General features: G+C 44.3%; 1 protein-coding gene across 3 annotated transcripts; it reads right to left on the minus strand.

Annotated features, from left to right (window-relative positions):
* Positions 1 to 5,382: 5,382 nt before the first annotated feature.
* Positions 5,383 to 175,763, minus strand: DAPK1 (death associated protein kinase 1). 3 transcript variants are annotated; one of them, XM_074995142.1, is made up of 26 exons: positions 175,672 to 175,763; positions 174,879 to 175,042; positions 99,165 to 99,386; positions 63,894 to 64,032; positions 60,690 to 60,819; positions 60,380 to 60,428; positions 60,264 to 60,290; positions 59,628 to 59,780; positions 59,433 to 59,478; positions 56,585 to 56,674; positions 55,388 to 55,480; positions 51,735 to 51,854; positions 48,421 to 48,519; positions 46,887 to 46,985; positions 45,838 to 45,936; positions 40,486 to 40,683; positions 39,244 to 39,441; positions 35,812 to 35,910; positions 31,440 to 31,517; positions 28,934 to 29,156; positions 24,190 to 24,378; positions 18,207 to 18,404; positions 15,552 to 15,690; positions 13,000 to 13,120; positions 10,302 to 10,490; positions 5,383 to 8,352 (listed from the first exon to the last, which is right to left on the minus strand). In XM_074995142.1, the coding sequence occupies exons 2-26, from the start codon at positions 174,938 to 174,940 to the stop codon at positions 7,120 to 7,122; spliced, it is 4,293 nt and encodes a 1,430-aa protein (XP_074851243.1). In that variant the 5' UTR covers positions 174,941 to 175,042; positions 175,672 to 175,763; the 3' UTR covers positions 5,383 to 7,119. The 3 variants fall into 3 exon arrangements, 2 of the variants coding, with proteins under 2 accessions (XP_074851243.1, XP_074851244.1); XM_074995143.1 differs by lacking the exon at positions 18,207 to 18,404; XR_012645713.1 differs by lacking the exons at positions 5,383 to 8,352; positions 10,302 to 10,490; positions 13,000 to 13,120 and having other exon boundaries at positions 15,566 to 15,690; positions 18,207 to 18,295.
* Between the last annotated feature and the right edge of the window lie 112,595 nt (positions 175,764 to 288,358).

The raw sequence follows: 288,358 nt of genomic DNA on the forward strand, positions 1-288,358 counted from the left end.
GAATCTATAGCTCAGATATCGCATTGACTAATGTTTGCTGTGGTTACCACCTTGCTAGAGAGGTTTGCAATTTCCCCTCCCCGGAGTTCTTTGCAGAGCCAAGAGGGGCGTAGGGGGATTGATTAAATTTCATGCCACACTTGGATGACCTCGCGCCAGATGTTGGCTCCAGCAGCAAGGCTGCCTGAGTCCCAGCTAGGGTGGGGTCATCAGTTTCCCCCGCAACAACAATTTTGCAAGGCCTCTGAGTGGAAACTGACCAACCCTGCACCAGCTGGGAATCAGGCAGCGCTGCTGCTTGAGCCCCAGCTGGCTCAGGGTTGGACAATTTCCCCTCCCCCGCTTGCACAGTATGCGTGTGGGGAATTGACCACCCAGCACCAGCTGGGGGCTTAAGCAGCAAGGATGCCTGAATCCCAGCTAGCGCAGGGTCCTCAATCCCCCTCCCTTGGAGGCTTTGAAAACCTCTGAGAGGGGAAACTCACCAACCTCACACCAGCTGGGAATCATCTGCTTGAGCCCTCAGCTGGCCCATGATTGGTCAATTTCCCCTCCCTCCCTCTTTGCAGTGTGGGGAGAATTGATGACCCTGCACCAGCTGGGGGCTCAAGCAGCAATGCTGCCTGATTCACAGCTAGTGCAGGGTTGGTCAATTTCCTCCTCATGCAGAGGATTTGCAAAATGGCTGTGGGAAGGAAATTGACAACCCTGTGACAGCTGGAACTCAGACAGCCCTGCTGCTCTAGTCCCCAGCTGGCATGGGGTCATCTACGTGTGCCATGAAAAAATCGACCTCAGTCAGCTAAGTATGACCTACTTTATGAGTGTACACCAGGCCTGACTTGCATAAAAATCTCCACTGATGGAGATCTATGTAAGAGCAGGTTAGATCCTGCCCTGACAACTCTGCTCAGTATTTTGATCTCTGCCGCACTGCACACGTGCACCCCTCCCCTTTCAAAGTTTGGGGAAGTATCTGATGGCTGAGTGAGCAGAGTCATTTGGGACAAAGAGAATAAATAATTGGCATGCTCCTCTTCTGCCCAGCACTAAGAACACAAGTCCAGGCAGAGTGTTGCTGCAGGGGTAGGGGACAGGGCAGGGGTTGCTGCTTTGACATGCCTTAGCATGGAGCACTCACAGAACTCCTCACAATGCCGCTCCCAGTAGCCGAGGATGCTGTGGGAGAACTTACAGGGAATGCCAAGATGCACAGGGATCGGCTACCTTCCCACAACACTGAACTGTGGGATACACACCCACAGTGCATTGCTCACATTGTCGATGATGGTGACCCCAAGGTGGATGGGATCTGAGGACAAAGGGAGTGTGAACTCCCTCTGGCGATTTTTATTTTATGAACTTCTGGATACCAACATAAGTCTTGTAGACAAAGCCTCAGGCTTCGGTTACACTTTAAATTTTTGCTGGTACATCAATCACGCATGTGGAAAGATATCACTGCGTGAGCAGACATAGCTATGCCAGCTAAATGCACATTCAGTTATAATGGTAATAGAACCCCTTTTGCTGGTATAAGCTGTCTTTCCAGGGATGGAGGTGAGATGGGTGGTAGAGCTCTCCTGTTACACTTACACATACATGCAAACCTTTTTCACTGACATTGACAAGGCTGAAGATGAGTTCATCAATCATTTCCTCGGGGCACAATTCTATAGTTGCACCCATGTCTCTAGCTATAAGAGCATAAGAATGGCCATTACTGGATCAGACCAAAGGTCCATCTAGCCCAGCATCCTGTCTGCTGACAGTGGCCAGTGCCAGGTGCCCCAGAGGGGGAGGACCAAAGACAATGATCAAGTGACTTGTCTCCTGCCATCCATCTCCAGCCTCTGACAGAGACACCATTCCTACCTGCTGGCTAACAACCTTTTATAGACTTAACCTCCATGAATTTATCTAGCTCTTCTTTGAACTCCCTTATAGTCCTAGCCTTCACAGCCTCCTCCGGCAAGGAGTTCCACAGGTTGACTGTGCGCTGTGTGAAAAAACTTTCTTTTATTAGCTCTAAACCTGCTACTCGTTAATTTCATTTGGTGTCCTCTAGTTCTTATATTATGGGAACAAGTAAATAACTTCTCTTTATTCACCCTCTCCACACAGCTCATGATTTTACACGCCTTTATCGTATCCCTCCTCAGTCTCCTCTTCTCTAAACTGAAAAGTCCCAGTATCTTTAGCCTCCCCCCATATGGGACCAAACCCCCTAAACATTTTAGTTGCCCTTTTCTGAACCTTCTCTAATGCCAAAATATCTTTTTTGAGATGAGACCACACGTGTACGCAGTATTCAAGATGTGGGCGTACCACAGTTTTATAAAGGGACAGTAAAATATTTGTCTGATTTTCTATCCCTTTTTTAATAATTCCTAACATCCCATTTGCTTTTTTTTTTTTGACTGCTGCTGCACACTGCATGGATTTTTTCAGAGACCTATCCATTATAACCCCAAGATCTCTTTCCTCATTAGTTGTAGCTAAATTAGCCCCCATCATCTTGTATGTATACTTGGGGTTATTTTTTTCAGTGTGCAGTACTTTACACTTATCCACATTAAATTTCATATGCCATTTTGTTGCCCACTCACTCAGTTTGGCGAGATCTTTTTGAAGTTCTTCAGTTTGCTTTGGTCTTGACTATTTTGAACAGTTTAGTATCATCCACAAACTTTACACCTCACTACTTACCCCTTTCCCTAGATCATTTATGAATAAGTTGAATAGCATTGGTCTTAGTACTGACCCTTGGGGAACTCCACTTGTTACTCTTCTCCTTTCCAAAAGTTTACCATTTATTCCTACCCTTTGTTTCCTGTCTTTTAGCCAGTTCTCAATCCATGAAAGGATCTTACCTCTTATCCCACGACAACCTAATTTACACAAAAGCCTTTGGTGAGGGACTGTGTCAAAGGCTTTTTGGAAATCTAAGTATACTATATCTACTGGATCCCCCTTGTCTGCATGTTTGCTAACCCCTTCAAAGAATTCCCTTTATAGAAACCATGTTGACTATTGCCCAACTAATTATGTCTTTCCCACACTCAGCCACATCATGTGGGTAGCCCCCAACCCAACCCAATGAAAGGATGATTCTGCCGTTCAGCGCTGCTACTTCTACTTGTCTAACAATTTTATTCTTTACTATTGTTTCGACTAATTTGCCCGGTACTTACGTTAGACTTGCCAGTCTGTAAGTGCCAGGGTTGCTTCAAGAGCCCTTTTTGAAATATTGGCATTATGTTGGCTGTTTTAATAGCCCGAGGGTACAGAAGCTGGTATACGGATAGGTCCCAAATCACGGTTAATAATTCCGCAATTTCACATCTGAGTTCTTTCAGAACTCTCGAGTGAATGCCATCCAGTCCCAGTGGCTTGTTACTGTTAAGCTTTTCTATTTGTTCCAAAACTAGTGCATTACTTCACTTTGGCTGCACCTACAGTACGAGATAAATTCTAATTTAAGGCCATTAGCCTGATTTTACCACAACTGTCTTCACTGTAAATACCATTAGCTCAATTTAGGAAGCACTAATCTCAAGATCACAAAATCACAGTTACCTGATGGGTACAGCGTCAGGCTTGAATTCAGAAGTTCAATTAAATGCAAGTGTGGAAGCACCAAGTCTTAAAATTGAAATTAGCAGCCTCCAGACCCACTATGCCCCTCTCACTGCTCCACTCTGGCTGCTACTCTCCAGTGACAGGAAGACCACGAATTTCCAAAGGGAGCAGTGAGCTTTTTAGCTGTGTGCTCATGTTAGTATGAGAGCCTGAGAAATGTCTCTGTCTTTGCTATTAGCATTATGAGTGCATTGGCCCATTCAAAGAGCCCCTGCAGGGAGTTCGTGGTGTCACTACATTTATTTTTTTCTGCAGTGCCTGGCCCCAGCCCATGTCCCGCATACCATGTGCCAGAAAGGCTGTGCTGGGGGTCGTGCTTGCATAAGATGCCAAGAAACTTCTTCTCAGCAGTGTACAGTTGTGTGCGAACCCTCTTCTCTCTCCCACCAGTGCTACACAGTCTGGGTCTTTCCCATGTTCAGCCACATCAAGCGGGTAGCCCCCAATACAACCCAATGAAAGGATGATCCTGACGTTTAGTGCTGACTATGCTGCCAGTTGCACATTTAGGGCTCCAAGGGCGGGAAAGACACCTGGGCTTTGCTGCCGCTATGGGGAAGTCCCCCCTGGAGGCTAAGATACTGGGGGCTTTGCTGCCACTGTGGGGAAGGACTGCGGCTTGCTGCCGCTGGTGAAAAGCCCATAACAGGGCTTGCTGCCACCAGGAAGAAGTCTCATGAGCTTGGGAGTGTGAGGGGGGGTGTGCCAATTCTCCATTAAGGAATCATGTCAACTGGGCCCTTGGCGCTTGCTTCTTTTTCCTACACTTTTGTATTCTCTTTCTTCCCACTTTAAAAAAAAACAGTTGGGGCCCCAGCCTTATTTTTCAGGGATCACATGCATACAATGATGGGAGGTGGGATACTCAGTGGATGGCCAGTTGAGACAGTTGCTGCACCCTTCTTGGCACTATCTGTATAGTGAGTCAGGAAACCAAAAATTCTTTTTTCCTACACTTTTCCATTCTCTTTCTTCTCACTTTAAAAAACAGTCTGGGCCCCTGCGTTATTTTTGGGGATCACATGCATGCAATGATGGGAAGTGGGACAAGTGGATGACCAGCTGAGAACACAGTCGCTGCACCCGTATTGGCAATGTAACGTGGGGGGAACCAAAAATTTTTTTCCCTAGACTTTTCTATTCTCTCTCTTCTAACTTTGAGGGTCCTTGCATTATTGCCAGGGATTGGCATATTCTCAGGGATCAGGAGGAAAATGCAATGTGGGAAGATGACATCAAGACCAGCAAGCATACCCAGAATGCTATGGGGATGAGGGAACTGTGGGATAGCTTTCCACAATGCACTATTGGCTAACATCCACTGTTGCTATGTGTGTGTGGCAGCAATGCCTCGACTTTGTGGGGAGCACATGGGAAGCGAAGATGGTCAAATTTGAACTTATAAATTCCAGAATTAGAAAATCAATATAAATAAATTTGAATTTATCCTATAGTGTAGAAGCAGCCTCTATCATTTAGACCCAGGAGTGTCACACACCTGTGAAGCAAATTATTTTATACACCACATTCAGCTCCGCCTTTATGGATAATGTAGAACTTAATAAAAAATAATTTTATGCTGCAAAGACAGAAGCTAAACACATTTACATATTTTAAAATCCTACAACTCTCTAATTCAGTGTTTCTTAAACTTTGTGAGACCATGGAACACCAAACACTAATAATAAAAAAAACCCAACCAATAAGTACAAACAGCAACACATACAACAATACCAAAATCAAGTAATTTAATCAGGTAACAGCGATGAATAAGCAACATTGTATTTTGTTTTAATAACAGAAAACATACACTGTCAGTGTAGGATATCAAAAAAGTCAGATGCTCGTGGTACACCTGCAAGTTGTCCACTGACCACCAGAGTTCCATGGAACATAGTTTAAGAAACATTGCTCTAAATCACCTATTGATGCAGAGTGGATTTAAAAAACTGCTCTCATTAATCAAAAGGAAAGTTAACCAGTGTTTGTTCCCACCCACTTGCCAAGCAGAGGATAAGACTGGGATTCTTCTTCTCAAAGATGACTTGTACTTTCAAAGTGCAAACAAAAGGAGACAACAGGAAAATATGTTCCCCCGCACCCCCAACAGAAGAAAAGTAGTCCTAATCTATAGCATAGAACCTGCAATACAAAATCCCCCTTCCCCCAGCATTCTGGTATTTTATGGCTTGGAAGGAGTTGAAAGCCTCCAGCTCCCAATGAAATCAAGATGAAACTGCTTAGAATCTCACAGGAGTGTAGCTTTTTGATCCCTTTGGGTTAAAACATGAGTGTACCAGGTAAATGAAAAAATGAAAAGGATGCAATAGGCAACAATTTATTTGTTTAAAAAAATCCTTTAAAATTTTACTACATCAAAGATTAAGGAAAAAATAATACTATTAATATATATATACACATACAGTATATATGTATATACACACATATTGTACCATTAAAATACATGCCTTTCAGACCAGAACAGGTCATGTTCCCTCATATCATTTTTAAATTTCTGATTGCAATAAACCATGCTTCCTTTTCATCATCTTCAAGTACAAGAAATAAGCAAATCAGGATCTAAAAGTGGAAAACTACCTGTTATGCACAAATGACAACTGACAGCCATACAATTATTCTGCTGTGCTGAACATTTTATGCACGTCTTGGCAATTTCTAGAGCTCTAAAATTTTACCTGAGATGTGTGGAAATAATGACGTGTGACGTTAGGCTTAACAGATTTTTTCGCACTATGGTTCAATTGAAAGCAAAGCTGATTGAGTATTACGGATTTATACACACAGTATCAACATGAGAACTCTTTGTGAAATAATGAATTTCTCTTTCCCAAATGTCTTAAGCCTGCAGGTGAAACAAGGCAAGCCTCACTTGCAATGATTAGCATGCAGACAGTAAAACAGAGGTAGCATTTTCTTATAACTTCAGCAGAATCACTCAATTCAACCACACTCTTTTCTGCAAAAGGCACTCTCTTTTTTCATTTATAAATAATATGGTGTTAAATTCCAACACGTTGACTACATTTTCCCCCACTCCCCACATATAAAAAAGTTAAGCAAAGGATATGATGAAAAGATGAAACAGGGCATAAGAAAACACATTTTAGATGAATGTGCAACATTTTTTTCCCTTCTAGGAAAACTGAGTTTCTGAAAAAACCTCATAGTTCACCACCCAAAAATTGGACTTCCCAGTTAAAATGGTGATATTAAGCAGCACACTGTATACCAGAATAGAACTGTAAAACACCAGAAGTACACCAGCCTTTTAATAGCTAAAATAAAAAGCAACAGTTCACAGTTAAAAAGTAGAAAGATTATTCACATAAAAAGTGGTGGTAGGGAAGAATCAAGACCCTTCCATATCGAAGCTTATAAATTAATGTGTCTAGAACCTCATACTGTATCCTTTACACTGTAGTTTGAAAAGATACTGTCCATGCAAAACTTCTGTTCTCACCGTGATACTACTGAGCTAATAGAATTATAAGATGTCCCACTGTTACAGCTGGAGGCATAGGCCTCTTGGCCATTAGCATCCAAATTCATTTTGAATACAGATGATGCCTTCAGTAAAAAGTCTGCTGCATCTCTGCGACCTAATTCTCTCAGTTTAGACATTAAGATACCTATAGTGCTCTCAGGGGCATTGCTCCATTCCTGCAAAAGGGCATGGACTGGGCTTGGGAGAAAGTCATTTTGATTTCCATGGTTTGTATTGTATTTTGCAACAAGGTCAGGAAGGCCCAGGTTCATAGCCAGAAGGCACCAGTCCTTGCCCATAGGATCAGGTGGATCCAAAAGTCTACTAAGTTTCCTCCTTGTAAGAAGGTTCATATCAGAAGCATGAATATCCATTCCTAGGCCTCCTTGTGAGTAGATGTCCAGACACCCAAAGCATAATATACTGCTGAAGCTCTCTTTATAACCACCCATGGTATTAGTCAATGAGGTTTCCTTTTGGCTTTGTGCCCGGAAGAAGTCTCTAGGCTGGTAGACCATTACTGGTTCATGACGTTCCCTCAGCTGCTGAGGGCTGAGGTAATGTTTCACAGTCAGCAGGCCAGGTAATGTTGTGGCCATTAAGTTATCAATGGTGCTACAAACAGAATCCAGAAGCAAGCAGCACTTGATCTTCTCTGTTTCCAGTCCTCTAACTTGAACCTCGATACCTTGACCATGGTTGACCAGCAACACTAAAAGCTCAGCCCCGCGATTCACAATCTTTGAGCCATTTATCCAGAGACGAATATCTGCATCTCCCTCTGTGTTCTGTTGGTGAATCCACCGACATAGATTCACTTGAACTTTGTGGAAAATCCCACAAGGGAATGGGGTAAGGTGTTCCACAGGAACAATTCTAACACCACCATAAATCAGAACTTCATCCTCCTCATCTGTCCAAGACCTGTGGAGACTGTCAGTCTTAATCAATGCTGGAATATCCACCATTGCTCCATTGCTAAGGTCTCTAGCACAGATATCCATGGCATCCAGAATCTGTATCAGCTCTTCCACATCACTGTCTGACACCAGACGCTGGATGTCTTCTATGGTATACCGACCTCTGTAATGATGTAGGGCTTTGGGATTCTCCACTGACAAGATTTTTCCAAGGACGTTAGAGCAGAGCCAGCGAGGATCCAGGAGCACAACATCTTGGACAGTTTCACTCTGCATAATGTTTATCTGCAGAGAGAGAGAGGAAAATTACAAATTATATCATCTGATGTACAAGTCAACTGTAGAGCTGCTTTTAGGGCCTGCTGACTCAGTCACACAACTGAATCGGGACCGTAGAAAGATAATAATGCATTTGTTTCATCTCATATTCAAGATCCAGTTCTTGGCCCCTTTTTTTTTTTTTTTTAAACAGAGAGCTATCAGAGCTTAGGGAAAACATGGCTCACTAAGATTTTTTCAAACTATTATAGCAGAAATCTTCTCCAACATATTTTAATGGACACAGAAAATATTCTGACCTAAAATGAAGTTCTTTCCTAATTTACCTTGACGGCAACTGAAAACAGTACAGCATTTTTGGCACGGTTTCAGAGCTTCTCACATTTGACTCTGAAACCACTGGCGACAAAAAAGAATTAGGAGGCCACATCTAAAGTTCATAGCTGCACCTATATGAATTAGTCATTTGATTAAAAGGACTTTAATGTTGGTAGACAACAAAAAACTATTCACAGAGAATAGAAACAGAATAGGAAACAGTTGAAATTAGTGAGAAATGACATGGCAAGCAAGGAAACTTAACAGGTATGTGAAAGAAAAAGGAAAAGGAAAGGAAAAGCTGTGTTAATGGGTATGTAACTTGAAATAATTGACTGCTTTGCCATATCATTACATACTACAATAATAAGGCACAGTAAAGCATTTCAAGGTTAAAATTTTACCTAATCCCACTCCCGAATATTTATTTCATTTGCTTTTACTATGAATATGGTCCACCACAGAATGCTTTTAAAGAAAGAAATATTCAATTGAATGAATACACAGATGCCATAAGACAATATATAACTGAAGTCTGTATATGTTGATTTATATGGGGAGTGTTGTCTTGGAATGGGAAGCAGAGGAAAGGGTAATTAAGATATTTTGCTGAGCCTAGCAAGATTTTGTTAAACAGAAATCTCAGAATTAAGTTAAATATCTTGTGCAGTGTTTTTCTGCAATTTTCATTTACATCAACAATAATATGAGCTAGAACTAATCTGCTGAGCCACACTTCTAATTTTAGAAAAAAAATCTGATCTCAGGATAGTGCAGTTGGTGCTTCACTTTGCTGCTGTGAAAGCCAGTCCATTATTAACGTTATAACCTATTATATTGGAGGAGAATCTGTCTGCACACATTCATCATAGAAGGCTTCAAAGAACACTTTTCTTTAACCAAAGCCAAAATAATTTATTCAGTCATTTTAACTCACATTTCACATTGGAGTTGCACATTGGATGAACAACTAAGGGTTTGTCCACACAAAGAAGTTAGTCCAGAATTAGATATGGTGTGAATGAAAACTGCAATAGCTATTCTGGAATAGCTCCCATTGCAGACACTCATTCCATAAAAGTGCTTTTTTTAGAATCCTCTTTGGCTTTCTAGACCAGGAGCGACAGTTACGTCTTTTCCCTCCATGACAAGATTTCCTTTCATGCTCCACCCACCCATTCTTCCAAGAAGCTGCATGTATTTTCCATTCAGCATCCCTATAATGGAAACCACTCGCACAACTTATGCATTCTGGTTGGTTAGGATTTTCTTCATTTTTTCCACTGTATTAAAGAAAAAAAGTAATGAAAAAGGTGCAGAGAACACACTTTGCTCCAGATGGGTGAAACTCAGTTGGATACTGTATAGAATCAACAGTCTCAGTTTATGTTAAAGCCAGAACATGAGTAAAGTCACTAAACAGTTATGAAGTATCAGAGGGGTAGCCGTGTTAGTCTGGATCTGTAGAGCAACGAAGGGTCCTGTGGCACCTTATAGACTAACAGAAAAGTTTAGAGCATGAGCTTTCGTGAGTTAACTCACGAAAGCTCATGCTCTAAACTTTTCTGTTAGTCTATAAGGTGCCACAGGACCCTTCGTTGCTAAACAGTTATGTGGTTTGAATAAAAATTACTTACTTCTCCTATGCTGTGCAACTGCTGGGCTGTATGCCGTAGATCATCTTCGCTTGCTAATGGATTAAGCTGATCCTGTACGTCATATACAAATTGCTGCAATGACATCAGCTGGTTGGGTCCAATCATTTTTCTCCAAGAAGGGAGGATGGAAATCATTTTCTCGCACAGGTGAGTCATAGGTGGACAAACCTAACAAAAGCATAGTGATGTCAATTTATAGTTCTATTTCGACTATGACCATTACAAACAAATAAATAATTTAAAAAAGTGCTCCTATCAAACACTGGTGTATTATAAAGCTGGATAATGTGCCACAGAACACATGCTGGATGAAAACTGTATTCCAGAGTTTAAGTTTTCATTTTACAATCAATTTCTAGACATCCTGGTTACAAACACAATCTGAACATGAGCCAATTCAGAGCTGTCTTCCTTAATCTGTGCACAACCCCAAACAATGATTTTTGAGTGGTATCAACTGTCCCATTCATGATGGGATTAATTCAGAAACCAAAAAAAGTTTAAAGTAGCACTCAATTGCTTCACTGCTGATCATTTTAGGAGAAAAATCCTACTAAGGTGCTTATTTATCCGTGTGTCCACAGGTATGGCTGCTCTCAGCTCCTCTTTGCTGGAGTTCGCAGCCCCTTTTTCCAAGCTAAAAGCTGAGAATATTTTTTTCGGAATACCACTCTATGAAAATTACCTATATCTGATTAACATGGGAGAAGGTTTATGGTGGAGCATCCTCTGTCTCCTATGACATCTCTCTTGCATCTTCACTCAGGACACGTGCTTCTTATAAGGAGTTGTCAGCCCATTATCACTGAAATTTGTGCCATTGCCCAGCTGTGATATCACATGTAGAATAATATATTAAAGTCACTACTAGTCAAAAATCACTCTCTGAGAAAACATCCCGTTTACTGGCTTTATGGTTTGGTACTTGGAATTGGTGGATCAGTGTCTCTTGGCTCACATGGAACACACATTAGTGGCATCAGGAGCAGTGACTCTGTATCTACTTGGAGGATATTTATGACTATTCTCCCTTTGGTTAAGCTGAACCGCAGCTGACACTACTAGGAATCTTAACCGAACCTTTTTTGTCACCGTATCTGTTAATCGTAGTGTATGCAAATCTAATTGTTGTATTGGTAAAATAGGTCCAGCCCCTACAGATTTGCTTACTCCTAGAGCTCTCACTAGACCAGCGGTTCCCAACATTTTTGAGATGGCGACCCATTCTGATAACTCAGTAAGACTTTGTGACCTAATTCACAACCAAGGGCGTGAGGTTCTCTCCTAGGAAAAAATTTTACAAATCTTGATTGCCCCCCACCCACTTTTCCAGGCTTAAAGCCCTCACAGCTCCAAACTGCCCTCCCCACATCTCACACAAGTGTTGCTGCTGCCCCCCAGCTGCTCCTTCACCAAGCTGCCACCACCACCACCTCCCCTGCATGGCTCCCCCAGCCCTCCTACTCCCTTCCCCCGACCTACAGCGTGGGCAGTTCCCTGTCCTGCCGTGCTGAAATGGGACTCAATTTAATTGGTTTAACGACCTGATCCCTCCTGCTGGCTGTTAAACCAATTAAATTGAGTTCCATTTCAGCACAGCTGGCAGCTCGAGGATACAGCACCGGCACATGCAGCTCAGAGCCTCCCAGCTGGCAACTTTTAGAAAATCTCATGGCGACCTGTGTTTCAGTCCCAACCCATAGGTCGGGAAGCCCCACACTAGAGCTAAGACAAGTTCAACTGAATTGGTGTTCACAACAATGGGCAATCTTTAGCAAAATCCTCTGTGCAAAGGCTGACATTTCAGGGATAAGAGTCTGCAACACTGTTTTGTAATTGAATTGCAAGTTTTACACACTATTAACAAAGAAAGCTTGGCAGTGAGCTGTTAAGAATGAGGCAGGTAGTATAAAAACAGTGAAGCATATCAGAAATCTGTTGTTAATAAAGAGAAGAACCATTAAAAAGCCAGTAACTTAGAGGATTAAAGAACTTTAAAGATTACCATAAGCCCCTGTGCTATGCAGTGCAGGATTGGGTTCAAAGTACTTTTTAAAATGACACATAAGTTAGAAAAAGGCATTTCAATGGTGATACTGCAAAACAACAAAATTGTAAAAAACAAAACACATTCTTCCAACCTACAAATTTCACCTCTGCTAATGAAAACTAAAGATACAATTTACTCTCTGGTATTTATATTGCTTGTTGACATTTGCAGTTCTCTCACGAGACAGCAAGACTAGAATCAACAGTTTCTAGCCAGCCAGACTGTCCGATTCACATGCATTGATATGAATCTGCAATGTCCTGGTTGCAACTCAACAGGAGCATGGTTTTATATTTCTTCGGATTGCAAAACCGGATTTTTACAAACTCCATTTTCAGCCTAGTTTGACCCAACAGCACCTCTTGGAGATTCGGAAAAATGTCTTCTTTCTATTCCCTTCAAACCAGAATGTCTATAGGCTGATTGACAACTAACAGAGACTCTGAACTAGCCACCAGAGAGCGTTCAAATAAAAGAAACTGCACTGATTCTCCCTGAACTCCATGATGCCCAGCCTCTGATGCCCAAGAAGCAAAAGGCCGGTAGTAACCGCCCCTTGGAAGCTACCTTCCAAACCAGAACTTCAGAGGGAGTTAGCCCAGTCCAGGCCTTCAGGAAACTACTTACTGAAATGATCTGACTTCTTAATTCTTGTAGGTGAGTTCGGAGCAGCTTCATATCTTTAGAACCAGATGCTCCAGCATCCAAAACAAATAACTTGTCCAAAATTTGAAGATCATTTCCAAACCTAAGAGAAAAACAGGAGTACATTTTTATTTGCAGGATCACCAAATTTGCTATGCAGCTTCCCTCTTGTCATAACTCAAATGCAACATAAGGGTTTAGGTGTACCAGGGCAATGGAATAAAATGGAAATGGAGGGCTGTGTTATACAATGACCACAGGGGGGCAGCAGGGTATGTGGGATGGAAGACAGAGAAAGTTACACTCTACAGTGAACACAGGGGAGAAAGCAAGGGGCCAGAAAAGGGGACCCAGACAGACAACTATACTCCCACTTGGGCAGCAGAGGGCAGGGGTGGAGAAATGAACAGCTGTCTACCATCTAGTTGAGAGAGTTTGTCTGCATGTGTGTTGAGGGGATTGCTTCTCATAAAATCATACAAAAAACAGACACTCACCAGCCAGGTGAAAGGGGCTGGCAGGGGGTATATTTCTCTTTCCTACATCCAGGACTGCCCCAAACCTGAGACTTCCACTCCCTAGGTGAACTTTAGGAAGGGCAGAGGAGCCTGAAGGTCCCTCCCACCCCCCACTTCTTATGGGGACATTGCAGGCTGTTCCTCCTCACCAGGGGGAAGGGCATAGTTTGCTGCATTCCTCTCTGACTGAGAAGCACAGGGGTTAGTGCACCCCTCCCCGGCTGTGTCGGATGGAGCTGCAGCTGCCATGAAGTGGTGCATTTCACTTAGCCCCATGGGACTGTGGTAGTCTTCTTTCCCCAGGACAGCCTGCATACTGAACCCCTTTGTCCTCAGCCCCAACCCAGAGCAGGATTTAAATGAAGAACAACAAAAATTAAGTGAAAGGACTGAGAAATGCTGGGTAAGACTTCCAGTACTATATAAAGAGCATTGCAGGAAAAAATCAATGGACAGGAAGTAAACATATTGATTACAGGAAGTACACGTACTTCTAGAGGTTGAACCTCTCTAGTCCAGCAGGTCTTTAGTTAGCCAGACGACTATTTATCATGGGTGTGGCCAACTTTTCTGTGGTCTCATGAAGGTTGTTCCCAGCCACCAGTCCTGGCTCAGTGTTCTGTGCTGTTATTTAGCCGTAATTTACCCCTAAATGTCTTCTAAGAGCCCAGCAGTCAGTGCAAGTGTTGGCAATGCTGCTGGGCAACACTGACCGCCGACAGTCCAGCAAATTCTCTCGTTTGGCATCGGTCAGCTCCCAAGGGTGCTGAACTAGAGTGGTTCAAACTGTATTGAAGTTATAGCAATGATTTGTTTTTAATGAGTACAGCTCACTTGGTGGTTCTTATCTGAAACTGTTCAGTAGTTAAACAGCTTTTTCTCCATTTATTCTCAATACTTTTAGACTGGCCAACCACATTTATTTGTTTTCACAAGCTTAGCAATGAAACATCTATTGACAAACTCCAAGGACTATAGACAGATATCTATTGCTCAGTTTCAGAAGATCAGGATATTGACCTAATAAAATAATAATAGAAATCTGGGAGGAGATTCCCCAGGGGAGCAGACAGTCTGGGCAAGATGGGGAGCCCCCACCCCTGGCTCCATGCTCCTGAAAGGGGCAGGACTGGAAGCATCCAGCCTTAGAGCCACCCGGAGTGCGCAACGCTGCTTGCCCCACTCATTGGCAACCCTCAGAACTACCCAGAGGACACTGCAGCAGTGCTCCGGCAGTGATTTAAAGACATGGGGACTCCATCCACCACTGCTGTTGGGGCCAGAGCCCTGGGCCCTTTTAAATCGCCAGGCCCCAGGGCAATTGCTGTTTTTGTCCCCCTCGTCAGCAGGCCTGGATATACCCAAGACCAACTTCCCTTACATCTTCTTCCTAGCAAACAGACCCACTCAGAAGACCTGAATGGTTCCGCATACCATGATATCAGGGTGAATTGTGTATCTTTTGCTTCAGAAGACTACTTTGTAAAAACAGCTAATTGTGAAAAACAGGGTTCTCCTCCTTGCAATTCTTAGTGTTTGGTATTAGAACTAATCAACATTTAGAGACACTTGTTGATTCATTGTTTTGTCCCTATTGGCATGCAGCTCTTCAGAAAACTGTATATAAAATACACCCGTGTGTTTTTTTTTTCCCTATACTAGATATCTTAATTGAAAGGATGAAGCACCGTTGTGTCTGGGTATTGCAGCATTCATAAATAAAGTCGCCCATTTTTCTCAGATTGCTACAATACTTAAACATGAAGGCTTCAGGCAACCTATTCATTTTAAAAACTATCAAGTTTTTCCATTTTTGCACAAAATATAGTGCAAGACCATTTTCAATAGCAAGCAGCGCACAAAGTACTGGATTTTCTCAGCTCCTATACAGTTCAATGAATGTTATTTTGTAAATGATATCAAACACTTAAAATCAAGAACCAGCTTTAGTATTTTCGTGTTTTAATATGGCATTTAAATTTCGTTTTTAAAAAAGTGCAGTGTTCCTCTTCTCACCTGTTTCTGATTTCTTTTAGCAATGACATGTCTTTGTCATATCCAAATTCTCCTCCAACAGGGCGAGGAAGATTCACAATGTCAGCATGGGTGGCCACCAGGACAACATGCAATGGACTTTTCAGCCTTCCAGCAAATGCTTCATGAGAAAAAAAGAAATACATACCCAGAGTACAATTTCAGGGAAAGCGCTCTTAGTGCACACTAAGGCAGAGGTTAATTTTATGTTTTGACATACTGCTCAACTTGTGAGAGTACACTTGCCAGCTTAAAAAAGAAAGGAAAAGAAAAAAATCTACACACGTGTGTGTAACTTAAGGACTGTTTGGTTGATGTGATTTTGTCTATAGCCCATAAATATGGATGATTTTTCCCTTGCAAATAATATTAGAAGTGCTGATACTATATGGCCGTATTTTTTAAAAATTCAGTAAGTATCACTAACAACTCAGCTACAAACTATGTAGCCATTTTGGGAACAACATTTAAGTCAATAACAGAGCAACTACTTGCAACACTTGGTGGTAATTCTTTGAACGGTGCTTAGCACTACAGGATGTAAGTTAGATGATTGTAAGGAGAACACAATCTACATCATTCATACTGTGGTATGAATGCAATTGTACAGTACTTACACAAACAATGAACTCTCATTTAGGTGAGAGCTAAGTAGGAAAAGCCTGGGAGAAACCATGAAAAAGAATGAGAAAGAGAGAGATACAAATGGCATATGAATGAGGTGACAGTATGTAACACACATTTTTTCAGCCTGTTCTCTAGTATACTACTCAGGAAAAAAAAATAGACTGTTGGTCAAATGTTTACAAAACACGATCTATATCCTGTCAATTTTATTTCATCCTCACCCTGGCAGAATCTAAACTAACTTGATTGTGTGTTCACTCAGGAAAAACTGTTGACATCTCCAGAATTTGACCCGTTATGATTACGCTCAGTGTTCCCTCTAATTTTTTCCATCCATTGACACAGTAAATTTTGGCATGTGTGGATGTGCACAGCCAATAGAGAGACATGCTGTCTGCTGTGGGTGGCTTTGGGCAATTCGCTAATGAACTGGGCATCATCTTAATCTCTTCTGGGTGCTTCGCTTACAGGGAACACTGCTTACGCCACACAAATATACCCTCTTATTATGTATATTGGTACAAAATTACTGTTCTGTGACCTATGAAGCAGTGTACAATAACACAGACAGCACTCTCTTTTCTCGTATTTTGTGAAGGACCTATTAGAATTGGCTCGTAAGGTATTCCAAATCTTTAAGATTTCTACTAATACACGCTACTACACTTTGTTAGGAGTTGAAGGATTCCTTATGAACTATTAGCACCAGTCAGTTGAACAACTTTGTTAGTTACTGCACTATAGGTAAACTTAACATTAAATATTGCTAATTATTTTTCAGGGAGAATTGACAGTGTTAAGTTCTATATTTAGCTGACTCAGATTTGGATTCTAGCAACTGCAGAACTATTATACATAGTAACAAACTTCAGTATTAATTTTCAGCAAACTCCTGAGTGTTGATTACACAACTATTTGCATATCAGCTGGATCAAAGCATTCCTTATTTTTAACTTTTTGCTCCTAACTTAAAATAAAACTAAAACAAACTGGAAGGAGGCATAGCAATGCAGGCTTGTGCTGAGTTCATAAATAAGAAATATAGTAAATTGCCTGGGATCTGACATAATGCATTTAACATTAGCAAAAATATCAATAGGGATCTTTCAGCTATAAAGTAGTGTTTGATATGCCTTTCAGGTGACTGCACGGTAATTGTGTCATTTAATGGGTTTTCTTTATTCATGCACATCTAATCAGATCCACTGGCTTGAACAGAGTTTTGGCTGATGAAGCCAAGACAGATTTCTGGGCTTGGTTCTTCCATCAAACAATGAGCATATGTGAAATGAATGCTCCACTGCAATAAAAGCTAAATTGGTATAACCCAAGAGAGATGTCTTTAACCTTTCTAAAAAAATATGAAGTCAACTTATTTGATCTACAAGTAATTCCAAACAGCATAACCAGAGATCTCATTAGACGTCAAGCAAAATTTGCTACCAATATTAGGTTTCATCCACACCAATACTTGAAAGGAGCAAAGCCCATTTAAAGTCTAAATATAGCTCCAGCTAAACAGGTCTGAGCAGATGGGCAGAAAACAATCACAGCTTTAAAACTCCATTCTAGCATAAATTAGATCCATGCACACTGGCCTATCCAGTTAGTGCTGGGAACCAATTTAGCTGAGGTTGGATTTAAACAGAATTTAAGCAGTGTTTCCAAACTTCATTTAAATACATAGTGCACTTGGAGATACCGTATGTAGATAAACAGTACACAAGAACGACAAAGTAGTTCTCTGACCAGAAAATTTCAATTTAACGGCTTAGGGAGAAATTCAGGAACCATTTAATCACAACCTAGACCATTTTAATATGGTTAAGTGCGTATGGTCCAGTTTAGACCCTTTGCTGTGAGTGAAGTTCACCTCTGTAAAAAACTTTGTTTAAAGTTGATCTCAGTAGGATGCAGGAAGATGAACACAAACAGGACTCAATGAAGTTAGAGAAACAAAAACTTTTTCTTTCCTCCACAGAAGGCATATAGTCACACACTGTGGCCTACCTATGGGTTCCTCAACTGGGACCAGTGATTTCAGAAAATTAAGCCAGAAGATCACTTGGTTTAACTGGATTTCATATGGTTCTTCAAGACTGAAAAGCACAATGTGAACTGCAGTCGGATCATTCGCAGCAAAATAATCATAACAGCAGAAATATACAGGATTCCCAGAGAACTCCCACACACTGAAGTCACCAATTCCTATAAAAAGGGACAGACAGATAAACAGGTCAAACTTCTTTAAAGAGCTATGGTCCTTCAACACTGGAAGCAAAGCATTCCAGGGCTAAATCTGGAATTCAAATGTAAGTGTCCAGGAATCACAGACCCCGGGCATTACAGATTAAGTAAGTCCTGGCTTTACACAGAAATGGGTATTAAACCTTTGAGAAAATAAAACAGTGCCCTAAACAACGTTAGAGAAATAACAGCTGCACTTCTTTCTCGTGCCCCTGAAAATGCAACTAAACATTTTTCTAATGACTTTGTGATGTATGAAATCTGGTGTCAAAAACATAAGGTAGAAGATTATTCACAAAACAGTCCATTTTCACTTTTAAAACTGAAATTGCTAACAAATCAGAGTAGGCTTTAAGAATCACACTTTATTTAGATTAGGTTGAGCGTAGGTTGATTTTCTAAGCAATCAGTCCACACTACAGGCTCTATTCCAGTGAATTTTAAGGGCCCCTACGGTTGATTTTGGTACATCAGCTTTTCATGAGAAGTAAAGCTAAATTTGACTTTGCATGGTCAACCTTAGAGTGGTGCAGATGGAATGTTGTGACTTGACATTTACGGCCTCTGTGAGGTGCCCAACAGTACCCCAATGTGACCACTCTGGCCACCACTTTCACCACTGCTCTCCAGATCCGCAGGAAACAGCCAGACAAAGTTTGCATTTCATTTCCTGTTTGGCCAGCATGGTGAGCGGACCAGGCAGCTTACCTCAATAGCACATTTTATCATGAATTCCCAGGGTCACAGATGAGCTACAGTGTGTGTGTGGGGGGCGGGGGTGGATGAAGCTGTGCTGGCAGAACTAAGCAGCAGCAAAATAAATGCAGACACACCCATGTCAAGATCTCAGAGGACCTGGTGGAAAAGGGACACCAGGGACATCCAGCAGTGATGCATGAAAATAAAGGTGCTCAGGCAGGCACACCAGAAGACAAAGGAAGCAAATGGATGTTCTAGGTCATTGAAGCAAACATGCTGCTTCTGTGAGCAGCTGCATGAGACACCAGGGGTCAGGGGTGTTTCTGTGGAAGGGGGAACAAAATACTGTCTCTGAACAGTCCGTGGATACTGCCCATGAGAGTCTTCAGACAGCCTCTGGCAACAGTGGGGAAGACAGGGTGGATGATGAAGATGAAGACAATGGTCAGCAGGTGAATGGAGTAGATCCCAGAAAACTAGAACCATCTTTTTTCTTTTTTTTTTTTTAAATACACTTCGGCTCCCTTTTCCTCCTCGCAGGATGATTTGCTGTCAGACCCTGGCAGGGAAGGCACTGTTGGTGAGTTCTAATTTTTACTCATGCTAAACAAGTGGGTTAAGGCAGATGGGTGTGATCTGCGTCAGATGCTGTACCTACACAACCAGGGGCCCTCTGAAAATACATGTTAATGTGTCTGGGGATAGAGTGGGAATCCCCACTGCACATTTCCATAAAGCTCTCACACAAGTCCTCTTTAATCCTTCTCAGGAGGTTTCTGGGGAGGCCTGCCTTATTCCAAACTCCTTGATAGGACACCTTTCCACCAAGCCAGCAATAGGTAATCTGGTGTCCTGCACCACAAAGCAGTGCAGCATACCAACCAGGCTTTTGCCCACATTCAGTCAGCATCTGTTCTTTATCGATGAGTGTTATTTAAGAAGGCTGATATCTCACATTGCAACCTAGAGGAAGCAGGAAAAGATACACGTAACTTAGGTGCATTAAGCTATGACAGCACAAACTGCTCCGGCATGGCTGTCCTACCTACCTCTGTTCCCTGGGCTCCTGGGGGAAGGGAAACTTTCATTGCCCCAGCCCAAGGGGGAGGGAGGGGCAAGCACATGGCAACCACTAGAAGGATAGCACAAGGTGCACTACCATGCCTCTCCCCTGCTGCCACTTCCCTGGGCTGCTGGGGGAAGGGAAGCTTTAACTGTCTCAGCAAAGAGGAGAAGAGAAGCAGGTGGTGACAGAGAACCACACAACCCAAACAGCACAAGCTGCACTGCCATGCCTGCTCTTCCCTCTCTTCCCCAAGCTCTTGGGGAAAGGGAAACTCTTAATATGCTAGCCAGGTAGAAGGAGGAAAGCATATGGCAACTGCAACTGCCACACCTCTGACAGCCACCATGCCCAACCTTCTGCAGCATGCACAGCTACAGAAACCATTTTTTGAATTCAGGGTCCCACACATGGCTAGAAAGCCTGCCCCAATCTGTGTTTTACCATGGACTGGAAACAAAATGAGTCAAGTAGATCCCTTGAGATCTTTGTGTAGTACCTGCTGGCAAATGATGCCTAAAATAAAAAATATGCCCTTGTACAAAACACATTCCTATTGTTTCCCCACAGATGCTCTTTCAGGAAATTACTTCTCTACAGTAAATCTATCTTCCTAATGTCTGGCCTTCACTTTTGTTTTGTTGAAGTGTCTGCAACAATAGTTTTTTCACGAGTGAGGGGAATCTGACAGTCTTCGACTTCCTGAAGGGGGCTCTAAAGAGGAAGGAGGGAGGGTGTTCTCAGTGTTGGTGGATGCCAGAATGAGCAGTGGTCTGAAGTTACAAAGGGAGAGGTGTAAGCTGGATACTAGGAAAAACTATTTCACCAGGAGAGTGGTGAAGCACTGGAATGCTTTACCTAGGGAGTGGTGGAATCTCCATCTTTAGAGGTTTTTAAGTCCCGGCTTAAAGTCCTGACCGGGATGATTTAGTTAGGGTTGAGCCTGCTCTAGGTGGGGGGCTGGACTAGCTGACCTCCTAAGGTCCCTTCCATTTCAGCCCTACGATTCTACGACCATCCCATGCCCCTCACTCCACCTGTTAGACTGACAGAGCTCAGAAGGCAAAAGAAATCATGGGAATACGTGTTCCTAGAGTTCATGGAAGCTGCCTGCATGGACAGGGTACAGTTAATGAATGGAGGAGAACCATGCTGGAAGAAAGGAGGGTAGATCAGGAGGAGAGGAGTGCGCTCACAAAGTACGAAGTCCAAACCCAGGAGATGTCAAATCACATGGTGCAGCAAACAGAGCTCCTGAGATGCCTGGTAGAGGAGCACAGACACACACTGAACCACATGCCCTTCTCACCATGTTCCCTAACCTCCTGTCTCAGTGCCCCAGAATGCAAGAGGGAGTCAAGGGCAGCCATCCATTCAATCCCACGGACTTTTCTCAGAGTAGAAGTCTGACAAAACAGTTCTTGAACTTGTTTACTTGCCCCCGAAGCCCCGGCCAAGAACTCCTTTACTGTGTGCTTCAAGTTGTCCCCTAAATAACAACCTTTCAGAAACAGCACCTCTTTTGCTTGTGTTGCACAGAGTGGGGGCCTTTACAGGGTTTAAAGGCCCGCACACTTCATGCAGGGTCACCCCCTTAAGAGCAACAGACATGGCTGTCATGTCACTGGTCATTCATAAAGCTGCTTTTCAAAACCTCCCTGATTAGCAGTGCCCCTCACTGTGCTCTCCTTATTACCCCATGTCTGGCCACTCATAATTTCTGGCCAGGTAATCTGCCTCAGCCCTCCAGCCTGGCACGAAATCTTCCCTTGCTCTCACATAAGTTATGAAGCACAAAGCAGGCTGTCACTAGGACGGTAATGTTATTTGCACTGAGGTCTAAATGCACATTCTGTACTTGCTCAGCCAATAGTTGAACTGCTCCTTACTGCAGTCCAAGCAATCAGTGTATGGGCCAAGAGAGCAAGGGGTAAGCTAGATATCCCAGGCTCACTATTAGCATCTCTAGGTCTCCAATGGTAATCTTCTGGTCTGGGAAGAAAGCCCCATTGTGCAGATTTCTGAACATACCAGAGATCCTAAAGATGTGTGCCTCATGCTTCTTTCCTGCCCATCCCATATAAATGAGTGTAAAATGGCCTTTGTGATCTATCAACACCTGCAATACTATTGAGAACTACTCCTTGTGGTTTACGTACTCTGGGGCAAGATGGTCTGGTGCCAAGATAGGGATGTGTGTTCCACCTATCGCCCACCTGTAGTTAGGGAACCCGGTAATGGCAAAAGTATCCACCAGGTGCTGCACATTTCCCAGAGTCACCATCCTTTGTAGCAGAAGGCTAATGATTTTCTTGGCTACCTGGATCACAGCAGTCCCCACTGTAGACCTGCCCACTCCAACTGACTGCCCAATGTTGCAAGCTTCCACAGAACTACTGCCACTTGCTTCTGAACTGTGAGAGCAGGACTCATGTTGGTATCACATCGCTTCAAGGCAGGAGAAAGTAATTCACAATTTCATGAAACTGGCCTTATGCTTGAGGTGGTTTTGTAGCCACTGCTCATCATCCCATACCTGCAGAACCATGTGGTCTAAGCTTGTTTCACAGTACCAGAATTGGTGCGCCACTGTGTACAAAGAATTGAGTGCTGCCAGCATCTCAATGTTTCTCCTCTTCAGTTTTTCATATGAGTGTATGTGTATATCCTCCTCAGAGTCTTCATTGCTCTGACAGCTGCTTAGGGTCTGTGAATACTGCAGCATACTGCATGAGGTGTTTTCTACTTGCCACTAGAGTTAGAAGCTGGACAGGGTCCATGCTAGTTTTGCAATGGCATACCCACAGCGCATTGCTGACAAATTCAAAGCTTCCTAACCTAATGGTGATGCACTCCATCAGCTTCATGTGCCAGTGGAAACATGGACCGTCGACTTTAAAAAAACAGGGTGCTAGAAAATTGACCTTCCTAAATTCAATTTAATCTCCTACTGTAGACATGCCCTTAATTACCACTTAAGAACACCATCAGCTCTATTTTTGAGGGTGCAAGATTTGTTAGCTTCTTCAAGTCTCTCTCTCTCAATCTGGTTGAAAGGATATGCATTTGTATCATCTTAGTAATCATTTTGTAAAGTAATAAAATGATTTTATAAATACTCTAGAAAAATTGGAAGCTTCAACTATGCTATAAATAGAATGGAATGGAATTTCCATTCTTTACAATGGAATAGTTTCTAACAGTCTGCAGTGCTGCTTTAATGTATTTTAGATACTAAATCTGTTATACAGTTGTGCTGAAAGAGAATAACTTTGGACAAACAACAAATGTTGACTATATGCCAAGTTACTCATCACACATAGCAAATATTTCACAGCATGTTACACATCTATAAATATATTCTCCTACCCAACACTAACAGCTTAAGCCCCATTTCGTCCTGGAAAAACTGACTTGGTAGGTAAAACATTACCTGTGTTTTGAGTTTAACTTGAGGGAAAAAAATCAGGTCACCTACAAAAGGGCATGATGATAAATAAAAATAGAACTTCATGTACAAGATGTTTGTGACAAGGACTAGGTCTAACGAGTATACAGTCAAAGTATCACGAACACCTAGGACAGGATATAATCAATAATGGCTCATGACTGGTCCAAAATCTTTCATGTTAAAAGTGGTTAAAATAGTACAGTACAGTCTCACGATTCGCGAACTTAATGTTCACGAATTCAATTATTTGTGAGTGGCTGCCGCTTCCCTCGAGGTCCCAGGCACCCCCAGAATTTGTGAAAAACACGGAACTCTCGCAAATGTTGAGACCCTACTACTGTACCCATAAATGATATACAAACCACCCCATATAACTTCACGGGGCTTTGCTATAAAAAAAAGATATGCACAACCAACTAGTGGACATGTTTAAAGCAATGCTTAAAGTAGCTTTCAAATTCAAATATTTTAGAAAAGTAAAGCCATTATCTGTCATACACCATTAACATACGGTAATTCAATTAACTTATTACCATTCAAGTAGGCGTTCTGAATGTCGATAGCCTTGGTAGACTGGTCATCTGCGGAGCAGTGAGAAGGGTGAGATGGTGAAACAAATGCTTCTAGCATCCCTTTGGTAAGGCCTGGCTCAAACATCATGCTTCGACTTCTGACGCTAACATTTTCACAGCCAGGGTAAAGATTTGTAATGCTCACTGAAACTGAGTCATGAAAAAGAAGATTACAAACCAGTAAGAATTTATAAACAGGTAGTTTAAAAATAGTGTGCCTGGCATAACATTTGATTTAAAAATATCTGTTCTTTGAACAGAGGCACTCAGCGTACAAACAGCTGTGAACCATGTTTGTTCCCAAGATTCTTTGAGCATCCTCACCTTCCCACATGCTCCCCACAAAATTGACTTATTGCTGCCGCACACAAGTTGCCAAAAATCAACTGCTGCAGCAGTGTACTGTGGGAACCTATCCCATAGTTCCCTGAGCCCCACAGCATTCCAGCTATTGTCATTGGTGTAGCATGGGAAAAAAATGGCCTGCAAGTGGCTGTGGGTATCTGACATCTTCCCACATTTCATTTCCTACAGTTCATTTCCCTCATTCCCCTGCCATGGAGGGGATGCATGGGGGCAGGACAAAATGTAAATGGCTGAAAAGAAGTTTGTCCTTTCATACAGGCATGACACACCTATAGCCTAGTTGCCACGTGGTGTGGCGGGGGTGGATGGGACACTGCAGTGGCTGGTGCCAGGCAGCGCAGGAAAAGAAAAGAAAAAGAAAAAGGACAGCTAGTAGAGGTAGACACAGAACCACAGACCCCACAGCCATGCTAACAGCAAAGGAAATAAGATTTCCAGCCTCTCATGACCCTGTTGCCAGGGGCTTCCAGGTGCCAAACTGAAATGGTATTCCTGCTGCCTAATTCCTCCACACCTAAGAGTGGTGGAGATGGAGGAAGACAGAGCAGAGAGCTGTGGGGCACATACTGGACATCTCTGGAGGCTAATTAATTAGATTTAAAGACATTCATTCAGAATTTTAAATTTGAACTGAATGCTACACCTGTCAGGCTACTATGATAATATGTCGATTTTAGTGCACTGTAAATTGAGCTAATGGAATTTACAGTGGAGATAGGCACTTGGTAAAATTGGGTTAAATGACTTAAAATCTATATTATCTCACAGTGTAGACATAAACTGAGAAAAACTGAAAGGTGCATTAACCCTGAAAAATCAAGTGTAAAAGTATAATTACACAAAACAAAAAAGAATTTGAAGAACAGCAGCAAAAGATACAAAAACTAATAGCAAAAAATGTTTTAAAATACATCAGAAGCAGGAGGCCTGGCAAAAAATGAGTAGGGCCACTAGATTATTGAAAAGATAAAGGAGCATGCAAGGAAGAAAGGCCCACTACAGAGAAGATACATGAATTCTTTGCATTGGTCTTCACTTAAGAAGATGTGAGGGAGATTCCTACACAGTACAAATTATTTTTGGGTAACAGATTTGCAGTACTGTCCTAGATTGAGGTGTCATTAGAGGAGGTTTTCAAACAAACTGATAAATTAAACAGTAGTCACCAGGATCAGGTGTATTCGCCCAAGATTTCTGAAGGAATTCAAATATAAATCTAGAATTACTAACTGTGGTATATAACCTATCACTTCAGTCTGCCTCAGTAATATGTAACAAAAAGGTAGCTAATGTAACACAATTAAAAGACTCCAAGGGCAATCCTGGCAATTACATACCAGTAAAACCTAATTTCAGTACCAGGTAAACTGACTGAAACTATAGTAAAGAACAGACTTATTGGACACATGGATGAACACAATATGTTTGGGACACACCACCACAGCTTTTGTAAAGGCAATTCTACTGGAATCATTTGAGGTGGCCAACAAGCATATGGCATTAACAGTGTGATGACAGAGTGTTCTTGGACTTTCTGCAAGCCTTTGATGAGGTCCCACACCAAGGTTCTTAAGAAAAGTAAACTGTCATGGTGGGAGAGGGAAGGTCTCTCATGGATCAGTATTTGCTTAAAAGGACAGAAAATGAAAGGTAGGAATAAACAGTCAGTTTTCATAATGGAGGGAAGTAAATAACAGAATGAATCCCCCAGTCCAAGATCTGTAATGGGGTCTAGTGCTGCAGAACATGTTCATAAATTATCTGGAAAAAGGGGTGGGCAGTGAGGTAGCAAAGTTTGTAAATGATATAAAATTACTCAAGAGAGTTAAGTTTAAAGCTGACTCTGAAAACCTACAAAGTGTTCTCATAAAACTTAGTGACTGGGCAACAAAATTGAAAATGAAATCTGGTGTTAAGTGCAAAGGAATGCAAATCAGAAAATGTAATCCCAAGTATACATAAAATTGATGGATCTAAATTAGTTATTACCACTCAAGAAAGATCTTGGAGTCATCATGTTCTGTTCTCTGAAAACATCTGCTCACTGTGCAGTGACAGTCAGAAAAACCCATTGTGAACAAACTCTTTGTAACCATTAGGAAAAAGAGATAAATACACCCAAAATATCATAATGCCACCATATTAATCATGGTACATCCACCACTTACATGTGTGGTACAATTCTGTTCACTCCATTTCAAAAAGCTATATTAAAATTGGAAAAAACTACAGAGAAAGGCAACAAAAATTATAGGGGGTATGGAACAGTTTCCATATTAGGGAAGAGTAAAAAGACTTGGGCTATTTAGCTTATAAAATGGTGACTAATGTGGGATATGATGGACGTATATAAAATCATGAATGGTAAATTGGAAAGCATTACTCAATCCTTCACATAACACAAGAACTATGGGGCACCCAATGAAATTAAAATGATAGCTTAAATAAACATAAGGAAGTGCTTCTTCACACAACACACAATCAACCCCTGCAACTTGCTGTCAGGAGATGTAGTGAAGGCTAAAAATACAAATGGGCTTGATAAAGAACTAGATAAGTTCATGCAGGGTAGGGCCATCAATGGCTATTAGCCAAAATGGTCAGCAATGCAACTCCACAGGTGGGCCACATCTACATGGCCCATTAGCACAGTGCTGCTGCCAGCAGTGCTATGCTTGTGACAGTTCAAGAAATTGCAAATGGAGGACAATTTGCAAAAGCTCGTATGGCTAATTAGCCTAGTCACACGAGATTTTGCCGTCGGAAGAGGGGTGCCTGCAGTACAGAGGCATAAGGGACTGGAGACAGAGAGGGGCTTAGCTAGCTGAGGCTCATCTTCAAGGTTTCTGTACTGCTGGCACCCCCCCCAGACAGCAAAATCTCGCATAGCTATGCTAATTAGCTGTGCAAGTTTGCTAATGGTCCTCCATTTGCAATTTCTTCAACTGTCATTTGTACCACACTGCTGCCAGCAGTGCTGTCCTAATGGGCCATGTAGACATGGCCACTGTGTCCTCCTAAGCCTACAACTGCCAAAAGTTGGGACTGGATGACAGAAGACAAGAGGGGATGGATCATATGACAAAAGCCCTGAAGACAGAATACTGGCCTAAATGGACCACTGGTCTGACCCAGTATGGCCATTTTTATGTTTTTACTTAGAGCTATACCGTGCACATAAAACCATATATAAAATGATGCAACTTCTTCCAGAATTTGTGTAGCTTACAAAGAAAAGCAATTTTCTCTTGCTTCACGTGGTTTATGGTATTGAGTTTTTGTATGTGACAATATGTGCAAAAACCCCTACACCCATATCTCACTTGTTTGTGTGGCTGCGTCTGACCTTGAAAACATAGCTCCCTAATTTCTAACTCATATGAAAGAGAGAAAAAAACCCCTCCTTTCTGTTCTAGCTTCAGTAGATACATGCTTGTATTTCTTGATAATTTAATCTTTGTGCAAGAGCCTATAAATTAAGATGAATGGAACAGAGAATGTTTTATTTAATGAGACTAAAGTTGAAATAGATAATTCCTATTTAATATGTGAAAGCTTCTTGCAGTGATTCATTAACCACTCATATATCATATCTGTGTCAGAAACCTTTTTGCTTGTTCTTTCATCAGAGTTTTATTCTCCTTCCTATACTTGTCATAAATTGACTGAAGGTGAAGCAAAGACAAAAACTGTTAATATATACATTTATTGACATGTTTGAGTATTACCTCAAAATTATGATCAGAGATAAATATGTATTAGTGTTTTATAAGAATACTGAACCAACTTAAGAACAAAGCTTAAATAATAGATTAAAAAAAAAAAACACTTCTACAGCATGCTTTCACGGAAGGACCTCAAAAAGCATTTACCTCAAACAACATCCCCTGCCTCCACAATACCCCTGTGCTGGACAAGAGATAAACAAGGCTAAATTCACGTATTACTTTTGCAGTCTTAGAATGAGGCAGTTACTGAATATCATGCAGTTTAGGACTGGATGCAGACATCATCATGTTCAATAAAGATGCTTTGTTGGACAGAGGTGACCAATTACGTTTTGCCAGAAGGCATATTTAACATCTTTACATTTGCAAAAAAAACCACAAACACCACAACACTCCAGAGTACTAGTGACAAGTGGTCAAGTTCTTTTCTTCCCATCTCAGCTGATGTGTTAAAAATTTCTCTGCCTGATCTTCTCCCTGCGACATCCACTGTTCATCTTCCTGCCCAGGCATCAATAATAGAAAAACATGTCCCTGCTTTGGTTTCTTAAGACCCTTTTTTCTATTCTCTTACTTTAAATGATATAAAACCAAAAGCCTTAAAGTGATACCTGATGGTTTGGTAGACAAGGGCGAAGGTGGGAATCTGGTTGAGTTTGTGGAGGAAAGCCTTGGTCTTCGTCTTCTAAAAAAACTCCTTATGAGACCACACTTGAGAGATTCCACAAGAGTAGTCTTCCCAGATCCCGAATGTCCAAACAGCTTAAGTTTTATTCTTGGCTGTGGGTTTTGAGTAGGTCTGAGTTGCTGGATAAAAAGGCCTCTGTGTGTATCCTAATTAGAAACAATGTAGACAAAATATCCCAATAAGAAGTCTAAAAGCTGTATGTTCACTTTAAGCACAGCTTGAAAATACTTTCTGATACATTGCCCCAAATGGAGTGTTTTGGAGGCATTTGGCAGTCTCTCTCTCTACATTCTGGGTCAATTTATTTTCTATCCTTAAGAGTGAAAATGAATAGAAGAGGCCCAGCATACTTATTCATCACCCACTTCAGCTGTTTTACAACAAGCAGAATAATTATTCAGCATTGTGAAAATATGAACTTGCAACAACTTAATTCAAATAAATCTTACGGAAAGACACCTGAAAGTTTTAAGTTGCATAATTTTGACAGCATTGTTAATATAGATCAGCAGTGTAAAGTACTGTGCTACTTTCTAGGGATAGAAGCAACTTTAAAGTACCTCATCATCTTGCAACTTCATTACCCACATTCCCCCCCCCCTTTTCTTTTGTTTTTCCAAAGGAAGATATACAGTAACTATTAATTGTTGTTACTTTGTTATAAAGTTAGGGGGCAGTAGGAGGCCAAGAAAGACAGGGAAGTGAAGCACAGCACTTTGCTCCTGCGGCATGAAAATAAATTTCAGGAACTAGCAGTAAAACATGGCCTTCCTACAAGCCAGAACACTAAAAAAGTGAGCTCATTAACCAGGATTTTCAAGGATTTCAGTGCAGAAATCTGTAATTTTTTCAAATTAACAGCTGTTCCAAAGAGAATGGATTCCATTAAAGCCTGATAAGATCTGTAGTTTTTGATGCAACATTACAGCAGCAGAATCATTTTGCTCCAAAGATTGAGAGGAAGGGTGGAGGGGAAGCCAAGAACCACAGGCCACATTCTACACTAAGGGGACTATAAGAACTTAGCTACCACGCTGCAGCTGTCCTGGCATAACCCTGTGGTATAGGCAGCCTATGTACCTGGCTGTAGGAACACCGCCTCTCCAAGTAACAGCATGCTCTCATCCACCTAGCTCCTTCTACACTGGGGCTCAGGCTGATTTTTCACAACCCTGGCTATGTCTAGATTGCCGAGAACTGTCAGCAAAAGTTATGCAAATTGCACAAGGCGTTTGCGTATCTTTTGCCAACAGTTCTTTTGGAGAGGCTTTTCTGACAGTTGGACCATCCAAATGGGGCCAAATGTCAGAAAACTCCCCTCTGTCGAGACATCCCTTCTTCCTCGTGGAATGATGTGTATGGGAATATCAACAGAATGCTCCCAACTGGCAGATCTCTGCCAACACATCTGCATTCTGGATGTGCATTCTGCCAACAAAACTTCTGCCGACAGGAGCCTGCAGCCCCCCCCCGAGCGCCAGAGCTATATTACATGTACATGTAGACCAGGCATCAGCAGGTACATCTACAAAGCAAAAATAACTCACAGGGGTGAGAGTTTCAGGACTTGGGTCTATAGATTGAGGTTCACACTGGAGCACTAAAACTAGCAGTGTAGACAGTCCCACTTGAGCTGGAACTCACTCTGAAATCTGGAGAGGGGAATAAGATCTCAGAGCCTCAGCTCCAGCCTGAGAGGGAACATCTACACTATTTCTAGTACTGTAGTACAAGCCTGAACCTGCAGAACAAGGCTCAGACTTGCTGCCACAGGTCTTTTATTACAGGTTGGACTTCCCTAATCCCGCATATTCTGGTCTGGCAACACCTGGGATCCACAGATATTGCTGGACCAGAGACTCCCAGCAGCTGGGAGAGGGTGCTGGCCAGGGGTCCGGTGTCCAGGACTCCAGTCAGGAACAGGAGTGGAGCAGAGGGGTTAGCAGTGACTTCCTCTTGTCTGGCAAACACTATAGTTTGGGACCAGTAAGGTTCTGTGGGTGCCGGACCAAAGAAGTCCAACCTGTACCACTGTTGTTATTGCAGCACAGAGGCAATGTTTTTGACCCTTGGTAATAGTACTGGGACCCGCCTAGAATGCTGAAAAGAGAGAGAGAGAGAGAGAGAGAGAGAGAGAGAGAGAGAGTGTGTGATCTGAGAAAAAAAAGAAATAAATTATATATTCTCTCTCTGCTACATCACTGCTATGTTAAACATCAGCCTAATTCATAAGATAGTGTTTACCAACTTATTTCACTGTGTGGTTTTGTAACACTGTATTTGGCTTTTTGACCAAACTCTTTTGATGTAGGTTTTTTCTCATACGTCCTGTTCAAAGTGCTACCCCACACTTTCAAACACCAAAGTCAGTCAAAACACCTTCTCTTCCCTCTCTGCCCCCCCCAAAACAGATAGACATGCATTCTTACCTTTTTAAGCCTTGCAAGAAGGCTGGCTACATGTTCATGCTGCTCTGTTCTAGCGAGTTCCTCTGCTGTTTTCCCATCCTGGCAAAGACAAGCTATTAAGTGCAATCACTTCCCTTTGTTTGCAGTAGAAATGCATATGCATTGTAGCTCAGTTCTGCTCAAGGCAGTAACAGAATAAAATTGTTGTCAGAAGCAAATGGGTTAGAAAAGACAGCCAGGAAAACTCCTCAACTGTAATCATCCTAGTTTAGTTTAATCATCCAAAAAAAAAAAAGTAAAGAAACTTTGAACACAAGCCTTCCTTTTGCAAAGCAGTGTCTTTACATTACAGCAACACAGTGCTTTGGATCCAGAGGATTAGTGCAATGCCAGTATTCCCCTCCAATGATCATTCTTCCCTCTCCATTTCAATATACAGGATGTTAGTAGATGCTAGAAATAATCGATAGACTACATACTATGTGCCACATAGTGTTGTCACATATAAAAAGCTACTAGTAGCACATTCACCAAGTAAATTATGTTTCTTAACAGCTATTTACATGTTTGCCCATACACTCATTCAAATTAAACATTCTGGGCATTTTAAATCCACCAAAGTTCCAGGACACACAAGGTAATATACGGAACAACAAGATGCCAAACTGCATGAGTGCATGAAGGACAATTTTGTAATAGTTTTTAAACCATTGAATGGGTTACACATTTCAAGAACATGAACTTGATCAAGTGCTTTTAGTGGTGTGACATTATGTTCTATACTGTTTATGAAAATATGCTTATGATCTGGATACGACATAACAGCTATAATTTATGCAAGATAATTCGTGTAAGAGATCAATGGAAAGGTTAAGATTTACTGAACAGGAGTATCATATTTGTCTGTGTCATTTTTGTATCTGAAGTTAGGAATATTGACGAATGTATTTGTATTTTGTATATGCCACTTTGTTTCATACCCTCTGCTAACACTTCAGGTACAAGAATGGACAAGCCAGACCAGGCTGATGGTCCATCAGCAAGGACAACGGACCGTGAAAAGGCTTGGTCTTCCCAGGGACCATACTGCCACTGACTCATCAATGCTATATTTAGGACCCTATCAAGTTTATGGTCCAATTTTGTCAATTTCAGGGTCATAGAATTTTAAAAATCAGATTTCATGATTTCAGGTAGTTCTGAAATTTCACTGTTTTAATTGTAGTGCTCCTGGCCCAAAAAGAAGTTGTGGAGGGGGGGTGGGGGGGAGTTATGAAGATACTGATGGGTGGGGGTGTGGCTGGGTGGAGTTGTGGTGGTACAACTACCCTTACCTCTCTGCTGCTGCTGGAAGCAGCACTGCCTTCAGAATTGGGCATTTAGAGAGTGGTGGCTCTGGTCGGGAGCTTCCATTGCCTGCAGCAATGCAGATGTAAGGACAGTATGGTATGGTATTGCCAATCTTACTTCTGCACACCTGCTGGCAGGGCCTCGCCTTCAGAGCTGGCTGTACAAACAAAAGGAGTGATTCTCTGGCTGCCTGGCTCTGAAGGCAGCACAGAAGTAGGGGTGGCAATACCATGACTCTCCCCCTACTCAAATCTCCCAGATTTCATGGTCCATAATGCATTTTTCATGCCTATGAATTTGGTAGAGCCCTAGCTAGAATGCTATGGAGTCAGGTGACTTGGTCGCCTAGTATTAGTTTGCCTCTTGGATTGATGAACTGTTCCACAGTCATGGAGAGGGGAGAAATCAAAACAATGGATTCCCACCTTATGGAAATTCTATATAAGGAGGGGGAGGACAACAACCCTGGCTTTCAGGTTGCTTCCCTTCTGCCTTCCCAGCTAAAGACACACTTGCAAACACCTGGAAACAAAAGGTCTTGAACTGGGGAAGGGTGCAGGGACTTAGGCTAAAACAACATCCGGCTTGTGAACGACTCTACCTGAAACATTACGTAGGGTGAGGAATTATTAATTGTAACCCGTTTCTTCAGTGAATCTAGCTTAGTTTTCGTGCTTTGTAGTATTTTCTTAGTAATCTGCTTTGCTCTGTTTACTACCTCTGACTACTTAATATACACCTTTTTATAATTAATAAACTGTTATTGGGGGGTGGGGAAGAGGAGGAAACTGTATATACCTTCCTCCACACTGAGACAGAGGCAAATTTTGCACAACTTTGGGTTTATAGCCCAAGGTGGGGTGGGGGATAGACATCTGGGTGCTGAGGAACTTCCCTTATAGAACAGATCCCAATGCCTGTATTATTTTGTAGCAGGGTGTGGCCTCACTTGTGCTTATGGTGGAGGATTTCTATGAGGCTGGCTCAGCAAAACAGAGTTAAAAGGTGTCCAGGATGACAGAAAAGGCAGGCCCAGTAGTATCTACAGCACCTCAAGTGTCATCCCAGGGGAGTGCGACCTGTCACAAGGGGTTCTCTCAAAAAAATAAAAACATTTATACAATAAAATTTCAAAATTAAATAAAAATGTGCTGATATTACCAAGCAGCTGCTCAAAGCTAATGTTTTAGGCGTTAATGAACACTGAAAAATGATGCTTGGAAAATAATTTAACCAAAAGGTCAGAAAAGAACCACCATTAGGACCTTCCAAATAAGGCTAACATCAGATTTTAATAAAAACTTAAAAAAAGGAAAGGAAACTTAAAATCACCACAGACATGGTCTTTCCACTGCCCTCTTTTTACCAACACACTCACTGCCCTGATATTTGTGCATGAACAGGAATTTCTCCTGTTTAATCACCCTGCTTCTCCTGCCAAACTTAGGCCTGGTCTACATTAGGATTTTACATCTATACCCCTGAGAACTATAGCTATACTGACCTAACCTCTGGTGTACATAACACAGCATCAGTGGAACAATTCTTCTGTTGACCTGGCTACCACCTCTTGGGAAGGAGTTTCACCAATCATCAGTGTAGATCAGTGGTGGGTAACCTGTGACCCATCAGGGTTCTATGTGCAATCCATATGATATTTTGTTACTGTTCCCCATGTTCAGGGTTGCCAGATTCTGCCTGTTTCCATCCATACAGGTTTTTGTCTTACTGGTATTATTAAAGTGACATGCACGTAAACCTAGGGCACCTGAAGTGAAGTGTGCTGATTGCATACAATACTGAATGTGAGAACCAGACACTTCCTCTGCAGTCAATCAAAGCATTGTCATCATTTTCAAAGCATTCTAAAATAACTGGAATAATGAACACCTCTTTTGGAAGGAGCATGTGCTGTCCATGCAGACGGTTATACCAACAGAGCTGTATAGTTCCACTGATAATTTTCCACATGTAGATCAACTTTTTATCTCATCACAATCACTTCCTACATGTTTAATGCTGATTTTACTGGATCAAGTTACTCCAAAAAATCTGAGAATGAGGATAAGCTAAAAGGAAACAGCTTCAATTTATGTACTTCTTTTGGTAATTACAAATAATGAAGCCAAGAAAAAACAAGAGAAACTGGAATCTTAACATGCAGTGATTTTAAAAAAAGAAAATTATTTTCAGGTACTGAGTACATCTGAGGCCCTGTAAAGCCAGAAAATTGGCACAACTGCAATCAACCTTCAGCTGTTTCTTTCTCCTGTGTCAGTTTGTGAAAGACCCATACAAACTGCAAATAGCCACAAGCTTGCTAAATTACAGAAGGAAACAGTGAGAAACTGACCTCCGATATCAAGTGCTGTCAAATTCACAGAGACACACTTCTCCTTTTATCTCATCACAATTTTTATGTAATTTCTATAGAGGGGAGAGCTTCGAAAAATATTGGGTTCCTGATTACACAAATTATTACTTGACTTTCACCATTACGGAGTTCAGCAGGAGTTTAGCTTGAATAAGGCATGCTGAATAGGGCACATGGTATTTGAGGATGATCCAGCTGTATTTCTTTTGCAGATAAATGATATTTGTTTGTTAAATAAACGGACACTGGTGTGGGTGAGATAGCTCATTCTTCATCACTCCCCTGGATATGCTAATCAAGGCACCATGCTCAACCCTTCTGAGAATGAAAAATACCTTAGATGGTGCAGATCAACATGACAGATAGTAATTGCTTTACAAGTACATGTGAATGCTAGCTCACCCATTCACTCACCCACGCATATATGCTATGAAATATTCTTTTCACTACATTAAGATGAAAACCTTTTGGAAAAAAAATCTCCTACTTTGTTTTAAATGTATTATTTATCAGTGCAGGCTGCATGGGCAAATGTGAATATTCATCAAACCAGAGTCAGGGATGCACTGTAGTCTAAGAAAACTTTTACTTCTTCTAAATACAATTGGAATAAACCATCACTTTTGTTTACATAAACCAAGTAAGCAATATAACATTTATTATACTTACAGAGGTTAAAGCTTCTACATTGGCACCAGTGAGACAGAGGTACCTGACAACATCAAGGATTCCATTATTTGCTGCTAGATGTAAAGGTGTTCGTCCATACTAAGAGGGGAAGAAAAGAACAGGTTAATTTACTGCTGATCCATAGAGAGCCTGACTTTCAGGTATAGAGTATTCTATACTACAGAGACATCACTGGGTTACCGTATACATTTACCTACAGAATAAAGGATGGGAAAAATTAGAATAATTTGATTAATTTTATATTCAGTTTAAAAATTGATTACAACTTACAGTACATCTACAAGCAAGATCTTCAAGCAACAAGGGTACAACAGTTTGCATACTACACCGAAGAGCACTGTGAACCAACACTTTTCTGAAAACCCTAAGGCTACTTGGGTAGACAGGTGGTGGAAGAGGAAGACAGTTTGAAAACTAGAAAGTGAATCCATAAGAAAAGACAATCCTAGAGAATAATTTAGGATCTAGTAGGTACAGGGATGATGTTTAAAGATATGGAAGATATGGAAAGAAGGGGATGCTAAAAAGTGGTATTAGAGTTGTTATTCTCTTCTATTTGGCACTGGTGAGGGCAATCTGGAGTATTGCATCCAGGTCTAGGTCCCCCACTACAGAAAGGATGTGGACGCATTGAAATGGGTTCAGCAGAGGGCAACTAAAATGATTAGGGGGCTGGATCACATGACCTACGAGGAGAGGCTGAGGGATTTGGGCTTAATTAACTTGCAGAAGAGAAGAATGGTGGCGGTGGGGGGTTGGGGGAGCGATATGATAGCAGCCTTCAACTTCCTGAAGGGAAGGTCTAAAGAGGATGGAGAGAGGTCGTCCTCAGTAGTGATGGATGGCAGAAAAGGATCAATGGTCTGAAGTTAGAGGGAGAGAAGTAAGATGTTAGGAAAAACAATTTCACCAGAAGGGTGATGAAGCACTGGAATGTGTTACCTAGAGAGATGGTGGAATCTCCATCCTTAGAGGTTTTTGAATACTGGCTGGACAAAGTCCTGGCTGGGATGATTTTGTTGGGGTTGATCCTGCTTTAGGCAGGGGGCTGGCCTTGATGACCGCCTAAAGTCCCTTGCAGTCCCAGGATTCTATGATCATTCTGTTATCAGACAATTCTATGACCATTCTGTTAACTGCTGAATGAAGTCCCTGTCATTCTGACCACAGCAGTATGCTAGCTTGTCTTCTCTCACCTTTATCTTCTATAGTATTAAATTATTATTCTGTAAGATTACCACACTCCCATGTCTTAGTTGTTCTTGAATTTCTTCCACTAATACAATGATCCTCATTTTGTCTATCTCCTACCTATTTTGTTCATATCTTTGCAATGTTTATCTCCTCTCTCTGCATCTACTTGTGTGGCAACTTCTTCCTTCTATATTTTTTCTGCTGTAACCCTAAATGCTTCCTTCTCATAAGTAAACATTTTCAAATTCTCTTTTATTGTAGTAATAGGATCCCGAGATTACAACCTCTGAAATCTTGAACACAGAAAAAAATATTAACTGGAAAGATTTCCTTTTCACCGGCCAGAATATATGGATATGAAGCACTATGTCACATGTTTTTAAGACAGCATCTTGCATTTGTAATGTAGTATGTCATTTGTGGACACAAGACAAATGCTTCATTGAGTTAACTGATTCATGTGGTAGTGTTGTCTTGAAAAACAAACCCTATCTTCTCCATATGCTATGTGAAGAGAGCTTTTCTCTTCCAGAGACCTAGAATCCAAAGTCCATTCCGCATGTACAGCTTTAAAGAGTAACAAGACAAAAATCCTTACACATATGCGGAAGATTTCCTGGTCAACTTAATTTTAGATGCTTATTTTTTTTCATCCCTATTTCTCTGAAACCAAGCCACTAAGGCCAGCAAAGATTCCTCAGCCTTTGGCTGCATTAACCCACCTTTCCATGGATCTGCATTTAATTGCCCGATCAGTCACGCTTAAGCTAACATGAGGGGGTGGAGAGCTCATTATAATAAGTTTTCCAATTGGCAGCTGTTGATCTTTAGATTTAAAAAAATATTGATTGCACTGGGCCAGACTTTAAGCCAAAAATCCACCACCTTCCATTCCTTTCTGTAACACAGAAGATTCCAAAGCTTTTATAACGAATGGAAACATTAAAGTAGTAACCTTGTGTTACAAGAATACTTCTATTTTTTAAGAACTATTACTCCCTTTAAGAGAAATGAATTACAAAGAACAGCACAAACACTCTGACAATTAAGTGTTTCAAACTTAGTGGGACATAAAAACTGCATGATATTTCAGTGTTCTCCCACCTTTGCATAATTAAACATTCAAAGCAAAACACTAAGCACTAGCCACACAGAGTATGTCAAGCAAAGTTTAATGGCTGACATTACAGCGATTCAAACTAGCAACAGGAAAAATCCTGATGCAGTGTGCTGTTACTGAACAATCCTATGCAGAAAGTTAAAACATTAAACCTGTTAAGTATTACCTAATCAGCTCTATCACAACAAAGGAGGCCAGCAAAGCACTTGACTGACACACAGCTATTCCAGCTCACACCCAAAATGGTCATCTATCACTCTACGAATATTTTTTTATCTTTAATTAGCAATAAGCCTGTAATAAACAATGAAATAAATGCTATTTCAGAGGGGTTTACTTTACAGACTAGTTCTGTGATTAAGTGTGGGTCCTACATGAAAACAAAGCTGTGGAAAGGGTACATTTTTTGGCCTCATGCCCACTCTGGAAAACACTATTATGGTCAATACCATTTATTAGTAGATTTAAAGTATCATTGATGTTTAACTTCCTAAACCCTAAGTCATTTAGATCAACTTCAGATTCCACCATCAGCTAAAGACAAGTACTATCTTAGTGGAATCTTGCGACAGTCATATTGTAAGCCAACTTTTTAGGAAGTTAAACATCAATGATTCTCATATGTATATCTTTCCTCAATTCAAAAGTAGTTTTTAATATGCAGAAGTACTTGTAATCAGTTCTATAAGTGTAGTACAATTATTATTAATCATTGTTACATAATATTCTTCTTTAGCTTACCAGAGTATGAAGCGTATAGCATTCCTGTTGCCTAAATATCACCTGCAAGAAGTGAAGCTGTGTGACCAGACGAACATGTTGGCACATATATTAATGTTAGGACTGAACAGAAAAGTTTACGAATGAAACTAATGCGGTTTGGCTCTTTCCTCTGGCATTGTCACTTATTAACTTAGGTGCTCTAAAGTTAACTGTAGCTCTACCTTTTTAAGTTCTGGAAAATGTTTTTCTATTTGCACTTTGAAGAAACAGAATAATTTTTGTATAATAATTGTTGTACTTTAAGAGAAGTTTAGCATCAAAGAAGGTAAAAGATTTAACAGTGACATTTTGTACTAGCACTGGTTTTTGTTTACCTTATTTGTAACATCCAAATTACAACTTGCTTCACAGAGTGCCATCACAATAGGGACATTCCCATCTTTGCAAGCCACATGCAGAGGAGTGTTACCATGTCTGTCTTGGAAATCTACAAAACATCCCTGACTGATGAGAGTTTTAACTACTTCTATTTGACATCTTCTCACTGCAAGATGCAGGGCTATGTGTCCATCCTAAAATCACAAGACAACTGGTTAGTTACATTTAAAAACCATAACCATTATGAAGTATTTTATACAAATTCAAGTATTTTTCCACAGATGTGTGGTAGTGTGTATCTTCCTGCCTTTTGAATCACAAGCCATAACAATTTTCTTTTCCTGGTACAAGTAGTCTGTGTCAGAACAAACCAACAGTTTTCCCTGGAAACGGTAAGGTGGCTAAGATATACTACTGTGGGTTTTTAATTGCCAGAAAGTGGCAAATGTAACAGTCACACAATCTGCTTGAAGAATGGTAGCTGCTGAGTGGTGCAGCACATTCTGTCTCTGAGGCAACTTGGGAGTCGGAGAGCAGCAGGACTAAAAAGAGATTCCATTTCATTTTCTTATAAGCAAAATGCTTTACAAGCTACAGATAGCCAGACTATTGAGATCAGCAACGATTTACGTGCAACAGAAAAATCCAGCAACAGCAGCAGTAGTAACAACCATGACCAATATAATACTACAAACAACGAAACAAGGTTTCTTCAATACTAATCAAGAGAAAAAATCTGAATTAATACTTTGTTTAAAAAGCTATGGTTTAGACTGTTGGAAAACAAATGATTAATTCTCTTTATCTGATATGCAGGTATCAAAGGCAAGCGATAAAACCATTAGCTACCTGTTTATCCTTTAAAAATGGATATCATTTTGCCAGCGCAAGAGCCAATGTTCCAGTAATTTTCTGTATAAGGAATGTGTTACAGCCAGAGAGTATGTGATGGACAGATACACAGATTTAATAAGATGGTATTACATGAATACAGACATAATAATGGAATGGTTATTTCCAATATGAATGAACAAATCAGTCAAAATTTTAGAAGCAGTCATCAATTTTCTCTTTATAATCCATTAAAGAGATTATGTTTTAAAAAGGAATGATGGCTTGAATCATTCAAATGAAGTATTTTAAGGAAAGTAATTTAGAGATATAAATAGTCCTGTATCACTCGTGTGTCTTCTGCATATAATTCCTGACTAAATGTGATTCATTTACCCATCACTAACCTTGTCTGTTGCATCAAGGTCAGCTCCATGTTCTGCCAAGCATTCCACAATATCATGGTAACCTCTAGCTGATGCTGTCAGGAGTGGAGTTTCATCTTCTTTGTTTTTTATGTTCACATTACAACCTGCCTCACAAAGTGCTTTGGCAACAGAGTAGTAGCCATGCCAAGCAGCACAGTGCAAAGGTGTTTCTTCTTCCTATCAACATTTATAATTCAAAATAAAACACAGCTGAAACTATGTGCTATAAGTGCCCATTCCTGTCTAGTACTGTAAATTCAGAAGAAGGGGAAAGAAAAGAAGCTGTCTATTAAAGTGAAGTCCTATCATTATACTTTATGTAGCAAACTTTCTGAAAGTGGATGCAATTCACCCTTATACACTCAATGACTGTGATAACTCCTGGGCCACAAAGTAGCAGACTTAAAAGTAGCTATCCTACAGCAAAAAAATTTCAAGACCAGACTCCAAAGAGAAATTGCTGAGCTACAATTCATCTGCAAATTCGACACCCTCAGCTCAGGATTGAACAAAGACTGTGAATGGCTGGCTAAATACAAAAGCAGCTTCCCCTCCCTTGGTGTTCACACCTCCAGATCAACTGCTGGTAGTAATCCTCATCCTTCCTGACTGAGCTAACCTTGTTATCCCCAGCCTTGCTCTAGCTTATTTATACCTGGCCCTGCAGATTTCCATGACCAGCATCTGATGAAGTGAGTCTTTGCTCACAAAAGCTCACACTCAAAACTTTTCTGTTAGTCTATAAGGTGCCACAGGACCCTTTGTTGCTGTGATAACTCAATAGTTTCTCTTAACTGTCTGGATTCTAGGCATACACATTTCTGACTGACAGAGGTAGCTGTGTTAGTCTGCACTCCAACAAAACAAAACAAAACAAAACAGCAGAAATGTAGCACTTTAAAGACTAACAAAATGATTTATTTGGTGATGAGCTCTCATGGGACAGACCCACTTCATCAGATCAATCTCATTTCCAATACAGACTGACATTTATAAGTACAAAAGGAACACAGAAAAGTTGTAATAAAAACTGACAAATCAAGTACATAGAACTCAAGGACATGGCAGAGAGATGGGGGATGTTGTGTCCTGCCTGAGATAATTAAGAGCATCAATGGAAGGGAAGCAGTCCTTGTGATGCATGAGGTAACTAGTGTCTCTGTTCATACTATGTGTTAATGTGTTGAATTTGAATATGAATTCCAATTCACAAATTTATTGATGTGGTCTGTTTTTAAATTCTCTGTTCTAGGACACAAATTCTCAGATCTTTAACAGAATGGCCTACTCCACTGACGTGTTCACTGATCGGCTTATGTACACACATGTACACATAGCAGACATCAGGAATCTCAATACACATACACTGGGTCCATCTACTAAATACGAGGGCAAACGGACTGTATATGTAACCTTCTCACTTTCCCATTGATCTACAAGTGAAGTGACTTGCCAGATACACAAAGCTTATACTACATGCAACATACTCAGTAGCAAAGGCTCAAGCTTTCCATGGCATCTAGAGGAACAACAGTAAGCAAGGTGAAGACTTTAGATATGCAAGTAAGGGATGGCCTCAGCTGACAGGGAAAGGGTTGGTTTGCATGTTTCACCTGCTGCCCTGCTTCTGTGACTGCCCAAGTCATTTCCCGATTTTCCATTGCAGACAGAATTTTGAAAGACTTGAGACTGTCTGTAGGAAGCTGGAATTCCCAAGGCCTAAAAGACACTCGAACTTGGAAACGCAAGTTTTTCTGGATGATGTATTTCCTATTTCACTCCCCTCCCCTAGACTCCAAATAGCAGCTTAAACAGGTCTCCTTTAAGTAAAGGCACATCGCTCCGATAGTCTGGCACCCTCAGGACCTGACTGGTGCCGAACGAGAGAGGTCAATGTCATCTAGCAGCATTACCAACACTTTCACTGCTTATTGGGCTTTTAGAAGACTTTTAGGGTAAATTACAGCTACACATTACAATTACCAGTCCTGGCTCATAAACAAACTTTATGAGACCAAGGAAAACTTGCCCAGACCTACGATAAGTGGTCATCCATCTAACTAAAATTATGACAGATTATAGATTACAGATGACAGAGTGCCAGACTTGAGAGGTTTAACCTGTATTTATAAATAAAGGTAAGAGGAAAGGGGGGCACACACCCCGAAGGACCATCATTACTGCACAAGGTGAGTAACTTCCTCTTCAAGGAATATCCCCATGGGTGCTTCACTCTGAGTGACTATAAAGCAGTAGTTGCACTTTGGCGCTGGGTTTAGAGCCCAGTAATGATTACAGTTGACAGAAATGCTTGACCCACTTGAATGGAGGAAGCAATTGAAGATGAAAGAGCATAGTGCTGTGCAAATGTATTGCTTGAAGACCATGCTGCTGCCTTGCATATGTCTGTAAGAGGTACATTCTTGAGAAAGGAGGTGGCGGTGGAACGGGTGGTGATAGCACCTGGAAGGTCTTTCTGGTGAAGAGCATAACAGGTGTGTATGCAGGTGGAGATCCACCTGGACAACATTTGGATCACTCCGCAAAAGGAGAGGAAGAGCCTAGGAGATTTGCACCAAGGTTTTGTGTGATCAACGTTTAAGGCCAATGCCTGATGAACATCCAGAGTATGCAACATCACATACGCCGGGTCAGAGTGCTGAGATAATGGTCATGAGAGGCACCATCTTGAAACATCAATATGGGGATATATTTGTTAAGCCTCTGGATGTGGAGGATGAGCCTCAACCTCCCCCCGCTCCCATCCCCACATTCTTCTTCGGGGTTAGGAAATACATAGAGTAAAATCCCCTGCCCTGAAACTCTGCCAGGATTGGTGTGACAGCTCCCAGATGGAAGAGGTTCTAAACCTCTTGCTCAAACAGATTCCCATGAGAAGGGTTCCTGAAGAGGGACAGGGGAAGGGGGCATGTAAGGGGAGTAGAGGTAAACAGGATGGAATGCCCCCAGGCCACTAGTTCTAGGATCCACTTGTCCGAAGTAATGGTGGCCCAATGATGGTGGAGGTGAAACAGCAGGATGTGGGACAACTAGAGCAGGAAGACCTCTCAGACTTGGAACTGAACCTGCAAAACTGCTGCTTAGGTTGTTGAGGGCGGGGCACCGCAGATTAGTGTTGCTGCTGAGGGGGTGGTTTGTGCCACTGAGACCTGTGTTGTTGGTGGGGTTCACAGCACTGTGGCTGCTGTTGGAACTGCTCCTGTGGTCTTGGTAGGAAGAGTACCAAGACTGCTTACATGGTGTTTGTGCATGTGTGTGCGCACGCACCCCCACATACGCAGCGTGGTACCTGAGTCCTTCATTGAATGTAAGCCTCATCAGTCTTTTATGCAAGGAAGTTTTGCTTATTGAAGGACAGGTCTTCTACCTTCTGTTGAAGGTCTTTGGGGACCCCCGAGGGTTAGAGCCATGAAGTGCACCTCAGAATAATAGCAGAGGCCATGACTCTAGCCGTTGCGTCCGCTATGTCTGTTGCAGAGTGGAAGGCCATATGAGCAACGGTGTGCCCTTCTTGTATTACATTTATGAGAGCCAGGTGTTGCTGCTCCAGCAAGGAAGGCAACAGATCTTGCAACTTAGAATAACTGAGGTAGTCACAGTCTGCCATCGTGGCCACACATAAGAGCAACATGCCCAAAGAGTAGGCTTTGAACCCCATGATATCCCACTTCTTGCTTGTGCTGTCCTGGAACAGAATGACTTGGACTTGTTCTGGACTGCACCAACCACCAGCAAATTTGGTTGTGGATGGGTGAATAAAAAATCCTTGCCCTTGGAGGCCACACTATACGGCTTATCTGCCCTCTCGTTGGTGGGAGCAACGGACACTGGCATCTGTCAGATGACATTTGTGGGGTCCATTATTACCTCATTGAAAGGCAGTGAAATTCTGGAGGAGGTGGGGGGGCTGCAAGATGTGGAGAAGCTTATACTGCTTGACCTTCACTTCCTGCAGGTCCTTCTCCTGAGTTTGGGTCACCTGCTGAAACAACTCCTGAAAGGCCCATGAGTCATATATAGGGGGAGGCAAGAATGAAACCACCACATTGTCAGGTGAAGAAGAGGAATGGTGCAGTGGGAACCTATTTTCACTCTCTGACAGGGAGTCCTCTGCCTTGGAACACTGCAACAGGAGATATGTCGCTACCATGGTGCGTTGCAGTGACACAGGTGGTCTCTGGACACTGTGGAGGGAGCTGGCAGAGCACGGGAACAGGGTGACTGACTGCCAAGGTGACCAGTGAGGAACAGGGTCTTGCAGGTATGGATAGCGATGCACACACCACGATGGGGACAGCTGCAGGTAAGCCATTGTAGGAAGCATGTCTTCCCAGTTTGAGTGCATGGGACTGGAGTACTGCCATGAAAAACATTCCATTGTTTGGAACCGCCCCTTCCTAGGGCCGTGTGAGAAATCCAAATGCATAAATGAGCATAGGGATGAAAGTGAGGAGAAGGTAGAGAAATGTGTGAAGTCCATACCCTTGGTCTTCCATGCTGGTTTTTTGGTGAAGGGGTGTTCTGGGACCAGTGGGTGGAAGAACTTTTTGTAAAAATAACTCTTGAACCTATTGGTTTGGTCCCTCCTGGCACTTGCCCCGAGGCTGGAGCAATTTGTGCCAAATTGGGTTTGATGGTCCTCCCCCAGCCACTTAATGTGGCATGCATGGCCAGATGAGGCCCGCATTGCTTCCCTGCACGTTGCACATCACTTGAAGCCCAGAGAGACCAGCATGGCGATGACAGCAATTAAACTAACACTAAACCTAACTAAAACATTTATTTTTGTTAAACTTTAATGGGACAGATAATTTGGATAAGAATGGCTAAGGATAGGACAATAACCAGCTCGCTCTTCTTTGTCCTTCAGCAAGAGAGAGATAGAGTGAAGCTCCATCTGCCGCCGAGAACAGTAGAGGAGGAACTGAGATAAAATTAGGAGTTGACAAGTTCAGCTCATCATTTTTATCAGTCACAGAGAATTCTGGAAGGATCTGCTCCATAGCTAAGTCAATAGTCAAAGTGGTAGCTAAACCCATCAGTGCTGCACACAGCCTGCATTTGTGCCAGGCAAGCAGTGGGACACTTTTCTCCATCCGTAAGCATTCGTAATTAATTTCAAGATAGCTACCTTTATGTTTACAAAAAAACAAGGTTTTTCATGCATACAGTTTGTGAATAGGTAAAAACACTAAAGCAGTTTCATTTTCAAACATGACAGGGTTCTCCAAGGGAAGACCTGAAGTTATGGTTACTTATGCTGAATGAACTCATGTCCCTGTAAGAGGAAGAAGAGCTGATACCACCCACCTTGTCTTGAAAATTAGGATTGGACCCAACGCTGCAGAGGTATTGAACCACGTCTACATGGCCATATCGAGCTGCCACATGGAGGGCTGTCTCTCCAGACTGGAATTATACAGCAAGCACATTCAAGTGTTAGTTCATTTGTCACACTCCCATGAACAGAACACCAGGGCTCTGAGATCCACTAGCTGTGTGGGCGTTTCTGGGAATAATCTAAAGCATAGGCTTTAACATTTAATTCTCTAGCTGGCTTCAGGCCCAATTATTTGGCAGACCAAATATTATTTTCTAATACCATATTCACACAAATGCAGTCAGTGTAGACATTCAAGCCACAGCTCCCTTGTTATAAATGGGGAGGAAGCAACTGGCACAGTGTTATCTGTGAAGGTCTTCCTCTTCTGGTATTTCCCTGTTTGCCTGAGACCCAATCCATCTACATTTGGATCACGAACTATGATCTCTCTTTTCCCTGCAAAATGTTGGAGAGATTAAGTTTGGGGGGGGTGTGTATGCGTGTGGAATTTTTGCCTGGGCTGCCGGAATGAAGCGCTGTAGTTACGTGAAGCTTGATGAGAAGCTTATTGTGTTGTCATATGGCACTAAAATGACAGTAGGCTCATCCATAGCCAAAATAAATCAACAAAATATATGGTTTTTAAAAGTTGTAAAAGCTCCTGGGGCATAGAATAATTTTTTTATTCATGGATTAACATCTTCCATAAAGCAAAATCAATAGTTTATTTAGGTCAGGACTTACACTAGAAAAAGTCTGGGCAACACAAACCTGATAACAGCTTAAACAACCAAAGTAATGCTTTTGCCAGTTCAGTTTGTACCAGTGGTCTAAGCAAAATAAGATATATTGGCAAAAGCACACATAATGCTGGCATAACTTGGTCGATAAGGACTTTTGTGGCATAAAGTTAAGGTTGTAGGAAATAATGTGGCTATTATGGATAAAACTAACCGTAAGAAACCTGTCATACCCTAAAATACAGTTAGTTGTTTATAAAAATATACACATTGACAATGAAAAGTTTTTTTCCTACCTTATCTTTAACATCCAAAGGGCATTTATTTTCACAGAGAAATTTCAGAGTTTGTAAATGACCATGTCGAGAAGCCCAGTAGATTGCATTAGACCCCGCCTGTTGAAAAATATTTTACAATAAAAAATAATAAACAAAAATACCACATTTCAGGATATTCACTAAGCTATAACTTAGTGCGTGCGCATGCACACTGAAGTATGTGCTAAACAGTAGGCTCATCCATAGCCAAAATAAGAAAATAATAAAACAAAAAAAAATTCCACAAGTTTTCCAGGCAAACAGAAATGAGGGCATTCATCAAAACTGACATTTTGGCACTTTATCTTGACTGAACAAGATTTAATATCAAACTATCTTAAAACCTGCACGGTCTCTTTGCCAAGCTGCTGGGGTGGGAGGAAGAATGACTAAACAACACTTGAAGAAAATAAATGCCACCGCAAATACTTTAGATCATTAAAGAGTAATTTAATAAGTTCAGGCTCAGGAAATTTTTATTATTTGAGCCAAAACCACCACCACAACATTTTTTTGAAAGTGTGTGTTTTTTATATGAAGTATCCTCATTATAGCCTTTGTGTTTTAATAGGAATGATAATCCAAGTAATTAACCAGTATATTTATCATTATGTAGCAGCTTGTTAAAAGTTAGGATTAGCTCTCTGGCTAATTAAGTGGATGAGAAATATTAAAGTAATTCGACGAAGACATTTTGTAAAGCAGAAACAATCTTTTAAGAATAATAATTTGAAATATTTTAAATACCTTAACTGAAACAAAATGCACTAACATGAGGAAACTCACTAGTACTAAGCAAAGTTACACTAAACCCTCGAGTTATGTGGGGGTTGTGTTCTTGCAAGCCCCACATAACTGAAATTTTTGCTCAAGTTCCTGGCTCCCCTGAGCTCACAGGGCTGGTCAGTTTCCTGGCTCTCAGAGTGGCGGAGAGCTGCGAATCAGGGGGCAGGCTGGTTCCCAGCTCCCCTCCTTTTGCATGGCTGGGAAACTGACCAGGGCAGCAGCCTTGGTCAGTATCCTGGCTCCAGCCAGTGGAGGGGAGCTGGGAACCAGAGACAGCCTGGCTCCTGGCTCTCCTCCACTCCTTTCTGGTTCCCAGCTCCCTGCCACTCCGGATCTGGGAAACCGCTCCTGTCAGGGGCAGCAGCCAAGAGTCAGCCTGCCACCATAGACAGGAGCAGAAACTGCTCCTGTCGGGGGTGGCAAGAGTCCTGCTGCTGCTGCCCCTGACAGGAGCAGTTTCCTGCTCTTGTCAGGTGCAGTAGTTACATTAACCCGAGACAGGTGCAACTTGGTTTCACATTACCTTGAGGGTTTAGTGTATTAACAAAAGGAGAAAATTTATTTGTATCTATATTTATGTGATAGAGTCTAAATAACTAGATTAGTTAATTGTTTCTTCTTTATTTATGTCCATAAAAGATCTGTCATGACCCATTTGTCTCCTTTTAAAAGTTACTGGAACTAACGAGCATTTAAATAACTGACTGTGACAAAATAGAATCCTGACCTTATCCTGAATATCAATACGGGATCCTCGTTTTATGAGTAACTGAAGCATCTGAATGTTTCCGCAGCCAGCGGCAATCAGCAGTGGAGGTGTTCCATGCTGAAAAACAAACAATAAAATCAGGAACAATATTGTTTTTTTGAGAGCTCTGGAAGCAGCAGAGTCCTGAGATAGCTATTAAAATTTACAAAGGAATACTGATTTTCTATATTATTGAGAGGAAGTCACATTTAGACAAATGATCTATAGGGAATAATCTCCCTGAGAGAGAAGTATTTTCAAATTAGGGTGCCTAAAATTAGACTCTAAACCTGTATTTATGCATCTAAATAAACAATGCCTCATTTTCAAATGAGTGGGGCACTTGAAGTTCTCTTCTATTTAGACTACTCAATAATGATTTAGAAGCCTAAATACAAGGTGCAGGCACACAAATTTAGAGATGTGTCTCGTAACTTATTTGGCAATTTCACATGACTGCACCATAAAAAACAGAACACACTGATGATAAATGATTTTCATGACTTTTTTGGTAATGAAAACATGTAAAAATCATCCCAGCTCAGAAAACAGCTGAACAATACAAATAATTTAAGGCTACAAGTATCGTATTTTCTCTTCCCTCCTGAGCTAGTTTTTTGGGTTGCCCTTTTTTTTTTTTTTTGTTAAGTCTTTCAAAGTCAATTTTGGCAAATGAACTGTCCACACAAACTCAGTTTTAAAAAGGCTTTTCAAAGAGGAGGAACTGATGCCCAGAAGCTGAGATTCAAAAGGGAATATTTTCAACGTAGGGATCGTGACCTGTAGTAAGGAACAGTTGCTACCAAAAGCAAAGGTTGATTCCAAGAACAATACATACTAGTAAAGCAACTGCACAAGCTTTGCACTGGAAACATGCTAGTGAATAAAAATACATTATAGCTGTTAAAAAAATAAATAGTTATAAAAGTTTTTTTGTTTTAATTTATTCTGACGTGCACAAAACCATCTTAAGCTTGTTCCCAATCCTGTAGTTTCTTTTACTCTAGACTTAAATAAAGTTATCAGTTAGATAGCTGGATTTCGCTAACTACAAATCCCCTATAATGTTCACAACTAATATACATTCCCCCACCTTGAAACACGTTCCCTCCATACCAACAAATACATTAACACCACTGGTGTACGGGCTGTCTCCTTTCCCAGGCACACCACACCAGGGATACATGATAAATGGCCTGCCCTGACCCCTTGTCCCTTTGTACAATCTCTGAAACATAGAATTGGAAGGGACCTCAATGGGACACCCAGTCCAATCCTCTGCCTTGAGGTATGACTATGCCTTATACAGATCATGCCTGATAGATATTTTTCTAATTGGTTTTTGAAAAACCGCAAACAGAGACTCCAGAACCTCCCTAGGTTTGTTCCTGTGTTTATCTTTCTTTATAGTTACCAAGGTGTTTGTAATGTCTAACCTAAGTCTTCTTTGCTGCAATTTAAGCCTATTACCACTCAGGTTGGAAAGCTGGTTTGATGGGATATGTTCTTGAAACATCTATGCTGACTGTTATTTAGCACCTTATTACCTTCTAGGTGCTTGCAAAATGATTGGTTGATTATTCGTTCTATTATCTTCCTGGCCATTGTTACCCTTTTTGCCCACCTAGTTTAATTTTATTTTGGCCTTTCTAATTTTGTCCCTACATGCTTTTTTGTTTTTGTTTTTCATTACTTGTAATCAGGGTGGCAGGTTTGTATAATTTTTGGTGGTGCCCAGAACTAGTCCAAGTGCCATCTCCATCACACCTGCCTTGCAAGGGGCATTTGGGGGGGTGGTCCCCAGTTTTAGAGGTTTGCCGAGGATGAGCAGTTTGAGGTGTGGAAGGAGTTCAGACAAGAGCAGAGGGTTGGGGTGAAGGCTCTGGGGGTGGGGAGGGGGGTAGTGGAGATGAGGCACTTCTGATATGAGACAGGCTCAGGGCTGGTGCCGAGGGTTAGGGCTCTGGCTGGGGGTGGAGCTGAGCCAGGGATGAGGAGCTCAAACTCTGGTCTGCAGCCAGAGGCATCCCATCCATAGGGTGAGATGGGGCAGCTGCCCTAGGCCCAGTGCTTCTGAGAGGCCCCCACTGTAAATGATCCACCTGTGGGGATAGGACAGTGAGGATCACTCGGGGCAGGGAATGGGGGCACCAGCTGCTATAGGGGATCACCTCCCATCAGCCCTGCCCCAAAATGCAGGAGTCCACTCTGAGTTGCCTGCTGTACGTCTGCAGATGGAGCAGTCAGCTGGGCCCTGGCCCCTTACAGCCAGGCTGGCTGGCAGCAGCCAACAAGGGAATACTGGGGGCTTGGGACAGCTGCCCAGCGTGTATGTCAGGTGAGGGCCAGGGAGCCACAGAGAGGCAGCAGGTGGGGCTGCAGGAGAGACTTGAGTGGTAGAGCCCAAGCAGCTCTCCACCCCTGCTTTAATTTGATCTAGTTTCAGGTCACTGAAGATCTCCTTATCTAGTGTAGTCTTTTACTATACATCCTGTCTTTCCTATGCACTGCAGCACCTGATGTAACCAACACATACCTCCATCAAAAAAGGTAGAGCATCTACAAGCCCACATTTGTAGAGGAGGGGCAAGGTCTGGATTAGGAAATTAAGTAAATAGCATCCTGAATCCACCCCACCAGTTTTCATCATAATTTAAAATATTTAGAGTTATATTTAATTGTAAGCTTTATGGTTTTTTCTTTGTATTACCAAAACTTAAATTTTGCGCTGGTTTCAAGCAACATTTTTTTTTTTACATTTCAGAGGCCTGGGGGAAAATATTTTGGCCTCCATATCTAGACAGCTGGAAAGGAATTGAACTTACTAGAGCAGCTTACAAACCATTTGACTTTTAGTCATTTTAAATACAAGTTGAACCTCTCTAGCCTGGCATTATCCAGTCCAGCAAAATCCATGGTCCAGCCTGATTTTAGTTAGCAGGATGTCCAATTATCAGGAGTGTGGCCAAGTTTCCTGGAGTTCCATAAAGTTTGTTTACAGCCATCAGTCCTAGCTCGTAGTGCTCTGTGCTGTTATTTAGCTGTAATTTACCCATAAATGTCTTCTAAGAGCCCAGTAAGCAGTGGAAGTGTTGGTAATGCTGCTAGACAATACTGACCTCCTGTGGTCCAGCAAATTCTTTTGTTTAACACTGATCAGGTTCCAAGGGTGCCAGCCTCGGGAGGTTCAACCTGTACTACATTTCTATTTTATAATTACATCACTATAAAACAAGCAGCAACAGAAGATATCTGGCCTTCCTTACTTGATTCAGTACAGACTCACACCATACCTTATTAGGTTGATTGACATCGTAATTAGTCAGAGATCCCAGAAGATGCTGCAGTCCAGGAACATTGTCATCATTGATGGCATGAATGATGGCTTTCATCACAAATGAATCCTCCTCATCCTCACAGTTAATAAGGAAAGAGAAATTGTTCATTATTTTATATAATAAAATAATAATAATAATAATAAACCCTACCCCAGCACCAGTCAGAATAAGGAAAGAAAGTTACATTTTTAAAAACACCATACAGCCAGGTAGCTGCAAGCTTGGAAAACTTTACAAGAGTTATGCTGTTAAAATGTAGAAACACCACTGGAAATTTACCCTAGAGAGGGTATTTTTTCCCACATCTGTACGCATTATACACTGCATGAGTTTCCAGAGAAGTCCTTTTCTCCCATGTAATTTCGTTACTGGAATTTTCTGTGTATCATCTAAATGGAGAGTTGTATAAAATGAAGCTGAAGATGCAAGATGTGGTGGGTACTTGTTAAAAAAGTGCAACTCAAAAAAAAAATCCAACAATATAAGATACAGGTACAAACCTTGTAGTTCCCAGGGAGGATCCGTGTTCTCCAGGATTGAGAAAAAAGTCACAAAAGAAAATAATGGAGCCTGATTTTTGAACCACTAAACTTTCTTATCTTGAGTCTGTGTTTTAAACAACACTAGCATTTGCCTGCAATCTTCCTGCTAAAGAGGTAACGTGATGTATCTTACGTGGCGATTTAGTGTTAAAAAGTATAGCAATAGGAGCAGGAGGATAACTCTGAAGAACAAATACAGCAAAACCTCTATTATCCAGCACCCCTGCAAAACTGGGGGTGCCGGATAATCAAATGTGCCAGAAATGGGGCAGAGCTGGTGGCCCCACTCAGTCGGCCCTGTTACCACTCCCCTGCTGGTCAGGCAGCCCTGGCACGCCACTTAACACAATGTGCTGGTTATCCAAGTGGCAGATAACCGAGCTTTTACAGTAGCACAAAAGTAGAAAGGTAAGACAAGGACAGCGGAACTGAAAACATGACTTGCACAGGAGGGACACAAGGAGAATAAAATGGATAACAAATTAGTCTTGGTGGATGTTTTTTATTTTTAAGAGTATTAATACCCACAAAAATGTTTCCTTCATTCTACTACATTAATTTTTAAGCTTTGCTGATCACAGGCTATTTCTTAAAGGCTGCATTAAAACCTGAGGAGTAAGCTAAAAAGAGAAAGTTTATGGATTTACAAGCTTAAAACTACAGCTCCCAAAGGCTTAAACCTAAAAGGCACGTATCTGCATAAGCTGAAAGGAAGTTTGATATAGGATTGAATATACTCTCTGGGGCTGTCTTGCAAGGTCAGTGAGAGAGGAGGATACTGAACATCTCACAGCGTATGTATGCATTGAAACTGGGACGTGCAACTGCAGCTCACGTGGACATACCAGAGATAGCTTTGCTCTAACTAGCTAGTTCAAGTACCGGTAGAACATAATTGCAGCATGGACTATCTTCCTGGGCAGAACCCTGGACATAAATTCAAGTAGTTAGTCCATGCCCCCACAGCTACATTGTTATTGTCATCTGAACAGCCTTTGATCTAAGATCAAAGCTAGTTCAGGTACGACTACATGAGCAGCAATCATGCCTCCTGATTTCAACGTAGACATAGTCATACTTATACTGGGAACCTTTTTGACTGACCTTTATGTCTTTACAAAATTCTTCTTACATTCAGCGTATAAAAAATTATTAAAAAAACCCTCTTGTCTGCACTGCACTCACTGGTATGGCTGCCAACCAAAGAACTTGTGTGTAAATAGCAGTTTGCCCTTTCTGAACCATCCTCCTCTTCTTGACTAACTCAGAAGGTCAAGCATATCCATCTAGTTGAGAAAGGGTGGAACAGTGGATATGGGGTTGAATCAGGATGATGCATATAACACATTAGGGAACCATACGCATGTTTGTTTGCATTTCTATAGCGCCTGTCATCTTGAACTTTTTCATAAATTATACAGACAACACTGGTATACAGATGCTAGTTACTTCTGAAGATGGAGTGGAGAAAATTCGGCAGTGTAACTAAATACATTACAGTAAGTAGGAAGAGCTCTGGGGCAAGCATATCGTCAAGTAATATGGGAGCCTCTATGCCATTCCAGAGTACTCAGAATGGACTTCCTGTATCTTCAGTCATAGCCAGATAATAGACACAACATACAGCAAATAAAAGACATCACTCAAAGAAAAAGTACTGACAGTAGAACTCAGTGCATGTACCTTGGAGGAATGAACGGACAAATTTCTACTGGTTGCTTTTGGTTTCTTACGGTGCAGTCACGCCCTGCATAAGCCCCATAATGCTAACTTGAATTGGAGCCTCTTGGCCCTGCTACCATCACTAACTAATAATGCACAAACAGGTGCATAGACGTTTTTTCCCCCCCAATGCTGTCAATGAAAAGCTGTGTTATGAATTTGCAGCTCTAAAGAATGCAAGCCATACATTTTTCCATTCTATCTGCTATAACACAAAGGTTGTTCCATAACTGCATTAGTACAAGGGACAATTTCTTCTTACAACTTGAAAACTAAGGAATCCTACAGAGTTCTGTGGTTTCCTGACTGAGATGCATGGATCTCCTAACTCTAAGGCTACATCTACACAACAAGCATCTGTTGACAGAAGTGACTATTGGAAGGGATTTGCCAGCAAAAACTTCTGCCAACAGACTGTGTCTAAACATAAAAGAAGATCAAAAGAGCAACCTGCTCTGTTGACAGAGAGCAGTCAGACTGCAAGCAGGGCTGCCTTCTGAACTGGAAGCCCTGTCTGTCAACACAAGGGCCCAGAGCATCTAGAAGGCTGTTGTGCTGACAGAACACTGTTGAAAGAGGCATTATACCTGAACGGGGAAAGGTATACCGCTGCCAGCGGACGTTCAGAGTTTTGTTAACAAGCTGCCAACAAAGCACATTTTGCATGTAGACACTCCCTGGTTTTTCCCCCAACAAAAGCCTAGTTTTGCCAGGAAAAGCCTCTTGTATAGAAATAGCTTAAGGGATGCAGAGCAACTGTGCCTCTACTGAGGTGAGATGTTGGGTGCACAATGCCTCAACTTCCATCTCAAGTCAACTTTCCCCCACTTTTATATCTGAATGCTTTACTTATTCCAATTTGAATACTGCTTGCTCAGAGTTATTTTCTTTCCCTCGCATGTTTTTCTCTGTAACATTTACATTATAGCAGCCCTCCTAAGTTTTTTGATTCATTTTAAATATTCTAAGTTTTTGCCTCTAAAATATAATGGTTTGTATTGTACAGTACCCTGAGCAATGCAGACGTATTGAGCATTTGCAAGTTATTTTATAATTCCCATCGTGTGAAAGTTTCTCATGAATCAAAATTACAACAGAAATAAATTTGAACCTCATGTAAAGTAACTGGGCTCAATTCAGAAGTCAGTGAATATAATTCTATAGCCTATTATTCTGGTGGTATGACTAAATGATCAAAATGGACTCCTCTGATCTAAAATTTCGTGAATATTTCTTGCCACATCAGAAATAATATACTATGCACATTTTAAAATATGTTGACATTCATACTGTTGTATATCAGGAAGCACTTAAAGCATTCAACCAATAAAAACATATGCTTACCAGAGTGTCATCACTCCTAGCAACACTCATGTTACTTCTGGATAAGAAGGATCTTGATAATCTTTGGCACAACGAAATTAAACGTACCGATTGCTTTTTAAAAATAAAAAAGGTTAATTTTACTTAAAATAGGAAGATAATTTCTTAAAAACAAACATGGTAAAAATATAAGAAAAATTGTTTTAAACACATTAAAGTGGAATTTTTTTAAATGTTTTTTCCCCACCATTTATGCTGTTTATTCATTGGGTTTCACTTTATAGCGGTAATAAAAACAGCCTAGTCCATTTCAGTTGAATACTAATGGGTAGCAAGACATTAGATTTAAATATTTTCTTGTGCAAACAAACAAAAAATGTTACAGTAAACTTGTTCATATACAGCATTCTATTCTCCAGAATGCGCAAATAACTGGCATTTGAACCCTAAGTAAATTTTAGTTATGTTTTCCGTAAGTACAGTATAGTGAAAGTAAATACAAATAAATACAGGAAATACAGTATTAGTGTATTTATATATATGCAGAGTACAATACTACTGTTGTTGGTAAATAAAGTACTCTGCATATATTTCCTTAATATCTGATCTTGTTTTTTTTTTTAGGCATTATACACATACTCTATTATCCAGAATATCTGAATATCCAGCAGCCTTCCAGTCCTGGGATGACCGGATATGAAAGAATTTACTGTACTTGTACTAAGTGCCTCTTGTTCAGGCCATGAAATTTCATGAAAAAAATTCTGTGAACAGGGTTTCTCATTTTAAAATATGCACACACCAGCAGGTATCAAGCAACTGCAGCTCTCACTGGCTGCGGAGCTCAGTTTTCAGCCAATGGTAACAGCAGGAAGCCCAATATTTGCCACTTCCCGCCACTCCCATTGGCTGCGAACAGCAGTCCATGGGCAAGAGCTGCGACTACCCGATACCTGTGGAGGTGCAGGTGACTACAAAGATGTGGGGCCCCACCACAGACTAACCCTGACAGGGTGCTGTGTTTACTGTCCATCCCTGATGTAAAGGCTGCAGTTTGGTGTTAAAATAGATTTTTATTATTAATGAAGTTTCAGAACGTAAACTTCATCTGAGCAAAAAAGTAATGAAATTAACAAAATTTCACCTATGTGTTTATCCTGAGAGGAGAATGCCATTAAATAAATCACTGGCTTTACCAAGACTTGCTAAATAACTTACTTTCCACTTTCTTCGTGCTGCAAATTTTTTGAATTTCTCCATATTTACTGCAGATGCTTTTCTGCTGAGTGCTTGTTGGGTATCCTTAGGCTATGAGAAAAAGCAGCACAGAAGGAAATTCTGAAATATCCCTTAATTATGCCATAGCTTTCACAAAATCATCTTCCTGCTGCACAATTTTAATTCCAGCTAAACAACAATTTAAGGTTCCAACGACAGTAAGGTCCACAGTATTGTATTAAAATATGCAGAAAGACAGCATTATAATATGCAAGACCTTGCGGAGTGTTCTTCAAAGATTCTGATCGCAAGCAGCAGGCAATCCACGAAGCCACGCCAGGAGAAACTGCATGTGTTCTAAAAAGTCAGGTGTCTATACATATTCATCATCCCTCTTTTTTCCTTATGTTGTAGTTTAAAAACAAACCAAGCTAAAAACCAAAAGCCTAAGTTCCATGTCATTGTGTCAAAGATGGTTCATGAGTCAGTGCTGCCTTCAGACATAACAAACTGTACCCCCTTATTCTTATCAGCGCAGAATTAAATTATTAATTCTAAAAATATGAAAGTATCAGTACAGATAACTATTTTGGCTGCTGTCTTTGCAGAAACAATCAGCTACTGAGCTAAGTCAGAATAACTGACTGATCTATTCATTTTAAAAGATATTTCCAGAATTACACTGTTGCAACTTTCAAAAGAAAGTTAATTGATTTGTAAGCTATTTGATTTTTTTTTTTTTAAATCCTAACCTATGAATTGCCATCTCTCAGGCAGAGATCTGCTCCTCCCCATCCTGGTGTACCAACAAATACCTGATTTCCTGGATTTGTCGGCTGCTTATATGCAGCCCAGTTTTTGCTCTGTTTTCAGTATAACCAGCTTGGTATCCAACATCTCCCATCTCTCTCACTAGTTTACAAGTCAAGTCCCAGCTGTAGCTGTGAGGAGCTCCAGGACTGCATGCCACATCTGAAGGAGGCATTTGAACCTAGGACTTCCCAAATGAGTGCACTACCTTCGCAACTGTAGGGTATTCGGAGGTGAGGAGTGGGGGAGGAAAAGGTGGCTCTCTCAGTCTCTCTTGTTGGAACTTTTATATTAAATAAATCAATCAATCAATCGGGATGGGGAGAGTCTAATAAGGCACTCAAACCGGGAAGATATCTGCATTCCAGTCTCTTCTCCAATGAAAAAACTTAATCATTTACATCAAGTAGAATAGAAGACACTAAATACATGGTTAGTGTTTCAGACACTCATCTGGCCCCTGAGCACAAATCCCTGCACCAGAGCAGGGACTGAAAGTCACATCTTCCAAATCTAGGCATAAGGAGGCCCTACCACTACCTTGCTTTTTTGAATGTCTCTTTGTGAATCTAGTATTTTAGTTTTATATTTCTTTTGCTTTATTAGAACATGGAGAAATACACAGAACTGGAAGGAACCTTGAGAGGTCATTGAATTCAATCCCCTGCTCTTGCAGCAGAACATATCACCACTCATGACATGCTTTTTTTAAATCTAATCCACCTCAGACCCTCGAAAGGCCTCCTCAAGGACTGAATTCACAACCCTGGGTTTACAAGGCCAATGCTCTAACCACTGGGATATCCTTCCCAGCAAAAAGGGCTCAAATGCTCAAAAGGGAGACATATGTTTAATCTCCTTGAACAAAACATTTTATTCAATCCTAAACTATTTTTTCCAGCTGCCAGAGACCTGAAAAAAAAAATGATTATTTGCACTAATCTAACTCCAGGGCAAAACAAATCAGTATTAACCGAACTGCAGGGGGTGGAGACAGGCTCCCCGCCAGCTTATTTGGGCTGAGAAGCAGCATTTCACCTTCCTCCCGGTGCACAGGAGTCGGCTGCAAGGGGTGGGTGGGTGTGTGTGGGGGTGTGTGTGTGTAACTGACAAACCCCACTGTGGCTGGAACTCAGGCAGCATTGGGGAAATTCACAAAATTTCCTGGCAGACTTGGACAGTTCTCACATGCACACTGGTTGAGAACCACTGCACTATTCTGTTGATTGTGCATAAGGAGGAACAGAATCCAGCTCATTTCCAATTAGGAGAGCTCCTCTGCAGGGTAACAGCAGTATGCACTCACTCTGTCCCTCTTATTTAGTTCACAAAAAACAGCAGACAGGACAAACTTTCATGGAATAGATCTAGTGAACAAAAAGTGCAATTTTTACTCATCCTCAGAGCACAACTGCAGTTTAAGATGATGTAACAGATTGTTATACAGCTGAACTGAATTTTGGGATGATTGAGAGAGTTAGGTCTTCCCTGGATACTTACAAATCAGAGATGTCTTATATGTACTTTTCCAAATGACAGCATGAGGAACAGGTTTATTTTAGCTTAGAATGCCATACTCAAGCCAAACGTTAACTGAGCTAGAATTGGATCACTCTCAGCAGTTCCTTTCTCAGTCCAGTGAGGAAGGGAGGAAGAGATATGGCCCTCCTTAGCTCAGTCATCATTTAGACACACTTAAATAGGACTTTGATAAGGTTAGGAAGATCCGGATTTGATTGAGAAAATGTCTTTTTTTTGGTCCACTGTTTTCCTCCTTGACCAAGCATAACTGTTATCTGAATAACGGGCTAAGAACTTGCCCATCACTATCATGTACAGAACAAACCGTAATTAAGTCTATTTCCAATAGGCAACAAGTGTTCAAGTTAGCTTTGTAAAGAACAATATTTATTAAGCTGGAATACCCATATGCTTTCTAGTTTTCTTTAAGTAGCTGAACAAGCACAAGTATAAGTACAACAGAACGATAAACAAAATAGCACAACTGGGAATGTAAATGATTTCCTTACACACTAACCTTGATCCATGGATGCTGCAAGCTATCTAGAATTGTCATCCTCTTCCTTTAAATGAGAGAAAAAAAATACTCCCATTACTTTGTTGACTGTAACAGATTTAATTAATGAACACCTAACTACAGAATACAAATTGAACCCCCATTATATGTAATTCAGGATACCACAGCAGAAACACAGGAAGAGAAGTAACTCACTTTGGATCCTTAACTAGAAGTCTTCTTATAAAATCTTTAGCAAGGGCACTGGTATTACTGAAGAATTCTTCCTCAAACTCATAATTCACAGCAGACACATTTGCTAATGTTTCTTGTTTTGTTTCTCCAAGAAATGGTGATGCACCACTTAGGCTGTTAAAAGTTAAGATGGGACATAGTACATTATCTGTTACACGCCATTTCATCCCCCACAAGAGGTGACAAGGAAGTGTAAAATGAGAAAGGCTTTCTGTTTTTAAAGCCCAAACGTATCTTAAAGATGACTTGATCTTACAAAGACAGAAGCTGTGATTTCACTTCAGAGAATTAAGATTCAAGTCACTTCTGAACATTGCCTAATAAGCTAAATAAAGCTTCCACCCAACTATGTCAGCATTGACTCTTAGCTATTCTTTCAACAATTACGTTGCAGCTTTTTTGATCAATCAACTTCAATTAGGTGAAAATTATGTACATTCAATGCAATTTAGTTATGTGGCCATAAGCTATCTATACGTCTTACTGACAATAAAAATAAAATGGAACACAACTGAAAACCAAGAGGACAGAATCAGAGCATAATGTTATAATAAAAGCAATGTTGCCAAACAATGATTTATGGATTTTGATACTTACAGAATGTAAGTTATTACACCAATGCTCCTGGAGAAAGAGAGATAGAGAGAGAGAGAGTTGTCATTATTATCTATTACATTACTGTTCTACTTTCTCAGAATGATTCACTAACTTACCACATATCTGCCTCAAGACCAAGAGGTTCGTAGTTTACTATTTCAGGAGCTAAGAGAGAATGAATAGTATGTAAAGTATGTGAACAAGCAAAGAGCAGAAGAACAGTTTTATTTAATTCTGACCCCTTAAAACACACTACAATGTCAATGTAACTGAAAATCTTTTATAACGATACAAACAAGTTACTGCTGAGGAATAAAGTGCACTTTACAAAATCTCAGAATTCCATTTTCTGCACATGAAACATGCCATATGCACTGTTTCATGGGCTTAAAGAAAACAATATATAAAGGCATAACTTGTACTTACCAACAAACTCTGGTGTTCCAAAGATATTTTTAAACTCATTTCCAAAGTCAATTTTGTGCGCTAAGCCAAAGTCAATAATCTTAATGCGGGGCTTTGGTACATTTCTATCCAGCAGCATTATGTTTTCAGGCTTTCAAAACAAAAACAAAACAAGTTCGTAATGTGCACAGGCTACAAGAAAGGCACTTAAGCATGTGTTTTCTCTTGGCTTTGTCTTCAAAGCAAAAGTTCCTTAGAAAAGCCACGTTAGCTAAAACATACTAATCCATATTAAATTCCTAAAGTGAAATCAAGGCTCCATTGAAAGCAATGGCAAAATGCTCCATGACTTCTGTGGAGACAGAATTTTACCTGCAGCGTAGACACCGCAGTCGAAGGTTAAATCAATGCTATACAGTTGAGGTAAACCTTAGGCTTTCCTCTGCCTGAGACAGCTAACATGTTAAAACTACACCTTCCTTTGGTATACTAGGATTTTAACGTGTGTCATGTTAAAAATTCACCTTTGTTTCCATAGCGTAGACATTGCCATTATCTTCAGGAGGATTTCAGCAGTAGGGATGTTAAAGAGCAAGTAATCAGGTAACTGAGTAACTGCCAAAATTTCTGCCTGTTATTCAGCTAACTCCCCACCTTCCCCCATCCTCCTGACTTCCAATGCTCCCCATTTAAAAGGCTGAGCCAGTATGTAGAATGGCTCAGCTTCTATCCCTCCTCCCTGCCCCTGCCACTCTGCATTTAAAAAGCACAGAGGCTGGCTCAGCTTCTGTCTCCACCATGGGGATCAGGCTCTTCCCGCTTCCCCAGCTGCCCTGGCTCAGCCTTTTAAATGTAGAGTGGCAGCAGGGGAAAATGCCTGATCCTGGTGCAAGCAGGAATAGCGATTGAGCCAGACACTCCTTATTTACAGAAGGCCCTCAATTTACGCGAGGCTTACGGTCCCATGTACCCTCATAGAACCAGAATTTCACCTTCGTAGGCGCTGGCTTTTTTCCCTGGGGGAATGCACGTTGTGCAGCTGGGGAAGCAGCAGGAGCACCTGGAGCTCCTTTTTGAACAGTAAGTCCTGGGGTTGCGGGGGGCGGGGGAGGCAGTTGGAGAGGGTTAAGCCTGGTGGTGAGTCAGGGCTGTGGGAGGAGGGCAGGGGAGTCAAGCCTGGGGTTAGGGCTGCAGGGGGAGGTTTAACCGGAGCACTCGTGGGGAGGATTTGAACTGGGGTTGGGAACGTCTGTGGCTGCCACTTCCTTGGGACTCTGGGGCGGGAAGCATGAGTGGCTGCTGCTTCCCCAGGGAGTGGTTAAAGCCGAGAGAAGGTTCCCCCCCTCTCCCCCCCTAGTGAGGGGTGAGCTGAAGCCGTGCACAGGTAGTGAGCGGGGTGTGGCAGGGGGTTGAGCCGGGGCCATGGGGTTGAGCCAGGCCTGGTGGAGAGTGGAATTTTGAGTTGCGCTTAACTCGTGTTAATGCAAGCAGGGTTGCGTACTCTGGGTTAGTGTACTCCGAGACCTTACTGCATGTGGGGTGGGAAGGGAGAGTGGGAAGGGGGAGAAGCTGCACATAACTGGCAGCATTAACCAATAAGCAGATGCTTATTAGTTAGTCGTGTAACTGGATACCTTATTACATCCCTAGTCAGCACCTCTTTAAATACCTTTCTTGAACAGAAATGCCTTCCTGAATTGGGGTCTATGTATCTCCAGAACCCAAAATCAAGAAATATTGAAATACTCAACACAGGAAAACATGTGTGGCTCTGAAAAGAGAAAACTAGTAAAATGATCGTAAAAAATTCAAAATATGAGTTCACTTCTCACATAACATTGAATTTCTGTTTTCAATGATAAATTGATACAAATTCATCTGAAACTGTCCTTTTACTTTTTGAAAACTGCTACCTGCTTTACAAGTATCCCTGACAGTAAACACATTTGCTGTCTTGTTTCAATTTAAAGAAATGCATATCTTTAAAGTGTGAGTATGGCATATATAGAATGGAAACAACCAGAAGACTTTTCCAATTCAGTACATTGCTTCAGAATTAAAGCAAAGTAAATTTTTGATTGGAAACGTTTGAGCAAAAATGCAAATTTGGGATAAAATGTTTTTCAAATGGGTGTTAAGTTTTGTCATATTTTGTTCATGTAAAATTTTTTTTTGAGGGGCATCAAAACATTGTCATTTTTATTTGAAAACATGTTTCAAACTTTTCCTCAAATTTTACATTAAAAATAGTAAAAACTGATTGAAGTTGAAAAGTAATATTTTCTTTTGACTTTGAATGATGTGTACTATTTTTCTGCAATTGCCAATTATCTGAAAAATTTGTTATTATACAGTTCTAATCATGGTTATAGCCATGTACCTCACAATTCCTAACATATCATAGGTTTCAAGATCACCTCTTGAAAACTATTTTCAGGACCATATTTTTGTTGGTAGCTGCTAGTCTGTGTAAATGGAGGGAAAACAACTTTTTAAAACTTTTAAAATAAGATAGCTAGAAACAATTAGTTTTCAGATGCATTCTCCCTTACCTAAACAGGCAGGCAATCAGATTTTCAAGAAATAATCTGTATAACAACTCAAGATTTTTTTGGTACAGTAAACCCTCGAGATACGTGCAATCAAGTTACGTGTGTCTCAGGTTGATACAACTGCCAGGTGGCAGTTGCACGTCAGGCTGCCGGGGAAACTGCTTCTGTCAAGGGCAGCAACCTAACTCTTGCTGCCCTGACAGAAGAGGTTCCCTACTCCTATCATGGGTGGCAACTGCTCCTGCCCAGGGAGGCAGCCTTGAGTCAGGCTGCTGTCCCTGACAGGAGCAGGGAAAATCCACTCCTGTCAGGGATAGCAGCCTGACTTGCTGTTGCCACCGCTGACAGGAGCAGTTTTCTGTCAGGGGCGGCAGCTGCGAGGCAGGCTGCCATCCCGGACAGACAGCTGCTTGCAGAGCTGGGCTCCCTAGTCGAGAAACCACTGAGCAAGCAGCGGTGTGCTCCACAGCTGGGAGAAGCCGGGGGCTGCATGGCTGCTCACCCTCACTTTCCCCAGCTTACCCCCACTCCCATTTACACAAAATTCAATTTCTGCAGAGGGTGCCAAGGACACCACCTCCACATAAATTGAGGGATTATTGTACTCTAATTGGAACTTTAAGGTGGTGGTGGTGGGGGGTTGCTTGCAATACCCACAAATTGTCCAACTTACCTTGAGATCAAAATGGGCAATTTGCAGTGAGTGGAGATAGTAAACACCATTCAGGATTTGTTTGAGAAATTCTGTGGCCTCCTCCTCAGTCAGAGATTCCTTTTCAGCTAAAAAATCAAAGAGTTCCCCACCTGCAACACTGAGAGAACAGTACAAACACTTTCGTTTATTGATTTTTTTATCTTAACTGTGTTCCCTGACATCTTATAAAGCATCCATCAGCCCTTAGTACCGAGCATATCAAAACAAAATATGACAATTTGAATAATTCAATACCTACAAAATCAGTAAGACTCTTCCTCCTCCTCCTCCTGAGACCAGAATGTAAGAGCAACACAGTGGATAGATTTTTAATTAAACTCTATTGGTGTATATAGCTTAAATTAACTCCTCCCCAAAGCATCTCTTCTCAGAAGTTAAACTTCCATGTTACGTTAAGTGAATATGCTTGAATACAGACAACTACAGGAACAGGTAGAAAACTCAAATATATATATTTTCGCACATACTAGCAGCAAAATGATACGGAGAATAAGATTATTTTTAAGGTTAGAAAATATCTAGATCAGGGTTTACTCAGTCTGTTAAAAGTAGCTCCAAAATGCTTTATTTGCCCTCAGAGCATTCCAAAATGCATTCCAATCCCTGAGTTAATCTAGTGCCTTAATGATTCATATTAAAACTGCACGAAAACATGCCAAGAACTTTCTATAAACTGGGGAAGACAGAGTGCCTGTACTCAAGGGCATACCATCTAAGTGACATTTTTAGGTATGGGAGGTCAGGAAAAAGAAAAAGAAAAAAGGTCAGAAGGTCTGCACAGGAAACAGCACCAAAATCAAGAGACAGCTTGGATCTGAGGGAAGAGGGCAAATAAGGACTTAAAGATAGTCCCCTGGTTATTTGAGATAGGAGCCTGACCAACACGGATGATGGTTTGTGCAGTGATAGAGAAGGAGGCTGTAAAATAAGGACTTGAATTCTGGTTGTCACCTACTAGCATATCTGATCATTATTTTAAAAGCTTTTGAATTTCTTCCGGTCTGGGCATTCAAATTGGGACCACTGGTTGACTTTGTTACTCCCTGGATCTTAAAAAAACCCTTGTCACTAAAATATAATGGAATAGTCATAAGTTCCTTTATTTTTCACTCCTTCACTGAGTGATTTTCAAGCATAGTTAAATTTTCAAAATTACAGATTAAGAACAATTTTGAGCTGATTGAGTCTGTCCTTTACTACAGTCTTAAAATTTTATCAAGGTTTGAAGCTTTGATAATTAAAAATAGGATTAATTTACAACAATAGTTTTAAAATCAGTAGCAGAAATCTAGCACTTTAAAGACTAACAAAATGATTTATTCAGTGATGAGCTTTTGTGGGACAGACCCACTTCATCAGATCAATCACTGAATAAAGACTGAGCCACTGATTGATGTGACAAAGTGGGTCTGTCCCATGAAAGCTCATCACCGAATAACTCATTTTGTTAGTCTTTAAACCGCTACATTTCTGCTGCTTTGTTTTGTTGAAGTACACACTAACATGGCTACCTCTGTTACTATTTAAAATCAGTATAAGATTTGAAAATACATTTGACTTGTTCTAGCAGGTCTGTTTTTCCTGAGACAACTTTTAGTGTTGTAATGCAAAGCTCTCGAGAGTTTTTGGCTGTCAATGTTGTATTTGTTCCAGAACTCCTCAAACTCTAAGAGCTATGACTACAAAATTTGGCATGCAGCTTCCTCTTACCCTAACATAAACCAAGGTCAGGGTTTGGCTGAGCCTGAAAAGTGAGAAATGCCTGAAATCCCATGGTGTCCCAGAAGATGGAAAAGGAGTGTGAAAGGCAGGGGCACTGACAGGAGGAACACGATACTGAAAGTGGCCACTGGGGGCAGCTGAAGCACAGAGAGAGACTAGCAGGGCTGGGGCTCTTCATCTTGCCTGCCACAAAGACGGGGTAACTAGCTCCTCTGCCCCACACCACAGTGATCTTACAGGCCACAGAGGAGGTGGCTGGAGGAGGTAGGCAAACCCTAGACGGCCTGCAGACCATGGGAGGAGATTCTAGAAGCTGGGGACAGCCCCTGGAAACTCTCGCCCTCTCCCCAGACGGCCTGCAGATCACAGGGGGCAGCTGGAAGGAGGTGGGGGGACAGCCCTTGAAGCCTGTCCCCTCCACATAACAGCCTGCAGGCCATGGAGGAGCTGCCCCTGGAGCCTCACCCTGTACGCTGCAAAGTCCCTGGAGCCTAGCTCCCCACCCAGAGAGTCTGCAAGCCACAGGGGACCAGTTGGAGGGGGTAACCACCCCCCCCGCAGACACTGAAGGCTGGCAGCAGCTCCAGGCACCTCCCTCCCACAGCCTACAAGCCAAATGGGAGCCACTTGGAGGCTGGGAGCAGACCCCAGAGCCTCACCTCTCCACTTCAACAGCATACAGGCTGGGAGAGAGGGGTCTGCAGAAAGGTGGGACAGCCCCCAGAACCTGGTCCTGCCCCAAAAACCTGTAGGCTGCAGGGAGAACTGGAGGTGGTGGCATAGCCCCTGGAGCACCCCACTAAACAGGCTGCAGGATGAAGGGGGCTGCTGGAAAAAACCCCTAAAACACTGCCCCCACCCAGGACAGGGGAGGTGCAGCTGGAGGCCAGAGTTAGCCCACGGAAAACTGCCCTGACCCCATCAGGTTGCACAATGGGGTGGCCACTACCAAAGATCTCATGGAGAAGCTGCGGACCTGGGGGCAGCAGCAGTCTTGGGGGCTGTCCTCAGTATGCTGTCTCACCCCTGCTACATGCTGCAGATTGGGGTGGGGCAGCTGGAGGCCAGGGCCAGCCAGCAGCCCCCCCAGCCAACATGCATGCAGCCTTGGGTTCCTCCCTTCCAAGAAGGGTCACTGAATAGGGAGCACAGCCGTGGCCCCCTCAGGAGGAGCCTCTGGCCAGAGAGTGCTGTCCTGGCCCCTTGGGAGAAGCTGCTGACCTAGCAATGTCACTCTTGCTGCCACGGGTGGCCCAGATATCACCCCCAACCCCAGGCCCTCTGTCCTGAAACCCCTGCCCTAACTTCTGCACCCCGCCGCCCCGCCTTGAGTCTCCACCAACCCCCTGCCCTAAGCCATCCACCCTTGGCCCCTCCTCACCCCGAACCCTCACTCCAACCTCCCTTCCTTCTTCATCTTTGAAAAATACTGTCACTGAGGAGAAAACAATAGAGTGTACAGTTTTCATTTATTTTCAAAAATTACTTCAGTTCAAGAGCTGAGCAACGCCAGGTACATCTGCTAGTATCGGATCAAATTAATTTTAAGGAGTTCTTACTGCTTGCATCAATGGGTTTTTTTTTTAAGTGACGTTTTCTTCCAAACAACAACAATAATAATAAAAAGGAACAAAGGTAATTATAGTAGTTAAATGCAAAAGTTACAGACTATGAGGAGAGGAGATCCGGTTTAGTTTAGTCCAGTAATATAAAAATGAAATAGCTACAGATTAAACAAGTCTCATTTTGCCACCGACAACAGTTGTGAATAACTTACAAGCATTTGTGCACAAGCACAAGCATTCTGTCAGCTACATACTGAATATTTCAGAGAGATTCCTAAGCTTTGATCCATTACCTACCAGCACTGCTCTTTCTGACAGGTCAGGCAAAGGTGTCTCATCACATGCTGCTGGCTTTCCCCTTCTTCTACAGCTACTGATTTTTATTAAGCTATATCACTAATATAGAAACAGTTTCCTAACTGTTCGTTGTGGTTGCCTCTCTTGCAGGCTAGACTGTATCTTTAGAATGAGAAAAGGACCCCAGGCTGCAGTAAACCCTCGATTTAACAGACTAATGAGGGGAAGGAGCGTCCTTGAAACCCAAAAGAATGTTAAATCCAAGGGTTTATTGCCCACTCACCTCTGCCAGCCTTCTCCAAGCCCCAGCCTCCCCTGCCCAAAAAAAAGCCAGGGACTCACCAGACTGCTGTCACTGCTGGAGGAACCAACCTGCCACCGTAGCTGGAGTGGGCCCTGTGCCACGCGGCTGGAGCGTCCTCTTGTGCCTTGTGACTAGAGGAGTTGCCACCACACGTTCCTCCCCCCAGGAGTGCGGACACACGCAAGTACAATCTGCCTGTGTATGCACCCCACCCCGCACATGGCAGCTCAGGTGGTGTCAGATCCAGTGGCTTGGGTTTTTTGGAGGTATTCAGTGGGACTGGAAAGAGGCACTTTTGGTCAGTGAAGAGGAAGTGATGGGTGGATAAGCCTTGAGAGAGGAAGAGTGCGTGAGAAAAGGCATAGCAAGGGCAGCTGCCTCCAAGGAAGACACCAAGCAGGAGCAGGGACTGGAGTAGAGCGGGGATGGAGCACCCACAGGAAAAGTAAAATAGCCAGTGGCTATGCCTTGGGTTATGTCTGCACAGTAGCTGGGAGGATGATTGCCAGTATAGACTAACATGTGGAGTTCTGATTACAGTAGTAAGCTAAAGCAGTGGCACATCTACAATAGCTGCCTGAGAACACTCCCAACTCTGAGCCTCTGGGTGTGTAGTCAGACGGCTAGCCTAAGGTGCTAGTGTGTGATGCTGCTGCCAAATCACTATTTTTAGTGTGCTAGCTTAAGCACAGCTGGCACATACCTCTCTACTAATGGTAAGTGCCCTCCCAGAAGTAGTGGAGAGGTACCCATAATCCTCCATCATAAATAGGAGGGAAGTATTTAGGAACACACTCACAACTTCCACCAACGTCTGCTTCTATTGGAGTGACCCTGGGTCTTCTCTACAGCCTTATTTCATTCTTACTGGCAATGAAAGAAAAACAAGCCTCCTGTACAGTCACATATGTCCTATTTATTTATCTTGGCATTTTAAAGATATGTTTAGCTGCATAACTTATTGCTAGTCCTACAGATGGCTGTGAAACTGATCAATATCACAACTTCCTTTAGGCCAACAGGTTACATAAGAAGCCATCCTCAAAGTGTCCTTTTGTTCAAGATTCCAAAGAAGCATACATGCTTTATAACTAGAGATGAATGAAAAATGGAAAAAAAAAGCTGCAAAATTTGATGGCAAAATTTCATGCCATTGTGCCACTACACATAAGCAACATTTAGACTGCATGACATTTCAGGACACTGGCTTTTCTTTATGAGACTGAGGCATATGAAAAATGCTATACCATAAATATTATTGTGAATTGTAGGAGGTAGTTACAGTTATAGCAGCGGGACAGATTCCTGGTTTAGCTGAGTGAGAAGAGAACTAGAAACCAGGAACTGCTGAGGGCTACTCTCACCTATCTGCCAATGACTAGCTTTGTCCATATTTAATATATTTCAGTAAGCCTCTCAAAACCAATGTGAGTTACGTGAAATTTACCCCTATTTTAGATATTAATCTGGAAACTGAGGTCTATGGAGGTCAAAGACCAGATTATTAAAGATATTTAAATGCCTAGACATGCAGATAGGAACCTCCAAAGTGTCTAGGTGACTGACACACACAAACAGCTGAGCCAAGCACCCAGGTACTTTCAAAACTTCCCTCCAGGGCAGTTCTACACAAGGGGCAAAGTCAAACTAAGTTACTTAACTCCAGCTGACTAGCATAGTTGAAATTGACATAACTTAGTTTGATTTACCTTGGCATCCCACTGCACACAGGTCAACCAGAGAATTTCTCCTGTTGATTTCCCTTACTCCTCACGACCCTGCGGTTCTTAGCCTCTTTGAAATGCTGAGATGAGTAAATGCCTGGTAGAGTCATTGCATTGCTTATCTGCTAGTTCCCCATGAACCTCATTTTTCAAATGCACAAAATGTATAAAGTGAATTCCACTTACCTATTGTAGCTATACAGTAACTATTCTGAATAACTAGGTCTCACAAAATCACAGATCATATCCTTCACAACTCGACTTCCAGTTCCATGCCTAATTCACTGGATCAGGGTGATCAAACTAGTCACCAGAGTATTCTTAAGACCTGCAGGCAGCCTGCTTCAAGATAATATACTAATGGCCATTTCATTGATGTTTTGTCATTGTGATTACATAATTTTAGTTTAAACGAGCATGTAAATAGCCACATTACCTAAGTACCTATCGAAAAAGCTGAATTTAAAATACAAATTAATAGAGGTGACTTTAAATCTTAAAATATGTAGAATAGGTTTGGTCCACATTAGATTGTGTTTAGGTTTGTGTACCAGACCACAACATCCCCCATATTAGATACAATCTGTGTCTGAGGTCTACACTAGGAGGTAAAATCAATTTTAGATACGCTAAATCCAGCTGTAAAAAGCGTGTAGCTGGAGTCGATGTGTCTAAATTTGACTTTTGCTGCTGTGTGCACAGCAGGAGGCCAATTGGAGAAACTCTCCTGTCAACTTCCCTTACTGCCCAGTACTCCTGGCAGTCATAAGGTCAATGGTGGTGCCATGACAGTTCAATTTTGCATGTCCCCATTAGGCATGCTTTAAAAAAAAAAAAACAAACAAACCCCACAAACCCTGGAATATCGACTGCCAACACATCAATCTTCCTATAAGTGTAGATGCACCCTCATTCCTTGCATTAGAAAAATTCTGATGTTTAGTATTATGCATGAGCCATGCTCCAATAGCTCCTCAAGCATCATATGAATATGATCTGTACTGGTGTGCTAAATAAGCCAAGCGCATTCTAAACCTGTGCTCAATTGCTGAAGTTATACAGTGTCAAAAATTTTATTGGAATTCTTCAGCATACAGCCCCATCCCAGTAAAAGTACTTAAGGGCATGCTTGATTTCAAGCATGTGATTAGTCACAAAGAAGTCGGGAGGGGGAGGGCAACACAGCCCATCATCACTTAACTCTGACCTCCCCACATCCTTTTTCCAGATTCCTCAAAAACAAGCTGGTTGGTTACAGCTTAATTATGATGTCCTACTATGCACCATGTTGAGCTGAACTCAGATGATGTGATTTAGAAGAACTGAAAGGCAAGTAAGTAAGAAAGTTTGCTGTGAGGTTGCAATATGATCAATGTCCCTGTTACTCTCACTGCAGTGGACCTTTCAGCAAATTTTGCTCAAGATGATAAAATCTGTTAGTTTTTAAAGTTCCCCTCTAAGTAAGAAGAATTCCTCTAAGTCTCCATAGGGATTCATGAACTAGAGCTCAGCAGCTGTGACAGTAACCAGTGACTGAATAAAAAAATCGCTTCTTGAAGGCAATGCAGAAAATTTATCAGCACCGTATCTTGTCTTTTTATACAGACTCTTAGAGTTTCTGTCTATGGCATTTATACAATGCCTGAATCTATTCTCTGCTAATTTTTTTTCCCCTAGATGCTGATTGAAGTTACTGGATAAGCTGAGAACTGCTCATTTGTGAGCTAAGGACTCTGATTAGCTACATGAATGATTGCTACCAAAGGGTAAATAAATTCAGGTCACATCTCATTTCCATTATTGCTCAAATAAGCTACAAAAATCTTCTAACCTTTGTAGTTGCCTTAACACAGAGGCTTTCTATTTCTATACAATTCCTCATTACAACATAAAATCTTTCAGTTTACCCAAAAACGTAGGAATGCACAGGGTTTATTATGAGACTAGAACAGATAATGTTTAGTTATGTATTTCTGTGCATTCCTAAAATGCAGTATTATGTGCTTTCATATATATTGTATCCAAATACCTCCAGCTCATCACCTTGTCATAGTGAGTGGGCTTGTGTGTTCCAATGAAACAGAGAGCAATGCTGTAGGCAGTCTCGTACAGGCAGGGTCACCCATGGCAGCAAGTTCAAGGGGGAGGATCCAGACAAAGAACGATCTTAAAAGTTCTCAATGGCAGAACACGCGGAGGACAGCAAGCGTGATACTACAACAGCTATGAAGGGGGATGAGGGCTGCAGCAGACAGGAGACTCCCAACCGTCACGGATCCCATGTCACTGGACCTGGGCCTTCTATCCATCAAATATTGTGTAGTGGCTGCATTGCCGCAGTGACCTTATTTTAAGTCATGCATAAGCGTCTTACCCTGGGTACCACTCTCCTAAACTTAAGCCCTATGGCAACCGGCGAATGGTAACAGGAGAAGGACTGTGAAACTGGAAGCTTTCAGTCATGGACCAGCACGTAGGCCGTGGATGTATGCATCAGTTATTCCATTTCAAGGACTGAGGTGGTAGACGGTCCTGCTGTTGCATCCACGACTGAACAGTCCTATTTAGGATCCACTTTATTCACCCCAAGAGGAGGAGGCTAGAAAAGATGCCTTAAGTCCAGCATAAAACAAGGACTCTGAAAAACCAAATGCTGGACTGAGAAGGCATGAGAACTCCAGCACCTCACAGATATCAATGATACAAGAGGTTTCTTCAATGCTACCAAAGCTGTTTATGGACCAAGAACCCATGGAATCAATCCCCTGAGATCAAAAGGATGGTACCCAGCTCTTGAAAGACAATGAAGCAATTGCTTCTTGCTGGAGGGAGCACCATAAGGAGTTCTTGAACTGCCCCTCCATTGTGGTCCTAGAATCCCCTGACCAAATCCCTCAGCAGCTGCTGAGGGACGATCTTGCAACACTCCCTACCCTGAGTGAGGTCCAAACTTCTATCAAAGCAATAAAGTACAACAAAGCAACTGGACTAGATGGAATCCCCACTGAAGCCTTCAAAGAAGATGGGCCAGAGCTCCACAACTCCTCCACCTCTGGATTCTCAAGATGTGGAACTGGGTGCAGATGCCAAAAGAGTTCAGAGACACACTGATTGTCAGTCTGTTCGTGAAGGGCAACAAGTCAGATTGTGGAAACTATTGTGATATCTCCCTCCTGGCAACAGCAGGGAGAATTTTAGATCAAATCCTTGCAAACTGACTCCTGCCACTCTCAGAATGAAAGTCTTCCAGAAACCCAGTGTGGCTTCCAATTATTCCAAGAAACAGTGGACTAGATCTTCACTGCCCAGCAACTGCAAGAAAAATGTCAGGAACAAAACCAAGCCTGATAGGTGTGTTTCATTAGCCTAACCAAAGCATTCAACTCAAATCAATCGTAGTACCCTGTGAACCATCCTCTCAAAGATTGGCAGCCCCCAGAAATTCATTAGCCTCTTGAGGCTGCTTCACAACATGACTGCTGTGGTATTGAGCAACAATGGATCCCAAATTGTCCCCTTTGAGATCGAAACAGGAGTCAAACAAGGCTGTGCCACTGCCCCATCACTGTTCTGCATCTTCACTGCCATCACCCTTTGCCTCATTGATGGCAAGCTTCCAGATGGCTTGAAGATTGTCTATAGAATGAATGGTGAATGTCAAAAAGACCAAAGTGCTCCACCAAACCTCACTGATGGGGACAGTCTCATATACAGGCTGAACCTCACTCATCCAGCACTCTTGGGACCTGACCATCATTGGACAACAGGAGATCAATATTTTCTAGCACATTGCCAACACTTCCATTTCTTACTGGGCTCTTAGAAGACATTTATGGGTAAATTACGGCTAAATAATAGTATGGAACACAGAGCCAGGACTGGTGGCGTAAACAAACTTTAAGGGACCATGGGAAACTTGGCCACACACATGATAAGTGGTCATCCAGATATTAAAATCATGCCAGATTATGGCGTTTGCTGGACAAGTGTGTTCCAGATTAGAGCTGTTCAACCTGTACCTTCTATTGAAGTCAATGGAGAACTCCTGGAAAATGTGGTGCATTTCCCATTCCTTGGAAGCCATCTTTCCATAAAGTCTACACTGCTTCAGAAATCCAGCATCGTCTGAGTTGCACAAACTCCGCTTTGCCTGCCTGAGACAAAGGGTCTTTGAAAACCAGGACATCTAGGCCAAGGCAAAGCTCCTTATATATCATGCAGAGGTTCTTCCAACGCTACTTTATGCATGTAAAATTTGGACAACATTCAAGCGGCATCTGAAAGCACTTGAACAATATCATCAACGCTGTCTCAGAAGAATCCTAAATATCTCTTGGAAGGATAGGCACACAAACAATAGTGTCCTGGAAGAGTCGACCAGCACTGAATCCATTATTCACCAACAAGTTAGCTGGACTGGTCATGTAGTTTGGATGTCTGATCAGCACATCCCAAAACAGACTGTCCTTGCTTCAACTCAGAAAACAGAAGAGCTTTGGGGGCCAGCGGAAGCAATATAAGGACATGCTGAAAAAAGTGTAATAAGTGCAGCATTGGTGTCAATGCTCCGGAGAACCTTGCCCAGGACCGTCCACAGTGGGGAACAGTAATCCAGGAGGGGGTTGTGCAATTTGAGAGGTCCTGCTGCAGTGCAGATGAGGAGAGGTGGAGAAGAAAAGAGTGTCAAAAACTGCCCTGCATCTCTCTAACAGTTACCAATGCCTGTGCCTTCTGCGATAAGACCTGCAGCTCCCAAATCAGCCATCAAGACTCACAAATAGGAGGGTGACATGAAGAAAGCCTACTCGTTACTGAGCGACAGCCAAGAAGATGACTTTGTCATTTTTACATTAACCCTGCATTCTAGAATGTTTCATTCAAACACTCTCACACATTCTTTGCAACACTCGCTTCCTTTGTTTTCTCCCACAATTCATGGGAATATCATCAGTTAACAGTAACTGCTATTATAAAAGATATATTTCTACAAATATTTATTGGTACATATACTGCCTGACTTTCTCAAACAGTATTACAAGTGAACTGTACAGGCGTGTTTACATCAGGTATGTTCTATTTGTGGGAAAGGAACTGCATTACACCTCTGAATAAGAAAGAACTATGGATAATGTTTTTATAAGTTATCAGGCCTCCTTAACTATGACCTGGGACTAATCACATGCTCCCACAGGATATCATTATGGATCCTAAATGAGGAGCTTGGAACCAATTAACTTTCAAAATTAGTGCATCAACACCTAATGTCTAAGTCATGTGCCATGCTGCTCATATTCCAAAATGAATTACATGATAATTAAAAGGATCATCTGAGGATTTTTGATATTATGAAAAATAAAACTTATTTGAAGAAACTTACAATTAAAGCCTCCTAGGTTTAAAACCAATAAAAGCTGCTCAGATTTGCAGTCAATCAGGAAAGTTAAGAAAAAAAACTTAAGCAGGTTGGGGCATTTTCAGGAAACGCAATCTGATAATTAACTGTAATCATCTGGATTCCAATACATTCATTTCTCATTAAGTGAGTACTTTACTTATGAGTACTTGCTTAAAATGAGGGATACTTATACTTACCTTTATTCACTAGATGAGTGAACTCCCCCTGCTAATATGAGCCTTATCCCCCTCCCCGCAGCTCCAACCTGCTGTAGTCTGACCTCCCACCGCTGGCCCCACACACAAACCATGGGAGCCTGACCCCCCTCCCGCTGACCTTGCAGCCCTAACCCACTGCAGTCTGACACGCCCCCCCCAGCCCCACTGCCCCCAATGGTGGCAGCCTGACCCACCCCCCACCAGCCCCAACCCACCACAGCATGACCTCCCCCTCACTGGCATCATGGCCCGAAAGCGTGGTTGCCTGACCCCGCCCTCCCAGCTCCAAACTGCAGCAGCCTGACACCTGCCTCCCCCTGCCAGCCCGCACGCCAAACCTGCAGCAGCCTGAATCCCCGTCTGCCCCACTGACCCAACCCCCCACAGCCTGAACCCCCCCCGCCCACCAGCCCACCCCACAGACCCAACCTGCAGCAGCTCGAACCCCCTCGCCCCCTCCACTCCACAGACCCAACCTGCCAGCAGGTTTTAACCCTCCCTCCCTCCCACTAATGGCCCCAAACTGCCCCCAGCCTTTAATCCTCCCCAACTCCCCGCAAACCCAAGATTCACTTACCCTTCAAAAGCAGAGCCACATGCTGTCACTCCTTCACTGAGTTAGGAGCACTAGGAATCAGAGACTTTTACATGTATTTTAACGGTAATTTAGTGTCCCTCTTATAAGTTTTCGCCTACGAGCAGAAAGTTGAAAAACAATTGTGCTTGTATAGCGAGGGATGAGTGTACCAATCTGGAGATACATCAGTGCTAGAAAATGAGTTTGGACCCAACAGATTTCCTTTAGTTTGTTCCATCAGCTTGTCTGACAGCAATATTTTTCTAGGGGATCCATAAATGGAGAAACCTCAGGTAACCCCTGGCTTCATTCTGAATGGAAAATCTTCATCCCAACTGTGTGAAAAAATCTCTCTACCTTTGTTTTATTTAGCTTTTAGATCCAGACACTGAATACCTCAAGCCCACCTTTATTTCTAAACAGCAGCACAATGTTCCTTCCTTTGAGATTAAAGATTAGTGATGGATAGAAAGGAAAAACATTTTCAAAAAAACTACATGGAAATTCATTGGTTATTGTTAAGTAACCCAGCAACTCCATTATAAAATAGCATTGCTCCCAATTGTTAGTGTTCAGCTCACAAAAGTGGTTAAGCAATCTTGACTAATTGTGTCCTACAACTATTGATTTATACATATATACTCCAGCTAATAAATTTGATACCTAACAGTAACCACTTACACAACCAAACATAGGTTTCAAAAAACATCTGCACTGCATAGCTCTTATCAATGGTGGTCGCCACATTCCCTTCGTTCAGGAGCGCTGACATAAATGCTGGTGAACTCCAGATGTTTCCCACAATCTACATTTATTAACTCACAGTAGGTACGTAAGAGTTTTCCAGGGGAAAGAGTAACTACTGTTCATACCTACCATCTCAAGAGCACACTTTGCCTTCACAAAAGCTTATGGTGAAACAATCCAAGATGGCCAACAGCTACAGCATCTCTTCTGTCTTTTTTGTTTTTTTGATAAAAAGCTTCATCTAAGTCCAAGACAAATTAGTTCATCTTTCTTATGAACCGGATTAACTAGGTGAAATTCAGACTACTGACTGTAAATTATTCCCTACTGCTCATGATTAGTAACATGAAACAGGAGATTTGAGATTACCAACTCCTCAAAAATCAGTTAGCAAAATCATCAGCATTTCTGAATAAGGCATTTTTGGATTCTACACTTTTTGGGGATAAGTAGCTGAAATAAAGGCAAGGACGTAACAACTTTCTCCTAGATCAAGAGGGAGAGATTTATATGGAACCAGACGTGCATGCATATGTAAAAAAGGACCACTATAATTATAATTCACCAACTTCTCAAATTTCAGTTATCCAAGTTCAGATGTCCCACAAATTACCATTGTAAGAAATTATTTCACCTTTAAAACATGTATTTATATTTCAGATTTTTCATGTAAATCTATTCAAGATTGAAATTTGCTATAAAAACATCTTGGAGTTAATTTAGTATTTTTAACAGGAAATCCAATTAGATATAAAAATACCTGCAGGAAAAGAGGCAGAAATGCATTATTTTATACATAACTTTGCAGTGAAAGAGTCTTAGCACCAAAGAACTTCAACTCTAACTGGAAAAATCAGATAAGAGGCATCGAGAAACAAAGTGATACATCCAAGGTCCATGGAGAGATGTCCAGGTAGCAATATCTGCAGAATGTGCTTGTGACAGAGCCCTTTGTGACAGAGTTCATCTGCTATATTTTTCAGTGTCTCTTAACATCAAGTGTTACTAGAGGTACCCAAGTTTTACTGAGCAATATCAAACTGGCAAGTGAGGTGCAGTGTCTGGGGAGGAAGAGAACTGGACACAAAACACCGAGTAGAAATTGTTGCAGATAACATTAGATTAGATAGAAGAGGGAAGAGGAAAACGAACAAGGAGGAGAGTTTCAGTTCATGAATCAAAACACAGGTATGTTATTTCTCATAAGATGAATGAACGACGGAGACTGGAGACCAGAAACTCTAGCAGTGTTCCCACTTGAGAAGGTGTCTGCAGTTAATCACAAAAATTGAATCAGAGGTGTTTGCAGTTAATCACAAAAATTGAATCAGAAGATTAAAAACAGTTAAACAGGGTAACAGAATGAAATTAAACACTGTAGCTCAGAAGGTCCCGAAACAGATTTCTCATGTAAGTGAATAAGAGTTGAATTTTATACTGGAAAACAATTGCTACTAAAAGTTTCTGCACTACTATCTTGGAATATTTATGTAGGTCAGTTTCATGATATGAGAGTCAAGAATGGTCTCTCCAAAGACGACAAAATATATGTCAAAAACAATGTTTTGGGGGGATAATGCAAATCGTTTGGGCTATGTTTAATACATTGCCCATACATTTCTCTCAAGAAAATACAGCATTATCACTAGCCCAAGTCTTTTATTTAATCTTTAGATGACATACAACTGTAATGAAGGAATGGAATGCAGGAATTATGCCCCTCTACAGTCAGTTGCTCATGTTGAAAAATAGCTGATGAACAATGCAAAAGAATTATTTTAAAAGCATTCATTCCCTATTTCCAAAGGAACTTGCATGCAATACTACAACCCATTAGCTGAACTAAGAGGTGAAAATCAAAGTTAATAGGCAAGAGAAAGGCCTCCTTGAGAATTCGTATTAACAGTTATTGACAGCAACTAGAAAGACATCTGTACTGACATGCCTCCAGTGGATATCCAAGTTACGTGAAAAATGCACATCAGAAATACTGATTTGTTGGACATGCAGTGACAAGAGACAGGAATATTTGCTTAATAATTTGAATTAGCTAGTCTACAGAAACTAAGCCACTTTGCACAGGACAGGGAAACATGGAAGGAAATAGCAAGAGAGGCATCAGACACTAATGGGTACTGAACCCATGGTTATTGAGGATGATGATGATGATACACTATTAAGAGATTGCAGCTAAACAAAAACTCTGAAGAGGTTATGAGCAGTGTTCTGTGGCTCCTTTTTTGATTCATGATTTATCTGTGTGAAAAGTAAAAGCAGAATATCACCCTAAAAATGTTGGCACCAAATGTAGCTTTACGGTGTCAATACAGACATTAAATAGCTTTTGTAAGATTAGCCCAGATATACAGTTTTCTGGCTCATTCCACAACAATCTGTGCAAAAGAAAAAGAAGAATTTCTGAAAGATGAATATAGGTGCAGAGAGAAAACATAGTAGAACTGTCTAGTAATGAGTAAAAGCTACCTTAGGATGGATAGACAGGAAAGACGACAAGTTCTTTGACAAGAGCCATTTCAGTTTTGTTACTGTTTAAGCATAGGCAATGTTAAAGGAGTACACCCCTAAGAATATCATTATTACAACATTAAACACTTATGTATTTTGTACCTCCTGTTTATCCAAAACTTTCAGACAACTGGGTTTTCAGAAAAACAGGCATACTATTAACATATGGATTCATGTGGTACTAAAACTGTCTCCACTCACAGTCACAGGACCTCCTGCTTTCAGAGTGTGCATTGAACTCATCTGCACCTCCAGTACCCGCTTTGGCTGCTTCCATTAAGCTGCATTGCTTCCGCCATCCCCACTTTTCCTTTTTTTGTTTTGTGACTTTGTACTCTGGTCAAGACACATCTCCACTCTTGTCCCTTTCCAGGGTACCAAGTATTCAATGAAATCACCAACTTCATCCTCAGTTCTCTTGCAGGACTTCTTCTAAAAGAGCTCCTCCCTACTGCCCCTCTGCTCTTCTGATTTGACCACCTTGATCACATTTTTCCTGATTTGTCTACCTTGATAACAATTTTTGGTTCTCTGTGCCTTAAATATTGAGTCTGTTCTGGTATGGCTATGGTCTGAAGAAGTGGGTCTGTCCCACGAAAGCTCACCACCTAATAAATTATTTTGTTAGTCTTTAAAGTGTTACTGGCCTTTTGGTTTTGATAGAATATAGACTAACATGGCTACCTCTCTTACTTCATAGCTTAGAAAAGAGATGACTCAGCTTGGAAATAGATGACTGCAAGGGACAGGACTGAGGACTTTGAAGTTATGAACGGTGTGGAGAAAGTAAAAAGGAAGTGCTATTTACTCCTTCGCATAAAACAAGAACTAGAAGTCACCATATAAAATTAATAAGTAGCAGATTTAAAAATAAATAAAAAGAAGTACGGGTTAAAACACCCAAATGCGACATCCTCTCGTCCAACAATATCCATAGTCCGGCAAGGCTATGGATATTCCAGGACCAGAGGGTCTGGGGATTGGGAGGAGGAGGAGCCAGCCAGACCAGTGGCAGGAGCCCAGGACAAGGCAGCCAGAGCTGGTCTGGCAGCCAGGAGGTGGGAGGGTCCAGAAGCAGCCAGGGAGCCCAGGCAGGAGTAGCAGCAGGGAGCAGGGGCCAGGGCTGGTGAGCTGGCAGCCCAGGCTGGGGTGTGGTGACTCATTATAGGGCCAGCCCAGGAAAGATGCAGCTGGGGCCAGGAACTGGCAGCTAGGGAGCCCAGGTGGGGAGGAAGAGGTCACGAAGCAGTGGGCGAAAGCAGCCAGCAGCAGGGGCGGAGGCCAGTGGGGGACAGAATTGATGCCCCTTGGTCTGGTAAAACCCCTGATCTGGGACTGCTCAAGCCATGAGGGTGCCAGACCAGGGGCACTAAAGCTGTACTGAACTGAACACAATGCACAGTGAACCTGTGGAACTCTTTGCCAGAGGATGTTATGAAAGCCAAACTATAACAGGGTTTAAAAAAAACTTGCATAAATTCATGGAGGATAGGTCTATCAACGGCTATTAGCCAGGAAAGGCTAGGGATAACACTGCTGCCTCTGTTTGTTCACCAGGAGTGTGGTGAAGCACTGGAATGTGTTGCCTAGAGATGTCCTGGTTTGACAGGGTCCTGGCTGGGATGGCTTGGTAGGGGTTGATCCTGCTTGAAGCAGGTGGGCTGGACTAGATGACCTCCTGAGGTCCCTTCCAGCCCTACGTTCTACGATAACTAGGAATGGGCAACAGGATCCCCCGATTACCTGCTCTGTTCAATCCCTCTGGGTCACCTGGTACTGAGCAATGTTGGAAGACAGGATACTAGGCTTGGCTGGACTGTTCCAATCTAGTGTAGTGGGTTGCCAGTGGCTGATCAGTTTTGGCCCCGGCCCCTTGATTGTGTGTGCGGGGGGGGGGGGGGGGGGCAGTGTTTACAGTGCCAAATTTGTGAGAATTGTGTTGCAGCCCCATGGATTCAAATTTGGCCTGCTGGGCTCCCACCATTATGGACAGGTGGCTCCACTAAATGTAAGCATCACTGTGACCCCATGCACAGTTTGCAATGTTCACAGCACCGAGTCAAGCCCAGCCAATCCCATGGGATCAGAAAGGCAGAAACCACAAGCTGTAACTGCTGTTCTTTGAGATGTGTTGCTGGTGTGCACATGCATGGCTGTCAGAAAATTTTCCTTAGCCATCAGCCAGCTGGGTTGGCTGGGAAGCCCTCTGGGGTGTTTCCTATGCGAAGCCTAGATATAACCCTGCTCACCCAGCACCTACTTAAAGTTGCTTTTTGCCAACCACTCTGACCATGGGGCAGGAGGTGGGTTTAACACACACATGAGCAACACACCTTGAAGTACAACAGTTAAAACAGCAAGTAAGCATTTTTCTTCAAGTGCTTGCTCACATCTATTCCAGTTAGCCGATTCCCAAGCTAAACCAGGAGGGATGTCAGAGTCAATGCACGGCGAACTCGAGGACAGCAGCCTTGAAGGCTACATCTCGTCTACATTGCTGCACAATTGCATAGTGAGACTTGAAGTTATGCACAAAGGAACACGTAGCAGCATGACAGATCTCCTTGAGAGGCACCTGCACCAGGAAGGAGCACTTCCGCCACATCCCCCATGGTTAATGTAATACATGGCCATTGTATTATCGGTTATGAATGCTATGCAACAGCCATGAAGATGAGGTAGAAATATCACACAAGTGAGGTGAACGGCCTAGAGTTTGTGCACATTGATGTGGAGTGACAGCTACTCTGCTGCCCACAATGCCCAAGCTGTGAGACTACCTCGCCTAAAGCCGAGGTGTCTGGGACCAGGGACGTGGTAGGCTGAGGAGCTCTTAAGGGAGTGCCTACAAGAACCTTCTGCAGACACAGTTACCAACAGAGGGCATTGGCAATATAGCAAGACACAGTTATGACCATGTTCAGGCCAACCTGATAGGGACGGTATGCCTGGAGAGGGTGGAGACGGAGCCTGGCAAATGGCCCCAAATAAAGCGCAGGCTGCCATGTGAACCAGGGCTTCTAATTCCTCCTGCTTGTTACCCAGGCTCCTGGCTTTGGTGTACAAACACCTTAGATAACCAGTCGATCTCCCCGCCCTCACTACTCAAACCAAATGGTCCACTTTTGTTGCACATTCCTCTTTGCATTTCTTCCCGGCCTCCAAGCTCCTTTCTACCCACAGGGTTTCGGTCACCTTCCCCCAGCAATCCTAGTTTAAAGCTCTCCTCACTAAGTTTGCAAGCCTACTTGCGAAATGCTCCTTCCTCTCTTGGTTAGGTGGACCTCATTTCCTCCTAATAATCCTTGTGCCCGGAACAGCATCCCATGATCAAAGAATCCAAAACCCCCTCTCCGACACCACCTGTGTAACCATGCATTTACTTCCTCAATTCGATGGTCCCTACCTAGTCCTTTCCCTTCAACAGGAAGGATGGACGAGAACACCACTTGCGCTCCAAATTCTTTGACCCTTCTTCCCAGTGCCACATAATCCGCTCAAGGTCATTCTTGGCCGTGTCGTTAGTTCCCACATGCAGAAGTAGGAAGGAGTAGTATTCCAAAGGCTTGAGCAGTTTTCTAAGGCTCTCAGTCACATCTGGAATTTTAGCTCCCAGTAAACAGCACACCTCACAAGATTGCAGGTCTGGTCAGCAGATGGATGGTTCAAGTCCCTCTTAGGAGGGAGTCCCCTACCACCACCATCACCCGTCTTTTTCTTCTGGGGGTGGTGGTCATTGAGCCCCCACCCCTAGGACTACACATCCCCTGTCCTGCAGTAGAAGCAGTTCCTTTGCGATTTTTCCCTTGTGAAGCTCCTTCCAAAGCATTCACCACCACAGAACCAGTGGAGAGTGCCTGAAAGCGATTACTTATCTCTATATCAATGGGGCACTCGTGTACCTGCCTTCTTTTTCTTCTAGAAGTTACATGCTACCAGTTCTCCGCTTCATCCCTTACCACCCTCCCCGGTTCTTCCACCTGCCGTGCTTGCAAGATTAAATGCTCCCTTCTGTCAAGGAAATCTTCATCCTCCCTGATTGAGCATAGGGTCAACACTTGAGCCTCCAGTCCCCTAATTTTTTCTTCTAAAATGGAGACAAGCTTGCACTTACTGCAGACAAAATCCCTTCTTTCCTCTGGGAGGAAGACAAACATGGCACATCCCGAGCAGGTAACAGCAGCAGACCTGTCACTATCCATGCCTGCCATCCTAGAACAGTGATTTAAAAAAAAGGGAAGGGTCCCTGGCCCCTTCCGCTCCCTTGCAAACTCCCTCTCTAAACTCCCTGTTTGCAGTCCCCCGTTCGCAAGCGCACCTTGTTGCTTGGACACTGCTTTAGAAAGCCCTGAACTGCCTCAAAGTCCCTCCCCTTACTGAGGCCCAGCCAATCAGCAGAGGCTTCTAGATAACAAGCTTATTTAGAAATTTAGAAGCCAACAGATTCCAACTGCCAGTCCCAGTCCACCCTCTGTTGGGGGGAAAACAGGAGGAGAAAAAAAAAAAACCCTCCAAAAAAAACAACCACCACACACCACAGAGCAGAAAAACACCACAGCCACAGCCAGAAAGCCCCAAACACAACACACACACAGACAGCCTCTTACTTAAGAATCCTGTATTTTCTTCTCCTTTACCTGCCTGGAGAACTCCCTCTCTAACTCCCTGTTCACCAGAAAATAGAGATAAAGGGGATGTAGTATCCTTATGCCACTAGCTCCAAAACCCACTTGTCTGTGGTGATGACTTCCCACTGATCAAAAAAGGGCAGAGACGGTGGCAGAATGGGTGCTTGGTGCCCTGTAGAGAACGCTGGATCAGACTCTCGACCACAACCTCAAAACTGTTGCTTGGAGGGCCGAAAGTGGGATGTCAAGGGCTGTTGGCTCTGATACTGTCTGCCAGAACGCTGATATTGCGGTCTATGCCTCTGTTGCTGGGACCGGTCCCGAGGGCACTGGAATGGGAAATACCGAGCCTGTTTAGACAGCAGTGTATAACATCGTCCTAGAGTCTTTCATTGAATGGAGAACGTCAGTCTTATCCACAAAGAGACGCTGGAGGTTGAATGGCAGGTCTTCAACCTTATGCTGAAACTCTTTCAGTACCCACCGGGGGATGAGCTAGAAGGTGCGGCGCAGGACTACTGATGAGGCAGTGATGTGTGCTGCTGTGTTGGCTATGTCCATGGCCAACCGTTCATCCATACTTAAAATGGTATGGTCCACTTTAATGATATCAGAAAGCGTCTGCCGCAGACGATCAGGTAGCACCAGGACCAGTTCCTGAAGCTTGGAGTAATTTTGGAAGTTGTGGTCCACCAGCATGGTGATCTAATTAGCAGCCTGAATGAGAAGAGTTCCAGAAGAGTACATTTCTTGCCCCATAATATCGCATTTTTTGATATTCTTGTCCTGAGGTGTGGAGCGAAAAGATGTTTTATTATGGGTGGTGTCTACTACTAACAAGTTTAGAGATGGGTGAGTAAACAAAAATTCAGTTCCCTGGATTCCACAAAGTATTTCTTATTGGCCTATTTACTAGTGGCGGGGGGCGATGGAAGCTGGGGTTCACCACAATACTGCCTTTGGGTCCATGATGGCCTCATCCATAGGCAGCGCTACCCAGGAAGATGACGGTGGCTGTTCCGTACAGAACAGCTGGTACTGTTTAATAACTGGGATTGCCTGAGTGTCCTTATCTAAAGATTACGACACCTGGCAGAAAAGGTCCTGGAATGACTGAGCACTGTCAGCCAAGGAAGGTGATAAGGCTTGCAATGCATCATCTGCTGATGAGGAAGACGGGTGCAGAGGAGAGGCTCCTTCATTGAATCACAGAATTCTAGAGCTGGAAGGGACCTCAGGAGGCCATTTAGTAGAGCCCCCTGCCTAAAGCAGGATCAACCCCAACTAAATCATTTCATCCAGGATTTTCTCAAGCTGGGATTTAAAAGCCTCTAGGAAAGGGGATTCCACCACCTCTCTAGGTAATGTATTCCCGCGCTTCACCACCCTCCTGGTGAAATAGTTTTTTTTTTTTTTTTTTTTTTTTTTAATAATATCCAACCTACACCCCTCTCTCTGTAACTTCAGAACATTGGCCCCTTGATCTGCCATCTGTCACCGCTGAGAACAGTCCCTCTCCATCCTCTTTAGCAGCCTTCAATTTCCTGAAGGGGGGCTCTATCAAATTGCTCTCCGTTCTTCTCTTCTGCAGACTAAATAAGCCCAAATCTCTCGGCCTCTCCTTGTAAGCGATGTCCTCTAGCCCCTTAATCATTTTCATTGCCCTCCACTGAACCTGCTCCAATGTGTCCACATCCTTTCTATACTGGGGGGGCCCAGAACCCAGAACTGGACGCAATACTCCAGATGTGGCCTCACCAGTGCCAAGTAGAGGGGAATAATAACTTCTCTAGATCTGCTAGAAGTGTTTCTCCTAATGCACCCCAATATGCTGTTAGCCTTCTTTGCTGTAAGGGCACATTTTTGACTCATACCCATCCTCTCATCCACGGTAATCCCCAGGTTTTCTGCTGCACTGCTACTCAGCCAGTCAGACCCCAGTCTGTAACAATGCTTGGGAGTCTTTTGTCCCAAGTGCAGGACTCTACACTTATTGAACCTCATCTGTTTTCTTTTGGCCCAATCCTCTAATTTGTCTAAGTGACTCTGGACCCTCCCTACTCTCCAACATATCTACCTCTCCCGCTAGCTTAGGGTCATCCCCATGTTTGCTGAGGATGCAATCCAGCCCCTCATCCAGGTCATTAATAAAGATGTTGAACAATACCAGCCCTAGAACCAATCCTTGGGGCACTCCACTTGAAAATGACCATCAACCAGACAGAGCCATTGACCACTACCCATTGGGCCTGTCCATCAAGCCAGCTTTTTATCCATCTTACAGTTCATGTATCCAATTCATACTTCCTTAAAATATAGGCAAGAATGTTAGGGGAGATTGTATCAAAAGCTTTGCTAAAGTCAAAGTATCTCTCACACACACTGACTTCCCCATGTCCACAAAGCCAGTTACCTCATCCTACAAGCAAATCAAATTGGTCAGGCAGGACTTGCTGTTGGTGAACCCATGTTCACCTTTTCCCTCTTGAAAGTGCTCAAAAAATGGATTCCTTGAGGATCCCCTCTATGATTTTACCAGGGAATGAGGCAAGGCTGATTGGTCTATAGTTTACTGGATTGGCTTTGTTTCCTTTTTTAAAGATGAGCACTACATTTGCCTTTTTCCAGTCATCTGGGATCTCTCGCGATCTCCATGAGTTTTCAAAGATAACAGCCAAAGACTCCGCAATGACATTTGCTAATCCCCTCAGTACTCTTGGATGCATTAAATCCAGACCCATCCAGTTGCGTGCATCTAGCTTTTCTAAATAGCTCCTAACCTGTTCTTTACCCACAGAGGGTTGCCCACCTCCTCCACATACTGCATTGCCTAGTGCTGTCGTCTGGGGACTGACATTGTCCATGAAGACTGAGGCAAAAAACGCATTGAGTACAGTAGGGTCTCAATATTTGCAAAGGTTCCATGTTCAGAACCCTCATGAATGACAATTTTTCGTGAATGGGGGGTACCCGGGGCCCATGGGGAAGTGGCAGTTGCCGGCCACTGGTGAATAACTGAATTTGCAAATATTAAGTTTGCAAATTGTGAAACCCTACTGTACTTCAGTCTTTCCCACATCATCTGTCACCAAGTTACCTCCCTCACCCAGTAATAGCCACACATCCTTCCTGATGAGTCTTATTGTTAGCATGCCTGTAGACACCCTTGTTGGTCTTCACATTCCTTGCTAGCTGCAATTCCAGTTGTGCTTCCACTTTCCTGATTACTTCCTGGCATTCTCCAGCCATATATTTATACCCCTCAGTCATCTGTCCAAGTTGCCACTTCTTATACGCATACCTTTTTGAGTTTAAGCTCACCAAGGATTTCTGTAGCAAGCCAAGCTGGTTTCCTACCATATTTTCTTTTTTTTTTTTTTTAAACCATGCATCAGGATGGTTTGTTCCTGTGCCCTCAATAAGGCTTCTTTAAAACTCCTTTCGTCTTCATATTAGTTTCCCAGGGGATCCCACCCATCAGTTATCTCAAGGAGACAAAGTCTGCTCTTCTGAAATCGATCAGCCCTTGAATATCCACCTGGAACAAAGCACTCCCAATTCACATCTTTGCAAACTTATCAAACTGCCAAACACACTTTCAAACTTCCCCCTTTGCAAAAACTGCAAAAGAAATGCTCTCTCTCTCTCTCTCTCACACACACACACACACACACGGATATTCAACCCACCAGCTCACAACACGGTCCCTGAAAAGCCACACTTACTTGAGCTCCTCTCGGATGCTTTCCCAGGCAAACTCCCTGTTAGCTGTTGCCCTGTTCTTGACGCTTAATGTTTGTTGTAGCTGCCCTCTTAAAAGCTACTGGCTAGGCCTGGCTCAAAGCCTTGCTTCCAAGCCAATCAACCTTTGAAGGCCCATCTGGAACAACACACTCCCAATTCACCATGCAGAGAAAGATCCCTTGGTGCCAGGGCACATTGATGGAAGAAACTCAGCCGTGGAAGGCTGTGGTGAAGGTGAGTGTGGTTCCAACACTGATGACAGTGCCAGCCAGATACAGCAGTGCTGTGATGGCTCGTGCCATGAGGGCCACTGTTGTTCCGGTTGAGAGTAGTGGTAGGCTAACCATGGTGGAGGAGTTGGATGGCATTGCATGGTGACCAGTACCAGTGGGACATGCTGCCCACGTACAGGGCTGGAGTCCTGAGAAGAAAACACACTGATGCTGTCAGCGTTAGAGGTCTGGTATCAGAGACGGATTATGATACTGAACAACGGGAAAGGCACAGTGACGGCAGCGACCTTGGTCACGATCAATGCCAACGAGACAGTGCCGGCCTGGTCTGCTGCCCAATCAGTACCGGTGCCAGCACCGGATCTCTCGGTGTCAATTGCTGTGGCATGGAAGGCGTGGATGATGTGCGGTGCTTGTGGCAATGTCGTGCTGTATCCCCTGGTGCCCAAGAGTGGGGAGGGGTATCTGCCCTGGTCTTACACAAAGCACCTTGTTGTGGTGTAGCCAGACAAAAGTCTCCCCCTTACAAGCCAGCTTGCTTGCTGCCCCCCTCCCCCACTGAGGTGCCTCACAAGCACACAGGGCACGGAAACAGCTGCTGACAGCACAGTCTTTGATGTCTCTCATTGAGGCCCAGATGTGCTAGCTCACCATGACCCTGAGAAACAGAAAGTACAGATAAAAGGCTAACAGGCCAAACTGTCAACAAGAGGGTGGGGGGGGGAACCTCAGGAAAATCACCCCAGCTGGCATTGATGGATTTGATGCGCACACACATACCATCCCAGAAGAGGAAATCTCCGCCCCTGCAAAAGAATGTCCTGTACTCCCAAATTGCTTATCTCCTGTCTTAAAAGGGCAAATTAAGTAAGAACTACCCTTGTAAAAACTGGCGTCACAGAAGACAGACCAGTACGATCTGGCACCATAGATAAGAAAGAGAATACGTGACCCAAGGGGTATAAAGGTGGGCCCAGCAGAACTCTATAGAATATAGAATCAAATGAAGTAAAAATCCTAAAGGAATCAAAATGTTCCATAGAATCATTATGGATAACAATTCATTCCTCTAATATGAATATGGCATTAGGAATATATTACCGACCACCTAACCAGGACAGTGATAGTGATGCTGAAATGATGAGGGAGATTAGAGAGGCTATCAAAATAAAAAACACAGTAATAATAGGAGATTTCAATTATCCCCATATTGATTGGGTGCATGTCACCTCAGGACGGGATTCAGAGATTAAATTTCTTGATGCCTTAAATGACTGCTTCTTGGAGCAGCTAGTACGGGAACCCACAAGGGGAGAGTCGATTCTCGATCTAGTCTTGACTGGAACGCAGGATCTGGTCCAAGAGGTAACTGTTACTGGACCGCTTGGAAACAGTGACCACAATATAACAACTTTTAATATTCCTGTGTTGGGAAGAATACCGCAGCGGTCAAACACTCTGGCATTTAATTTCAAAAAGGGGAATTACACTAAAATGAGGAAGCTAGTTAAACAGAAACTAAAAGGTAGAGTAATTAAACTAAAATCCCTGGAAGCTGCATGGAAACTGTTTAAAAACACCATACTAGAGGCCCAACTTAAATGTATACCCCAAATAAAAAAACACAGTAAGAGACCTAACAAAGAACCACCATGGCTAAACAGCCATGTTAAAAAGGCAGTGAGAGAGAAAAGGGCAGCTTTTAAAAAGTGGAAGTCAAATCCTAGTGAGGAAAATAGAAAGGAACATAAACACTCCCAAATTAACTGTCATAATGTAGTAAGAAAAGCCAAAAAAGAGTTTGAGGAACAGCTAGCCAAAAATTCAAAAAACAATAGTAAAATGTTTTTTAAATACATTAGAAGCAGGAAGCCTGCTAAAAAAGCAGTGGGGCCCTTGGATGATAAAGATATAAAAGGAGCGATCAAGGAAGACAGTGCCATTGCGGAGCGATTAAATGATTTCTTTGCTTCAGTCTTCACGGCTGAAGATGTTACAGAGGTTCCTAAATCTGAGCCAGCCTTTTTAGGCGACAAATCTGAGGAACTCACTCAGATTGAAGTGACATTAGAGGAGGTTTTGGAATTAATTGATAAGCTGAATAGTAACAAGTCTCCAGGACCAGACGGGCATTCACCCAAGGGTTCTGAAAGAACTCAAATGTGAAATTGCGGAGTTATTAACAGTGGTTTGTAACCTATCCTTTAAATCCACTTTGGTACCAAATGACTGGAAGACGGCCAATATAACACCAATATTTAAAAAAGGCTCTAGAGGAGATCCTGGCAATTATAGACCGATAAGTTTAACATCAGTACCAGGCAAATTAGTAGAAACACTAGTAAAGAGTAAAATTGCAAGGCACATAGAAGAGCACGAATTGTTGGGCAAAAGTCAGCATGGTTTCTGCAGAGGGAAGTCGTGTCTGTCTAATCTATTAGAATTCTTTGAAGGGGTTAATAAACATGCGGACAAGGGGCACCCAGTGGACATAATATACCTAGATTTCCAGAAAGCCTTTGACACGGTCCCACACCAAAGGCTTTTATGTAAATTAGGTGGTCATGGGATAGGAGGAAAGGTCCTTTCATGGATCGGGAATTGGTTAAAAGACAGAAAACAAAGGGTTGGAATAAATGGTAAATTTTCACAATGGAGGGGGGTAACTAGTGGTGTTCCCCAGGGCTCAGTCCTGGGACCGATCCTGTTCAACTTGTTCATCAATGATCTGGAAAATGAGGTAAGCAGTGAGGTGGCAAAGTTTGCAGATGACACCAAGTTGTTCAGGACAGTCAAAAGCAAAAGGGATTGTGAAGAACTACAAAAAGATCTCAGCAAACTGAGTGATTGGGCAGCAAAATGGCAAATGAAATTTAATGTGGGTAAGTGTAAGGTAATGCATGTTGGAAAAAATAACCCAAATTACACGTACTACATGATGGGGTCAAATTTAGCTACGACAGATCAGGAAAGGGATCTTGGAGTTATAGTGGATAGTTCTCTGAAGACATCCACGCAGTGTGCAGCGGCAGTTAGTAAGGCAAATAGGATGTTAGGAATTATTAAAAAAGGGATCGATAATAAGACAAAAGATATCATACTTCCCCTATATAAAACTATGGTACGCCCACATCTCGAGTACTGCGTGCAGATGTGGTCTCCTCACCTCAAAAAAGATATATTGGCATTAGAAAAAGTTCAGAAAAGGGCGACTAAGATGATTAGGGGCTTGGAAAGGGTCCCATATGGGGAGAGGCTAGAGAGACTGGGACTTTTCAGTTTGGAAAAAAGGCGATTGAGGGGCGATATGATAGAGGTATATAAAATCATGAATGGTGTGGAGAAAGTGAATATAGAAAAATTATTTACCTTTTCCCATAATACAAGAACTAGGGGACACCAAATGAAACTGATGGGTAGTAGGTTCAAAACTAATAAAAGGAAATTTTTCTTCACACAGCGCACAGTCAACCTGTGGAACTCCTTGCCTGAGGAGGCTGTGAAGGCCAGGACTCTATTAGGGTTTAAAAAAGAGCTTGATAAATTTTTGCAGGTTAGGTCCATAAATGGCTATTAGCCAGGGATAAAGTATGGTGCCCTAGCCTTCATAACAAGGGCAGGAGATGGATGGCAGGAGATAAATCACTTGATCATTGTCTTCTGTTCTCCTTCTCTGGGGCACCTGGCATTGGCCACAGTCGGCAGATGGGATGCTGGGCTTGATGGACCTTTGGTCTGACCCAGTATGGCCGTTCTTATGTTCTAACTCTGAGTGCGTCTCCACCAACTACCTGCTGGTCAGGTCAGGTGATTGCCTCCCGAGGTCCGCAACTGGGGACGCCCAACCTCGTATTCGTCTTTCCGTGGAATTGAGCGACCGATCCAGTTTGGCTACGCTGGTATCGAGAGACGCAAGGAGGGTAAGATATACCCATGCAAGGTCTCCTTTTTGGTGCGCACAGTTAAAGAATTAGAGCTCTGTAACTAGATGTCGTTGTATCAAGACATCACTGTGTTAGATGGTAACAGATATCTTTGTATTGTATTGTAACGTAACCTGTTAACACCTGTACTTTGCTAGCATAAGAAGTAGACAATAGCCTTTTGTAACCGCATGCTTACAACTGTAGCTTAAATAAACTTCTAGCTAGTTAAGATCTAAGCCTGACTGCTGTTGCTCTTTGCCACTGCAACACAGCCGGCACAATAAAAAGAACTTTAACCATTTGGTTACCACGGCCTGGCCATTTGTGAGAGCGCTAGGAGCTCCCTGCTCCAGCAGTAAAAAACTGGGTTGTTTAGGACCCAGGGGAACACCTCACCACACATTACCCGGCCACTGGCTAACATGTGGTGAGCATGAGCAGTGCTGTTTCCTGGCATGCATGGCAGAAGGCACAGACACTGGAGTGGTCTGCCACGTTTTAAGAGACTATGGGCTTGCCGGTGCCATTGGTACCAATGAAGTTGACACTGCGTGTTTGTGCTTTGACACAGAGTGCACCGGTTTAGTCAGTGCTGCAGGGACAGTGCCAGAGAGCCCAGGATGGTTTTCCCTTCTGGTGCGGTTCACAGAGACTGTGCCAGAGGCCAGGAATAGGTAGGAGAGGGACCTGGTACGATAGTGGGAGACCCTTTGGAAGCCGGGGGATGCTTGGGAGTCCTCACCCTTGGCCGCAGCCTTCAACACTGGTTTATCCACAGCTGGTAGCAGCAAGAACATTTTGTACAGAAAAGTCTTCAGCCTGTTGGCCTGATGTTTATGGGCTCTCACCATGTCTGGTGACATTCTCCAAGGCATTTTATGTCGGACGCATGGCCATCCAATGCCAGCATGCTGTCCTTGCATGTGGTGCACCACTTGAATTCTGGGGAGCCTGTCATGGCAGTGACGCAGCACACCAACTAGCTACATTTTTTTTTTTGTTAAAGATTCAAACAATGTAGAACAAGTGTTGATAACTTGGACGAGGAAACAGCTAAGGACTAACTAACCAACCACTTGTCATACTCTTTTGTAGAGACTAGCAAGGCTCCATCTGTAGCCAAGGACAGTAGAGAAGGAATTGAGGAACCCGCACCACGCACGCGCCAGAGTGCACAAGGAGGCGCTTCTGCACATGTGTGGAAAACCATGGCTATGGAAGAATCTCTGAGCTCTGGTGCAAGGACACACAGACACCCAGACTGCAGCACCCACAGGAACACTATTTGAAGAAAAACCGCCCTGATGAACTCTACACGCTGACTGGGTGTTAGTGAGGACTTTGCTGGTTGAGCAGCAAGCCCAGCTTGTCCAGAGTCTGTCTGGTGAACGCCACCTGCAACTGCATCTGATTTGCAGACTGCTCATGGAGGACTCAGTTGTCCAGGTACCAGTACACCCGAACCCCATGATGGCAGAGAAAGGCGAACACCACCACCATGCATTTGGTAAACACCCTGGGGGCTGTGAAGAACTTGAAGGGGAGGTTTGTGAATTGAAGGTGCAGGTGGCCAACTATGAACTGGAGGTACTGCTCGTAGGACAGACAGATGGAAATATGAAAGTAAGTGCCCTTTAAGTCAAGTACAGGGTACCAATCTCTTGGATCAAGAGAGGGGATGATGGTGTCCAGAGATACCATGCGGAACTTGCGAGACTCCACAAACTTGAGTTCCTGGAGGTCTAGGATGGGTTGCAACCCTCTGTTCACGTTGGGAACCAGGAAGCAGTGGGAGTAGAACCCCTGCCCCAGTCTGGAGGGAGCACCTTTCCCACCATCCCCAAGTTTAGGAGCAACTGAACCTCCTGGAGGAGCTGCTCATGAAAAGGGTCCCAGAAGAACAACAAGTGGGCAGTGGGAGCGGGACAGCAACGTGGCATGAAATGGGTAGTGTCTTCCAAAGCAATGGTTCCGAGAACCCAGCAGTCCGATGTGATGGCTAATCAGGCCTGGAGGAATGGACAGAGTCTGTTCAGAAAGGGTAAGGCAGAATCCAGTTGTGGAGGTACTCTGATTTCAAGCACGCTAACAAAAGGAGTGCTTTGATGAGGATTTTAAGTGGCTGCAACCAACCCCAGACTGTTGACAGGAAGGCTGGCAGTGGGACTAATGCCTCTTCATTGACAGAAGTCCAAGCACCCACAAGGCTGGAAGGGCCTCGACCGCAGCTGATGCTATTGGGCCTGTGGCGTAAAGGGCTTCTGCTGCATAGCAGGAGTATGCATGCCTAAGGACTTACTGGTACTGCAAGAGCCATTGAGGCTATAACGGAAAGTGCTGGACTGCTGAGCTAATGACCCTTGGCAGTCAAAAGGGAGATCCTGGACGGTGTGTTGGACCTCTGGATGGAGCCCTGATGACCCCTGCCATGGCTCTGCCAGAGGCAATAGAGTGGGCTGCAGAGTCACCCATATCAAAGGCTTCCTGCAGGCAAGTGAGACACACCCCCTTGCCATCCTGCATAAGGGTCAAGAATGCCTCCCTGAGATTTTCAGGGAGGGCCTTTTTAAACTTGAGAGCCACAGACCAGGAGTCATAATTGTAGTAGCTAAGGATGACCAGCTGGTTAGCCACCCGAAACATTAGGCCCTCAATCAAAAAGATGTTTTGTCCGAAGAGGTCTGGGCACCTGGCATCTTTGGACCTAGGCGCTAGGGCCTCTTGTCCTCGGCTCTCTCTCTCAATTGCAGCATCTACCACTCAAGAGCAAGATGGTGGATGGATGTGCAAGGACAGCATTTTACTGGTGTGAAGTACTTGAGTTTTACCCCATAAGCAGTCAGCTGACAGAAGCCAGAGCCTGCCAAATAGTACAGGCAGCATTTGTGACAGCCTTGTTAAAGGGAAGGGCCACACAGGATGGACCTTCGGAGGTCAAATGTAACAGGTGGGGTCAGACTCAGTAACTTCCTCCACTGGAACATTACGGCTCATGGCCACATGGCTGAGAAGCTCCTGGAGCACACTGTAGTCGGTAGGTGGAGGCCCTGAGGCTGATGCATCTGCTACAGCTTTGTCTGGGGAAGAGCTGGTGGATGCCAAGGAGGGCATCACCAGTGCAGGGTCCTCTAAGAGAGGAGGAGGAGGAGGACGAGATGATATTGCCTCACGAGAAGAAGGGTGGCAGGAGCACTCAAGTGGGTGGCTAGCAGCAGTCTCGGGAGCTTTTGAACTAGATGTTGTATGCAACCAGAAAGAGAGCACTGTGCCTGTTGATTCATGATACACCCAGAGCTCACAGTAGGGGTACCAACCTGGAGGCTACTGAGCAGCAGCGGAGTCCTGTTTCAGGCCTTGAGGGTCTGACACTGGAGAGCAGGGGAATGAGGCAGAAAAATAATAACTGGAGGGCTAAGGGAGGAGCCGTTTCCAGAGTATAGAATATGACTGGCTTGGTGCATGTGGTTTCCGATGAAGCAAGTGAAAGCAGCAAAGGAGAGCGAGGGTGAAGTGGGCTGAGAACCGGACTGCTGTGGAGGAGAATGAGTTTGAACAGAGCAGTGCTACAGTGAGAGGGGGAAAAAGAGAAGTCAAGCGGCACCAGGACAGGGACTGATGCCAGGAATAAGATCAGTGCCCAGAAGTGAAGGCTCAACCCTGGACACGAATCAAGGGGCAGGGGTCTCGGTGCGCACATGGGAGCTCATTATTTCTGTGAATCCCTGGGCCTCCCAGTATGCATCAGGCAATGACAAAGGATCAACTGGCACCCAATCACATCAAGACAAAGTCCAAGAGGTTGGGGCTTTGTGCTTGGCATGCAAGGAATCAGGAGCACAGGCTCCAGGAGTGCCTGGTGCTTTCTGCACCCAGAATGCCACTGCTGACAGAGTTGGTGCCAATGACCTGGGCATCTCTGAAGCGTGCATCAGAGTGGGAGCAATGCCATGCTGATGGTTTTGGATGAGTGGAGCCCTTCCTGGCTAGTTGCTAGGGAAAACTTTCCAACACCTGTGCATGCATGTGTGCACCTAAATTGAATAGATATGAGCAGACACTCAAAGAAGAACACTCTTACAATCCAATTTTGTCACAATCCAGGAGTTAAAAATCACTAGAGCAGGATGGGCAATAATTTATGTAGGGGCCACTTCAAGATTTTGGTAAGTGGTCAAGGGCTGCACTTTCTATAGAAGGCATGTGGGGTCTGGGAGGGGTCTTGGGCACAGGCAGTCAAACCAAAGGGGAAATGGACAGGTGGGGCATTCGTACCAGGGCCCGGCCTTTCAAAAGACCCCAGAGCTCCTGGCCACCAATGCAGCTGCTGCTACAGAGCCCCAGGCCCTTTTGAAATGCCTTGGAAGTGCTGCTCTGTGTGGCTCTGGAGGGGTGGAAAGGGAGGACCCAGCACCCTGCTCCAAGCAGCGCTAAGGGCTGACTGTCCTCAGTCCTGCCTCTTCTACCTGAGGCTCTGCCCCTTCAGAGGCATAGAGTGACCCCCACCCACCATACCTGTGGGCCTATAGTGGCTGTCAGCCCCTCTGGGTGCAGGATAGTGCGTGGGGTCTGAGAGGGCGTTTGGATGAAGGAAGTGGCAGGGGGCGACAGATGTGATCTGAGGCAATAGGATGCAGGGTCCAGGAGGAGGCATGGGTGCAGGAGAGGATTCTGGCTGGGGGATGTGTGAAGGAGGCAGGGTGCAGGTTTGTACATGCGCGTGCTACAGGCAGGTTCTGGCCATGATACGCTCCTGGACAACTGCACTTTCAGTAACATTTCCCTGCTTGCTGGGAGTCCCATGCCACTGGCTGTTACATGTGTCTCTGTGGTGGGGAGCAGGAGAGCTTTGTGCACTGCCTCATCCCACCAATAAAAATCTCATCTACTGGCTGGAAACCAGCCAATGGAAACTAAGAAGTTGTTCTGCACTGCCTCCCCTCCCCCAAATCCCCACAAAATCTCTCAGCTCCCATTTGCCAGTTTCCCGCCAAAAGGAACTGAGAGATTTTGCTGGTGGCGGGGACATTATCCAAAGCCCTCCCCATCCTGCAGCAATAGGAAAGGCCACAGGCCAGATTAAAAGGCTTGGCAGGCCACATATAACCTGCAGGGCATATCTAGTCTGCCATGGGGCTAGAAGAAATGATCAATGATATCACTGGAAATAAGTAACATGGGGCAGTCATGTTAGTCTGTATCTGCAAAAACAACAAGAAGTCTTGTGACACCTTATAGACTAACAGATATTTTGGAGCATAAACTTTCGTGGGTAAAGATGCATCTGATGAAGTGGGTCTTTGTCCACAAAACCTAATGCTCCAAAATATCTGTTAGTCTATAAGGTGCCACTGGACTTTGCATTGTTTTTAGTGGAAATAATGCCATAAAGTCATAAAAAATAAGCTTTTAAAGGGCTCTGGAAGAAGGAATGCTAATTATAAATCTTCAAGAAGTTTTATCATGCAAAATATTTGTAAAAATGAAGAACTTAATATTTTTCCTCCATAATTATCAATATAGTGTTGAGACAGGAAGCACAAACGTAAAGCAGCCAAGATAAATATCTAATAGATAAGTAGAGGCATGGTAAACACTCATATGTAGGACAGCTGCAGATGTGTTGTTTCAACAAGTTGACTGGAATGTATAGTATGTATAAAGCACAAGAAATATCTGTGGGAATTCTTATCTTCTTATCTTCTCCAACCTTGCTTCCTTCCTAAACTCAATTATTAACTTGTATGTAGGTTAATAACAGGAAGAAGCATTGTACGCACGTGCGCGCGCACACACAATGTCAAAGTATAAATATATGAAAGAAGGAAAAGGGAACTTTTTTTTAATTGAACAAACGAGTAAACAGAGAAACAATCAGCACAGAAGAGCGAGATAACAGTCAAGGACTAAAGAGAATCCTGGCCAAGATTCTGAGTGCTTCAAACTGAGTGTTTGCAAGAGTTCCCATAGCTATTTCTCCAGAGGCAACCCAAATCTCAGCTTTTAAACTTTTTAAACGTATGCGCAAGACTAGCATACAGGCCTTCAATTAAACTTCTTTATAATATTATCCTCTTTAAATAGTGCCATAGCTTTGTTTTTAACAATACTTAGCATGCTACTGAACTTTGGCTAAACACCACATTCTCTAATGCAGTAAACCCCTGATTTATGTGGAGGTTGCGTCCTGGGCTACCTCTGTGTAAATCACATTTCTCATAAATTGGGGGCGGGGAGTACGTGTTGGGGAGTTCCCCGGAATTTCCCTAGCTGGGGGGAAGTGGGCAGCCAAAGACTCTGCTCCAACCACCAGCCATGAAGAGCAGCCATGGCACCCCTACCACCCCTCAGCCATGGCACAGCTTGGCCCTGGGCTTGCTCAGGTAGCTCCAGCTGCTGTGCTGGAGCCCTGGATAGCTCCAGCCATGGAGCAAGTTGGCCCTGGGACTGATCTGGCAGTGGCAGCTCCAGCCACAGCACGGGTTGGCCCCAGGCAGCTTCAGCCGCGTGTCCCCCTCTCCGCCCCTGGCATCACAGCACTGGGCAGCCGTGAGGCAGGAGCTGCCTCCTAAGGAGCCCCTGAGCCGGTCGACAGCAAGAGGGTAAGCGGAGAGGCAGGTTACAATAAAGTAGGATCCCTCTCATACTCAACTCGGGTTAATACGAAAACGCTTAAGTCGAGTCTGCATGAAGCAAGGGTCTACTGTACTTTGGTTAAGCAAAATGTGCTCAAAAGCACACACAAACACCATTTTTCTGCTATACTTGATCGGTGTGACCTAGATCTTCACTTGTCTCAACTAGTTCTGGCTTCTTATTCAAAGTAAATGATGACTGTAAACTGAGTCTGTCAGATCCTGTAGCAGCACAATATAGAAAGAACATGCTTGCTTCTGCTGAAAAGCACGTTGGGGACCTACCCTTAAAAGTTCTCTAGAACCTGAAATCTCCTGGGGAATTTTAAGGAAAATAATTTCTTACAAATGTATTTTGCTCCCACCTCACCTCTTAAAACTAGCCTTGCATGAAAGGCAAGAAACATATCAAACGCAAATGCATGAATATAAAAACTCGGTATGCGTTTCAACGTTTTAGAATAGCAACAAACATCGGGTAAATTGTGTGCTTAATTATACAGATGTAAAACTGCATTCAATGGGGTTACTAAGAATTTATACCAATATAATACAGAACAAAAATTGGGTGATCATAAGAATTACAAACCAAATTGCCATCCAATTTCATTTTTAAAAAACAATATTGCTATATCCCCTGCTCAGTGTCCCCATTTTACATTCAGAGAAGTTTACACCGGAGATATGTGAAATGCACCTTACCTTCGGATATCACCAGAATCATAGTGATTAAAGTAGCAAGCGGAAAGACCTACACTGGATCTATTGAACTGTGACTCCACCTCTGGCTTCTGGGCAGTTTGCTTCAATAGGAATGAACTGCTATGAGATTTAACTCAAACCTAGAATAAAAGAGCTCTCAAAACACCAAGGCAAATCTGAATCATCACTACAGGAAGTTCATTAAATCACTTCTGCTCTGATCAACCCCCCACTTCCCAAATATATAGGCCATCTCCATCATACCCCAAGTCCCTCAAGAACTACTTACAGTTCCAGAATGAGAATAACATCGGTTTTGTTCTCATAAACATCATGTAGTGTGATCACATTGGGGTGCTGAATCTCTTTCAGGATGTTAACTTCTCGCTCAATATCTTCTCTACTCACTCCCCGCCGGCTGGACTTCGTTCTCCGTTTCTTGATGAATTTTGCAGCATACCAGTGACCAGTGCTCTTCTCACGACATTTTCTCACTACAGCAAACTGACCACTAAAAGAATCAGGAAGAAAAAAAAAAATCTGATTCTAGGAATTGTGAAATTATTAGGCAAAATTTATATTTATTACTATGGGTGGAAACTATTGTTGCTTGTTTGCATAACCAAACACAACACATAATAAAACTACAGGTAGTAAAGAAGAGGCTGTTAAAATATTTCAGAAAACTCACATACAGGCTCAGACTTTAAGGTGAGAGTGGCCCATCAGGATCATCTAGTCTGATCATCTGCATATTACAGGCCAGAGAATGTCACACAACCACCTCACTTCAGTTTGATGTACATTTCTCTACAGGTAATAGATTTATTGTCCATAGTGTCAAAAAAATAAGAGCTATGACAGATAACTGAACAATTCTTTGATAGTTAAACTACTGCTTTCTAGGATTCGCCTTTTTCTAAATAAATATGTTTCATTATTTACCTCCAGACAGCTTGTGTTTAATTTCTTTAAAGTGGAATCCAGTATGATCAATATTTATGCCTACCCTTCATGGTTCATTTTTAATGAATTGCCATTTGGTTCAGGCAGCATGGTATTACTGCTATTTATTTATTGAACACAGCACAACATAAGCATACTTCTTGATATAATATCAACTATTACAGTAGAAAAAATCTCAAGAGTTAAAACAGCAACTTGGTATTCAGGAAGGCAAGACCATGACATCATAGATGAAAAAGAATAAAAAAGTTGTTGAACCTGTGCCTTCTTGGGTTACAAGGTATTACACATTAAAAACATGCCCAATAATTCAGGGCAAAACACCTTGAGAATTTGATTTGTTTTTTGAAATTAATAATATTTGTAACATTTTAGGATTTTTCCAGGTTTTTTTTTTTTTTTTTTTTTTTTAAACAGAATACTATCTACTGAAAATTTGCTAGGAAAACCGCTCATGCTTCTACAACAACAAGAAGTCTTGTGGCACCTTATAGACTAACAGGTATTTTGGAGCATAAGCTTTTGTGGGCAAAGACCCGCTTCATCAGAAGGTCTTTGCCCACGAAAACTTATGCTCCAAACAATCCGTTACTCTATAAGGTGCCACATGACTTCTTGCTGTTCTTGAAGCTACAGACTACCACGGCTACCTCTCTGATACTTGTTCCTATACAGGAAGGCTTTGCCATTCCTGGGAGGTTATGTTCCAGAGAAAGTCATGAATGGCAAAAATGATGAATCCTGGGAGATTATGGAGGGGGAAGAGGGGAAAAGTGTTCACAACACATAAAAAGCACATTGCCTGCAAAGAATGTTTTACTGCCTGTTGTTTAGCAGACAACAAGCAAGTTTAACTTAAAAGCAGTGAATTAATGGCCAAAAAGGAACACAAAGATAATTAAATCAACTTCAACCTTAATCACCCAAAACTTTGAACTCACTGCCTGGGAATCTTACTGTTCTTCTGGGAGGGAGGGGTTAACAGGTGGGTTTGCAAAGCAACACTGTGAGGGGAAGCTCTTGCTCTTTAAGTCCTGTAAAATTTCCTGGTATTGTAGCAACATTGTCCTTTATGTTTTGCTCCTTTTTTTAAATAACACACAGCAGACTCGCTGATGCCACTCAGTCTAGCTACTGAGGATGCAGTGTGACCACTTGCCAGCTTATTCAGTAACTCAACTTCCTGGCTAACTGTCATCACCTTTTCCTTTGTTAGACTGTTGACCACTGTCTGCTCCCCTCACTTTTCTTTCTGGTGTCATAATTAAAGCTGGGTCTTCCTTTAGCAGCCGTAACGTGGTCATGAGGAAGCACCGACAAAGTGCGAGCATGCTGAATCATGTGCTTGGGATGGTGCAGCACATATCACTAGTGGCTACATAAAGCACATTTCTATCTCTTTTAAAACACTTATGGCATTTGCCTCTATTTAAATTTGAAAAGTAAATATTTTAAATCAAGCATTATCTTCCAGACATAAATAAAACCTGGAAAAAAAAAAAACCCACCTTGAAATGTATATATTAGTTTTGTGTGAAACAATTATGTCTGATAAAATCTTAACTGATTCATATCAAGTGTTTATTGACAAGTAATTTAAAAATGAAATAAGTTTAGATAAGAATCCATATATTCATCTACTTTGTAATCTGCATCCAAGTCCCACCATGGAGATACACCTACTGCCTACAACTGGAAGGGACCTTCCCAGGTCCTTGTGTCCAGTTCCCTGCCAGCACAGCAGGACCTACCAGCCTCCTTAGACAAATTTGTTTTAGCCTATTTTCCCCAGATGCACAAATGGTCCCCTCAAGGATTGAGCTCACGAATCTGGGTTTAGGAGGCCAATGCTCAAAGCACTGAGCCAGCCCCACCTCTAGCTCAAAATAATGTAACTGGAGATGCATGCCTCCTAGAACTGGAAGGGACCTTGGGAGGTCATCTAGTCCAGTCCCCTGCCCTCTTGGCAGAGCCAAGCACCATCCCTGACATCTATTTGCCCCAATCCCTAAATGGCCTCCTTAAGGATTGAGCTCATAACTGGGGGTTTAGAGGCCAATGCTCAAACCACTAAGCTATCCCTCCCCACAACTTCTATAATTTTAAGGCAACATACTTATCCCCTTTTGAGAATACAGTAAAAATTATTTAAGACCACGTCTTGCCTTAAATAGCTATTTTAAAATACTGATAATGTGATCTTTATCAAGTGTTTCTCTTTGTACAGGGGTGTCCAACAGGTAGCCCACAGGCCAGAATCTGGCTTGCGGGGCTGGCTGCTGTGGCAGCACCAGCTGAGGCACAGAGCTGAAGCTTACCCCAGAGGCAGAGCCCTGGAGGCTGGAGCACCGAGCTGCTGCCAGCCTCAGGGATAGAGCCCTGGAGGCCAAAGTGCAGAGCTGCTGCTGGCTCCGGGTGGGGGGGAAGGGGGCATGGGCAGAGCCCCAGCCGCAGCAAGGGGCAGGCAGCAGAGCAGTTTGGGGCTGTGAGGGGGGTTAAGGCTGAGAGTGGGCAGGGGACAGTTTGGAGCTCCGGGCGGTTTAAGACTGGGGGCAGGAGCACAGTTTGGGGATGCGGGAGGGTGGTTTGGCGCTGCGAGGGGTTTAAGCCAGGGGGAGGATTAGGGTTATTTTTTGTTTGGCCCCCAGAACACACAAAAAATTGCAGTGTGGCCCCTGATGCAAAAAAGGTTGTCCACCCCATTTTTGTAGTTCTATATTCTCAGCTATCAATGGACCAGATCCTCACCTGTGACTGAGGAGCATTCAGGACAGCTAAAGAACACAAAACCAATGACTCCCTTTTTGCTTCCTGACATAGGGGCCACTTTGCACCCACAGGCTGGTTACCAGGAGAAACTGGAGCACCCTGAAGTCTACGTTAAGGTGTGCTAGCTGACAATGACCCAAAAGGACAATGTCCTAACCACATCCTCTGACAGCTTTGTCCATACTTCCAAGTTTAAAGTGAAGCTGCGGTAGCACTTTAATGCAGCAGCGTGGCTACAGTAGGCGCGATGGGAGAGTTCACCCAGTGTTCTAGGTAAATCCCTCCCAAGAGGTGTGGGGTTTTTTTTGTTTTGTTCTTTTTTTTTAAAACACACTCCTGAGCCAGAAAGGCTACACTGGTACTTTGGTGTGCTGCACCTAAGTCACTTCAATTAGATGGGGGGTAACTTCACTCACATCACTTACATGGGGGTAGATTCGCTAGGATCACGTGATGTAGATTTCAGATCCACTTTGCACTGATGAAGAAGTGGTAAGTGACTGTGTGTGGCCCAGGATTGGCATGACAGCCCCCCATACTGCTCCTCTTTTGCATGGACATTCAATTCCCAGCCTTTTTCTCCTTCTGTTGGAAGGGACTCCACACCCCCACATGCCGATATTATGACAAACAGGAAACCCATGCTCTGCTGCACCTGAAAAAGCAATCTGCTGCTTTGGAAACTGTCACCACCAAACACCACAGCCAGCTGATCACCACAGCTCAAACATCAGTTAAAGCAGAGACATCAGCACTCAGGATGGGAACTCCTGAATGAGCAACTTCCTACTTTCTTAGCTGTGACATGATTGAGAATGCAGACTTCCATGTTCCTCTGACTGGCAAGAATACATCCAAGATTATCTTGTTCTCCAGGTTCCCTCCTGCTTCTCAAACTTGATTCCTTCAAGTCTGACATCCTAATGTATTTCTCCAACTAAAGTGGTGAGCCAGTATCTTGCAAAATCTGGAGGAATGTAAATGGTAATGTGGTTTGCCTATAATATGCTCTGCAACAGCATTGAGGCTGGGTTCTGTATCACATGCACCACGGTCTGCAATGCCAAAACAAAGATTACATTAGAACATGTGATCAAAACAAGTTTTCATCAGAATGGACAAAAACTGTTGGTTTAACCACAAGCAGCTGATGCAACAGTAAACACATGGAAGATTTAACACTGATTTACCATGGATTCTACCACTGTAATTTCCCAACGCTTCAAAGGCCTGTGAGAAAACATCCTATGGGGGAAGTGATAGAAGAGTAAGGCTGAGAATGAAGGAAGGAGGGTAATGAAAAACCTATTGACCTCTTCACCCATTCCTTCCAAAAGGAGTGTTGATTGTGGAAGCCTGGATCTAAGATACACGGCCATACAGAGGAGCTGTGGGAACTACAAATGCAAACTAAATTTAACTTTATGCAAACTTTTCCCTTTAAGTAAACAGGAACAAAAAAGGAAAATGTCACACAACTGCCTGTGCTCTATGATCAACCTTTTAAGCCATCACATACTGTACTTTTTGCAGAAAATGTGCAGTTGTACATGTATTTTAATGTGAAACAGCTGAAAGACTTAGAACACTATAGGTGCTGTAAAATAATAAGTGCTTCACAGAACAAAGGAGCTCACAGTCCAATTTGTGTGAATGTAAAAAACTCTCCCATTATCTCCAACAGTACATACTGCTGTGGGATGTGAAAGCCACCCTACAGCAAAGAACAGTTAAGCAACTATTACATAACATAAGAAACTAAGCATATCATCATGATTTTTAAACATACACACCCCCCACACCCACGATGCTCGCTCCAGATATTGCAGGATGCAGACAGCAAAGAGAGATCTGATGAGAGTCTGCCAATTTAACAGAGAGACCAGTATTGGGAAAACACAACCCCCCCGCCATTTTAGTATCTGGGCTTTACAATGTATTTCAAACCCAATCAAATCTACGATCTGTGTGCAAAATCCAGTAGCTTTACTAATTACTGTTTTGTCAGTTCACTATATGCTGGTAATCTTCTGAAGAATCTTCCTCTGATTTCTGATCTTTAGTACTTGCTAGCAATTGCTCCTTTACACTTTTATCTGCAAAAAGAGGGAACCAATTTTTGGTTTCTTTCTTTTTAATCTAAAAATGACTTGCAAGTATTTTCAAATAATGCATTAATTGTCTGGTCCTATGTTGAAGGAAGGATGCTTAAAGCCATTGAACAAAGAACTGCACACCCTGTAGAGTATGGAAACCAACTTAAGCCAGGGGGTGCTGCTGCACCCCTACTACCCTTATGCACCTTACAATTTAAGGCCTGGTCCGTGCTACGAAGTTAGTCAATGTATGTTGACTTGTATCAACCTAATTGTGCATTTGTCTACACTGAAATTTGTCACACAAATGAAATTCCCCTGTGACACAGCAACACCTCCCTCCAAGCAACACTGAACCACAGCTGATGTACTGCAGTCGATGAAGTAAGAGCATAGACTTAAAACCGCTGTTCCATATTGCCTGACACTGACAGCTCTGATAATAATTGTGAAGTCAACTGCCCAGGGATCACGGGGACCCAAAGTCTTCCCCGGCTCCCCCAAAATCCATTGTATTTTTGAAGAGCCTTTTCTTGACTGCCTAGCTTAGCAAGTGCACCTTGCAGCTCTCCTGTTATGTGTATCTGCCTAACTAACCACGGCACTGCTCCTGACATACTCCCAACTGGTGCAGAGAGAAGTCACTGGATCCCCTGGACTTATGAGAAGACGACGCTATGCAGAAACATGAACCTGCAACTTTTCAGGCTAAAGCCTTGTGCTCTATCACATAAGCTAGAAACATGGACACCGAACAGAAGGTTGCACGGAGAAAGCAGGAGAAGGGGTGACACAGATCAGAAGCAGGGCCATGAGAAAGCAAAGAAACTGCGGGAGGCATACCAAAAGGCCAGAGAGGCCAGTAGTTTAACTGGTGCCAAGCTGCAGACTTGCTTCATTTCAAAAGGATTGTATGCCATACTTGGTGAATATCCTGCCACTGTCCCACATACCATTGCAGATACCTCTGGGGAGCCCAAGTCACATGCCTCTGCGATGGCATTTCCTATTACCATATTTAAGGGTACCGATCATGTTGAACCCTAAACTTAAGAGGACACAGGTACTGATTTTTCATTAAATTTTCCTCAGGCTAGAAGAGGTATCAGCACAAAAGACAGAGGAAATAGGCAACTTCAGCCCATCTATGTGGGTCTTGTGAAACGTTTTGTTTGTCGATAACTATGTACTGTGCTGCCAGATTCCACTGGCTTCTATCTGCATAGGTTTTTGCCTATCAGTATCACTAAAGGGAGATGTATGCTGAGTGCACACAACATTGACTGTGAGAGCCATGTACTTCTGCACCCAAGCAAAGAGCTGCTATGATTCAAATCGGTGCTCACTGCAAATTTTAAGTATGCAAGTGAAGTTAGCAAAACTGCCCTGTCCTGCGCACTCTCTTGGTTGCAATGGTCTTGCAGCCCACTGAGACAAAAGAGAGCCCTTCATGAGGCCCACTCACTAGCCTAAATTGCCTGCTGGTGTGCTCTTTGCTTATCATTCTCCAGTAGAATTAGTTGCAGGGAGCCTTGCAGAGCAGTTTATGTATACAGGGATGTCCACTGACTCCTCCCAAGAGATCACAATGAAACTTTCATGGAGATGCTCTACAGCCCTCTCCTGAAGGTTCCTAGGGATGGCAACCTCATTTCTTCCTCTGCAACACTTTCACCATCGGCTTGCAGTACCAGACGATGAAGATAAGGCTGCAAGGCTGAATACTACAGACAATATGAAGGGGGAAAGAACAGACATGACAGAAGTGCAGGACTGAGAGATGGATTTGGACCAGGACACAATGGGCTTTCTGGCACCAAACAAACAGTGCAGATTCTCCCTGACCAACAATTTCAACAGTCAGGGACACAATGTCATTTGCAGCCAATAGAGAATTATACTTCAGCAGGTGCCTGTACCCACAACACTCCACATCAGAAGCCACACCCATATCCTTATCACTTCATGCTGGGGGACAGTAAGGAGACCACCACTTATTCTGCTGTAGAAGAGCTAGTGTTGCTGCATGTATAACCAAAGTGAACAGAAACGTTCTCTTGAAGTGTAATTTTATTCATGTGTTTCAGAAGTTTTTATTGTACATTTTATAGCACTGTTTTGCATAGGTATGAAATAAAACTCCACTTTTTGCTAAATAATTTCTCATTCCTACTTTGCTACATAGGCAGCAGAATGCCTACCACTACTGAAAGCATTAGCCTTCTGTTACTTTATAGGGTGACAGAATTCCTAGATCAGTGACAGCATAATAGGAAAGCACAGCAAGAATCGCAAAAGTAACACCTGCATTAACAAAATTATATTCATAAAAGTACACCAAGCACTATACAATTCCTTACAGCCTCTAAAATTTCAGGAATACTATACAATTCCTTACAGTCTCTAAAACTTCAGAGATAGGTACACCACAATTCAACACAAAAGATTACTGTTGCTGTCTAACTGCTCTTCCAAGCCATCCCTCAGGAGCATAGCTCAGCACTGAGCTCTTCTAATTTCACTTGTGGTCGGGATGCTCAGGCAGTGGCTCCTCCTCCACTGCCCCACCTCAGTGGGTAGCTTCTCTCCCCTTCCCCACAGCTGGGATAATTTTCATTGAATCACAGAATGCTAGGACTGGAAGGGACCTTGAGTCATCGAGTCCAGCCCCCTGCCCTCATGGCAGGACCAAGTACTGTCTAGACCATCCCCGATAGACATTTATCTAACTGTTCTTAAATATCTCCACAGATGGAGATTCCACAACCACCGTAGGCAATTTATTCCAGTGTTTGACCACCCTGACAGTTAGGAACTTTTTCCTAATGTCCAACCTAAACCTCCCTTGCTGCAGTTTAAGCTCATTGCTTCTTGTTCTATCCTCAGACGCCAAGAAGAACAAGTGTTCCCCCTCCTCCTTATGACACCCTTTCAAATACCTGAAAACCACTATCATGTCCCTCCTTAATCTTCTTTTTTCCAAACTAAACAAGCCCAATTCTTTTAGCCTTTCTTCATAGGTCATGTTCTTTAAACCTTTGATCATTCTTGTTGCTCTTTTCTAAACCTTTTCATTTTCTCCACATCTTTCTTAAATGTGGCACCCAGAACTGGACACAATACTCCAGATGAGGCCTAACCAGCGCAGAGTAGAGCGGAAGAATGACTTCTCATGTCTTGTTCACAACACACCTGTTAATGCATCCTAGAATCATGTTTGCTTTTTTTGCAACAGCATCACACTGTTGACTCATATTTAACTTGTGGACCACTATAACCCCTAGATCCCTTTCTGCCATACTCCTTCCTAGACAGTCGCTTCCCATTCTGTATGCGTGGAACTGATTGTTCCTTCCAAATGGAGCACTTTGCGTTTGTCTTTATTAAACTTCATCCTGTTTACTTCAGACCATTTCTCCAATTTGTCCAGATCATTTTGAATTTTGACCCTATCCTCCAAAGCAGCTGCAACCCCTCCTAGCTTGGTATCATCTGCAAACTTAATTAGCGTACTTTCTATGCCAGTATCTAAATTGTTGATGAAGATATTGAACAGAGCCGGTCCCAATACAGACCCATGCAGAACCCCACTTATTATACCTTTCCAGCAGGATTGAGAACCATTAATAACTACTCTCTGAGAACGGTTATCCAGCCAGTTTTACACCCACCTTACAGTAGCCCCATCTAAGTTGTATTTGCCTAGTTTATTGATAAGAATTCATGTGAGACCATATCAAATGCCTTACTAAAGTCTAGGTACACCACATCCACCGCTCGTCCCTTATCCACAAGGCTCATTATCTTATCAAAGAAAGCTATCAGATTGGTTTGACATGATTTGCTCTTTGCAAATCCATGCTGGCTGTTCCCTATCACCTTACAACCTTCCAAGTGTTTGCAGATTTCTTTAATTGCTTGTTTCATTATCTTTCCAGGCACAGAAGTTAAACTGACCGGTCTGCAGTTTCCTGCATTGTTGTTATTCTCCCTTTTATAAATGGGCACTATATTTGCCTTTTTCCAGTCTTCTGGAATCTCTCTCGTCTCCCATGATTTTCCAAAGATGATGGCTAATGGCTCAGATACCTCCTCCATCAGCTCCTTGAGTATTCTAGGATGCATTTCATCAGGCCCCAGTGACTTGCAGACATCTAACCTTCCTCAGTGATTTTTAACTTGTTCTTTTTTTATTCATCTTCAAAACCTACCCCTTTCCCACTAGCATTCACTATGTTAGGCATTCCTTCTTCAGACTTCTCAGTGAATACCGAAACAAAGAAGTCATTAAGCATTTCTGCCACTTCTAAGTCTCACGTTACTATTTCTCCCTCCTCACTGAGCAATGAGCCTACTCTATCTTTGGCCTTCCTCTTGGTTTTCATGTATTTATAAAAAAAGTCTTCTTGTTTCCCTTTATGCCCGCAGCTAATCTGAGCTCATTTTGTGCCTTTGCCTTTCTAATCTTGCCCCTGCATTTCTGTGTTGTCTGCCTATATTCATCCTTTGTAATTTGTCCTAGTTTCCATTTTTTATATGGTTCCTTTTTTATTTTGAGATCATGCAAGATCTCCTGGTTAAGCCAAGGTGGTCTTTGCCATATTTTCTATCCTTCCTATGCAGCGGAATAGCTTGCTTTTGGGCCCTTAATAACGTCCCTTTGAAAAACTGCCAACTCTCCTCAGTTGTTTTTCCCCTCAGCCTTGCTTCCCACGGGACCCTGCCTACCAGCTCTGAGTTTACCAAAATCCACCTTCCTGAAATCCATTGTCTCTATTTTGCTGTTTCCCCTTCTACCCTTCCTTAAAATAGTGACCTCTGTGATTTCATGATCACTTTCACACAAGCTGCCTTCCACTTTCAGATTCTCAATCGGTTCCCCCCATTTGTTAAAATCAAATCTATGACAGCTTCCCCCCCGGTAGGTTTTTCAACCTTCTGAAATAAAAAGTTGTCTCCAATGCAGTCCAAGAATTTATTGGATAGTCTGTGTGTTCGCTGTGTTAGTTTCTCAGCATATATATGTGGATAGTTGAAGTCGCCCATCACCATTAAATCCTGGGCCCTGGATGATTTTGTGAGTTGTTTAAAAAAAAAAGCCTCATCCACCTCTTCCACCTGGGTAGGTGGCTCATAGTAGACTCCTAGCAGGACATCACCCTTGTTTTTTTTACCCCTTTTAGCTTAACCCAGAGACTCTCAACACATCTGTTTCCTATGTCCCTCTCCGCCTCAGTCCAAGTACGTACATTTTTAATATATAAGGCAACACCTCCTCCCTTTTTCCCATCTGTCCTTCCTGAGCAAGCTGTAGCCTTCCATACCAACATTCCAATCATGTGCATTATCCCACCAAGTTTCTGTGATGCCAACAATCTCACAGTTGTATTTATTTATTAGCACTTCCAGGTCTTCCTGCTTACTACCCATACTTCTTGCATTTGTATATAGGCTTTCAGATATTGATTTGATCTTGCCTTCCAGTTTTGGCCTGACCCTTCTTTTTGTCTGCCATTATAGTCCATACTCCTTTCCATTTCTGACCCATCTCCCAGGTCTCCATGTTCTCTACCTACCCACGAGCTTTGCTCCCCTGCCCCCATCAAACCTAGTTTAAAGACCTCCTTACTAGTTTAGCCAGTCTGTGTCTAAATAGGGTCTTCCCTCTCACTGAGATTCAATATGAATAAGAATCACCATTACTAGCATCCCTTGAAATGACCAAAAGCATATTCAGAGGTCATTCAGAACCTACTGAGGAATAACTGAATCTTTCCCTGGGACTGTCGATGTGGCAGGCATTCAGCTTCTTGGGATGGGAGCATGCTGGGTCCCCCATGATCACTACTGGCATTTCAACATTGCCAATGATAATCTAATGTTCTTTCCTGAACAGTCATTATTGTAGCTTCCTGAAAAGTCCTGTGTTCTTAAGATGTAGGTGAAATGTCACTTGAAATCTAAGTTCCCTCTGAGGAACATTGCTGCACAGCAGGCTCTCAAGGGTTGTGCAGGTGAGTAGAGGTGTGGTAGCCATGGCTGGGGAAAGGAGCCTCTCCCCCAGGTCTAGACAGTCCTGCATAGCAGAAAAACATTAATAGTCCTGCTTACTTTGCATGACAGGAACCTCCAGGGTGGATTTTCACAATATTTTCCCACTGACACTAGTCCTCTGGAGTCGCAAGTTATACACAATGGGCACTGTTAGCTTCTCAACTGCCTGTATGGCTCTCATTCTGGTGTCCCTGCACTGAATGGCTGCGCAAACCTGACACACTGATCCAAGATGTAGCCTTGTGCATTGGAAAGTTCTGCAGCTGCCACTCATTGTCCCCAAACCACATTCAGATGCGATCCCCACAAGTTAGTTCTCATTTCTCAGGCCAGAAGAGTTGGACCATTGTCTGCATTTGCTCTGTAACACCATCAACAGCCTTTAACTGGTTTTCCTAAAGCAATCTGATTTGCATGAAACTGTCACATTCCCTTCTGCTGCTGTTCTTCCTGCTACTCTGCAAATACTGAATCATAGAATCCTCGGGCTGGAAAGGACCTTTGGAGGTCATCTTCTCCAGCTCCTGCCTAAAGCAGGATCAACCCTAATTATATCACCCCAGCCAGGACTTTGTCAAGCCATGACTTCAAAACCTCTAGGGATGGAGATTCTACCACCTCTCTAGCTAATGCATTCCAGTGCTTCACCAGCCTCCTAGTGAAAAAGTTTTTCCTAACAACAACCTACACTTCCCCCATTCTCACTTGAGACCACTGTTCCTTTCTTCTGCCATCCATCATTACTGAAAACAGTCTGCCTCTATCCTCTTACAATCCCCACCTTCAGGAAGTTGAAGGCTGCTATCAACTTGGCCCTCCCTCTTCTGCCAACTAAATAAGCTCAAATCCCTCAATATCTCCTGGTAGGTCATGTGCTCCAGCCCCCCACGCATTTTGGTTGCCCTCTGCTGTACCCACTTCAATGCATCATTGTGCATCAAATGCATCCACATCCTTTCTATACTGGGGGTGGGAGGTCCCAGAATTGGACCTACCACTCCAGGCTCATTTGCTGTGTGTCTGCAAAGCTCATGATAATAGCACAGAGCTGTATGAATCCATGCTTCTGTCAGAGATGGGCAAAAGGAAGTGCCATATAGGCTTGCAGGATTTTTGAAAAAGTGTGAAAATTATGGGATATGGATGGCACTATGGAATGAAGAAAGTTGCATGATGGGTACTTCATTCCATGCTCTCGATCACCCCTGCACAACTCATTCCTACCTCACCATACATTGCCACAAGACTGCGAACCACAGAGTGGTTAGTTGCATACTGGGATACCGACCTACAGCGCACCACACTATGCACCCACACAAGTACTCCTGGTGAGTTTTTGCAGCACTGATGCAAGGAGACATATCTGCATTCTCACAAGTAATATACTAACTGTAGCTTGTTTATACTGAGGTAATTCAAGTCTCCTGCAGTTTGTAGTGTAGACATGATCTCATCAGTGACAGCATTGGCCTTGTAAACCTAGGGTTGTGAGTTCAATCCTTGAGAGAGCCCTTCAAGGGTCTGGGGCTGGTTAGATTATTAAAAAAACATTTGTGAGGGACGGTGATATGTCCAGCTGTGAGTGCAGGGGACTGACTCGATAACCTCTCAAGGTTCCTTCCAATGCTATGAAATATGTATATGCATGTTTCTAAGCAGTATTGAAAACTTTCCCCAATACCTTCTCCAGATTTTGGCTACTTTCTAGGAGGATTCCCAGTCAACACATTACAGTACAAAATTGACCTCCTGAGACCAAAAAATGGGAGCACAAGAGAGAGAAGTGTTTTTTAAAAAAGGTACAGTTTTTGCCGAGATTCTAATTCTCTGTACCCCAAGGGTTTTATTAACCAAATCAACTGAAAGATATTACAAAACTACACCACACAGTTCTGAAACAACTGCCATTCACTTGACTCCTGATACACAGACTGGCTACAACCGTGATATAGTGAGTGCACAATTCTATAACAGTTCTCAGAGCATGGGGTTTATGAACTAAGCATGGGGGGAGGGGAATTACTCATATGCTGAATTGCTTTCTTACTCTCCCCAGGGGTATTCAGCACATAACCCCACAGCTCTTTTCATTATATGCTGTATGTGCAGATCACATTTATGCTGCATTCAAAGGGCCATTTCACGGCTGTGATTTCAAAGCTATGCCATTTTGGTTTTCCCCCCTCTTTACATTTTTAAAATATTCAAAAATAAAATAAATACCGTTTTACTAAACACTAGCTACAAGTTGTACCTCCTAAAACGAACACACTCTTGGCCAGCTTTTGGACCAGAGGGCCGGGGCAGGAGGGCAAACCAAGCTGGCTTCCTGGTTGCCCCTGCAGGGGAGGCCCTGCAGGGCAGAGCCTCAGTGTCCCACAGCAGTCCCACAAAAGGGCCATGTCCAGGGAGCCAGCTGCAGTGGTAAGCTGCATTTGCAGGGCAAGGGAGCTGGGCTGGAGTGCCAGTGGGGGTAGCAACATAAAGCTCCCCTGGTCTAGAAAAATCTCTCATTTGGGACCACTAAGGTCCCTATGGTGATGGACCAAGGAGGTTCAACCTGTAGTAGGACTGCTGCTTATAAACTGGAAGTCAGCTATATGGATGACTGACTCAGACATTGCTCCCTTTGTTCTCACTGTGGCATTCATTTACTACCGTCAATCAAGTACCAAGCCACACAGATGTTAGGTAGGTTTTTTTGTTTCTTTACAGCAGAGATCCCGTAAGTTAAACTAAAATAAAAGGTGAATCACAGAAACATGCAAACACAATATTCTACTGAAAATATAACTGTATACACCAGCTTTTAAAACATACACACAAGGCATGATCAAATCAGAGAGCAAAATAAGATGACTGGTTGGTGTGAGAACAAATACCTCCCTTAATAACAGTAATTTGTTCTGTGATCTTGTAATTCCTATTGAACCAGTGGTTAATTACGGCTCTAAATCCTCTCCTTCCAAAGCACTTGGCCTCATGCTTGCAATGCATCAATATAAAATGAGTTTTCTCAAAAAACTGTCTCTGACCAAACTGTTATCCTATCAACTGAACACCAAATTTCTTGTCACCCCTTAAAAAGCTGCCACTTACAATGCAGTGTGCAAAAGTATGATCTATTGACACTAAAGCACTTTTAATTCCAGTGATTATTTTCTGGATTCAATTCTTCTTGAGCACGCTCACAAAACTACTAACTAGCAAAAATATGGACAGTTGAAACTGTAGTCACAGACCCTTTAGAACCATAAGCACAAAATCCAATTTCCTTCCTAAAAGGTACCACTTCTGAAGAGACCCATTTTAAAAGGACTATCAGACTCATAGGCAGTGTCTACACTAGCTCCCAACTTCAAAGGGAGCATGCTAAGTTGGGTGTCGGGAGAGGACTAATGAAGTGCTAGGGTCCATATGCAGCACTTCATTAAGTTAATTCTCCCTTGTGGCAACTTTGAAGTGGCAAAATTTAAATTTTGAGGAGTAAAGGGACGTGGAAGTAGCCCAGGCACTTTGAAGTACCAGTGGGTTAGCCACGGCTACACACAAGCTGGCACCTTCAAGTTTGTCACTTCAAAGTTGCCACAGGGGAGAATTAGCTTAATGAAGTGCTGCATATGCACTGCAGAACTTCATTAGTAATCTCCCAACAACCTACTTACTATGCTCCCTTCAAAGTTGGGAGCTAGTGTAGACACAGCCATAGTGATTAAAGGTGGGAGAAGCTTATTAACTATTCTAAACCATCCACTGTGCCAGGGCAGTATTATTCTTTACAATATCTTTTCTAATGCTTTGTCCAGACAAGTTTTAAGATATTTCAAGGGGGAGGGCTTCACTGCTTCACTTGGAAGAGGCAATATAATATGATTTAATAATGGATGCCCACACCTGTAATGCTGCATGCAGTTTTACCTGCACAATTAAAAAAAAAGTTATTAGGAACAGGGCAACAAAAATGACAATGAAAGGGAGGGTACAACAGCAGTCTATGACATCATGACTAAATGTGGAGACAGAGAGTAAGAAAGCATTATTTACTCCACACAGCATAAGAACCACAAGTATCCCAATAAAATTAACTGAAAGTTTAGAATAAGTTTAAGGAAGCACTTTCCACAGGGGGACTGTGTTGCATGAAACATGTTCCCAGAGGATGTAAAGTAAAAGTGGGTTCAAAGAAGAAAGAAAGGTTACTCACCGTAGTAACGGTGGTTCTTCGAGATGTGTCCCCGTGGGTGCTCCACATTAGGTGTCGGGCTCGCCCGGCGCCGCAGATCGGATCTTCCAAGCAGTTTCTGCTGGACCGCGCATGCGCCGGTGCGCGCCGCTCCCCCGCGCGCTCCCGGCCATGTGCGCGATCCGGTCCCCGCCAGTTCCTTGACCAACCGCCTCGGATGCTCCTGCAAAACACTAAACAGAGATCCGGAGCGGGGAGGATGGGCGGGTAGTGGAGCACCCACGGGGACACATCTCGAAGAACCACCGTTACTACGGTGAGTAACCTTTCTTTCTTCTTCGAGTGTCCCCGTGGGTGCTCCACATTAGGTGACTACCCAGCAGTAACCCAAGATAGGAGGTGGGTAATCGGATTATGTGCAGCTTGTCCCCGAGAGGACCGCTGCCGAGAGACGGGTATCCTCTTGGAATACCCTGTGAAGGGCGTAATGTTTGGCGAAGGTGTCACAGGATGACCAGGTCGCCACTCTGCAAATGTCTTTTAGCGCAACGCCCTTGAAAAAAAGGCTGTTGATGCTGCCACCGCCCTAGTGGAATGAGCCCTGGGCGTGGCCAGTAAAGGAGTCTTTTTGAGTTTGTAGCACATTTTTATGCAAGATACGATGTGCTTAGAGATTCTCTGCGAAGAGAGACATTCTCCTTTTGATTTGGGATCGATAGAGACTAGGAGCCTATCCGTTCTCCGGAAGGACTTGGTCCTGTCCATATAGATAGCTAGCGCCTCCTCACGTCCAGGAGGTGTAGGCGCGCCTCCTTGTTAGAGTTATGAGGCTTTGGATAAACAAGGGTAAACAATAGGTTCGTTAGTATGAAACCCAGAAAGAAACTTTAGGAACAAGGGCTGGATGCAGCCGTATGGTTACCGCCTCCTTGGAAAAACAGCGCAGGGTGGCGTTGCCATAACTGCCTCAAGCTCGCTCACCCTGCGAGCTGACGTGATTGCGAGAAGAAAGGTCATCTTCATCATAAGGAGGCGGAGGGAAACCGTGGCCAAAGGCTCGAACGGTGGTCCCCTTTTCGCATTAAGCACCAGGTCCAAGTTCCACGGAGGTGGAAGCGGTTTCTGAGGGGGGTATAGGCTTACCAGCCCTTTGAAGAACCTGGTAACCATGGGATGGGCGAACACCGTGTGCCCTTCCTCTTCGTGTCTGAACGCCAAAATGGCGGCCAGGTGGACCTGAAACGAGGATAGCGAGAGTCCTCCTCTCTTGAGGTCCAGTAAATACTCTAATATCACAGCCATAGGCACCGAAAGGGGGCTAGCTGTTTGGTAGAACACCATGCCGTAAAGCGAGTCCATTTCTGTTTGTAGGTCTTCCTGGTGGAAGTCCTCCTGCTACTTTCTAGGACTTGCTGCACTTCCTCCGTACATGTGCTCTCTAGGGAGCTGAGCCATGGATTAACCACGTTTGTAGTCGCAGGCCTTGGGGGTGCGGATGCACTATGGACCCCTGGGCTTGCGTGAGCAGATCCAGCGCCACCGGAGGGGACATCGGTGGCCGGTCCGACATGCGCAGGAGTAGGGGGAACCATTGCTGTCGATCCCACGTTGGGACTATCGGGATCATTCAGGTTCCTTCCTTCCTGGCTTTCTGCAACACTTTGTGGATGAGCACTGTGGGAGGGAAAGCGTAAAGCAGGGGGCCCCTCCATGAGATCGCGAAGGCGTCCCTCAGGGACCCCCGTCCCAGTCCTGCCCTGGAGCAGAATCGTGGGCACTTCTTGTTGTGCTGAGTAGCAAACAGGTCTATCTGGGGAAAACCCCATGCGTGGAAAAATCGGTTGCAGCAGATCGGGACGGATCTGCCACTCGTGCGTGAGTGCGAAACGCCTGCTCAGCTGGTCTGCCTGCACATTGCGAGCGTCTGGTAAGTACGAGGCTTTCAAGGTTATATTGTTGGCGATGCAGCAGTTCCACAACCGGACTGCTTCTACACATAAGGCACGGGACCGAGCTCCTCCTTGCCGATTTATATAAAACATGGTGGAGGTATCGTCTGTACTGATCCCGACTACCTTGCCTTTCATTTGGTCTCGAAAGTGTCTGCAGGCGTTGAACACTGCTCTGAGCTCCAGTATATTTGTGTGCAGTGACTGCTCCATGGAGGACCACAGCCCTTGCGTCACCTCTTCGCCCATGTGTGCTCCCCACCCTATGAGGGAGGCATCTGTAGTAAGAAAAACCAATACGTGTGGTTGGTGGAAGGGTACCCTTGTTAGCAGGTTCCCGGGGTTTACCCACCATTGCAGGGATTTGCGCACCTCTGTTGTGGGCGACGCCATCCTGTGAACAGTGTGTGCTGCCGGTTTGTATACGCTCGCCAGCCAATGCTGCATGCTGCGCATGTGTAACCTGGCGTTCTGTTCTACGAAACGTCGCTGCTGCCATGTGGCCCAGCGGCTGTAAGCACGTCAGAACCGGCACCATAGGGCTGAAGGTGAAGCTTTGCGCGAGGGAGCCGATGGCCCGAAAGCGAGTCTCTGGTAGATACGCCCTCGCTGTAGTAGAATTTATGCGTGCCCCTACGAACTCTATCTTTGATTTTGTCAGATTGATAAGCAGGCCGAGCGAAGAGAACGTGCCTGCTGTGACACATATTATGCGTAGTACCTCCTCCTTCGAGGCCCCTTTGAGTAGGCAGTCATCCAGATACTGGAATATAAATACCCCCTGTCTGTGCAGGTAGGCTGACACCACTGCCAAGGTCTTGGTGAAGACTCTGGGGGCTGAGGAGAGCCCAAACGGTAGGACCTTGTAAGTCGAGGGCTGCGAACCAATCTCCATCGTCTAGTGCCGTAAGGATGGAGGCGTTTGTGATCATCCGAAAGCGTTGCTTGCGCAGGTACCGGGGAGGCCTCGAAAATCTAAGATGGACCTCCCCGTGAGGAAGTACCTCGAGTAGAACCCTCTCCCTTGCAGTTGCTCCGGCACTCTTTCCACTGCCCCTACAAGCATGAGATGGTCTACCTCCTGCTTGAGCCTCGCTACATGGGAGGCCTCCTGGAGGTGGGGCCCTGGGTGGAGGTCATGGCGGTGGGAGCAACTGGGAGGGGATGGCGTACCCCGTGGCTATGATCTCCAGCACCCATTTGTCTGTGGTGATCCTTTGCCACTGGTTATAAAATGGTCGGATGATGGCCTTGAGCACTGGTTTCGTGCCCTCTGGAAGCGCTGCGTAATTTGCCATTGGCAACAGTAGCGTGGAGGAGGAGTAGACCTTTCTGCCCAACAGCTCTAGCTTTTTGGCATGTTTGTCTGTTCCCCCATGTTGCGACGACTCCACCACCAAAGAATTTGGTTGTGGGTGGCTGAACAGGAACTCCATGCCCTTCGTCGGCACGAAGTATTTTTTTTTTTTTTTCCCCCGCTCTCTTGTGGACAGGCGGAATAGTCGCAGGAGTCTGCCATATCATAGTGGCAGACTCCAAGATTGCGTCATCAGCGGTATTGCTATTTTGGAGGAGGCCGGAGGTCTCAGATTTTTGAGGAGCTTATGGTGTTGCTCTTGCACCTTTGCTGTCTGGATGCCTTGCGTGAAGGCCACCCTCGTAAAACAGCTCTTGGAACTGTTTGAGATCGTCCGGAGGATGGACGTCCCCCGGGGCCGTAGCCTCATCCGGGGAGGAGAGCAAGGAACCGCTGGGGTACGTCTCTCTGGACCCTTCCGGTTCCTGCTGATGGTACACCCTCTCACTACAGGTTTGCGAGGAAAAATCTCGGGGTTCCATAACCAGTCCCCCCTGAGATGCTTAAGTCTCTGTCCCCGGTCGCAATTGCCCTCGGGGGTACGAGATCGTTTGTAGGGATTTTTCCCTAGTAGATTGCCGATGGTGTCTATACCCTGCGTGGTCCCAGCCAGGGTGAGGCTGGTTGCAGAAATGGAGAAGGGGGCTCCGGGTAGGCTGGGGCGGGGGGACCCCTGCCTTCTAGTTGGAGTCTGCAACATAGCGGAGGGCTGTGAGAAAGCAACTCCACAGCCCTGTGCGGAGAGGGGCTGCAATGCCTCCTCTTGTGTGCAGTCTTCCCCCTCCCTTGAGGAGGTAACTCCGCCCCTGACATACAGGGGATCCCGGCCCCGTCCGCACCGAGCTCGGCACACTCGAAGGCGGTGCCGCACGTGCGGTGTCCTTCGGTGCCGGCAGGCTGCGTGCCTGCGCGCTCTGCACCGCCGGTTTTCCGGGGGTCGGTGGTACTGGCGCTTGTTTAGCCGCCGCCCTGCCTGCGGTGCGGGGCGGCTGGCTGATTATCGGAGACTGAGCCGCTTCCACGTGGCTCTCCGTGCTGCCGCCGATCAGCCGTTGCTGCGGCTGGGGGCTGCCCGCTCCTCCCGTCCCGCTCGCTGTTGCTGCCGGCAGGGATCGGGCTGGGGAGCATACAGGGGATTCCGGCCCCATCCGCACCGAGCTCGGCACGCTCGAGGGCGGTGCCGCATGTGCGGTGTCCTCCGGTGCCGGCAGGCTGCGTGCCTGCGCGCTCTGCACCGCCAGTTCCCCGGGGGTCGGTGCCGCTGCCTGCGGTGCCGCCAGTACCGGCGCTTGTTTAGCCGCTGCCCTGCCTGCGGTGCGGGGTGGCTGGCTGAGTATCGGAGGCTGAGCCGTTTCCACATGGCTCTCCGTGCCACCGCCGATCAGCTGTTGCTGCGGCTGGGGGCTGCTTGCTCCTCCCGTCCCGCTCGCTGTTGCTGCCGGCAGGGATCGGGCTGGAGATACTTTCCTCCGTTTCTGCGCTGATGGAGTGAGGGAGGCAGCTTTCCTTTTAAGGGCCCCGGAGGGTCCCTCCTGCTGCGGCCGCTCCGGCGCTTCTGGCTGGAGGGCCTTATCAAGAAGCAGCATTTTTATCCTCATCTCCCTGTCCCTCCGTGCTCTGGTTGTTAATTTAGCGCAGAAGGCGCATTTCTGTGCCACATGGGACTCCCCCAGGCACCTTATGCATAGACTGTGCCCATCGGACACTGGCATCGCCTCTCGGCAGGACTCACGTTTTGTTTTTTTTTTTAAAGCCTGAAGAGGACATTGTTGGTGAGTCTGAGTTTTTAAGTGGGTACTTAGCACCTTCTTTGTGCCGTTTTCCCCATCCGATGGCCTGCCTTAGCAGGAGGGCTGATGGCCCTAGCTCCTGGCCTCCGGCGCTTGTTACTGGGACTGGCTGAGCTGTCCCGCTCGTAGCTTGTTCGTTGTTTTTTTTTTTTACAAAATAACAACCGGCTAACTCGTAGTAGCCTAAGTGCCTGAAAAAAACTTTAAAGAAAAACAGATAAAGTCGTTGAATACGCTACTTGGCCTTAGCCTAGTTGGATTCCGTCTGCAGCCGACGGCGGTTAAGAGGAACTGGCGGGGACCGGATCGCGCACATGGCCGGGAACGCGCGGGGGAGCGGCGCGCACCGGCGCATGCGCGGTCCGGCAGAAACTGCTTGGAAGATCCGATCTGCAGCGCCGGGCGAGCCCGACACCTAATGTGGAGCACCCACGGGGACACTCGAAGAAGAAGTGTAAGTTCTGAAGAATAGCCCATAGCTATTAGCCAAGATGGTTGGGAATACAACCCCATGCTCTGGGTGTCTATAGCCTCTGATCAGCTGCAGCTGGGCCTGGATGACAGGGATAGATCACCTTGTAATTACCTGTTCTATTCACTCTCCCTGAAACACCTGACAGTGTCCAATGCCAAAGACAGGATCCTAGACTAGACAGACAACTGGTCTGACCCAGCACAGCCACTCTTATTTTGTAGTAAAGAACTTTCACTGATATTTCATCTTGCATTCCTCCTGCTGGAGAAAATTATATTCAGGAAAGGGGGTTGAGAAGAATCCATCTGGTTGGACTGTAAGGAAAGCTACATTCTGCCCACAGAGCCAGGCAAGCTTCCCAACAAGGCACACAATAAGAATGAGACTGAAGGAATGGGATGGGCACAGAGGACAGAAAATCTTTCCTTGTGCCTTTCCTCAGCCTAGTGTCTTCTGGAAGCCTAGAAGGGAACCAGCTGCTGCAAACACCTCAGAAGGGGAAATAAAGTAAAAGGGACAAACTCCTACAAAAAGCTATGGGACCTGACTGGGAATTAGACTGACATTATGGAGTCAAACTGTTGGCTTAAACAAAAAACAAAAAAACAAAAACCACCCAACAACCTGTCACTAACACTTTTGCAGACTGTTGTTATTTCAGATGTGTCGCTCATATTCACGCCCCGCTGGGTGTGTGCATGGATCATGCACACCTGCCAGATATTTCTCCCACCTCTGCTATTATTCATAGGACCAGCTCTTGCACCTTCTGGAGCCAGGTACACACACCTAGCATGGAACAGATGCGAGCAAGCACTTTTAAGAATTTAAAATTAAATTTTGAATTTTCCTCAGAAAAACTCTGCAGTAGAGAGGACTTGTAGACCCTCTTGCTGCTACGGGCACAAGGCATTTTTCCTCGTGTCAGATCTGGTTCTGCTACCAAGCTGCAAGCTGGCTCAAGTACTATTATAATTTATCTGTGGAGCTTTGCATGGAAAATGTTATAGACAACAAATACTAGAAAGTGTCAATCTGCTCATCTTCTAATTATTCTTTTTCTTTAGAAGAAAATTGCTGCAGCATTAAAATTCAAAAACTATCAAATAATACATGTTGGATTTACTACTTGAGACTCATTTTGCAATACCCTCAAACTACACCCATTTTTTTAACTTCAGTTTCTCAAAACAACAGAATGTGTGTGTGGGGGGGGGGGGGCAACCTAGATACTATACTTAATTATTCTTTTATTTTCCATACTAACTTCACAGGAGATTCTCTGTATTTTCAACAGTGTAACATATTGTCTGCTTATGCACAGAGACCTTTTATGATATGTAAGCACATACAATCCTGAAGCCTGAGAAGTGCTGTGCAACTAGCACCACACACTCAATGAATAACTTTTGAAGCATACTTTTCACTATGCAGAAAATTTCCAGACTGCGAGCTGTGGGTTTTTAAAATATTAGATAGCAGATCTAGGCAAAAAATGGTTTACTGCTTCATAATGTGATTAAAGCAAAGCAGTAATGTGCCAATCATCCAACAGAAAAGTTCATTTCATGTTTCCACCCCTGAATGAATCCGTTTGGTTTAAAACAAAATTTCTCAAATACTTTACTTACTGTTTACCTCCTTTCAGCTCTACCAACTGCCCACAAAAAACCTACCTTTCTCATCACAGACACATTGTACATTCTTCTCAACACTACCACACTATCTTTCTCTATTTCATTGTTATATAGGGATATATAGTTGCAGTGTTACATATACAACTCCTTTGAAAACAATCAAAAGTTTTGAGCTCAGTTAGACTGGAGCGTTGCTAGGCAACTGAACCACACTGCATGGTTGCGATCAGAGGCAAGGGCTCTGTACCTCATATCTGTATATCAGTGATCTGATAGGTACATCTTGAAATAAAAATTCCCCACAGACTTAAAACTTTGTCTGATTAGCCAGTTATGAAAAGGCAATTAAATAAAGAAGCAAACCCCCTCCATTCCACGATTTCTCCTGTGACTCCCCCTTGCTTACCCTCCCAAAATGTCTCACATACCCCCAGATCATATGTAGTACAGTTTGGGAAACGTGGATCTAACACAGAGAAGCCCAAGTCTCTCGTTTCGAGTTTCAGCGTACTGTTGCTCTTAAGCGGTAGCTCTGAGATTCATTTCTTCAACTGTCTCTCACATTTGTAATTGTGCATGCGTTACCAGCTTGAAAACTCTCTGGTCTTCTGTAGAAAGAGAGAGAGGAGAGGTAAAAGCAGCAGAAGAGGATGGTAGGAAAAAGCTCTGGGATAAGGAAGCTACTATTATCTTTCTATGAAAGGTAAAAGGAACCAAAGCCACTTCAAGTTATTATAAAAATCTCACTGTCAGCTCCAGCAATTACCACAATAAATCCATTTTGGCATGAAAAATGTCTAGGCTTCCTCAGACATTTAGAGCCAAACAGCTCTGTTTCAGAATCAGCATAAAGTCAGAATTCAGGAAAACATGAGTTTTTCCAAAAGATAGACAAGGTTTCTGCAGACACTATACAGGATTGAGCACTCAGCGTACAGTCACTCCTCCCCTCTCAAACAAAATAGGGCACCCTCCATTGAACAATGCCAGAATCAGTGCCAGCATAGATCTATCAGTGATATCCTTCCACTGCTTTCTAGTAAGGTTTACACACTACAAATTTTGGAGCTTTAGACTTTGGGATATCACATGTATTTACAGGTCTTGCAAAATATACAGTATACCATGTGAGAAACACAACAGAAACCCTTTCCTGGTCATATGTTGTGACAACCACAGCAATTTCCTGCAGTATCTTTGGAAGATCCTACTGAATTAAGAATTCTTTGAATACACTGTATTAAATGCAAAGGCTACATATTATTGTGGGCCTGAATGATCAAAGAACTATAATGTTCAAGAATGAAGTTTTGGGACACATACAGTATTTTTCATGAAATATCTAGAGGAACGTGAAGGCAAATTTGTGCCTGTCTTGCTTTTGGTTAGCCAAAAAACGTCTGAAGCAGTACCCTGAGGAGAAAATGATTGTTTCCTGATTATTTGTTATGGGTCCTTAAATCAAATGCCCAAATTGTATAAAGAACTCAGGTTCATAGGTGAGTTTGTTCTGCGTTCATAAGTGGTATGAATTTGTAGTCCCAAACAAATCTGGAGTGTAGGAAATCAGGTGTGTAATCCCTGTAAAGATTTTACCTTAAGAAATGTGAAAATAATGAGTCCTGTAGCACCTTAAAGACTAGTACATTTATTTTAGCATACTTTCTTGGCAGGTATCCTCTTCATCAGATGCTCCAGCTCTTGAAAGCTTATGCCCCAACAAATTTGTTAGTCTTTAAAGGTGCCACAGCAAACACAGAGAGGAGTTCTGAAACATACTAACATGGCTACTCCTCTGAAAATTAATAAATGTGCTTGCTTAGAAATTGCTATGTGGTAACTTCCTACTGTGTGCAATCACAGTTTACAGTTTCCAAAGAGAAAGCAGTCTAACTTCTAGGGAACTCATGGTGTAGGAATGGAACTGTGCAGGCTGGAAAAACCCCATTTGGGAGGGAGAAAGACACAAGTCTCAAGCCAAGAAGTGATGGCTGAGGAGCTCAGAGCCAAGAGTGATTGCCCTCGCTGGACTGTGAAGGGGAGATATGACAGCTGTTGCCCTGGACTGTGAATTATATCTCTTCCACTTACATAGTGGAGGAATCATTTACATAATTTCCCACCACTATCAGATATGGTCAGGACTGGTAAACTATAATGAAGAGTGCTATCTTGTATGCTATTTGTGCATTAACTGGTGGCAGAGGAGGTTCAGCTACTCAATATCATATTCAAAAGACTAAAAACATACTTCTACCCCAGAATCATTTAAATTTTATTTATTTTAAGATAGCCCCTTGTAACTGAGAAGCAGCTTTAACAGTGTTAAACATTTGCCTGGGAAGGGAGAAAAACACCCAAAACCATACAAACCTTGACAGAAGGGGAAACAAAGTGGCAAGATAACAGGACATGCTATGTTGTCAGAAAACCATATTATCTATGCTTTTTGAGCACAAATAAATCCTTTCCCAGAAAATATTTCCAGGGAAAAACTATACATATTAAGTGAAAACCTATCCTGTTTTCAAGTCTGTAACTAACTAAAACATACAAGTGGACATGGAATTAACCCAACCCAAGAATGATAATCTCACATGCTATTTGTTCATTCTCCATGAGGCACTTGCAAGAAGTATTTGTAACAGTCCTCAGCATTTTGAGCCTGTGTTCTCTCTCTTGAATGTTTGATTCAATGGCACAGTCCTCACAGGAATGTCAATAAACCCTTTTCAATTTCAAGTTCTCACATGCCAGAGAATTTTAAAAGTAGGTGGCAAATGAACTGAAGAGAAAAGTCTTTGGGCACCAGTATCTAAAAGATGCTGGATTGTATTTTGAGTAGCAAGGACCAATTCTTTTTCCATTTGTAATTACTGTTGGTTGAAACGACAAAAAAGCAAAACAAAACACAACTGTCAGGGCAAGAACTGGGTCCATGGTTCAAGTGCCAAAATAGATGGAACACATCATGGGGATCTCATCATTCCATTGCATACCTACAGTGAAGGAGTGTATTTTAATACAATGCAGCTACAAAGCAGCAGTGTTCAGAATAGTTGCAAAGGGTCCACTTAGCTCCTGTGATCTACGGCAGCTGTGCCTATTCACCAGGAAAGAATGGTAGGAAAGTAGCTGAAAGCATCTGAATGGGAGAGGGGAGGAATAAGGGTTGCACATATATATTTGCTTCAGCAGTACACCCATCCATAGAAGCACAGAGGCTAACAAAGCCTCCCTTCATAGCATGATAGAAATAAGTGAGGGAGAGGCAAGGCAGAGGAGGTACAAATTAAAATTAGGGTTGAATACGATACTGTATTTTTTTACTCATGTTCCAGTATAGCAATTATTTCTCTATTATTTATTTGAAATACTATTTCAATACTACAGGGATGGGGAGTAACATGAAGCCCTGAGACAGAAACAGAATTTGGTTTTTATATGTCCTAAATATTGAAAGCTGTGTGAAGGGGTATATCCAAAAAGGAATAATAAATGCTAATGCAGCATTCTGAATGGGGATATGGGACAGGTAGAAATCAAGGTGTCACAAACTCTGTTCAGACTGGACTTAATCTCTTCATTAATAATCTAAAAGAGCAAGTAAACAGATTTAATTAACTCTATACTAAGAAGGGATGGTGAACAAACAGTACAGCCAGAGAAATTATTCTGAGATTTTACAAATTACATACAGGTAACACAATTAGATTTAATCTAAAAAATGCAACCTAATACTTCTTTTGGGGGAAAAGAAAACAATCAGAAAAGTAATTTAATCAGCAGAAAATAGTTTATTGGAAAAGCAGCAAGGCTGAGAAAAACCTAGGGGCAGGTTGAATAGTGACAGAGAGTAAGCCGTGCTAGTCTATACACTATCAAAACAAAAAGCAGTCAAGCAGCACTTTAAAGACTAGCAAAAATAGTTTATTAGGTGAGCTTTCGTGGGACAGACCCACTTCTTCAGACCATATCCAGACCAGAACAGACTCAATATTTAAGGCACAGGGAACCAAAAACAGTAAGCAAGGAGGACAAATCAGAAAAAGATAATCAAGGTGAGCAAATCAGAGAGTGGAGGGGTTGGGGGGGTGGGGAAGATCAAGAATTAGATGGAGTCAAGTATGCAGACGAACTAGGGGCAGGTGGAGGAGAGGAAAATCAGATAATGGCTTACGGAGCTATTATCGATAAGATAACGAGAGAAAGCAAAAACACAAAGATGCAATTTTGGATTGCCTGCAGAGGTAACAATTTAGCATCATTTTAAACCAGGATATAAATTTTCTGGTAATTTATTTTGTGTGTATAGGATTAGTTACTAAAAGAAGAAAGCCCTCTTTTAATAACTTTCAACCTTCTTTCTGAAGGATGATGCAAAATAGCTTCCTCCCCTCCCCCTGGCAGTTATTTTCAGGAATTTGTTATCAGGAATGATGTAAACAAACTCCAATGTATCAGACTACCTAAAATAATTTCTTTTTTTTTTTAAAAAGAAATTTACAACATACTTCATTTAACATGACTGTTATCTTAATACCTAAACTACAGACAGAACATTTATGCCTTTCAAATTAAAAGGTTTCACCAAATAACAAAGCATATTTGGTTTTGTTTTATTTCCCAGATTCTCTTTAAGAGAGGTGTTAAGCCTTCATTTCCTTTCTGGTTTAAAGAGAAATCATCTAGCGTTGTCCATCTTACCCCTATTTGAAGAACTTAAATTTTGTAATATAAAACAAGAATCAATCCTATGCTAATACTTCACTAAAGTTCAAAGCCAGTGGACAGAATACATTAACCAAAAAACCCAACCATTCCTCATGCAGATTTACATGAAGAGAAGACAACAGGCACAGTGTCTGAGAACAACTGTAAGAATAGCTGAAGGCTAAATTACACGCTGACATAAGCAGTGCAACTCCACCGAAATCAGAATATAACAGAAGTTGCCAAGACTCAAAATTGTGGGATTGGTAGCTGTTTCTTGATTTTCTCCTACATCTAATCATGTCAGAGTCTGTTAGTTTTGTTATAAAAGCATTGTATTGTGAGAGTCAATCAAACATTTATAATCCCTTGCACAAACTCTCCTAGTATCAACCTTAGAGCAGCACTTCTTGTGCATAGCAAGTTGGGCAGAAGACCTTTGTTCTTCCTAGGATTTAGTTAAACTGATACAACATCTCAGTACATGTTTATTGAGCTTGCTCAAAAAGTGATTTTTCAATCTCTTATTTTCATATTTTCCCAGAAACATAGGAGAAGCCTAGATGAGGACACATAGCATACCAAACTTGTTAGAGAGAGAAAGAATATATAACAGTTTTCAGGAGTTTATCATTAAGATAGAGGCCATACATATGGACCTTTTGAAATAGTGTCCACATACAGAGTCTATTTAGAAATAGAGCCATTGGATGCACTATGCTTTATTTTGAAATAGGCTCTATTCCCTAGCTATGGCTACACTGCCCCTCCCTTTTGGAGGCATGTAAATACAGTGGATCGAAAATGCTAATGAGGCACTGATATGAATATTCAGTGCCTCATTTGCTTAAGGGCAGTGCTTTGCCATGTCAAAAGTGCTGTTTTCAAAATGCAAAAATAGCCATGTAGAGGGGGTTCCTTTGAAAGGAAGCCCCGCTTTCGAAAGCGCCATTCTTCCTGATTTTTTTTAAGGAAGAAGGGTGCTTTTGAAAGCAGGACTTCCTTTTGAAAGAACCCCATCTACACAGATCATTTGCACTTTGAAAGCACCACTTCTGATGCGGCGAGTGGCCACCATTATGCAAATAAGGTGCTGAATACTCACATCAGCACCTCATTAGCATTGTCAATCCACTGTGTTTACGTGCCTCTTCCAAAGGGGAGGGGCAGTGTAGACACAGCCACTGTCTTCGCAGCACCTATTTTGAAACAGCTGTCTCAAAATAGGTGCTATTCCACATACAATGAGGACTAACAAAATAATTAGGTGAGCTTTCGTGACACACACCCACTTCTTCAGACCATAGCCATAACAGAACAGACTCAATATTTAAGGCACAGAGAACCAAAAACAGTAATCAAGGCCGACAAATCAGAAAAAAAAAGTTATCAAGGTGAGCAAATTTTATTTCTGATTTGTCGGCCTTGATTACTGTTTTTGGTTCTCTGTGCCTTAAATATTGAGTCTGTTCTGGTCTGGATATGGTCTGAAGAAGTGGGTCTGTCCCACGAAAGCTCATCTGATAAATTATTTGGTTCATCTGTAAAGTGCTTTTACTGCTTTTTTGTTTTGATAGTATATAGAATAGCACGGCTTTCTCTCTGTTACCAATCAACATACAATGAGGTTTACCAGTTTTGAAATAAGCCAGCTGAAATTATTTCCAAATACCAGTTGTGTTGTGTAGCTGCTAGGATAGTTATTTCAAAATAATGGCTGTTATTTTGGAATAGCTTTGTTGTGTAGACCTATCCGTAGCTATCTATGAGTTAAAGTAGAAAGGGTACTGCCTCCAATTCTGTGACCAATCATAGGCTACTAACGCTATAACTAAGGCTACAGCTACACTATCCACGCAGGGTCGATCTTCTAGAGTTTGATTTTGCGAAATGACACTCTCAGGAGTCAGAGTCAACCCCTGTGCTCCTTGTGAGAGGTGAGGAATTAAAGGAGGGAGAAATGCTCCTGGTGACCTTCCCCCATGTAGACAGACATGGAAGTCGACTGCAGATAAATTGATTTCAGCTATGAAACTGATGTAACTAAAATGATGCATCTGCAGTCAACTTCTATCTATAGACATTGCCTAAGCAGATTTCACAGGCTAAGAGACAATTTGTTAGGATTAAGTTTTAGGCACAGTAAATGCTGTTTTCACTTTGTAATCATTTTCTGTTTCAGTCACCTCTGTGTAGTAGCACTTAAATCTCTATTATTAAAAACTTATTCTTAGTTTCACTCTAAGTCATCTTAGTGCTATTATGTTACTGAATTAAAATGCGAGTCCTCAACTGAGTTAGTCTGCTGTGTACACTCTTTGGAGGCATCAAACTATTTCTGAGAGCATTCAGTGAGAGGGACTCGATAGTGCACAATAATATATCTGGGGAACTTGCAAAGTGAGGTTCAATGTCCCTTCCAAGGCTGTTTCAGATCGGGAGATTCTTGAGGAGTCTGCAAGGGAGATGGATAAACTGATGAGGCAGGAAGCTGACAGATACACATTTTAAGCCCCAGCAAAATTGCTGACACAGAGGGGTAACAAAGATTTATGTTTCTGGATGCCTTGAGGGGATTATTACAAATGTATTCTATTCAGTATGTTGCCTGCATTGTAATAAAACCATGTTGAACTCTCCTGCCACAATCATATTTAGAATTTGCACCAAGGTGGTAACTGGTGCTGCCAAATTCCAATGCATCAAAGTATTATGCATGTATAGATTCAAATCTAGCTCATGTTTCATAAAATGACAAAAGAACATTGAACTCACCCACACGGAACAATAATATGCACGAGCAGATTCAATTCAAAGGTCTGGCTGGCTCAGGGGATTAGTAATGCGATCCAGAGATCAAGCTTAATTTGCACTTTGTGTTTAGTGTACAGTGGCCACGTGTTGGAAGAAAACCTGAAGTAGTTTCTTCCATCTTTACAATGTAAAGAATAGAGCCTGATAACTTACATGTGGTTTTATTTATTCTACCCACTGGATTAGGAATGAAGATTCCTCAACTTAGTGCCTATGATACAAGTTAAATGTTGTTGAAGAATGCCTGCAAGCACACACCTGCACATACTTTTGCCACTCTAAACATTCATTAACTAGTGCTGACCATTATGCAAAAGGAAAAGAACTGATTCTTGGCACTACACTTTACAATTGTGCTGACCAAATGACTAAAGAAATGTTCATATTCAAAACATTACATTCCTAAGAGACTAAAGTATTAGGTGAACATGCCTTATTTTGGGTAATGCCAAACAATGAGTTTAAGAAATTAACAGAGCTGAGCAAAATCCTCTCTTATTAGTAGGAAAATAGATATACTGCTGATGTACTCATAGCCACAAGCTATAAACATATATACTGATATTCTTCGTATGTCAACCTTACAAAAAATTTGTTCTATTCAAACTTTATGAGCAAGAACCAGATTGTCTTTTTAAAAAGTTCTCTTATAAAAATGAAGCACATAAATAAAAACTCAAAAAGTGGATAAAACCTGTAATAGTTGTATGTCTTAGGTATTCTTTGCCTGAAGGTTAACACACAGCACTTGCCAATCATGGCTGCTATGTAACAAAATAAAGAGTCTGGCTCTCTTTGTTTTATGCAAGGCGGAAGCCTGTGACGCCTCCCTTTGAGGAAAGTTTTGTTCCAGATCATAGCTCCAAACTGAGTACTGAAGGGTTCAGCATGCAAAATGTGTTCAGCATGGAGAAGACAAGATCTCTCCTGTACAGTCACAACTACGTCTGTTTTCCTATGAAAAAGGTGATTCAGTCACAGTGTACAGTCTTTTAGCCGATCTACAGAAGCTTCACTGTACAAAACATGAAAATGGCCATGAAAACAAAAAATTTGAAAGAGGAAAAGTTGTGAGAAAAAGTTCTTAGTGCGACTTTGTTTAAGAGGGACACTACAACCACCTTATGTTGTCCACCTGTTTGATTTGCTGCTAAATGTGAGCTGATGTCATTTTTGTTTATTTTAGACATCTGAACATTTTTCTGTCCCATTGGGGGGGGGGGGGGAGGAACATAAGAAAATTTGCCTTTTCCACAGTAAGGAAAAATAAGTTCAGATAATCAAATACTTAATTTGCTTCTCATGCTTCTGGCTTAATGTGATCGATTTAATAAAAAAGTAAACTGAATAGATATCACCAAACAAGTTCATTTTACTCATATTTGGAAGGCCAGGAGTTACTTCGAGGATAATGCAGAAAAAAGTACTGAGTTATAACCTAGCAGGGCAATTTGTATACACCAAATATAATATAGGTAGAACCTAGGTCAGCAGGATTTCATTGTTTAACGAACAATTTTACACAGTAGCCCAGTGAGCCACATGGGAGGCTTACAAGACCATTCTTCATTGCAATATTAAAATAAAAAGTTTGGATTTTGACATGTTCCTCAAGTATTTTGAATGGATGCACCTACACAAATCCAAACCACAACATGCACAAAACAACTAAATACCAACTGAAAGATTCTAACTCAGTGCCTCCACTCTCCCAAAGCCACCTCCTTTGGCAAAAGGTTTTTTTTTTTGTTTTGTTTTTAAGCACCCTGCAAGATGGCATAAAAAGTCAATGAACTGAGTCCATTGGCCAACAGTTGACAAAATCCAGAGGCCAAGCACCTTCATCACAGAGTATCTTATAACCATCTCTCAGACCCTGGAATCCACAGACTGTTAGCTCAAGCACTGAATCAGATTTCAATTTTAAGACTAAGACAAGGAGATCAGAGTGGTAATTTCGAAAGTAGATAAATCATGGATTATCTCATATTCGTGACATGTCACAAAAATTTTAGAATCTTATTTTATAGTTAATTTAGAATGAAATACTGGCTTATTGCTTTAGAAAATTAAGACATTCAGCCTACACTCCTTCAATTAGTTCTCTGAGGAATATTTTCTTTTTTTGATACTGATTTAACATGATGGCTCCATGGTGCCTTTGAAGCACGCTGGGAATTACTGATACCTTTCATCTACGACAAAACACAGGAATACACAATATTGTATTGATAACAGTACTATGTTGTGTAAAATGATTTATTGCTATAGAACAGATTCAGGAAACAAATAATTCAGCTACATCTGACTGATGAGTTGTCCCACCTCCTTGCTGAAGGGAATGGCAGAGGCCAACAACACCAATAGAAATGTTAAGGCATTATGCTCAAAATTCTTTTACACTTCCTCCTCCTCCAGTTTTTTCCTCTCTCTTCCCCACTATGCAAATGAGGCACAAAAGATGTTTTTCCACAGATGGGGCAGGGGATACTACCAGGAACCAGCTGAGTAGGAACATGTGTCCACTCAGCTTCGACACTAATTTGCTGTGTGACTTTGGGTAAGTTACTTAGTTCTAAGGTCTCTGCTTCCCTCTCCCACCAATTGTCTGGTCCATCTATTCGGACCATAAGCTATGCTGGGCATGTACCATATCTTCCTGTGTAGGTCAGTGGGACCCCCGTCTTGCTCAGAACCTGTTGATGATACTATATTACTACAGGTTGGACATTCCTGGTCTGGCACCCTCCGGATCTGACTGGTCCCACATGAAGGAGTTTGCCAGCCCAGGGGAGATCAGTTCTGGCTTCCACCTCTTGCCACTGACTCAGCCTTCTTTCTAGCTCCCTCCATTCCACTGGCCCTGCTAGGATCTGGGCCAGAGGAGGGCTCCTGGCTCCGCCAGCCCACCCAACTCCTGGCCCACTAGCTCCACCAGGGCTGCTAGCCACCCTTCTGCTGGCCTGGCTAGGAGCTGCTGGGTCTCTTGCTGTTGGCCTGTCTGGGCTTCCAGCCACAAACTTCCACCCAGAGTCTCTGATCCAAGAACATTCATGGCCCTGCCTGACTACAGATGTTGCTGGACTAGAGAGTACAGGCTGAACCTCTCAAAACCAATAGTGAACAACCACAAAAAGAAAAGGGAGAAGCCAAACGAGTCAACCGGAATAAGGCAGGTTTTGGACTGGGTCAACACAAGAGTCTTCATTTATCACTTAAGAGGGTTAAGTCAGTCTGAATTTTCTCCGGGCTGCAGGAACCAAGCAGATGACTGTAAGAGATGCTTAGCTGATTGGTGCTCAAACAACATTCAGAATCCACTTCTGGAAGACTGTTTCCAACCTTAATCAGTTAAGACCAGGTTCAACATATGAGATCGGACAAAAGAACTTTGCTTCTGATTTCAGACAGACAGAAGTGCTGTCTGCAGAGATGCAGGCTGAACTTTGGACTCAGAAAAGATTACCGTACACATGAATCCCAGCTAAGCAGACAAGAATGAATGGCTCAGTGAGATACCTGTGTTTACCTTTTTATTACTTACAAGCATTTTCATTTTGCCTGTGGCATTTCTATGGTTAAATAGGTCATTCTGTTTTCAACCAGCTGTTCTCTGTCACTCCATTAACCAGCTGGTCACAACCACCAGAGAAGATTCTGCAGCAGGGACCAAACCCATTTTGACCTGCTGGAGGTCAAATGGTTGGGAAACTTGACTACCCTATTAAGAATAAGTGAATGGCAGATTACCACCATAGGCTAGTGGAATGGGCCTGTCACTTGAAAGAACGCCCAAGAGAGATTGTGAGGGAGGTCAGTAATACAAAAAGTAGGCCCGTAAGGCCATGGAGCTGGTCTTTCGTTTTTCTAATCTAAGTTATACAGCACATTGTTGGTTTGTTTTAAACAAACAAACAAACAAACAAACAATTGGTAAATTGGAGCAACAGAAAACTACTGTTCTGGAGTAGTTTGTTGCTTTTTTCTATTTCATCAAAATATGGTTTTTAAAACTTTTTTTGGACGGACCCTGGGAATATAAAAAGCATAAAAAAAATAGAGCATTCATATGGAATAGAACCTCTGACCACTCAATTGAGCTGACCACTCAATCACACATCTCATCAGGAACCAGAAGTATGCAATCAGGGAGCAGCTTGACCATTCCCCCCACGGCCACTGCACAAAAAAAAACACTCCACATAGTCCAGTGCTATGTTCAACTTATTTTGAAAAAGGAAAGTTTAAAAAGATTTTACAGAGTAATGAACCTGTTTCTTGTGCTTGTTCCTTTTAAATTAAAATGATTAAAAGCAGCATTATTCTTCTGCACAGTACAATTTTAGAGTTGTATTAAGTCAGTATTCAGTTTGAAACTTAAGAACAACCGTAACGTTCGTAACTCTGTTCATAACTCTGAAATGTTTTCTTCAATCTCCTTTCCTGAAGTCTTGGTAACTCTGAAATGCCACTGTACCATGCTCATTCTCTCCATCCGCTACCCTCTTTTCCTTTGAATTTTAGATATTTCTTATCCACTGAAATATAAGATTTTTCACCTTTGACCATTTCTCTCACTAAAGTGCCTTCCCTCAGAGTTCTGTTTTCTTCAACTTTACTCTTTTTTCAAGAATCCTTTGGCTTACCTCTTACAACTGCTTATTTGGACCTTCCATCCAGGCCACAATATATCCCTAAAGAAAGTTAAATCCACACCACTGCAAATTCAGTCTTTCCTCTATTAGCTCTGATTTTTTCTTTTTCATTACTCCTTGATTGAAAGGCTAAGATCCTAATAACACCATGCAAGATTCTGAGCACCGTCTTTGTTCAGAATCTTTAACATGCACCTAAATCATGGTTTCCCAAACTGGGTGGGCATGAAGAAATTCCAGGGGGGGTGCGAGGTCACTGAGCCCACCCTTCATTCTGCCCTACTCCAAGAAAGGGCTGGCCTTTGCTTCCAGCTCTGAGCCCCTGCTATTTTACATGGGTAACCCCATCTAGCCGCTATAAAAAGCAGTCTGCTGGCAAAGACCCAGGTGGAGTTAGCTACCTCCTGAAAAGGAATGTGGGTTGGGTGGGGGAGGAAGGAGGATGGAGTTACAAGGGGGCTGGAGGAGCCTGCCTCAGGGGAGGAGAGGGAGCTGGGGTAAGAGCGGGGGCTGATCGTGCCTGGCATTAGGGGAGAGGAGAGGCTCAGGTGGGTGGCTTGTGGGGCTCGGGTAGCTGGCCCCAGCAGTGCAGGGCTCGGGCGATTGGCCCCAGCTTGGGCTGGCAGGGAAGAAGTGCTACGTATTACTCTTCCATTTTTGCAAATACACTCCTGTGAAAAAAGCTTTAAAGTTTACTCACATTAAAAATGAAATGAAGAAACTGACGATGTCAAAAACAATTTGCATTGCACACGTTCATCTTTCAAACCTAGATTTCCCAACTTGTGAAAAAAATTCAGTGCCATCCTTCATGTTAAATGCATTCTGTTTCTGGTGTTTCTGATACTAAAAATTACATTTTTATTAAATTGTTGGGCCAAGAAAAAACCATTTGTGCTTATTTTTAATTTTAAACAACACTTTTATATCAACTTAATGTGTTTATTTTAAATTATGAATTGAATTTTTGGTTAAAGGGGGATTGGATGATGGTAAAGAAGAGGTGGGGGGGCCTGAAGGTCTCTCAAAAATCAAAAGGGAGGAATGATGCTGAAAAGTTTGGGAACTACTGACCAAGATGAAGCAGGCCTGAAGTTTGGCTGAACAATTGACAAGGCATGGCACAGATAGCCAAACAAAACTATCATTTGCATAACTAGGCATAAAACAAGAACTGAGACAGCACAACCTTGGGTGCAAAAGCAGTAACTGGGACTTACCTTGAATTATAGGCCCATAGCTCACTCAACAGGGGCCACAAAGTCTGCTCCCCAGTTGAGGGAGAGAAAGAACAGGAAAAGGCCAGCATGTCAGCATGCGAGAGGGTGTCTGCACCTCACAGATGCCAATCTGAGCCCAGAAAGGGGTAGCACTGATAACTGCATGCTATTGCCAATATATGCACTGCTTATTGTCCCCTTTGTCTCCAGGCCCCATGGGAATGTACCTGCGGAAGAGCCACCTGTCATTCCAGGAATTGGAATTTAACCTACCATCTACAAAAGAAAACTTAAGCGATAACACCTGTTTATTCACGAGCAGGTAAACCTGAGCCATGGGTGGAACACTTATGTAATCTTTAAGACTATTTGCTTATTGTGCTCATTACATCTTGCTGCTAAGATCTATCCATGGACTCAGGAACTCCCACCCCAATGCTTCTCTCTCTACCTATCAGCACTCTACATAATTCATTGTAATCATTTGTTTGGCAGTCAGATTGAGCCTAAGAAGCGAAGTGACGCTCCGCCAGCTGCATGTAATAAAAGGCATTGTGCTTGAATCTACATTGTGTCAAAATTCTGTGCCTTCAATGACTGACAAACATGTTCAACTTTAAGCACCTAAGCTACCCCATTAAAGTCTTCAAGTCAGGAATGTCCTAAGTACATTTGTAACACAGGAACTGAATCATGAACCTACATTGTCAACTGGATATTGTCTGAACCCTTGCCTGTCTCCAAATCCTCTTCCCATCAGGTGCAGTGCAATAGATATTAACGTCTGGACTAGAACTAAATTATTCCTCATACTTGCCAAGATTGTCCCTTCAGGGTGAGGCACATCATCAAGGTGACCAGCACAACTAAACAAAAAATTATCCTTGTGACTCTGGGTGTTATGAACAAGCTGATTCACAGCATGTACAGGATGTACACATGGGCTCAAAGTGTTTGTTTTAGAACAGGATAAAGTCTCAACTAGTATTTGGCTTTTACTTAGGGTGACCATATTTCCCTAGCCCAAACATGGGAGGCTGAGTGGGAGCGACTCCTTGGCTGCCCCACACCTTGGGGAGCAGAGCTGGAAACCGGGCACCAGTGCTCCTCTGAGGTGCAGGAACCATGCGACAGCTGTGCCACTGTGGCTCCCAGGAGCTGCAGAGAGCCAAGAACTAGGCAGCAGCTGCATGAGTGCTCCTCCCAGCTCCCCCAAGCTGCGGGGAACCAGGCAACCAGGCTCCTGGCTTCAACAAGGCACAGGAAGCCAGGAACATATAGCAGCCACACTGGTGCACTCCTGGCTTTCCCAAGGTGCGGGAAGCCAGGAACTGGGTGACAGCCACCCCTCAATAGTAGTGCCCCCTGCCCTCTCGTGTGTAGCTGGAAAGCACGGGGCCTCAATATGGGGCAATTAGCCCCTTTGTTAAAATAAATCCAGACACCTTCTTGGCACCCAAAATACAGGGCTGTCCCAAACAAAAATGGGACAGATGGTTACCCTACCTTTACTACTAAAATGGACAAAAGCTAGCTTACTCGAAGAATTAAACAAATAATTCTACTGCTGCAGATGCTGTTGTGTTCTATATATAGATAACTATATACTTATAGATAGATGAAGACTTGAAATGTGTTTTTAAAAACAAACAAAATTAAATTTAACCCAACTGGTGAGTGGCAGATGGGCGATCACATGATGCACCATCAAATCTGCGGTATTGGCAAAGGATTAATCTTAAGGCTGTTGCGCAGTTAGTGTTGATAGAAACTCTCTCTGTTCTCTTTTTCACATCCTCCTCTTGCTTTCTGTTCTTTGAGCAGAAGGGTTTTGGCAGGCATTTCTGCACTTTTACATTATCCATCTGTCTCTGTGGCAAGTTCAGCCCCCTTTAAGTGCAGTAAGAAATTGCATCCATTTAAATAGTGACAAAGTAAAACTATCAAGTTCATACACAGTGGAACCCTGAAACATGCACACTTGAGTTGCACATCTCAGGTTAACACAGCTCTGAGTGGTGGGGAGCTGGCACCTGACTCCGGGCTTCCCACCACTCAGTAAGATGGGAAACTGACCTGTACAGCAGTGCTGGTCAGTTTCCTGGCTCCCCTACTTGTTGGGCAGCTTGGAGCCAGGCACCAGCTTCTCACCACTCAGAGGAGTCAGGAAACTGAGCAGTGCTGCTCAGTTTCCCGGCCGCTGAGAGTGACCGGCAGCCAGGAGCCAGACACCAGTTTCCCCTCTCCTGTGAGCGGTAGGCAGCTCAGAGCCAGGCTCTTGGTTGCCTACCACTCACAGAAGACAGGAAACTGACCAACAGTGCTGCCCTAGTCAGTTTCCTGGCCCCTCCAAGTTAGGAGAAATTTGACTTATGCAGGGTTGCATAAAAAAAAAGCAACCTCCATGTAAGTCGGGGGTCTACTGTATTTATCAAGGACTTTCCAGCAATTCTGTGTTTGAGATGCTAAATACGGACCTCCAGGTTTATCGAATTCAATTCCATTTTAGTTCTCCAAAAAAAAATGTTAAGCACAATTTTGGATTTTTATTATTATTTTAGGAGGAGTGCTGCTGGTAAGGATACCTAGAATTTGCCTCCCATCTAAAAGGGGGTATAACCCATCCTCAAAACAGAAGTTATCAACTGTGTAAGGATCAGTGAAACTCAAACACTAATTTACTTCTACACTGTTTTGGATGTGTATGTGAAAAGAGACAGAGGACTATGGACTTTTTTCAGGCCTTGCCAAAACCAGCAGAGCAGGTTTCATAGAATTTCTGGAAATGTCAAACCAGGACCGTGGCTAGGATGAATGTGGGAAAAGCTAAAAGTGAATTATTATGAAAGAGAGGCCAACACAGAACAAGAATATGACTGGAGATAGTGACAAGAAAGGTTACCATGGACTGGTAAGTTCCAAAAACAAGACCCAATTTTTCCTTCATTATCTAAATCCAAAAAACAGTGAGAAAAACATCAGTGCATCCTGGGAAAAAAAAAAAAAAAAGTCAAGCCCAGCTTAATTGCTGAAGACAAGAAAGGCCTTAGCTTCTTTTTGTAGAGCTTGTATTTTTATCCCTGAATTGTTTAAGAATCCCAACTTGCCTTCCCATTGGTTGCTGAGGCTTTCTGGCTGCTGAACTTTTTAACTGAGCTTTACTGTATCATTTTTTTTCTTTGCAGAGACCTCTCAGAAACACCTGTATTTATTCTGACATGTCTGAACGTATCTTCTGCTGTGGGCACTTACATCCCTAAAAAGCCAACCATGCATGTTCAGTTAACAGAAGTGCAGTCAAAGCTGCAAAATTTTGTCAGAATTTAGGTTGCCCAGGCATTCATTTTGATTGCCATTAATTGTATTGATCTACTGTATTAATTGACTGTTGTTCAGCGCAGAGAATCACCAAGATTTAATGTTTAATATGGCAGCTTGGTGAGATAGGTTCAATTCCCTGCTCCATCACAAACGTCCTGGCAATGCTGGGAAAGTCATTTACAGAACTGAAGTAGACAGCATCGGAAAAATGGGGATTAATGGTACTTCCCTACCTCACACAGGTGTGTTATAAGATGAAATTTGTTGCTATAATTAAGAGAAGATAATAAAGGAAACAAAAGCAACAGCTGACTATTAGTTTTTTTTAGTCTTCACCTGAGTAACTCCACCTTTAGCGTATACAATCAAAATTCTTCACTGACCATGGAACTATTCATTTTCTTGTGTCTTTTGTAGAGTGCGCACTATCAAACATCACAAACACTAATGAGATTAACTCCATACTAGAAAGAGTTCTTATCCCCATTTTACGGGGAAAACAACTTGCCTGAGGCAACACCAGGAATCAGTAGCCGAGTCAGGATTAGAATGCTAAACATCTGTACTATCAACCCTTTGTTCTTTCCTCTAACAGACACTGCTCAGGGTAGGTGTTCACTGCACATTTATAACTAAAATATGTCTCCCAACTTGATTCCCATGCACACGCAAATATGTCTCTAACATGAGTGCGGTAGAGCTTTAACCTCAGGCTAGCCAGGGATTCGGCCTGAAGTAGTAGTACTGCTGACACACGAGCTACCACTTGGTGTGTGGATCTGATGAAGTGAGTCTGTGCTCACAAAAGCTCATGCTCAAAACTTTTCTGTTAGTCTATAAGGTGCCACAGGACCCTTCGTTGCTGTTACAGATCCAGACTAACACGGCTACCCTGTGGATGTAGCTAGAGGGCACTTGACAATTCACAGATCACTTATGCTATGTTTAGACTACGGCTGCTACTTTGGCACACAGAAGTATCCCGAAATTGCTGCTTCCTGGCTATTCCCCGCACTTGAGCGCTGCTATTTTGAGCATGTATTATGGTTTCAGTACCCCTTGTTGTGAGAGGGGTAACAGAACTTTTGGAAGAGGCCCTTATTTTGAACTTCAGTGCCATTTACATAAATTATTTAAAAATACATATGCAGTCTAAACATAGCCTCAGTGCCTTCCCAAAATGCCCCCATACGCATTGGATAGGTCTACACTACAGTGATCTTTCACAAGACCTTCTTCCGAAAGATCATCTTTTGAAAGATCGCATCCACACACAAAAAGCTGACTTGAAGAGTAGCCACACAGCCCCAACCAGTCTTCCGAAAGCACAGGTCAGAAAATGCCGTGGATGGGGTCGCATGACTGGTAAACCCTTCCAGGTGCACCTGCCACACGCATCCTTAAAGGGCCCCTCCCAAACACCCACTCCCTGAACACACTGAGGCCTGCCCTGCTGCACCCAGCTTTGCAGAGCCTACGCACAGTCTTGAAGCTCAGCCCTCAGAGCCATGGACTCATAGCAGCCCCAGATCAGCCTGCAAGTCGGCCAGGCTGCTGCCCACCCTCCTCGCAGCCAGTGCCCAAGTCCTGTCCTCGAAGCCCCCAACCACGCCTCTGCCCCACCAGGGCCACCTGGCACCTCTGGAGCTATCCCACCAGGTCCGACTGGTAGGACTGGCTGCTAGCTCTGGCTGAGTGGGACAATGCACGCTGGCTCTAGAACTTTCACATGAAGAAAGACACTTTAATGCAGCACTGCAGCTGGCTCACACCCTCCCTGACACTAGGACACCCACATGTGGCTCACCCTAACCCTACAGAAGCACGTGGCCATTGTGATCTGGAAGCTCGCTACCCTGGACAGCTACCACTCCATGGGGCAGCATTTGAGGTGGGAAAGTCCACCATTAGGGCTGTCCTCATGGAGGTAAGGCACGCACCGCTTGCTGGCCCAGTATGTGAAAGGTGGGCTGGGGGACTCTTGGGGGCTAGGGTGTGAGGGCAGGGTGGGTTAACTCTGGGTCACCATGATGCCCCACCCTCACAGAGGCCCAATTCAGTAGGGCTGGGCCTGGGAAGGGGAGAGGGGTGAGGTACCCCTCTACACACTCACGAATGTGCTCGCTCTCTGCCACCCACAGGTTGTGATGGCGGTCAACGAGGTGCTGCTCTGGAGGCTCATGCATGTCAGAGACCTAGATGCAGCTGTCATGGCATTCACTACCCTTGGCTTCCCCCCACTGTTTCAGCACAACCGATGGCATGCACTTCATCACCATCTGATGCCCTGCGCACAGCACTAGTCAATGTGCCAACTGCAAGGGCTACCATTCGGTGGTGCTTCAAGTCCTGGTGGATCATTGGAGTTGGTTCATGGACATCTACTTGGGCTGGTCAAGCCAGGCCCACAACAGGGTGGCCTTCTGTAACTCCAGACTCTGTCAAAGGTTGGAACCTACATCCCCCTCAGGAAGCTTGCTCTTGAGAACATCACCATGCCCCTGTGTATGGTGGGCAACCTGGCCTACTCCCTGCAGCCCTGGCTCATGGAGCCATACGTATTTACCCTGCCCCCTCCCATAAACTGATCAACAGCCATCTCACCTGGGCATGCTAACCAGTCAAGTGCGCGTTCAGGTGCCTGAAGAGTGCCTCTTTGCACCTCAGTGTTGGGCTGCAGAACGTCCCCCAGGCTGTGGGGGCCTGCTGTGCCCTCCACAAGCTGGTCAAGATAAAGGCGAGACCTTCCTCCAGGGGAAGGTGGTTGAGGCTGGCCCCTGCTATGAGCAGCTCTCCATGGTGCCACGCCCCCCCACGATGGGCTTTGCATCAGGGAGACCCAGCGGGACACTTTCGCCTGTGGGCCCCAGTGCGTCCCACCCCAGGCATCCTGTACAGGCTCCATCACCCCATTCCCCTCCCCCCACCCAACAACCCCTCCCACCTATTCACCCCTACCCCCACATCTCCCCCCAACCAATGAGGGACAGTGGAAGGTGGTGGAAAAATAACTTTTATTTACTGCAATAAACTTGAACTCTGCAACACATAAAACAACCTCAACTATTTACAGGGAGGAGAGAGGTGGCTTAGGGCAAGGGGAGTGTACCTGAACCTGTAGGGGAGGTGGTGGGGGCCTCAGTCATCTGAGGGGAGCACCATGAGCCGTGGGAGTGCCCTGGGTGCAGGGTCCCTGTTGGGGTTGGGCAAGGGGACAGGGCCCATACTGTCCATGAGCCACTTGCCTAGGTCCCAAATGGAGGCAGGGGGGAATTTGGGCAGGAGCAGGGTAGCCAGGGCAGTGAGGGCAGCAGCAGCTGGCTGGCTGCTGAGGGGTCTGCTGATGCTCCACAGGCTCAGCTCAACCTCTCCCCATGCCTCCCGCTGTCAGGCCAGGTCAGCCTGGTCCAGCACCAGCTGCTCCCACAGGATCAAGTTCTGCTTGCAGAGGGCAGCAGTGTATACCACGGCCTCCGTGGCCCAGCTATGACAACAGTCCTTCCAGCTGCAGGCCCAGCCAGGCAATGGTGGTGGGGTGCCCCGACCCTCCCAGCTGCCGGCCCTGGCCTTCATGGCCAGACTTCAGGGATAGGGCTGGCCAGCCCCAAGAATGAGGCAGGGCTCCCCGGCCCTCTCATGGTGCACCTGTAGGGATGAAAGGGGAGAGAGAGTCCTGCAGCCCAGCCCGAAGAGCCATGTCCCCTGCCCCCTGTGGGCAGCAGACCCCACCCCAGGCTGAGGATGTCCCAGGAGTGGTGTCTTGTGTGCCCTGCATTAAGGGTCCTACGACACATGAACCCCTTGTGAATAGGGCTGACCATTGCTGGCCCCCCTGTTAGTTCCACACACCCTGGAATGGGCTAGTGGCCAAGGGGAGAGTCTGGCCATGGGGGGGTCCCCACATGGGTGGCAGGTGAGCTGGGTGCAGCCTGGCCCTTCCCGCTACATGCGTGTGGCCCATAGTACTGTCCACAGGAGCGGGTGTGGAGTTTCACCTTTAGGAGTGCCCACATGCGAGGGGTGTACTCCTTGGTGGGGCATCTATAGTCACACTGTCACTTGTGTGGCTGGCCTGCTTCCAGCCATGGCAGGGGCCAGCATGCCCCCCACTTCCCTGGTAACCTGAAGTTACCCCCTGAAGGTACAAACAGCCTGCATTGGTATTTGGTACCGGAAGATAAAATGCCTGAGGAATATGCACTGCTGGGCAAAAAAGACCATAACCACCAGTTCAGTAACCCATCCAGAAGGCCCTCATTCTATGAAGAGTTAGACTAGGTCCTGATCAGCACTCCAAGCAGGGAGTCTGTGTACAGACTGTCTTAAAAGTTGTTTAGAGAAAAATCTGAACGTAGTGCTATGTACATCCCAAAAGCAGACAACAAGTAGCTATATCAATCACCATTATTACTTGTACAGTAATGGTACCAGAATGCCCAGATCAGAATTGGGGACCCCACTGCCCCGGAATATACACAACATTGATGGACACTCACTGCACCAAATCATTTAGAGTCTCATGCCTCAATCTTGCCATTACTTTGCAGTGACTTCAGTGGGACTCTATGCAGAAAATAAGGCTCAGATCTCTACTAGATTGCAGCTCTGGATATAAGGTTGTTACAAGTGCAGCTATGAATCTTTCAGTTACCCCTCCCTTAATGGATAGGTCTAGAATCTTTTATCAGAATTTGTTGTTCTACAGCAGCCACTTCTTGAAATTTTTAATATTCCCTCCACAATGCATACAACAGAAATGCAAAATGCACCTGATAGCAAAATTTTAATGAGGAAATGCTCATAATTTAGCTTATAGCTCAGTGCCTGTCTTTGTCTGGACTTTTTGCATGTATTAATTCACAACTTTTCTTATCAACTCACCATAGAACCATAACCAGAATACTGCAGAAGGAAGAAATTCAGAAAGGGGAAGAAGTAGTTAGTTGATGTGATTAAGTCTGAAGTTTAAAAGAACAGCTGCACAACTGAACTATCCTGTTTATTTCGCTGTGAAAGATAGCAATAGAGATAGGGCTGAGACAAGATGAAACAGATTCATTGTGAGGTGACAGGACAAACTGTGTAGGATCTCTGTACTGCACTGTAGAGATTTAACAGGGATTCGTCTGTTGACTGAATCATGGTGTATTATGCTGAAAGGATTAGCTCTGTTACACTCACTAAAAAGTTAGTTAGACCCAGATACATTGCTCAGGAGTATGAAAAAAATCCATGTGCCAGAGCAGCATAGTTAAATCAGCCTAGCCCCTGGTGTAGACAGCACTAGGCCAATGGAAGCGTTCTTCTGTTGGCCAAACTATTAACTTTTAGGAAGGTAGATTACCTGTGTCAATAGGAGAACCTGCTTCTGTCAGCACAGGAAGTGTCTACACTGACACACTATAGTGGCACAGCTGCAACTATCATTTCAAAACATAGATATCCCTTTTATGAAGGGCTTAATGGTTTAATTAACGTAATAAAAAGGACATGGGCTTCTCCAAATGCAATTATAGAAAAGCACCAGATCTCAGGCATCTCTGCAGATACCAGACTAGAGGACTCTTAAAAAATTAAATAGCAAAACATGGCTCATTCTTTAAGTGAATTTGCTTTTCAGATCAACTGAGTTTCTCACCACAGACTCTTTGCTCCATTTTTCTCCATATGACCTGTGGAAGTAAAGTACTGGATATCAGATCCTGAGCCATGCTAAATTAGTCGCCAAACTAAAATTCAAAATCTACCTGAACACAGGGGAGTGGTAAGGGCTCAAAATCTATATGTGGAACCCAGCACCTGAGGGGCCCACAAAGACAGCATATGAATATTAAGTAGGGGAAAAACAGAATCAAGAGAAAGCACATGCAGAAAGATAAAACATAGTGGTAGCAAGAAGAATGGAACATTAATATATGAACAAAGTGTTTTCAATGAGAAAATAATACAGTCCCTCAAGTATTATTTCTTCCATATGCGTCAAGTTAGCATTAATTTAGAAGTTCACTTAAAAATATATAATTTAGACCTGAAATTACTGAAGAATTTTGATACAGGAGTAAGTCTCTATAGTAAAGTAAGAAATGCTAGCCATCACTCCTACCACGTTCTATGTTCTGACTAGGATCCAGACATACTATACATTTTTGAGGCCCACCAGTGTAATAATTCAATTACATTCAGTAAAAACCAGGCAAAATGCATAATACTCAGGCTGGATGTGAACCTTAGCCTAGCCATCTACAACTGTACAAAGTGGATGGAATTGTGAAGACAATGATCATAAGGAGGAAGACCTTCACGTAGATACATTTTTATTACTTGTCAAATTTTCAGTATATATGCATCCATTGTAAAGTCAGAAGTACTTTCCTTCAGAGCAGAGATAAAGAACATGAATAAATGACTTATGGGTTTTTTGTTTTTTTGTGGGGGAGAGGGTTGGGGGAAGAGTATAAGCTACTTGACATCAAAATAAAAAACACTGTCAGGAATCAAAATGCTAATCATGTTTTTTTAGCATTAAATCAATGTTAGAAAAAATTATTTTTCTGAGGACCAATCAGGCATAAGCTAATCACTAAAAGCTATTTGTGGAAAACAAACAGGAAGCTACTCTAAGGAAATCACTAGTTCTTGCTTGTTAGCGGCAAGTACAATTAAGTGTAGTAATTTTCTGAACATAAGCCACTCCAGCAGGACATGAAAGAGGCTGGATCCCAAAGGAGATATTTCACCATAACCATAGGATGTCTTCTCGGACAAGCAGAGGTACAAGACAAGGAGACTCAATATTGCTGAGTATCTTCATCATTCACCTAGAGAGAGTGATGGACAAGATCAAGGAAGAGGTAGAAGAGATATCTGTGCACGGGATGAGAATCAACAACTTGAGATTTGCAGATCATAGTTATTGAAGAAGATGAAGAGAAGCTAGCAAGAATGGTGCAGGTGCTAAAGGAGGAAGGGAAGCAATATGGACTGATTGCTTTTCCAGACCTTATCCATCACCTTCAAACTCACTTTCTTTCGCTATTCTAGTCGCTATTTCCTTCTCATATGTCATGTTGCTCCCCAGATACACACATTTCTCTACGTTCTCTAGTTCCATCCCATCTACAGTGACTTCCTGTTTCCTTATTTCCAAATACCATTATGAACATCAATAAAAGGAAAACAAAGTGATTAGTTTAGGAATGAAGCTGAGCATCTTGAAAATGTGTGTTCAGCAGCATGTTGTACAGATGCGAGACATACACGATAATGATAGAGTCGAAGAGAATGGTATTGGCATTTGAGAGGAGTTATAGAAAGATCCTGAGAACAAGATGGATGCAGAAGGTCACCAATGAGGACTTCTATAGGAAGATACAGCCGAAAGTTATATGACGGAAGTTACAGCTATTTGGGCATATCTGCAGAATGAATGAAAAGTCAAGACCCTCGTATTCAGCATAATGGATGGTTCAAATAGGAAAGACAGACCCCACAGAATGGGTAGATCATATAGTATATTAGCTCTGCACCAACCCAAAGACACTAAGCCACTCCTCACTGGACAGGGAAAGATGGAAGGAAATAGTGAGGGAGGCATTGGACACCAACAGGTGCTGAGCCCAGGGTTTTTTTTTTTAAATGATGGATTGTCCAAAAATTCTATTAATTTGTGTCTTACCCAGACACTTCCAATTATAGTAAAATCAGATTTTTACCTTTTAAAATAGAAAAGTGACCTTAATTTAAAATGAATTAGCTCCAGTGGATGCACTTTATCACTGGGGAAATTGTCCAGGAAGCCCTAGAATTTGATTTTTATACTGAGATCATGGCAATAAATGGATTATTCAGAATGAAATATAATCCTTCTGTGTTAATGTAGATGCAGCAAAATAGTTCACGCACTTTTTCTCCTGACTCTTCCATGTCAGATTACTTTCTTCCTGCCTTCTGTAATACATCAAGCAGAATGCAGAGGTAAAAATGAAACACTTTATTAATCCATCTCTGTAGTAACAGCACTGAGAGACAGCTCTGATCACAACATACATGAACAAACTAAAAGCACATTTCAGCTCCATTAGTCTAAGATTTCATACAAAATTAGGTACGAAGAAAAAAGCTAAGAAGTTTGTAAAGTCATGCACTCAAATAATAGGAAATGCTAAATATTAAGTTTGCCCATGTAATCATATTATTCTGCTCTCGAGTATTTTTCTATATTTAATGTAGTTTTCACACACACACACAAAATTGTTGTATTTATTCCCCCCTTCCATGAATGTTTTTAAAGGGTAGTGTGAGCGCTGGGTGTACTACTTCATGGCACAACTATTTCTGCAAGGAAGATGTGTGTTATTGATGCAGTTTGATTAGTGAGCAGCCTTCTGACCCTGTAAAAAGTAGTAGTACCTTCACATTTCTGCTTTATTAAATCTAGATGCAGGATATCATGCAGCAGCCTCATCTCTGTGAAGTTACCCCACCAGCTCAAAAATCCCCTTTACAGATCTGTCCTCCCCTACCCCGCCATATGCCCCACAGTCTTAAGTGAAGCCTGCTTAACAATGTCAATTATTGTGAAACCTTAAGAGAGCAAACAGCGAATTGATCTTTAGAGGCATCCCAGAAGTTAAAAAGTATGCATTACTTTTACTTACTATGACTCTCCCCATTAAAGATCTACTGTAATTCTCTGGGACTTCATAAGAGTACAAGAAAATCAAATGATTAACCATTACATAAAGATATACAAATAAAATAGTGATGGGCAAATGGTTATCTAAGAAAATTAACATTGCTGGAACAATTTAAATATTGATAAACTAATTCACTCTGGAGTGTCCTTTTACATTAACGGCCCAAAGTTCATAAGCATTGTGTGATCACCTTATGTAGTGATGTAAAAGTTATCCACCAACTCCCGGAGGAAAAAATAACTCTTGTATAATCAGCTCCATAAAACTAAAAATACTGACCACTCTATCAGTAAATATTTGCTAAACACCAAAGTGCAAATTTCATGTCAGTTTGTGACCAACGAGATCTTATAATCTAGGTACTGGACCAATGCAAGACAGACCATAAGACTGAGAGGAAGCAGTCACTTTAAGTTACAAATGTTTGAGCTACTCCACCTTGATCCCTCCCCAAACTGCACGCACGTCTGCCTTTTAGAGTTTGACAACCTCATAAACCAAATATGCCTTTAAGAAAGTTGTGAATGAGGGTGGCGCATTCCACACAAGAGGCTATGTCAATGAAGAAAGATGAAAATAGTGGAGAACAGGAAATCAATAGTATAGTGAGACTAATATCGTTGGTAAACTACAATGGGAGAACAAAAATTAAGAGAGTCAGCATCAAAGTCACGGGAAGTGTGAATAGTAACAGAGAGATAGTCACGGTAGTCTATATACTATCAAAACAAAAGAGCAGTCCAGTAGCACTTTAAGGACTAACAAAATAATTTATTAGGTGATGAGCTTTCGTGGAACAGACACACTTCTTTAGATCATAGCCATACCAAAAGAGATTCAATATTTAAGGCACAGAGAACCAAAAGTAGTAATCAAGGTTGGAAAAAAAAAAAAAAAAAAAAAAATCAGAAAAAATTATTATGAAGGTGAGCAAATCAGAGAGCAGAGGGGCAGAAGAATGGAGGGGGAAGTCAAGAAATTAGATAAAGCTAAGTTCCTTTTACTGATAAGGATCTTTAACAGCTGTTTGGAAAGAGAGGCTGTTGAAATCTCTTTTATATTCCAATTTGACATATTAACATGTGGTTTGAACTGGGATGGCAATTTTCTAGCTCATTATAAGGACTCTCTTACATACTTTGCTTTATCTAATTCTTGACTCCTCCCTGGCCTTTTGCTCTCTGATTTGCTCACCTTTACAATAATTTTTTCTGATTTGTCCACCTTGATTACTATTTTTGGTTCCCTGTGCCTTAAATATTGACTGTGTTCTGGTATGGCTATGATTTGAAGAAGTGGGTCTGTCCCACGAAGCTCATCACCTAATAAATTATTTTGTTAGTCTTCAACGTGCTACTGGACTGCTCTTTTGTTTTGATAGGAATTGTGACGGCATATTCAAACAATTTAAGCTTAATACACTGAGCAAGGGGAAAATCAGTGGAGTAATGTGATCAGTTAAACCATCAAGAAAGATCACTTTGACACACACAAAATACTGCTCTCCAGTCCAGCCAAAAAGCCTGACAGACATCACCATTGTCTCAAAACAGAAGAGGACAAGAGCCCTCCATATTAGGAGTCTCCTGGCTATCCATCATTTGGCCACTGCTTCGGATTTTGAATATGTATACGTGTGTGTGTATATATATATATGAATGTACACTATGACAGCTTGTTAGTCACCCCCTTGTCCACTGGAAAGAAATCAGCGTCGGTCAGTGTCAAGGCAGGGTTATAGGAAATCTAATACAGTATAGTGTATCAGCAAATGATGTCAAATTTGCTTAGAGACAAGGTGGCATTTACAATTACACAAGGAATATTTGTAGTCAACATGGAGTACCAGTCACTCACAGCTCAATTGCATTTACCTGGTGGTTAGAAAACAGGCATTCATCCTTTCCCAATAAATGGTTGCATTATATTCTTATTTTCAAGAACAGGAAAATTCAAAATCATCTCAGCAACTCTGAAGTATAAGAAAGCAAGATTCAGTCACAAGCAGCAAGGACTGAGATGCCACATTTCTGTTACAAAAAATGCTATCACAGAGATGAGATTCAATGCGACATTAACAATATCTTGTGTTAAAGAAAGTGGAAACACAGTGAAATATCGTTTGGGCAGTGTCTACACTACAAGATAAATTTGAATTTAAGGCAGTTAGCTTGATATTACCATGTGACTGTCTTCACTTTAAACACCATTAGCTTGATTTTGGGAGCATTAATATTGAGATTACACTATCGCTGTTACATGAGGGGTATAGCCTCATGATCAAATTCAAAAGTTCGATTAAAGGCTAGAGTGGAAGTGCCACATCTTAAAAGTGAATTTATTAGCCTCCAGAGGTGTCCAGTATGTAATCCATAATGCCCCTCAATGCTCCACTCAGGCAGCTGCTCTCTAGGTGAGCGGGAATTAGGTAACTGGCAGTTCATGAATTTCAAAGTGGGAGCAGCAAGCCTGTGGCTGTGGGCTCATGTCTGTATGGAGAGCCTGAGAAATGTCTGCCTTTCTTTACTATTAGTCCCGTGAGCACATCTACCCTTACAAATAGTCCTTGCAGGGAGTTTGTGGTTCTGCCTCTACATGTGTTATTTTTTTCTGTGCTGCCTGGGGCCAGCCACTGCCTTGCCACACCATGTGGCAACAAGGGTGTTTTCGGGATCGTGCTTGCATAAGATGCCACGAAACTCCTTCTCAGTGGTTTTCATTTGTGCACAAAGCCCCCTTCACCCCTCACAGGCACCACACAGCTACATCACATGGGTAGTCCCCAACCCAATAAAAGGACATGCCTGCGGTTCAGTGCTGACCATGCTGCCGGGCAACACCACGTCCTAGTTTGCACTTGTTTAGGGCTCCAAGGGCATGAAAGATGCTCGGGGGCTTGCTGCCACCAGGGGAATGTGTCCCCCGGCAGCTAAAGATACTTTGAGGCTCACTTCCCCCAGCAGCTAAGATAGTTGGGGGGGGGCACTTTAACTGGCCCCCCATAGAATCCCCCCCCACGCCCCTTCCAAGAGACTAGTGGGCCTTGCAGCCACCGGGTGGGGAAGTCCTGCCAGCAGCTAAGACGATCACGGGCTCGCTACAACCAGAGGGTGGGGGGGTGGGGGGGAAAGAGTCTCTCCTGGCAGCTAAGATAGCTGGGGGGGTGGGTGGGAAGCACAGGGCTACTTCAACATTCCAAGTGGCTCTGTAGCCACAGACCACAGCACCCCCAAAAATATTTTCAGGAGCTTGCTGTCCATTGCAGACACCTGCTGGTTTGACATTTTGGTTATAAAATCCTTTTGCTAACATTTCCTATCTGTCTTCATGCTTTGACACCTCCGCCCCCCAGAAACATGGGGTAGGCAGTGCTAGTTGAGATTCCTGTTTCTGTTATAAGTTCAATGTATGATATTTCACTGCCATCAGTCGTGTTGACAATATCTGTGTAGTGAAGGGGAAAGTCAAAAATCTTTTCTCCTAGACTTTTCTATCCTCTTTCTTCTAGCTTTGAGAATACAGCCTGGGTCCTTGTATCATTTTCATGGACTGGGTGCAATCATGGGAGGGAGGATACTCAGTGGATGGCCAGTTGAGAATTCAGCTACAAAACGAAAACATTTCTGTAAGCTTTTTTGCCATCTCTGTGGATGACCTACTTTTCCTTTCTTCCACTGGGAAAAAAGGATGTTTGCTTACCACAGGAGGGGAAAGAGGAAAATACAATGTGGGAAGATGGTCTCAAAGACCAGCGAGCATACCCAGAATGCTACAGGGTTGAGGCAACTGTGGGATAGGTTCCCATAATGCACTACTGCAGATGTTCGTCAGTTTGAGTGTGGCAGCCATGAGATGACTTTGTGAGAAGCACGTGGGGAGGTGAGGATGGTCAAATTCGAACTTATAAATTCCAGAATTACAAAATCAATATTAATAAATTCAAATTGGTCTTGCAGTGTAGATGCAGTCTTACCACCTAGTAGAGACAGAGGGCAATTACGTTTGAAAGTGTGCTTGATGGCTATAGTTAATCCTTGTTAACTACATAAAAATTTATAGATGTCCCACAAGTAAAAGCTACATTTAATTCATCCTATGAAACTGACTTAATACAGCAGAACCCAAAGTGTACTAGATAAAACAAACTGACTGTGGGTGGTGGTGAAGGATATAAAGAAGCTGAGTAATCCAGACAGTCAACATGAATTTTATATGATCCACTTAGTTCTCTAGTGCCCCACCACTCCATCTTGCTAACTGCATTTTTTCTAGTATTTATGAGCATGTATGCACATACATACATACTTTGCCATTAAAGGTTGGCTAAATTACTTGTAAGCACTTCAGAATAGTGAGTCTCAAGGAGCAGTACGAAGGATGAGAAGGTTATGACCTTACAGACCAGCTTAACTGCATTTCACATCAACAGCATCCCTTACACTTAGGGTATTTGGGTTAAAGATTAAGGAAGAGGTGGCAGTAGTGCAACCTTTGTTGAGCACTACACTTAGGCTCCTCTAGGTGAGTGTTGAAAAGAGAAAGAAGAGAAACACGGGAGCCTCCCCTGAACATTCATTCTTTCTTGATGCAAAAACAAAGACCTCAGTGGCTGAGCCATGCATCAAGGTGGCCAAGGCCTTTAATCATATCAGATGCTCCCTTCACACCCATTTGTTTTTGCTTCAGTTCTTAAAAATTATTTACAAATACAGTAAAGAAGAGTTTAAGGAGTCCAACTGCCTGAGTAACTGACCACTTACTTAAGCGATCTGCTGAGCAGTTGCTCCCAAAAGGAAATTAAACAAAAACAAGAGTCTGCAGTATTTAATCCAACAGGGATGGAGCTCTCACCCTCCCTCAAAAATTAAACAAGAAACGCACTTAATAAATCTAGCATTAATGGCCTGATTTTTCAGAGGGGCTGAACACACTCAGACTCCACTCAATTTATTTGCATGCGTCAGGAGAGAGGTGGGTTTTGAGTATTTTTCTATATTTAATGTAGTTTTTACACACACACCGCCCCCCCAAGATCAGGATGGATCAGGTTAGTCTTAACCTCCTTCTGCGGTGCCAGTTAATTTGCACTGAGATGTATGTGCTTTAGGTGTGGGAGTTCACATACAAAGAAAAATATTTACCTGCTGCACAGTCATAGCATGCGTTTTGTTTAAACGCGGACAAACTGATAGCTTAAAACGCTCCATCCCAAGCTGGCAGTATTTGAATAACTCTGCTGCCCAGAATAAAATTGTGTCATTTAAAATCTGTAGTATCATATATACTATATGTAGCACACACTTAAGACATCTGAAACTGAAAAAAACACCCATACCTTTTCTCCTTTTAAGTAGTAACAAAAAAAAAAATCTCTAATCAATTTAAAACAAACATTATGGCTAACTGTTAAATAACTGCCACCCAAGAGAAAAAGGAATACAAATAGTGCATTAATAAGAAATTAATAATTTAGTTTAGCAACTTGCATTCTAATTTTCTGAGAGATAAGATTTGAAATGACAAATCAGAACACCCCTTTCTTCCTCAACCACACAAAAAGTGGGGATGAAAAACCAAGACCCAGACCCCAAGGATACAACCATACGAACAGGAGTCAGCACAACATAATTTTAAACTCAGCAAGGGCTACTTGGTGGGCTTTTATTTTTAAAGTGTGCTGTGGATAATCAGTCAATACTCTAGAGTTATGTCTACACCCCACTCCTCTTGTGAGAGGAATGCAAATGAGGGAACCCAACATTGCAAATGAAGTGCTGCTTTACAAATCTCATGCTTCATATGCATAATCTCGAGCAATCACATTGTCAGGAGAGATTTTAGCGAAAAAAACAAACAACCAACCAGCCACGTAGAATGGTTCTGCCAGCAAAGACCCACTTGTTCGAGAGAACCCCATAAGGAAAAAACAGGGTTTGCCCGTTTATTTAAATAAGCCTATCACCAGCTAGGAGCAGTTAGTGATCTTTCTTGCTATAATTTATTCTCCATAATTTTAATAATTCTTAAAAGTGTCACACTTAAAGATGTCATTCATAATAATAAATATATTTGCATAGTGCCAATGTAGTTGGTAAACCAACTGAAAAACAAACCCTAACTGGTCTTGTGTCTGGCACAGATATTCAAACACACAACTTCATGCAAATTTCGATCTGCTTCCCACCACAGTGAGGGGAAAAAAAAAAATCTCGATTTGGCTTAATAAGGATGCTACAAACATGCAGCTCAAAATGTAATTAGATCCTCAGCAACTTCCATAGCTTGGATCCTCTTTCATTGCAACAAAGAACACAAGCATAATATATGTGGAATCTGCTCCAAATAGGTCTTTGGATTTACATATTTTTTAAAGACAGATATGAAAAACTCCTTATCAATAAACAAAAAGTAGGATCACAACTGATTCTACACTTGCTAGTATACCTAAAAGCCTTTTTGAAGGGAGAAATGCACTCTAGCTTCTGATTTACAAATGTGTAGGTGTGCGCACAGAATGATACCGCTTATATATATTTATTATTGGACATTAATTCTTCCCTCCACAAACATGGGATGAAACATGGGCAATGGTTTTCAGCAATGCTAGCCATCACCTCCCCCTCACTCTAGGGTCATACTCCTTCTGTTTTAAGGTTGATTTTCCTAGTCTTACATGAGCTAAAAATATGCACATCTTGATCTTCCAGATCATTAATATGTACAGGGTGTCTATCAGTTCAGTATTACAGACAAGCGGAGTACAATGGTCCACAGTACAAAAAAGATGCAGTTTTACATGTGCTTCCTTTCTTCCTTACCTGAGACCATTTACTATTACACTTCAGCCTTGTAATAGATTCTTGTTCATTAGTTTTTATTTTAAGTCCGGTGGAGCATTTCACAGCCAACATCATCTTTCCTCTCGTTACACTGAAGTATTTTAAGGGATATTATATTATATTGAAACACCTCCAGGAATTTTATTGTGAGTTCAAAAGAAAATGAAGTTGATGATAATCATTTAGTGAATTGCTGATCCTGGGCTTTTTAAAAGTGCCCTATAGTACAAAGACATACTGGCCGGAGAGGTGATGTTGACAATGACATTCCCAGAAAACAGAAGAGAATGGAAGGGATCTAAGAGCTCCTGGACCCTTAATGGACTGTAGCTGCACACAGATCTCCCATCGATGTAGTCTTTCAATAGACTATAGTACTTTTCAACAGACCACACGACTTGTTGAAGAAATGATGATCAGAGACTTAGGGTTAGCTAACAACATAAAGGATCTTTTTCTGATCACATTCAGCTAAACAATTAGGACAAACTGTGCTCTATAAAAGTAGCTGAAGACAGATGAAGGCTAAAGAATAAGATGTGAGTACTTCAATAGAAGGAACAAGGAATTGCGAGTGGAGGATTTATTTTCACACACAGCTACAAAATTCTTCCCCATCAGGGAAAAAAATTCTGTTGCTAGAACATTCTGGGTAAAAAGGAATGTTTGTGTCCCAAGAAAACTGGCATCTATGCAAATTAGCATTGGTTAAAAGTAAAAATTATGTATTACTAAAATATTTTACTGAAGCATAAGACAATTTTACAGAAAAAAATGGAGCTAACATTCACTGCCACTATTTATTTTGTATTGAATTATTTGTGTATTTGAGATAATCCATAATTCTGATAAACAGTATGGCCTGTTAACCACAAATAAATATTTAATTCAAAAGAGCTCTTTTTAACAGAGACCCACTGTTGGAATATAGTTCTGATATAAGATGTTCTACTTAGCTCACCCCCTCCCAATCCCAGTAACACATATTTCCATAAGGTATTTTAAGTCAAAGGCCATAATGCTCTGCAAGCAGATGCTACAAAGTGAGTTACACTGAAGAAGCTGATAACATCTCAAAATACTCTGATGTCCCTTTATTCACTACACATTTGAGAGAGTTTGTTTGCGAGTCTCTGCATGTGTTTAACAACTCCTTCTAAACAGTTAAGAGCTAGGACCACCAAATTTGGAATGCAGGCTCCCTCTTACCATAACTTTAAGCAAGAGAGGAATTTAGTCAGGTCAGGAAAACGGGATCTGCTGGAATGGCATTGCTTCTCATAAAATCATTCAGGAGAGACAGAATCACCAGGCACATCTGCAACCGTCCCAGTCCCAAGCCTACTGCACCACCCCCAGCACCCTTTAGGGAGGATGATGTGGAGGGGAGGGCTGCAGCTTGTCCTCTCTTCCTCCCCATCCCCCGCCCTCCCTATTCATACTGTGATGCATAAAACCATACAGAAAAGAGACAGACAATCACCAGGCAGAAACTCTCACCCACCCCTGCCCCAGATGCCCTTGGAAGGAGTGTTGAAGTTCCTCCTAATTTGTACAGGGTCATTTCTGGCTGTTCCCCTTCGTCAAGGAGCTAGAGGGAAAGTACAGAGTTTATTATATTCCTCACAGGGAGCTGACGAATCTGGGCCTGCACCCAACCACAGGCTGTACCCACAGGAGCTGCAGTGTCCATGGAGAGGCACTTCTCACCTGGTCCCAAGCTACTATGGTGAGAGAAGGCTGGGGTAGTCCTCTCGCCTTGGGAAAGCCTACCTACTGAACCTCTCACCCCCACTTCCACCCCACAGCAAGGATTTTAATGAAGAAAAATAAAAACTAAATAAGGACCTGAGCAATGCTGTATAAATATTATAGTAAGAACATAAACTGGAGCAGAAAAACATAGCAACAGACTACAGCCAACCTGACCCCCCCCCCCAAAAAAAAAGAAAAACAACCCAAAAACCAAGCACTGAGTGTACAAAATGTCTCTTTTCCTTAAGGTGTTCTGCTCTCTGGGCTTATAAATATCTTTCCAACAGGGTAGAGTGGGTGGGCCCAAAAGAAACACTACAAATGCTGGTGCCCACCCTTTCCTTCCCACACACCTGCCTTCCTTGTTCACAGTTTCAGATCTGCTGCAGTGACTACAGTCTAGTGCTCTCTTGCAGAGGTTGTGGAACGTGAGGCATGAAAACTGTCACCATACAAGAAAATGAGATGGGAATGATTATCATTATCATAGTGGAACTAGCTATGCACAAAGGGCAGTGAAATGCCCAAAATAAATAGTGGCAATCTTTCCCCTCTAATCTCTTCACTCTTACAATCTAGGTGTTACTTACAACAACAGCAGGCAAAACATTTTTAGACATCTGACTTGCCAAGCTGGTGTATGTTCTATTACTACATTGTAGGAGAGAGGGATAGCTCAGTGGTTTGAGCATTGGCCTTGTAACCCAGGGTTCTGAGGTTAGTCCTTGAGGAGGCCATTTAGGGATCTAAGGCAAAGAGATTTAAAAAAAAAAACAAAAAAAACCACACACCAAACAAATCTGTCAGGGATAGGGAAAGGTCCTGTTGGGAGGGGACTGGACTCAATGAGCTCTGAAAGTCCCTTCCAGCTCTATGAGATAGGTATACCGCCATATTAAAAAATAAATAAATTCAATTGTCAGGTCACTTTTCTTCCCTAAAACAGAGGTTCACATGTTCCCAATCTCTGTAGTCATATGCAACTCGCAACAGGTGTGTCAATAAACATTCCCCAGGTAGGAAGTGCTAAACTTTAACCTCATTTTTCAAACTCGTGTTTTATTTTTGATATCTGCACCTTGTAAGATATTTGCTTTGTTTTTAATTATTTGAACAAACCTGACTAGCCATTCTAGATCTGCTAGGCCATTGGTGTGCAGATATCATTGCCTTTTCTCTCTTGCTTTATACTTATACTGTGAACTCTGGAGCAGTCCCAGTAGCACTTTAAAGACTAACAAAATTATTTATTAGGTGGAGAGCTTTCGTAGGACAGACCCACTTCTTCAGATCATAGCCATTCCAAAACAGACTTTGTGGCTATGCTCTGAAGAAGTGGGTCTGTCCCACGAAAGCTCATCACATAATAAATTATTTTGTTAGTCTTTAAAGTGCTACTGGACTGCTTTTTTGTTTTGACAGTATATAGACTAGCACGGCTCTCTCTCTGTTACTCTGTGAACTCTCGGGGGACAATCAGCATCTTTTTTGTACAGTGCCTAGCATAATAGGATCCCAGTCTCTGACTGGCCTCTAATAATGCAAGGATCATATTTCCCAAGCCACTCCAAGAGTGAGGACAATTTAAAAATGGTTTAACTGACCATCACAATTAGTCACTACTAAGTAAGAAAGGTTTTAAGATTAAAGAAAGTCACATAAAGACTAAATAGTTGGGAGACATGCCTGTGAACACGTCCAGTTGAACAAGTTCTCCTCGTTTCAGCCAGCAATGTCATGTTGGGTGTAACAATGCCATTTTTACTCTTGATAACTTTGTAACTACCAGACTGATTATTTCAAACTCAGCAAGATGTTTAGTTCTTATTAAGAGCTATGAAAATAAAAGGCCATGTGTGCGGATTTTAGTATCATGGTTGTAATAATGCAACTATATTGTGTTCAGCCAGTACAAGACACAGTAGGATCTGTGTGAGTTTTTCATCACCTAATAAATTATTTTGCTAGTCTTTAAAGAGCTACGTGACTGTTTTTTGAGATACTAGCACGGCTACCTCTCTGTACTATTCAACGTGCAAAGCATTACATTTAGCTGTTTGGAATAGAGTTCACACAACTAAACATAACTCACACAGATCCAGACAGACATCATGTCTCTCTCCAAGGGAAAGCCATCAGTGCTGTATTGGAAATGGCATATCTCCAAATCTGAAGAAGTGGGTCTGCCCCACAATGGCTGATCTGCTAATAAATTATTTTGTTAGTTGTTAAAGTGCTACATGGACTGCTTTTATTTTTAGACTAATATGACAAGTTCTGTCTTCTAGGTATCAGTCTGGTAATGAATTTAATGTAAGAATGTAATGTGTCTTTCTTACAAAGTCTTACGCATGTAGAAAACAATACATTAGGGAAATGGGCCCCAAATCTGCCAACACTTACACACGTGCTACTTTGCTGCCATAAGAAATCCCACAATTAGACGTGCTAAATAACAGCTAAATACTATTATTACTATGAATCAAGTCAAATGAAGCATGTGCATGTTTGCAAGATCAGAGCTAGAGCACATCATCACATAAGAGAAAGCAAAGCACGATGCAAAGAGAAAGATAAGGTGATATATTTGAACCTTAATCTTTATACAGTCTTCAATATGTGCTTTGTTCATAGTCTTTTAAGTGTATAGCCTGCATTATACAGAATCTTAAAACGGGTGCAGAAGAAATTACCCCTTCGTGTCCTATAAACATCCCCTTTTTGAATGTTTTTAAGTGTCACATTAAATAAGTGTGAGGGAGGGGAGTAAAAGGGAAATGCACATGAAACTCATCTGACTCAGAAAAGATGACAAAGGCGCAACCAGGAACTTGTGGGCAACATTTGTTACACCCTTCTAAAAGTTGCTTCATTTTTCCAAAAACAAAAACAATGGCACAATAAGTATTACTATCTCCAACTTTGTAAAGAATGCTTGAGGAATGCACCCCCAGAAAGTCACTTTTAGAGCAGTGGGTCCAGAAGAGGACCTGTTCTGAAATGGCTGTTTGGTCCATGACCTGAGGAGGAGGATACTATTTAAGGCACCAGGTCAATCATTACAGCAATGCTCACTACTTCAGGACAATGAGCAGCTTTTCTTTTCTCCCACCCCTTGCCCTGCAAAGCACATCCCTATCTTACAAAGAGACAGCATGGGATCTACTGGTTGGTTGGATGGTAATAAACAGCTATGTAGTGCCTATACACCACTCTTGAGGTTTTTATTTCATGGGGGACAGATACAGTAAACTCTTTCATATCCAGCAGTCCTGGGACCGGGAGGTTGCCAGATAGTCACTCTGGATAACAGAGAGGTATACTTAGGAATGCATAACACTGGCTACGTCTACACTAGCCAAAAACTTTGACGAAGTTTACTAATGAAGAGCTGAAATACATATTCAGCACCTCATGAGCATGCGGGCGGCTGCAGCACTTTGAAATTGATGCAGCTCGCCGCTGTGCAGTTTGTTCAGACAGGGCTCCTTTTGGAAAGGACCCCGGCTGCTTCGAAGTCCCCTTATTCCCATCTGCTCGTAGGAATAAGGGGACTTCGAAGTTGCTGGGGTCCTTTCGAAAAGGAGCCCCATCAGGACAAGCTGTGTCAATTTTGAAGTGCCGCGGCCGCCCGCATGCTAATGAGGTGTTGAATATGAATTTCAGCGCTTCATTAGTAAACTTCGAAATGGCCATTTGCATGGCCATTTTGAAGTTTTTGGCTTGTGTAGACATGGCCACTAAAGAAAAACAAGATTAGATATTAAGAAACAAACAAAAATGCATGCCGAGTACTTTCTTTACCAAGAACAGTAATACTGTGCAGTGTAAACTTCCACTGTATTTGCTATGTTCACTTTCATTATAATGTGCTTACAGAAAACTTAAACTACAATTTATTTATGGTTAAAATGCCAGTTATTTGAGAGTTCCGGATGATAGAATACCAGATATGAATGAGAGTTTACTGTACCAAAAACACATGTAGTTTATACTAGGTTTGAATTTTATTTCTGTTGCACATTAAAACTGTCAGGAAAGTCCATTAAAACTTGCAAAAATCTGGTCAGATGAGTCTCCTTAAGATTACTTTCTAAGAATTGTTTATGTCAGTCTTCAGTAACACTGGAAAATGAATGAAGACTTATGATAGAGCATGAATAATTTACAAGTCACTTAGTGGCCAGAGGATTAGGCCCAACAGCCAGAGGTGGATGTGAATCTGCGAGGTTTGTATGTTTACTTTTCACAGCTTCCTCCCCCACCACCAGAATGCAACTGATGAGCTAGTTTTGCACTACTTGCAGAACTAAGATTATCTGCAACTCACAGCTCTGTGGGTAGCAATGAAAACTATGATCCATAGTACAAGTTGATTTACACTAAGCAGAAGGGCGATAGGTCTGGCTGGGAGTGCAGCAATGACCTCTCAAGGTCCCTTCCAGTTCTATGATATGGATGATGATAACTACACCTGTAAAAAAAACCACTGAGAGAAACAGAAACGTTTCTCCTCTTTGAGACATTTTGTTCCGGGTTTAAACGAATCACCTAAATGGAACATAAAAAAAATGCAAACAATACATAATTGTTTGGTCACAAATCTCTCACTGAATGTCTGCTATATTAGCAACTTCTCTGCATAAATTACATATTTATGAGCTGTTAATTACAGCCAACTAATTGTATGGTTCTTCCACTCATCAGGTCTTTATTTACAGAACACTCACTGACAGATGAGCATGACCAGTTTCATATTTTTTTTTGTTCATCCTTAATTACTCCTCAATTCCCATATGAAGGAATCCTTGTCTAGCTATACCCCAGCTGCTTTGAACTGGAAAACATATTCTGACTGCTTGATCATGGCTCTGAGTATCAAGCACTAACTCCACCCTCTGATTTTATCTGTCATTTCACAAGCACTTTTGTAGTCTCTCTTATTTGGCCACAGCCATCAAAACATTCACACAATTCACCTAGGACAGTAGGCAGACATGGTAGGTTTAGCCAAGAGGTAACACCAACTTGGTCATCATTAGCATGGAAAGCAATGTGAATTCTACATTTTACTGTGCTCCATGCACAAAGACGATTCAGCTCTCTGTACTTCCATCTACTGTGATGCACAGAGATCAGCAGGGACAAGCTCAGAGCAGCAAGAGAGTTGCAGTCAGTTGGCATTCTCTCCTTCCTGGGAGTCTACAGAAAACCCCATTCAAGTACACCACACCCCTTCCGGCCCTCAGGAATATTATATGTATGCCCTAACTATACTATCCAAAACTGTACTACCATAGGATGGAAGTTAAGGTTCTGAGAAGCAGTACTAATCCCCTACTCCTTGTTGTGTATGTATGAAAATGAGGAGGATATGGAGCAGTCATGATTGGGCAGCTACACAACTCTGTGCCTACAGCAAGTGTCATGTTACTCAAAAGAAATGCTTTTGATGAGCATTTAAATAGCTTTTAAAAATAATTTTATTCTTAGGATCTGGTATTAGAATTCATCACCATAGCAATTAAGACAGAAAACAAACACAAAACTGAGAACTCATCTTCAGTGAGGAAGTCAATATAAAGTTATCTACTACAACTTCACTTAGTTGAGTGAAATAACATAGCTGTAACGGATGTCAAAACAGAATGGTCTGTTATCCCATTGGCGTAACGGCAGAATTAAGTTCCCTAAAAGTAACTATCCATATGTATACAACCAGACCTTATGCAGTGATTAAATGAAACCCAGGACAGTTCTGAATTTAAGATCTGAATTTATCCCTGCCAAACAGTATTTTATATATAAAAATTAAAGGGCTAAATTAACAATTTTTGTTGCTCTCACAAATTGAATACTATTGCATGAAGCATTCCATTTTAAGAGATTTCTCCTGCAAACAGTTCTTCATTGAGTTCAGCACGTCTACACAACTCACATTAGCCACAGCCCTAAGCACTTGTTCAGACTAAGTTCTTCAGAGCAATGACTGAAACTTCCTGCCATATCTGAACCATGTTTTGTACACAGTAGAAAACACTTATTTAAACTAAAGAATACCCATCCACACAAGTGCTCTAGACCTGCTGCTCAGGAAGGACAGGCAGGGGACAAAAGATGGAGGCGTCACACTCCGTTAGACTCCAACAGTTAGAGAGCAGTCTGATTGCCCAGAGCTCTAGTACACAAGGAGAAAAGCCTGTTGAAAGTCTTTGGGTTAAGTTTAGAGGTGCAAGTTACAAGGCTGATGTTGTGGTGGATGTCTATTATAGACCACCAGATCAGGTGGATGAAGTAGACAAGGTTTTCTTCGGACAATTAATGGAAGCTGCCAGATTACAGGTCCTGGTTCTCATAGGGCATTTCAAATCACGCAGACATCTGCTGGGAGACCAATACAGCAGTACACAGACAATCCAGGAAGTTTTCAGAGAATGTTGGGGATAACTTCCTGGTATAAAGTGCTGAAGGAACCAAGCAGCGGCTGGGCTCAGCTTGACCCGCTGTTCACAAACAGGGAGGAATTGGTAGGGAAAGTAAATGTGCGTGGCAGCTTAGGCAGCAGTGATCATGAAATAGTTGAGTTCAGGATCCTGACCAAAGGGAGAAAAGACAGCAGCAAAATACTGTCCTTGATCCTGGACTTGAGAAAAGCAGATTTTTGACTCCTTCAGGGAACTGATGGGCAGAATCCTCTGGGATGCTAACGTGAGGGGGATGCTAACAGAAGAGATGAACATAAGAACAGCCATACTGGGTCAGACCAAAGGTCCATCTAGCCCAGTATCCTGTCTGCTGACAGTAGCCAATGCCGGGTGCCCCAGAGGTGGTGAATCGAAGACAATGATCAAGCTATTTGTCTCCTGCCATCTATCTCCCGCCTTGGACAAAAGGCTAGGCACCATACCTTACCCCTTGCTAATAGCCAGCCACGGACCTAACCTCCAAATATTTATAGAGCTCTTTTTTAAACTCTGTTAGAGTCCTGGCCTTCACAGCGTCCTCTAGCAAGGAGTTCCACAGGTTGACTGTGCGCTGTGTGAAGAAAAACTTTTTATTAGTTTTGAACCTGCTGTAATTTAATGCAGCCCTACAGAAGGCACAAGAACACACCATCACAATGTGCAGTAGGAAAAGCAAATATGGTAAGCTACCAGCTTGGCTTAACAGAAAAATCTCTGGTGAGCTCAAAACACAAAAAGAAACTTACGAGAGGTAGAAACTTGGAGATGACTAGGGAAGAGCATACACCTGCAGTGGTGCAATTAGGAAGGCCAAAATGCAACTGGAGTTGCAACTAACTGTGGCTGTAAACAGTAACAAGAAAGGTTTTTACAGGTATGCTAGCAATAAGGTGGTGGTCAGGGAAGGCATGGGGCTGTTACTGAATGGAGTAGGAAACATGACAGATTATTTGGAAAAAGCTGAAAATACTCAATAGTTTTGTTGCCTCTGTCTTCACAGACCAGGTCAGATCCCAGACTGCTGCATCAGGCTGAACCATATGTGGAGAAACTGGGCAGCCCTCAGTAGGGAAAGAAAAGGTTAAGAACTATTTAGACAAGCTGGACACACACAAATCCAAGGGGCCAGATCAAGGGTGCTGAGGGAGTTGACTGATCTGATCACAGAACAAATGGCCATTAGCTTTGAAAACTGCTGGAGAAGTTTTCCATCAGGGAGGGTCCCAGATGATAGGCACTGCATTTCTCTTTTTCCTATCTTTAAACAAGGGAAGGAGAATCTGGGGAACTACAGACTGCCCCCATGAGCCTCACCTCAGCCCCTGGAAAAAGTCAGGGGGGATCGTCAAGGAATCAATTCTGAAGCCCTTGGAAGAGAGGAAACTGATGAGGAAAAGTCAACATGGATTCACCAAAGGCAAGATAAGTGCCCCTTCATCCCATACATGCCTCAACCCTGCACCCCCACTGCACTCCTGACCCTCCCTCCCAGACCATGTCTACACTAGCTCCCTCCTTTCAGAAGGGGCATAGTAATGAGCAAGCTGGGAAGATGCTAATGAGGCACTTCCATGAATATGCAGTGCCTCACTAGCATAACAGCAGCTGCATGTGATTTGAAAGCACCACTTTCAAATCGCGCACCTCCTGTGTACATGGAGGCCATTTGAAAGGATCCCCCAGACTTCAAAAGCCCCTTCTTCCTATTTGGTTTTAGGAAGAAGGGGCTTTCAAAGTTCGGGGGTCCTTCTGAAAGGCCCCCCATCTATACGGGTGGCGTACAATTAGAAAGCGGTACTTTCAAATTGCATGCAGCTGCCATTATGCTGATGAGGTGCTGGATATGCATAGCAGTTGCTCATTAGCATCTTCCCAATTCGCTCATTACCATGCCCCTTCCGAAAGGAAGGGACGAGTGTAGACCTAGCCCATCTCTATTGCTGTCTAAGGTAAATGTTAATTATGAATTCAGTACTTTGCAAAATGTTTTTATTTTCACCTTCAAAATAAAGAGTATACATGAACACCATTGGTCCAGAAAATTCCATAATCTGACACAGTCTACTTTCCAAGGTTGCCAGATTAAAGAGTTTCAAATGTATTCTTATATTTCTTTCACCACTATTTTCTTAGCCCTCCTCCACTTATAAACGGGTTGGTTATGTAAAAACTAACACATTGCACCATATGGAAAACCCAAAATCTAATCCTGGTTACAATTTGAGCATTTCCATGTAAGCTTCCAGTTTCTCCTTTCCCCATAAGAGAGGAAATACCTAAATCCACACCTTCTCCGTGCCTGGTAGCATACAAAGTTTTTGCAAGCCTCCTTGAATGCCTAACCAAGCCAGAAAGAAAAATCTGTACTGTATGTGCTGTATAAGCAAAAGAAAGAAATTCCATCCTTGAGCACCTGCAAAGAGAGATATGGAACCTTAAAAATACAAATTAATGCAAGTGACAGTGCATTACAAACACAACAGTTCCTGCACTGATTGTAGTTCAGGAGGCCAAACCAAGACAAAATTCAAAGACATTACTTTCCAGTCCTTGAAAAGTTTAAATTTGCACAGGCTCATATATTTCAATTGGAATAAAATATGCAATATGCTGTTGTTTTAATTACACTGCATCATAACAGACTAATAAAGCAGATGGGGGGAGGAACAGCTCAGTGGTTTGAGTGTTGGCCTGCTAAACATGGGGTTGTCAGCTCAGTCCTTGAGGAAGCCATTCAGGGATCGGGGCAAATAAATGTCAGGGATAGTGCTTGGTCCTGCTGAGGGCACAGGGGACTGGACTAGATGACCTCCCGAGTTCCCTTCCAGTGCTAGGAGATGTGTATCTCCAATTATATTTATATATTTTTCTCCTGTGAATATTAACTGCTTGGTGGTGCTGTTTATTTAATTTCTGAAAAACATCTGACCCTTCTTGTTCTTTTCCCATATCTGCACATTCACACATTTATAAAAGCAATAGGTTATCAACCAGTAATGAGGTATATTGAGAGTCTAATTCAGATATCAACTCGAATCCACTACACATTTTGATATTCATTTTTGAAGAATGCATGTCAACACAGTTCAGAGGGAAGGGGATGGAAACACACAAAGGACTTTTCCCATTCCCTTTTTCCCTTCCCGCCATGCTTTCAAGATTATGCAGAGATTTCCTTCCCACTCCCTCGTGCAAAGCTTCAAGGCCCAAATCAACAGCAGGAGAAGACAGTCTTTCACTTGCTCAGACACATAAGATGGGCACAGCATAGAGCAGTTTAACATTTTTTCTGATCAACGATGCCTTCTCAGAAGGTTGAATGTGGACAATATTTATAAACAAAACATCTGAACGGTTCTGGGCTGTAATGTGAATTTATGACCTTCAGACTTCCTAAAGAAAAGCCAAAACACATTACACAAAACACAAGCAGTCGTGTAGCACTTTAAGGATTAACAAGTTTTATTTATTAGTTATGTAATACCCAAGTAAACTGTTAGTCTTTAAGGTGCTACAAGATTGCTTGGGGCTTTTTTTTTTTTTTGTGAAGCTACAGACTAACATATGTTCACCTCTGAGACTAAAATTAACACATTTCACTGCTGAAGTATTTACAGACTTCTTTCTGAGACCCCTTCCAATTAACAGAAATCATTCAGTTTATGGCAAAGCAACAGCACTAGCAAACAACAGAGTTGCATTACTACAATAACTGTCCCACAGAAATTAACATTTTTTTTTTAAAAATGCTTAGGTTATGAAAGAATCTTATTGGTATTATTACTTACACATACAGGTACATTCTGTGACTTTCTGATTTAATCATTCTGGCCTCACAGAAAATTTTAAGGTTGGTACATACTTCAGCATCATGAATATGGAACCAGGAAATGGCTACAAAATATTATACTGTGGGAGAACTCAGTATAATTTGAGAGCTAAATATTAAAGACTATATGTACTGTTGTCTTGTAGCCTTCCTACATGATCTCCCACACTTCATTTCTAAATTAACGTTTTTCAGACTTTTTTTTTTAAAATCTACACCACTGTTACATTATAACTAAATATTTTTTAAAAATTCCTCTAGCACAATTTTGAGCTAGTACAGGTTGAAACTCTGTGGCAGAGCAACGTACATGGTTCAGCAGGATAATGGATGTTATTGGACCAGAAAGACCAATATGCCCGGAGTCCCACTGGTGGCAAGGAATGCCGCTGGAACTGAGCCTGGGCAACGGAGGTGGGCCAGCGGTAGGCAGCCCTGCCAGAAGCAGAGCTCCCCCCGGCAGCCTGGGGGCAGGGAGCAAGTGGAGGCCAGGAGGGGAGCCCAGCCACCATGCTGGCAGCCCACCTCTCCCTGCTGCCCTGGGCAAACCCAGAGGCCTGGCCTTCTCTGGCAAATTATCTCATTTGAGACCACTCAGGTCCCGAGGGTGCCAGACCAGATAGGTGTAACCTGTACTGTGCAATTAAGATAAGTTTGACAACTTTGAAGGGAAGAAGCACATTTCTCAAAGGAATATGAGATGTTACAAATTTCTAGAGGAAAAATAAGCGACACTCTTAGCACAGTTTCAGTACATCGACTTGTTAAAAAGGAGTTTACATTCCCAATTCTCAAAACCATCACCGAAGGGCAAACTCTATTTGCTAGAAAAACTTAATCTGTTCAAATATCCTTTCACCATGTTCTTAAATATATGCCAACACTCAGGATATGTACATCCTTTGCAGTTTTAGAAGTAAATATTTTTGACGACTTGCACAAAGATGCATCACATAAGGAGGCTATGGCCTCTTTGCAACAAGCAAACTAAAATCACAGCAAACATTTATTTCCACACTGTCTCCAGAAAGACTATTTACTCAATTACTGAATACAAAAGACAACACAGTGTCTTCTTAAGCATGGATGCAGCTACACCACTGTAACATTTCTGGCTAAAATGCTCTAAGCCATCAGCTTAATTAGCCTACCTCACCTTGGCTATCACCTGCTGTGGAGTAATTATGCCAGCAATAAAGCACTGTCTATGCCATCACTTAGCGCAGCAAAATATACATCGTTCAGAGATGTGGATTATTCACACAGGGCGTGGTTATACTGAAGTAGTTCTAGTGTAGACAACGTCAAGATGTGCAAAAAACTCCACCACAGTACAATATCTACATGTTCTCTCTTTCATCCTGTAGCAGCTTGAAGACAGAAATATAAATATTTCATCAGTGACTGCAGCGAAGCTTAGACACCTTGGGTAAACTAAAAATAGAGAACTACCAGCAGCAATTCCTCCTCATTTCCTGAGCCAATGAGCAAACAACCTGATTTTCAGACTCACCAAGCATCCACAATTCCAACTGGTGTCAATGAGATAGGCCGACTCCCCCTCCCACACATCTCACACACACTATTTTGGGAGCTTTAAATCTAGAGTGTTTCTTTATTCCAACAAAGAATTTTTGACACTGTATGTTAATAATTAGCGTGATGGACAGTTTTTCTCCAGTCCCTTTCCTCCCAAGTTTAATACCAGGCAGTTACTACATTTAGAAATATACAGGTTGAACCTAGTCCAGCATGCTCAGGAACTTACTGGTGCTGAATGAGACAGTTTGCCCAACCACACGAGGTCAATATTGGGTAGCAACATCATCATCATGTCCACTGATTCCTGGGCTTTTAGACGTTTGGGGTAAATCACAACTAAACAACAACACAGAACACCAAAAGCCAGGACTGGTGACTGTAAAACATTATGTGGCTGTGGGAAACTTCGCCACACCCAGAATAAATGGTTGTCGGACTAATTAAAACCATGCCAGATTATGGATGCTGCTGGACAAGAGTGTGGTGGATTACAGAAGTTCAATGGATATTTCATTTACCTTACTCGATGGCCCCATTTCTTAGTAGATGCTCATAAGGGACATGTCATTTTATAACTCTATTCCTACTATCTTTAAAAAAATTATTTAAAAATAATTGGGATTAAAAGAGTCTTCATGCACAAGAAGTATTCACAAATTCATGTTTCACAACTATAAAAAACAAAATTTATTTCAGAAGACATTTAGTTAGGGTTTTTTTTTTCCCCCCAGTAAAAAGGCAATTTCTCTAATCTAGAAAAAATAAGTGACGCTGTTACAGTCTAAAAGCTTGAGTAACACGTACAATACCGCAGAACACACGTGGTGAAGATGTTCTATAAAAGACAGGAATGAGTTCTCCCACTGGCATAATAAAATCAACTCCAAGAGAAGAAGGCAGTAGCTATACAAGCGGGAGACATAGTGCTGTCCACATGGGCACTTACGTAGATGCAAATTATGTCACTTACAGGGTGGAGTTTATTTACACTTCAGAGTGACTTACATTATGCTGACATAAGATGGAGTGTCTACACAGCCACACCTTTTGGGGGGGGTGGGGGAGAGCAGGAATCACAAAAAGTAAAATCAAGCTGCAGAAAAAGGCATAGAACAAAGCACCAAATTGCACCCAACTTCGGGGTACAGGAATGTGGCTACAACTATACTCTGGTTTTGGTAAGCTGTCACTATAATGAATTAAGCAAAACCATCGTTACTTCCATCAACAAAGACAAGCCGTCCTTGATGGAAGCAAACATATTTCGATAAGTCCATCAAGTTGGAATATTAAAGTTTGATCAGCAGTACTAAAAAAAGGCTTATAGTAAGCAGGCAATACTTTGAAAAACTCAGACACCAACAAAAGCTCTGAAGCTGGATAAAAGGCACACAGGAGAATATTTAAAATGCATGGTCACACTGCTTGCAACTGCACGCAGACCTCGAAAGAACAGAAAAGTATCAGTACATTTGTTGCTCTTTCACAATCTCCATCCTGTCCAGAACTGAATCTGTACTAGTCTTATGAAATTTCATGGTTAGATGCCTGATGACTATGCTGCTTGTCCTTTAGACAAGAGGTCATAAGCAATCTTCTTTAAAATAAACAAAATAGAACACTGAAGGAGTTTTTAATCTGAAACTCATTCAGTGAGGCTGAGGGCATCTGTACAGTGCCTTCCCAAAAGGTGTCACAGGTTCTTTACAACCCATATAAAAAAAGCACAGCATATTCCATTTGATTCAGTGCGTTCATTCACCCACCTTATTTGTGACTGCCACACACTACTACTCTACATAAGGGGAGAAGCAGGTGGCATTGCAAGACTACAGCCTCCACACCATTAATCCCAAACGTGAAAAACCTATGAGTCAGGCCCCAATCCTACTGTGTAAAAATAATGAAGATGGACTCCTTCCTCTTTGACTTTTGGTTTTGAGCCTTTAGTATTCACATTTGCAAGGTTTTATTTGCAACCATGTGGGTTAAAAGCTTATTTTAAAAAGGAAGACGGATTCTCTCCTAACTCCAGAAACCAGTGTTAGAAGCAGAAATACCCACAATCTAAAGACTTGCAATTAAGCAAGATAAAAGAGCTGGTAGTAGTGGTCTGCAGCTTCATAGATCTGGTCTTCTACATGGTGATGGTGAGGACAGAGCACAGTAGTCCCTTGAGTTACACCAGGGTTGCATTCTCATGCACCCTCCCATAACTGGAATTTTGTGTAAGTCGGGGGGCAGCTTTTTTTCCCTGGCAGAATGCACGTGCTGCAGCTGGGGAAGCAGCAAGAGCACCTGGAGTTCCTTTTGAAAGTTCAGTCCTGGGGCTGGGGAGCAGCTGGGGAGGGTTAAGCCTGGCAATGGGTTGGGGCTGTGGGAGGGGGACAGGAGGATTAAGCCAGAGCTAACTGTGAGGGGTGGTGTCTGTGGAGTTGGGCTGGAGCCGGCCACAGGGCGGTTGAACCAGGGCCATGGGGGGTACCGGATTTTGAGTTGCACTTAACTCGCATTAACTCAACTCAAAATTAGCATTTGAAGGGATTACTGTACTGGATAATCAATTCTTGTTTTGGCCTATCTAAATAATAAACATTTCTTAACAAACAAAAGTTCTTTAGTGCTTTTAAACCCTCTACTGCTAACCCTCTACAAGGATGCAGTAAATAGCTAAAGGATGCACCTCAGCCATCTGTTTATGAATGTCTGTAGCTTGTGATCTGAAGACTCTTTAGCATGTCATGGTACCTCACGGGCCATTCCTTGTCATGATGAGATGGCTTGTGTCTCTCAAGGATTGGAAGAGCTATGTCAGTGGGAGCTACAGCTCTTGGAAGGGTCACCCAAACCGGACAGGTCAAAGCACAGAGACAAGACAAATTTGGATCACCACTCCCTGAGGTAAATGGAGTTGGTTTAGGATTAACCCCCCTATCCATAAAAAAAAAAAAGTTACAGAAGCATCTACAAAGAAACCTACATTTATAACTTACACTGGAACACAATCCCTTGCTCTCACAGGCCTTGGGTGACAGGCCAGTCCTCTCCTACAGGCAGCCATCCATTCTCAAGAAAATACTCACGTGCAGCTACACACCACAGCACAGAAATACTAACCCAGGAACCCATCCTTGCAACCAAGCCCTTTGCAAACTCTGTCCACATATCTACACTAGTGACACCATCACAGGACCTAACCACATCAGCCACACCATCAGGGGCCCATACACGTGCACATCCACTAATGTTACATATGCCATCATGTGCCAGCAATACTCCTCTGTCATATACACTGGACAAACCGAACAGTCTCTGCGCCAAAGAGTGAATGGACATAAAACTGAGATCAGGAATGGGAACACACACAAACCTGCAGGGCGGGGTCAGAAACCCCTGGCACAGGTGCCAAGAGTGGCACACTAGCTGATTTTCACTGGCATATGAGGCAGGAACTCAGCCCTGCTCCTCCTCCCCCATGCAGCTGAGAGTTTGCTCAAAGCCATGCTGCCTGTAGATTAACAAGACCAGCTAATGTTACCAACCACCATTTAAACAGTAAAGCTCTGCATCTTTCCTTACTAATGAAGTTGTTGTAAGTAGTACTATTAAAAAGACTTTAAAAAGTATCACCAGCACTTGGACTGTACATAGAGATCAAAAGGTGAAATTTCGGCACTCTGCCTTGGAAAGGCTGCTGACCCCTGCAGTAGGGGAACACGTTAAGCTTGCTTGACATTCAATAAAGAATTTGAAAGTAGTCATTCTTCTACAAAACGATTTTAGCACAAGATTAGAGACACAGACAGGACAGACATCTGAACTGGAATTCATTTGCAAATTTGATACATTTAACCTTAGCCCAAACAGAGCTCTCAACTATCTTATGCACTGCAAGGGCAATTTCCCCACCTTTGATATTTGCAAGACTGGGAAACATCCTCCTTAATTTGGTTCATCACCAAGTTCTACTAGTGACAGGTAACCCGCCCCCGCTACATAAACCCTGGATTCTATTTTTAATTCTTCTATAATCATCTGAAGAAGAGGGTCTTACCCATAAAAGCTCATGTGTTAGTGTTAACTGCTTGTTATTTGTGAAGCTACAGACTAACACAGATACCCCTCAGACTATTGCAATTAGTTTGTTACCCTCTTATAATTTAGTTTTTTTAAAAGGCAATCCTCAAATTATTCCAACATAAATGCAGGGAGATGAATGCTAAGAGGCTGTTCACATGCAGAATATTTAGTGGTAGTGTGCAATTAACAGCTGAAAACTAGTCAAAAAATACTAGCATGGGGTTTAAAATCGACAATGTCCCATCTATTTTATAAACAAATTCAAGCACTAAATTAGTAGCATCTTGGTAACTGCATTTTAATAACCCCCTTTACTTTTAAAATGGTAGTTATGCTATAAACATTCATCTGACTGAACAATAAATAAATAAATGAAGTCAGTTTCACTTTCACATACTCAACCTGCAATGTTTGATTTCCTAGCACTGTAAAGAAAGTTCTTTTAAAAACATAATGATTTCCCCACGAATTAAAGACATACTAGAAATATTATGTTTATCTTAAATGTTGTAAAAAAAAATTCTGTATTTGGAACCAAATTTTATGCTGACAGATCCCCATTAAATGCAAGAACAGCAGCATATTTACATATATCATAAAACTTTCATTTGATTAGCAGTTAGACCTTGTTTTGTCTCTGAAAAATCTTTATAACCCGGATAGAAATCTAGAGCTTCAAAAGGTTTTATCGTGGTTTTTTAATATTTACTGTGACTATGTAAATTTCAGTACATGAAATTTACAAATTAAACTAGTCCATGCCACACCCATTGAATTAAAATACCTTATTTTCACTAGCCCTGATGGTTACAGCTCGGTGCCAGAATGCTTCACATACTCCTGCCAAAAACCACAGGAATCAAGTCAAATGACTTAATTCAGGCTGCACCTAATATTTAGACCACGCACTTAACCCCTCATCAGTACATGGTTTAGCCTCACATAAGGAAAAGTTGTTATGCCTTTTAACAAAAGGGTTATTTCAACTAATTTAGTCAAAATCTTGTGCACACAATACATAAATTATAAATAGTTAATTATTTTTTTCTAAATACTAGCTTCTAAATATATTGAAAAACTTGCTACAAAAAACTTCATACAAAAATTGAATTCATATGTCCACTGTCTGTGACAATGCAGTAAGGTTTGAAAGGAAATAAAATGATCTAATTAAAAAGTTATCTTAAAAGGAACCCACTGTATTTTCTATGAAAGCACAATGTTATCAATTAAAAAAGGGAAGGATGATGTTAGGAACACAAAAATTGTCAGCGTGGATCAGATCCACGGTCTATCTAGTTTAGTAGCCAATTTAGTGACCAGCAAGCACCATGTACTGTACTCCACTAAGCAGTTGTGGGATCATTTACTTCACAGATTAGGTTTCATTCTGATCCTTAATAGTTAGATATTGGCTTAAACCCTGATGGACCCTGCAACATGAGTTAAGTTTACCTTTAAATTAATATTTTGACATTTAGTCCAGATTCACCAAGCCCATAATCACAAAATGTTTAAAAAAACAATTCTGCGGTTCACAAAAGACAAAAAGACCCAACACACAAGTGTCAATTTAATATTAAGCTGAAGTCTGTTAAACGTCAAAGAACACTAGAAACACCAGTCAATGGTTTGGGCTGTATCACAAAGCGACGGCAGAAACAGGGCATTTAGTAGCATTCGATGAACTGGCTTTATACAGACAGTGTTAACCTACAGTTCTCAACCACTTTATATCTCCTGATCTGAATATTTTCCCCTACTTGGAACAGAAAAAATTAAACACGCATGCCTGTAATTTTCACTAAACTGAAAATTAGAGGGACTCTCCCATATCTGTATATGCCGAGTACCATTTTGGTCTTGGTAAAATAATGAAAAAAGGTCATATGACACACATGCAGGGCTTCTAAAATGCAAATTGAATTTCTTTCTACAAACGACATATTGAAATTCAAGTTACCTGCTTGACTAACAAATGTCACAGCACAACACAATATATGCAATCCCAATTTAAAATCTCAAACACACACACATATGTATATAGATAGATATGTTGCCATTTTAAATAATTCAAGCTAATCTATGATTAACGTCAAATTTCTTATTTGACAAATACCTTGTAGCACACACTGGTATTTAAAGGAAATCAGATAGCAAAATGTAATTATGTATAGGAGCAAGGAATTAAAACTCCACACATTTCCTAGATCCAGGTCAACAGACTTTGCTGCAATCCAGAATAATGAATTTCCATACGACAGGGAAGTACTACCAGTACCATTCTGAGTCCCTTAAGCTATGTTGTAGAGTCATCTCACTTTACTGTATGCATGCTCAGGGTTTGTCTACCCTACTGCTGCTACAGCAGCATAACTATAGCTCTTCAGTTGTGCCACTGTGGTGTAGACATTTTCCCACAAGGACAGAATCAAGCTTTTCCTGCCATTGTGGGTAATCCACATCCCATGTTCCCCCTCCTATACCCTCTCCCAAGAGTCTGAGCTAGCTCGACAGAATTCTTCCACCAACCTATCCGTGCTCATCCAGGAGCCTAGGATGACCTAACTGCATATCATAGGACGCAAAATTTTCACTCTTGAGTGACAACTAAAAATCAGTTTAATTTGTAAGCTTCAGTAAAGCCTCACACACGCGCGCGCACACACACACACACACACTATAATATCGCTCACAGGACTATCAATCACTAGATTTCTTTCATAATGTATTTTGCTTATTGACCAACTTGACAATCATTCACCATCTGGCTGCACATCCTTTCAGCGCCTACTGTACCTGCCCAGTTCTTCTCCTGTCTCATAGTAATCATCCAAGTTCTCCTGCCTGAAGACAGTCATGATAGCCGTCACCCTTCAGAAAAACCCGAGCGACTGGAGCACCTCTTCCTTCCAGCTCATCACCACCCGGCTGTAACATCCACTGACACTTCATGCGCTACCCTGCAAAGAGGAGCGTTGGGTGAGCCCCGGCCCGGCTTTGTTCCGGCTCAGACACGCACCCGGATGGCAGCAAACTGCCCGGCACCCCCCGGGGATTTACAGGCTTAACCCCGCCGCGCGGGGGGCCCTGACTCCTTCCCCTCCGCTGCAGAGCAGAAGGGGGAGCGTACAAAGAGGGCGGGCGGCGCCTCTCACGCCCCGGCTGGGCGGCGGCGGCCGCCACATGGGCGGCGTCGGCGGCCGCAGCAGCAGCAGCAGCAGCTGCAGGGGGTGGGCGGGGGGAAATCCATCCGCTTCTCCCCGCTCCTTCCTCCCGGCCAGGCTCGGCCCCGCCGCCACATTCCTCAGCGACACCCCCTCCGTCGCCCGGCCGACGCGGACCTGCCGCCAGGGGGCTGCCGCGCTCGCACACGGCCGGGCGGCGGGGACTTCGGGCATCCCCGGCAGCCTCAGACGCGCCGGATCCCCGGCTGGCTGGGGGCGGGGTGGGGGTGGGGTGTAGCGGCAGCAGCCGCGGCCTTTCCGCACCCCCAGTCCGCAGCGCCGCCTGAGGGGAGCCCCCGAGCCCGCCCCTCGCGCCGCGACAGGGGGAGCGGACGCGACCCGCCCACGCACCCCGGGCCACTCACTGCGCGGGCAGGACGCGGGACGCGGCTCCGAGCTCCCCGCCGCCGGGCCGGCGCTCGCTGGAGCCGCGCGCACCGGAGCAGAGCGGGGCTCCGCCGCGCGGCCAATGAGCGGCCGCCCGCCGCCGTCTCCTCCCCTTCTGGCCGCGGCCTGCCCCGGCGGTGGGGCGGGGCCGCCGCTCGCTCGCAGGTGCGCGGCCGAGGTGCGGGTGGCGCTGCGTCCCTCGCTCCCGACGCGCAGGGTCTGCCCTGGGGAAGCAGTAGCGTGGCCGGGCCGGGCCCGCTCTGATTGCAATCGCGGGGGGATCGGCCGGCGCGGCGTGCGGAGGACGGGGGCAGTTAATCCTCCCCCGTCATTCAGTGGCGGGCGTGGCCCTCCGGGATCAACTCTTTTGGGTGCAGAGCCCCCCCCCGAGAAGTTCTGCCTGTCTGCTGCCTTTTCCGGCCCGCGGGAGGAGACTAACCCTCAGGGGGATCCACCTGCCTTGCTCACAGCCCTGGGACCTTCCCCGCCCGCTCGGTCCTCACCCCGCGGCCCCAAGTTGCTGGTGCCTGAGCCTGCCCGGTCTGGGAGCAAGCGTAGATCTGCCTAAGAACCTGGTTATCAGCAGAGCAGCCTTGGCTTGGGCACAATAAGGAATACAGGACCTAAGGAGTCTTCTCTTCCTGTCTCCTCCCGCCTCCTACACGCACTCTGCATGGCCCACACAATGGCTAGTCAAAACATCATCAAGAGCTGCTGCCCCAATAAATAAAGTTACACGTCAGAGGAGATAGCAATGAGACAGAGCTATGTAGGTCGCCCCACTTCATAGAATGGAGCTGCTACACCCACTTGGGGGCAATCTGTGGCATCTCTTAGTATTGGAGCAGCCCCAGGAAATATTGTGGATGCTGAGGGATGTTTTTTGTAAATTGTGCACGCTGCCATGAGCACCCTTTCTTGCTGGGCTGTGTCCAAAGCACACAGTTCAGCCTAAATGCATGCTCAGAACCAATGTAGCAGTAGTAAAAATCATACGGTATCTGGCACAAATCAGACCACACAACATCCATTCTAAGGTGCTTTTACTACATCCACTAATTTCAAATATATTTATTGGTTTGGTGTGCTGTGGATGGCTGCTGAAAGTATATGGTCACTGTGCAGTAATACCACAATTTTTTCCCCCTGAAATACATTTAATTGGGTTTGCAGGGCCTCACATTTTATTTTCCTCAACTTTTCCCTTACTTGCATGCATACATCATTGCCAGGTTTTCATTTTGAAAATTTGTGTTTCTGTCTTTCAGTAGTAAATTGGCACGGCGTGGGATGCCATGCAAGAAGCTTACAATTGAAACTTCAAAGTCACATTCTTCAGAGGTTGCTGCTATTTCCTGCACAACCCTCAGGGAACATATGACCCTGAGTAACAAAACAGCTTTTAACTTCCTTTTGCACTATCAGAATTCTCAGAAAAAGAAATGTTCATCAAAGGTGAAGAAAGGTTCAGCACAGTCATATGCCTATACACATACTTAATTTAGCACCTGAGGCAACCTGGCATACTTGTCTTATAAATGAGAACAAGAAGAAGTCCTGTAGCACCTTATAGACTAATAGATATTTTGGAGCATAAGTTTTCATGGGCAAAGACCCACTTCATCAGATGCCTGATGAATGTCTTTGCCCATGAAAGCTTATGCTCCAACATATCTGTTAGTCTATAAGGTGCCACAGGACTTCTTGTTGTTCTTGCAGATACAGCCTAACCCGGCTACCTCTCTGATACTTGTTTTATAAATGGGTGTTGAGAAGTAGGACACCTGGATTTCAACATTAGTACGAAGTTCATCTTCTGTATGACTTTGGGCAAGTATTTAAACACAGCTGACTTCACGGGTAAAATGGAGATAATACAATTTAATGGATCCCTTAGTTTCAAACTGTCCAGAGTCCTTGTCAAAGCATGAAAGCGTGTGGATAGAAAAGAGCTCAGGATATACTGAGGATTCCTGATCAATTTCTAGCCAAATGTGAAGTAGTACAATGCTGCTTAATATCCAGCACATCATCTGTGGCTTTCTTCTTTCTCTAATGAATGGTCCAACTCATGACTTACGTGTTTTGCTGAACCTTTTTCCTACCCTTGTATAACCCATGGTTTAGTACATACGGTCAATCAACCTTTGTCCTTAAGGTTGTGAGCTCAGCCCTTGAGAGCACCTTTCAAGGGCCCAGTGCAGGTTAAATTAAAAAATATTTCTTAGGGAGGGTGGTAGGTCCTTCTGTGAGTGCAGGGAACAGGACTTGATGACCTCTTGAGGGCCCTTCCAGCTCCATGAGATATATATCTCTTCTTAACAGCATACAGCTAGAAGCACTAGTCTAAATGTATTAAATCCAGTTCTCTTGTAACTTAGGCTATGTCTAGACTGCAGGGTTTTTGTTGGCAGAAGTTTGTGTTGGAAGATATCTTGTGACAAAACTTCTCTTGACAGAGCACATCCAGACACCAAGGTGCATCAAAAGAGCAATCCACTCTGTCAACAGAGTGGCCAAACAGCCTGGCCACTCTCTTGAGACAACCACCACCCAGAACCATGTCAGCCAGGGTTGCTGGTCACCTGTTCCTTCAAGGTGCCAGAGCCACTTCTTCAGATCTGGAGTATTACTGAGAGAAAGAAAACTGAGAGAAGTCTGAGGAATCAGCTAAGTAGGAGGGAAGGAAGGAGGGTTTTTTTTTTTGTTCCCCTCATCCTTCCTTCCTCCTCTAGTTTTCTCTCTTTTTTTTCCCCTCTCTCAGTAATACTCCAGATCTGAAGAATTGTATCTTTCCCACAAAAGCTCATCACCTAATAAATAACATTGTTAGTCTTTAAGGTGCTCCAAGGACTGCTTTCTTTGTTTTGTGACAATACAGATTAACACAGCTACCTCTCTGAGACTGTGGACTATACTGAGTACAACAAGAAGTCCTGCTGCACCTTATAGACTTAACAGACATTTTGGAGTATAAGCTTTCGTGGGCTTATGCTTTTGTCATCTGATGAAGCGGGTCTTTGCCCATGGAAGCTTATGCTCCAAAATATCTGTTGGTCTATAAGGTGCCACATGACTTCTTGTTGTTTTTGAAGATACAGACTAACACGGCTACGTCTCTGATACTATACTGAGTACATCGGCTCATTTCACACAGGCCAGAGAAGGGGGAAAAGTGGCTGCTGACAAAGAAAAGATCTGCAACTTCTTTTATGAAAGGTGTTCTAAGTCTTTTCGCTGGAGTTGGATTCATGCAAGTGATGCAGAATGAACGTGGCAGACTGGTGAATCCAACCCCAGTATTTTAATCAATAAGCAAACTAAAATGCTGGTTTAAAAAAGCATTTGGTTGTTACACTGAGATGGCTATAAATAGGGCAAGACCATTGAAAATGGCCAACTTTAGGCTTTTATAAACTTTGCACAAATCTTTAAATTTATCTTTTTATGTATCTGATCTCCCGCCTGTCAGCTTTGTCATAATTATTAAAATCAGTAGCACAATGTGATCTGTCAAGATGATGTCAATCCCTCACACACAGGAGTATGTCTTGGTGCACTGAACAAGCCACAGCTAGTTCAGAATGGAGTTGGTCATTTAGGGCATGTCTACACATTCTACAGTAAATTTCACATTAGACTTTTCATTCTGATGAAGAATGAAAACAGGTTTTGAAATGTCAGAACTTCTAGTTTTGCCGATAAAATCACAAACAAAATCCCCACCTCTGCAACTTAAAAAGCATGATGGGGAGAGAGAAATATATGTTAACTTTTAGCAGTGCTCAGATACTATGGAGCTGTATAGCCTTATAAAATCCTAGATTAATTATTATTAATAATAATAATTGATAAGTGAGGAAGATTCTCAGCTGATGCAAATTCGTGTAGATCTGCTAATTTCACATGAGCAGACTGATTATTTGATGATATACAGTTGGTTTCCTGAAACACTGTGATGTTTAGACACCAGCAGAATGTTTATTTTTAATGTATGTTGCAACCATCATTTAGAACCAGATTTTCAGCTGGCATAAATCAGACTAGTCATGGAGCACTGAAGTCGGTGGAACTATACTTATTTATGCAACTGAGGATGTGGCACAATATGTGAGAAACAAACTGAGACCAAAAAGAAAGGTGTACTATAGAACACCAAAAAGTCCTCTGGATTGTTGGTGGGAATATGTACTCTGGCAGTTTGATTTACTAAAGGAAAACACTAGGCAAGCTTTCATAAATACAAACAAAATATACTTTAAACCTGCAAAACAATGAGGAAACCATGGCAATTCTCACAGTTTTCTATAAAGATCCACTCACCCCTCTTCCCACCCACTTTTGTTCCTGTTTGATTATTGACAAACACACAGATTCCAGGGGAATATGGAAAGTCTTATTTGGGTAAGGAATGCCTATGACCAAGTATTTGTACAACCCCCAGTACAATAGGATCCCTGACCTAGTTGTCACCTAAGCATTATGATAAAAATATTTATCATTGACAACTATTTACCATAATAAATAACATGTTGCAAAGGGTGTTTATAAAATATGCCCTCGAACTCTTACACAGCTTTTCAAATGCAATACTCAGAGAGGCAAGCAGCTTATTATTATCAGGAGCATACCATACCATGGAGACTAGATCAGTATGCTTTCATGGGTAATACATGACTGGATGAACTTGCACTTTGCTATCTCTTGGCCTCTTCTTTTGACACTTCTAAGAAACAGGCCTGGAACAACGGGAAACTCTATTGCTTCCTTTTTTATTAATCACCATTTTGTACTTAATAGGCATGATGCAAAGGCAAATCACACATCATTCAAAAAACCCAAAGCATTTTGGAAACATTAGTTAATTTAATTATGCTTCACTATATCTCTGAGAAGTCACGTTAGAATTATTTGCAAGCAATTGTTTTTTGAAGATGATGTATGATAGTGTAATGCTGACAGACCTGGGTTGCCAGCCCCAGGGAAAGAACCTGCAAGCACAGAGTCTAAACCCCTGCACTCTACCATGTGAGCTAAAGGCCAGCTGGCAGCCAGGTAAGGCTGTAGAGCAGAGACCTCACTCACCCCAGATGAGGTCTCAGTACCTCTGGGTACTACAATAGCAACTCTCACTCACAGAGTGTGGGTATGTATAGGTCGTGACTAGGCAAAGGGATCCATCCATTCAGACCCTTACATCCACACAGAGTCCCACTGATGTCAACAGGACTCCATGGCTACGTCTACATGGGCAGCCTCTGTTGGCAGATGTCACTGTCGGCAGTTACCCCCTCAAACCATCTGTCAACAGAGGGTATCTACACATAAAAGCGGCTCACGATAGCAAGACACTCTGTTGACAGACAACATCTACACAGCCACACAGATCTATTGACAGAGGGAGCCCCTGAACCCCGGAAGCGCAGCTCACATGAGCCGTGTCTACATGTGCACGCTACTTCGAAGTAGCGGCACTAACTTCGAAATAGCGCCCGTCATGGCTACACGCGCCGGGCGCTATTTCGAAGTTAACTTCGACGTCAGGTGGCGAGACGTCGAAGGCGCTAACCCCATGAGGGGATAGGAATAGCGCCCTACTTCGACGTTCAATGTCGAAGTAGGGACCGTGTAGTCGTTGCGCGTCCCGCAACTTTGAAATAGCGGGGTCCGCCATGGCGACCATCAGCTGAGGGGTTGAGAGACGCTCTCTCTTGAGCCCCTGCGGGGCTCTATGGTTACCGTGGGCAGCAGCCCTTAGCCCAGGGCTTCTGGCTGCTGCTGCGGCAGCTGGGGATGCATGCTGCAGGCACAGGGTCTGCAACCAGTTGTCAGCTCTGTGTATTTTGTGTTGTTTAGTGCAACTGTGTCTGGGAGGGGCCCTTTAAGGGAGCGGCTTGCTGTTGAGTCCGCCCTGTGACCCTGTCTGCAGCTGTGCCTGGCACCCTTATTTCGATGTGTGCTACTTTGGCATGTAGACGTTCCCTCGCAGCGCCTATTTCGATGTGGTGCCGCGCAACGTCGAAGTTGAACATCGACGTTGCCAGCCCTGGAGGACGTGTAGACGTTATTCATCGAAATAGCCTATTTCGATGTTGCTACATCGAAATAAGCTATTTCGATGTAGGCTTCACGTGTAGACGTAGCCATGGAGGGCAAGCCCTTCCAGGAGTGCTGGCTCCACACGCTCTGAAAGGGTCGTCCCTCCCCACCGTCACTGCACATAGTGAGCCTTGCAGACCTCTGCATGCACAGCCAAGCCCTTGCAGGGACCCCAATCTCCAGTGAGACAGTCCGTTTCTCCAACCCCAGCAGCATGTCAGGGCAGCCCTGCAGCTCTCCCTGGAGTGAGGGCCAGCTGTGGCTGCCTCTGCCCCTTGTCCTCATTGGGGTGTTCCATTGGCTCTGGGAGGACAATGACTCCAAGGAGGAGACGGCAGATGACGGCCCCATGCCCCAGTACTCCAACAGCCCTCCTCCCCTCAGGGGTCCCAATGGGTCTGGTGGTAGCTAACCTGCTCTGTCTGGTTTCCTCTCTTTGCAGGTGGTGCACACCATGAATGACATTCTGCTCCAGAGGCTCATCTGCATTGCAGATGTGGACACCCTGGTAGCTGGCTTCATCAACCTGGGTTTCCCAATTGTTCTGGGGTGCTGGACAGGATCCCATTCCCATCCACGCCACGGAATACAATGCCGGACATTTCATAAATCAAAAGGGATACCACGTTTTGGTCATGCAGGGCCTGGTGGACCACTAAGTCCAGTTTCTTAATGGGTACATCAGGTGGACGAGCCAGATGCATGATGCTCAGGTCTTCTGGAATTCAAGCCTGTTCCGGAGGATGGAGGCTGGCACCTGTGTCCCCCACCAGGAGCTGGCCATGGGGCACATGCAGATGACTTTGTGCATCATTGGGGATGCAGCCTACACACTCCTCCCATGGCTCCTGAGGCCCTATACTGGCCATCTGGAACACACATAGGAGCTGTTCAATGGCCGCCTCATCTGGGCAAGGAATGCAGCCACTTGAAAGGGAGGTTTCGCTGTCTTCTGATAAAGCTAGATGTGGGGGAGCAGAAGGTTCCCACAGTTGTGGCTGCCTGTTGTGCCACCCACAGCTAAGTGGAAGGGAAGGAGGAGGAATTCCTGCAGGGGTGGGTGCCAGAGGAAGGGGGCTGCTATGAACAGCCCAGGGTGGCCTCCAACTGGCAGCTGCATGGAAGATCACATGGGGTCTGTGGGAGTTGGGGCAGAAGGGGGAGCACCGACTGCGATGGAGATGGGAGCAGTGGGCTTAGTGGGTGGGGCTATCAGGGCTACCCAGGCCTTCACAAAGTCCAGCAGCTGGTCCACCTGGGTGAGCCACTGTTTGGGTGCCCATGCCCGGTCCTGGTGCTACTTGTCCTCCTGGCACATCTGCTCCTCTGTCAGTTTGTTCTGGCACTGGAGGGTGGCTGTGTAAGCCCACAGGGTGTCATTGTCCAGCTGGCAATGTGTCCTAAGGACATGGGCATGCCCTGGTGGGCTGGGCTGCCGACCCTCAGGGGTGCCTCTCAGGGTTCCACAGTTTCTGCCTCCTCCCTGGGGCTGCCTGGATGCACACTGGGGCTGACCCAGCCCTTGCACAGTGCAGCTGTGGGGAGAGATGGGGAGAAAGTAAGTCCTTGTCACAGCACCCTGCCCCGCAAGGAGAGGCAGCCCCCACCCCGTCCTGTTGGACAAAGCTGTCCTGGGTGTGCCCCTGCACAGTTGGCCCTGCCGCACAGTGAGCCTCAGCTGTAGGGGCAGGCGGGGAATGGCCTGACCACCTCCCCACACCCGGTGGCAAGGGTGGCGGGGGCCCAGTGTTGCCGTGTGCTCCCTGGAGCCCCACCACATGTGTTCAGCTCACCCTACCATGCAGGGGTGAGGGCTTGGGATCGGCGCTCAACTGGGTGGCAGTACCACACATGGCCTTGTGGTACTGTGGGAGTTCTCAGGGCCCCCATGGGGCTGGCTGTGGCCAGCAGCTGCTCGCTGGGTGCAGGTAGTACACACTGCCATGGATGTGGGCACAAGTGGTGAGCCCTCAGGGCTCCTGTCCGCCTAAGTTGTCCCAGCTGTCTCCCGCTGCCCCCAAGCTTGAGGGGACGCGACTGCCAGGGTACTCACCAGATGGTCCTGTGAACAACTCTGGGAATGCCCAAGTGGAGCTGGCGATGCTCAGGGTTGTCGGGTCCAGGGAGATGATGAGTGTGCCCTGGCTTGATTCAGGGTCTGACGGCAGGCCCTGGGCTGGCTTCGGCCAGCTAGCAGGCTCCTGGGGGACCATCTCCAGTGAGGGAGACCCCTCCCTGGTGTCTGCAGCGGTGGTGCTTGGGGCCTCATCCTTGCCCCTGGGTCCAGCTCTGTGTAGTAAGAACAGGTTGCCAGCCCTATCCCTGACTTCTGCTGCCTGTCTTGGGCCCGCAGGTAGTCCTGGCGGAACTCCTTCACCTTCGTCTGCACCTGCTTGAGGGTGCGGGCGGGGTGGCCATGCTCTGCCAGGGCTTGAGCCATCCATGTGTATCCCAGGTTATTTCTGTGCTTTGCTGTCAGGTCCAGGACCATCTCCTTTCATCCCAGAGGGCAAGCAAGTCCTTAATTTCCAGCCTGGACCAGGATGGGGCCTGCTTCCTGTCATCCCTTCAGGAGCCCTGGGATCCCTCCCCTGGGCTGTGGGTGGGCCCATGACAGTCTGCAGCTGCCTGAGACATGTGCTGGTTCCAAAGAGTGGCTGGTAAGGTGTGCCTTCAGCCATGTGCAGCAGGCCTGTAGCCATGCCTCCAGCTTCCTGCCTGGGGCTGCTGTGGCTGCCAGCCCCTTTAAACACAGCTGGAGGCAGAGATGATAGAGCTGAGCCTCTGGGGGGAAAGGTGCTTCTTGGCACCAGCCAGCTGGTGCCATGGAGGACCCGCTCTGTTGACAGAATGGGAGCTAAGCATCTACATGGCAGTTTTGTCGACTGAATACCGTTGAGGGCGGTGCTGTGCCTAATTGGAGGGGGGCATAATGCTGCCAGCTGAACAGCTGGATTTTGTTGATAAACTTTCGACAGAGTGCTTTAACTGTGTAGATGCTCTGCGAGTTATGTCAACAGAATTCCGGTTCTGCTGGCAGAAGCTGCCTGTGTAGACCCATTGCATGGGGCCAATGTCAGCTCATACTCTCTTATCATCTCCCTTTCTCGCTTGAGCCTTCCTGTCCTTCCCTCGTAGGAAAAGCACCCGAAGCAAACTTGGTTGAACCAGATTTTGGATTGCTGGTATTTTACGGGTTGATTCGAATCCCTATTTGAATAATGTGATAATAGCACAGTGGTTACCATACCATTGTTGAACACACATTCTGGCTATTAATGTGCACAATTTGCAGAGATAGAAACTAAACGACAGGATACAGGCTTTATTCTGAAAAGATGCACATAAGGAGCTTTTCTCTCATAAGTAATTTCATTAAGCTCAGCGGAACTATTCATTCAACTAAAATTTTATTCGCATGTTTGCAGGATTAGTTTCACTTGGGCAAGGTCACATTGCAAGTCAGTGGCTAAGGCAAGAAAGAAGGTGACTCTTAATTGCTTGCTCTATCAACTAGGTGAGACTCTTTAATCAGCTCTGTGAGTCAAGATGTCTGGATGATGAGCATGTGTCCTTAGGGCTTTCCTCCACAAAAAATTTGTGGTTAAAATTATTTATGTTCCTAGCAATTGTTCCAAGTCTTCAGTATCTCTGTAATCCTGGTGTGACTGATAATCTTTTCTCACTTTGATTCCGCATTAAATAAAGGTAGATTATTGCTATTTTATATATTTATGTGGCCAGCTTCACACATCTTTCTAAATATTTACCAAGGAAAGCCTGAAATCCATAAACTGCATTATTGTACTTAGTAAACGGGTCCCCACAGCAGTGCTTGAATGTACATATCTCAGATTTCATGACAGATTAGCTCACCCATAAAACTCAATGTGATGAAAATGAAAAAACAGTCCAGTAGCACTTTAAAGACTAACAAAATAATTTATTAGGTGATGAGCTTTTGTGGGACAGGCCCACTTCCTCAGATCATAGCCATACCACAACTGGGTCTGTCCCACGAAAGCTCGTCACCTAATAAATTATTTTGTTAGTCTTTAAAGTGCTACTGGGCTGCTTTTTTGCTTTGATAGTATATAGACTAGCACGGCTATCTTTCTGTTACTGTTCATGATGTGATGATTGTTAAATAGAAAAGAGATATAGAAGGCTACATTGGAAGAAGAAAAATAGCGAGTGGTTATTTTGTTCTATTAAAATGTGACACAGGAATGCTGATGTAGGCATCTAAAATCTTGCCCTATTCACAAAGTACTGGGTAGATAAGAAGAGCACATTGAAGATCATGCTATGTGATCCAGCATTCAGAAACCAGACACCCTATCCAGCAGCTTTGGAATTATTCAAAGATGTGCTCTATGCAGATGTTAGTTAAATGCTTTTTATAGGGAACTAGCCTATTAATAAACTCCTGTTTGACTGTGTTTTGCAGTATTTGCTCACTGTAAGTTTGGGCACTAAATGTGAATGTGTATGAAAATGCCATCTAGACGATAGTATCTAGGAGCTACTATAATCATGTTTCACATGCTTTAGTCACATATACTCCTCTTGCTTGCATACACAGAGCAGATAAAAGAAAAAAGGAAGACATTAAGTTTGTTCTCTCTTTTGTTTGCATTCTTTATCCAGACACTGCAATAGCAGAGCCAAACCGCATAGTGAATTTGTACATGAAAATGGTTAGGTAGGCACCTAGCTAGTGATAGCACAGCCAAACCCGATAGTGAATTTGTACATTTGCACTTAACAAGCACACATGAAAAAGGTTTGTGCAAAAGAATGCCTGCTGTTTTAAATGGCAATTTTGGGTATTACGAGTTACTGCATGTTGCTCAATATCGTAAGTATGATGGGCTTCATTCTCCCCTTCTCTCTTGCTACTTTGCAGTACTCTGCAGGGAAAGAGTAGGTCTTGCCAGCTGAGACGTGCCCTAGTGCGTGAGAGCTGTCAACTGATGGGAAGCTGGCATACCAAGCTCCTGTCAAATAAAAACTTTGGGTGAGCTGGACTGGGCGTATGGTCGTTGTGTATTGAGCTGTGGTTATCCTGGCACACAGTCCCTTTGTTATCATTGCCAGATGGCTTAGGTTAGAGTGGCTGAGAGTCTGCTCTAGCTAATCAGGGATGGGCCCAGATTGCCTTCAGAATCAGGGATCCACAAGAGGTTCCCTTTTGGCTCTTCCCTGCTATGCCAAATGGTTCAACAAGGACTCTGAGCCAATATGTCCATTTCCAAACACATCTTCACTCAATTTATCACTGTGTCATGTGAAGATGAACAGGTGCCTTATAGATTCATCTACTACTACTACCACCACTACTACTTAACCCTTTGTACTCTGTTTGGAGCATAGGTCATCTACAAGTCTCCTCCACTTCACTCTGTCTTGGGACAAAACTTCTAGTTGGCTCCAGGAGTACCCCAGTTGTTGTCCTTCAGCCTCAGTAGACCTCCACATTGTTCGAGGTCTTCCTCTTTTGCATTTTCCTTGTGGGTTCCATGCGAGAGCTTGACAGACTATATTGGATGATGGTTTTCTGAGCATGGACTAGCCATCCCCATTTTCTTTTCTTGATTTCAATGTCAATTGGTTCTTGTCCCTCTCTGTACCAAAGCTCCTCATATGTGACAAAGTCTTGCCACTTGATGTGAAAGATGTGCCTCAGGCATCTGTTCATGAATGTCTGTAGTTTGTGATTTGAAGACTTTTTAGGACGCCAGGTCTCGCATCCATACAAGAGCACACTGTTCACATTTGTGTTGAAGATTTGCACTTTTGTCTTCGCAGATATTATGTGTGATCTCCATATGGGATGGGGAGTCTTGAATGCAGCTGTTGCTTTCCCTATTATGCCTTTGATATCGTTGTTTCTTTCTGAATCCTTTTGCCCATAACACTCCCCAAGTAGGTGAACTGCTTCACCTCTTCCAGTCCATCCCCTCCCAGTGCACTGTGTGCTATTTAATAATGCCATCAATGGTTAGTAGCCAGGAGGAGTAGGAATGGTGTTCAGGCTCTCAGTTTGTCAGAGGTTGGAAATGGCAGGAAAGGGATCACTTAATGATTAACTGCTCTGTTCACTCCTTCTGGGGCATCTGGCATTGACCACCGTCAGAAGACAGAAAACGGGGCTAGATGAACTTTGGTCTGATCCAGTAGGGTTGTTCTTGTGTTCTTGTGTTCTTATAATAAATAAGATATGTAATATAAATTCTTTGGTAGATAATCATTGCTATCTTTTTTGTGCCCTGACCTATTTTGAATGCATCTTGTACTGCTGCTAAATGTTACTTACATTATGCTTTTGATTTATTTTGCAGAAATTGATCATCTAATGAAAAATAAGTGTCTACATGTGGATAAACTACAATACTTCATTGCATGCTTGCTCTGGCCTACCTGATTAATTAACTCTTCTGCAGCCACACGAAATCTTAATGTCAAGAGATAGCAGAGCCATAGCATAGACCTGCTTCTCACTGTTTGTCAGTTTAAATTAGCTATTAAACAGAGTTCCAGGTACAAGGCAGATCAATGTTAATGCACATCCTTTTTAAATTTAGTGATATTTAAAGCTAGCAAGCTGATTTTATCTTTCCAATGTCAATTTAGTAATTTTAAGGACATAATGGAATCTATCTAAACAATATTCATGTTAATAATGCATCATGGCTGTAACTATCAGGAATATGTATCTATATGTTTATGCTGAGAAAAGCAAAAAGGTGTACGTTTTCTATTTTAATACTTCTAAAGGGAAACAAAAACATTAAGAATTAGTGCACGTAGATTCTCTGGTTCCATCCTGTCGGCTAAAATAAAATTATGTCTAAGGGGAAATACCATCTGGCATTATTCTACCCTCTGCAGCTAGACAGCCCTGGGGTCAATAGGCAGTTATCACGCTGCCCACTCCTAGGAACTGAAGTCTATAAGAGGAAATGAGTGCTCAATAGTGCTGAAAATCAGCCCACTTACTTAAGAATCTAAGTAGAATTTAGGGGCTTAATCCTGCAAGGAGCTGAGCACTCTAGTCCCAGTCCATCGATGCACATAAGCACAGCTTAAATTAATTACGAAGGTAATGCTTTATTGAGATGGGCTCAGACAGCTCAGGCTGTTGCAGGATCAAACCCTAGAAGCCTAACTTTAGGAATCTGTCAGGGTTGGGTGTGGGTGGCCTATGGGAATGGGATGACCTAGTCGTTATCAGGGCTGTAAAGTCAAAGATCTGTTCAGGGCCAGGCCATGTCAACAGCACAAGTCAGAGTCCTTTGCCAAATGGAGAGTGTGAAATGAAAATCAGGATTAGGCAAGGCCAGGGTCTTACACTATTGTCAGCAAGAGTCCTAAGCCAAAGACACTAAATGAAAATCAAGACTGTAGCTGGGGTTAGGATGGGTGCCAAGAGAGCCAGGTGAATAACAATGAGCAGCAGCAAGACAGAGTTAAGGGTAAGAGCACATCAACATGCATGGTGGTCAGACAATGCCCAGAAATGTTCTCCTTATTTTATATGGAGAGTGTCAGCCAATCAAGATCTTAGAGGGCTGTCACTCACCTCACATAGGTTGGGACTTCCTGCCAGGCTTGGCATCTCTGTGCTTCTTGGTGGTAATTCTGCCAGGGGCACTCCTGTCAATGAGGATGTGATGCTTACCTCAGAACCACACTCCCCAGTTCTTAGGGAGCATGGCCAAACTTTTATGTGAACATTTTCCATTTCAGTGAACAGCTTTAGACAACCATGGACTAAACAACTTGTTTTTCCGATGACAATAAATGACAGGGAATGCTACTAGTCATACATGTTACACCTGCACCTGACAAGCCTGTAGAGTGTTCAGAGAAGGAAAGCTCTTAGAAGGCTCAGGGTATAAAAACCTGCACAGTCACCTGAATACATAAGTACACAATAACCACTCTGTTTCACAAATATCACAGGAGCAAACCAACTATTTAAATCTCTGAAACATTAAGGGTCATCTATTAGTCCTTTTTAGATGAACTCCTCCCTGTACATAATCTTCATAGACTTTGAAAAAGCCTTCAACAGCGTTGATAGAAATACTTCGTGGGAACTGCTGCAACACCATGACATCCCATCTAAAATTATTAACTTGATTCATTCAGTGTACCAACATACCAAATTGTTCACAATGGTGTCTTGATAGAATCCTTCTGCATACTCTCAGGAGTGTGACAAGGGTGTCTATTTCACCTTTCCTGTTCCTGATTACAATGGACTGGATTATGAACAAGACAACAGATGGCCATCAGGGGACACATTTCAAACAGCTAGAGGACATTGATTTTGCTGATGATGCCACCTTCCTTTCGCACCGACATGAGAGCATGAAAGAAAAGGTCACAACACTTGACAAAACAGCCACAATGACTGAACTGAGCATTAACAAGGGAAAGACCAAGACAATGAGGATCACCAGTCCAACAACACCACCGACACACTGGGAGAGGAAGGCCTCAGATGACTGAGACTGAAAGACAACTGGTATACTCCTGGAGTCATCTAGAAGTCTGGAGTGAAATGGAGGAGACCTGTAGATAATCTATGCTCCATGCAAAGTACAAGAGTATTAAGTCAAGTGCATTGGCCAGTTAATGAAAATATAAGAAAAAGAAATGTTGCAAAATGTGACATGTTCAAAATATTTTTCTCAGCAGATCTTCAGCTGGTCCAAATGAGTGTGCCCTCATTGAAATGGCTGAGGAGCTGACCCTTTGAGTTTTATATATTTATATAAATAAAATACAAATATACTGTTTAGCTTAAGCACTTGTCTTTATTTTCAGAGGAGAGAAATGTGCTCACTGATGTGAATGTCACCAGAATTCATATACTCACTCAAGGCCCTATCCTGCCTCCCTCGCTCACACTGAGTAGCACCTTACTCTAAGAGCAGTCCCCTTAAAAATCAACAGGCTCAGTGAGGTACTGCTCAGTGCAAAGACAAGCTATCAGAACTGAACTCTAAAGAAATATCACAACAGTTAGCTGTAGAGGCTCATAATTCATGCTTAAATTGTAGCTTTATACATCACTTCAAAATAAAATAGAGACCTGTAATTTTTTTGCTAATGCAATTATTTTGTATTAAACTATATTCTGTTCTAATGTGCTATGTGTGGGAGATGTTCTGCTCAGCCTGTAGATTTCAAAATTACAACATATATCAAGCTGCTGTGGTGCAAGGGTGAGGTGGCACACTGTGTTAATGTAATAGCATTTCACCTCAGGAGACTAAGGTTCAACTTCAAATCTGAAATTGCTTTGTCAGTGTCAATCTAATAAGATGTTTGCTCATTCCTCCATCACCAAATCACTACACATTTGGGCATAACTGACACTGGTAGTTAGTATGCACTCAGAAGAAGTACAGTTATAGGATTCTAGATGGAAGTACATTCATGGATATTATTTGAGGCTGATTGGACAGGAGACATTTTGCAACATATACCAGTCTCTCTCTCCCTCTCTCTAAACAATTGAAGAATTCACTCTTTCCTTCCCCTCTCCAGCTACCAGTCTATATCTTACCTTTCCTAAAACAATTTTAGGATGCTAGGGTATAAAAGGCTGGGGACAGGGGGGTTGAATTGTGGGTTACTGACAGTGTGAAGGAGGAGTGGGAGGTGATTGCACATTGCAGAAACCTGAAAGAAAGCCAGTATGATATAATTTCACTCTGGGAATCTATTGCTATGGCAACAGATTTTTTTTTTTTTGGAAAAATGAGATTCAGTATAAAAGCATCATAAAAGCTGAGAGATGGTTATAGTTAAAAAAATCAACCTCTCCTCATTTACCTTATATTTTATTTATTTAAATATTAATTTGAGATGTGTATTACCCAAATTATCAAATCTAAGAAATCGGTGCCAAGGCACATATCTTTAAAAAAGAAAGAGCTCTTTTCTAAAATATATTTATTTGCTGTGACAAAGTAGCAAGCAAATACTTCTGATTGCCTTAATTTATATAGTACAATTCTTGTTGTTTATAGGACAATACATTCTACTTCTAGTACTGTGTAGCTGAATTACCATGGAGTTACTTTGGATTTACACAGATGTAATGGAGAGCAGAATTTGGCTAATATATACCTATATGCCATTTATAAAGAAATAATGAACAAATGTCTAAACAATAACACTTCTATTCTTTCAAGAAAACAAAGCAGTGTGTAAATGCTATCAAGAGAGATGCCGTGCTTGCAACATTTTGCTATCACTATAGTGGGCAGAGTTGTGAGGATAATGGAAAGCGAGAAGACACATTTTCTGTTCAGGAAGGAGGAAGGATTTAAGGTATGGAGTAAAATCAAATAGAGTGAGCAAATGCCCTCCTCCCTAAGGGATTTGAATCCTTTTGACAAAAGGACAAACAGAACTCCAGAGGCCAGTGAGTGTGTGTTCCATTCTAAACAACTAGCCCCCTGCGTCATGGGTCTGATTCTGTCAGAGACCAGCTATACATACAGAATTAGGACCCAAAACTTGTCTTTGCCATACACATTACTCTCCTGCTGGTTTCAGAGGTATTTTAGGTACAAGAGGAATGAAGACTTAACACTTACAAAATCCTCCATGAACCAAGGTTGTGAGCTGTCAGTGCGAAGTTACTAGCTGAATGGATTATAGACCAGATTAAATGGTTATCAGTCCAAAGTTCCAGCTTTTTGATTTTTTCAGGGTATCACTCTCTCTATGCTTCCTCTGTTATCTCAGTACTCTTCTTCTTAAAAGGTTACAGTATGGTAATACTTCCATTGCTAAAATCATTACGTAACAACATCTTGCTGATTTGTCTGATGTGTGGTGGGGAACAGTAAAGATTTCAGGTTTTAGTTTGTAGTGAAAAATTAGAAAAATCAGTGGTTGCTTTTGGAAGTAGAAAGCAGCCAGAGAAAGGTAAGCTTTAAACAGGAAGCAATACAAAACAAAAGAGCGGCAAATAATGAAGCAAGGCACACATTCCATATATCTTGAGGTCCCTTAAATGAAAAATGTTGGTAAACAAGAAACATGCATGGGCAGATCTTCAGCTATCTTTAATCACCATAGCTCCACTGATTTCAGTGAGGACCTGTTCCAGAGAATCAAAGAGGGGAAAAGGCAGCCTCCCCCCACCCTGAGAGAGTCAAGGAGGGAAAGAGGCAGGCCCCTGTGAGCCAGTATGAGAAGAAAACTCTTTCCTCAAAGAGCTAGAACCAAAGGGAGAACTGCTTTAAAGTACTCACATAAATACCATTTACATGATACACATATGTAATGTTCACTCCGTCAGTCATTTGTTTCAGGTCACATGTTCTAAGGTTATTTCTTCCACCTGCCCTCATTACTTATTATTATGCTGTTTAACTCCCCCGCAGAATGAATACTGAGTGCAAAGATAAATACAATTCCCATGCTATTGCCAATAGCACTAATGCACACATATGCTCCCAAGATTATTTAGGCCCAGAACTTCTTCCAGTCAAAACTTCTTTTTAGGGTCACATCAGAGTAATTATAACTACAAATTCCATTTGAGCGAGGAAAGACGAGGCTTGGAGAGAGCAATTTAAACTAAAATAAGGTAATTGAAGACAGATAATGTATTATAAGGCATAAGAGAAAATGCAGACATTGCTAAAAATAATCCAGAACATATTTAAAGACATGGGTGACTAGGACTTTGATGGTCAGTCGGAAAGGTGAAATATTCCTAATACACGATATGTTAGTACAACTATCCAAACCAGGTAAGAAAGGCCCTGATTTTGTAATCTGCAGTGCTCTAGGCAGAGGTACTGTTCCACCTGAATGATGTTAATTATGGGACTGGGGCATAGATGTGAAAGGAGAGATATTGATTTATAGTGGCTGGCCTGATTTTGTCCAGGTGCTTGAGCATGTGGCTGATGGTAGGATTGTTGGAAGCATCTTTTTATTTTGTGCAAATGATTGTTTAGGCAACTTACTAGCCATCAACATAGGCCTTTTAAAACATTCAGGGTGCAATTGTGGCCCCATTGGGTCTAAGGGTTTTTCTACTGATTTCAACAGAGCCAGGATTTTACCCTATGTCTTTAAAATAAGGAAAGGGAGTTGGATTGATTGTCTAATTAAACTTCAGGCATGCAGGAAGCAAAACACTATCTGTAACTGTTCAACTATCCCACACATCTGGAACTCCCATAACAACAGCTGAAACTTCACTATTTTCAGAGCAGTATGCAAAACTCATGGCTTTGACCCATCTTCACAAACCAAGGCTACGTCTACACTAGCACACTACATCAAAGTAGCCTATTTCAAAGTAAGAACATCGAAATAGGCTACTTGGATGTGTATCACCTGCAGATCCTCCGGGGCTGGTGCCGTCAATGTTCAACATCGAAGTAGCGACGGGGAACATTGAAAGGAGCTGCCCCGGAAGGAAATGCAGAACGTCCCCACACACAAGCACTCCCCATTGAAATAAGGGGACAACAATGCCTGCAGATGGGGTCACAGGCTGGACTAGCCCTTCTGGGGCAACAGCAAGCCGCTCCCTTAAAGGGCGCCTCCCAGACACACTCACCCTGTACAGCACGAGGTCCGCGGAGCCGACAACCGGTTGCAGGCCCCATGCACACAGCATGGACCCCCTGCTGCAGCAGCAGCAGCAGCAGCCAGAAGCCCTGGGCTAAGGGTTGCTGCACACGGCGACCACAGAGCCCCGCAGGGGCTGGACAGAGCGTCTCTCAACCCCTCAGCTGATGGCCACCATGGAGGACCCCGCTATTTTGATGTAGCAGGATGCAGATTGTCTACACATGCCCTACTTCGACGCTGAACATCGAATTTCGAAAAGATTTTGAAGTCTCACCACCTAATGTCGATTTCAATGTCGAAATAGTGCACGGCACGTGTAGACGCGACGTGTGCTATTTCGATACTGTGCCAGCTACTTCGAAGTAGCTGGCGAGTGTAGACGCACCCCAAGCGTATAGTAACACACGCACAACAATGAATCGGAGGGGTAGCCGTGTTAGTCTGGATCTGTAACAGCAATGAAGGGTCCTGTGGCACCTTATAGACTAAGAGAAAAGTTTTGAGCATGAGCTTTCGTGAGCACGGACTCACTTCATCATCATCATGACCAGCATCTGATGAAGTGAGTCTGTGCTCACGAAAGCCCATGCTCAAAACTTTTTTCTTAGTCTATAAGGTGCCACAGGACCTTTCGTTGTTGCTCCAACAATGAATGTCACTTTCTGATTACTGCAGGGAAGAGGTAAAGAAAGAGAAAGGTGTATGTACACTGTGTAATGTTGGGAGTTTCTGAGATTTCACAATGATGGGACCCACATGAGAACAGGCAGAAAAATAAGGGTGGAAGACTACTGTATTTCAGTCATTTATTTGCATTACCATCATTTCAACTCCACACAGGCACAATTAATAGGGCATTTTTCCTATCTAACAAAACCTGACAATTTCTTGGGACTAATCTTTTGTCTTGACTGAGTTACATATCTCATTCAAGACACAGCTCTTGCTGGAGTAGGGTGATCATATGACCTGTTCCAGCCAAGACAGCTGGTTTTATAAGCTCCGTCCTGACTATATTGGCAAAACTGGGCTAATTGATCATCAGTTTGCAAGTGCAAACAAGACAAATACCCAATTTTGCTCAAGGTGTGGAGAACAGAGAGGGTAAGTGGCAAAGCCAAACCTGTATGAGAGGGAGGGCTTGGGAAAGTAGCTTGGGCTGGATGGATAGAGAGAGACCTCAGGCGAGGTGAGCAGTGGTGGAAGGCATTGGGCCAGCCTCACATGGAGGGGAAAAAGGAGGGGGGCCTCAGGCCAGCCCCACATGGGCAGGAGGCAGCAGGGTGGGTGTGCAGTGTTTCATTTTCCCTATGGGAAAATATGATCACCCTGTGATAGGGAGAATCATTGTTTTTGCTGGTCTGAACTTTTTGGTGCTTTGTGTCTGTAGAGCCACTGGAAACTTTTATCTCATTAATGAACAACTTATGCATTAAGGAAAGAGATCCAAGAGAACAAGGAGCAAGAGCAGAGAATTACACAAAACATCCTTCCTGCCCACATAGCTCCAATTTGTGTGGCAATATAAACCACAAACCAACTCAAAATTAAAATGGCAAACAGCAACAGCCAGGAGAGAGCTCACCTAAAGGAAGGGCAGGGATAACTGTCCAGGAAGTGGCATTTCCAAAAGCAACGTAATTTCAGCCATACAACTGTGAGGGGCTAAAGAGTCCACTCAGGAGAGAGGCCATTTTGGAAGCCTAATGAATAATCCTACCACTGATGAAGAGGTGATCATGACTTTTTCTCACTGAACTGCTATTAATTTCCATGCTTGTGGAATTGGAGTGCAGGATTCTCAGCCCCACTCTGTCCTCTTTATGCTGTTTTATAGGTGTGGAAGGGATGGAAAACTGCTAAGATCGCTTCAATACCTAGCTCAGGGATTCCCTCACACAGGGGAAACTCTGGGAGGCATAAGGCTGGTGCAGGGAGCTGTAAACCACCCACTCCATATCCTGGCTAACAAACTTGAGGCCTAACTTTGCATATAGTAGGTGCTCTGAGGATGTGAAGGACAGTGTCAGATGGGGCCATACCAGGAATAGTCTGAGTTATGGCAACCATAAGTTGGCAAAATTGCCCTTAAAGGGCTGTTGCAAGTAATTGTCTTCTGGACAACGTCATTAGATTGGAAATAAATTTACAGAAAGATGATTTTTTTCCCCAAATGAAGGCTAAAATCTAGGTGCAATTATTGGGACTGTGTGAATACAAACAGCTGTCATGAATGTACATGCAAATGTAGGTGTATAGTTACAAATGCTTTTTTCCCCTCATTCTTATGCACTCGTTAATATATATGCCCCCCTGTTTTAGCTGTCAAAATGTCACTAAAATAAACCTCTTGTAAAACTCTTCCCATATGAAAATCTTACAGGGTTTAATAGGTATGAAACCAATAGGATTCCAGAGGCATTTCACAGGGCTTTGCAACCATTATCTAAACATCATATAGCTTCTGGAGATTTTTCAGTCATCTTATGGGTTTCACAGGAGGAGTACAATCCTGTGCTAAGGCACTCTCAACTGACTTATATCTTTTTATACCTAATTTTTGTTTCCCAATAAAAGTTGTGTAATTTCTGCATGGCAGACACTCTGGATAACATCTTGGCCCCACTGAAGTGTTTGGGGAGGGACACTGATGTTCATGTATTCATCGCTATGATTCTTTAGAATTTATTGGTGAGCCTCTCTGACACCCTGCTCTAATCAGGACACAGGGTCAACTGACCTTAATCTGCCCAGCAACAACTATGGCATGTAAGGGGCCCTCATCTGGCCCTCAGGGCTTTTTGCCAATTTTTTTTTCCTTGTTACAGGCTGGGAACAGATGGACTAAGCAGCAGTGCAGCAGAAAAGAACCTGAGGATTACAGTGGATGAGAGGCTGGACAGTGCGCCCTTGTAGCCAAGAAGGCAAATGGCATATTGGAGTGCATTAGGAGGAGTATTTCCAGCAGATCTAGAGAAGTTATTGTTCCCCTCTATTTGGCACTGATGAGGCCACAATCTGGAGTATTGCATCTAGTTCTGAGGCCCTGGTATAGAAAGGATGCGGATGCACTGGCACAAGTTCAGTGGAGGGCAATGAAAATGATTGGGGGCTGGAGCACATGACCTATGAAGAGAAGCTGAGGGATTTGGGGTTATTTGCAGACGAGAAGACCGAGGGTTGATTTGATAGCAGCCCTCACCTTCCTGAAGGCAGGCTCTAAAGAGGATGGAGAGAAGCTGTTGTCAGTTGTGATGGATGGAAGAACAAGGAGCAATGGTCTGAAGTTACAGACAGGGACGTACAGGTTGGATATCAGGAAAAACTATTTCACCAGGAGGGTGGTGAAGCACTGGAACGTGTTACCGAGAGAGGTGGTGGAATCTTCATCTCCAGAGGTTTTCAAGTCCCAGTTTGACAAAGTCCGGGCTGGGATGATTATTTAGTTGGGGTTGATCCTGCTTTAGGCAGAGGACTGAAATAGATGACCTCCTAAAGTCCCTTCCAGCCCTAGGATTCTATGATTCTATGATTAGGCACTGAAGCAGCAGCTCATCTGTGACCAGTGTCCCCTGTAAACTGTGTGCTTGTGCAGCTGTTCAGGAGAAATTCAAGTGACACTCAGCAGAATAACACAGTCCCCATAGCCAGTTCTTTTGATTTCTACTAGTGGTGTACGTCACACATACCTCAGTGCACATAAAACTTATTCCACACTTGAATGGAGAAAAATCACACATTGATGAAAAGGATTAGAGGGAACATTGGCTATGACCCCTTTAGGCCTCTGGGGAGTGGCCTTTCAATGCTGACGGCTTGTTAGGCTGTCAGAGACAGGGTCCTGGTTGTTTTTCTGCCACCGAGAAACTAGAGATATAGGTGAGCAGAGGACCAGTGCTTTTGGCTCTTCTTATTCAGATTTCTTAGCCGAGAACTGACAAATTAAATCCTTGCCCCAGCAAAAGTTAGAGCTTTGCCACTGTATTTAGTGGGGCCAAGATTTCACTCTCTACTTCCTTCACCCTCGTTGCATTGTTAATAGACCTTGAAAGGAACATGACTTTCGTTTGTTTGGGCCAGAATTTCACACTTATTATGTTTTCCTCCTAGATTTTTTTTTTAAGATGTCAGTGGGGCCACATTTCTCTTGGTGTAACTCTGCTGAGAACAATGATGCTATTCTAGTGATTAATCTAGCACTTGACAGTGTATAAAACACTGCTCTTAAAGATGGATATTTACAGAAAATACCTGCTCTATATGCCTGAGAACATTGTGGAGTATTTCCTAAGTCTGCTGCTAGCCCTGTTGCATTTTCTTGACTTCTAATGCAAATACATATACAAGAAAGGATACGTTATGTAAAATATGTTATGTTTAGTGTGACTGGATTTTTATGGCATGAGAGAATACAAACAAATCAAAGGCTATTTAAGGTACAAAAAAGGTGACCTACCATTTGTCGTAAATAGCAGAAAAGAACAGTGAAATAGTGATTTCATATCCTATCATACAGAACAACCCTTTCTTTATGGTATCGATATAGGTTACAATAAAGGGGACAATATCAGCCATTACCTTTAAGTTTTCTGTTGTGAAACAGCCTTTTAAAATTTATTAGTGAGGAAACCATACTAGTAATTTTAAAAACCTATAGGTTATGTAGCAGGGATATAATTCTCTATAACATTCTGTAGATTGTTTTAAACATTCCAGGGAAAGCTAATTCTGTATTAAACTCTACAGGCATTTACCATAACCTTTGCTTTTAAACTATTAGCACTTGAAGAAGAAGGCTCAAAGTCCTAGATATTTACCATCCATTTGCTGATCTATCACACTTTATCTGCCTTACATACCTGCCATTCCTCTGACGCATACAGTTCAGGCCAAATCAGCCAGCTGTGCCAGAGTAAATAGAGTAACATCACTTAATGTAATGGAGTTACCTCAGTTTTACACAGGTGAAAAAGGGAAGTGAAGTGGGTTTTGCTTTTGAATACTTTCTGTTAAAAATCTTTATTACTTGACTGGAAGAAACATTGTGCAGTCTGATCACTGGCATCATAATGTGTGGCATCATAACATTGCTGCAATATTATGTGCAGTTAAGAAGCTGACAGATTAGTTTATTGTTTAAGTGATATTTGTGCTTGATACTGAATTATTTCTGTCTGCAGTATCTGCACTATGAAATCTTTTCACACATGCAAGTCTGTAGTCCCCATTAATGACAACAGTTTTACTATTATCAAGTAGCATAAGAATGCCTGTTAACAAGCATCTTTCTTCTTCCTTACTGTGTTTATTTTTAGCAATATAACCTAGTTAATTTAGGGTCTAATTCTGCCAGCCTTAGAGTGAGTACAGTACACCCTTGCTTTAATGGACTAATAGAGAGGAAGGGGTGCGTGTTAATTCCTAAAATCCACTATATCCGAGTGGTTATACTGTATGACGATACACTGACCTTCCCAGCCCATCACTCACTCCTGTCCTCTGCCTCCCCCATTCCCTTCCCCACTCCTGCCCCATTCTTCCCCTCACGTCCCCACCCACCTCTCCAATTACCAGGACAGGAGCTGAATGCCAGCCTGACTCCTTCTATCTCGTGCAGCTCTGAGGACTGTGGCTTCTCCAGCCCCCGGTTCCAAGCTGCCGATGCAAAGGTAGAATGTGGCCGCCCCCACCCTGCAAGTGGGCAGCAGCCTCCGACACCATGGCTGCTGCTCAGAGCCCTTACAGGCAGTGGCAGCCGGGCACTGACATGCTGCATGCACTAGGGGCTGTGGGAGAAGAACTCCTGCACCCCACCACAACCCCCCTGGATCCTCTGGCCCCGGTGGCCCCAGACACTGTGGTGGCCCCTCCAGCCCCGGTGGCAGCTCTGGTGAGTATCCAGCATTTATTTAGGAAGGGTCCGGGAGGCTGGCAGACAGCGTCCATTATTTACGAAGTACGTTATATCGGGGTCTGTTAAATCGAGGGTTTAATACCTTGCTACTGAAATGTTCCCAGGGAATTCAGTGTGAAAAATGGTGGGAGACTTGGGACCTTATAATTTCAATTTCTCAGGGTAGGGACTGTCTCTGTCTTGTACTGGGTTTCACAAAATTAGGTCTGGCTAAATATATATCTATATCTATATCTATATTAAGTAAAAATAAAACAACCTGTTTCACTACCAATGAAAGATAAAGGGTTTTGAGTAAAAAAATTAGACAAATGAACACCTTCCCAAATGCATTTAGTTTAAAATAAGACACAATGCACAAAACTAAAGGCTGGATTCTGCCTTCATTATTTCCAATTAGTGGTACCTACTATGTGACTAGCCTTATTGATTGCAGTCATTAGAGAAAGGCAAGCACTTGGGCTTAGCTGTACGAAAGAGGTAGCTCAGGAGAAAGTAAATTACTAGAGTCTTTGGTTTAGTCTACACTACCGCCCTATTTCGAAGAGAGGGTGGTAAGTAGGGTAATGGGAGTTCATTAAGGAAGTGCTGCGGTGCATATGCATCACTTCATTAAGCAAATTCCCCCCTGCGGCAACTTCGAAGTGTTAAACTTTGAAGTTCTGGCTTGTGTGCTCACCCGCTGGTACTTTGAAGTGCCTGGGCAGCTTCGAAGTCCCTTTACTCCTCAAAAGTAGTAGGGAGGTAGTGTATGCAGAGCCTTTGACAGGGTGCAATTTACTTTTGCCTTTGTATTGGGCCAGCTACTCTAGCCAGTGCATAGAGGGAAGAAACCAAGAGTATATCCACTCCCTTCCCATCTTGGCTTCATGTCCACCTCACTATTTGCAACAGGTCTATCTGGAGGTCAGAATCTGGATGCACTCCATACCTGACCCAAGAGCCAGAAACCTAAACAAAGGACTTGGGAAGGGATCATTTCAACTCTGCTCAGACGAATAAGAAGAAGACAGAGTATAGTCCATTGTGAGTGAGGATGACAGGATTCAGCCCTAAATAAAGACTGGAAACCAAAAATCAATGCAGTGTGAAAAAGAAAAACCACCCTCCGTGTCCAAGAAATTAAGTCCTTATATTTGCAATTGTAGTTTAGAGTTATTGGTCCTGCTTGGCCTCTGGAACCTCTGTTTCATGGAAACTGTGCTCAACAATGGTCTTCCAAAAGGAAAGATAATCTACTACACTGCTAGACGTTTAGCATAAGGGCTGAAAAAGATATGAACAAGGGAGGGAAATAACAAGTCAGTGTGACTAAGCAGAACTACATTAGCTGGTCGTAATCTTATTTTCTCTTCTGTTATTGGCACTACCTTCCTCATTTGATGAAAAATGGGAAGCACAGTAAACTTTTTCATACCCAGCATCCCTGGGATGGGGAGGTTGCTGGATATTCAAATATTCTGGATAATAGAGAGGCATGCCTAGCAATGCATAACACTAAAGAAAAACAAGAATAGATATTAAGAAACAAACAAAAATGTATGCAGAGTACCTTTCTACCAACAACACTAATATTGGGCACTGTAAACTTATCCTGAATATGCTATATTTATTTGTATTTACTTTCATTGTACTGTACTTATGGAAAATGTAAATGAAATTTACTTATGGTTAAAATGACAGTTATTTGAGAGTTCCAGATGACAGAATGCTGGATATGAAAGAATTTACTATAACTAGTTGTCAAGCTTTAAAAATATTGTAGTTAAATAACACCAGCCTGCAAGGAAAGAGCATCCGTGATGCTTGTGAATATCCTGTGAATGATGGTCAAACATTCTTGTGTTCTTTTATAAAAAAAGGAAGAGGAAGAAGGATTGTCCTATATTTAACATCTAGTAAAATTGTGAAGTAAATGGAATGTTTTTACTTAAGTTATTACATCTAATGTGGCAATGCAGATATTCTTTCAATTAAGAAAAGACACAAACTTGGTGTTAATTTAATAATTTATAATGTGACTGGACAGGAGGCACTGTTGTTATAGCCAACAACTATCCTCAAAGGCCTGGTCTACACTAGGAGATAAAGTCATATTTAAGGCTCTCTGATTGATTTTATAAACTCTCCATCTATACTCAAGCAGTCAATAAGTTATTTCTAAGTGGCTGTAACACCAACTTCTATACTGCTGACTTCCCAACAAAGTTATCCGAAAAATCAAATTTGTAATGTTGAGCTAAACCAGTGTGGATTAACCATGGTTAAAATAGGTTTTATTGGTCCCAGAAACTATTCCACAATACCTCTCTAGAGCTGTGTCTACACGTGCATGCTACTTCGAAGTAGCGGCACTAACTTCGAAATAGCGCCCGTCGTGGCTACACGCGTCAGGTGCTATTTCGAAGTTAACTTCGACGTTAGGCGGCGAGATGTCGAAGTCGCTAACCTCATGAGGGGATCGGAATAGCGCCCTACTTCGATGTTCAACGTCGAAGTAGGGCCTGTGTAGACGATCCGCATCCCGCAACGTCGAAATTGTGGGGTCCTCCATGGCAGCCATCAGCTGGGGGGTTGAGAGACGCTGTCTCTTCAGCCCGTGCGGGGCTCTATGGTCACCGTGGGCAGCAGCCTTTAGCCCAGGGCTTCTGGCTGCTGCTGCTGCAGCGGGGGATTCATGCTGCATGCACAGGGTCTGCAACTCGTTGTCGGCTCTGTGTATCTTGTGCTGTTTAGTGCAAGTGTGTCTGGGAGGGGCCCTTTAAGGGAGCGGCTGGCTGTTGAGTCCGCCCTGTGACCCTGTCTGCAGCTGTGCCTGGCACCCTTATTTCGATGTGTGCTACTGTGGCGTGTAGACGTTCCCTCACTGCGCCTATTTCGATGTGGTGCTGCACAACGTCGATGTTGAACATCGACGTTGGCAGCCCTGGAGGACGTGTAGACGTTATTCATCGAAATAGGCTACTTCGATGTAGGCTTCACGTGTAGACGTAGCCTAGGTGTCCTTTTCACATCATCACTCCAGGTGAGCAGGAAGTAGAAAAGGGGAAGCCTGGCATTTTGAATTCGTTTATTTATCATCCATGTATCAATTGCATGTAGCTGCTATACAGAGCTCCAGCATGGAGCCACCAGGAGAGCCAGAGACTCATTTCATCTTGTGGTCTAGCCCCCGCCCCAACACAACATGTGGCAGCTTGGCTGTGGGGTCATGCTCGTGTGAGAGGCTGAGAAACTTCTTTTCTGCAGGTCATATTTGCACAGGGGCAGCCCCCTCCCTTACAGGAGCCATGCAATCTGGGGGCTATCTCCCACCCAACCCTCACCACATGGCTATCTCCCCACCCAATAAAAGCATGTGCCTGCTGTACACTGAGGTCCGTTCTTCCAGATAGAAGCATGTCCTGGCTTGTGCATGGTGAAGGCTTCAAAGGTGGGAAAGATTTAGGGGCTGGCTGTTGCTGAAGAAAGTTTCCCCCTGCAGCAGAGTTTTGAGAGCTGGCTGTCACTGTGGGAAAGTCTCCTCCCCCGCAAAGATCTTGGGGCTGGCTGTCACTGGGGGAAGTCTCCCCTGCAGCAAAGATTTTTGAGGGCTGGCTGGCTGTTGCCGGGGTCCCCAGACCCTGGTGTCTGCACCATGCTAATGGGAACCTCCCTCACAACCCCCTTGCTCGCCATGTCACTGTAGGATTTGGGGACTGGCCCTGGCCAATATGGAATTGTGGGATGGTCTCCCTTCATCTTGGTGCCTGCACTGTGCTAACAGAAGCCTCTCAAGGGCCCCTGCTTCTCAAGGTTTGCAGGAAGATGGCCCTGGCCATAGCTGCATTGTATGCTAGTCCCTCTTCATCCTAGTACCTGCGCCATGCTAACAGGATCTTCTGAAGGGCTCCTGGCTCTCAAGGTTTGGGGGACTGGCCCTGCAAATAGCCATATTTTGGGCTGACCCCTACCCCATCATTTCCCAAAGTGTGTGGCTTGGGGGAGCTGCACAGTCTCTGCAGTGTCCTGTTTGCTGCATTTTCACAGGGGGAAAACAGCTCCCTGACCTGCTGCCCTTCCCTGTGAAATGTGTTATTTCCCCAGAGGAGAGCTGAGGTGTCTGTTAGCATGGCACAGACACCTGGAGACCAGACACCCGAATAGGTGGGACTGACAAGCTCCCTGACTTGTTTTGAGGGCAATGCAGTATGGGAAGATGACATCACACTCCCACAACCACTTATGGGAATTTTTTCCTATAATGCAGATGTGAAAAAAACCCAGAATGCAATGGGGCTCAGTGAGCTGTGGGATAGGTTTCCACAAAGCACTGCTGCAACAGTCGAACTTTGGTGATCAGTGGGAACTCACTAAGTCAACTTAGTGGGCAGGTGCAGCCACTCAACTTTGACTTCATAAAATTTAGTGTTACAAAGTTGACTTTGATAAACTCGACTTTATTTCGTAGTGTAGACACACCCAAAGATAGTTATACCCAACCCCTCCTTAAGAGGAGTATTTTGGGATACCTGATAACTTGAACATTGGTGGTCTGGATACATGATGTAGCTTCTTGACAATCACTTAAACTTCGTAAGGCAGAATAAAGCTGAAGCTTGAATACTCAGAACTGAAGTACAGAGGGCTCAAGAGCAGACAAAAATAATTTTAGGTGAAAAAATATTTCAGATGAGGTATAGCACTCTGGAAAGTAATGTTAATAGATCCTGTTGGAGTTCTGGGAATGAATTGCCTATGTATTCTTACATTGTGGCATATCTACACTCAGTGCATGTAGTCATCATTTAATTCAGGGCTTTCATCTCCATCATCACTGCACCTGATTCAGAATAAAAAACGCCTCGCAGTTGACGTTGCTTTGTAGCATCAGCAGGGAGGCCAAGGATTGAAAGGGCACATGGATCAAATTATGTCTTCTGTCTTAGGAGTGGTACTTCCAACTTTGCATTATTCTTTTCCTCTTCTCTTTCTTGTCTCTTCTCCCTCTTTTTCTCCATACCTATTCACTTTGCACTGTCTTCTATTCCCTCCTGCTCCTGGCCTCTTTCCCCTCTGCTAGTTCAATCCATGCACATGCTTTCCAGGCTTAAGTGGCATGGTTAGTTGTAGTGCCATCTGCCCTGGAGAAGGCAGCATTGCATCTCAATGCAACACAGTGATTCCCTTCTTCAGGCCAGATCCCCAGTTTGCATAAATTAGCATAGCTCTCTCATAACCAGCAAGATGAAGCTTATCAGAATCCAGCCCACAATAGCTGCAGTGTCTTGGGATTTGGAGTGGTCAAATTGATAGACTGCTAACCATTTCTTCAGCAGACAGAGGAAACACAGTCTGAGACATGAACAAGAATGATCTGCTGCTCAGTCTGTTTTTTCTGTCTAAGAGATAACATTAAGTAAAGTGCGCTTTCCTATTTCTCTTGTGCTATTCCAGTCGTTATCTCCAGAAGGCAGTGATGAATTCTTCATCTTCTGTTTCTTCTATTAGCAGGGCTCATTATAATGACTCCATTTTACTTGACAGCAGCTACCACTTGCCCCTCTGTTTTCTCTAGATATTTCACAGTTTTTCAGATCTGGAAAACCTGTTTGTCTTTCAAGAGTCCTGTGTCCTTGAGGACACATTGTAGCAGCTGTTCTATTTTAAACCAAAGGTGTTCCCATCGCAAACCCAAATACCATTCACTGTAAATTCTTGAGCTTTCCATCAATTCTTGCTAATACCCTGAGAACAGTCTGTCCAGCTGGCCCATGGAGATTGGTCATTAGACGTTTGGTAGGCTTTTTCCGCTTTTGACAAGTTAATGTTTCTACAACCTTGCATAAAAAATGTATCTCCTCAGCTGAGTAATCTTGATGTCAAAAGTGTGACATTACATTTCTAAAGGTGTGTAAAATAGCCTGAGAGACAGAGAGGGTTTTCAGACAAAAGCCATCAGCAGACAAGTGGACTCACTCATGAATTTCCTGGGTTACTGGGCATAGCATGGTAGGCTATCCTTCTCCAGCAGCCCCTGCTGATGGACCCACACAGTACCAGAGTGACTTTTTGTTCTTGTGAACTGTCACTCCAATGAGGTCACATTTTCATTTCTTCCTTTCTGGAGAAACAGAAAGTCTAATGTCCTCAGCACACATTTTGGGCCCTGCCATTTCTATGCCTCTTCATTCAGAGCTGCCAAACATTCTTATTTCCTTCTTGGGGCCTTATATCACCTTCTGAGGGGAACCCAGCCCCCCACTCCCCACTACACTGGGCTCCTGTCCAGGGATTCTATAACTAGCAGACAGGATCAGTTCTGTCAGACTTCTTGCTGCTAACTCTGTGGACTGTTTTCCACTGCAGCTTTTTAAGGCCTTCTCCCTACAGACTCTTTAGGTAAGGGTAGGCAATAATTTTGGTAAGTGATCACAGGCTGAACTTTCTGTTATATTTTTGAGGGGCTGTGGGATTTGGGACAGAATTTGGGTGTAGGAGGGAGTTCTGGCCTGAGGTAGGGGATTGGGGTGTGCAAGTGGGTGCAAGGTGTAGGGCCTGGCTGGGAGTCGCTCACCATAGGCAGCTACAAGCTGGCAGTGTAGCAGGACGCTCCTGCAGCCTGCATTCTGTGATAACCACACATCACTTATAAAGCAGCCAGCTGCTGCTGGCAAACATATCTCTGCATGCTTTTTGGAGGGAGAGGGGCAGCAGGTCTCCACGCTCTGCCTGGGCCTGCAAACACCACCCTTGCAGCTCCTATGCCGTCTCTGTATGTGAGCTCTCTTTCGAAAGGCTGGAAATCAAATGTCAACAACTGAATCCAGCCTTTCGGAAGCGTGTGACTGCACACCAAAAGTGGACTGAAGGTTCAGTCCGTCCTTTCGGAAGGCTGCTTTGTTCTTTGGAAAGGGAGCGTCCACACGGCTACGTGTGCTCTTTTGAAAGGATGGAACCGGGGATCCGCGGACGGGGTTGCATGGCTGCCAAGCCTTTCTGGGGCTCACAGCCAGTTTACTTCCTTAAAGAGCCCCTCCCAAACACCCCCACCTTGCACAAGCCAAGGCCTGTGAAGCTACCCTAAGCCAAGCAGAGCTCAGCATGCAGCACAATGGAGTGAGAGCACCTGCCCCTGGCTTTAAGCACTGAGATTGTGGACACTGTGCTGCAGCTGCTATGTACAGACATTGCAGCCACTCCCACCTCTTCAGGAGACTGAGCAGCTCCCCCAGGACGTGGAGTCCCCCCCCCAGCCTGGATCCCGCCCCTGGGTGACTGTGTGCTCCTGGAGCCACCCCCAACTCTCCAGGCGGGAAAGTAGGCGGTCCCAGGCTTCTTCCTAACAGGCCAGGTCAGTCTCCTCCAGCTGAAGTCATCTCTCTGTCACCTCACCCTGACAGAGGGTGGTGGTGTCCTCCCCAGAAGGCCACTGTGGTCTCCGGCTGCAGGCTCAGCATGGGGTGGGGCTGATGAAGGTGCCTGGGCCTTCTCTGCTGTCTCAGGGGGGTGTTTCTGCGGGACCACAGAGGGCATGGAACTCAAATGGCGCAGCTGAAAGGAGAGAAGGATGGCATTACAGTCCCTGATCAGGAATCTTGGAGCCATGCCCCTGGGGACAACACCCACCCCTGGGGCTGACACCCTCTCTGGGGATGACACCCACCCCCTGGAGACAACACCAGCACAGTGTCTATGGGGCACTGGGGACGTGCAGGGGTTTTCTGCCCAAGAGGGACTGCCTCTGGCTGTGGCACAACCCAGTCTACCTCTTGCTGCTCATGTGGTGCATGGAGCTGTCCACTGGGTACCGGCTGCCACCAGTGGGTGTCATGGCATGCCAGGGAACATGGCTAGCCGCGATGTATCTGGGCCTGGACTATTAGGCCTGTGCGTGGCCCGCTGGCAGCTGTGTCACTTCTGTTCCACTAGCCAGGGTGTGCGCCCCACCTTGGACTTACCAGAGGGTCCCTTGACGAACTCTGGTGACGCCCGGCACCCTGTTGCCTGGCTGGGTGACAAGGAGGGCACGTCGATCCCGAGGTCCCCGTCCTTATGTTGGACAGACATCTAATCAAGTTTTGATAAACTTATTTAAAATGAATTATACCTTAATTTGTAAAATATCTAATTGAAATCAATGGGGTTGTGTGTCTCTGAGGCACTATTTAAAACAAGTACAAGAAACTGTCTTGTTGGTAGCAGCAGGCTGGGGATGCCATCTGCTTGAAATTTTTATAAATAATTTTTATAATTTTACAGTCCAAATGGTACATTTTTCTTTTCCTCCTTCCCCCAGATCTTCCCGTCCACTGCCACTACACTGATTGCTTCTTTGTAGAGCCCACTTCCACAATCTTATAGGGCTTTCTGGTTATATGTTTTCTGTCTACTAAGATCAAAAAGTGTGTTTTCAATCTGGATAACTTACATCTCATTAAGAAAAACAAGGAACAAAGGCTGCATCTACACTGCGAGATAAATTCAAATTCAAGGCAGTTAGCTCGACTGTACCAAGTGACTGTCTTCACTATAAATACCACTAGCTTGATTCAGAGAGCACTAATATCGATATCATAATATTGTTGGAACTGGGTGGGTGTAGCCTCAAGTTCAAATTTAAAATCTTGAATGAAGGCTAGTGTAGACGTGTCATGTCTTTAAATTGAATTTATTAGCCTCCAGAAATGTCCTGTATGTATCCCATGAAGCTATATGGTTACCTGCCAAGTATGGCTACTTCCTTCTCTGCTGCTCTCCATTCAGGTATGTAGGAAGAAGGTCACAGGAAGCCCACGAATTTTTGATTAAATTTGAATTTGAATTCATCAGCACCCAGCCGTGCAAATATAAAAGGTGCCCATAATGGAAAAATTCTTTCACCCATCACCATTGCACCACACCTCATTGGTAGCCACTGTACCACATTGACAGCAATTTCATCTTGAGCCATCTCCTGCAATCTGATGCATCTGATGAAGTGGGTCTTTGCCCATGAAAGCTTATGGTCCAAAATATCTGTTAGTCTATAAGGTGCCACTGGACTTCTTGCTGTTCTGCTGTTGAGCACTCAGGGTAGTGATCTGCCTAGTAGTTCTCAGGCTTGCAAGAGAGCTCCAGGGTGAACCTCTCAGGAGATTCTGTATCTTCTTGCAGTTTGGGGAGAGGAATCAGTGGCAAGAAGTCTTTGGGTGGCCAAGAGAAATGCGGACCTCTATGGTCACATGTTGTGCGAGATGACCACCAGGTTACTGCCAAGACACTATGCAATCCTGTGTAAAGGCAAAAGAACTCTGACAGGCTTATCACAGAGTCTGGGAAGCCAACCAGTGGTCAGGATCATCTCCATAGACCTGCTGCTATTATGAACAGCTGCACATGCTTGTTGGGGCTGACCCCACCATGGAGCCCAGTCTTAATTACAACACTTGTGAAGGCCCTTGTCTGCAGTCAGAGGTGACCCAAGAGGAGCTGGGGGCCCAGGAGGAAAAGATCTATGGAGAGGAGGAAGAGGGCAGTGAAGAGGGGTCTCAGGAAGTTATTCCCAACAGCCAGGAGCGCTTCACCCTATATCTGGAATCAGTGCCCCCCTACAATGGACCCCCTATGTTGGTCCCCCCTACACTGGTCCCTGAGCCCCCAGGGACAAACTGTGTCCCTGAGCCCCTGAACTGTCTGGTGAGTATTTTTTCTGAATGCTACAAGCAGGTTGCAGGTGGGTATAGGAATAGGTATGGGTTTGGGTACATGTTTTCCATGGATTTGTGCCCCTCGGAACAGTGTGTTAATATTTCTGGGGATGGAGCACTTCTCCTTTTTGGAGATCTCTTCGAAGGCTTTGTCAGGCACTCTTCTGTTTTTTGCACAAGGTTTTTGGGCAGGCCTGATTTATTGCCGCTTTCATGCTAGCACACCTTGCCATGCCAGGCAACCAGAAAGCAATCTGGTATCATGGCATCACACAGCAATTTTGAAAATTTTCCAGGCTTGTGGTCACACAGGATGAGCAGCTCTTCTGTTTCAGTATCTGTTAGTTTTAGGAGTGTGATGTCTTCTTTGGCAGCCTAAAGAAGCATGGGAATTTGGATCGGATTTTTTTACCATGCTTCCTGCCCTTTTACGTTTCCCTGGAGAGCATTGACACACTACATGGCTGGAGGGCACTCTGTCCCCTCCTGTGCTGGTTGTAGGTTCTCCAGGCCTTCTCCCCTCACATGTCCCTTTCCCCGCTGCATTTATTTTCACTTTACAAGGGAATCCCTCCCTACCCAGGCGGCCATGGAGCTGGAATCAAACCCTTCCCCCTTGCCATGTGGCTGTTGGGCTCTGTGGACCTTGCTGCTGCAAACTGGCATGTGCAGCACTGGAGGGTTTTGCCTGCCTTTAAATGGCCTTTTTTTCCCTGATGAGGGCTGCTCCAGTGAGTGCCACAAAACGTTCTTCTCCCAACCCAAGAGATGGCATGAAAATTTCCCTGCCCCTTGGCATTTCTTTTTACTTTATGGGGATCCCTTGCCCCACCCAGGAACCCAAGCAGCTGGAATCAAACCCTCTTGCGACATGGTTGCTGGGTCTGCAGACCTTGCTTATTGAGAAGGATTGCTCCAGAAACATCTGAAAAAAAGTTTTTTCCCAACACCAGGACACCAGAATGCTTTCCTAGCTGTGCAACCCTCCCCCTTCTCCTGGAAAGGGGACAATAGCTTATGATGTTCACAACGAAATGTTCTGGAAAAATGATGGCTTGTATAATACATGCTTGTATCCCATCCTTAATGAGCCTTAAGCGACCTTGCAAAAAAAAAAAAACTTTCCGTGATAAGAGAGACAGAGACCCATTCATTCCATGGTGAAACACTTTGTCTGAATTGTATGTTAATTTTGACCTTCGCTTATTTTACAGCTGCCATCCCTAGCTTGGGAGACAGGGCAAGGAAGTGAAAAAGATGCAAGCAGGATCTCATCCTGCAGCACAAGGTGCAGTCTGAGGCAGCAAGCAGTAAGATGACAAGGGACACAGCTCAGGGGTGGCAAAGTATAGCTCAGTGGCATCATACTACAGCTGAGTTGCAGCACAAAATGCTTGAGTTCCAGCAAAAGCAAGCAGCAACATCATAATGGCAGTGAGTGACCAAATAGCAGTCCAGCGCTCCATGCTGCAGCTGCAGAGGGACGCCCAACCCAGCACTGCAGGCTCCACTGACTGCTGCCCGGAGTCCCCTGAAGACAGGTTGCCCCCTGGCATTGTAGTCCACGAACACAGGGAGGGCAAAGACAGCCTTCCACTCCAGCCCCAATAGCCACTGCAAAGAGCTATTCCACCACCCTTGACAAAGCTTCTTTTCTCTGCTGCTTAAACCTCTCCTCCCACCAACATAAACTTATTCTTTTGAGTTTTGTGTGATTTTTTAGCATGCATGAGTAATAGGGCACGCAAATCATTGTGTGAACATGGGCGGTGGGTGGTGGTACGTACACAAATCATTGTGCAGAACTGGGCTAGGGGGGAAGTTTATGTGGCGAGAGCTGATGGCACAGGTGCCTGCTGCTAAGCCAAGGTCCACAGAGGCCTGGCAGCAGATGGAACCAGGCCGGGGGTGGGGTCAGGGGTAGATGGCTGAAAGCACAATTGCCCTTTTTTTGAAAATAACCCTCCCTTGACATCCATTCAACTTCCTGCAACTTAGACTCTTCCACAAAATAAAAGCATTCATTCAGTAAGACAAGTTCGGATTTATTGGTTCACATTTGGTGGGGAGCACATATCAGCTTGGGAAGTGGGGTTTGGCTGGCAGTACAGCACAGAAATACATTGCTGTCCTGTACATGACAGATCATTCATGAAGCTATGTTTTAAAGCATCCCTTATTGCTGCTGCCTGTGCATGGTTACCAATGAATGGCTGTGTAGGTGGCTGCGAGTAAGCCCTGCTGATGGCCTCAGCATAGGAATTCCAGATGGATGGGATATTCTCCTGCCTGGATTCACAAATGTTGTGAAAAATAATGCACACTGTAATCATAGCTGGGACATTAGTTTCAGAAAGGTCCAAACGGGTCAATAAACATCTGAACCTTGCTTTTAAATGGCCAAAGGCACATTCCACCACCATTCTGCACCTTTTGAGTCTGTGATTGAAGTTTTCCTTGCTGGGGTCCAGGGCACCTGTGTAGGGCTTCATAAGGCAAGGAAGCAGAGGGTAAGCAGAGTCGCCCAATATTACAATAGGCATCTCCATGTCATCAATCTGGATTTTCTGGTCTGGGAAAAAAGTCCCATCCATGAGCTTTCTGTACAGTCCAGAATTTCTGAAGGTGCATGTGTTGTGAACTCTCCCCGACCATCCCACACTGATGTCAGTGAAACAACATTTGTGATTTACCAATGCCTGCAAAACCATGAAAAAATGTCCCCTGCGGTTTATATACTCCGAGGCCAGGTGTTCTGGGGCCATAATGGGGATATGCATGCCATCTACTGCCCCACCAGTTAGGAAACCCCATAGCAGCAAAACCATCCACTATGGACTTTACATCTCCCAGGGTCACGGTCTTCCTGAGGAGATACTGACAGATTGCATGGGTCACCTGCATCACTACAACCCCCACTGTAGATCTGCCCACCCCGAATTGAGAGCCAGTAACTGTTGGGCATTGCCAACTTCCACAGAGCGATTGCCACTCACTTTTGAACTGTTAAAGCTGGCCTCAGTCGTGTGTTTTTGCATCTCAGTGTGGGGACCAGCACATTACAAAGTTCCATAAATATAGACTTGTACACAGGAAAGTTCTGCAGACACTGCTGTTTTTTCCATGTCTCCAAAACTTTGTGGTGCCACCAGTGTGTGCTCTTCTCACGAGTCCAAAACTGCTGCTCCACTGTCAGCAATGCATTCAGGGCAGCCAGGAGTTGAGCTCTTGGACCGCAGTTGAAAGATTTGCTCTTCAACACCATCATCAATCATCATCATCATCATACTGAACCATCACTGTGCTTAGTAACAGAAAGCAAAATTACGTGACAATCTGGGAAGTTGCTGCAGCAGTGTGTGCAATGGCTTCACAAACTCCAGTTCGTTTTCATGTGGTTACTGCGTGCTCTGAATTCTGGGACCATGGTTTGCATTCTGGGATTCCTGACATGAAGCACCCACAAGCAACCGGGGCTAAGGCAATGTGGGATAGGTACCCACAATGCACTGCTCACGCCGTCAAACTTAGCTAAGGCAATCGGGATGAGGAAACTTAACACGGAGAAATGGTGGCTCAAATTTCTAAAAGCTTTGTAGACACTTACATTTGAATTCTTGAGAACAATTTAGTAAATTTATCTCATAGTGCAGACGCAGCCAAAGAAAAGGGGATGTAGAGGAAAACCTAGGCACTGTCAGATGTATTTCTGATTTTCTCTTTCCCATACAGTGAAATGTGATGTGGTGAGCCTCTTAGTTTGCTGCACAGAGAGACTTCTGCAGTGCTGGAATATATATCCTAGTCCTACAATAATCTGTGACTGAAGGCAAAATAATGGTGATCTCAGGCAAATCCATAACAAGGGTGTTTGAGAAGTCCACATGCAGAAAAATCACGTGACATCATATTTGCAGTAGCTATGCGTTAATGGACAGAATTAGAAAGGAAATTCACTTTAATGTTTGTAATCCAAAACACTTTGCAGTATTTGCAATTTGAACAGATTGTTCAGATTTATGCGTTGACTGAAGGATTAAAAAGAAAAATGTTATGCATATTGATCTTCATGAGGGTAAAGGACACAACATGTGTTAGAAGTAGACAGTAACTGAACTGTTATTTTGTAAGTTTCCACCTGTTCCCTTCCTCTCTCAACCCACCCCTTAAAACAAACAAACACATGCACTTTCTATTCCATGCTCAAGTCATTTTAAGACATAGGCCATATCTACAGTAAAGGCTAAATTGGCACTGCTGCGATCTATACAGCGGTGTTGATTTACTGAGTCTGGTGAAGACTTCTTAAGTTGATAGGAGAGTGCTTTCCCTTTGAAGTCTTACTTCACCTTCTCCAGAGGTGGAAGCTCTGTCAGTGGGAGAGCATCTATCACTGACATAGTGCAGGGTAGACACTTCTGTAAGTTGGCTTACGTAACACTGACTTCAGTTATATGATGTAAGTAACCACATAAGTGCGATTTAAATACATTTGTAATGTTAGTCTAGATCAGCTCAGACTACAAGTCATGATGCTGTGTGCAAGAGTTTCTGATATATACAAATGAAGACAACTATGATGTGACCATCAGACTCATTTTCACTTGAGGAATAAGGCAACATTTGAACTCAGGTTTCCAGTTGGAGAATTGCTACAGTGCTACAGAATTAAAATGTATTTTGTGCCCTAGAAATTGTTTACGTTACAATTTGTGGCATATTTCAGGTATGAATTTCCATAATTTTATTTAGTGACCACACCAGGTGTGGGGAGGAGGTGGGTCAAAGGAGGCAGTCACCCGGGACCTGGTGTTTCAAAGGGGCTTGGAGCTCTGCTACTTTGTGAGCATCTGGAGTTCCGGGCTCCTTTGGAATGTCGTGGCCGTGCTGCTCTGCACTGCCCTTGGCCCCTCCCCTTCTGCCTTTGGTTGCACCCCTTCTGGGGGTTGTAGAGCCAGGCCCACCTCCCACCTTGCTCCAGGTCCCCTGGAACTGGTAAATTTGTACTTTCTTTGATAGAAGAAAACACTGTAAACACACAGATGAATTTGTTTCTTTTACATAAACAGGTAGAAATAAACTGCTCACTTATCATTTTCTATGATCCTCTGACGTATAGCAGGACTTTTATGAAAAAAACGTTCAGAAAAATTGTGTACGTGTTCTTTTTTAGCAGCTTGGTGTATTGATGAAAATAGACTTTGTTTTCTTTTTCTTTCTTTTTTTTTTTTGCAAATTCCTACATGGTTAATAACTGAAGGCAAAGCTCTGCCAGTAGCTCTGCTCTGTTAAGAAGTGACTTAATGAGGTCTACTGTATAAAGTTGGCTCTTTGTGTTTCTACCATACCATTAACATGCACTCGATGTTTCGGATGGAGCCTAGCCACCAAGTAATGTTTAGGTGAAAAAAGGAGTCAGAGTAGGCTCAGGAAATGATATAATGGGTTTATTGCAGGAAGGCAGAGACTGAGAAGTAGTGTCCAGGTTTGTAGAATAATCTTCCAGATTGTTATGTCTTTAACAAATTTAAATGTACATAGAAAATACTGTTCAAAGTTAGAAAAACCATCATCTTAATATTAGGTAATGAAATGACACACATTAGCTACGTCTACACTGGGATGCTACATCGAAATAGCTTATTTTGATGTAGCGAAATCGAAATAAGCTATTTCGATGAATAGCGTCTACACATCCTCCAGGGCTGGTGCCATCGACGTTCAACGTCGACGTTGGACAGCACTACATCGAAGTAGGCGCTGCAGGGGAGCGTCTACACACCAAAGCAGCCCACATTGAAATAAGGGTGCCAGGAACAGCTGCAGACAGGGCCACAGGGCGGACTAGCACTTCTGGGGCAACAGCAAGCCGCTCCCTTAAAGGGCCCCTCCCAGACACGCTCAGCCTGCACAGCACATGGTCTGCAGAGCCACAGGCACACACACCCCGTGTATGGAGCATGCAGCAGCAGCAGCAGCAGCAGCCAGAGACCCACACACCCGCCCCTGGAGGAGCAGTGGTTGCCCTGCTCAGTGCCATGCAGGAAGCAGCTGACCATCTTTTATTTCAGGAAGATGAGCTGTCCTTGGGGTATGAGGAAGCAGCCCCAAACCTTGCTGCGCTCCCAGCCCCACCCCCGCTGCACACGCCGCCAGCTGTGGAGATACCCCACAAGCACAGACTGGTGGGAGTGGCTGGTGCTCGGCAAGTGGGACAATGACCGCTGGCTCCGGAACTTCCGAATGAGCTGGCAGACATTCCTGGAGCTCTGCCAGTGGCTCACCCCTGCCTTACGGCACCAGGACACCCCCATGCGACATGCCCTCACCGTAGAGAAACAGGTCGGCATCGCTGTCTGGAAGCTGGCCACTCCAGACAGCTACCAATCCGTAGGGCAGCAGTTTGGCATGGGCAAGGCCACCGTCGGGGCTGTCCTCATGGAGGTAAGAGGACCCACAGGGAGGTGGGGGGGAGCCCGGGGGAGAGCCCGGGGGGGAGGGGGAGGACCCTGGGGGGGAGCCCTGGGGGGCGGGGGCAGCCTGGGGGGAGGGCCAGACACACCCTGCACACCCCTCGCTGGTGCTCTCTCATGTCCTTCCCCTGCAGGTTGTCCGCGCAATCAATGCCCTGCTCCTCCACAGGCTCATGCGGCTTGGGGACCAAGATGCTGCCATCGTGGGGTTTGCCAGCCTGGGCTTCCCAAATTGCTTTGGGGCTCTGGATGGGACCCATATCCCCATCCGTGCCCTGGAGCACAGCACAGAACGCTTCCTCAATAGGAAGGGATACCATTCCGTGGTTCTCCAGGGTTGGTGGACAGCTGGGGCTGCCTCTTGGACATTTATGTTGGCTGGTCTGGCAGCACCCACGATGCTCGGGTGTTCAGAAACTTGGGCCTGTGCCGCCGGCTGGAGGCAGGGACCTACATCTCCCAGCAGGAGATCCCTGTGGGGGACACCACCCTACCCCTTTGTGTCGTTGCAGACGTGGCGTACCCCCTCCGGCCCTGGCTCATGCACCCTTACACGGGCCAAGTCACAGCCAGCCAGGAGCGGTTCAACACATGCTTGAACCATACGCGCCAGGTGGTCGAGCGCACTTTTGGCCGCCTCAAAGGGCGCTGGAGGTGTCTCCTCACCTGCCTGGATGCAGGCCTCACCAACATCCCCTAGGTTGTGGGCACGTGCAGCGCACTCCACAACCTGGTGGAGAGCAAGGGAGAGGCCTTCTTCAGGGCTGGGCTGTGGAGGCTGGCAGGGCCGACGTCCAGCCACCCGCTGCCCCCAGTTGCCAGGTCGACCCTGAGGGGATCTAGGTCCAGGAGGCCCTGTGGGCCCATTTTGACCAGACTGCGGGGTGAACGCTGGCAGGGCCAGCTGCGGGTGAGCCACCCACTGCACCCCTCCATCCTCCACAACACTCCCTGCCCCCACGCCCACACCACAGAGAACCTGAGAGCACCCCCGCCACACCTCTGTACAATAAAAAAATGGATTTTTTTTAAACAAAACCCTGCAACCCTTTGTATTATTAATATGAAAACAGAAGAAGAAGGGGGGAACTATGTACATGTGGGGCAGGTACAAAATGGGTAGAACAAAAACTATTTACACAAACATGGGGGGGAATGAGTCCAAAGGAGGGGGTCTTGGGGGGCAACGTCCTTGGCCATGCACACCTATTGTCCTGTGCCTGGTGTTGGGGGGCGCGACCCACGTCTTGGCCGGAGGCCTGGTTGAGGCTGCATGGGGGCCAGGAGAACTGGCAGGTACGGCTGGGCAGTGTCCGGAGGCCCATGGTCCCCCTCGGTGGCAGGCCCCAGGATGGCCGATGGTGGAGGGACGGCAGGCAGAGCGGCGGGGGGGCCAAGTGCCGCGCGATGTCCTGGAAGGTGCGCATGAAGGCCCCCCAAGCCTCCTGGCACCAGGCCAGTGCTCGCTCCTGGAGGTGGAGCCGCCGCTCCTCCACCTGCAGGCGCTGCTCGGACACGTCCAGCTGACGCCGGAGGGTGGCGAGCAGCTGGGGGTCCGTGGATGCCCACAGATGGCCCTGCCACTGTTGGGCTCGTCCTGGGGCTGGTCCGTGCTCCGCCGAGGGGCTGGCCTGGTGGGATGGCCCCGGAGGGCTCTCCGGGACCACAGACGGTGCGCTGGTGCTCTCCGGGCCCTCCGATGGTGCAGCTGCGGAACACGGGGGGAAGAAGAGTGGAGACAGCCGTTAGTCTGGGCCCTGACCCGTGGCCCTTGTCCCCGCACCCCTCTGCTGCTGGTTCCCCATCCCCGTCCCCCAGAGATACTGCTGCTGCTGATGATGGGTGTCCAACCCCCCCGCCCCGGGGGACCCTAGGTTCCACTCCCCCATCCCCAGGGATGGGGCATGGTGCTGTCCTGCTGGGGGGCAGGGGCTGATGGACTCTTCTGAGGGACATGCCACTGCTGTCCTTGGGGCCATGGTCATCTGGGTGTGTGGAGGGCCCTGGTCATGTCTCTTGTCCCCGCCCCTCAATCCTGGGGGTGTGCACCAGGGGGTACATACCTGACGCTCTGCTCCCATGGTCGGGGGACAGCCATCAGGTGGACACCCTGCTGGAGCTGCGGGAGGGGAGGGCGATATGGAGCCCCCCGTCGCTGGAGGCCCCCTCCTCCTCCTCCTCCGGTGTCCCAAGGGTGGGCTCTTGGGAGGGCCCCTGGGTGCAGGGCTGGCCTCCGGGGCGGACTCCGTCTCCGGGGCCTGCTGGGGCTCATCGGCCGATGTGTCAAGGGTGGCCGGGGGGAGGAGGTGTACCGGGGGCCCAGGATTTCCCTGAGCTCCCTGTAAAAGGGGCAAGCGGCGGGGGTGGCCCCAGATCGTCTGGCTGTGTCCCGGGCCCGTGCGTAACCCTGCCGCAGCTCCTTCACCTTACTCCTGACGTGGTCAGGGTGACCCCAGACAGCCAGGCCCTTGGCCAGCCGAGCGAACGCATCCACATTCCACCTCTTGCTCCCCATTACCTGGAGCACCTCCTCCTCGCCCCAGATCCCCAGCAGGTCCTGGATCTTGGCCTCCATCCAGGAGGGGCCCTGCTGTCTTTTCCCCCACTGGCTGGTAGGCTGGGAGCCTTAGGTCCCCTTGGGGGGGGTGCCCTGTGGGTACTTGGGGGGCTGGCTGGCTGCCATGGGGTGCAGGCTGAGCACACAGCAGTGCTGCTGCCTGCATGAGCTCTCAGCTTCCTGCACAGGAAATAAAGGGGCAGGGAGCTTTAAGGGGCTGCTGCGTGCAGTGACCATAGAGCTCAGAGACTAGAGAGAGCACCTTTTAACCCCTCAGCTGATAGTATCCCTAGAGGACCCTGCCAGTTCAATGTTGTGGCATGTGGATTGTCTACATGCACCCTACTTCCATGTGCAATATCTAAGTAGGGTGCTATGCCTATTTCCTCATGAGGATAGCGACTTCGACATCTCACTGCCTTATGTCGATTTCAACTTCGAAATAGCGCTCGCCGCGTGTAGACGCAGCGGGCGCTATTTCGAAGTTGGCACTGCTACTTCGAAATAGCTGGCTAGTGTAGATGCGGCTATTCAGTGTTTGGCAAATACAATTGTGCCATTTGAATGTAAGGAATGTGGCAGCAGGAACGCAACGCTGCTGAAGGCTAGGAGGAATGTGCCTCCGGGAGGTCATCTGCATGAGAATGATAAGGTGTGCATGTGTGATACCTTTCAGGCAAAGCCTAATGGGTAGCAAGTAAGCCATGAGATTTGGTCTATTGTAAACACATTGTTGTAAAATCACAATTTAAGCTGACACTCAGTGTGGGAGTTGTGAGATCTCACAAATGCTCTGGGTTGTTGTGGGGGACAGGGCAGTCGCCATAGCTGCATAAGACATTGATTACACAGGGCTCCCTGGTTTAAAGCCTTGTGAAAGGAATGTGGGTTGCTGAGTGCCTTGGTTATATAGCTATAGGTTGGGTTAGGCTAGCTCTTCCTACCTGTCGGAAGGTAGAGCTGGGTACTAAGGTGTTCATAAAACCCTACTGGAGATATTAAGGGCTGAAATCATAGGGTTCTGCCTCAGGGCAATTCCCAGCAGTGTGATCAGTAAAGGAGTGATAATGGCAGCCAACAGGTAGCTAGTAGAAGCAGCAGTGGATGATGGTGACTGATGGGCAGCTGGTAGGAGGAGCAGGTGGTAATAAGGAGATGCTGCAGACAAGTGGACAGCTAGTTACTGCCCTGGTGATGTATCTGTGGGCTCTGGGCTCAGGACTGTACTGCAGGAGGTACACCCTGTAACTGTGTGGGGGGTAAAGGGCCAAGAGCCCCAGCAAGAGACTTGGTTCTATTGCATATGAGGATGGTATCTTGTTAAAAGGGTTTGTTTCTTCTTTGCTTAGATATGTTGCATCTGTCACTGTAACCATGGGGTAGGTTATGGTCGTTAAACAAGCTGTTTCTATCTTAGACTCTGCGCTTGTGAAGGGGGAGAACAGCCTTACAGGCACCCAGCAAGTGGGGTGAAATTGTCCCAGGCCACTGGGTGGGGGTTCGAGCCAGTTGGTTGTATCCTTGACAGAAAACCCCCCAGGAGTTGAACCTGGCCCTTCTGGCAGGCACCTGGCATTAATAGAAGGGTTACATGAATAAACAGAACACTCTTACACAAAGCTCAAGACAGGTGCTGCTTGTTCTTGAATCATATATTTAGAAGTTTATTAGAGATGTAAACTGCCCCAGCTGACTGTGCATGTGTGTGAGGGGATGGAGTTTGTATTGGGCTGCCAGCATTAGAGAGCCACTGAAAATCAAACATTAAGTCAAAACAAAAACAAAAATCCAAAGCCCAACCAATCAACCTAGGGAAGCAGAGGGAAACTGACTGGGGAGGGAACCCCACAAACCAACCCTCACTCCCCTGGCACTTCAGCCCCATGGCAGGGGAGGTGGGAGAGGAGACAGGGAGGGCCAAGCTTTAGGCCAAATTAACTCTTTTCAGGTCCTAGGGTTAGTAGATTTTGTGACCTGCCCACAGGTCTGGGGTGAGGCCAACAGGAGGGGTTCAGTGTGCAGGAGGGGGCTGCCAGGAAGTGGGATAGGGAAGAGGAGTGAAAATGAGGGTCTGGGTGGAAGGCAGGGTGAAGAAGTGGGCTGGGAGTAGAGGTCTGGCAAAGAGGGCGAGTGTAGGAGTGGTCTGAGGGTGGGGTGTGCGGAAGGGTAGAGGGTGCAGGAATGAGCTGGGGGTGGTCTATTATCTGGCCAGGAGGGAGGGTGCAGGAGCAGAGTGGGGGTGGGACAGCTGGGCAGGAGGGGATGCTGGAATGGGTTGGGGTTGGGGGTCTAAGCAAAAGGGGGTGCAGGAGCAGGCCAGTGGTGAGAGAGCTGAGTGGGTGAGGGGCACATGAGGAGAACAAGGGTGTGGGGACTGGCCATGAAGGGAGTGGGGGTGCTGCCTGGCTGTGCATTCTCTGCTGTTCCCAGTTACTGCCATCTTGTGCTCCCATTGGCTGAAATGCAGCCAATGGGAGCAGCAAGGAAACCCTCCCAAGAGCACTTTCCAGCACTGCATTGGTGAGCAGCAGTGGTAATACGCACAACTGCTTTCTGCCCTCTTTGCCTCCCAGCAGACTCTGTGGTCCAGATCCAGCTCTGCTTGAATGATCCACCCCATGATTCTTGGGACTCCCCATCCCGCCCTGGTCTGCATGCTGGGGAGATGAGACAAGCTGTGCTGTGGCTCTGGACTGCAGGCTGGGGTTTCCCACTCCTGCTATAAGCACTTGAAGGTACTGCTGCTTTAGGTCCTAACATCCCACTCATTTGGCCAGCAGTCACCATGTGCATGAAGGAATAGAGAGCTGAGGTAACTTTAGCCTTAAAAACCTTGTTAAAGGGTTTGTCCTCAACTATCTAGCATGACAAAATGTCTCATCTGTGTTTGGTCACCTCATGGTCATAAATACTCACAGACTGTTTTCCTTCACGCTTATCAATGCAACATAGTGCAGGGGGATTCAGAGGACAGAAAAGATGTAAGGCTTGATAAACTGAGTAACAGGCAATAGCTGCAGAAGAGTGGAAAGGAGTGTCCATACTGTCTAAAGGGGTAAGAAAGGAAGAAAGATTGCATAGAGGGTCTGAGGAGGTGCCAGGAGGGAAAGGGCTGGTATACCACGTCAGAGGTACTAAGGCAGCAGAGTGGATCAGCCACACTGGCCACATCTACACAAGCTTCAAAAAGGAGCTCTTTCAAAAGATCCTGCTGAGCTTCTACACAAACGGCGTTCTTTCGAAAGTAAATCGAAATAACACAGTGCTCCTTTCGACAGCGCTCGGCCGCTCCTGGATCAGGAAGAATGCCATCTTTTGAAAGAAAATGTGTGCAGATGCGCTGCAGGCCCCTTTTTCAAAAGAAGAGTCCTCCATGGTGCCAGCTACCTGGACCCTGGACAACACCCTGGTGAGAGGCCCTGGAGTGCTATGTTCCCTGTGTCTGGGTGCTTTTAAAGCTGCTGGGACCCAGAAACCCCATGACAGGAAGCTGAGGACACAGCTGGAGCACAGACACGAGGTGCCTAGCAGCATGCCCTCAGATCCACTCCCTGCAGGCAAGAGATGCCCCATGGCGAGCAGCCAGCCCCTGTGCAACCCCCTGAGGCTCCCCATTGAGCCAGCTGAAGGGTCTCAGGAGCCAGCCCCAGCCACCAAGCAGAGGGGGCCCTCCTGGACAGAACCCGAGCTCTGGGACCTGCTGGGGCTCTGGCAGGAGGAGGAGGAGGTCCTGCACACACCCAGGAACAAGAGGAGGAACGCCCCTGCATACATCCAGCTGGCCACCAGCCTTTCTGCCTGCGCCTTGGAGCAAGTTCACTCCAAAGTAAAACAACTGAGGCAGGGGTACGTGCAGGCCTGGGGTGCTGCCAGGCACTGGGGGCAGAGCCAGCCACCTGCTCCTACTACAGGGAGCTGCAGGGCTGTTGGGATGAGCTGGCTCCCTACCCCCCAACTACTCCCAAGCCCCCAGCTGCCCTCACTGCCGTGCGCCTGCCTAACATCCCCCATGCCCCTGGCTGAATGGCTCATGGCCAGAGCAGGCCCCACCTTGGCAGCCCCTCTGCAGAGGGCGAGCCTGCTGTGCCTCCAGCACCCACACCTCCTTGTGGCACCTACACCATCACAGCCCCGACAGGGTCCCTGCACCCAGGGAGGGAGGGAGGGGCTCCTGTGGCCTCCATGGCTTGAGGCTCTGCAGCCCTGTGGAAGACTGACCCCCCACACTGTTCCAAGCCTGCCTCTTGCTTATAGTTTCCTCCCATTTTCATGTTTGTTAGGGTTTGGTTTGTCTTAGTAAATGGTTCATTCATTCAACACCCATATGTCCTTTGTTACTGGGGGGGCGGCATGGGGTGAGGGGTTGATGGGTGAGAGCACTGGAGGGTGGGGTGACAGGTGGATGGGCAAGAGGAGTCGGGGGGCTGGGATGGGGGTCAATGGGCAAGAGGAGTCGGGGGTGTGGGGTGACAGGTCGATGGGCGAGAGGAGTTGGGGGAATTGGATGGGGGTCGATGGGAGAGAGGAGTCAATGGGCGAGAGGAGTTGGGGGGATAGGATGAGGAGTCGATGGGTGAGAGGAGTCGATGGGATGGGATGGGGGTCGATGGGTGAGAGGAGTTGGGTGTGGGTGAGGGCCTAAGGGCCAGGTCTCTGTCACTGGAGGGACAGGAAGGTGACTACAGTGGTAGTAACCAGCAGCCCAGCTGGGGTGAGCACCCAGGTCCTGAGGTGCCAGCGGTCCCTGGCTCTCACTTATAAGCCTCAGGACTGTGCACGGGCTCTGGTGTGCTGTGTGCAGGAGGGAGTGCTGGGGAAGGGCCCTTTAAGGAAGTGGCTGGCTGCAGCTCCCAGAAGGGCTAGGCAGCCATGCAAAGAGCATGAAAGAGCAGCTGGGGCTGTGTGGCTCTTCTCTTTCAAAATGGCAGATCAAAATGTAACCCTTCTATTAATGCCAGATGCCTGCCAGAAGGGCCGGGTTCAACTCTTGTGGGGTTTTCCTATCAAGGATACAACCAACCGGCTCGAGCCCCCACCCAGTGGCCTGGGACAATTTCACCCCCGTGCTGGGTGCCTGTAAGGCGGTTCTCCCCGCCCTCGCAAGCACAGAGTCTGAGATAGAAATGGCTCATTTAATGATCATAACCTACCCCAAGGTTACAGCGACAGATGCAGTATATCTAAGCAAAGAAGAGACAAACCCCCTTCACCCAGATACCATCCCCATATGCAGTAGAACCCAGTCTCTTGCTGGGGCTCTTGGCCCTTTACCCCACACACAGTTACAGGGGGTACCTTCTGCAGTGCAGTCCCAAATCCAAAGCCCACAGATATATTACCAGGGCAGTACTAGCTGTCCACTTGTCTGTAGCCTTCCCTTGCTGCCACCAGCCATAGCCCGCCAGTCACCATCATCCACTGCCGCTCCTACCAGCCACTTGCCAGTCACTGTCACGTCTACCAGCTGCCTGCTATCATCAGTCCCAACCCCACTGCTTGGGATCGCTCTAAGGCAGAACGCTGTGATTGCAGCTCTGCATGGCCTCAACAGCCACTCCATGATTTCAGCTCCTGGTATCTCTCATAGGGGGTTTTACAAACACCATAGCATCTAGCTCTATCTTTCAACACATGGGGGCTACGTCTACACGTGCACACTACATCGAAATAGCTTATTTCGATGTAGCGACATCGAAATAGTCTATTTCGATGAATAACGTCTACACGTCCTCCAGGGTCGGCAACGTCGATGTTCAACTTCGACGTTGCTCAGCCAACATCGAAATAGGCGCAGCGAGGGAACGTCTACACGTCAAAGTAGCACACATCGAAATAGGGATGCCAGGCACAGCTGCAGACAGGGTCACAGGGCGGACTCAACAGCCAGCCGCTCCCTTAAAGGGCCCCTCCCAGACACAGTTGCACTAAACAACACAAGATACACAGAGCTGACAACTGGTTGCAGACCCTGTGCCTGCAGCATAGATCCCCAGCTGCCGCAGAAGCAGCCAGAAGCCCTGGGCTAAGGGCTGCTGCACACGGTGACCATAGAGCCCCGCAGGGGCTGGAGAGAGAGCATCTCAACCCCCCAGCTGATGGCCGCCATGGAAGACCCAGCAATTTCAACGTTGCAGGACGCAGATCGTCTACACGGTCCCTACTTTGACGTTGAACGTCGAAGTAGGGCGCTATTCCTATCTCCTCATGAGGTTAGCGACTTCGACGTCTCGCCGCCTAACGTCAAAGTTAACTTCGAAATAGCGCCCGACACGTGTAGACGCGACAGGTGCTATTTTGAAGTTGGTGCCGCTACTTTGAAGTAGCGTGCACATGTAGATGCAGCTGGGGAGGGTTAGTCAAGCTAGGTTTATAGTTATATAGCCAAGACATAGGCAGGGCTATAGCACTCAGCAAGCTGGCTCAACCAGTGCCCCTTCCCTCTTTTTTTCACAATGCTTTAGACCAGGGAGCCCTGTGTAATCAATGTCTTAAGCAGCTAAGGCGACTGCCCTGTCCCCCACAACAACCCAGAGCATTGGTGAGATCTCACAACTCCCACATTAAGCGTCAGCTTAAATTGTGATTTTACAACTACATGTTTACAATAGACCAAATCTCATGGCTTATTTGCTACCCATTAGGCTTTGCCTGAAAAGGTATCACACATGCACACCTTTGCATTCTCATGTAAATGATCACTGGGAGACACACTCCTCCCAGCCTCAGTATCACACCTGCCGCCCTTTGCATTCTCATGCAGATGACCTCTGGGAGACACATTCCTCCCAGCCTTCAGCAGCATTGCGTTCCTTCTGCCACATTCCCTACAAAAAGATTGATCCGCTTTTTGGGTGTGGCACTCTTCCCAATGATGGTCTTCCAGAGATCGTCTTTTGAAAGGTCACTGTCCTGTAGACGTAGCCACTGTGTAACAGGCATTAGGAGCAGTAGACTGTGTGCAGCAGTGGGGAGAGAGGGGAGAGCAGCTATACCATATAAAGCCCACTAGGGGCTGCAAAGGGAGCAATAGGAGAAAGGGGCAGCTAGGCTACTTGTGTAGCTGAAGTGGACTGAGGGTGCAGGTAAGTGTAGACAAGGCCTTACACTGCCCAATGGCAACAAGAGACAGCAGAGAGTAAGAGAGTGTTAAGCTGTCCCTTGGACATTGGGGTAGGATACAGGGAACAGAGTAAAAAGGGCTGCTGTATTGCGTAACAGGCATTAGAGGTAACAGATGCTGCTGCGTGGGAAGGGCTCCTAGCCAACATTGCTGCCTGTTGTGCCTAGGTCTTGTAGCATCCGTAGAACCATGCTCCTAGGCACAGCTCATATTTGGAGCTTCCACCACCTTTCTTATACAGGCCCAGGTACCTCATCAGCCAAATAACGAGCAGCTGTGTGCTTATAATCCCCCAAGAGAACTTATGCAATGCCTCATAGCTCAGCCTACTGCTGTCTTTGTGCTGCAGCACCAACAGTGGCCAGAGTGCTGCTGCTAGCATTCTGTCACTGCCCTCTGCAGGGCAGCAAAGAGCTTGTATAACCCATCACAGTCTCAGCCCTCTTCTTCTTAAGCAGATGCTTAAGAGAGAAAAATCATGCCAGTTTTTCCTGGCATTTGGTCCCCCTTTAATTCATCCCTTTGCAGATGGAGGTTCTGGCCCTATGTAATTTAGTTCGGCTGTTACCAAAATGCACTAGATATGCTATTACACTGCAATACACAACCCTGCAATTTAGAATGGGAGCATCATCAGTTTCAATGTGTGAAACAGTGTTTGTGATGTTCATTCCCTAAACCATCATCACAGGCTCATGGTTTGAGGCATCAATATCAAATGAAGTGAACTGTGTAAAAGCTTTTTTTGGGAGGGGGCGGGGGGGGAGATTGGGACTCTCTGAATTTATTCCCATGTGGATGAATGAGCTTCCCTTGTCTGAATTAATTATTCACCCCTTTAAAGAGTAATATTTGAATAAAAAGGAATGCAACAGCTAGGAACTTCCCCTATGTTGTTTCTGATCTCACGTATTATGGACTGTATGCTTGCTGCCAATAATCCATTAAAATGAACTGAGTGCTTTGATTTAAGTATTTTGTTTATGTCAGTAGTAACAGACTATAGTACTGTATTTTAACTAGTATTCAAGCACACTTTCTGGATTACACACAGACTAGTCTCCTAAATTCTCAGTTGAGTGCCACAAAGATTATAGCTTTTCACAAGCAAATGACAGATATTTTAAATAGGTTCAAATTGTCATCGTCTGATATAATTTGGCAATGCTATCTGATAGTACAGTACGGAGTTTGGAATGCATCATTATACTTGAATTACTGAAGATGCTAGAATGTTTTATCCATATCATATTAGTACTGCTCTGATCTCTAACCAAGAGGTAGCCATGTTAGTCTGTATGCTAAGAAAACAAAGAAGGACTTATGTAGCACTTTAAAGACTACTAAAATAATTATTAGGTGATTTTGTTAGTCTTTAAAGGGCTAGATGACTGTTTTTTTGATCTGTAACCAGGTAGGCTGCAGGTACCGTAAGGAAAAAAACCCCCTGAGGAATATTTATTTGTTAAATACAAAAGTGGCATTATCATCAATGCACTGGGGCTTGTTTAGAGCTGTTTATATATTCTTATTCAGCTTTTCATTTTAATTTCTGTTCCTGGAAAATTATTTCCTGTACAATAACCTAAAGAGAACAATTTATTTTAAGATGTAAAACATGGACTGAGATGAGCTTACTGTTTCTTCCTCTCACAAAAGTTATTCAGTCCAGGAGCCAAGTTAATTTTCCATAGTATCTTAAAAAGAACAAAGAAATACGAACAGCTGTGTTAGGCACCACTTGTTCTGCACTGAATTTTGCTAAACATTTTATTCCACTTGATGTGAACATTCATTTTGCTTGTCCACCTTCTCTTACAACAGTCTTATTATATCCACTATTATTTCATGGCCTGTACTTACGAAGAGAAAACTCATCCAGTTAACATAAGTTTACGTTGTACTTGCCTTCAGAATAGGAGACGGAGCAAACATTTTGGGAAAAAGGCTTGTGGGACAATTAAGAAATTGGTGTTAGAATTAGCACTGACACCACATGAATGGTACTACTAAGTCTACACCCAGAAAATGCCTTTAAAGTGGATTTTATCTACAATTTGGAATTTACTTATACAGTTTGGACCTCTCTAATCTGGAATTCTTATCTGGCAACATATTTAATCTGGCATGATTTAGTTAGCTGGACAATCACTGATCATGGGTGTGGCCAAGTTTCCCATAGTTTATAGCCACCAGTCCTGGTTCTCAGTGTTCTGTGCTGTTACATAGGTCTAATTTACCCTTAAGTATCTTCTAAGAGCCCTGTAAGTAATCGAACTGTTGGTAACGTGTAAGACAATATTGACCTTCCATGGCCCAGCAAATTCTCTCATTTGGCACCAGTCAACTCCTGAGGGTGCTGGACTAGAGAGATTCAACCTGTACTAAGCAAAAACACAGACTGAACATATTACAAATAGTATATAAGGAGAATACCTGCTGGTTTATAAACATTGATGTAGTTTTGCATAGTTTCTGCTTAAGCCCATAAGCCAACAGACATACACTCTTGCAGTGTCAGGAGTAGCAGACAGTGGTGCTCTGTAATGCCCTCCCCTCTGTTTCTGAAGGTAAAGGAACTTTAGAGGTCCAGCAAGGAGAGCTCATTCATTCATTTACGAAAACTCTTCCTAATACTTCCTGCCTTTCAGTAGATGTAAATTCTAAAGGTTTCATTTGGGTTCCATTTCTAAAACGGAGTTCTTTAACGGGTGCTTCCCAGAGTGCATAGTGTTTCAGCTGACAGAGGTAACGACATAAGGTCAAGGCTGACCCTGAACTATCATGCCAGATTTTCCAAAAACAGGAGCAAAAGCCAGCTCTCAACTCCTCAAGATCTGTGGAGAAGTTGGCAGCTGGGGCCTCCAAAAATATTGGAGGGCTTCAGGGAATTTTCAGTCCATTAAGCCCTTGAGGTCTCAAAAACCAAAGCAGTCCATAACACCTTCTTGACATGCTCCCATAAGAGTTCAGCAGGATTTATAGCAACAGTAACTAAGACGATTCCTGGAAACCAGTTTAGCTAAGATGATAGACCTGACACTTTAAAATTTGCTTTCACTTACACAAACGTGATTTAGGCATGCCATTATGGATTGTACATCTGTTACTCTATTTCTTGGCTAGATTTTTTTTTTTACCTTTTCATACTATTTATGGAATGGAAGCTGATTTGCTTACATATTTTTGAGTTGTTTGCTTTAAGAAACTTTATTCAGCCTATCATTATAGCCACAAGACACTGTTCATGTTGCAATCCATTGTTTTCTAAGTAGAGACAAGGATACCAAGGCAACAGGTGGGTACCTCAGAGTGACTTCATCAAAAGTTGTGATATCTAACATACTTTCTTAACAAAAAAAAAAAAGATTCTGGGACTGGAAAAAGTCAAGAAGCTAATTTAACTTCAGCTTTATTTTCCTACTCTGTCAGAAACTTCCCTCCCCACAAGGCATTGCTTTTTCTGCCAAACCTACGTTTTCATTCTTTTAGTATCCAAGTAACACTTACCTATGATATATTTTAGACAGTCTGTTTGATTAAGAACTCTTCGGTTTGGTTGTGCCAGGAGAAGAGGTTGTGCCTGGAATGGAATTGCTTCTCAGAAACCCAAACAGAAAAGTGACAACATCACCAAAGCAAGTACAATTCTCTAAACTGACAACTGAGCAAATGTTGAAAGAGACTAAATGGAGATGAGCTGGGAAAATGGGATGAACCTGAAATAGGGTTGCTTCTCAATTAACCTTACATAAAAGGAGATAAAATAGAGAAATACCAGTGGCCCCTTTTAGCACAGCTAAATCAATGCTTAAGGTTTGAAAACCAGAAGAAAATGTTAATGGAAACCAAATTGACTATAATTGATAAATCATACAAAGTTAAGACTTTAGGGAAGAAGAAAAATACTACTGATGATACAATTACAAAAAATTAAATTTACAGATACTGAAAAGTTAAGTATCAGACGAGTGGCCAAGTTAGCCTGTATCTTCAAAAACAAGAAGTCCCGTGGCACCTTATAGGCTAACAGATATTTTGGAGCATAAGCTTTTGTGGGCAAAGACCCGCTCCATCAGTCGCATTAGTGGTGGCAAGGGAGTTCCGGAGGAGGGTTTAAATATTTGGGCTTATGGAAAGGAGGGAGATCCAGTTAAGGGGAGGGCCAGAGCTGACAAGGTCAATTCATTCAGGGGGGATGTGGCTCATTATCAGTAGCTAACGTGGAGGTGTGAACTTCAAGAGTGGAGAAAGTTAAAAGTGCAAATTTTAACAAACACTTTTTACAGGCTTATTTTTTTTAAATGTTAAAAAAATTGGAGCCAGTACTCAACCAGCTCCCTGCCCCGCAGCCTATCCCATGGCTGGGGCTCCTGAGGTGCCAGTACTCAGTACTGGCAGATACCAGAACAGAAAAGCAATGCTTGTGTGAAACCTGAAATAGAAATTAACTTCATAAAGATAGCTATTTTTGAAAATTACAATAATTCAAATAAAGCATTTTCTTTTTGTACCTTCCTCCCAACACCCCTTCTCCCCCCCCCCCCCCCCCAGCCCCTGGTGTTATGGACCTGAGCAATGCAGGGTAAAATCTGCTAATTTTTCCATGCAAAATGAATGCCAGATTGGTGTATTTTGCAGCTTCCATCTTTAGCTTTCTATGTTTTGCATTTTGTAGACTCCTTTTTCAGGGTCTGAAGGGCAGGGCCATGATATGTCACTTTCTTCTTTGAAAGCTTGCTCATACCAATTCTATAAAGTTGTGTGCACACTATGTGCATGATTATCAGAAAGCTTTTTGCCCTAGCAGCTACCCATCGGGTCAGCTGTGGAACCCCCTAGAGTGGTACCAATATGGTACTCTATAGGACCCTGCTGATTGGACAACCCCTCAGTCCTCCTTACCACCAATGCTAGTTGTTGAAGCTGTGGTACCTCTTACTTCACAGGTGTTCTATGTGTACCTAACACATCTCTTAATTCTTAGTAGTTATAGTTCCTAGTCAGTGTTTCAATTACTTTGGTTTGTAGTGTGGGCACAGGGCAGTGGGGAGGGCATCTCCTACTTGCTCCACTCACATTCCCTCTGGGACTTAGGGCATGCCCAAGTCCCAGGATTTAAGTCATGCAGTTCCTGCACCAAGTCTATACCGAATGGTGACCCCCATGATTCGCATCTTTGGTGCCTACAGGAGGCTCACCTGTCAGGTAGGTGTCGGATCTGCAAGTCCTTCAAGACTTGGACCAGGAAGAAGTGAGACTTGAATCTCAAGCAGCTCCTTCTGGAGTCAGCTTCTTTCTGAAATATGATGTTTGTTTCCAAGTTGTAGAGAACCTGCTGCTTTTCAGGAAAAAAATCTAGATCTCAATATAAATTTTTGAGAAGCACTTCAAAGAAATGGGGAAAAAAACCCTATCATCTGCTCTAAATGCATAGCACATATTTCTAAAGGTTAGATGCTTTCTAAGACCAAGTGAATATTTTACCTCTAATGATAACTTTGTAAGTGGATTTTTCTGTGCATTGCTTACTGTCAAGCCAGTGCGGTCCAGCAATTACATCAGGGTAAAATGTCTTGCCTGAAAAGCATCTAGTAACCTTGAAATACAAACCTTGCATAAAAGCTATTTATATGAGGATTAGAGAAATTGCTTAGCAAGCCATGTTTGAAAGCGAGCTGCTCATTTATCTTGACAAATGGAATATTTTGTTCTTCTGCTTGCACCTGGGCAGTATGGCATAGGAATGGTTTCCCTAGCCATTACTGTAGTCTCTAGAAATCACTGCATGGATGAAGGAGTCATTGTTTTCGTGACAATTAAGGAGAGCCCCTTTTGCCAGTTCTGGTAGCTTTCCAGGCAGGAGTTAAGGATCCCAAGACACTTTTGATACAGAGTAGGTAGGTGATAGTCAGTGTCATGGACCCAGTATTGTAAGTAGGGATGTAACTGTTAACCGACAAGCATCACTTTAAACGGATGATGCTCACTGGTTATGGTTAACTGGTGGGGGCGGGGGGGGAGGGGAGCTAGAGCAGCCCCTCCCCCACTTTGCTGTAGGCAGGCATTGCTCAAGCTCTGCAGAGCCTGCTGGGGGTGGGGGACACTCCAGCTCAGCCAGAACTGCCCTGGTCCATTGCAGGCCAGGGTATGGTGCGGGGCAGGGTGGTGGGTGGGGGGAAGAATGCTCCAAGTCAGTCAGAGCAGCCCTGGTAAGCACTGGTGTTGGATGCACAACATGTGGGGGTGTTCCATCCAGAATGGGGGGGAATCACTCCAGCCCAGTCACTCCACCCATTTAACAGGTATGGTTAGCCTTGTTCTAGGGCTGCAGCTTCTGTTCAGTTCACCGGCCCCATGGTAAGGGCCCCATTACCCTTTTTGGGGTGGGATGGTGGTGGTTGTGGGGGAACCCAGGCCTCACACACCCATTCTGGCTTCCAGCCCACGGACTGCTGCCATCAAGGAATGACTCCCTTCTCCCTTGATACTGCAGCTCTTCTCCCTGGGCCACTTCCCCAGACAGTCCCCGGTACCTCCTCCAGGTAGTGGTAGCAGCACATTTAACCCTTTTTGATCAGCTCCACCAGGTGGTGAGCCTCCAGTTGCATCTCAGGGTCACCCAGACACAGGGGAGGAGCACCAGAGCACCAGCCCCTCGCTGCCAAATAACCCCTCTTCCTCTTAAAACTCACCTTGCCTCTTTCTACTCCCTTCTTACACACTCCTCAATCACCTCTCACACCTTCCCCGGCCTACTGGGGAAAGGGTTATTGAAAGAAGTCTAAAGTGGGACGAACTGGCGCCAATTGATTTAGGGCAGCCTCCTCCCCAGCGGCTCCCACGCTGTCTGATTGCTAGCTCAAAACAGCCCTGCTTTTCCCTCTTGTACTTTCTCCCTGGCCTCACCCTGTCACACCGGTTAAACTTAACCTTTAACTAATTAAACAAGATTTTACAACCTTAATTATTGCTGTAATATGCGTATATCTACGCAGACTATCATTTGTGATCTGGCAGGTTTTCATATCTTGGATATGATCAGTCATGGATCTATGGCAGGGAATAAAGTTGGGTTTTTGCAACAAGTAAGTCTTATCGTGTCTTACCTCCTTTCCCTCCTGGACTTGCTCCCTGTTTTAAGTGCCTTGTGTTTATTTGTAGTGTTGCTGTATGGATTTCCATCAGCACAAGCATCTCTAACCCTTATTCGGTAACAAGGTTAGAATTCCAACTGCTCAAAGGAAATAGTGGAAATTTGCCTCTGCTGTTTTAATATAAAATAAAAATCCAGCTTTAACTATGCATTAGGTACACATAGGTTGCATTAAAACAAATAAGCTGTAAAGTAGCACTTTACAGACTAACCAAATAAATTATTAGGTGATGAGCTTTCATGGGACTTCCACTAAAGCTCATCACCTAATAAATTATTTGGTTAGTCTTTAAAGTGATACTTGACTGCTTTTTTGTTTTGATAGAATACAGGCTAACACGGCTATCACTCTGTCACTAAAGGTTGGATTAGGTTTGATTAAGGAACCAGTGTAGCTACTGTCCTGCCTCAGTGTATAGAATGGACTAGATAAACTCCTGAGGTGCTTTCCTGCCCTCTGTTTCCACTCAGTTATCTTTTCTGCTTAAGCAAAGAGCTTAACAAATGTTTTCAGTCTAGATCACTCTTATTTCAGGTTAAGGAACACAAAAATGAAGAATAAATATAAAGATTCCACAAAGATGAGGGAGAGTAGTGACTCACTGTGTATCACATGAACTGAGACATGAAAAGGCAGCTGCTACTGCTGGTGGGATGGAGTTTTCTCTGCAGTTAAATGTTCAGTACTAAAACTAGTCAAAAATGGGAAGTTTCTGCTGCTATTTTCCAGCAGAAAATTTTGATTGTCTTTTTATAATAAATGCGAAATTTAAAACCTGAAATTTTTCAATGGAAAACACAGCAAAACTGCAGATTTTGTTAATGTAATGAAGAGATGGAAACTGTTGAGGAAAGCAGACACTACCCCTTATAACTGTCACTTAGTCTAAAATTCAGTTTTCTGTCAAAAGTTTTAGTGGAAAATATTTAACTAATCCTATTCAGCACACAGATACCAGAATGGCAACATATTTTTAATTAGATAGCAATCTACAGCACTATTTGGAAACTGACTACAGTAGCTTCTCAACATTAGCGAGGGTTCTGTGTTTAGAACCCTCGCGAATGCTGATTTTTTTCCATGAACATGGGGGGTACCGGGGGTTCCAGGGAAGCGGTGGCTGCCGGCACTCCTGCCTGGGGCCCTGGGGAAGCAGGTGCTCAGCTGTTCGCTAATAAGTGAATTCGTGAACATTAAGTTCGTGAATGTGAGGCTCTACTGTATATTGAAATTCTTTGTTATATGACATATAAACATCAGCAGACTAAGCCTAAGTAGTATCTTACAATACCTTATATTTCTCATCACAATGAGAACATATACTAAGCCTTTTTGGGTCACCATCTTGGTAAACTAGGAAAGGGAAAATATTTTAAAACAATTTGTAAATTAGGTTTTATGTTACAGCCAGAGTAGTCACTCAGGTTTTTGTTTTGTGTAATTAAACAAAACCCCTCAAAGCTGATTCAGCTCTAGGTCCTATTTTATCTGAATCCCAAATAGACAGCTTAAGTTTTCATATGTTTAATTCATTTCTCATGTGTCACTTTTGACATGTGTGCTCTGGTATTCTACACTGTCATCTGCTGGTTAGTTTATACCCTTTCTGTAAACTGCATAATTTGGGAAACATTAAAAATGATTATATGGAAAGCAGAGGACTGGGCCAAAGGAAATGTGATGAGGTTCAACAAGGACAAGTGCAGAGTCCTGTACTTGGGACGGAGGAATCCCAAGCATTGTTACTGGCTGGGGACTGTACGCGCCCGGGGCTATGGCAGCGCCCGTAGCTCTGGACGGGACTGCAGCCACACCGGCTGTCCTGGGAAGCCCAGCCCTTAGTTCAGGGTGGGGCAGCAGCACAAGGGTTACAGCAGAGGCCCAGCCCCTGTTCAGGGTGGGGCCACTGCACAAGGTTCTACAGAATAAGCCCAGCCCTCAGTTCAGGGTAGGGCAGCAGCCCGTCGAGGAGGGGAGGGGCTAGGGGGTCGCAGGCCCTCCCGCACCACTGTGACCTGGCCCGGGGCCCTACGGGTCGCTTACATGTGACCACAGCAGTGGGGATCCAGGTCGCTCCACAGTGCCATGGGTTCTGGTGCAGCGTTCCCCAGGCCATTTCCTACCCCCACCTCCATCAGGGCAGGGTCCCAGTCCACCTGGTCAGGGGGTCCCAAGGGGTTGGCCCCCTCCAAATCGTCTACCTTTGGGGGCTCCGGCTAGTCGGTCATCTCCACATCGTTGGGGTAGTTCAGTGGCAGTAGCATGGTGGGTCTGAAGTGATCCTGGGCCTGGGGGCTGCAGGGGTCCGCTGGAACTCCAGGGCAGGCTGCTCCTGGGGCCTCATGGTTGCTAGCGCCCGCCTGTCTGGCTGGGCCTGGGGTTTCCTCCAAGGAGGGGGTCCTCTGCCAGCGTGAGGGCCCTGGCAGATCTGGGAAGTCTGGGTAGGTGCCCTGGGGCATCCGGATCCGTAGCTGTCCTGGCTGGTCTGGGCCACTGGGGGCTTGCTCCTCCCAACTGGCCGGGCAGCAGCGGGCTCTCTGCCCCTGGCATCCGGGATCCCGCAGAGGCGCTCCCTCCCAGCCTGGAGGCCCAGGCTTTAATGGGTCCCGAGCTCTGCCCTTGGCCCTTCTGGCTCTAGGCCCTGCCCTCTGAGAGGTGGGCCACTGGTGTTCTGGCTCCAGGCCCGCCCACCAGGGCCTCTGTGCAGCCTCCTCTGCCTCTGAGTCAGCGGGAGGCCACAGCAGCTCACTACAGGACTGACTGTCTAAGTAGCAGTACAGCAGAAAAGGACCTGTGGATTACAGTGAAGAAGAAGCTGGATATGAACCAATAGAGTGCCCTTGTAGCCAAGAAGGCTGACGGCATGTGCATAAGGAGGAGCAGTTCTACCAGATCTAAAGAAGTTATTATTCCCCTTTATTCAGCACTAGTGAGGCCACATCTGGAGTACTGCAAACAATTCTGAGTCCCCCAGTATAGAAAGGATGTCAATGCATTGGAAGAGATCCAGTGGAAGGCAACAAAAATTATCAGGGAGCTGGAGCATGTGACCTATGAGGAGAGGCTGAGGGATTTGGGCTTATTTAGTTGGCAGAAGTGAAGAATGAGGGGTGATTTAATAGCAGCTTTCAACCTCTGAAAAGGGAGCTCTAAAGAAGATGGACAGAGGCTGTTCTCAGTAGTGATGGATGGCAGAACAAGGAGCAATAGTCTCATTTTGGAGTGGGGGAGCTCTAGTTTGGAATGCATTACCTAGACGGGTGGTGGAATCTCCATCCTCAGAGGTTTTTTAAGTCCCAGCTTGATTTAGTTAGGATTAGTCCTGCTTTGGGTAGGGGCCTGGAGTCAATTAACCACCCGAAGTCTCTTCCAGCCTGTCATGAATGAGTGCAGGGAAGGGGTTAATCTTCCCGACATAATATGAATCCCAGGTGAACCAATGGGAGTGAAGTAATTCTGTTTAAACTTAGAACAATTGCAGTTCCTGGGGCTTCTGTCTCTGCTGACAGCAGAGAGAAAGACAGTGAGGGAAATGTCTCCCAGGTAACTGGAATGAAAAATCAGAAATATCCTGATCATCGTAAAATCAACTATCGAGGTGTAAGTATAAGGGAAATATAGTTAGACATGTTCAGGTTTCTGGTAATTTTAAATTTGGATGGACTGTTGGCTTGTTACCTTGTTTTGTCGTTGGCTGCTCTGTTTTTAACCCCTCTTTTTGTGTTGCTCTTTGACTTGAGATTTTCCCCCTGTAACTTTTAAGCCGAATCCCAGGGAAATATTTTATTCTGTGCGCAACCTCATGTTGCACTTTTCTCTTGTTTTGTAAATACATCACTGTTGTAAGCAACAGCCCTGATGTCTGTGTCCTGAGAAGAATCCATGCCTCAGACCAAAGAGGTAGCTACTGAGTTACAGGTTTTTGTGTCCAAGCTCTCTCCTGAAGGGGAATGAAGAGCTTGGGGCACCCCCACTGGAAGACATCCCCTTTGCCTTTTCTGAGAAGAAACTATGCCAGTAGCACCACTTACGTTGTGCGTACGGTGGGTCTGATATTTACTGCAGAGGTCCACAACCCCTAGTCTTCACTTCCTCTGCCCGTGAAATTCAAGTGGGCCACTGAGCACCGTGGCACTTCAGGCACTATCAGCGCGGTCACGAATAAAACAGTCTGAAAACTGAAAGGGAGAAGTGCAAGAAGAAAGCAGCATAGAACAGGACTCCAGTGTGTTGCTGGATGATGCCAACAGTCGTGTGTTCTAAAACTGGGGCAAGAGACTGAGGATAAAAGCCAAGATGTTATATCGTCGTATGAAGTCTATCCTTTAGATACAATGCAAGGTTCCAGGAGGAGCGCCCAGACTGATGGTAGTTGCCTTGGCTACGCCTTTGAGGACAGTGAAATTTTTGTCTGAGGAACAGTGGGAAGCTGTGTTCCCTCTAATTTTTTTTCCATCCATGGGTGGAATAAATTTTGTTATGTGCACTAAGGTATATGTGGATGGGCACCACCAATAGAAACATATGCTGCCTAAAGTGGGTGGCTGTGGGCACTCTGCTGATTTTCTGGGTGGCACCTGAATTTCTCCTGAGTAGCAGCCTAAGTGCTCAGCTTGCAGGGAACAGTGGTTGGAAGCAATGCAGTGATCATGTAGCACTGGACACTAGCATCACTGGTTACCATGAGGCCTACTTCAGCATCTGTCACCCTTCTTCATCATCAGCCCATTCAGTTAGTCAGACATGTGGGCTGGTGTTTTCAGAAGTCATATTTAGCCATCTAAATGAGTGGCTTGATCTCTAAAAGGGCTGGACATCTTTGCTAGCCATTGATATTAAAGGGAGCTGTGGATGCTCAGCTCCTCCGAAAACTAGGCCACTTAAATCTGTAGCCAGGCACCTAAATAAGTGCCTACTTTGTGGCCAGTTTTTCCACATATAGGTACATAATATTTTTCTTTCTTTTTTTTTTCAGGATGAATAAAAGATTTTTGGGATGAGCTTAGGGAAAATTACAAAGCAATACTGTGGTGAGGGCCATCATGAAAAGAAACTGGGTCTTGGGTTGCATTTACGTGGCTGGAAGAGGTAAAACAGAAAAGTAGCAAAGGGAAGTTCTGTAGAAAGAAAGGCTCCCTCCTCACTTCACAGTTATTGCATTAACCAGCCACTTGTCTACTGGAGGACATTTCTGTTTTCTTAACATTAAACAAAGGCACCTGACCAGAAGCTACTTATCTGTACTTCGGCAATAACACTTTAATTTCCAGAACAATATTTCCTACTCCTTGTTTTGCCCTATGCTCTCATAAGTGTTTGGAAAGCACCATATTCTTCTTCTTCGTTTAAAAATGCTTTTCTGGAGAAAAGAGAATTAAAGGAATCCTTAGACCTACAAATCTTTAAGCCAGAAGGGAACATTGTGATTATAAAGCCTGACCTCCTCCTCCACCTTCCAGTATATAAATTAAAACACATCTTTCAGGACATCCAATCTTGAAAATAAATTCTATTATGTGTAACTGAAAAAGTCCATTGTATACCAGCAGCAGGATTTGAACATTTACCCAGCAGCACAGATCACTACCACCTGAGCGAACAGTCTCTCTAATTTCTGAAAAGCCCCTGTGTACAGAACTTTCTGACCCTTTTGTGAAGACTACTATGAAATAGTACCAAAATAAATTGCCACTACTATGTTGTTATTACAGTGAATCGTGTCTGACAGCACCCTTATTAGGCAAGCAGCACTTTTAAAAAGACTACCACAAGGTATCTGTCCACAAATTTATGTAGCATGCCTCTGTTCTGAGAAGACTATGATGAGCTGTGGTTTGTATCCACTCAGCTGGCTTCACTATGTAGTTTGTTGAACCTTTTTATTAGAGGGTAAAATAATTACAGTTTTCATAGCCACCTATTTGATTCTTATTTTAAGTGGTTTAAATTCTCCAGGGCTAAAGGTTGTCTTTGTGGTTCTTTCTTTGAATAATGAATAGTGTTTCTTTTGAGGAGGGCCACATTAGACTCCATTCCATTCATTATATTACTTAGAAGTGTTTAAATTCAAGCAGTCACCACAAGGAGAGGGGAGTCCTGTCACAGATTCTAACACTCTCAAGGGGCTATTTGCAAGGTTATAAAAATAAGCGCTATGAAAACGTGGCACGAGTCCTCAGGGTGCTGAATGCTGTAACAGATGGAATAAATGGAGTTATGCTGAATTATGCCAGTTGAGAATCTGGTCCTTTGGTCTTTCATATGTTGCCTTCTGCTTTGTGGAGGCTGTTTTAATGCATAGAGTAGCTCCATGAGCAAAGTATCTGGGATGTCAGCCTTACTTTTCAGGGACAGCAAAGTCCATACTTTGATAGGCCACACAAGGTAGAGGACAATAGGCCATTTCCCCTTCTATAATCCAACCAAGTCTTCAAGGAAATGTTGCTAACTTGGTATTTGTGAGATTGTCTACTACAGAGTATATATAGGGCATACTGCATATAATGTCTGCCAAATAACGCCATAGATTATATGACAAAATAAGCAAGCTTTTATGGTAGACAATGTAATGTCACCAGCGCTATTCAATTTTGGTAAATATCTGGGGTAACTAAGATTGTAAATCCTTAGTATCCCGACAGATTATCCTGGCACAAAAATAAAGTGATACCCTACTGTGGCCTTATTGTAGACTGAGAAGTTTAAGTTTATGGGCATAGCTTCATTAGTATCTTCTCCCAGAGAACATCCTCATATGCACATTTATTTCCAGTAATTATTTTCCCTTTCCTTCACTGCACTGGAGCAGAGAATTTCATCAAATACTAATTACCTCACCTAGGGCCAACTGAAGTCCATGTGAGTTTTGCCTCTGCATTTTAAGGGAGCAAGAGCGGGCCAATTGTTCAAGTACCAACCACTTACATATAAGTGTCTGCATGGAGCAGACACATCTTGCTGGCGTGCAGCATAATGTATTTGATAACCTTTTTTGATCAACTATTAAACAGAATCAACCCCATAAACTTCTAGCTGGGCGACATTTTCAGGAACCCCTGTAACTTTGCTGTGCATTGAGTGATTTTCTGTGCCATCTAATTTTCAGTTATTAAAAGGTGCTGATATTCACCAGATTAGAGCGAGCATATCTCCCTCTCCCAAATATGGGACAGGGAGATAAAGGGCTGGAGGGGGGCAGTTCCTCCTGGCTCCATTAAATCCCGGGGAGCCGGGAAGAAGGTGGCAGCTGCTGGCTGGCCCCGGGAGCCCAGGGAAGAGGCAGCCACAGTCCCGCCCCAGGAACCCCAGGAAAGTGGCAGCCACTGGCCCGAGCCCCAAGCCCTGGGGAAGCTACAGTCCCCAGCGCTCTGCGGAAGCAACAGCTGCCAGTGCTCCCTGGGAGCCCCGGTGAAGCTGCAGCCCTCGGCCCTCCCCTAGAGCCCCGGGGAAGAAGCAGGGACATGGCAGCCACTCACGCTCCCCTGCTTCTCTGAGGCTCAGGGAAGTGACTTCCATCAGCAGCTGCGCCTACACAGCTGCTGGCGGAAGAGGTGGGAGGGAAGGATCCAAATACAGGACAATGAGTCCATTTTAAAAAATAAATCAGGATGCCTTTTTGGTGTCCCAAGTATGGGACCATCCCACCCAGTACAGGACTGATGGTCACCCTACCCTGGAAGTTCTGCACCAGGAGTTGGCAACAAAACTAAATACATGAAAAATGCAGCTCTTATTCAGAGCTTGATCCTACACCCAGTGAAATCCCACTGCTTTAATGTTACAGGATGAGACCTGACCTCCCACTCCCTTCAGAAGATAATCCTCTCAAGACAGAGAACAGCAAGTAGGAAAAAGCTGTTGGTCTAATTTTCCATTGCCTTGCAGCTTGTGTTGCCATTTACCCCAGTGCAATATGAATGTAAATTGTTACTATGCTGATTGAGTTGCATTTTACTTGTCTAAGAACATATGCCTTGCCTGACTGGACCAGACCTGAGATCAGTCTAATCTATTATCTTGCCTCGGACAGTAACCAGAACCAGAGGCTTCAGAGGAGAGTTTAAGAACTCTACTGCAGGCAGATACAAAATCTCCCCCACCACATATTAGATCTCATCCTTGTCTCTAAAGGAGATTGGCTTACGGCCTGAAGCATATTTTCTTCTCTAGACCTACAATTATTTTATAGACTTTTGTTATGTCTCTTCTTTGTCCCTTTTCTAAGGTTCACAGTCTCAACCTTTTCAAACTCTCCTCACATGAATTTTTATGAACCCCTCTAACTCTGCAATATCCTTTTATTGGTGGAGCGACTAGCATTTCACACAGTGTACCCAATGAGGCTACACCATTGATTTAGATAAAGGCACTATAATATTTTGTTATTTTTCATCATGTTCCTTATGCAGCCAAACATTTTCTTTGATTTCTTTTTTAAACAGCAGCTGCACTATGAGCATTTTGAATTCGCAGAGGTGTAAATGATGGCACAGGGTACAGGATAATGCAGCATCTAATCCAGTGTCTTCTTACTCACTGGAAAAAAGCAGCAAAATATAGGGAAGCATTGCAGAAGCAGGAAGCAAGACTCACTGATGTGGAACATTTAGGTGGGTAAGTGCACTTGCAGAGCAGTTTTAAAATCCCATCAAGTCACTGAAATAAAACTGATGTGAACTAAGTAAAAAATTGATGTATGCTCAGTAGGCCTTTAGAAACAGGAGTAGGACTGGAAAGTTTAAGAAATGAAGTAGCCTGAAATTGTATTAGACTGACAAACGCATTAGTTGCTACAAGGCTAAAAAATCAACATTATTGGGAGATTGGATGGCATTGCTCCCTGCATGGACGTTATTTGTGTGGGGGACTTAAAAATCCATGAGGTTCCCATCAAAGAGTCTGTCTGCATCATACCCATGATTGATCATGGTAGAATTCTCTGTCCCTCAAAATAAGCAGCTATCTTCAAACCTGTGTGAGTTCAAGAGAATTCCCAGCCTGACTGTGCGCATGGGACTATGAACCTCTGCTGACATTGTTGGCCTCTGCAGCCTCTGGTCATAGAGAGACATGGGTCATGCCAGAGGCATGTTGACAGGGGTTCCCCAGCTGGCCACTGTTTTCCAGGCCCTAAATGGGGATTTTGGATGTCTGAGGGAAGGTTGGCAGTATCCTCATGATTAATGCTGACAGATAATTATGTACCCACAAAATGTCCTTACATTTGGAGTAAAAATAATTAGGTGTGCTTGAAGCCATAAAGTCAGCCCTGGAGCAGATCTATAGTGAATCAAAGAATTGATTACACATAACGGATAGGCCGAGAACCCTTCTTTCAGGCTCAGTGGAAGGAGTGATTAAACTTCTTTAAACTTTATGGCTATATCTACACTAGCCAAAAACTTTGAAATGGCCATACAAATGGCCATTTCGAAGTTTACTAATGAAGCGCTGAAATACATATTCAGCGCCTCATTAGCATGCGGGCGGCCACGGCACTTCGAAATTGACACGGCTCGCCGCCGCACAGCTCATCTAGGCGGGTCTCCTTTTCAAAAGGACGCCGGCTACTTCGAAGTCCTCTTATTCCCATGAGCAGATAGGAATAAGGGGACTTCGAAGTACCTGGGATCCTTTCAAAAAAGAGCCCCATCTGGACGAGCCATGCGGCGGTGAGCCACGTCAATTTTGAAGTGCCGCGGCCGCCCGCAGGCTAATGAGGCGCTGAATACGTATTTCAGCGCTTCATTAGTAAACTTCTAAATGGCCATTTGCATGGCCATTTTGAAGTTTTTGGCTAGTGCAGACACAGCCTATGAGATTTACCTGGCATTGCTTGGGTCCCAAACTCAAATAAGTTTTTTTTGTTTTTCTCCGTTTAAATCCTTGCTCTGTGGTGGGGCTGAGGCTGAGGGATTCAGTAGGTAGGCTGTCCTAGGCAGAGAAGACAGCCCCAGCCCTTTCTCACTGCAGCAGCTGGGGACCAGGTAAAAAGTGCCTGTCCATGGCTGCTGAAGTGGGCACAGATGAGGGAGGGTTGCATGACCCCTGGCTGGAGGACAGACAGACAAACTCACTGAAATACACACACACACACACACACACAGAGTACTGATGGATCTCAGTGTCATTCTGGATAACAGCCCATTATCTGTGGTTCAACAATCCTGCTTGGATCTACTTGGATCTACTGTCACCACAAACCTATCCATGGACGAAGAACTGAACATCGAAATGCGGAAGGCAGCTACAATTTTTGGCAGACTTAACGAAACAAGCATGGAACAATCCGAAGCTAACAGTGAAAACAAAGATACTAATCTACTAGGCATGTGTACTGAGTATCTTGCTAAATGGCTCTGAGGCATAGACCACCTACTTGAACCAGAAGAAAAAAATTGAACAGCTTCCATCTTCACTGCTTCCACAGAATTATGACTGTCAACTGGCAAGATAAAGTCTCAAATGCAGATGTCCTATCACGTTCTGGCATACCCAGCCTCATAGAAATCCTCAAGAGCAGAAGACTATGATGGTTTGGTCATGTGAGAAGAATGGGCGATGAACATCTTCCCAAAGAAATCCTCTTCAGTGCAGTGTCATGTGGGTTGAGAACAAGAGGAAGACCAAAGCTAAGATTCAAGGATACATGCAATAATGCCATGAAAATGTTCAACATTGATCCAAAATCCTGGGACTCTCCATCATCAGATTGAAATACCTGGCAACGATTGCTACGACAGGGCACATCATCCTTCGATAGTATATGTGCAAGCCATGCAAAAGAATGTCATCTTAGAAGTAAAAACACTCAGATTCAAGAATTCAGAAATAGACTGACATGTGGTAATTGCACTGGACCATGCAAATTCAATATTGGATGGATAAGCCACAAGAGAAGCTGCAGATCCAAACACTGCCCATAGATACTCACTAATGCTCCTACCCACTGTCTCTTGAGGCGAAAAGGGGCCGTGTGTGTGTGTGTGTGTGTGTGTGTGTGTGTGTGTGTGTGTGTGTGTAGGGGTCCATTTCTCCACTGCTGCCACTTCAATGTCGTAGTGCCTCTTTCTGGCCCCTTGCTACCTCCCTGTGATCGTCCTGTAGTATAACTGTCCCTCCTACCAAGTTCCCCCCTTTCCATTTTATGAGACACAATCAAATGCTAGGCACAACCCATTGTCTTGGCAATCAAACCCTTACCTTGCTTTAATTTGTAGGAGGAAGGGGCATACCAGATTTGGTGGTCCTAACTCTCACTGTTTAGGAGGAGTTCTTGAACAAACAAGACTCATAGGCCATTTCTACACAGGCTACTTCCTTCGGCAGTGGCATGCTAATACACGGAGCGAAATATGCTAATGAGGCATGGATGCAAATTCCACGTGCCTGATTAGCATAACATCACGTGATTTGGAGTCCAGAAGACCGTTCTTCTGGACTCCAAAACGCCATGTAGAAGCGTGGCCCTGTGTGGGGCTTCTGGAAGGAAGTCCTTCTTCTGGAGACCCCTTCTTCCCAAAAAGGGCCTCTGGAAGGAGGACTTCCTTCCAGAAGCCCCCCTGGGGCCGTGCTTCTACACAGCATTTTGGAGTCCAAACCATGTGACGTTATGCTACTGAGGAGCGGAGAATTTGCATTCGTGCCTCATTAGCATCTTTTGCTCCATGTATTAACATGCCACTTCTGAAGGAAGTGGTCTCTGTAGAAGTGGCCATAGACAGCCAGACGCACAAAGTTTCTAAAATATATAGTAGGTGAGTTGGATAACTGGATGCAAGAGATACCATCATTTAAGGCAGCAGACTACTTTTCAAAGCCAGAACAAAAGTTAAATTGTAGATCAACAGGTACCCTGCTTGCAAATGTAGGAACTAGGAGATTGGTTGTAAAATTGTGGTGCAGGAAGTAGAAAGGCCAGGAGCAAAGGTCAACAAACAGCGTGATAAGCATGGCCCTGAGGGAGAAAGCAGAGACAGAGTGCCTTGAGTCACAGAACTGACTGGAAGGGCAGAAACAAGAAGCCCATCTGCAGAGTCTGAGGGGAAGCAATGAACAAAGTCCTGGAAGTGGATCTCTGCACTTCTATGCTCTTCAAGCTGGAATCTGCTGTGTCCCTCCAACCTCTGCACGTGGACTCATGCATCTTATGAAGTGGGTCTTTGTCCACAAAACCTTATGCTCCAAAATATCTGTTAGTCTATAAGGTGCCACAGGACTTCTTGTTGTTTTTGAAGGTACAGACTAACTCAGCTACCTCTCTGATACTTGCACATGGACAGTAATTTTTCTGTTTAGACTTCTCATTGTCAGCTCCTTGTGAAAGGAACTGTCACTTTTATCTGTCTGTCAAGTACCAGGCATTCCCACAGCACTGTGCAAGTAACACGAGAATGAAATGGCTTTGGGTGAAATGCTGGCAATGTTTGCTAGAAAAGTGAGAAGACTTTCATTAGAGGTATTATGCTAATCAAGACCATAGCGTTTGCATGGAGCTGTAAGTGGAGTAATTTAGCTTTACATTTGTTAAAAACGGGTTGAAGTGATATGTCAATCTGTTAACACAATGTTTAATTTATCTTCCTCGCTAGCTAGGTTGCCTGGTAACAGGAGAACAATTCAAGAAACCACTCTCTGAAAGTGTGGCTCCCCTTGGAAGATCATTAGGCTTCCCTCATGGCTGTTGTTTCTATTCTTAGCAAAAGATTTAGGTCCTTTGACACAAAACTGTACGCAGTTTAAACAACCTGGTCTTACCAGAGGTCTTATAACCAGGCTTTTGTTCAGCACACAGTGCTCTAATTCTATCACAGTTAGAGTGATGCGATGATCTCTTTCCTGCTGCACGTAACGGCTATGTCTACACTAGCCCCAAACTTCGAAATGGCCATTTACATTTATTCCTATTTCTTCCCCTTATTCCTGTGAGCAGATGGGAGTAAGGGGACTTCGAAGTAGGCGGGGTCCTTTCGAAAAGGAGCCCCATCGGGACGAGCCACGTAGCGGCGCGGCATGTCAATTTCGAAGTGCCGCGGCCACCCGCATGCTAATGAGGCACTGAATATGTATTTCAGTGCTTCATTAGTAAACTTCGAAATTTACATGGCCATTTCGAAGTTTGGGGCTAGTGTAGACACGGCCAGCAGCTTCACTATGAGCCTCAATCTTTCCAGCCTCAAGTAGCCACAATACTAGGTTGAGTGCTTAAGAGCTTTTTAGGGGGCCCAGAGAGGATGGAATCCTTATTCAGAGGCCATAGAATGGCCGAAAAACTACTCAGTGGTGCCACTTGGCACTCTGGCACTATTCTTGTGATGGGGGAAACTGGTAGGAGTTATTTCTATCATGTGACCTCAGTCTACCCAGGCTGTGCCCTCCATATATACTGGCATAGAGGGAAACCTTATGAAACTTGTCCCCTCCTATTTCAGGGACTCTTGCTTCTGCACAGAATAGTGCAGGATTTCTCCCCTCCAGTTTTGCGAGTCATCCCACCAAGTCTCCGATAAACCAATCACTTCATACCTCTTTGACTGTGCCAGGGCCTCTAATTCTTCCTATTTGTTTCCCAGGCTGTAGAAACACCTTAGATATTTAGCTGATTGGCCTGCTTTCTACTTTCAAACCAGGGCTCCTTCTTTGTGTTCCTTCCTTCTTCCCACTTACCTCAGGGCTTGTGTTGCTATACCCTGATGAACCTAGTTTAAAACCTTCACTATGTTTGCAAGCCTGCTCACAAACATGCTCTTTCATCTCTTCATTAGGAGGATTTTCCTCTTCTTAGCAATCCTTGTCCCCAGAGCAGAATCCCGCGGTCAAAGAAACCAAAGCCCTCTCTCCCAAACCACCTGCACAGCCACACATTTACTTTCGTGACTTGACAATCTCTACCTGGACTTCTTCCTTCCACAGGGAGGATGGATGAGAATATCACTTGTGCTCCATATTCCTTGATCTTCCTTCCCAGAGTTACATAATCTGCAGTGATCTGCTCGAGGTTGTTCTTTGCTGTATCATTAGCTACTACAGGGAGAAGTAAGAAGGGTTAATAATCTGCAGGTTTGATTTTTGCAAGTCTCTCTGTCGCATCCTGTGTTCTAGCTATTAGTAAGCCCCAAACTTCCCAAGATTCCATGTCTGGATGGCAGATGGATGACTCTGTCCCTCTTACAAGGGAGTCCCCAGCCACAACCACCTGCCTTCTTGTCTTGGGGGTGATGGTCGTAGAAATGCCATACCTAGGACTTCACATCCCATACCTTCCCGTCAGTGGGGTGTTCTTCTGATCCCTTCCATGAGAGCTCTGTACCACAGCATTCTCCACTGTATCATGTGTGCAGAGAGCCTGAAAGTGTTTGCTTACCTCCATCGGAACTGGAGATACTTGAACTGGCTTTCTAATTCTGGAGGTTACATGCTGCTAATTTTCTTCCTTGTTCTGTACTGCCCCAACTGGTTGCTCAGCCTGCTGTGCTTGCAGGACTATATGCTACCTTCTGTTGAGGAAGTCTTCACCTTCTCTGATGGACCGGAGAGTTGATATTTGGGCCTCAAGTCCTCTAATCTTTTTTTCCAAGACGGTTACCACTTCGTGCATATGAAATCCTTTCTACCTTCCAGGAGGAAGACAAACATAGTGCATGCTGTGCAGGTCACAACATCTGACTTGTCAGTAGACTTGTCACTACCCATGTTTTTTTTAATTTCTTCAGAGAATTCCTGCAGATGATATTAGTGACGCCTTGAAGCACATAAGGGAAACAAAACTTAAAAGACCAGGTAATATGGGGTTCTCAAGGCGAACTCCCAGGCAAACTCCGCTGTTAGCAGTCCCCTGTTGGCAGCTCCCAGCTGGTCATGGTCCCGCTGGTCACTAGCCTCTGACTCATGAAACCTTCTCTCCTTTGGTCCCTCTGACTCCTGGTGAGTCATAGGGTGAGGGGTTCACTCGCTCGTTCGCTCACTCGCTCACACACACACGTGGGTGCGCACGCACACACATACTAACTGCCACAGTAACTGAGCTCAATTAGTAACTGAAATTCTGATTCAGAAATTCAAATGCACACAGATAATCAGCTTAACCTCTAATTTCCTCATTTGGTTTTAGCTGAAATCCAATAACCAGCAGTGGCATAATTGTTCGTTGTAATGTATAAAAAAGTAGAGTTTTGTAAGAGTTCTTTGTCAGAGCTTTTACTCACCCTTCTGAAGTTACACTGTGACCGGAAGGTACCAAATGGACCTGATTGTGGTGTGAGTATTTTGGCCAGTAGTTATAAATGTGTTGCTATTGGGTACCAAATATAGGTGTGCATGATTATGCTTGTATATTAGGTGTGATCATGACCAAGTGGCTTTTGAATTAATAAATTATCTGGAATAAGGGAGTAAGCAGTGAGGTGGCAAAAGTTTGCAGACGATAAGTGAGTTACAAAAGGATTCTCAATAAGAAAATGGCAGCTGAAAGTCAATGCTGATGAATGCAAAGTTATGCAGATTGAAGAACATAATCTCAACTATACATACAACATGATGGGATCTAAAGTAGACCTTGGATGTAGGGTGAAAATCCTGAATTCCTAATGCATATTATAGTTTCAGTGCAGACTCCTCCCCCCAATCTTAGGCCCAAATTTCATAGTCTGGTATAAGACTTAACTATCTCATAATGGCTACATCTACACTAGCCAAAAACTTTGAAATGGCCATGCAAATGGCCATTTCGAAGTTTACTAATGAAGCTCTGAAATACATATTCAGCGCCTCATTAGCATGCGGGCGGCCATGGCACTTCGAAATTGACGTGGTTCACCGCCGTGCAGCTCGTCCAGATGGGGCTCCTTTTCGAAAGGACCCCAGCTACTTCAAAGTCCCCTTATTCCTATCTGCTCGTAGGAATAAGGGGACTTCAAAGTAACTGGGGTCCTTTCAAAAAGGAGCCCAGTCTGGACGAGCCACGTGGCGGCGAGCCGCATCAATTTCGAAGTGCCATGGCTGCCCCCATGCTGATGATGCACTGAATATGTATTTCAGCGCTTCATTAGTAAACTTTGAAATGGCCATTTGCATGGCCATTTCAAAGTTTTTTGGCCAGTGTAGACATGGCCAATATGTGACATGGTTCACAAATACAGCTAGTGTGAGAAGGACCTTACAAGCAAGGTCATAGTTTTCTCATAGTCTGGAGAAAGAGAGATAATAACCACAGCAACTGAGCTCCAAGGCCAAGTGCAGAGGCCTTGAGACAAACCTGAGCTGCCAGGGATGAGATACACCCTTCCCTTTTCCAGAATTCTGTGCAAGACATCTCCCTAGTTCACTAACCCAGGGCCCCGGATACAAGAACATTGTGCTCCAAATAAGGGATGTTTGTCATGTCTCTCATTGTTTTATTTTAACTGCTTCAGATATGGACCTGTGGATCATACCCAATCAAACAAAGGCATCACTACTCCCATGGATACATAAGTGGGACTAGAATCCAGGGGCTTGGGAACGCTCAGCCCACCTCTTCACTCTGCCCTTTGATATCCTATGTAATCACTTGTAACCTATTGCTTGACAGTGTTTCACAGGGCCTAGCCTGACAGGCAAGGTGGCACTCTGCCAGCTGTGTGTAATAAACCCTCCTGATTGATTCTACTAAATGGCGTCCAGACTTTGTTCCCACAATGGCAAAAGAGGTTTTGGAGTCATTGTGGATACTATTCCGAAAAGATCTGCTCAATTTTCAGCAGCAGTCCAAAAAGTTATGTTAGGAACCATTAGGAAAGCAATAGAAAAGAAGACAGCAAATATCATAATGAAATCCTGAAATGTCTACACCATATTATATGTTGTTCTGGTCATCGTATCTCAAAAAAAAAAAAAAAGAAAAGATGGATTAGAACTGGAAAAAATACAGAGATGGATAACAAAATGACTAGCAGTATGGGCCTCTTTCCATATGATGAGAGACTTGAAGACTGAGACTGTTCAGGCTGTAAAGAGACAGTTAAAAAGGGACTATGGTAGAGACCTAGAAAATCATAAACAGTGCGGAGAAAGTGAATAGAGAAGTGTCATTCACCCTTTCACCCAGTGCAAAAACTAGGGTTCAGCCAATGAAATTTATGCATAGTAGGTTTAATACAAACAAGAGGAAATACTTTTTCATTTAGCTCACCACTAATCTCTGGAACACATTGCCATGGGATGTCGTGATGACCAAAAGTACAATTGGGTTAACAAAAGAACTGGATGAACTCACAGAAGATAGGCCCATTAATGACTACAAGAGAAGAAGACCAGGAAAGCAGCCCTTCTCCTGGGGAGATTCTAAACCGGGGACCATCATAACCTGGGACTGGGGCGGGTCCTTTCTTGATTGCCCTATTCTGAATACTCCTCCAAAGTTCTGGTATGCACCACTATTGAACACAGGGTACCGGGCAAGATGGACCAGGGTTTGAACAAGTATGGCTGTAAGTACGTGCTAATTATTTGGGTTTTAATTAGCATTAAGAAGGTGTAATAAAGCAGTGGAATATTTTAGCTGATTAACAGAAAAGCGTTCCCTACAGCGAGGTCTCTCAGGCTGTGAAATGATACCTTCAGATTTGTACTGGAAACCCATCACTTGTGACAAACCACCTTGGACAGACAACTAAAACCATGTACGACAGGGCACAATTCGACATTGGCAGAGGGAGACTAGATGACCCAACAGAATGTATATATAGAAAGGACTCATGATTCCATAGAATAAATCATAATGGGTGCGTCTACACTAGCCAGCTACTTTGAAGTAGCCGGCACAATGTTGAAATGGCATGTGTCGCGTCTACATGTGCCGTGTGCTATTTTGATGTTGAAATCGACGTTAGGCGGTGAGACGTTGAAATCGCTATTCCCATCCAAAGATGGGAATAGCGCCCTACTTTGACGTTCAGCGTCGAAGTAGGGTGTGTGTAGACGATCCGCGTCTTGCTACTTTGAAATAGTGGGGTCCTCCATGGCGGCCATCAGCTGAGGGGTTAAGAGATGCTCTGTCCAGCCCCTGAGGGGCTCTATGGTCACAGCATGCAGCAGCCCTTAGTTCAGGGCTTCTGGCTGCTGCTGCTGCAGCTGGGGGTCCAGGCTGCATGCACAGGGTCTGCAACCAGTTGTGCGCTCTGTGGATCTTGTGCTGTGCAGGGCAAGTGTGTCTGGGAGGGGCCCTTTAAGGGAGCGGCTTGGGGCTTTGCTGGCCCCTTATTTCGATGGGGAGTGCTTGTGTGCGTGGACGCTCCGCATTTCCTTCTGGGGCGGCTCCTTTGGCTGTTCCCTGTCGCTACTTCGACGTTGGACGTCAATGGCACCAGCCCTGGAGGACGTGTAGATGATACACGTCGAAGTAGACTATTTCGATGTCCTAACTTTGAAATAGGCTACTTTGACATAGTGTGCTAGTGTAGACGTAGCCAAACTCAGACAAATACATATTCTTCAGTATTCTATGTTAATAAGAAGAATCCTGTTTTAATTCCTTATTTTACTAGGGTGCCGGTACTGCCTGCAAGCTTTATGATAATAGGATCGGGGCGATGGGTGAGGGCAGGGGGCACATGCCCCTCATGTGTGGGAGCGATGGGTTTTCTGGCATCCAGTGGACACAGAGCCACTGTGCAGCCTGGGAGCTAACAGACGGGCCTGGTGCCAGCAGCAGGAGTCTGGGGCACCTCCCCCAAACTCATCAGCAGTGGTGGGGAAGTGGAGCAATGTGGCCACAGCTCACTCTGCTCTCCTGGCTGCCTCACTTGGGGGAGTAGGTGGGACCAGCCCTGCACTCACTGGCAGGAAGTGAAGCACCAAAGCTGGAAAGCATAGTGAGCTATGGCCACGTTGCTCCACTTCCCCCACTGCTGCTGGTGCCAGACCCCCAGTCACACATCGCTCAGGGGAGATGAGTGGGGAGAGAGCTGGGGTCGTTCAGAGCAAGTATGGAGCAGGGGCAGAGAGGGGTTACAGCAGAGGCAGAGAGAGGAGGGGCCTGCAGCAGAGGGGGCAGTTCCAGTCCTTCCCCAGTCTGGGGCATGTTGTCATGTGGCCAATGGATTCCCACATCCCCCTCACCTGTCACACCTGATCAGGATAAGGCTCTGCAATCTGGACTGACTACCTGATCACACACCTTAGCCCTCTAGTACAGGGGTTCTCAAAGCATGGCCCACAGCCATCTTTCAGGTGGGCAGTGGGCTTGAGACTTGCCCCCACAGCAGTGGGGAGCCTGGGAAGCCTGGCTCTCCAGCTCTGTGTCCCCCCATGTTTCAGCTGTGTATCTGTGTTTTTATGTGCCAGTAGGTTAATATGAATAATTGAGTATTTAAGGTATTTAGAGATAAGCAAATGCATTTTGTTATTGGGGTGGTTGGCTAATAGTCTGCAGAAAGGTTTGTCTTGAGCTGGGTGGGCTGTGAGCCAGAAAGTTAGAGAACCATAGCTGTAACCTCCTGGGAGTCCATAGCTACAGTGCTGCAAAGAATTCCTGATGTCACTCGTCTAAGGACCTCCAGATGGCAGCGTAATATTTCTCTACCTCATTGGTTAAACAATCGAGATGCTGGCATTATCACTGTAAATCTCATTGCATATACGATCCTATGTACAACTAATGCAAATACCTTTTGCATATTGTCTGTAGCTTATAGTATTCCAGAGGGTATCATTTAACTGTCTAAGCATCGAGTTGCAATACCTCGGCTCCCTAGAACTGCAGATTCAAACCCTGGGAAAGTCAGTAGAGTAGTCCCTTGCGTGATGGCAGAGTTCCATTCCCACGTAAGTCGGGGGGTGGCTTTTTCCCCTGGCAGAATGCACGTTCTGTAGCTGGGGAAGCAGCAGGAGCGCACGGAGCTCCTTGTGAAAGGTAACTGGAGTTGTGGGGGGCAGTTGGGGAAGGTTAAGCCAGGTTGGTGCTGTGGGAGGGATTGAGAGGTTATACTGGGGCAGGTTAGGGCTGCAGGGGGCAGGGTGTTGAGCTGGGGTTGTGCGGCCCTTTGAGGAGGTGAGTGAGGGCCGCGCTGGGTGGGGGTGAGCCGGGGTCGTGCAGGCATTGAGCCAGAGCTGGGTGGGAGTGAGTCAGAGCTGGAGCTGGGCCCTGGAGGGTTGGTGGGGAGAGTGAGCTGGAGCCAGAGCCCAATCTGGAGCAGGGTGCAGTGAGCTGAAGATGTGCAGGGTGGGGGTGAAATAGGGTGGGGGTGAACCAGGGCTGGTGGGGGTGGGCGGGGTGTTGAACCAGGGCTGTGGGGGTGAACTGGAGCCGGAGGAGTTTGAACCAGGGCTGCGTAGGATGGGTGGTGAGCCGTAGCTGGTTGGGGTGGGGGTGAACTGAGGCCAGGGGAATTTGAACCAGGGTCATGCAGTGGGATTGAACTGGGGCCACACGGGCTGGGGGATGAGCCAGGGCTGGAGGCAGAGGGATTTTGAGTTGTGCTTAACTCATGTTAATGAGAGTTAAGTGCAACTCAAAATTGCTCATTTTGAGGGATTATTGTATAATCCATCCATAGAACCATAGAACACTAGAACTGGAAGGGACCTCAAGAAATCATCAACTCTAGTCTCCTGCCTTCACAGCATGACTAAGCATCATCTAGATCATCCCTCTTAGATATTTATCCAACCTGTTCTTAAATACCATATCTCCAACGATGGGCATTCTACAGCCACCTTAGGCAATTTATTCCAGTGCTTAACCACCCAGACAGTTAGGAAACTTCCTAATGTCCAACCTAAATCTCCCTTGCTGCAATTTTAAGCCCATTGCTTCTTGTTCTATCATTGGAAGCTAAGGTTAATATTTTTTTCTCCCTTCTCCTTGTAACACCATTTTAGGTATTTGAGAGCTGCTATCCAAACTAAAGAAACCCAGTTCTTTTAATCCTTTTAATCCTCTCTCATAGGTCATATTTTCTAGACCTTTAATCATTTTAGTTGATCTTCTCTGGATCCTCTCCAATTTCTCCACATCTTTCCATACCCTTCCTCCAAGTCCAGCCCCTGCTCTGGCCCTGTCTCCCCATCATACTCCTTCCTTCAGGCCCCCTCCCCTGCAGAATGCAGCCTCAGGGATTACGAGGGGGCCTGCAGCAGTGGGTAGTTCTTACCTGGGTAGGTCTTGATCTACCATTAGCGTAGCTCAATTAAAGTTATTGAGACCACTTTCACGGATAAGGATTTCGCAAAGGAGTAAGTGCTGCAGAGTAGGGCTCACAGTTTGGGAACACCTTGGCATGAGAGGATTTATGTAATCACAAATGCAAAATGTTTTATTACTATTATACAAGCAATAGTAGACGCTCTTGTTCTTCCCTCTAGCTTTCTCTGCTATCAGTCTTAGTGCCAATATCAGCTGTACGGTACTCCTGTTTTTCCTGAATTCCCCTTGCTCATCTGCTAGATATTCTTCTACCTGCGATCTCAGTGTCTCCATCAGTATCATCATCAGCACCTTGCCTCAATGACTCATTAGGGCTGGTGCTGGGACACCAATTAAGTTGCTTGCGATAAGAAAAATAACATTGCATCTGCTGAATATCTTAAAATTCTAAATAAAGCAGGAGCAAACTTCATTTACATAGACACACCCAGCGTCTCTCCCCACTTCCTGCACATTCCTTTGGATCTTGCTTACTTTGGGGCTTCAACTACACTACATCATAAAGTCAGTTTTAAGGCAGCTAGCTCAGTCTTACACTGTCACTGTCTTCACTGTGAACGCCATTAGGTCAATTTTAAGGATCACTAAGGTCGATACTATTACATCCACAAAGTGAGTCAGCATGCACCAAATTTGAATTTAAAAGGTCAGGTTAATGCTAGTGTGGAAATGGCAATTATTTAAATAGACTTTATTGGCCTCTAGAGGTGTCTCGTATATATCCCACAATGCTCCACAGTTGTCCGCTCTGGCCACTTCCATCTCTGCTTCTCTGCAGGTGTGCAGGAAGTAGGTCACAGGAAGTCTGTGAATATGAATTCATCACCAGGAAGCCAAGGAAATGTAAGTGTCACTTGGAAACCTGAATTTCTTTCTAGCCATCAAATCACATTGGTAGCCCCATCACGGTGGTAGCCATCTCTTGCTAACATGTGTAGTCAGGTTTCTGATCTGAGTTCTGAGGATTGCAAAAGAGCTTCAGCATGGTCCCATAACAAGATTATGGATGTCCTTGCTGTTTGGAGGGAGGAGTCTGTGTTGGGCAGACTTGGAGTCTGCAAGCAAATGAAGACATTTATAAAAAGATTTTTCATGGGATGATCAACACAGGTTACTCCTGGAACACTCAGCAATGTTGGGTCAAGCTGAAAGAACTCCGGCAGGCTTATCATAAAGTACAGGAAACCAATGAGAAATCTAGGTCATCTCCCAAGATGTGCTGGTATTATGAACATCTGGATGCCTTTCTTGGGAGGGACCCGACCACGTTGCCCAATCTTAATTGGGGCACTTCAAGAGATCCTTCTGTGGTGTCTGGGGGCGGGAAGCCAACAGGAGCTGAGACTGGAGGGTGAGCAGGAGGAAGAGGCCAATGGAGAGGAGGATGGGGACAATCAGCAGGGTCCTGAGGAAGCTGATCCGAACACCTAGGAGCTCTTCACCCTCAACCTCAAGCTGGTCCCCTCTACACTGACACTGGAACTGCTGAGACCAGCTGTTCTGGTGAGTATGTTTTTCTAGAATGCTACAAGCAGGTTGCATCTGGGTTTAGGTGTAGATTTTCTGTGGTTCTATGCCCCTCAGAACAGCATGTTAACATTTCTGGGGATGGAGTGCTTATTCTTTTTGGAGATCTCCAGGAAGGTTTCATCCAGGTATCTCGTATTTTTTCCATGAGGTTTTTGGGCAGGCCTGACTTATTGAGGCTTTGACAATAGCACACCTTGCCACACCAGGCAACCAGATAGTGGCAAATTTTGACAATTTTTCCAGGCTTGTGCTCACAAAGGATAAGCATCTCTTTTTTTTCCACTATCTGTTATTCTTAGAAGGGTGATATATTCTTTGACACCCTAATGATTAGATTTTTTTGCAGTGTTTCCTGCCCATTTAAATTTCCCAGGACCTCATTGTTGTGCCACATGGCTGATGGGTGCTCTGTCTCCCCGCCTCCACATGGCTGGCAGACTCTCCTAACCTCTTCCCTTCCCACCATGCTGCTGGCTTGTTGAGGAGCTGCCGAGAAACACTTTTTTCCCTGCCATGTGGCTGAAAAACTTTCACCCCATCTTTCTTTGAACTTTACAGGGATCCCTCCCCATCCAGCCGGCCATGTGGCTGGAATCACAGAATACTTTGGCTGGAAAGAACCTTAGAAGGTCATCTAATCCAGCCCCTTGCCTGAAGCATGATCAACCCTAACTAAATCATCCTCGCCAGTACTTTGTCAAGAAAGGACTTTTGGCCCAACCTTCCCATGTATCTAGGTCCCTCTGGACCTTATCTCTACCTTCCAATGTATCAACCTTTCCTCTTAGCTTAGCGTCATCCACATATTTGCTGAGGGTGCAATCCATCCCCTCATCCTGGTCATTAATATGGCTTCACGAGGCTAGGGAGCAGAGGGTAAACACGGTTACCCAGTATTGCTCTAGGCATTTCCACATCGCAAATCTGGCTTTTCCATTCTGGGAAGGAAGTCCCACCCAGGACCTTTCACTACAGACCAGAATTTCTGAAGATGCGTGCGTCCTGAACCTTTCCCAATCATCCCACATGGAAGTCAGTGAAATGACCTTTGTGATTTACCAGCACCTGCAACACCACCGAAAAGTATCTCTTGCAGTTCATATACTGAGAAGCCAGCTGGCTGGGGCCATGATGTGGATATGCATGCCATTTATTGCCCCACCGCAGTTAGGAAACCCCATGGCAACAAAGCCATCGACTACGTACTGGACTTCTCCCAGGTCATGGTGCTCCTCATGAGATGCTGACAGATTGGATTGGCTACCTGCATTACCATGGCCCCCACTGTAGATCTGCCCACCTCAAATTGATTTGCCACTGTCCAACAACTGTCAGGTGTTGCAAATTACCACAAAGCAATTGCAACTTGCTTGTGAACAGTTAAAGCTGGTCTCATTCTTGTATTGCTGCAGTTCAGGGTGGAAGCCAGCAAATCAAAAAGTTCCATGAAAAAGGCCTTGCACATGCAAAAGTTCTGCACCCACAGCTGGTCATCCTAGATCTCCGAAACAATGTAGTCCCATAATTGTGTGCTGGTTTCACGAGTCCAAAAACGCCACTCCACAGTAAGCAGTGCATCCAGGGCAGCCTGCATTGATTTCATCTTCACCATCACTGATTTCATCTTCACCATCTTCCTCCACAACCATCACCTCAGCCCACTGCCTTCATCGAAACAAATACTGCATGACATTCTGTGAAGTGGCCTTAATGCCCTGTGCAAGGACTTGAAGCTTTTGAAGATCCATGCTAGAGCTAGAGCTGTGCTGGGAAAATGGTGCACTCTGCTGTTTGTTTGTTTTCATTTGGTTAGAGGGTACTCTGAATTTTGGGATAGTGCTTTGCATTCTGGGTAATGACATCAAACACCCACAAGCAACTGTGGCAAATTTTGTCCCCAGAACCCAATGGTATAAAACCCCCAGAATGCAAAAGGGCTAAGGCACTGTGGGATAGGTACCCACAATGCATTGCTCACGCAGTTGAACTTGGAGAAAGAAATGGAGACACAGTAAGTCAACATGGTGAAATGGTAAGTCGACTTCCCAGAACATTTGTGGACAATTAAATTTGAGTTTAAACCATTGATGTTAAAAAGCTGAATTGATTAAAACTGACTTTATTTCATAGCATAGATATAGCCTAAGACACACAGTCAAGATGGCCTAGTCCTTCTGTGGCTACCCACAGCATGTCAGTACATACCACCACACTCCTTTCATGTGGAATTGCCACTTGGACTTACTGTAGTGCGAAAGTGGGAAACAGGACTTGCTGTCCACACTCCATAGAGTTCTCTCAGGCTAAGTACTCAAGTCCCCCACTCAAAACTGTATCCAGACAGCTGGCTGCCTGATAGACATGTCCTCCCTGGAGTGAAGCCTATCAGCAGGGAAGATGTGAAAACTACTCATGTCCCACAGTTTTAACTTTAAGCCCTGATTTCTGGCTTAATCAGACCCAGGAAATCTTGGTGGAAAACCTGTTCTTTCTAGCACAGTTTTGCAGATGCAAGAAGTTCAGTCAAGCATTTGAAATTCTGCTTTTCTTCAGATCTTCATGTGAATTCTATCAAAAAAAAAAAAGCAGTGCAGTAGGACTTCAAAGACAAACAAAATAATTTATTAGGTGATGAGCTTTCGTGGGACAGACCCACTTCTTCAGATCATAACCATACCAGAACAGATTCAATATTTAAGGCACAGAGAACCAAAATAGTTATCAAAGTTGACAAATCAGAAAAATTATAATCAAGGTGGGCAAATCAGAAGAGCAGGGGGATGGTAGGAGGGAGGGAAGTCAAGAGTCAGATAAAACAAGATATGTAAAAGAGTCCAGGTAACTGCCAGCCCGGTTCAAACCATGTTTGACAAATAGCTTGACCCCCACCCCCCAACCATCCCTCTGCTCTTCTGATTTGCCCGCCTTGATTATAATTTTTCTGATTTATCAACCTTGATGACTATTTTGGTTCTCTGTGCCTTAAATATTGAGTCTGTTCCTGTATGGCTATGATCTGAAGAAGTGGGTCTGTCCCACAAAAGCTCATCACATAATAAATTATTTTGTTAGTCTTTAAAGTCCTACTGGACTGCTTTTTTGTTTTGATAGAATATAGGCTAACACGGCTATCTCTCTGTTACTATTCATTATGTGAATTACATATGTGAACTGAGTGGAGAATAATATGTAAGGTGGGAGAACCAAATTACAGTATCAATATTATTCAATTAACTTCAAGTGTGTCCAGATTTTAAAAAGTGGAAGTCAAATCCTAGTGAGGAAAATAGAAAGGAACATAAACACTCCCAAATTAAGTGTCATAATGTAATAAGAAAAGCCAAAAAAGATTTTCAGGAACAGCTAGCCAAAAATTAAAAAAACGATAGTAAAATGTTTTTTAAATACATTAGAAGCAGGAAGCCTGCTAAAAAAGCAGTGGGGCCCTTGGACGATAAAGATATAAAAGGAGCGATCAAGGAAGACAGTGCCATTGCGGAGCGATTAAATGATTTCTTTGCTTCAGTCTTCACGGCTGAGGATGTTACAGAGGTTCCTAAATCTGAGCCAGCCTTTTTAGGTGACAAATCTGAGGAACTCACTCAGATTGAAGTGACATTAGAGGAGGTTTTGGAGTTAATTGATAAGCTGAATAGTAACAAGTCTCCAGGACCAGACGGCATTCACCCAAGGGTTCTGAAAGAACTCAAATGTGAAATTGCGGCGTTATTAACAGTGGTTTGTAACCTATCCTTTAAATCCACTTTGGTACCCAATGACTGGAAGACGGCCAATATAACGCCAATATTTAAAAAAGGCTCTAGAGGAGACCCTGGCAACTATAGACCGATAAGTTTAACATCAGTACCAGGCAAATTAGTAGAAACACTAGTAAAGAATAAAATTGCAAGGCACGTAGAAGAGCACGAATTGTTGGGCAAAAGTCAGCATGGTTTCTGCAGAGGGAAGTCGTGTCTAACTAATCTATTAGAATTCTTTGAAGGGGTTAATAAACATGCGGACAAGGGGCACCCAGTGGACATAATATACCTAGATTTCCAGAAAGCCTTTGACACGGTCCCACACCAAAGGCTTTTATGTAAATTAGGTGGTCATGGGATAGGAGGAAAGATCCTTTCATGGATCGGGAATTGGTTAAAAGACAGAAAACAAAGGGTGGGAATAAATGGTAAATTTTCACAATGGAGGAGGGTAACTAGTGGTGTTCCCCAGGGGTCAGTCCTGGGACTGATCCTGTTCAACTTGTTCATCAATGATCTCGAAAATGAGGTAAGCAGTGAGGTGGCAAAGTTTGCAGATGACACCAAGTTGTTCAGGACAGTCAAAACCAAAAGGGATTGTGAAGAACTACAAAAAGATCTCAGCAAACTGAGTGATTGGGCAGCAAAATGGCAAATGAAATTTAATGTGGGTAAGTGTAAGGTAATGCATGTTGGAAAAAATAACCCAAATTACACGTACTACATGATGGGGTCAAATTTAGCTACGACAGATCAGGAAAGGGATTTTGGAGTTATAGTGGATAGTTCTCTGAAGACATCCACACAGTGTGCAGCGGCAGTTAGTAAGGCAAATAGGATGTTAGGAATTATTAAAAAAGGGATCGATAATAAGACAAAAGATATCATACTTCCCGTATATAAAACTATGGTACGCCCACATCTTGAGTACTGCGTGCAGATGTGGTCTCCTCACCTCAAAAAAGATATATTGGCATTAGAAAAGGTTCAGAAAAGGGCGACTAAGATGATTAGGGGCTTGGAACGGGTCCCATATGGGGAGAGGCTAGAGAGACTGGGACTTTTCAGTTTGGAAAAGAGGCGATTGATGGGCGATATGATAGAGGTATATAAAATCATGAATGGTGTGGAGAAAGTGAATATAGAAAAATTATTTACCTTTTCCCATAATACAAGAACTAGGGGACACCAAATGAAATTGATGGATAGTAGGTTCAAAACTAATAAAAGGAAATTTTTCTTCACACAGCACACAGTCAACCTGTGGAACTCCTTGCCCGAGGAGGCTGTGAAGGCCAGAACTCTATTAGGGTTTAAAAAAGAGCTTGATAAATTTTTGCAGGTTAGGTCCATAAATGGCTATTAGCCAGGGGTAAAGTATGGTGCCCTAGCCTTCAGAACAAGGGCAAGAGATGGATGGCAGGAGATAAATCACTTGATCATTGTCTTCTGTTCTCCTTCTCTGGGGCACCTGGCATTGGCCACCGTCGGCAGATGGGATGCTGGGCTGGATGGACCTTTGGTCTGACCCAGTATGGCCATTCTTATGTTCTTATGTTTAGATTTACACTACCATAAGTGAGAGTTGGTGCAATCTATTTACTCTTATTTAATAATGTGAAATTTGTTTGCTTATTCACATCTTTCCAGCACAGTTGATCTGGACTCGGGCAAGCAGCCGTTCACTGAATTCTCTTTCCAGCGAAGTAGGCTAATATTGCAAAGCAATCCCACTCTAAATCCGCAGTGTGGTGCTATTGGCAAATGCAGAGTGTGTCACAGCAAGATGCAGATGTTGAGTCTGAAACTTAGCTGAATTGTTGCCCAGGTGGCGCTGTGACTGAGGACAGCACCTAAAAAACCAAAACGAAACCATTTAATACAAACTTCTTGTCTAACCACTCGGTGCCTCTGAACAATGAGGGCTCATTTGTGGTTATGTGTTTATGTATCTGTGTCTGGGTTTCTGTGTATAAAGATGGTTTTGACAGCTGCACTAGTTGTTTTGGTGTAGCTGTTTATACATAAATGTTAGTGTTCTGAAATTGGGATACAGCTCTCCAGAGCCTGATCACCTATCTTTGGCCAATGAATGGAAAAACGATGGGCAATAGCAATAGGGTGCCCATCCCTGTGTTTTCTTCTCATATGGAGTATTTCAGGCCTAACCCTTTAGGGGAAAAAACAAAACACAAACAGACAAACAAACAAACAAAAAAACCCCAAACAAACAAAAACCACACACAATTCAATCGTAGCAGAGAGGGAGCTGTGCTAGTCTATACACTATCAAAACAAAAAGCAGTCAAGTAGCACTTTAAAGACTAGCAAAATGGTTTATTAGGTGAGCTTTCGTGGGACAGACCCACTTCTTCAGACCATAGCCAGACCAGAACAGACTCAATATTGAAGGCACAGAGAACCAAAAACAGTAATCAAGGAGGACAAACCAGAAGAAGAATGATCAAGGTGAGCAAATCAGAGAGTAGAGGGGTGGGGGAGGAAGGTCAAGAATTAGAGTAAGCCAAGTATGCAGACGAGCCCCTGTAGTGACTCAGAAAGTTCACATCCCGGTTCAAACCACGTGTTAATGTGCAGAATTTGAATATAAAAGCCAGCTCGACTGCTTCTCTTTGAATAGCGGTGCATAAGTTTTTTTTTCCAGTAACACACATACCTTTAGGTCATTGACAGAATGCCCCATTCCATTAAAATGTTGACTAACTGGTTTGTGGATCTGGAGTGTTTTGATGTCTGTTTTGTGCCCATTAACCCTTTGTCGAAGGGAGTTAGAAGTCTGTCCAATATACAACGCATCTGGGCATGGTTGGCACATGATGGCATATATGATGTTAGTAGAGGAGCATGAGAAAGTGCCTGTGATTCTGTGAGTAACCTGGTTAGGTCCAGTGATGGTATTTCCAGAGAAGATATGTGGACAAAGCTGGCAGCAGGCTTTGTTGCAGGGAAAGGTTCCAGGACTGGTGTTCCTGGGGTATAGACTGTGGCTGTTTGTGAGGATCTTCATAAGGTTGGGAGGTTGTCTGTAGGAGAGAACAGGCCTGTCACCCAGGGTCGTCTGGAGTGTGGCATCCTGATTAAGGATAGGTTGTAGATCTTCAATAATTCATTGCAGTGTTTTGAGTTGGGGGCTGTAGGTGATGACCAGTGGTGTTCTGTTCTTGGCTTTTTTGGGCCGATCTTGGAGTAGCTGGTCTCTGGGTATTTGTCTGGCCCTGTTGATTTTGTTTTTTTACTTCTCCTCATGGGTAATTCGGGTTTATGAATATTTGGTAAAGATCTTGTAGTTTTTGGTCTCTGTAAGTTGGATCAGAGCAAATGTGATTGTATCTAAGAGCTTGACTGTAAACAATGGATCTAGTTATGTGTGCAGGATGGAAGCTAGAAGGGTGTAGATAAGTATAGCGATCAGTAGGTTTTCGGTACAGTGTGGTATTGATCAGGCCATCCTTGATTTGTACTGGAGTTTCCAGGAAATGTATCTCTTGCATGTTGTAATCGAGGCATAAGTTGATTGGTGGGGTGTAGATTGTTAAAGTCTCTGTGCAATTCTTCTAGAGTCTCTGTACCATGGGTCCAAATCATAAAGATGTCATCAATGACACACAGTTCAGTTTCTGTGCCCAGAAATCCTTGGCCTTCCTACTGATACTGCCAATAAGGGATTGTCAACTGCAATGGTGATGTTTGTAGTACAGGTCTCAGAATGAAAGAAGCAAGAGAAGGAAAAGCTCTATCGATTATCTACTAAGTGACTTTGTTATAATTGCCCCTTGAAAAATAGGTTCTCAATTTGCCCAGTTTTAAATAAGTAGTCTGTTTTTTAAAGGGATGCATTCTCATTTTTGGTGAGCCCATTTTACCAAGTTACATTTGCAGCCAATTTAAGTTCTCTTCATATAGCTTAAATAGTTCCTCTTTATCCATAGATTTATAGAATTGGTATCATACCCTGGAGCATTACTTAGCCAGCAACAGGTTGCAGAAGTCAAGCTATTTTAAACTTTCCTAAAAAGCTTGGCTCCAGTTGCTCTTCTCTGAATGCTCTCTCTTTAGTTAACATTTTCTCTTTGGCCATTTCTACAGAGGCAAGATCTTGTGGAAGAACAGTGCCTTCTTCCGGAAGATCTGAGGAGCGTCTGTACATGCAAGATGCTCTTTCGAATTTCTTCCAGAAGAAGGTGCCCCCTCTTCTGGATTCTGTATTCCGTTTCAGAATCAGGAAGAGGACCTTCTTCCAGAAGATTCTTCCAGAAGAAGGCATGTGTAGATGTTCCCGGACTGCTTCTTCCGAAAGAAGCAGTCCTCCATGGCAGCAGCCTGCTGGAGAGCGGGGCCGCTCTAGACACCCCCAGCGAGCCTCTATGGTCCCCAGATCCTTGCAGCCTTTTAAGCTGCAAGGAGCCAGAAACCCCATGGCAGGAAACTGAGAGTGTGAGACAAGGCCTGCCACACTCCTCTGAGGCCCCACAGTGCCCAGTGAGTCCTGACCCGCAGGGATGGCTAGCCGGCCACTACCCTGCACTGCCCAGGGGAGCCCCAGGAACCCAGACGAGGGCAGCCAGGACCCTGACTGGGCTCCAAAATGAAGGGCCCCCTCCTGGACTGAGCCAGAGCTCCAGGACCTCCTGGGGCTCTGGCGCGATGAGGAGGTCCTCCGGGACACCAGCAGGCACTGGAGGAACGCCCCAGCATTCGCCCACCTTGCCCAGGGCCTGGCTGCCCATGGCCACCCCTCCCGGACACCAGAACAAGTGAGGTGCAAAGTGAAGGAGCTGCAGCAGGGGTACGTGTGGGCCTGGAATAGCACCCGCAGATCCAGCCATGCCCCTGCCAGGTGCCCCTTTTACCGGGAGCTGTGGGACCTCCTGGCTGTTCATGATGCTTCCCCTCCCCACGTCACCATGGAGACAGCCACAACCGAGCCCCCTGCTGCACAGGAGGAGGAGGACGAGAGACCCACCACTGTTGACGTCCCATCTGATGGGATGTCCATGGATGGGTCCCTCGTCATCGCGGTGCCCTCCACTGCCAGCAGCCAGGTCCCCTCCAGTTGGGCATCACCTGACATAAACGAGGCCTCCTCGGGTAAGTGCGCACAGTGAAAAAGCACAGTGAGGGGAGGGGGACACCCGGGCCCCAGGACCGGGCCTCAAAGCCCTAAAGCCTTTCCCTGATCAGGGCCCAGGGCACACCCATGCCTGTGAGCAGCACACTGCTCCCTCTCACATGGAGTGCCCCCTGAGCGTGATGAGGCCCCCTCCAGGCAGCAGAGCTGCATCCGGAACCCCTGATGGCCAAGCCCCCTACCAGCCTGTTGCTAGGGTGGGCCACCATGGATAGCGCCCCAGCTCTGGCATCATGCCCCAGTGGCTGCTGTGGCAAGTGCAGGTGAACCCGCACAGTGGCCTCCCCTGGCACATGTCCATCCCGTGGGTCTGTGGAGGCGGTAACCAGCTGGGGAGACCGGAGCCATGCTACCCAGGTCCCAGATGTGGCACTGACTTCTCCCTCTACCCTCACCCTCTCTCACTTAACAGCGGTACCATCTGAGGGCCGGGGCAGCCGGAAGAGGAGCCCAGGGCCCACCAGCGCCATCCAGGCTGGAGGACCCAGCAGCCCACCATCTGGTCTCACACCAGCCCCCGCTGCACGGCAGCCACAGGTGCGCTGGACCCACCGCGGCCGCCGTGAGGAAGAGGTCGTGGCCTACACGGTAGCCCTGTGCCATCAGAACACCCTCACCAAAAGACAGCTGGCCCTCGATGAGGCTGAGCTGCAGTGGAGGTGGGACACATGGGGGGAGGTGGTGGGGATGCTGTGCACCATGTGTGGGGCCCTAGCAGGCCAGCCCCCAGCCCCCCAGCTGCCCCCCCTCAGTCTCCCGGAGGTCCCCCCCGAGGCCCCTCCTGCTGTCCCCCACACAGTGCCCCCTGAGGCCCCTCCTGCTGTCCCCCACACTACTGTCCCCTTGAGCCCCTCCCTGCTGCCCCCCCTGCAATCCCCCCCGTTGGCCCCTCAGCTGCTCCTGTGTCCCCAGCCCATGATCCTGAGGCCCTGGCTGCCCTACTGCCCCTGGTCCTGCCTGATGCTGCACTGAGGGACCTCGCAGCAGGGCTTGTGGCCACGGTGGGCCCCATGGAGGGTCGCCCAAGCCACAACCCACCCGCCTCCAGCCCCTCCACTGAGGCTGAGCCAGATGGTGACCAGCCCTACCTGCCAGTGCTTCCGGCCCCTTCAGCGCCCCGCAGGAGACCATGCACCCGGGGTGGGAGGAGTGCCTGCAGGTGCCGGGGCTTGTGGTCTTCCACCCCATCCCTTGATTAGGGCCCCCCAACATTCCTTCCCCAGTCTCCATCCAGCTTTAGGTGCCCCTGTCCCCTTACCTCCACGTATATAGTTCACTTCCTATTAGGTTTTGGTTGTTGCTTTTATTATTCAGCATTTACTATTTACATTTCTCACACTGTTAATGGTTCAGGGTTAAATATATGTTAGCATTCAGCACCCCCTGTGTCCCTCATTACTGTGGGGGAGGGTGGGGGGATGGGGTGGTGTGGGGTGTGCACATGGGTGTGTGTGTAGGGGGGGGCCTGTGGGGAAGGGTGCGAGGGTTAGTAGTCCCCTTGGCTGAATGCCTCCCAAAGCGCCTCCCGGATCCGGAGCCCCTCATGGTCGAGCCGCCGGCTGGGGGCCACAGTGGGCTGCTGGTAGCGGGGGGCCAGCTCCGTCATCCTGCCCTGGGGCAGGGTCCCCTCATGTGCTTCGAGGACGCTGTGGAGTGCGCAGCAGGTGGCCACGACCTACGGGACATTCTCCACCCCCACATCGAGGCACACAAGGAGACACCTGAACCACATCTTCAGACAGCTGAAAGTGCACTTGACGGGATACCAGGCCTGTGTGAGCTGGGCATTAAACAGCTCCTGGGAGGGTGTGGGTGGCCCGTGTATGGGTACCTCAACCAGAGCTGGAGTGAGTAGGCTGGGTCACCCACGAGGCAAAGAGGCATCATGACATCCCCAATGGTGCACTCCCACTGGGGCATGAATGTCCTGGCCTCCATCCTGAGGAACGGGGTGGAATTCCGTAGGATCCGTGCATCATCTGCCCTTCCTGGCCAGCCGACATAAATGTCCGTGAACTTCCCACAGGTGTCCACCACCGCCTGGAGCATGATGGAGTGGTACCCCTTGCGGTTGACATATCGGCCGCCACTGTGGTCCAGGATCCTGATGGGAATATGCGTCCCATTTATTGCCCTGAAGCACTGGGGGAACCTGAGCGCAGCGAAGCCCTCAACGACTCCGTCCGGGTCTCCGATGCTCACCAGCCGCCACACCAGCATGTGGTTGATGGCCCTCACGACCTGCAGGGGAATGGGCGCACTCATGGGCATACGCGGAGGGGTCCCTCTCCAACTCCCCTTCCACCCCCTCCCTCACTACTGCCCCCCCCCCGCTGAGGGACCCCTCCGGCAGCAGCCATGTGGTATCCTTTCAGGGCTAGGCCTGCCCGCCCCCCCGGCACTGCTCCCTCCCTATCAGCGCCTGGGGTTCCTCGAGCCTGCTGGCTTCCTCCCTCCCGCCAGTGGGCAGGGTCTGGGGCAGGGCTTACCTGGAGGACGACGGCCCCAACGGTGCATGTGCCCACCCTGAACTGCTGCCCAATGAATTGGTAGCTGTCCGGGGTGGCCAATTTCCAGATGGCAATGGCCATGCGCTTCTCTGGGGAGAGAGCCGGCCTCATCCAGGTATCCTGGCATTGTAGCATGGGGGCAAGCCAGCTGCAGATCTTGAGAAAGGTCTCTTTCTTCATCCACAGGTTCTGTAGCCAGCGGTCGTTGTTCCACTCCCCCATGACAACCCTGTCCCACCAGTCCATGCTGATGGCATGGGTCCAGATATGCTGGACCAATTGGAGGGGGCCTGACAGGGGTTGTAGGGGTGCAGGACCCATGGTCCTGGGCCTCTGCCTCTACAGGAGGCTGAGGAGGGTGGCCAAGAGGATGGCTAGCATGCGGCTGAGAGCAAGCCTGCTGGGGTCCATGCCTGCTGGTTGGTGGGCGCTGGACAGGAACCTGGGTCTGGCTGGCTGGGCACAGAGTTGGCTGACCTCAGCAGTGTTTGCAGGGAGGGGCTGTTTGAGTGGGGCCCTTTAAGGGGCCATGTGGCCAGTGGCCCCAGTAGGGCTCCCTGGCTGTGTGACCCCGTCCATGCTGTTTCCTGCCCTGTTCTTCTGGAAGAGTGCCAGTGCATGTGTAGATGCACTCTTCCAGAAGAAGGGGTGGCTCTTTTGAGCTGTGTCTACACATGCACACTACTTCGAAGTAGTGGCACTAACTTCGAAATAGCGCCCGTCGTGGCTACACGCGTCGGGCGCTATTTCGAAGTTAACTTCGACATTAGGCGGCAAGACGTCGAAGTCGCTAACCTCATGAGGGGATCGGAATAGCGCCCTACTTCGACGTTCAACGTCGAAGTAGGGACCGTGTAGACAATCCGCGTCCTGCAACGTCGAAATTGCCGGGTCCTCCATGGCGGCCATCAGCTGGGGGGTTGAGAGATGCTCTCTCTCCAGCCCCTGTGGGGCTCTATGGTCACCGTGGGCAGCAGCTCTTAGCCCAGGGCTTCTGGCTGCTGCTGCGGCAGCTGGGGATCCATGCTGCAGGCACAGCGTCTGCAACCAGTTGTCGGCTCTGTGGATCTTGTGGTGTTTAGTGCAACTGTGTCTGGGAGGGGCCCTTTAAGGGAGCGGCTTGCTGTTGAGTCCGCCCTGTGACCCTGTCTGCAGCTGTGCCTGGCACCCTTATTTCGATGTGTGCTACTTTGGCATGTAGACGTACCCTCGCAGCGCCTATTTCGATGTGGTGCCGCGCAACGTCGAAGTTGAACATCGACGTTGCCAGCCCTGGAGGACGTGTAGATGTTATTCATTGAAATAGCCTATTTCGATGTTGCTACATCGAAATAAGCTATTTCGATGTTGGCTTCACGTGTAGAAGTAGCCTTGAGGTCCTGTTTGATGTGTAGATGCACTCTTCTGGAAGAAGATCTTCTGGAAGATCTCTTCTGGAAGATCTTCTTCCGGAAAAAGTGCCATGTGGAGAAATGGCCTTTGACTGGTGTGCCAAAATAAGGAAATAATTTTTGTTTCCCCCAACATGGGTTACTGAAGCATTCTAAACTAGGGGTGCTCAAATCTTGATGTTCAGCATATAAGGCAGGAGTCCAGACAGGATGAAGTCGAGGTTTCAGTTAATATGATCAATCCTGTGCATAATTCCATGAGTCTCCTGAATCATTCTTTCCTCGTATTCCAACCATCGTTCTTCTAACACCGTTAGGTTTAAAATGTTTAACAATATTTTCTTAAAATATCTATGGAAGTGAATATGCCATGTCGAAATGTATTTCATGTGGTAATGTTACCTGTGATTCTCTGATGGATGCACATAGATGATAGGCTTGTAATTTTTATTGCCATAGGCTAAGTCTACACCACTAAATAAAGTCAAATCTATTGAAGTCGACTCTCTACTGCTAAATGTATAAAGTGAAAGATGAGTGTCCACACAAGTCCAGAAAGTCAACATAGTGTGTCTCCATTGCCTTCAACTGCATCAGCAATGCATTGTGGGTACCTATCCCAAAGTGCCTGAAGCCCTGTTGCATTCTGGGTTTTTGTGCCAGTCTGTTATGGGAAAAAATGCACCGCAAGAGCTTGTGGGTAGCTGATGTCTTCATCCCTCCCTCCCCTCACCATTGGAAAACAAATGGCCCAAGGCATTTTGAACCATTTTTCGCACCATTTTCTCAAAACCTGCCCTGGTTCACGCTGCTGCATGGTGCTAGCATGGCTCCTGAACAGCTTAGTGTCTTTGCACAGTGTGTTATGACACTTCCTCTAGTGTTTGTGCAATGTTTTATTAGAGAAAGCCAGTGGGAAGATGAAGTGGATGTGGATGATTTGGATGATATTGAAGGACTGGAGACGAAGAGGAATGCAGAGCTGCTGACTAGCATGGATGCATTGTTTGCAGTGGAGTGCTGATTCTGGAGAAATGAAACTAGGACACACTTGTGGGACCACATTAGTTTAGAGGTCTGCAACAGCCAGCAGTGGTGGCAGAACTTACGCAAGTGCAAGGCCATTTTCATGGAACTTTGTGATTTGCTGTCTCCTGCCCTAAAGTGCTGCAGTATCAAAATGAGACCTGCTTTGACAGTTCACAAGCAAGTGGAAATTGCTTTGTGGAAGTTTGCAATGCCCTACAGCTACTGGTCAGTGGGAAATTAATTTGGTGTGGGCAGATCTACAGTGGGGGCTATGGCAATCCAGGTAGCTAAGGTAATTAATGCCCATCTGCTGCAGAAGACCGTGACTCTGGGGAAAGTGTAGTGGACAGCTTTGCTGCCATGGAGTTTCCTAACAGTGATGGGGCAATAGATGGAACGCACATCTCCATCCTGGTCCTGGACCACCTGTCGTTAGAATGCATAAACCACAAGGGGTATTTGTCCTCAATGGTATTGCAGGCATTCTTCCTCCTTCTCATCAACAACTGTGGGCTCAGCACCCATTGTTGTCTGATGCCTCCCTACTCCCTTCCATCTTTCCCTGTCCACTGCAGAGTGGCTTAGTTTCTGTAAATTAGCTCTGCACCAATGTACTACATCATCTACCTATTCTCTTTGGGGTCTGTCTCTCCTATTCAAACTGTCCACTATGCCAAATACTAGGGTCTTGACTTTTTGTTCATTGTTCATTCTGCAGATATTCCAGAAGAGCTGTAACTTCCATTGTATAACCTTCTGCAGTAAGTTCTTTTTCAGCTGTATTGTCCTATATAATTCCTTGTTGGTGACCTCCTGCATCCATCCTATTCTTAGAATCTTTCTAATAACAACTCCTTTTGAATGCCAATATGCTCCTCTTTGAATCTTTCGTTATCACCCATGTCTCACATCCGTACAACATGATGCTGAATACAAACATTTTCAAGATGCTCAACTTCATTCCTAAGCTAATCGCTTTGCTTTTCCAGATATTATTTGTCGCCTTCAAATTTGCTCTTGCTTTCGCTATTCTAGTTGCTATTTCCTTCTTACAGTCTAGATCATACGTCATGTTGCTCCCCTGATACTGAACTTCTACACATTCTCTAGTTTGATCCTCTCTACACTGATTTTCCTTCCTATTTCCTTATCTCCAACTACCATTGTTTTCATTTTATCTATGTTTGTAATCAGTCTATACCACTTCCCCTCCTCATTTAGCACCTGCACCATCCTAGCTAGCTTCTCTTCATCTTCCTCAATGATAACTATATCATCTGCAAACCTCAAGTTAATTCTCATCCCGTGCACTGCTATCCCTTCTATTTCTTTCCTGATCTTCTCCATCGTTCTCTTTAGGTGTATGATGAGGATACTTGGCAATATCAGATCTCATTGTCTCATACCTTTACTCATTCTAAACCAACTTCCCGGCTCTTTGCATGTTCTCACCACTGCCTCCACATTGTCATTGATATTCTTCAACAACTACTTGCAGGCATTGGTGGGTCACAAAGGTTGCCGTTTCATCAACATCTTTGTGGGATGGTCAGAAAGATGCACAACACGCACATCTTTAGAAATTCAGATCTGTACAGAAAGCTTCAGGAAGGGACATTTTCCCCAAAACAGAAAATCAAGACTGGCAATGTGAAGATGCCCATAGTGATCCTGGGCAAGCCTGCTTACACTGTGCTTCCTTGGCTCATAAAACCATACACAGGCACAATGGATTGCAGCAAGGAGAACTTCAACTACAGGTTAAGCAAGTGCAGAATGGTGTTGGAAAGTGCCTTTGGCCATTTAAAAGCCAGACTCAGGTGCCTTTTGACCTCTTTGGACCTTTGCAAAGCCAACACCTGCAGCGTGGTTTCAGTGTCCATCACATTTGCCAATCAAAGGGGGAAATTTGCATGTCAGCCTGGGTTGTAGAGGCAGATACTCTGGGCACTGCTTATGCACAGCCAGACACAAGGGCAACCAGCAATCCACATGCAGAAGCAACAAAAATTAGAAAAGGAGCTTTATGTATAAGCAGACGGCCACATGAATCTGCTGCATTTAAGTGTTGTGATACCACCCCATCCCCCCAAATGGTGTGTGCTTGACCTTTATGAAGGCACCTCCAACTGCACCCCACCCCATGTGAACCAATCAATGGCACTCTGGTTTCACAAAAAAATATTTAAGAGGGGGTGAGGGTTAAGGCGTAGGAAAAATGAAGGGAATCCTGGTATCCTGTGTGGTGGAATGTGAGCATTTTGCAGTGAGGAGAGGTTCTGGTGGTGGAGCCCAAGACTGTCCTTGCCCTTCCCCAAATGTTTGGGGTCCCCAAATAGGGCAACAGGGTGAGGAGGCTGCATAACTGTGAGTTCAGTAATGGGTGTCCCTCTGCAGTTCCAGCATGGACAACAGTATATGTGTTTGCTCCTTGACAGCTGTCTGCTCTGCCAAGTCTTTGTTCCTGCACTGGAGTCTGCTTTGCTGCCACTGCTGGGTCCACTTGCTGTCGGCAGAGGCTTGGGCTCCTTTCTTCTGTACCTGTTCAAGCTGCTGCAGGATGAGGTCCTGTTTTGTTATTTTTTCCTCTGCTGCATCACAGCAACCTTTTCTTCCCCACTCATGCTGCCTGTTGAAGACAGTCAAGGTCAAAATTTAGATACGAACTCACTGACCCATACAATGAATGGGTGTCTGTTTGACAATCACTGCAACTTTTGTTTTCCAAGGCCACTTTTGGCTTCTTGAGGATGACAAAGAATCAACCTCTGCAGAACAGAAGCCATTAGTTCTCCAGACCATTTCACTGTGGACATGGTCAGATCTTGGAAGCTAAGGTAGGTTGAAACAAATTGATGGTTTGAAACAAAGTTCTGTAAAATGTAAAGTGTAAGGAAAAAAAAAGCTTTCTCAGCAGTTCCTCCTAAATCATGTGCAGGGAAAAAGTCTTTTAAAGTGGGGAAAGTCCATGCTGGACATGCTGGTTTCTGGAAGCAGGGTCTGCACAGCCCAGAAGCCACATGGTGGGGTGGTAGGTGTCAAGCCTGCTGGTTGCAAGGTGGGCTGGGGTGGGGTCATCAGCCCTATAAAATGTAAAGCGCACAAAAAACTTTCTGGCTGACTCCTCACAAATCCTATGTAGCCATGTGGTTCTGGGGGAAGGGAGACAGAGAGTCATCCAACATTGTGGTGGGAGGGAAGAGGGCCAGGAGAGCCTGTCAGCCATGCTCAGAGGGGAGATGGAGAGCCCACCAGTCACATGGTACAGCAGGGCAGTCTTGAAAAATGGCAGTCTTGGGAGCAGTGCAATTATGTTAAGGGGAGAAACTTTAATGAAACTTCCTGTGCTTCTTCTAGATTGCATAAAGAGACATCAACCTCTTAAGAATAATAGAGATCGAAAAAGAAAATATGCTCGTACAGTGAGAGCACAGGGCTGGAAAATTTGCCAGAATGCTGTGTGGTGCCATAATGCCAGATTACTAACTGGTTGCCTGGTGTGGCAAGGTTCATGCACTAAGCTCCAGAGATCCCAGGTTCAGATCTGCCTGTCAGCAGTTCCATATCAGTTATGGATCCAGTTATACTCTTGTCTGCTGGACTGAAGAGACCACAATGAAATATGTATTCCTCATGTAGGTATTTAGACTATGAACAAGTCACTCTTTAACATTCTCTTTGTAAAGCTAAATGTATTGCGCTTCTTGAGTTTACCTCTATAACTATGGTTAGACCAGTGAGTTTTGTCAACAAAACTTGTGGAGCGTGCACACAAGATGAGTTTAGTCGACAGTTTGTCCACAAAACTCAGCACTTTTGCCAGCAGTGCTCTGCCTCTCAGCCATGAGGAATAACGCTGCTGTTGATAGATTCTGTGGACAAAAAATGCTGTGTGGACACTCTGCAGGGACTGTCTCTTGACAGACAGAGCATCCACAGCAATGGGAGGCCCTGTCTGCTGTGCTTCCAGATGCCTGTTCTGTTGAAAGGCCACTCTGTTGACAGAGCGGAGCGCTCTCTTGATTGGCCTTTATGTGTGCCACACTTTGTCAGAAATCTCTTCCAACAATGACTTCTGTTGACAGAGCACTGAAGTGTAACCGTAGCCTATGAGGCATGTTTTCTAATAATTTAATTATTCTTATGTCTCTTCTCTGGCCCTTCTCCAATTTATTAACATCCTTCTTGAATTGTGGACACCAGAACTGAACACAGTATGCAGTACTGAATAGACAGGTGAAGTAAGCTCACTGCACCTACACAAGATTTACTGATTTCTGCACCCAAGAGTAACAATGACCCTTTTAGCCGTAATGTTACAATAGGAGCTGATGTTGAGCTGATTATTCACCATGACCCTCAAATCTTTTTCAGAGTCACTTCTTCCCAGGATGAAATTTCCACCTTTTAAGCAATGCCTGCATTCTTTGTTCCAAGATGGTCACTTACCTTTAGATACATTAAAACACTTAGGCCGAGTCTACACTAGCTAGTCCTTTCAGAAAATCAGGCCCTCTTCCAAAAGAAAAAGCAGAACATCCACACACAAAATGCACTCTTTCAAAATCCTTTTGAAAGAATGTGGTGCTTCTTCTGGAGGCCTTCGTCCTCTCCTAAATGAGGAACAGCTCCTTTTTGTGAAAGATTCTTTCAAAAAAAAAAAGGTGGTGTAGGTGCTTTTTTTGTGTTTGGAAGATCACTGTAGTGTAGATGTGGTCTTATTATTTGCTTTCAGACAGTTTGGCACATAATCCTAGTTAGGGTTACCACATCTGACCTTTCAAACAAGAAGACATCCCTGAGAGGGAGTGCGTCTGTATCAGTATCTACCAACTCATATTGTATTAATGTACTATATATACTGTAACATATTACTACAATGTGAGTTAGTAGATGCTGGTACAGGTACTGTCCCTCTCAGGTGCATCTTCTCTTTTTTATAGTAACCCTATGCTAGCGGACAACAAGGGATAAACTGATTTAAGAGCTCTTCTGATTGTACACCTGTTCAGGTCAGCATCATTTAGTCTTGGCGTAGGGAGAACTGGCTTCAGCCTCAAGGAGTTTAGAGTCTAAACAATCAGATACTATTGAGACCCACAATGCATTGGATGACCTGACAATGGACTCGTGCCACATTGATACAGGGCATTCTTCATTTTTGGAAGAATATAGGAGGAAACACTTCTTTGTTAAAGGTGTGGGAGGAGTGGGTTTGAGGATGTATGCCAGGCATACTGGTAGGGAAGGGAGTTCAATGAATAGTACAAGATGGCAAAGGAGAAGGGACTAAGACAAAGGCAGGAGAAGTGCCCTACAGGGCAGTTAGATGGAAGGGCTTAGTATAGTGAAGGGAGAAGAAAGAATACAGGGGGGAGATGCAATCAATATCTGGGTTGTGTAGAATTTGTCTAGTGTAAATTAGTATGTTCTTCTGGGCTCTCGTCTCCTCATTGACAGGATTGGTGTGTGGGCTCTTTCAGTGTTCGTCAGTTGATACACTTCATTAATGACCCTTAAGAGACTAACATTAACACCTGTTTGTACTTATTTCCCTGTGCCATTTGGTCTCCTAGCTGGTACAATTATAATATACCCAGTGTGTTGTGTGTTTGTCAGCAATGTATTCTCTGCCAATTAAATACCATTCAGATTGCTTAGATTTGGCTACCTTTTTGTAGCCCTGCAGAATATGTGTTCTAAGTTAAAAGTAGCAAATACAGTCAAATCTTAAATTCTAAAGGTCACCAGTAAAACCACTGAAAATCTGAATATTGTCCTTTGCCTTGAAGTTCATTTTGTCATACCAGCAGGCAGAGTGTAAGACAAATAGCATCCTAAACAAGCTCTAAAGGAAAGTTTAGGAGTAAATTTCGTAGGCCTAGTAAAACAGGAGAACATGTCTTCAAGTGGGCCAGAGAATATTATTTTATGACAAAGGGAATATGAATATCAAGGCCATAATTACTAAAGCATAGGTAGCTGGTGACTGATGTACTGAAATGGGAACTAAACTAATACATAAAACAATGCTTCTAGCTTCCATCTTGGAAAGATTGTATCTTCCAAATATGCTTGTAGAACAAAGACCCAAATGTTTTTCATAATTAATCTTATTTATTTATTTATTGGTTAACCTGAAATCCACTTTGAGAAACAACTTTCAATATTCCTGGCCTTAAAATACAACATCATTAGCTATAGGAAATGGTCGATGAGTTTGAACACAAGCCCGGTGTACAAGAGCTCTTGATTTCTAATCCCCATTCAGAAATGAATTCCATCTGTGGCCTTGGGCAGATATTTTAGAGAGGCATTAAAAGGATTATTTAATTAATATTTGTGAAACTCTTTGAAAATACAGCTATTTATGGCCAGTGTCTTGTTTTGTGTGTGTTAGTCTTGTACAGCTTCAACCCTAAAGTCTTCAAGGGCAGGGAGTGTGGCTTAGTCTATAACTGTGAAGTGCCAAGTAAATTTATGAGCCTAACAAAATGTAAAAAACTGTGTTAGTAGTGACAAATATTAAGACAAATTTGTCAGTTTGGATAGAAGAGTAACTGATATTCATGTCTGGGAATTCCTAGTCCAAAAGCCAAAGGCCTAGCAGATAAACTAAAAGAACACGTCTAGTAATTCATATAACAGTTGCACTTCACAGTCTATCATTAGTTTAGTTGCTCTACTCTACATAGCAAAAATCAAGAATTTGTAACCAAATGGACATGCAATCATATCCTTTCAGTTCAGATGATGTTTAGGATTCAGCATCTAACATCAGTGGATGGATGACAGAAATGATATCTAGTGAAGCATTTAACTCTTTAACTCACACAGATGAAAATTGAAATCTAACTGGACTAAGCCAAATTCCAACCAAAAGAAGACATCCTGGAGTCTTGAATATACTGTACACTAATATCAAGGCTCTTAACACTGTGTGTGTTTTTGCATGTGCGAGCATGCAGAAAAAATATTTGTGCTATCAGGATGTGAGCCACTTGTTAGATGAACAATCCAGATTATTTAAGGGACACACTCTATACCCTGTTTACTCATTTCCTGTTAATGTGAAATAAATACACTCAATCTCTTCCATCAAGCATAAAGAAGACACAGTTTTGTACACAATGGGCAGGACCAACCAATATGTGTACATATTACATTATCGATACCCGTGAAGGGTCTGTGGCTGTAGAATTTGGCTGAACTGCACATCTTGCAAAGCAGGTTGGACTAAGGACTGCTCCCTAAGCCTTTTCAGTCAAATTTCAGAGTCTGTCCCAGGCTTTTATGAATTTTTATAAAAAATAAAACCCTTCTTTCATCATGTATGAAACCAGTTTTCTTTTCTGTAAGGTTATATGTTGCCTCCAATCAACTACTCAGACCTGTGTTAGCACTTGAAATCGCCTGATGCCCATGAGGCGCTGAATATTGACACTCGTGTGCCTCTTACTGCATATTTGTGTGCAGGTTTTAGAATTTTTGGAGCCTGCACATAAAAGTTCACACCTGCCAAGAGTGGATGAATGTATGTATACATCATACGATGTTGTGTACACACACGGAGGGCTTGGAACAAGCCCTCTGGAAAATATATGGCTTAATATGGAGATTAATCAAATCAGTTTAGCAAATGTTTTCATCTGCTGCTAAGGGGGAGTTTAGAAGTTGTTATATAGTGTATTGAAAACTGCATTTTAATCATCTCTACTGAACTACTGTGTACATAACTGAGCCAGGGACAAGATTTATTATAATGGGGAACAAAGTAAAGGAGTGTTTCTTCTGCCAGACTTATCATTACTTTATTTCTCCTTGACATCTTGGTAGCCATTTTAGTTTGTCTTCCTACCTATCAGTGAGACAACACAATCTGGCTACATCTACACTAGAGAGGTTTGTTAACAAAATTGGGGTTTTGTAGACAAAACTTGCAGAGCATCTAAACACAAAGGCTGCATCGACATGAATCTGGATTTAGACCACCTAACAAAAAAGACCCTTAAGTCCAGGTAGGCATGGTTGTTACACTGAAACTCAAATGATTCATCAGTAATGGGCCAGGGAGGCTAAAAGATGGTACACAGGTGGCAGCCACAAAAATTATGACCACCCACAGAGGCCCTTTCAGGACATGAATCTGGATTTAGACCACCTACCCAAAAAGGCCCTTATGTCCAAGTGCACACGGTTGTTACTCTAAAATGTGAATGATTCATCAGGCTAAAAGACCCCAGTCTAAAGCCAGGTTGCACATGGAAAAGAAGGCCCTTAGGACACAAATATGCCCTGCTGCAAGCCTTACTTTGACAACTGTGGTAATTGTATAGCTAATACATTGCCTTCATTGAGACATGCATGGCTCGAGGCAGCTACAAGACCCCCAGCTACAACCAGCCCCTCAAAAGCATGACCTCCAAGGGAGATGTTCCCCGGGCGGCTAAAAGAGCCCTGGCTACAGCCAGTCCCCAAAAATCATGACCACTGAGGGAGACATCCCCTGGGTGCCGACAAGAGCCCCGGCTACAGCCAGCCCCTCAAAATCATGAACTCCAAGGGAGATGTCCCACAGGCAGCTAAAGGAGATGGGCTACAGCCAGCCCCTGAAAATCATGACTGCTGAGGGAGACGTCCCCGGGTGGCTAAAAGACCCCTGGCTACGGCCAGCCCCCAAAAATCGTGACCCTCACTGTGCGCAATCTGCTTGGCACCTTGCGCAGCATGTCCTTTTATCGGTTCAGGGGCAAGCCACGTGATGTGGCTAGAAGCTGGAATGTTCCAGACTGTGCGGCACCTCTATGTGGGGGAGGGAAGGGAGGGGATGTGGGGGTCAGGACAAAATGTAAACGGCTGAAAAGAAGTTTCTCATACTACCAGATAAGCACGACCCCCACCCACAACCTAGCTGACACATGATACGGAGGGGTTGGTGCCAGGCAATGCAGCAGTTGGCACCAGGCAGTGGAGAAAAAAAAGGCATCTAGCAGGGGTATACACAGAAGCATGGACCTCACAGCTGTGCTCCTAGCAAAGAAAAAGAAAGAAGAGTTTTCAGCCTCTCCTGACCCTACAGCCACGGGCTTGCAGGTGCCAAATTGTAACAGTCCTGTTGCCTAATCCCTGCGCACTTGAGGGCAGTGGAGATGTAAGACGCCAGCGTGGAGAACTGTGGTGCATTATAGGGCACATACAGGGCATCTGTAGAGGCTAATGAATTTGGTTTAAAGGCATGCCGCTTCCTCACTGCCCTTCATTCGGATTTTTAATTTGACTTGAACTCTACATCTGTCAGGTTACTACGATTTTAGGATTTCGATATCATGTTGATTTTAGTGGTCCATAAATCGAGCTAATGGACTTTACAGTCAGGACAGGCACTGGGAAAAATCGGGCTCACTGACTTAAAATCGATTTTATCTCATAGTGTAGATGCAGCCAAAATATGTTTTATTGACAGCAACTGTAGACAAAAAAAGTCATGTAGTTGTTCCGGGGCCCCTTTTGTTGACAGAATGGATCATAAAATTGATCTGTTTTTGTGTGTAGATGGGATCTGTTGACAGAACTTTTGTCGAAACATCTCTTCTGACAGTAACTTCTGTAGACAGCTGCTTCTAGTGTAGACATAGCCTTCAAATACTGATGGGCTCAACCCAGGATCCTGGATATGAACATGCCTAGTGAACCCAGATCCGAACTTTGAAGCTCAGGCTTATTTCTGTAATGGTGATATAGAGCAGGTTGACTACAATGCCACAATCAGAGCATATTTGAAACGGGATGTCTACCCAACAGCTAGTCACCTGTGGCTGGACTGTGCCCGGCTGACTTGGGCTCACTTCCGAGCTCAGGCTGGAACCCAAGATCTGGGACTTTTCCACCTTGCAGGGTGCTAAGGTCCAGGGTCCCGCCCCAGCCTGGAAGCGTACATAGCAACCAAACAGACCCACAACCCCATGAGCCTGAGTTGGCAAACAAGAGCCAGCTTCAGGTGGCTAATTGTCATGTAGACATATCCTAAGAATCTTAGAGACATTGTTGGAATCAACATCATAATCCTCTAGGCCCTGGCAATGATTGGACATGACTGCTCAGTGTATGTCAAAAAATATTTTTTTGTAATTGTCAGCCCTGAAAATTCAGCTCCAAGAATAGTAATCATGCTGTAATTTTTTTTTTTTTGCCTCCAGCATTATTATCAGTCCTAAAAAATCAGGCATTAGAAATTAGAAAAATGAGTCGTACTTGGTACATGTACAGAACATAATCCAATGTACTTTCCTATGGTAGTAATGGGATTGCAATCATGATGGAATAAAGTGTGTGTGTGTGTGTGTGTGTGTGTGTGTGTGTGTGTATGAACAGAACAACAAACAGACATGGCTACACATGGAGCTCATGCACCAGAAACTGCTGCGTTAAAGCTGCTTTTTCTCTTTATGACAATATTTAGGGCTCAGAAGATTCGAGCACAACTCATTTTGCACAAATCTATTTACTGTATATTGCTCATCCAGTTCTAGCCAAAGGAACCTCTGATCTCCTTGGGGAAAATTATTACAAACCTGGGAATCCATCTCTTCTTCAAACCTTTCTGCAGCTAGTAGACTGAGCAAATAGAAACTCACGTAAGTGCCATATACATACAGGTGTTTGTATGGCTTTGCCAAGCTTGGGCAGCGCAGGCATCCAGTCTGGAGAATGAAGCCAAGGATTAGCACTAATGTTCTCTGTAAGCTGAGCACTTGGTCTGTTGCCCAGGGGAGATTCAGGTGCTACACAGCTGATCAGCAGAGCACCCACAGCCACCCACAATGGGCAGCATGTGTTTCTATTGGTGGTGCACAACCACAAATGCTTTGGAGCATGTAACAAAATTTATTCTGCCCATGGATGAAAAAATACAGAGGGAGCAACTGATCAACATCAGAGTCAACTGTCAATTATTAGAGCCAGGGGTCATGCTAGAATCAGTGAGGTGTCAAACCTGAAGGGAGAACTCTTCTTTCCTAAGTTGCCTCACTGTACTCTAAGCGGCCCTCTCTTTTCCTGTAGTCTGGTTGCTTGGGATTTACATGTGATTACAAATTAGAGAACATTTGAATTGCTCATGGAAAGAGCCAATTAATAAAAAGCAGGTATATTAATTCAAAGATACGTTTAATTAATTCATGAGACTATAGTTTAGTGCTTGCTTGAGACAGAAGGAAAATTCTCTACAATGGAGATTTTTGGGTATGCCTCACATATTGATAAAAAGTAATGAAAAGCCCATAAAAGGCTCAAGAGGAAAACCAAGAATAAATGAGGAAGGCAATAAACTTCACCTTAGTATTAGGGCTCTGGTTCATCCAAATGTGAGGACTGTCTTTTGAGTGGAGATGACTGGGATCGTTGTGTTTGGTCTTCTCTTCAGTCTCCACAACCTCAAACCACTGTGGCTTCGCCTTTTTCAATGGGAGTGACACTTTGCTTGTGATCACTTTCTCAGGATTTGAGAAAGACTAAGGCAGTGACCAATGACCTCAGAGCAGCAGAATGAAATAACATAACTCTGCCCCCCCCACAGAATCCAACATCCCTTCAGCTTTATATACACACACGAAGGGTTCTTCTCTGACACAGTGAGTACACATGAGAAATTTCAGAGGAAGACTGCAATTAATTGGTCTAAAGTGGAGCTAGAATCACTGCCTTAGCTATGGAGCGGCTAATGTCTCTGCGTAACAGACTGGTCACTAGCTTTTCTGTGCTGAAATTCCATCAGGGCTTGCCAAAAAGAGGAACAGCTCTGTTTAGCAGATACATTTCCTGTGTTGCAAAACAAATAACAGGAGGCCGTCCCTTTGCGCGGACTCAACTTACGTGTTTTCCATATTAATGTGAGTCGAGTCCAGGGGAACACTACTTTATTGTACCCCGCCTCTCCAGTTACCCTCACACTACTGGTTAGCTCAGGGGCTCCCTAGGAGGCAGCTCCTGCCTTGTGGCTGCCTGGCGCTGCAACACCGGCAGCAGAGAGGGGCAGGGATGGCGGGAGCTGCCTGGGGCCAAGCTGCGACATGGCTGGAGCTGCTCCAGGCTCCAGCTCTGCGACGGGAGCTGTTGTCGCCGGGGCAGCCCTGAGACCAAGCTGCACCACTGCTGGAGCTGCCACTACTGGAGCAGCCCTGGATCCAAGCCTGCTGCAGCTGGAGGGACAGCGAGGGCACCATAATGGCTCCGCATGCCCGGTGGCTGGAGCAGGAGGCGCTCTGCCCCACCCCAACCCAGACCCCTCCTGCTCGCAGTGGGAGCTGGAGCCGCCAGCTGAAGCCTCTGCTCCAGCTTCCCACTTCCCACAGCCATGGAAATTCTGGGGGTCTCCCCAACCCCTCCCCCGAATTTAAACTAATTTGATTTATGCGGAGGTTGCCCAGAATGCAACCTCCATGTAAATCGAGGGTTTACTGCATAGTAACACAATGAGGCCCTTTTAAATCAATCTGTGCTTCAGGAACAAATCAGTGTGTGTGTGTGTGTGTGTGTGTGTGTGCGCGCGCAAGAGAGAGAGAACACTTTAGAAGACCATTGGAGGACAAACCTCTTCCCTATGATTTTAGTTATCCCTGTGGGTAACATTTGTCACTTTGTAAATACAAGTTTTTCACCTGAAGTTGAACAGCTGATCTGTCTCCTGATAAGCTTTGGTCTTCTGTGAATGCTAATCAAATGAGATATGTGCCCTAAGCTCTCCATATAACTCTACAGCTGTCCATAATTAATGTAATAAATTCTCCACTGGTATCTGTTATGCTCTGCCAGTTTCTGACTTGCTCTTTGTTTAAAATCTACGATAAAAAAGCTCCTTAACATTTATGAGTGGTGCTTCTGCTTCGCTAATTGATATTAAATCTGTGTAAAATTATTTTTTGGAGTGGGGAACAATCTTTCACTAAATGCATAGGGCCAGACCCTCAGGTAGGCAAATTGCCATCCCATTTGGAGCTGTGACAGTTCACACTGGTTACTGATCTATTCCATAATATTCCGCTTTGTGGTCAGACTATTTTTATAAGGATGTCTACTCTTGCAGCTTGATCTGGAATTCATGTAGGACATAGTATCTTTTATGATAAGGCCGGTTGTCCTGCAATTTTTCCACCCCTGAGCAGAATGAATTTTCTTATGTGAACCATTATGGAGGCACATGACAAAATTTCTGTGGTGGGAGTGGGCCCAAGTAGTTCTGTGTGTGGGAGGGTGTTCAGTCCTGGAGCAAAAGGCTGTGGTGCAGGAGTGTGATGGCTCTAGGTGGGGGTACAGACTTTATAGTGGGGCTGGGATTGAGGGGAATCAGGGCTTGGATGGACAGCTGAGGTGAGGGCTCTGGTGTGGACATCCAGGGCTTGGGATGCAGGAGGGGACAGAGGCTCTGGGATGAGAGCGTGGGCTTTCCACCCTTCAGATTTGCTGTCTCTTTTTCAAAGTCTTTGCCATTTTCTTTTAGCATTTCTTTGTTATTCCCAGTGCTCATTGCTTCCTGTTTCTTTATAAGCTTTACATGGCCTTTCATTTGTTAGCTGAGTCTGACTATTTTGTGGGGGGAGCTATATCACTTTGGATATTATTCTGGAATAATATCTATTCCGCAAATGCATCGCAGTTTTTTTAAACAGCTTGGATTTCCCTGAAAATTGGGTATTTTTCATTGCTACAACATACGCTAGCTATATATAGGCAGTCATCAGCTTCTTTCAGATCAGGATTCTTGGACTTGTACATTTTTGTTGACATTAAGTAACTCAATTTCAAGGTCATGCCAGAAACATTTTATTATGATCACATCATCCTTGCTTATTTATCGCCTATTTTATATTATCCTTGCACATTTACCCTTAAAATCTAGGTGCTCCTGTTCTGCTGGGCTCCAGCGAGTGGGTGTCAGGAATCCATCTGAACTGCTGTGCGCTTCTGCCTTGGTCAAAATGAGAATGATGAACACAGGAATTATTGGGTGAGGATCTTTGTCCTGTATTCAGGTCCACAAAAATGGGAGGAGCAAAAGGGGCATTTGCTCCAGGGCCTGGTGATTCAGAAGGGCCAGGGGGTCCCAGCCATGGCTGCTACTACTAGCCCCTTTAAATCACCCCTGGAGCACAATAAGGAGCATCCTGGGTGGCTCTGGGGGGTGTGGGGCGAGGGCCTCTTGCTCTGGGCAGTGTCGAGTGCTGGCTGCCCCCAGGCATGCCCCTTGCACCTCAGCCTCTGCCCCTTCCAGGAGTGTGGAGTTGTACCCGTCTACCTGGTTGAGGGGCCCAGCATGTCTGTCACCCCTCCCCTCCACCATATTATGTAGAAGATTGGGTCAGATGACCATAAAGTACCTTCCACAGATGTTAAGGCCTGCAGGTACCAATTTTACACCCATTGTACACAGCTGTAAATGGCTACACAGTCTGAAGTGGAAAACTGGAGCTTTGTGGTAGGGTATTTGGATCTGAGTTGACTTGCTCATACCATTTGTCAGCAGGGGTTTCATTTTTATAGGTGCAACACCATTCTTTGTGCAAAATCCATCTCTTCCTCCTCTATATTACCTATGAACTGATAAATAGATATATTTACAAATATAAGGAAGTAGATCTTTGAGATTTGTAGAATTACACAAGTGTCTATTAACGTCAATGGGAGCCAAGTTAGATCTGCACCAACTGCTTTGGAAACCCAGCCCCATAAAATTATATTTGCAAGTGTTTGCATGATTGGACTGTGGTAGCTTTTAGCTACGTTGCTAAACCTATTGTAGAAGACATGGGCTCCAATGCACACCTGCTGTAAATGGTTGTGGGTGCATTAATTGTAACGGGATTTCAAATGGTTACATGAGCAGGGAATTTGGCCAATATCCTCAAAATACAGAATGCCAAGCTTTGGAGGTTTTTAACATGAGTGTCTGTGTCACCTAGAAGACACTCTGCAAAGCTAAATGCAAGGTCTTCATAAATAGTAGGAGACAGAAAGAAAAAAACAAAGTCCTCAGAACAGAACAAAAAACAGTCAAGAAGCACTTTAAAGACTAAGAACATAAGAAAATAAGAATGGCCATACTGGGTCAGACCAAAGGTCCATCCAGCCCAGTATCCCATCTGCCGACAGTGGCCAATGCCAGGTGCCCCAGAGAAGGAGAACAGAAGACAATGATCAAGTGATTTATCTCCTGCCATCCATCTCCTGCCCTTGTACTGAAGGCTAGGGCACCATACTTTACCCCTGGCTAATAGCCATTTATGCACCTAACCTGCAAAAATTTATCAAGCTCTTTTTTAAACCCTAATACAGTCCTGGCCTTCTCAGCCTCCTCTGGCAAGGAGTTCCACAGGTTGACTGTGCGCTGTGTGAAGAAAAATTTCCTTTTATTAGTTTTGAACCTACTACCCATCAATTTCATTTGGTGTCCCCTAGTTCTTGTATTATGGGAAAAGGTAAATAATGTTTCTACATTCACTTTCTCCACACCATTCAAGATTTTATATACCTCTATCATATCGCCCCTCAATCGCCTCTTTTCCAAACTGAAAAGTCCCAGTTTCTCTAGCCTCTCCCCATATGGGACCCGTTCCAAACCCCTAATCATCTTGGTCGCCCTTTTCTGAACCTTTTCTAATGCCAATATATCTTTTTTGAGGTGAGGAGACCACATCTGCACACAGTACTCAAGATGTGGGCGTACCATAGTTTTATATGAGGGAAGTATGATATCTTTTGTCTTATTATCTATCCCTTTTTTAATAATTCCTAACAACCTATTTGCTTTACTAACTGCCGCTGCACACTGTGTGGATGTCTTCAGAGAACTATCCACTATAACTCCAAGATCCCTTTCCTGATCTGTCGTAGCTAGATTTGACCCCATCATGATGTACGTGTAATTTGGGTTATTTTTTCCAATGTGCATTACCTTACACTTACCCACATTAAATTTCATTTGCCATTTTGCTGCCCAATCACTCAGTTTGCTGAGATCTTTTTGTAGTTCTTCACAATCCTTTTTGGTTTTGACTGTCCTGAACAACTTGGTGTCATCTGCAAACTTTGCCACCTCACTGCTTACCTCATTTTCTAGATCATTGATGAACAAGTTGAACAGGATCAGTCCCAGGACTGACCCCTGGGGAACACCACTAGTTACCCCCCTCCATTGTGAAAATTTACCATTTATTCCCACCCTTTGTTTTCTGTCTTTTAACCAATTCCCGATCCATGAAAGGATCTTTCCTCCTATCCCATGACCACCTAATTTACATAAAAGCCTTTGGTGTGGGACCGTGTCAAAGGCTTTCTGGAAATCTAGGTATATTATGTCCACTGGGTGCCCCTTGTCCGCATGTTTATTAACCCCTTCAAAGAATTCTAACAGATTAGTTAGACACGACTTCCCTCTGCAGAAACCATGCTGACTTTTGCCCAACAATTCGTGCTCTTCTACGTGCCTTGCAATTTTATTCTTTACTATTGTTTCTACTAATTTGCCTGGTACTGATGTTAGACTTATCGGTCTATAATTGCCAGGGTCTCCTCTAGAGCCTTTTTTAAATATTGGCGTTATATTGGCCGTCTTCCAGTCATTGGGTACCGAAGCGGATTTAAAGGATAGGTTACAAACCCCTGTTAATAACTCCGCAATTTCACATTTGAGTTCTTTCAGAACCCTTGGGTGAATACCGTCTGGTCCTGGAGACTTGTTACTATTCAGCTTATCAATTAACTCCAAAACCTCCTCTAATGTCACTTCCATCTGGGAGAGTTCCTCAGATTTGTCACCTAAAAAGGCTGGCTCAGATTTAGGAACCTCTGTAACATCCTCAGCCGTGAAGACTGAAGCAAAGAAATCATTTAATCGCTCCGCAATGATACTGTCTTCCTTGATCGCTCCTTTTATATCTTTATCGTCCAAGGGCCCCACTGCTTTTTTAGCGGGCTTCCTGCTTCTAATGTATTTAAAAAACATTTTACTATAATTTTTTGAATTTTTGGCTAGCTGTTCCTCAAAATCTTTTTTGGCTTTTCTTACTACATTATGGCTACGTCTACACGTGAAGCCTACATCGAAGTAGCTTATTTCGATGTAGCAACATCGAAATAGGCTATTTTGATGAATAACGTCTACACGTCCTCCAGGGCTGGCAACGTCGATGTTCAACTTAGACGTTGCGCAGCACCACATCGAAATAGGCGCTGCGAGGGAACGTCTACACACCAAAGTAGCACACATCGAAATAAGGGTGCCAGGAACAGCTGCAGACAGGGTCACAGGGCGGACTCAACAGCAAGCTGCTCCCTTAAAGGGCCCCTCCCAGACACAGTTGCACTAAACAACACAAGATCTACAGAGCCGACAACTGGTTGCAGACCCTGTGCATGCAGCATGGATCCCCAGCTGCAGCAGCAGCAGCCAGAAGCCCTGGGCTAAGGGCTGCTGCCCACGGTGACCATAGAGCCCCGCAGGGGCTGGAGAGAGAGCATCTCTGAACCCCTCAGTTGATGGCCGCCATGGCGGACCCCGCTATTTCGAAGTTGCGGGATGTGCAATGACTACACGGTCCCTACTTCGACGTTGAACGTCGAAGTAGGGCGCTATCCCCATCTCCTGATGGGGATAGCGACTTCGCCGTCTCGCCGCCTAACGTTGAAGTTAACTTCGAAATAGCGCCCGACGCGTGTAGCCGTGACGGGCACTATTTCGAAGTTAGTGCCGCTACTTTGAAGTAGCGTGCACGTGTAGACACGGCTTATGACACTTAATTTGGGAGTGTTTGTGTTCCTTTCTATTTTCCTCACTAGGATTTGACTTCCACTTTTTAAAAGCTGCCCTTTTCTCTCTCACTGCCTTTTTAACATGGCTGTTAAGCCATGGTGGTTCTTTGTTAGGTCTCTTACTGTGTTTTTTTATTTGGGGTATACATTTAAGTTGGGCCTCTAATATGGTGTCTTTAAACAGTTTCCATGCAGCTTCCAGGGATTTTAGTTTAGTTACTCTACCTTTTAGTTTCTGTTTAACTAGCTTCCTCATTTTAGTGTAATTTCCCTTTTTGAAATTAAATGCCAGAGTGTTTGACCACTGCGGTGTTCTTCCCAACACAGGAATATTAAAAGTTATTATATTGTCGTCACTATTTCCAAGCAGTCCAGTAACAGTTACGTCTTGGACCAGATCCTGCATTCCAGTCAGAACTAGATCGAGAATTGACTCTCCCCTTGTGGCTTCCTGTACTAGCTGCTCCAAGAAGCAGTCATTTAAGGCATCAAGAAATTTGATCTCTGAATCCTGTCCTGAGGTGACATGTACCCAATCAATATGGGGATAATTGAAATTTCCTATTATTACTGTGTTTTTTATTTTGATAGCCTCTCTAATCTCCCTTAACATTTCAGCATCACTAGCAAAATAGTTTATTAGGTGAGCTAGTCTTTAAAGTGCTACTTGACTGCTTTTTGTTTTGATAGTGTATAGACT

The sequence above is a fragment of the Carettochelys insculpta genome, chromosome 5, assembly GCF_033958435.1.
Source record: "Carettochelys insculpta isolate YL-2023 chromosome 5, ASM3395843v1, whole genome shotgun sequence".
Classification (NCBI taxonomy): Eukaryota; Metazoa; Chordata; order Testudines; family Carettochelyidae; genus Carettochelys; species Carettochelys insculpta.

Bases quoted from the DNA above. Each gene is read 5' to 3' on its own strand.
- DAPK1 (XM_074995142.1), bottom strand. From the start codon at position 174,940: ATGACTGTCTTCAGGCAGGAGAACTTGGATGATTACTATGAGACAGGA. The intron at 55,481-56,584 runs GTAAGTTATTTA...ATTTTTAAAAAG, and splicing joins CAGCACGAAGAAAGTGGAAA to CAATCGGTACGTTTAATTTC. The intron at 18,405-24,189 runs GTAATAAGTTAA...CCCTTTTTATAG, and splicing joins TCAGAACGCCTACTTGAATG to GAATTGGTGACTTCAGTGTG.